Source organism: Capra hircus, chromosome 10 (genome assembly GCF_001704415.2).
Source record: "Capra hircus breed San Clemente chromosome 10, ASM170441v1, whole genome shotgun sequence".
Classification (NCBI taxonomy): domain Eukaryota; kingdom Metazoa; phylum Chordata; class Mammalia; order Artiodactyla; family Bovidae; genus Capra; species Capra hircus.
The window spans coordinates 54,855,683-55,144,040 of NC_030817.1; the positions used below are offsets into that span (position 1 = coordinate 54,855,683).

Here is a 288,358-nt window from a genome sequence, read left to right on the forward strand (position 1 = left end):
CTGAGTCTCTTAGGCACCTTCTTGATCACAGAAGTCTGGGTCCAGTGTATTACAGCTAGCCACAAGAAGTCTCCCCTTCTCTCAAAAGAGATGGAACGTACTCTCAGATCTCAGGGCTCAGGAAATAGAGCCCATCTCCTTGTTATCAGTGTAAAAACTCAGCTGAGCTATTTGTGATCTAAATCAAAATAGAACTGTGTCTGGCAAACTCATTTTTCTCAGGCCCGGCAGCTCCCCAAGATACATTGTCTACTGATGGGAGGGTGCGGGGGGGACAGACAATGGCAACTGCCAGGAGCCATTGATCACTTGTTTTATGTGCAGAATGAATCCTTAATCACTGTCGCTTCAGAAAGAAAGGGGAAATTGAGATGGATTCTCAAGTGCCAAAGGCAGGGAGCTTGGTAATTGTAGCTCTTTCATTAAAACTTTGGAGCGTATTAAGTTAGCCAGTGGCTGTGCATCTCTGTCCACAGACCTCAACTTGGCTCATTGCTAAGGAACAACTAGGAGGAGTCCTGAGAGTCACAGGTAACTCTTTCCCTGTGAGCCAAGGGGTTCAGAATCTCGTAGGTCACTGAGACTGGACATCTCAGGCTGGCAGTTGAAGACCTACCTAATTACTGGACCCAACTCACCCATCCAATCCTATCCCTTACTGCTCTCTGAGCCTGGTTTCGCAATTTGTGAGTGCTAAGTCACTTCAGTCATTGTCTGACTCTGTGTGACCCTATGGACTGCAGCCTGCCAGCCTCCTCTGTCCATGGAAACCTCCAGGCAAGAATACTGGAGTGTGTTGTCATGCCCTCCTCCAGCAGATCTTCCTGACCCAGGGACTGCACATGTGACTCTGACGTCTCCTGCATTGGCAGGCAGGTTCTTTACCGCTAGCACCACCTGGAAAGCCCAAATTTGTAGATGAGAGCAAAGCCATGCAGTGCCTCATTCACCTATGCTATATTCTATTCTTCTGCCCCATTTCTTGCAGTAGCTTTTTCTACTGGTGGGGACACACTTATGTATTCATTCATTCTGCAAATACGATCAACAGCTTATTATGGGCTCAAGAGTTAGCAAGAAGAGTCTCAATAAGAGGCAACATTGCCCTTTGGTTCTGGGGAGCAGAAAAATATCACACTTATTACGAATGAAGCCCAAGCTTACATGCAGTACGTACATAGATATGCAGGTTCTTTTTACTTCCCATGAAGGAAGGTCAGAATGATTAAGAAAAAGATGTCTGAAAAGGTTCCTTAGAGGAGAAATAATGAAAAGAAAGTCACTTGTCCACACTGGCTTACAGTGACTTTCTCCCCGTCTCATCTACTTCACGTGTCAGAACTAATAAATATGTCTGCCTCCAAGAAACTTTCCCCAGTTGATCCCCCATTCCCCTTTGGCCCTCCTCTTTGCTCCCCTCATGATCTTCATGCAGCTAATTCACAGCATTAACCTCTGTGCACCCAACTATGACTCTGACCCATGGCTCCATCTCCCACACTGGTCTAGAGGATGTACTCAGACAAGACTCTTATTTTCAGTTCAGTTGCTCAGACATGTCTGACTCTTTGCAACCCCATGAACTACAGCACTCCAGGCCTCCCTGTCCATCACCAAATCCCGGAGTTTACCCAAACTCATGTCCATTGAGTTGGTGATGTTATCCAACCATCTCATCCTCTGTCGTCCCCTTCTCCTCCTGCTCTCAATCTTTCCCAGCATCAGGGTCAGTTTTAAACCTTTAGGGCCTAGAAGCATAGCCTACATAGTAGCTGATCAATAAATACTGAACAAATGAATCAATGAGTGAGTGACAATTCATATCTCACTTTGCTGTTCTGAAGGTACAGAAAAAGGGAACCAACATTTATTAAGACCCTCCATGATAATCCATGGCACAGCCTACCTCATGCCCATATTTACCATAACCTTGGAGATTCCAAGGCAGAAATTATTACCTCTGTGGAAATGAAGATTAAACAGTATTCCATGCAGCAGTGAACAGAAGCTCACCAGAACCTACTAAATTTTCAAAAAAATGTTCAAGCCAGTTTTTAAACCATTGACAGCCTGAAATCAGCCACGATGAAGTATTACACCATGGAAATTGGCAAACATTATTAATCAAGGCTATTTCTTTCCCCTTTGAGACCTATAGGTTCCATGCCTGGCCAGAGGTTTCCAGGAAAGAGTAGAGTTTTTCCATTGTAACATATTGCCTGCCTCTCAGTTGAGAGTGGGTGGTCAAAGGGAAATATCCATCTTTGCATCATAGGACTTCATCCAGGATCTCACCTGATATCTCTTGCCTTTCATTGAAATCCCTTTCCTTGCCTTTTAGTTAATTATTGTGAGAGAATGAACAAGGACCCTTGAAAATTGCGCTTTTGAAAACATGGGGTCACCACCACTTTCTAGGAGACAAAGGTCAGATAGGAGAGTTTTGGAACTCTTTTCCATAATTGATGCCCCAAAGCCAAAGTCCAACAGGCCTGGCAGTTACCTTCACAGAGAGCACTGCAGAAGCTTCACCTAGGGACTGCAATCATATTTTTTTTTTTCCCCACCTCTCTTGAGAACGTAGGTCCTTTAGGGCAGGGACCAAAAGTTTTTGACCTCTGTATTCATCTCTAGAAACAGCTGTTAGAAAGTTGGCACTCAGTGCCTGTGTATGTTGAACAACACCCACCTGACCCCGACACAGCTCATCGGGGGACTGTCCCATACTTAATCCAGGTAGTCCAAGCAATGCTGCAGTGGAATTTAACCTACTGAGTCCACCTTGAAGCTCAAACAACTCTCTTAATTCCTCGACCCTTTTGCATTTCCCATAAGACTCAAATGAAATTTTAAATGCCTTGAGAATGCTCTAGCTGTGTGTTCTAAATGTTAAATGTCTTATTAGACAAAGGAATTTGGGTCTGACTCCACTAGAATGCAGATCTGCTCGGAGCAGCATTAGCAATACCTGGTGTTTCACCACATCACAGTATCATTAGCAACCAGACAGAGTTATTCAGCACATACCTTTTAATGTCAAGTCTCCGTTTTCTGACTGCTTGACAAGCCAGGGAGGATAAATAAAACAGGCTCCTAGGGCATCTGGTTTTTTCTCACATTAGGTTCCGTGATGGGATCCCTGATTTAAGACCAGGATCCAATTGAGAAGCGGTGCTGATGGCACAATAAATACTAGGGAAACGTCAGGCCTGAATTGGTGTTCTGTGTTAGTCCAGGACCACGCACTGTGTCATTATTTATATCAAGCAAACTCTTACTTTGGTCTCTAGAAAAGGGCATCAGAGGGAGAATTAATATTGAAAATGGAAAGAAAAAGGCATTCATGAGAGGAGGAGTGTTTGTCCTTGTTGGGGAATAAGAGTCAACAGGTAAAAATATTTTCTATGAACGTGTTCAAAATATTCATAAGGGACAGAGAAGGTTCTGCTTTTCCCGGCTGCTTTTGTCACGATCTCTACCTACAGCCTCCTGCAACTGACATCAGTAAAAAAGAATTAAAAGGATTCCTTATCAACAGTGATCAAACAGTCTAGAGGTTTTCTTTTTTTTTTTTTTTTTGACACAATATTCCAAAATGCTTTGAGTCTTTGAAACAAAGATTATTTGTTAAATTATACCAAAATACAGTTTAATTCTGTCCTTTCATAAGACATTTCACAGAATTATATTCATAAATTAGAAAAAACAAATTCATGATAAGCTAGTTTTTAAAGAACTATATGGCCTCCATATTTTTATTCATCCTTTGGCTGGCTTCCTCGCCTTTTAAAAGTTGCATAACAACCTGTGGGGCACACTGAGAGTCACAGATGCAGGTACTGGGGTGCAGAGGGATCGAGTTAATTACAGGAAGTCTCACAGCCAGCAGGTGCTGAAGCTGGGCTTCCATTCCTCAGCGACTGTCTCCAAGCAAGGGGCTCCCTCATCCTCACTTCTGCATTCCAGCCCCTGAGACCTCTCAGTCCCACCTGAAGGAATGCTAGAGGGGCCCTAGAGCTGCCCCTTGCCTCTTTCTCCCGCAGGGATCCTGCCACTTCCCAGAAAGCATGGGGCCCATGTCTGTTACCCTAGTTCTTCCTCACAACTTTCTACAGTAAGTGGAATCAGAGGCCCCTGATTTGTATATGGCAAACGAAGCTCACAGGTGTGTGGAGTCACTTCCCAAAGTGAAAGTCGCTCAGTTATGTCTGACTCTTCGCGACCTCATGGACTATACAGTCCATGGAATTATCTAGGCCAGAATACTGGGGTGGGTAGCCTTTCCCTTCTCCAGGGGAACTTTCCAACCCAGGGATCGAACCCAGGTCTCCCTTATTGCAGGCAGATTCCTTACCAACTGAGCCACAAGAGGCCATATGCAAATGGCAGAGTCAGTACTCAAACCTACCTTGGGATTCCAAGTTTCCTCCATTTTTGCACAGTAGTAAAAAGTCCCTGTGCGGGCAGTTTGTGGGGTGGAACGACTGCTTCCCCACACCTGTATGGTTAGAGCAGACTGCTGGCTCTGGAGTTAAAACCAGGGCAAGTTGCTCAGCCTCTCTGGGTCTGAGTCCCTCATTCCTCAAGAAAGACAGAAACGCCACCTGCCTGGGCTGTTGCAAAGCCCTTGGGTGACACCCCTGACACCCCAGCAAGGCCATGCACAGGCACGGGGGATGGGGTGCTCACAAGTCCCTGTCAGATGCCCGCCTCCTGCTGGGACCTGGGGTATGTTTAAAGCAGCAACTGGACGGGAAGCCTCAGCCTGTTAGAGGGAAGAGTGGGCACACACCGGCCCCTCTCACCTGCACGGAGTTTCTTCTGAGGGACCTCGTCCAGCTCTGACAACGGGCCTCCTCGCAGAAATATCCCAGTCAGGGGCCGTCTCTCTAACCAAGGAGAGAAAACGAGGGAGCCAGCGCCAGGCTGACACCGGACACAGGGGCTGGAGATGTAGCCAGCCAGAGCTTGGGGCCTAATTATCCAGCGGTCAAAGCCCTGCTGACATCTGAGATCCCTGCTGCTGCTATTCACCTCAGTCGTGTCCGACTCCATGCAACCCCATAGACAGCAGCCCACCAGGCTCCACCGTCCCTGGGATTCTCCAGGCAAGAACACTGGAGTGGGTTGCCATTTCCTTCTCCAATGCATGAAAGTGAAAAATGAAAGTAAAGTCACTCAGTCGTGTCTGACCTTCAGCGACCCCATGGACTGCAGCCTTCCAGCCTCCTCCACCCGTGGGATTTTCCAGGTAAGAGTACTGGAATGGGGTGCCATCCTTCTCTATCAACCCAGAAATACCCGCCGCTGCCTTCCAAGTCTGAGTTCTCTCTCCAGGCACCCAAATTAAGCAAGGCTCAAATGAGGTGGCTACAGTGGACTCCAAGGGCCATTTCTTAGCCAGCACCCTGTAACTCCCGAGCTCCTAGAGAAGCTGCGGGTTTAGGTCTGCAACAGAGAGGTGCCATCAAGCAGGAAAGACCTAGAGACATAGAACAGGAGCCCAGAGCACATCCAATTAAACTCCCTAAATTAACAGGTGATGAAACTAGGGCTGGGAAAGGGAAGTAAAAATAAAGCGCAGCTTAAACAGCGGTGCAGCTAAAGCCAGAGCCCCCAGCCCAGCTTTTCCAGCAGGGCTCTTCCCTCCTCCACGTTGCCTCTTTGGTACTTAGAGCCTGCCCTTGACAGAAGCCTGTTCATCCACTTGGAAGACATTGCTGGATTTGCCATCACAGAGATGCACTTACGGCTCACTTATACCCCACCATGCTCTGCTCCATGAGTCCAATGACTCTCCCATGAGCTACTCAGTAAAGAACAAAATGCCTAGGCCAGCATTCAGCGGTCTCCTTTGGTGCAGCTCGATATAGTATTTCTAGCCTTATTCATTCTTCCTCTTCATTCATCTATTCCACAAATATTTATTGAGCAGTAAATCGAAGGAGGCACCAAAGGATAAAGCATTCAAGAACAAAACTCTGTCTGCCCTTGTAAAGCTCCTGTGTGTGTGTGCTAAGTCACTTTGGTCGTGCCTGACTCTATGCGACCCTATTGACTGTAGCCTGCCAGGCTCCTCTGTCCATGGGATTTCCCGAGCAAGCATCCTGAAGCTGGTTGCCATGCCCTCATCCAGGGGATCATCCTGACTCAGGGACTGAACCCACATCTCTCATGTTTCCTGCATTGGCGGGCGGGTTCTTTACCATCTGGAAAGAACGAGTGCCGTTACTAGTGCCAGCTGGGAAGGCCCTTCAAAGTTTGCAATTTAGTATAACAGCCACATAAACAAAAAAGTACCATTATAAAGTATTAAGACTCAGGGACAGATACTTGCAGACCCATGAACCCAGAGAAGAAATTCAATCTGAAGAAGGAGGTTATATCTAGGAGAATCTTCCAGGAATAAAGATGCCTAAGTTGAATTTCAAAGTGGGCAATGACCAGTTATCAAGGAAGGACCCAAGAGGCACCATGAGAGGGCATTGCCAAAGCAAAAGAAAGCCATGGGGAATGTAAAGCTCACGTCACATTCTTTTTCACCTCTGTGCTTTTGTGACTCAGAATCTAAGAAGTTTGCTTCTTCATAAACGGTCACCAGGTAAATGGATGAGGCATGTGAGGAGTTTCAGGAAGGTCGAAGCTGTTGTGCCACCAGAGAGTGAGACAGGTGGATATGACTACAGGCGAGGCAAGCAGCAGGACCACGGGTGAGGCTATGGAGGGCTAGGTGTATATTCAGAAAGGCTTACGCTTGATCACTCAGGCCAAGAATTTTTTAAAATTTTTTGAAATACAGTTGATCTACAATGTTGTGTTAATTTCTGCGGTACAACAAAGTGATATGTACATTCTTCTTCATATTCTTTTCCATTATCACAGAATATTGAATATGGCTCCCTGTGATATACAGTGGGACCTTGCTGTTTATCCATCCTGTGTATAACGGTTTGCATCCGCTCATCCCAAAGGTCAAGGATTCTTGAAGCCTGGCCTTCAGGGTCAGAGTCCTTTCCCTTGAAGCTGTTACAAAGTTTTATGCATGAATTCAGCTTTTATCAGACTTCAAAAGGGATTCATGACTAAAGCATGTGAAGGATAATTGGGACAAGGGTTGAAACATGTTGGAAGGTTGTAAACCAGGGCCAGGGTGAGATTTATTATTTATGTGGATCTTGCTGATTTATGAAAATGAGGTCTATGTCTTTCACTGTTGCATTCCTAGTACCTATCGCCATTCTTGGCACATGTTAAGTGGTCAATAGGGAAAGAACGACAACATTGTGGACGATGGGCTTGAGGGCAAGGACCAGAGGCGTGAGATCTGTTGGGAGGCTGCTGGCTGCTGAGAGAGGCAAGCGAGAGAGGATGATTGTTGGTATAGAGTAAAAATGACGTATTTGAAAATAAGATTTGGAAGCAAAATGAATATGGTCGGGCGTGGGGGTGGTAGGCGGTAAATGAGAAGTCAAGGATGACTCCTGCTTGTCCAGCTTGAAAGCCTAACTAAATGGTGCTGCATGAACAGAAATCAAGGAAACAGGAAGCGGGGTGTTAGGAGTGGCTGGCATTTGGTTCTGTTGGGATGTGGCCCGCAGGGGGTGCCTGGGTGTCATCCAAAGGGAGATACAAAGTAGGCAGTGTCCGTGAGGCTGGTTTGGTAGTGAGATTTGAGCTGGGGGCAGAGAAGTGGAGATCAGGAATATAAAACCACCAAAGCCCTGAGAGTGAGTTCACACAGGGACACTGTACATGGAATAGGGAGCAGTCCAAGGACAGAACCTTCCAAAAGAAGCAGCACTGGGGAAGTGCAGAGAGGATCACAGACCTGTAAAAGAAAGAATTTCCACAGGGGATACAACGGAAGCAAGGGCCAGATGCACTTGAGGATGGAGGAAGCATCCAACTCAGGCTGATGAGACTGAGGGTTCAGTAGGCTAAGGATAAGAGCTAGTCACTGATTTGCCAGTAAAGAGATTATCAATGGCTTTAAGGAGAAGGATTTCAGTGGAGCAGGAGAAGAGAAAGTCAAATAGTGTGTGATTTGATGGACAATGAAGAAATGGCTCTCATTCAAAGAGCACCTCCTTTCACAGAGTTTATATGGCCAGAGGTGGAAGGAATTAGATTATATCAAGAGTGGACCTCAGGATAAAGGATAAATCTTTTTCAGATGAAAAGAACTTGACTTCTTGCTGTGTTTCTCTCACGACACTGTAAATTCTTTGAAAGCGAGGACAGCCGTGCTTTTTTTAATCCTCCCTCCTGTGATATCTAGTAACATCTGCAGAGAAAATATGAGTGCTCACTCATTCCTTCTTTATTTATTGAGCATCTACTATATGCCAGGCACTGTTTCAGGCCCTCAGGCTAAGTCAGAAACCAACAAGACAGACTGCCCCTCAGGGCACTTAATTCTGGGAAAATGGTAGAATTTCCATTTTACCGTGAGAGTAGGAAGCAGTGGCCTCATCGAGAAAGCAAGATTTAAGCAAAGACCTGGTGGGAACAAAGGAATTTGTTTGCCTAGTTGGAAAGTTGGAGAAGAACATTCCAGAGAAATGTAGGATGATCAATGGCCTCAGTTTGCCCAGGACTGAGGGGTTTTCCAGGATGTAAGTCTGTCAGAATGAAAAGCCTAAGAGACCAGCTAAAGGGCCAAGGCAGGAGTGTGGGTAATGTGTCCAAGGAGGCCAGTGTGGCTGGAGGAGAGGGAATGGGGTTGGCGGTGGGGGAAGAGGCAGCACACATGCTCCACGGGCCCTGGAGCCGTTCATGGCCCCGAGCAATGAAGCCCCGTGTGTCAGGTGTGTATCCAGAGCCCAGAGAATACATCCACTAACAAAAACAGGGCGGATACAAGCTGCACGCAGGATGAAGGGCTGTGATGAACCGCAGGCAAACACACTCACCTTTCTCAGCAACTTCCAGGCATGTTTACCCTTCCCTGGGCAGCAGCCCCAACCCATCCCCGTGGGCTCCATGTCCCACCCTCTTAGTGAGTCTGCCATCCACCAGCTCCTTGCGGGAAACGCGCTGAGCAGGAGGGCCAGCCTGACCCAGAGACAGTGTGGGACATCACCTATCACACACAGCACCCTCCGTACCCCACTCTGCCCGCCTCCACTCTGCCCAGCTGTGTGGCCCTTGGGGAGAGACAGTGGTTCTTCTTCTCAAGATTTTTTGATGTGGACCATTTTTAAAGTCTTTGTTGAATTTGTTACGGTATTGCTTCTGTTTCGTGTTTTGGTTTTCTGGCCACGAGGCATGTGGGGTCTTAGCTCCCTACCAGGGATAGAATATGCACCTCCTGCGTTGGAAGGTGAAGTCTTAACCACTGGACCACCGGAGAAGTCCCAAGACAATGGTTCTCACAAGGGTAACCCATTCAGATGGCAGTGAAGGGGATTTCTTCTGAACTTTTCAAGATTTCAAGTAAGACACAGAAATAAGGCCCACAAATTCTCTTTTGTCTTATAAAGATGCTCACATGTGTGGAACCAATTCCTACAAAGTTGGCTTCTTTCAGAAACATCTCATAGAGCACGGGGCTGATGAGGAGAAGGAGAGGGGGATCCCTAGTGTCAGCAGATTAGGAAATCATGAGTTAAAACTTCAGCTAAAATGGAAGTGTGTGATCTGAGAAAAGCAAACCCACTAGGCCATCATCATTTATTAACATTGGATTGTAGATTGGCCGGTGAGATGAGCTGTTCACAAATCAAAGATTCAAGTAGTACCAGAAAAGGAGAGGAAAGATGACTGGAGAACGGGAAGAACCCAGACAATTCCAGATAGGAAACCAGGAGGAAATGTGGACCCAGAGTTCAGAGAAATATTCTGAAAATAGGGACTTCCCTGGCGGTCCGGTGGCTGACTCCACACTCCCAGTGCAGGGGCCCTAGGTTCAAGCCCTGGTCAGGGAGCTGGTTCCCACATGCTGTAACTAAAAGATCCCGTGTGCCATGACTAAGACCCAGCTCAGCCAAATAAGTAAGTTTGGTGTTTTTTTTTTTTGAGTCCTAAAAAAAATAACCACAAAGTAGTTTGCCATTCTCTACTTCATTTGCCCCTCTAAATCCAGGATGGCAAGAATTATATTATCCTCCAAGGAGAAGCACAACACGGCAGGCCCAGAAAGTACTAGTCACTCAGTTGTGTTCAGCTCTTTGCGACCCCATGGACTGAAGCCCACCAGGCTCCTCTGTTCATGGGGATTCTCCAGGAAAGAATACTGGAGTGGGTAGCCATTCCCTTCTCTCTGGGATCATCCCAACCCAGGCATCGAACCCAGGTGTCCTACATTACAGGCAAATTCTTTACTGTCTGAGCCACCAGAGACGCCCCAGACTGGATCTCAAAGCCCAGCTCTGCCACTCAGCTGAGCTGTGTTATTGGGTAACTTACTTAACTACTCTGCGTCTCCTATTCCTCATCCTAAACAGAGAGATAATTACAGTACCAATCTTATAAGCCTGCTGTGAAACTCAGATGAGCTAAGTCATGAGACACTCTAAGAACATGCTTGACACATGGTAAACACTCAGTAAATGTTATTTACTTTTAGCTGTTATTTATAAATGAGGATACAAGGCATCAGAAGGTAGAGATATTTCACCAAGGCCACCAGCAGCAAAGTAGCAAAACCTAGATTAGGAGGCTTTGCCTTTCCCTGGAAAACTTCTGGGAACCTAGTTATGAGATGCAGATTCCCAGGCCCCACCCTGGACTTTCTGTGTGGGTGGAGCCGATGAGCTGGTGGAGCAGGTAGCCTGTGCCACAGGAGGGCAAGAATCTGCATTCACCAAGGACAGGTAGAGCCCAGGTGATTCTGTTAGAGAGGACTGACAGAGAAAAGTCTGGGGAACCCTGGCTGGGACTCGAAAACTCCTCCCAGGTCCCGTGCCGCTGGACCGTGGGGCCGAGGCGGCCTCCCCACCTCCTCGACCCTGCTGCCCCCGACTCACTGCGCACTTTTGTTTCTCTAGTTCCTGAAGGGAAAGTGCTATATAACCATTTTCAGAGTTGTCTCCAAGAGCTTTCAAACCAAGCCCCACTTCAGAATGGATGTTACCACCGGGTTCTGTAATGGAAATGCTGACCTAATCTTAATTATGAGAGAGAATGTCTCTCAGATGGAAATGTGGTGACCTAGAAGACTCCATTTGCAAGTCCTCCTGACCTGTAAAAGAAGATGCCTGGTGGAATATTTCGGGTAATATATTATGCATCTACTTATCCTATGATCCCCATCTGCGGGCTTTAGCAAGGCAGTATTTTGAAGAAAGGGAGGAAAAAAAAAATGTATGAACACCAGGCTTGAGAACACTCGCCTGGATCACAGACCAGGGTGAGCTTTCTACTCTGCAGTGTTTTGCATTTCATATGAAGTGAAATCTATTTCAGGTGCTGCTGAAAATGCAGGAAAAGTACCAGGGACTAGAGCCCTAGGAATTAAACTGGCCTCAGTTCAGAGACACGGAGTGGTCTCATACCATCTTTTCTGCATATTCATAATTCACCAATGTGAAGAGGTCTTTGTTACCAAAAAAAGGAAGAAAGAATGAAACAAAGTTCCTTGGGAAGTATCATCTCATACAATCCCCTTCACCCCAACCCCGGAGGTTCCCATGTGTTATCAGCATCTGACTTTGTGCTATACCCCTGGCAGTCACTTCTTTGTCAAGACAGGGATGGCATGCGCTGCAAGTGGCATATATTTCTAACCAAGGCTGCTTCCCCAGAGACTGGGGCAGTATTTGCATATTTAGCTCATGGCTAGGATAACAGGGCAGAGCCCCAGGCAAGGATGGATAGCCACTGTGATTCTATTTCATAGCAGAAAGCATAAACCCCTGAGGCCATGCCCTCCTGAGAGTGAGGAGTCATCAGTACCCATATGGGCTGGGCCACAACTGTTCTGAAAGCCTCCAGCTACAGCACCTAAGTAGCATTAAGTCAGCCCAAGATTTTTTTTAAGCACACAGTTCAGTGAATTTGGGCAAGTCTATATGTTCATATAACAACATGAGAACGTTCCCATCAGCTCAGCATGTTCCCTCGTGCCGTTTTTTGGTCAATCTCCCCCTCTCCACCGGCACCACCATTCTGATATCGATCCCCACGGATGCATTATGGCCGTTCTAGAACAGTGACGTCAGTGAAATCATGCCGCCTGTGCTCTTGGTATCTCTGCTTCTCTCATTCAACATGATGTCTGCAGATTCACCGTGCCTTGGTATCTGTCAGCCATTGGCTCTGGACCACTTTGTAAATGTTGGGAGCTCACTAGACAATCCCACTGACCGCAGAGGCACTTGCGTTCCCCGAGCAAAGCCGTGACATCCCAGGAGCTCCGAGAAACAGCAGCAATTCTTCTAGTTGTGGAGTTCATGGGGATGTTAGGGACCTTGGCTTTCTGTCATTAACTCCCCTCGCCTCTTCATCCTTCCCCACGGCCACTCCCCAGTTCTGATGCAGAGCAGGGGTTTCCCAAGCAGCCTCTTGCGATCCCCAAGTAGTTCAGGATCTTGACGCATGTGCTGTGAGCAAGGAGGGTAAGAATGTGGAGCCGCTGATGGTGAAAGGTTTTATTAACTGTGATGAGAAGCCAGTGGTGGGGACCAGGGAGGGCACTGCTTTCCCAGGCCTGCAGAGTCTGTGCTAATTTATCCTTCCTCTCAAATTGCCTCCAAACTTCCCTAATAAGCACGCTGGTAGTTCGCTGATGAAATATATTCTTCCAAAGCAATTTTAAAATAATTGTAGTGTGTGCTAAACCCTTAACAAAAAAAAAAAAAGAAAGAAAGAGAAAACCCTGCAGCCAAGTCACCCTAGACTGAGCGGCAACGACAGAATTTCATAATTAGGAAATGCAGTGTCATTTCTGAACGTTAGTGCACCTTTGAAAAACGGTATCAAACTGAGGCCTGCATATTTGATACCCGATTGATTTCAGATTGCAAGTCAACTGCAGCAAAATAATGAGCCGCCTCTGCCCTGCGCGACTCAGCTCCAGCTCAGAGGGCCTGGGAGGGAAGGCAGGAAGGGGGACCAAGCCCCAGGGCTCCAAGACCTCTGAAACAAAGCTGGGGGCCACTAGGCTGGCAGACAGGTGGGACCGCACACTGTCTCCTGGGCTAATTTTTTTGCCCAAGGGGCTGATTTTGAACTCTTCAATTGTGCTTCAATTTTGCTCACCAGGGCTGATATTGGGAATCAGAGGATCAAAGCCCTAGATGAGAATGGCCTGCAGTTTCCCCCCGTCTTATCCAGGGCTGGCCCTAGCCCAGGGAGCCTGGGGGACTGTGTGCACAGCGCGATCTCTAACAACAAACAAATAAAAGCTAGAATAAATCCCGGCAAGTTCCACCATGCCACGTGTCCTGTCTCCCCTTGTCTTCCCACGCTGCATGGTGTCACCCTCCCCCCACCAGCTATGCCAATATCAAAAGGGCTTTTTATATTTTGTTTCCCAGGTTCTGACATGGTTTCATAAATGTTCTCTAGTAGGACAATCATCATTAACACAGGGACCCTAAAAGAACTGACCACGAGCCTAGAGAACGGGGGTCAGCATATTTTTTCTGTGAAGGGCCAGAGAGTAAATATTTCAAGTTTGCAGGTTAGATCATCTCTATCACAACCACTCAACTCCATTTTTCTTGCCCCAAAACAACCATGGACGGTATATAAACAAAGGGCATGGCTGTGTTCCAACAAAACTTTATTTATGGGCACCAAAATTTGAATTTCATATCATTTTCACATGTCGCAAAATATTTTTTTCGCAACCATTATAAAATCCATTCTTAGCTCACAGAACATACAGAAATAGCCAGGGGCCTGGATTCAGCCCATGGCCATAGTTTGCCAGCCCTGGTGGAGAGTAAGAAAAAGGAACATAAGCTCTACTGATGTCCTGGGTCCTAAATGTCAGCTGCAGGATCTCAGGCTGACTGTGTCCGGCCCTGCCCTCTGACTGTGCTTGGCCCCCAGAAGGGATACCAAGGAGAATAAAGAAAGGCAGCCCCGTGCCCAGGGCTGGGAGGGCAGGGTGAGGAGTCCCTATGCACAAGTGGGTGATCCATCTCAAACCTGTTACCCCAGGCTACCTCCTCCCTCTGCAACTTTTATTTCTAAATGCTCAGAATTTAGTTTCTGAGCAATTTGGCTTGTAATTTATTTTAGAAATTGGCTAACGATTTATATCCAGTTATGTTCCCTGCATGAAAAGCTGAATGCTAGCCTGCATCCCTCTCATCCCCTCTGGGCTCTCTGTGATCTCTCTGAATTCTCGACAGGAGTTCACCAAGCACATCTCCAGAAAGTTGCAGCAGTCTGAGTCATAATGGGTCTCAGCTGAGGGGCTGGTAGACTTCAAGGTATGCAGGTCTCTCTCCTTATCTTCAGCCTCAGATCTCTCTCATTTTTTATAACCTGCTTTGTTTACTTGACCAAATGTTGTAGACAACATCCATTCATTAAGAAATCTTCCCATCATTTTTAATGGTTGCACAGTATAGTATTGCACTGTGACAATATCCCATAATTATTCACTTAATATCCTTTTATTAAGATGTTTAGGTTCTCTGCCAGTCTTACTATTATACACAAGGCTTTGCAACAAAATCTTTGGACATATCCATGATGACTCCCTCAGGAGAAATTCAGGACTGTGTAATATTAGTAAAATGTAATTTAAACAAACAAAAAACACCCTGTTTCCCAGATCTTCAGTCATTCTTACATACAAGCTGAAGCTGATGGTTTTCAACAGTGCGTCGGAAATAGATGAGTAACTTTCACCATCTTATGTGATATCAGATCTCTCGCTTTCCCTATCCAGGTTACAGAGATTACTCCTCAACCAAGAAGAAAGTAATCGCATTCTGTTATACTCAGTGCCCCCTCTATCCACTGCACACTAATTCTCAGTGTCCCCACCATAGCCTTCCTGGTTCGTCCTGCGGCCAGGCAGTGTTCTTGAATCAGTCCTTGGCTACATGTTTCTGGTGATGGTTACTTACCTGTCAATAGGGCTAAGGTACGGTGCCCCATTTTTGGGTCAAACACTAGTCTTGATGTTGCCTGGTTTTTAGATGAGAGTAACATTTAAATCCGGAGAAGGCACTGGCACCCTACTCCAGTACTCTTGCCTGGAAAATCCCATGGATGGAAGAGCCTGGAAGCCTGCAGTTCATGGGGTCACTGAGGGTTGGACACGACTGAGCGACTTTGCTTTCACTTTCATGCATTGGAGAAGGAAATGGCGACCCACTCCAGTGTTCTTGCCTGGAGAATCCCAGGGATGCGGGAGCCCAGTGGGCTGCCATCTATGGGGTCACACAGTCAGACACGACTGAAGTGACTTAGCAGCACTAGCAACAGCAACATTTTTTTTTTTTTACTTTTACAATATTGTATTGGTTTTGCCATACATCAACATGAATCCACCACGAGTGTATTTGTGTTCCCAATCCTGAACCCTGCCTCCCACCTCCCTCCTCATACCATCTCTCTGGGTCATCCCAGTGCACCAGCCCCAAGCATCCTGTATCCTGCATTGAACATGGACTGGCGATTCATTTCTTATATTATACATGTTTCAATGCCATTCTCCCATATCATCCCACCCTCTCCCTCTCCTACAGAGTCCAAAAGTCTGTTCTATACATCTGTGTCTCTTTTGCTGTCTCGCATAAAAGGTTATTGTTACCATCTTTCTAAATTCCATATATATGTGTTAGTATACTGTATTGGTGTTTTTCTTTCTGGCTTACTTCACTCTGTATAATTGGCTCCAGTTTCATCCACCTCATTAGAACTGATTCAAATGTATTCTTTTTAATGGCTCAGTAATACTCCGTTGTGTATATGTACCACAGCTTTCTTATCCATTCGTCTGCTGATGGACATCTAGGTTGCTTCCATGTCCTGGCTATTATAAACAGTGTTGCGATGAACACTGGGGTACACGTGTCTCTTTCAATTCTGGTTTCCTCGGTGTGTATGCCCAGCAGTGGGATTGCTGGGTCATAAGGCAGTTCTATTTCCAGTTTTTTAAGGAATCTCCACACTGTTCTCCATAGTGGCTGTACTAGTTTGTATTCCTACCAACAGTGTAAGACGGTTCCCTTTTCTCCACACTCTCTCCAGCATTTATTGTTTGTAGATTTTTGGATCACAGCCATTCTGACTGGCGTGAAATGGTACCTCATTGTGGTTTTGATTTGCATTTCTCTAATAATGAGTTCCAGAAAAACATCTATTTCTGCTTTATTGACTATGCCAAAGCCTTTGACTGTGTGGATCACAATAAACTGGAAAATTCTCAAAGAGATGGGAATACCAGACCACCTGACCTGCCTCTTGAGAAATCTGTGTGCAGGTCAGGAAGCAACAGTTAGAACTGGACATGGAACAACAGACTGGTTCCAAATAGGAAAAGGAGGACGTCAAGGCTGTATATTGTCACCCTGCTTATTTAACTTCTATGCAGAGTACATCATGAGAAATGCTGGACTGGAAGAAACACAAGCTGGAATCAAGATTGCCGGGAGAAATATCAATAACCTCAGATATGCAGATGACACCACCCTTATGGCAGAAAGTGAAGAGGAGCTAAAAAGCCTCCTGATGAAAGTGAAAGTGGAGAGTGAAAAAGTTGGCTTAAAGCTCGCTCAACATTCAGAAAACGAAGATCATGGCATCTGGTCCCATCACTTCATGGGAAATAGATGGGGAAACAGTGTCAGACTTTATTTTGGGGGGCTCCAAAATCACTGCAGATGGTGATTGCAGCCATGAAATTAAAAGACACTTACTCCTTGGAAGAAAAGTTATGACCAACCTAGATAGTATATTCAAAAGCAGAGACATTACTTTGCCGACTAAGGTCCGTCTAGTCAAGGCTATGGTTTTTCCCGTGGTCACGTATGGATGTGAGAGTTGGACTGTGAAGAAGGCTGAGTGCCGAAGAATTGATGCATTTGAACTGTGGTGTTGGAGAAGACTCTTGAGAATCCCTTGGACTGCAAGGAAATCCAACCAATCCATTCTGAAGGAGATCAGCCCTGGGATTTCTTTGGAAGGAATGATGCTGAAGCTGAAACTCCAGTACTTTGGCCACCTCATGTGAAGAGTTGACTCATTGGAAAAAACTGTGATGCTGGGAGGGACTGGGGGAAGAGGAGAAGGAGATGACCAAGGATGAGGTGGCTGGATGACATCATTGACTCGATGGATGTGAGTCTGAGTGAACTCCAGGAGATGGTGATGGACAGGGAGGCCTGGTATGCCGTGATTCATGGGGTCGCAAAGAGCTGGACACGACTAAGCGACTGAACTGAACTGAACTGATAATGAGTGATGCTGAGCATCTTTTCATGTGTTTGTTAGCCAACTGTATGTCTCCTTTGGAGAAATGTCTATTTAGTTCTTTGGCCCATTTTTTGATTGGGTCGTTTATTTTTCTGGAATTGAACTGCAGGAGTTGCTTGTATATTTTTGAGATTAGTGCAGCAACATTTAAATCCAGAGAAGGCAATGGCACCCCACTCCAGTACTCCTGCCTGGAAAATCCCATGGACAGAGGAGCCTGGAAGCCTGCAGTCCATGGGGTCACTGAGGGTTGGACATGACTGAGCAAATTCGCTTTCACTTTTCACTTTCATGCATTGGAGAAGGAAATGGCAACCCACTCCAGTGGTCTTGCCTGGAGAATCCCAGGGACAGGGGAGCCTGGTGGGCTGCCGTCTATGGGGTCACACAGAGTCGGACAAAATTGAAGTGACTTAGCAGCAGCAGCAGCATTTAAATCAATACACTTTGAGGAAAGGAGATTCTCCCCCCGCCAATATTGTATATGGGCCTCATCCAATAGGTTGAAGGCTTTAAGGGCACAGACTGAGGTTGCCTAAAGTAGAAGGAATTCTCTCCCAGGCTCCCATGTAGGAACTTTGCCTGGGTTTCCAACCTGCTGCCCTGAAGAATTTGGACTCCAGCCTGAAAAATCAACTCTCATCTGAACTTCCAATCTGGCTTGTTCTATGGGTTTTGGACTTTCCAATCCCGCAATCACAGGAGTCAACTCCTTAAAAGAATTATGTAGATGTGTGTATATAGGAGTGCGAGCAGGTTTGCGTGCACACGTGTCTGTCCTATTTGGAGAACTCTGACTAAGACACTCCTGCTCTCCTTTTCCATGTGGCCATACTGGCTTCTTTGCGAGCCTTCTCCTCCTCTTTCTTTCTAGGTCACTTGCAACTACATAAGCAGAATGGCCGTCGAGAGGCTCCTGCACTTGCAACCAGGATCACCTTTTAATAGTTTAGGGAGAAGAATCACCCTTCTCTCTGACACCTTTGCACCAGGTCCTGCTCACGCATGACTAACATGCCCCACCCTTCTCAGCCTCTCTTCCCCCCTAGATGGACCCCAAGGCTGGGGCCACAGTCCTCAAGGTTGTCTTCTCCTACCCCAAATAGACTCCTTCTTGTCCCAATTACCAGTTTTTCTCTTTGCTTTCTCTCCCTTTGGAGATGAAATTGTCAGCAAGGCAAGACAAGACGTTATCTGTTTTTAGCTGCCTGAGACTCCGGCTGATGCCCAGATGGCTGAAGTCTTCCTTCACTCCTGGATCCTGCCTCTATGCCAGCTTTGTGTTAGGCCTTTAAAAAGTATGATCCATAGTCTCCGAAAATAGGACTCCTGTTGCTCTCCACCAGCACCCTCCCTCCAGGTTGGGATGTGCGCTCCGGCGAAAATTTGCTAGATTCCCATTCCCTTTCTTTGAGTTCCGATTCTATTACTGTTAAACACATTATATGATATTCTTTCCCAGTATTCCATTGCTGAGTCCCAGAATCAGAGGACCCCGAGGTTAGAAGGTGTTTTACAGTCATCAGACCCTGGGATTCCATCTGCTTTGTTAAAATCCCATCAAGAGGGACTTCCGGGACTTCCCTGGTAGGCCAGTGGTTAAGAATTCCCCTTCCAAAGCAGGGAACAAGGGTTCAGTCCCTGGGTCTGGAAGATTTCACATGCCATGGGGCAACAAAGCCTAGGCACCACAACTACTGAGCCCACACGCTGCAAGTACTGAAGCCTGTGCCCCTAGAACCCATGCTCCAAAACAGGAGAAGGCGCTGCAGTGAGAAGCCCACGCACAGCAATGACGCCCGCTCACTGCAACTAGAGAAAGCCCGAGTGCAGCAATGGAGAGTCGGTGCAGCCAAAATCAGTAAATAGCAATGTTTTTTAAAAGTAAAGAACAACCTTTAACAAAAACAGGAGGGACTTCCCTTACAGTCCAGTGGTTACGATTCCGTGCTTCCAGGGCTACTTCCAAAGCTACTACCGTGCTTCCAATACTTCCATCCCAAGCTGGGGAACTAGTATCACACCACATGATACTAGTCAAAATACATGTCATGTGGTGTGGCCAAAAATAAATATATAAAAATAAAGAGCTGTCTTCCACTGGAAGTAAGGTTCTACCATCAGCCAAGACATGTCGATCAAAGCCAATAAAAACTCAAATTTACAAAACAACACATTAAGAGATTTGAGCACTTCAGTGACTAGAAATTCACTTTCTGCCATCCTGTTGTGGCCCCTTCCTTTTTTTTTTTTTTTTTCAAAATGACTTTTTCTCACCAGGGCTTGACAACAGTGGCACAGCCTAAAGGAGGACAGATAGGGTGCTCACAGTTGGAAGAGTCAAGCCAAGGTTTCCAAAATTAGTCTTTTCAACCCTAAGGATGAATAGAGAAGGTAAGAAAAGACTGGAGGGCTTTTTGCATTAACTTCCCCCATAACAAAATCTGGCCAGACTTCCACTTGGCAACACCTATGAAATGTATGTTTCTACTTTGTTACATTTTTTTTCCACTTTGTCACTCAATCTCTATTTACTGGTATCTCTGAGGTCCTACAGATTTTTCCTAGCTTTCTGCAGCATTAATTTAAATACAAGAATATGGGCAAAAAATTCAGCAAGGATGGTACATTATATAAAAACTCAGGAATAGAGAAAACTGAAATGACTTAACAGATTTTGCCAGATCAAAATGAAAACCTTATTTGAAAAGTAAAAAATATAGTAAAATAGATTATAATGCTCAAAGTGTTTATATATCTTGCACGAAAAGATCTGTAACACATGTATAATAAAAGTACTTTATAGAAAAACTAGGTAGAGGATACGAACAGAAGAAGAAATTTACATGGCCAGTAGACACATAAGAAGATGCTCTAATTCATGTCAAAAAGGTAACCAAAAACAATATAGTGAAAGGGAAGTCGCTCAGTTGTGTCCGACTCTTTGTGACCCCGTGGACTGTAGCCTGCTAGGCTCCTCCATCCATGGGATTCTCCAGGCAAGAATACTGGAGTGTGTTGCCATTTCCTTCTCCAGGGGATCTTCCCAACCTAAGGATCGAACCCGGCTCTCCTACACTGCAGGCAGACTCTTTACCAACTGAGCCGCCAGGGAAAAACAATAAGGAGGTTCCTTAAAAAACTAAAAATAGAGCTACAATATGATCCAGCAATCCCACTCCTGGGTATATATTTGGGGAAGGTGCAAACTCTTACTTCCAAAAGATACGTGCCCTGTAGCGTTCACAGGAGCACTGTGTACAATAGCCAGGACATGGAAGCAACTCAAGTGCCATCAATGGATGACGGGCTTAAGAAGATGTGAGATACGCAGGTATATATTATATTACTATCATATCATGTATTATACTAGTTAACCCTAAAAAATAAAACATTGCCATTTGTAGCAATATAGATAGACCTAGAGATGGTCACACTAAGTAAACCAAAGACAGACAATTATTATATAACTTACATATGAAATCTAAAAAATAATACAAATGAATCTATACACAAAAAAGAAACACACTTACGGAAACAAACTGATGGTCACCAAAAAGGGAAGGGGAGAAGGGATAAATTAAGAATATGGGATTGACAGGTACAAGTTATGTACATAAAAATAGATAAGCAACAAAAACTTACTATGTAGCACAGGGAACTATACTGAATATCTTATAATAGCCTACAGTGGGGAAAAATGTAAAATACACACATATCTGAATCATTTTTCTGCACACCTGAAACCAGCACAATATTGCTAATCAACTATACTTCCATTTTTAAAAAGATCATTGAAATGCATATTCAACAAAATACCAGTTTTCACTCACAAATTCAGCAGATCTTTTTGAAAATGATAACGTCCAATAATGTTGTGGTCTTCGGGAAATAGAATTGCACATAGAAATTGGTAGTATCTTTTTGCACATTAACTTCACTGTACTTAAGAAGATCAAACTGTAGCTAAATTCTGGCCCAGACGCCCCCATGTATAAGAACTTACTGAGCAGAAAGATGTGTAAAAAAGATTTAATAAGGCATTGTAATAGCAAAATGATAATAATAACGATACCTGAAACAAGTAAACTACCAATAAGCGAGAGGTAGAAAATTTATGTTGCATTTGCACACTGGAAGGGTAAGCAGAAGTTGAAAGTATCAAGATCAATATTCAACGATCTGGAAAGCAGGATGTCTATATATGCTAAAACAAAACGAGATAAAAATAGTTGCAGACCAAACATATGTTTGAAAGACATGTCTGTTATTGACATAAATATATCTGTGTTATGTTGGGGAAAGTCAGGAAGTTCAAAACCCAAACTGCTGCCTGAGATCCTTTTGGAGCATGATACCAGGTGGCCAGATGAAGGTAGGGGCCTCTCCTATCTAACTTCACAGAATCATACCCACCACCCCGGAAGAGCTGGGGATTACAGGACCTTTTAATTTAGGGTATTTTTCAAATTATTAAAAAATCTTACCACAGTACCTGGCATAACACAGGTGTTCAAAAGAGAGTAGCCATTCTTTTGACCATTATGTGTCTCATACCAGCACAATTTCATTCTTCTACACCATTCACCTGGTCAGCTGCTGTATTCCAAACACTACTGTCTTCTTAGTAAGTGGCAAGTGTCAGTTTCTCCCTGAAGATGCTCAGTCTCTGACTTAAGACTTTGCTTCCCCTTCTCCATTCCCTTTCTGCACCACCCATAGAGTCGGTACATTTTTTTCCCACCAAAAAGAAAGGGAGGGGGGGACAATTGGTTGGATCAATGACTTTGGTAAAGACTTCATGCCGCATCGGCGACGTCATTTAGGAAGACAGCCGAGCTCCAGGTGACACCAATACTCTCCATTAACACACGCTCTAACACGAGGAGTCTTGGAGCAGCCACCTTTCGGCTCTTGCTTCTGAGGCTTCCTGGGGCACTGGAGTGACCAGCACGTTTCAGTTTGCCCAAGGCTTTCCCCATTTTAGCACTGAAAGTTCCACAACACGGCTACCTCTTAAGTCCCATGCAACCCTGGCCAGTGAGTTGTCTTTTTGAACACCCATTACATCTGGCTCTGTGCTCAGCATGGGAGATGGCTATAAAGACGAACAGTCTCAAACCGTCCAGTGCCCTGAGCAACCAGCCCCGTCTAGACAGCATTTCCCTGGTGGAGGCACACGTGACATGCCCTAGAGAGGAGCCACAGGGAGGAGGCGAACTCGGCCTTCTGAGATCTGATCTTCCCCGTGTTCCTCCTTCCACCGTTACCTCTTTCTCCTGCTGGCTCAGCTCCTGGGTCCTTCTCCCTCGGTACCTCAGGCCCTTGGAGAATGGCTCCTCCAGTCAAGCCAGCTGCTGTGTGTTGGAGGGGAAAGGAGTCAGGCCCCGGGGGTCCCTGAAATGATCTCAGACTTCTAGGTCCCTCTCTAGCTAGATTCTTTTGAGGCCACCCTAGGGGCTATGCCTTGATAAACTGGTCTCTGGGTCCCAGAATTTCAGCAGGCCCAGCCCCGGCTCCTTATCCTCTCCCTGGAAGCACAATTAATCCGTTTGCATGATCCCCCAGGGCTCGAGACTGGCTTTCTTTAATAGACACTGTCTCCTCTCTTGGCGACAGTCTTCCCAAAGGCAGCCCTCACTTCCTCCCCGTGTTTGCTGTGCCTCTGTCTTTCCAGGGCTTCCCCAGAGGTTCAGAGACAAAGAACCCACCTGCAGCGCAGGAGGAGCAGGAGACCCGGGTTGGATCCCTGGGTCGGGAAGAGCCCCTGGAGAAAGAAATGGCACCCCGCTGCAGTATTCTTGCCTGGAAAATCCCACGGACGGCGGAGCCTGGTGAGCCACCGTCCATGGGGTTGTGACGAGTTAGCCACCGCTGAGCTACTGAGCATGCCCGTCCCTTCCCCCACTCATTAGCAGGCATTTTCAGCTCTAGGCATCCTCCCTGCCCCCACCAGTTAAATCTGAGTCGCAGGAAAGGGACTCAGGCATAGGTAAGAGTGAAAGCACCCCCCAGGTGATTTTAATGTTCAGCTAGGGCTGAACTCACAGGCCTAACCCTCTTCTGCTTTGCTGAAGGTAAACAGCCCAGGTGTGGCACCTAGAGGGCAGTGATCATGCACCCTGGCTCCCCCTACCTGTTGACTAGATGACTTTGAATGCTGTGTCTTCTCACCTGTAAAATGTGGTGAATGCCAGCATTTTCCAAGAAGGGTGATTGGGAGTATTAAACAAAATAATGGAGGTAAAAATACCTAGCATAATGCCTCAGTCCTTTACGCTTTAGTATGAACGTGTGTGTAACCCTTTTCTGACATACGGTCTTGAAAGGGGAGGGAGAATGAGGAGCCTGTGCGTCTTAAGGAGGGAACATCCCAATCAGGAAGAAGGTGAGGGAAGGGCTGCAGGCCAGCTTTGCTGATGTCACAGGTTTGGCTCAAGGATGTCATTTGCACTGATTTGCTTTGTTGCTTTTTCAGGTCACCTTCCCTCTCTGGTTCTCTCATTCTTTCATATATATATATATATATATATTTTTTTTTTTTTGACCCTGTTGCATGCAGGATCTCAATTCCCCAACCAGGGACTGAACCTGGACCCTCTGCAGTGGAAGTGTGGTGTCTTAAGCATTGGACCACCAGGGAAAGTCCCAGGTTCTCTCATTCTTGAGGGTAAAAGCATTCCTGAGGTAGAGAAAATAATGAGAAACAATGTCTTTTCTAAGGAGAATTATCAGCAGAGCTGTGTTGATGGGAGCTTCTCATTTCTTGCTTGTGAGGTCATTCTTGTGGACAAAGAGAAGAAACCAGAACTTGGCCTGCCAGAGACCCAGAGGCACCAGGCCAGTTCTGAGCTCAGTTTAATTTGACAAGCCACGAATCTTTTTCAATGTCGTCCAACATATTACAGGCACTTGATGAATATTAAACAATAACAATAACAAATCACTGTCTTCCACCTGCAGAGCCCCCTTTCAGCTCCAAAACCAGAGCTCGGTCAAGCATTTTTGGAAGGAAATTCTGCTTAGCTCCTTGTCCTCCCAACACTCTACCCAGGGCCAGAGAGCTGCTAGGCTACAGTGGTTATGGACCATGGCCTTGGCCCACACTGGACAGGGTCCAGCCCCTGCAGAAGTGGGCAGACACCCAGAGAGGAATGAGAAAGAGGCACAGCAGTGGCCCCAAGGACTGCCACCAGAGACTCTTAGTCCCACAGTCAGTCCACGAACCCCACCATCAGCCAGAAGGCCTCCATCTGCCCAGCCACCATTCTGCCCTGGCTTCCCCTCCACCCAGGAGGGCCAGTTCATCTCATATCACCTGTCAATTCTGATCCATCACTCATACTTGTCTGGAGAACTGAACCAAGAAGGAAGTTGGTGGTGGGTGGTGATTTCCTGGGAGAAGGGAGCGAGGTGGCCTGGGAAGCCAAGATGATACAGAGAAGGAGCCTGTGGGGCTCCTGGGCACAAAAACCTTCCTGTGTCCCCCGTCTCTTTGATTATAGGAAACAGGCTTCGTTCAGCCTCCATGATCTTCCCTGAGTTCCGACAGGTGGGTTCAAACGATTGCTAATTATGGAAGGGAAGGGGTTCGAGACAAGGGAGAAATAATCAAGAAAAACAATAGTGCAGCCATGGAGCAAAGTCCTGGTTCCCCATCAAGGGATACACACAATATCTTTGAGCTGTTTTGCTGAAACTGAGACCCCCTCCAGGTGTGAGAAGTGAGCGGTTAAAGATGGGTATACAGCCCACAAGCATGTAGATCCCAGAGTGTCAGAACCAGGAGGTTGATGATGCTGATTCCCAATTACCTCACCATCAACCAATCAGAAGAATGTCCACGAGCTGATCACGCCCTCTTCAGACCATTACTATGGAACTCCTCACTACCCACACCAGCTGGGACACACGGTTTTGAGGGTATTAACCCACTGTGGTCCCCTTTGCCTGGTAGAGAAATAAAGCTATTCTTTTCTGTTAATCCTTCACCCAAAATTAAATCTCTGTTTCTGAGTCTGAGGCCAGACTCAGCTTCCAGGAAGGCATCTTGCTTGAAGATGAGCATCTTGCTTCTGGTCTGCCTGCACTTTTGCATCTTGCTGAGGTTTGGGTTAGGGGCCATATATTATCTACTTGTTTGAAAAAAAAAAAAAAAGCTAAAATTCAAATACTTTAAAGGCAGGATAGAGAAGTTGCCTTTAAGAGAAATGGGACAGAGAACTGTGTTCTGTTACAAAGTCAGCCACTGTGGAGGGAGGGGCAAAAGACAGAGATTCACTGAATTTTAGGTTCTTCATGGTTAACCAGAAAAAAAAAAAAATCCTGGTTGAGTTACAGATGGCAAAGTGTGTTTGTCTTAGATCCCACCCCCTCCGTGTGCAGACTTTCAAATCAAGCAGAATCACCACCCATCACTAATGAAAGTACCCCACCTCGGCCCTGTGTTTCCACTTCTCCCTCTGTGCTCAGGGGAATAAAGGATAGAAGAAATCATCCAAGCAGGGAGATTACAAGGTTCAGAAGAGGCAGGAAGTGAGGGAAACCAACGTTCAGAGTTTAGAGAATGGAAGGATGTGTCACAAAGGAACAAAGAAGAAGAAGAAAAGAAAAAGCCGAGTGCCCTAAGGCATCAGCTGCGTGTAGTGAACTCACTGCTCTCCTGTGCACCCGGAACAGTCCTCGTTAGGAACCATCCTGGGCAGAGCTGAGAAAATTGTCACTCAGATTATTATCTGTGTTCTGTGGTTCCCAGGAGGGACTCAGTGGAGAGGGGCCACATGAGACCATTCAAATAAGCAGAAGGGGCTCATCCGCACACAGACCCAGACTTCCCAAGAAGCAGCGGGGCCACGGGACAGAAGCAAAGGTAACAATGATGGAGCTGCCCCCACTCTGATGAATATTTATGTTGTTTTGGATTTCTTCTAGACCAGAAACTCCGTGGGGAAATGGCCTCGCTCACTGCAGGTTCCCCCAGCACCAGCCCGGCACGGGGAACACAGGAAGTGCTAAGTAAAGACTCACCAACAGAGATAAGCAGTGGTCCAGCATCAGCAGACCTGAGGAACACTAGGATGGCTGGGGTGACTCAGCTGAGGGCGCCAGAGGAAAACCCATTTTATGGATGCAAGAATGAGGCCAGAGGTAAAGCAGTCTCTGTCCTTCGCCACCGACCCGCCAATGAGTGCCTGGTAGATGGCCACACGTCTTGGTCACAGCTGGGTCCTCTAGACCCGCCGGGACCTGGCATCTGCCTGTGTCAGAGGGCCTGTAGGACATGGGGTTCTGGAGAGGAATCCAGGGAGAGGGACACAGCCAGGGCTGTCACCGTGAGCTTGGAAGGAGGGGACGGATGCAGCATGACCAATGCCAGGGAAGAGCCTCCTGAGGAGTGGCGGGCCCCCGTGGCCCTGCCATGAGCCCCACCGTACCTGTGTGCTTACTGGCTCAGTCGTGTCTCACTCTGCAACCCCACAGGCTGTATGTAGCTCGCCGGGCTCCTCTTGTCCATGGGATTTCCCAGGCAAGAATACTGGAGTGGGTAGTCTTTCCCTTCTCCAGGGGATCTTCTCGACCCAGGGATCAAACCCAGGTTTCCTGCATTGCAGGCGGATTCTTAACCAGCTGAGCCAAGGGGAGCCCATGAGCACCACAGATCTCCCTTTATGCAGACTTTAAGCTCCAGGCACTGGAGAAAATGTGCTTTGGACTGGGCATGGGTGGGAGAGGCCCCAGGCTTAAGGGCTTCTACCCAGGATGTCAGCACGCCCAGTCAACTAGACGGCCAGCACAGGAAACTGAGGAGTCTATGTATTCGGCTGAAGGAAAGGGTGTCACAGAACGTGAGGCCCCAGAAAGCCCTCTGTAAGGCAGCAGGACATGGTCAGGGAGCGCGCTGAGAAGTTTGCTGAGATCAGAGCCAGCCAAGTTCAAAACCCACCTGAACTTGGCTCCTGGAGGTTGTGCCTTGGCTGTGTAATGAGAATGGACAACCTGGGGACACTCCAGGTGCTCTCACCCAGGGAGACAGGGAGTTGGAGGCAGGCAGGGGACACAGTGGGAAGGCCTGGCTGGTCACTGCTGGAAGCCAGCCCCACAGGCTAGATCCTCTCTTCAGGGATCACACTGCCCAGACACACCAGCTGGACGCACTGACATGGGCCAGGCCCAGTGAGGGAGGCAGCATGGCAATTTCTCTCCCTATTTTACAGATTTGAAAACTGAGGCCCCAAAGGGTGAGAGAAGCTGTTCAAGGCCTCCTGGCCAGCAAAGAGTAACCGGACACTCAGGCCTGGTCCCTGCCCTCTTGGGTGGGCGGGGGGAGGGGGGAGGGGTTCTTCCCATCCCTCTGGGCCTTGTCCCCTTCATCCTATCTCCATCTCTGTCCAACAGATACTTTTGGGGTGCACCCCTGGCGCCTGGCATTCTCTGCCCACAGGGTCACTCACTGCCCATCAGCCGCTGTGGTCCTGGGCTTAGGCCAGAGGAAAGTCCCGAGGGCCTCAGCTCATAGTCCTTGGGAACTGCCTTGAGGGGAACTGGCCCATCCTCTGCCCAGAGCTTGGGTCCCCCATTCTTGAGCCAGGGAACTCAGGACACAGCTCCCCCCGGCACACCTTCAGCCCCTGGGGCAGATGTAGCCCCAGGAAGTTCCAGCTCACATGTGCACACAGCACCTTATTGGGGTGCCTTCACCCCACAGGTTCCAATTGTGGGTCTGTGTCCCCAATACCAGGCCATGGAAGGCCACATGGGGCTCCCCAACCTGGGGCTCTCCCAGAAACGTGAGCTCAGCCCAGCTCTCAAGGACAGCCCCTGATGCCCTACCATCCTGGTGGCAGGAGAAGGGGCCCTCTGTGTACCTGAAGAAGGCACTGGCACCCCACTCCAGTACTCTTGTCTGGAAAATCCCATGGATGGAGGAGCCTGGTGGGCTGCTGTCCATGGGGTCACTAAGAGTCGGACACAACTGAGCGATTTCACTTTCACTTTTCACTTTCCTGCATTGGGGAAGGAAATGGCAGCCCACTCCAGTGTTCTTGCCTGGAGAATCCCAGGGATGGGGGAGCCTGGTGGGCTGCCGTCTATGGGGTCACACAGAGTCGGACACGACTGTAGCGACTTAGCAGCAGCAGCAGAGTACCTGAAGGTCACACTCTCCATAGGGAACTTCAGTTTCTGACACAGAAGCGATGCCTCAGAAGGATGCAGGCTTCCAGCCAGGCCACTCAATCACATCCGGGACCACAGCCCCCTCCCTCACCCCTCACCTAGTTGGCCAGAGCGACAGGGTCATCTCTGAGCTCACTCTGTTACCACCTACCCCTCCCTGATGGCCTCCAAGATGGATCACCTTAGCTCTCCCAGCTCCCAGGAGATCCTGTGCCCAGTTCATCTGCAGTCCCCCTTAACTGGACCATAAGCACATGGAAGATGTCTGTTAAAGAGGATCCCGGGGGACCTCCTGGTGGTCCAGTGGCTAAGACTCCATGTTCCCAATGCAGGGAGCCCAAGTTTGATCCTTGGTCAGGGAACTAGATCCCACATGCTGCAACTAAGACCCAGCACAACTAAATAAATAAAAAGTGAAAGTGTTAGTTGCTCAGTCATGTTCGATTCTTTGCAACCCCATGGACTGTAGCCTACCAGACTCTGTCCATGGAATTCTCCAAGCAACAATACTGGAGTGGGTAGCTATTCCCTTTTCCAGGGGAAATAAATAAATACGTAATTTTTTTTAACCCCAGAAAATTTCAGGTGACAAAGAGAGGGAAGACTAGTAAGGCTGTGTATTCATTGAGTTCTTTGTACGCACGTGATGAAAAGCCCTTTATGCTCATCGATTTGTCCTGACAACAGTTCAGCGATGTGGGGACTGCTCTCATCCACCTGCTGGGATGAGAGAACTAAGGAGGTGACACAGACGAGAAGAGTCTAGGCCGGATTCACAGCCAGGCAGCCTCGCCCCAGCCTCACATGCTCACCGCACGGCACAGCTCTGCTTTTCCTACCTAATAAAGGACCGATTCCCACGGGGCTTTTTCTAAAAATAAGCATGGCTCTGATTCATTTTAATTTGCATGGCACACAGTAGGTGTTCTCTGAATATCTATAAACGAGTAATAAACAAATGACATAAACATGGACACAAAAGCAAATACTGGAGGAGGGAAGAAGCTAAATATACACAGTCTCTGTTCTGAGACTTCAGCAGCAACACCTCCCCCGTTCTGTGTGTGTGTTACAGACGTGTGTGTCTCATACACAAACGCAGGCGCACACACAAGTCTATGATCTCAAAGTTGAGAAGATGAATATTAATCACTTCTACAAAACAGGTTTGAGACTCCTCCATCCTTCAAGTTGTGCTTGAAAAATGTTCCCACGGTGAATTTCAACATTGCTTCTGCTAATCTTGCTAAGAGGACTAGAGCTGATGGCACTAAACCTCTGCTGTCTTTATACAGTGGCACCTGGGCTTGGTGAAGCTGCAGGAGGTGAGAGCTCAGGGCTTCTCTGCAGGCCTCCGTGGGATCCGTCCAGCTCCCGTCCTCTCTATCTGCCTGTGGGAGCCCAGTAGGGCCTGAAGCATCCAGGGACAATGGCTCCCACCTTTCACTGTGCAGCTCACAGCAGGCGCGCAGGTGGAAGGGGCTTCCGTGCTCCCATTGTGCGCGTGCGTGCATGCATGCGTGCATGTCCCAGGGAGTCCAAAGCAGTCCCACATTTAAAGATTCTCTCATGATTCCCTTAAATACAGCCGTGCATGTTATAAACATAGATCCAAATTTGGGATTCAGAGATGGATTGTTGCTCTATCTCGGCTGGACTGTGCACTCTCCTCCCTCCTTACTTTAGACACACTTTAGCCTTTAATAAATAATGAGTTTTAAAATGGGGACAGGGCTTCCCTGGTGGCTCAGTGGTAAAAGAATACACCTGTCAATGCAGGAGACACAGATTCCATTCCTAGTCTGGGAAGAGCCCACACGCCGCGGAGCAACTAAGTCCATGGGCCACAGTTCCTGGGCCAGTGCTGAAGAGTACGGGGGCCGCACCTGCTAGAGCCTACGCTCCCTAGAGCCTGTGCTCTGCCACAGAGAAGCCACTGAAATGAGAAGCCTGAGAACCTCAACTGGAGAAAAGCCCCAAGCAGCAATGAAGACCGAGCACAGCCAAAAGTAAAAGAAGTAAAAATTTTAAAAATATGAAAGTGTTCGTTGCTCAGTTGTGTCTGACTCTTTGCCATCCCACAGACTGTAGTCCTCCAGGATCCTCTGTCCATGGGATTCTCCAGGCAAGTATACCGGAGTGGGTAGCCGTTTCCTTCTCCAGGGGATCTTCCCAACCCAGGGATCGAACCTGCGTCTCCTGCATTGCAGGCAGATTCTTTACCGCCTGAGCTAACAATCTTAAAAAGCTCAGCTGGAAGGGAACCCAGAATTCTCCAGGACAGAGCTTGCTCAGCATCCTCCAGGTCAAGGGTCAGCAGGTGTGTCTGACTTGGCTACTTGGAGCTCCTTCCAAGGTCCCCTTCTACGGCTTCAGAATCAAGCAGTAGATTGATCTCACTCCTTCCTAACACTGATGTTCTGGAGACAGAGATCTTTCTGCTCCCTTTTTAAGAGGTTTATAAAAGTCCAGGTTACTCTAAACAAACTCCTAGTTGCTCCATTTTGCTCCCTGTGATGAGAACCTAGTTTTATGTCCTGACACTGAAAGGCGAGCAAGAAGCTTAAGTTACTCCGCTACCCCGTGGCCACTGAGAGAACTGCACTTTCCACATGGGTCAGAAGCTGGTTCCAAAACAATGAAGTCTCAGAGCCGAAAAGAATTTTTTAATCTATCATAGGGATGAGCACCTCATAAAAGGGTCCACGGTAGTTATTAATTGGACCAGAAATTGCCTGTTTTCATACAATTATCCATAAATGTTCTTGCGTTAAAAGGGACTGATTCGTACCAGTATGATTAGAAACTACCTCCGGGGTTTGTCCAGTTAATCCTCCTGCCTCAAGGAAGGATGTCCTTCAACCTTTTCAGGAAAAAGATATCGCTGCCATTTCTGAAGAGGATCTGGAGGGGTGTCACAATCTCTTGCTAACCACATGTGAAGGTCAGAGAGGCAGAGGTTTTCTCTGAAGTCAACCCCAAACAAGAGCAATCCCTTTCAAATTAGATTATGTGAGTTCAGGTTGGAGTGTCAGCACTTACTTGTTCTGAGCCTTGTTTTTTTCATCTGTGAAGTGGGAGGGCTTCCAGAGTCATGCCTAATGGTGGTATCAAACAACATGTGTGCAAAATTATGTTGTAAAGCATGAAGTTCAGTGGAAACTAGGCTCCCGGTCATTCTCATCAAATGTTGCAAAGTGGCAGAAGTATTTCACACAGGGGCAGGTGGCTCAAAATTAGGTCCTCAAACAGAGCCAGGAGAAACAAAGAAGTGGAGAGACATTTATCACATATCCTCCTGTTCATAAAGCATGCAGAGTGGGAGCCCACTTATGAAACAGTGACCTGTTAATTAAAGAGTAATCACCCTCACCCACAGCAACACTGGCAGGGGGCAGGGAGACCCAGGGGCTCCGTGACAGAGGGCTTGCCCTGATCAGGGAAAACATCTGTTCTTGATTTTCTGGAGTTCTGGTTTCAAATATTCCAGTCTATTGCTCCCATAAGGACATATGTGTTTGGAGGGGTCTGGCAGTTGGGGTGCAGGAAATACAGTCCTCGAAGCCCTGGAATCTGTCATGATTCACCCCTGCAGTGCCCTTCTGAAACAGAGACAACTACAAATGAAAAACCCTCACTGGGGTTTGTGAAATCCCAGTCCTGAAGTGTAGGGCTCTCACGGTCTCCACCCTCACTATGGAGTCTGAGGGTGACCTCTTGAGGAAGCAAGGGACCCGAGGCTGGACCCAGAATCCTCTCAAGTCTGCAGCTGACCCCAACTGTCCCTGGACCAGGACGAGTAAAAACCCCTCCTTGGAGCACAGGCACAGCTGATAGCTGGGCGTCCTCTAGTGGACGATGAGGGGAAGACCATCTGGAGAGATGCAAAATGAAACCTAACCACCCACAAGCCAAGTTGAGTTTTTTCTCCCAGATTTTCTTTCCTCCGCTACAAAACTGCCAGCACACATCTGCTTCCACGTTGACTGGCAAGCAGATTCCGGGCCCGCCTACGATCCAGCCCAGGGAACGACCTTCAATTCATAACAAATCACAGAAACCTTGGAAATTTTTCTGAACGGCAGCTCTCTCCACCTCCAAGAAAAACAATGAAGTTGGGTTTGGGGGAGGCTGGCTCCCTTGATGTGTTTCTCACATGGTTCTCCTGGTTTAGGGAACTTTCAAGTCTGGGCATCTAACGCAGGCACAACCCTTTCAAATAGGAGCTCTGAAAACCGAGACAAATAGTGGCTGTTCTTTTTAAAACACATCACTTCATTTGCAAAGCGTTTTGGTCTTTTTATTTGTCCCTTTAAAGCATAAAATCCACTCTGCCGCGCACACCCATTCCTGTGAAATAGATTCCAATAATGCTTCAGGCAGATGCACTCTTCCTATTTTGTGGGCATGCAAGGAGGTAAGCCTACATTTTCATGGAAGTTTAAAATTGTCATCAAAATGGAATTATTTATATAAGTGTTATTAATCTTTGTTTATATTTTTACAATTACTTTTTTCATGGTTTTTCAATACTGATACAACCAGTTAAATGTAATAACAGTATTTGAATATGGATAGTTAACAGGAATTTTGGATCAGATAAGAAGATCAAAGACCACTGGGATTTCATTATTAGTCATCTTATACTTGGTTCCTCTGAGCATTGAGCACCTTGTCAGACTCCTTACATACATAATCTTGTTTAAACTTCCCAACACCTCCATGAAGCAGGATTATTATTTCCATTTTATTGTTTAAGGACACTAAACAGAGCCACTAAATGATCGTGCAGGGATTCACACCACACCCGTCTGGTGGAAAAGCCTGGGATCTTTCCACCCTGCTTTACTGCCTCCTTTGTAAGTATTATCACTGCTGGTAAGGACAGGACAGCCTACTTCCAAAGTACCCTAAACCAGAGGAAGCTGACTGAATAGAAAATATTTTTAAAGACAGATAGAATTTCAACTCAGAAAGGTCAGATTGAAGTAATACTTAATCTGACCACAACGGCATGAAACTAGAAATCAACCACTGAAAACGAAATGAGAAAAAAAATGATTACACGGAGACTAAACTACAAGCTGCAAAGAAACCAATGGGTCAACAATGAAATCAAAGAGGAAATTTAAAAATACTTACTTTGAGAAAAATGACAATAAAAATATAAACATACAGAACCTATAGGATGCAGCAAAAGCAATTCTTAGAGGGGAGTTCATAGCAATATAGGCCTTGCTCCTGAAACAAGATAGATCTCAAACAAGGGGAGCTCATAGCAATAGAGGCCTTGCTCCTAAAACAAGATAGATCTCAAACAACTCGACCTGAAAGAACTAGAAAAAGAAGAAAAAGCAAAACCCAAAGTCAACAGAAGGAAGAAAATGTTAAAGATCAGATAAGAAATAAATAAAACAGAGATTAAAGAAACTAGAAAAAAATTAAAAACCAAGAGCTGGTGCTTTGAAAGGATAAGCAAAGTTGACAAACCTCTGGCCAGGCTCACCAAGAAGAAGAGAGAAAGGACCCAAATAAACGAAATAAGAAACGAAGGAGAAAGAATAAACAATACTGCAGAAATATAAAGTAAATGCTTAGAAGGAAAAGACTGCAGTAATTACATTCAGCAAAATGTTCTCATACAAAGGTGTCTTTAGAAATGTCCTAAATAGTATCTCCCACCCAAATTACACAAACACACTCAGAAACTAAGACCAAAATCAAATGGTACACAAAACAGCGGTACATATTCCCAAGAGGACACAACATCCAAATTCACCAAAAGCACAACTTTTAAATAACAGATTTGAAAACATCAACAAATGCTCTTTGCAAAAAGATGCCTTTGGCTTTTCTTTGGAGCACTTACTAAAACATTATAAATAATGTAAAAATAACTTAAAATGATTAATTAATCTTAAACTTCACCTTTCCTAAAATAAATGCCTCCGATCTGAGGGCCTGGCTGTTTGATCTGGGAGGAATTTCGTTAGCATTTATGAACTGTCAGTGTAACTATCTCTTCAAGAGACACATATGATTATTTTAATTCAAGAAGCCAATTCAGCATTTATAAAAGGTAACTCTGTCGGCATGCCCATCCATTTTCTTTTTGTATTAGTAAGACTGTGCTTCCTAATTTAATTCTGAAGTGTACAATTCTTTAGATTAATGATAATTATGCATATATTAATATATGTTTATGGCAACAAATTAAAATAGGGAAACTATTCTCAAAATTTCAAGAGCAATGAAAATGATGTCTTGTTAGATCTGATTGTTCTTCCTTACCTTGGTGCTTCTCTTGGCCAAATGGCCCCGATAAGCAGAGACTGGTTACCCCTGCATCCCGACCCAGCACAGGATTTGACGCATGGTTGGGGCTCAGTTTCTTTAATGTACCTGTAATAACAACTTCTGGGGTGCAGGTTTGATCCCTAGCAAGGCCTCTAAATATCACCAAGGACAGACATACCTCCAAGCTTATTGCAATCTGGCAATAAATAAGGGCTTTCAGAACCAAACTGTTTGGTCCCCATCAGGTGGACAGGCTCAGAGAGGTGAGGGCAGCCCCGAGTCCCCTACGCAGGCCTTCCCACTGTATTCCGGTGCTTCTCTCTCAGGCCTGTGCAGCTGGGGCCTCAGAGCATGCCCACCTCCCAGAAAAGCAGCATCTTCAAGGTAAATCCCAGCAGCTCTTCTCTTCTACAATGGCTGACCAGCTGCCACATTCTCTGAGTGGGGTAGCCCAGGCAAACACAACAAGCAGTGTGATGGGCCTTGCTTCATGTCCAGGTAGGTGAGTGCAGAGTGTCTTCTCTAGAGGCTGGCAACTGGGAAAGGGGGCAGATTTTAAAAAGGGGAATTTCAGGGAACAGAAGTGAAAATCAGTGGTCCAGTGGTTGACTCCAGGCTTCCACTGTGGGGGGCACAGGTTTGATCCCTGATTGGGGAGCTAAGATCCTGCATGCCATGTGGTATGGTCAAAACATAAAACAAAAATAATGATGAATGTTTTTTTTTTAAAGGGCAATTGAACACAGGTCATGGAGATTTGTCAGCGTCGCCCCTAATCATACCCTCCGCAATGGCCTTGTGTTGGACTGGGTCTCTGGACTGGGACTCCCACTTGGATGATCAGCCCATGAAGACGAGGACCACTGTTGAAGCAGAAGTGCAGCATTTCTTTGCACCCTGTGTCTTTTGTCCCAGGAAGAATAAAAGGCATGGCAAGCTTCCTCATAGAGCAAATGAGGGGAAGATTATCTTTCTACAGGAGGCCACATTATCCGTGTTTATCTCTGTTTTGACAAAGAAGTTGAATCAAAAGCAAATGTTTCTAGAAGCAACAAGCTAACTACCCAAAGCCTTGGTTTCTTAATTAATTAATCAGCTCAGCCCAAAGACATGTCTGTTTCCAATATGTGGGTTCTGCTTGAAAGAGGTAGATAGTTCCAGTGGAAATGTTTTAATCAGTGGCTAAACTGAGATAAGCTTGAGGCTGGGCTGCCAATGGAAATACTAACGAAGATCCTCAGAAGGCCAGAAGTTTTCTGGATTTGAGTCCAATTCCAGTCAGACCATACCAGATCCAGAAAAATTTTCTTATCCAGAAATCCTTCTTAGCATGGATCACTGAAGTGATTCAAGCCAGGCCTGGGCTCTATCAATGAAATTAAAAAGTTAGGTAGAGCTAATTAAGAGGGTAAAGTATCACTTAAATTACCTTTCAAGCATTCTCAATTACCTTGGAAGCAGCAATTGACAACCAATCGCTATATGAGATATGAATCAACTTTTATCTAATTCATTAAAGTGGGTTCCCCAGAGCCTTGGCTAGACCATACCTTGATAGCCTAGTTTAAATGACTGAACCATCTGTACCTGAAAGTAAAAGAATTGACTTTGCTCAGATGCTGCTTTGGCGTGGTCTGACTTTTGCACATTTTAATTTTACAGCCTTTCTGTCTTCAAGAGAGCAAGCACCTGCATTATGTGTAGCAGCAGCAGTCTGACTTCTTTGCGTGTTCTCCTGGGCAGGCCCGCCTTCCCTGGGACTGCATTCCTTGCTCTGGAAAACGAGGGGTCCCATCTCCCAAGTTCATGGGTCCCCTTTGTTGCAGCTGGCGTCCCGTGTCCAAATCAGACCCAGCCACTTTTGCTGGGAGACCCTCCAATGTCAGAAATTCCTAATGCTGACACCTCCAAATGTTAGAAACCTCTTGGGAAAATCAGTTTCTCCAGAGGAAAAGAACGTCCAATCAGCGTCTGGGGAGCCTGAGGAAAGAAGGGGAAGCAGATGTGAGTCTGCTTCATTAAAATGTTAACTCTACCTTAACAGCTTCCCTTTTTCATTGTAGCACAAGTTGAGGTCAAGTTCTCCAGCGCACTAACTGCCTCAAGCATCATAGCCCTGCACACCTGCCTCCTTCAACGTCCAGAGAAAGATCAGCCAGCTCTGAGAGCCTAGAGAGATGAGATGGGGATGGAATCACTCATTTTAAGACTTCCGATGCAGTTTCCTCTGTTCAGTTCCACCCCAAACATGGCCTTCTTTATCCTCTGAGGCTTCCAGTGCTCCTCAATGCCAGCTGCTCACTCCTCATTGGCATCCTGCAAACCCTCCTGAAACCATCTAAGCGGAGCTCTATCTGGTTTGCTAAACCAGGCACAGTCCAATCTGTCATGTCTCCATCACTGCCCTTCCCTGGTAGGTCTGTTCCTTTTTCTCTCCATTGCCAGTTTGCTAGTTACCTGGGTGGGACAGTAAGGAGAGAACCTCCATGCAGGTTTCGTCTTGCTAAGACATCCCAGGCGTGGGGTCTATGGTGTATTTGGTCCTACCCCCTCTTCCCTGCTTTCCCTCCTTGCCATTTGCCAAGACCCAGAGTCACTCAGTATCTGCTCACAGCCCCCAGTCTCACCAGGAGAGGCCCCACCCTTGCAGGTCTATCTTTTCTCTAGAGCGCATGGGGCTCCCAAAAGAGAAAGCTGTGTTCTGGGCTCCCTTCATCCAGGGATGAGGGCATCCAGCTTCTCCAGCTGTGCTAGCAGTCCTCCAGTTCAAATATTATGATGGCCACCAAGCCATGCTTGTCTTCTCTCCCTTTCCTTCCTCCCTCACTTCCTTTTTTAAAAATGTGAAATGTTTTGTGTACATGAAGTGTGGAAAACGATCTTATAAACATTCATGTCCTTATCACCTGGATTGAACAAATATCAACATTTTGCCATTTTTTTGCTAACAATCTCTCTTTTATTTGTGATGGAACAAATCATTGCAGATACACCTGTCTGGGTTCAACTTCCTTTTTCCTGAAGGTCATCCCTTAGTGACTTTTAAAGAAAGGATTCCATTTTTTTTTTCCTCTGAAAAATGGGATTATTTAACCCTCATTCTTGAATGACAGTTTAGCAGATTAAAGACAACTAGGCACTGCTGCTGAGGCAGGCGGCCACAGGTTTGATCCCTGGTTAGAGAACTAAGGACCCACATGCTATACAGTGTGGCCAAAAGATTAAAACAAAAACAAAAACAGGCGCACAGTTGGTTTTCTCTCAGCAATTTGTACATACGTCATTGCCTCCAGGGAACCATCATTGGGAACTCTGCTAATTGCTGATTCTGTGTCAGTCATCTTTTTTTTTTTTTTTTCCATTTTTTCTCTTTGTATTTGCACAGCTAGTCTCAACCCCATGTGTATTAGGTTTGGGTTTGTTTTTATTTATCCAGCCCTGGACTCACCTTATTTCCTACAATTATCAAATCAAATCTTTCTTATATTCTTCTGGAATGTATCAACCATTTCTTTATACTCTCTTGCTAGGATTTAGATTAGAATTATGTTAGATATTCTCGGTCCTCTATGTTGCTTAACTTCCATCTTATATTTTCCACCTCTTTTTCTCTGCTGCACTCCAGGGAATACAGTGAGTCAGTTCTATCTACCAATTCACTAATTTTTCCTTTAGCTGTATTGTGGCTGCCCACTGATTATTTTTATGTCTGGAAGATGTGGTTCTCATTCTAATTTACCTCTTCCTTTTTCAAAATAATGTCTTCTTTTTAATCCTTTATATCGATGTAGCATTTTTTACTGGATATTTCTAACTTCTCAGTAATTCAACCCTACTGTTTTGCTGATTTGGTAAATTAACTTGTGCAAATTCATCCACAGGTAATATTTGCAATCCTTTCTCCAAAGGAAGAACTCCAACAAAATTTCAGACGACAGGGATGGGCAGCAAGGGAATCTTCTGAGTGGATGACTGTCTTGGTCCATTTGGATTGCTGTAACAGAAATACCATAAACACGGTGCCTTATAAGCAATAAATTATTTCTCATAGTTCTGTAGTCTGGAAAGTCCAAGATAACGGTGCCAGCAGATCTGTCCAGTGAAAGCCCACTTCTTCATAGGCAAATGGTGCCTTCTTGTGGTGTCTGCACATGCAGGAAGTGGGCAAGGGATCTCTTAGGGTCTCTTTCATAAGGGCACTAATCTCATTTGTGACAGCCACATCCTCATGACCTAGTTACCTTCCAAAGGCCCCAACTTCTAATACTATTACCTTGTGGGTTACAGTCTCAACAACTGAATTTTGGATATGAACATAACACATTCAGTCCATTACAGTATTACCTCCGGGAGGGCCTAGGCTGGCCTGGTGTTATATAATGCCTACATTACACAGCCTGGATGGTCAGACAACTAGAGGGCACTATTAAGGGTAAGGCTCTGAGAAATACAATCAAGATTCTGTTTGCAGAGCAATAGGCAGGCTTTAGACTAAGCCATTCCTCTTCACAGACCATCCAGGGGGCTCTCTTTCAGCTCTCAGTTACCAGACCATTCTCACACACAGTTAGCAACACCACTACACACTTCCTCTTCCTTTCCTATTAAAGGCTTCGTGGTTTAAAGAACTCACTCATATATTTAAGTTCTATGGGGATCCTGTGGGAAAGAGGAAATAAGAATACCTTCCAGTAATTAACAATGATAAACATTGAAATAACAATGATAAAACCCATCACTTTTTCCATATCTATAAAATCCACACAGAGCACAAAAAGGCAGATCTGGTCCAGAGGGCTCACTTGCAAATGAAGAAACAGACTGAGAAAGGAAAAGGGATTGGGCAGGGGCGGGGATCTTTTGATTTTAAATTTATAGTACCACACAAATCCACTGTTATGTCTGGTAAAAGATGAAAGGGAAAACAACAATATTCTCAAGTAAAAGTTATGAGATTCATAAATCATAATCATGAGGAAAAGACGTACAATAATGGGGTCATTTTACTTATTACTCTAATAGGTTGGGATACTTATTATTAGAAAGGTGGAAGAAAATATGGGATTGCCCAGGTGCCACTCTGCCTAAGTAGTCTCTGGCAACAGGTACAATATCTGAGAGAGACATGGATTACCTGTTGTGTTTAGGGGAGGGCCATCAAGATGATGGGATGACCTGAATTTATGTCTAATCAGGGATGGTTTAGGTAGAAAGAGATGAGAACTTGAAGACTTACATGACGTGCTGAATGAATGGACCTGAGATCAGCCTTCAGTTCTATTACTCAGTGCCTCCATATACAGGCTTCCACTTATAAACAGTCACTGTTTTAAACAATCACTTATTGCGACTTCCCTGGTGGTCCCAATAAATGGGTGGCTAAGATTCCATGCTCCCAGTGCAGGGGGCCTGGGTTTGAACCCTGGTCAGGGAACTAGCAGGCTTTCCAGGTGGCTCAGTGATAAAGAATCCATCTGCCAGTGCAGGAGACATAAGAGGAGCGGGTTCATCCCTGGGCTACAAGATCCCCTGGAGGAGGGCATGGAAACCCACTCCAGTAATCTTGCCTGGAGAATCCCATGGACAGAGGATCCTGGCAGCCTGCAGTCCATAAGGATACAAATAGTCGGACACGACTGAAGTGATTTAGCACACAGCAGACAGACAGTAAATGGTTTCCAAGTCTTCTATTGTAAAATTGAAAGTTCTCAGAGTTTAAGGAACATTCTTTCACAGAAAACAAACCTGTATTTCTTCTCTCTGAAATATTAACACGTATGTACTGCTGGGGGGAATGCATCCCATGAGAAGGACACCAGCCAGGAGAGGAAAGATTAGTTATTAACTGGGCTTTGTCTATATAAAAAGTCATTCTTACTCTCATGGCCCCAAGGATTGGGACTGAGTTCAACAGACGGAAGCCACAGGAAAGCAGAGTTATGCTTAATGTAAGGACCTTCAACCACGGACTATTATAATTGTGCACATTTAAGTACAACTAAAACAAAGACTGCCAAGGGAATTACTTTTTCTAAAAAGTGAATGATAATACTAATTAAAAATTAATCCATTTGACAAAAAAGCAAGCATTATTGGTGCTTCTAAAAGAGCTGCATTATAATTCAACATTAATTGATTTGAGTCATTAATTTTAAATAGAAGGGGCGATACATTCTTATTCACCAGTCTGAGTCATGGGTGATCAGTCTTCATGACCTCTACAAAACAGTGTTTTTAATAGTAACCATTCACCATCTGGACTGTAATAACCATCATGCAAAATTTCCGCTCTGTTCATTTGGGGTCAGTTCCAAAGGAGCATTTTCTCAGTCTCTAAGCTTTAAACAAAGGAATCTTTACACAGGCAAGCAGTTATTTCCTGCACAGCCAATAATTCCAGATATATTAAAATGTCATACAGACCTTACAACTAAGTATGACTCCCTTATCTTGGCTTAAAGAAAAAAAAATCTACTACTTACATTACACAGCTGCCGATACTTGAATGACTGCAGAGTCCAGGAAATCTTTAATGAAAATTTAACTCTGTTAATATCTAATTCGTGCCCCCCCTCCTTTTCCTTCCCCACTACTTTTGAAAGTGTGAATCAGCCTGAATTGAATGAAGTAAGTAAGATTTGATCAGAAGTGTCAAAGTGGGTTAAGAATCTCTAAAAGAGCTCCATAGAGAAGGGAGATGCATCCTGTGCAAGTGTAGCTTCTTAATTTAAACCCTCAGTAAGTGCATGCTTAACTGATTCACAGCAGCAATCTCTGGTGAAGCGTGAAGTGTGTGTTCACTACTATCTTAGTGTATGCTATCACCCTTGTTGTTCAGTTGCCCAGTCGTATCTGACTCTTGGCGACCCAATGGACCACAGCACACCAGGCTTCCCTGTCCTTCACCATCTCCCAGAGTTTGCTCAAACTCATGTCCATTGAGTCAGTGATGCCATCCAACCATCTCATCATCTTTTGCCCCCTTCTCCTCTTGCCCTATCTCCTTTATCACCCTAAAGGATCATGTTGGCTTGTTTCATTACCATTCTAATTATTTTTGCAATAGGGGTCAATCCTGAAAACATTTTGTTCACCAGATTTTTATGTAATTAACAGAGAAGGGGACAGAAACCATAGTAATGTTCCAATCTCCTATATGATGACACCAATTACTTTGAATTCTTCACCAAAACAATTTGCCAGCAAAACTGAAATGCAACATTGACATGGTCTGAAGAGGGAAGAAAATTCTGTGATTCTTCATGGCTTCTCCTATTGTTGTATGTTTCCAAAACTCGGGATGGAGCTTTAATAAACAGATAATTTTGAGGTTATACAGACTTACAATTTATCTGAAACCCTTGGGACCAGATGTATCTCACAATACGGAATTTTTCAAATTTTAGAAAGGCAGTTATGTTTCATATGTCACAGAGCTGGTATACCTCCAAGAAAGTCAGGAGTGGCATCCCATAATCAAATACATTAATTTTGCTACAGACAAACTCATTGACATAAATAGAATTAAGACCACAATAGCCTCATATCAGTTCAGTTCAGATTTTGCTGTCAAATGTCTCCGCTATAAACCCATAAAAAATCTTTTTGTCTTTCAGAGCTTTGTGAATCTAGGCAAGGGACTGAAGGTCTGCAATATGTAAAAAACATACAAAATTTGTTTCCAAAGGCTTTCTCAGTTCAAAAAGAAACTCAGTGTTGAGTATTAAATTCAGAAACAGTAAGCATAAGTTCTACTACATGCTCAATTACTAAGATAAATGGGCTCCCTCTGGCCCAGGGAGTCTCGAATTTCTTTTCAGAGCCAACATACACACACAATACAGAACCCACTTTCATCAGTATTAATCGTCATCCTTGCAGTGATTCTCAACCACAGGGGCTTGCCCCTCAAGGATGTATCATTTTAATATGAATAATCTCCTCAGTTCAGTCGCTCAGTCGTGTCCAACTCTTTGCAGCCCTATGGACTGCAGCACGCCAGGCTTCCCTGTCCATCAACTCCCGGAGCTTACTCAAACTCATGTCCATCGAGTCGGTGATATTACTCAACCATCTCATCCTCTGTCATCTCCTTTTCCACCCGCCTTCAATCTTTCCTAGCATCAGGGTCTTTTCCAACAAGTCAGTTCTCCACATCTGGTGGCTAAAGTACTGGAGTTTCAGCTTCAGTTATCAGTCCCTCCAATGAAAATTCAGGACTGATTTCCTTTAGTATTGACTGGTTGGATCTCCCTGCCATCCAAGGGACTCTCAAGTGTCTTCTCCAACACCACAGTTCAAAAACATCAATTCTTCAGTGCTTAGCTTTCTAGAATAATCTCCAAATCCTTACAAATTTCCAGAATAATCTCCTACCCCTTAAAAGCCTTTGGTTTTGGGCTTCCTTGGGGGCCCACTAGTAAAGAATTCACCTGCCAGTGCAGGAGACATGGTTATGATCCCTGATCTGGGTATATTCCACATGCCACCAAGCAACTAAGCCTGCGGGCCTCAACTGCTGAGCCTGTGCTCTGGAGCCTGGGAATCGCAGCTACTGAGCACATGTGTCGCAACTACGGAAGCCCATGCTCCCTGCACCCTGTGCTTTGCAACAAGAGAAGCCACCGCCATGAGAAGCCTGCATGCTCCAACTAGAGAAAAGCCCAAGCAGCAACAAAGACCCAGTACAACCAAAAACAAATAAAAATTTATATATTAAAACCAACTTTGGTTTTCTCCCCGGTAAAGAGATGATTCTTCTAGCTCTGGCAGTAACTGCAGTTCTGTAATTTAACTGGCATTGATACCTGCAGAGTTCTTCAAGAGTTTGATTACTTAAATCCACAGTATTAATTTTTTTAGTCCCAGTTACATCTTAGAAATAACACATGGAGCCCTGTTAAAAATACAGATGTCCAGGGAGTACCACATCAATGCACTTAGAGACCCACAGCACCAAAAGGGTGACAGTCCCCTCCCTTACACATAATTCAAAATAAAAACAATACTAAATCACGAAACACATGTAAAGAAGTCCACCCTAGGATTGTCAGTACCATCTTTCTATATTTCATATATATGCATTAATATCCTAGATCACACTTTTCCTATGAATCTTGAACCTTTTGTCCTTTTTTTTTCATTTTGATGGCCCCGGTTTTGCTACATTCCTCAGCCAGCACCTGTTCTTCATAGTGGATAACCCAGTACTGCGAGAGCCTTCAGACCTGTAGTCTGAGATCCCAGTGGGATGGGGTGAAGGGTGGGAGATAAAAAAGCAAAAACAGACAGAGACAGACTGTGTGGAAGCTTCCCAGACTGCCGAGTGGTCTAAGAAAGGTCCTGTAAAGCCACTGAGGAGTCTTCAAGCCAAAGTCGGCTATCAGAGGACCTCCCTGTCTCCCAGGAGTGTGCGAGCCCCAATATCCTTGGCATCTCCAGTTGGTGACTGATAGAAAGCATGGACAGAGCAAATGAAGCTATAAATTCTCAATGTGGCAGCCAGGTCCACGGTCACATCAGTTCTCTGCATTCTCTCAGCACTGAAGATCCATACCCCCAGGAAAAACCTTCTCCTGCTTAGCATCTTTGAAAGCTCTTGAGAACTATATTCAATATCCTATGACAAACCATAATGGAAAAGAAGATGAAAAAGAATATATATGTATATATATAAGCTGAGTCACTTTGTTGTACAGCAGAAATTAACATGACATTATAATTCAACTATACTTCAATAACAATTTTTAAAAAGCTTCCCATAACTATTAATCTGTCACAAAAAGTAAAAGCAAATATTGAATATGAAACACAAACCCACAAGGTTTTCACACCTGCAAACAATGTACCAAATGTTTAATTTCTCTCAATAGTTCATATACAAGCAGTTGACTCCCAAAGCATTTTAAAAAACACAAAAGACATTATTAGACTTTACTAATGAATTACTTCTCACCTAGGGGATTAAATCAAACAAAAACAGTACAAATATTTGGAAGTTTATTTCTAAGCCAACTGAGATGATGAATTTCTGGGTTTCTGTAAATTAATTTTTCTTAGTTCAATGTTTTGTACATGCCATCAATACAATTACTTTAATATTCAGGATATTGTCAATAGCTATGATTTATGAAAAATATAACTAGATATCTCAAATTCCTGATTAAGTCACTTTTAAAGACACAAAATATAAGTACACTTGAATAAACTGCAATTAATCACTGATACAAAAAGTATCTGCTTAAAGTTAAAAGTTTCTTGACAGAAAAAAAGTGATGTTGAAAAGGCAAAGACCACAATACTGAATCAAATATTTAGGGCATTAGTTATTATACCCTTTGTTTTAGAGCCTACAGTAAGTTTAGGAAAATTTTTAAGGCCAGTCTTAAAAAACATGAATAAGGATAGTAGAAATGTTACCACACATCTCAACAAAACAGAGCAAACCAAGTTTGTGTACAACTTCATTTCATTTCAGTGACTTTAAGTAAACGTCATGTTAAAAAACATGAGTAAATTTTAGGATTCATCCACGGAAATAAAAAACTTTTGAGCATTTTTAAAAAAGCTTTAATAGGCAGTGCATCTCTAACCGGCATAAACAAGATGCAGAAAGAACAAAAATGAACTGAGCGAGCATCAACCGATGACTTCCCCACAGTGTTGCCAGATGCCGCATTCATATATAAAGCAACTAGAGATTTTTCATTCTTCCTACAAAAGTATTCAAAAATACATTTCTAGGTATGTGTCAAAATTAAGTGTTAAGTTATGATGCCCCTAAAAATCTTTCAACTTATAAAAACAAGTTCTAGGTATATAAAAATATTAAATTTTTCATGCCTGACTTGAAAAACTTAAAGTGCAATATTTTCATGCATCAGCACATTACAATTGTGCCACATAAGTTCATGTAAATAATACCTCAAACTTCCAGAGAACAGAGTACAGATATTTTAAGGTTTTATTTCCATTTGTCTTTATATTATAGTGCAAGGAAGAAAAATAAGCACCAGAGCAAGACATGTTTGTATTAAGAGAAAGTCATGTTTTCCCGGAGGAAAAAAAAAAAGAAAGAAAGAAACATGTCATTTCTCCCTTCAATGGTTTTTCTTAAGTCAACCACTCAGTTTACCAAAAATGTTACATCAGTTCAATTACTGAACAAAATATACATTTTGTCCAAAGACACAATTGTCTAAAAAGCTCTCAGAGAAAACTAGTCCTTCTAAGCTCCTTTCTTATTTTTTAGTAGGGATTTTAATTAAAAACAAGTTTATTACCCTTGTTCCACAATTTTAACATTCACGGAAATTTCACTCTGAATTTAAAGTGGTATTCTTTAAGTATAGACATGAACTGCTATCAAACACACAGCCAAACTGGGAGCCAAAACTAGGGGAGATGGAAAACGAATTACTCTAGAAAAGAATTCCAAAATTAAAGGATTCCATGGAAAATTCTCTTTAGCAAGATAACGAAGAGTGGTGTACAGACAAGATGGTGATTGGTTTTTCTCCCAGCAGCAGCCCCTAGGATCTGTGATTAGGACAGTACTTTGGGCCTGAGAATTCTCAGTGATGATTGCTTCATCAATTTTTGCTGGTGTCTCATTGACTGTCCTTCCTCAATGGCACGACATGCTCTCTGGAAAACAAAATATTTATCACAAATGGTAAACACAAGTACAGGCTCACATGGTGGAGAGCTCAAGGGTACGAGCTGCCCACACAGGTCCAAAAGGAGGAATACACAGTCAGTACGTGTCATGCTAAGACCGGTCTGCCCGCAACATATTATTCCAAGTTTATATATCCATCCAAAGCTTTAACTTGAAGATCTTTTGGGAAAAGTAATGACTTTTGCTAATTATAACAGATTTTTTTTTGTCTTTCAGCTAAAAAAAGGAGGGGGCATTCTTTAAAATAAATCATTTACCTCTGCTGTGGTGGTATCCCGCAGGTAAATTTTCTGAATGTAGCCTTGACTGGCACTATCTTTTTTTTGGAACAGACCTTGTCTCTGTTTCAAAACAAATAACGACAGGAAAGAAATTATTATGGGGAAAGGAAAAAACCTATAACCTTTAATTGAGCACTTATATGTCAATTCTATTTTATAATCAGCAGACTAACCAAATACACATATTCAGGTCTGATAAGAAATAAATCATTTTTGATACAAGGATAGTGACTCCATATGTGAGTTGTTAGAATTTATGAAATTGGATGAGTATACATCTATCTGCATAAAATGATGGCTTTCTGCAGGTGATGATAAATAGCATACAGAGATACCACTTAATAACTCATCACATCTGACAAATCAAAAACCCTCCCTTTATTTCCTTGGCTAAATAAAATTTGTACACTGAGTCAATTCTCACCACTGATGTGAAAGGGAAGTGATAACTGAGAGAACTGTAATATACATGCATACTGACAGGAAAGAAACAGTCTTTCAGTGGTCTGAAAACTATGTTTCATATACCAAGGTACTCTTTCAGTTCTGAAACTCTACAATGAGGTAAGGCTGAAATACAAAATGGTATGGTTTCATAAGTGGTTTCTTTTACTTGTAAACTTCTTTGAAAAGAAAGGAAACATAAAGGATAATAGTACTTACATCTCTAACTATTGAATTTTATAATTAAGTAAGCATTTTTCAGATAGTTTCAGTAATAGAGATAACATAATTATTGCTTAGGAAAAAATATAGAAATTACCATCTTTGGAATAACAATTTCTACTTTTTTTAAAAAAGGGTAAAAATAGAATTATATCATATATAAGAAAAATTATACATTACAAAGTAAAATGAGTTTGAGAATTAAGCAAAAGATAGGGTATCATTTTTGCTAATTACTTGCTATACAATTAAAAAGTTTTTCCACAGAAAATGGAGAGGCAAAGACATAAAAGCATTATTACATACTTAAAATGCATTTGTCTTCTATAAATGCCAAACATTACTAAATGTAAGTGTTCTAGACATAATGTTTATAATAATCTCCTTAAATCCTAAAACAGGGAATCTTCCCAGGAGTATTTCATATTATAGCAAAATCATATCCATATGAAGTAAAACAAACAAACAAAAAAACCCCACTTCTATTCACTTCCATTCTTCTACCAAAAAGGAACCTAACTCTTTCAGTGAACAGATTTAATTCACTCAGTGCAATCAAGGACTGCCAGAAAACGAAGTACAGAACCCAAATTACATTTTCCTTTACTTTTCACAATAATAATAATCCTTCAAATACTTTATGCAGTCAACTGTAAAACAAGAGTCAGAAAGCACTCCTGGTTTCCATTCATTTAACAAAGTTTTGACTCTAAAGGTGTGTGATTCATGTTTTCTTACCTCAACTGATATTTTGAGCAGATTTCCATCAACAGTGGGAGACTGTACAAAATCTTCAAATGGATATTGCCAGTCTATGGACATATGGCCTAGGATTTCAACTTCCTTTATACACAAAACTCGCCTATTTTGCAAAAGGAAACAGAAATATATAGGTATTGATAAAGACAGTTAATTGTTCTAATATTTCCCTCTACTAGATGCCATAGATATTACTTGCTTAGTAAGCAATATAACCTGGCACACTAAAAAAAGTATGCTTCACATTGAAAAAAAAAAAAAGATAACTGTCAAATAAAGAGCAAACATAGCACAACTAACATAGCAGAACTTCAAAAATCCCCCTTCTGCCAATCTTGCAAAATTCAGGAAAGTGTCATTTTTTAAAAACTGAGCAGAAAACTGAAATCATTCTCTTTAAAACACATAAGGAGCAGGCTGTACTTTCATCCAGAAAGTAATAAAGGCAGAAGCCCCTGAAAATGTTTTACTTGGAAAATTATTAATTGCTTTTTACTGTCAATCATGTATGCCTTCTAATCAGGAAAGAAATGTCACAAACCTCAAACGTCAGCAAAGATTCACGTTAGGCCTACTAATAAATATCAGGTTTGAACATTTTAATATTGATGCACTATATCACAGAGTGAGCAGCTCATTTTACTCAACAGCAATTAAAGAAAAAAAAAATCACAGAATCCTTAAAGGGCATCCACATTGATTTCCCAGTGTGTGATTCAGATTAGGTACTGATATAACTATACTTGATTCCAAAGTTTCTGTAACAGAAAGCAAAACTAGGAAAGGAGAGCTGTTGAATCTACGAATGCGCACGGTGCTGGAGAAACAAAGACCCAGCTTTCTACTTGAGAGGTATTTATAGGCTAAAAGGGGAAGCGAAATTCACTCAGTCACGGCCGACTCTCTGTGACCCCATGCACTACACAGTCCATGGGATTCTCCAGGCCAGAATACTCGAGTGGGTAGCCCTTCCCTTCTCCAGGGGATCTCCCCAACCCGGGGATTGAACCCAGGTCTCCTGCATTGCAGGCAGATTCTTTACCAGCTGAGCCACAGAGGAAGCCCAAGAATACTAACGGAGTGTGTGGAAAATCCTCTTGGCGCACAGGAGGGAGGGACTGACTGTTGATCAACTGGCGCACAGGAGGGAGGGACTGACTGTTGATAAACTGGGTCGGAGAGGAGCTGATTCTTGAAAGGAGGCAGGCTTCCAGGTAGGAAAGGGAAATTTTACTCTAGACAAAGGGAAGAGTGCAGTAACATGTACGGCGGCGGTACAAACAAGGCAAGATTTATCTGAGGAATGTAGAGGTCTGCAGCTGGAGTACCAGACATATACAGAGGAGAGAAAATTAGCTTGGTGCCAGCTCTTGAAGGTTTTTTTTCTTTTTTGGCAGGTGGGGTTGAGCGGCTAGCAGAGGTTGTTAAGAAATTCTGACTTTAATCTACAGATGATGGAAATGATATGATAAATTTTCTTATTGAAGAGTCATGGCCAGTGCAGGAGAGATGGGGTAGACAACGAAGGTGGGAAGGGACCGTAATAGTCCAGTTAGGAAACAGTAAGAGCCTCATTTAAGGTGGTGGCTGTGAGAAGAAGAGATAGGTTTTAGATGTTTAGAAGGTAGGGGTGAATGAACTCAGTGACTGATGGGGTAAGGACTGATACAGACCCCGGACACTGTATCTTTCTGCACAGGTACTCCTGAAATTGTGGGTGTATCTGGGACTGTGTCGAGCACTATAGGAAGTGCAGCATTCAGAGCCTCAGCCTACCAAGTGCCTGCAGTGCCTCCAATCACTGTGACAACCTCCAACACCCCTACCCATTCCAAACAGTCTTTAGGAAGTGGACTCCAGCTACCCTACCCCCAGCCTCCTGCCTAGTAGAGAATCAGAAGAGAGAGATAAGAGTTAAAGATAACTAACACAAATCACTGCATCAAACGCAATTCACCATTGACTGTCTTAAAACTCTGCTCTTGACCATTTCGATAATGCTACTGTCCTCCTGCTGCCCTGAACCTCCTTCACTTTCTTCCCTCCTGCACCATGATTCCCGGAGTCCACATCTTGGTCTTCTGAATACCACATTCTCTCAGTGTGGTCTCTTGGATCTCAACTCCAGATCTTTATCCAAACTCCAAGTATCTACACCTATACCTATTTCTACACCTCTCCTTGACCTTTACTTTGTTATCTCAAAGCTATGTCAAACTCGTTAAGTTCAAAATGGAAACAAGTCATCATCTTTTCCGCCAAACTACTGTAAATGGTACTCAAGCCCAAAACCAGCGAAGTCATCTGGTATTCCCTTTTCTTTCATATCCAGTCATCCAACCCTGGTCTCTAAAGGTTGCCTCTTCATACCTAAGGGAGAGTAACTCACTGCGCTGGTCAGGAATGTTATTTTACTAATTATCTCCTGAAAATCTCTACAAGTGATCCGATTTGAAATTACTATGATTTTTCTACTTATGATTTGAAATTACTATGATTTTTCAACTTACTTGAAGAAATATAGCTGTATAATGTACATGTTAATATTCCTACCAAATGCCTAAATCAAACAACTATTAAAATATTACATTTAATCCCCAAAACATGGGTTTCCATTGCTTAGTATGGAATTACATAAAAAATATAAAAAGTACTCTTTAGATTGTTTTGTGAATATTTTGACTTAATTAATGGGCAAATCAGAGGACTAGCTAACTCTCTCTTAGAAACAGTTTGTAGATTTAAGCCTGAATTCTAAAGTTTTCCTTTCTCTCCTTCTCACCTAAATATATTTAAATGCAGTAGTAAGAAATCTAATATCTAAATGTTACCTAGTCTAAGTGCTTTGCTTTAGTTCTAAAAAATACATAACTTAAAATGTTTTGAAAATCATTTATCTGTAATTAGAATAAGTGATATAGGGTAGATCTCAGGAAAATAAACGTAGTAGTTTAGTCCAAGTTCTTTTATTGGGAAAAATTATCCACCACTCCCAAAATATTTAGAAAGAAAATGGAACACAAAGATATAATAACATACTTTTAAAAAGGTATGTTCAACATCCAAAATAAAACCTAGTGAGAAAAAGTAAATTCATCCTCCATAACTGGATGTACAGTTAACATACAAAAGTATCACTACTGTACTTACAAACTCTAATCGATTCTGTCTCTCAGAAGTTGTGTAATTTGGTTAAGCCTCTGAACCATGCTTAGTCTCAGTATCAGCATCTCCAAAACGAGAAGGTCAGAACAGAGGATCTCGAATGAACCATCCAGACCTGAATTTCTGTGATTCTATGACAATGAACAGGGGTTCCCAGGTGGCTCAGGGGTAAAGAATCCACCCGCCAATGCAGAAGATGCGGGTTCGATCCCTGGATCAAGAAGATCTCCTGGAGAAGGAAATGGTAACCCACTCCAGTATTCTTGCCTAGGAAATCACATGGACAGAGGAGCCTTGCAGGATACAGTCCATGCGGTCACAAAGAATCAGACATGACTTAGTGACTAAACAACAACAATGAACATTTTGCAGCTGAAGCATAGTTATCTAAATCCACTGTCATTTTCGTCTCCAAAATTCTTATAATATATACATTAGCATTTGAAAAGATGTCACTTGAAGTCAATACCTATTTGTAACCATAAGGCTTGCCTTCTTGTTCCCAGAAATAGCACAGTGGTATCGGTAAGTCTCTCCTTCTAACTTTTTGACATGATTCTGAAAAGAAAAGAAGACTTAAGATTTGTGTTGTAACATGCATCTGAACAGTATTTCCAGTACTCTATATTAGTGCCAGTTAGGAAAAAATTATTAAAACCAAAAGCACAATTTTACATGAAGCTAGAAAAATGTTCATAGCATTTCTATAAATAAACTTTCACTGAGCCTTAAAAGTCAAGTAACTACTAAATGCTTACTAAGCAATCTTCTAATAAAATACACTTTGTTGCATGATAATTCTGAAACTTTTAAATAGTTTTACCAGAAATAATCACAAATTTCATTTATATGAACCAACACTAGTATAAAACTGGACATTAACATTCCAGAGGTCCTTAACCTGGGGTCCTTAGAAGGACTTTGGAAGGCCTATGAAATACTATAAAAAAAATACAAACTTTTGAAAATGTTTTTCTGAACTTGTTTCCAGAGGACAGTTCATATTTTTCATTAGATTTTTAAAGGGGTCTGTTATCCTTCTCAAAGGTTAAGAACCACTGATCTACAAAAATAAAAATAATAAAATTTCAAGATAATATTGTTGAATATTTGGTCTTATATATTAAACACACATGAGGAGTACAAGTATGTACTAGAACTATATTCCTGGTAGAAAAGAAAACTTAAAGGCAATCTTAATACAAACATGAAGAATTTCTAAGATTTCAAACAGCTGGCACAATTTATTACTGAATACAATTACAAGCATAAAATAATTCAAGTATAAATAGTAGCACATTAAAATACATTTTTTAATTATCTCAAAACTATTGTGACCTCAATCAACAAACATTAAATATCAATAAAGTTACATTTACAATTAATGCTAATGAAATATTATTGACATTATATATAATGCATAATTAAAAATTAGAAGAGAAAATATATGAAAATATAAAACATAAACATACCCAACAAATAATAACAATTTATAACCAAGAATACATCAATATTATCAAAAGGATAATATAATCAATAATAATCACAAGCAGAGAAAGCACACTTGTTTATTATTTCAATAGTAAAATACACAATTTTTTTTAAAGATCCTTGGTTCCCAGTCATTCTTTGACCAATTATGAAAAGCCATGAACAACAAAGATGAATCCCTAAAGAAAGGGAGTCTCAATTCCAGAACGAATCTCAGAGAGAAGTGAAGTTTACCAGTTACTTGTTTCACATCTTCCTTGTGTGAACCAACTAATATCTTTGAATATTTATACCTTAATTCCTTTAAAATGAATATAAATGAATGTAACCATTTAGTATATTTATTTTCTGCCTTGAAGTTTAAATATGTTAAAATATTTAGATTTAAGATGAAATGTACAATACTACTCACTTTCCATCTTCTACCATCTTGTATGCATTTTCATTAGTTATAAACTTTGTACTTTAAAAAACTAAAGCTTTTAAAGTATACTTCACCACCATAACACATTACAGAAACCTAGTTTTCAGCACTTCTGAAACCCACTACACTCTGAGATTCAGTCTCTATGTCAGATGAGTTTATAAAATATTCACTCTTCCTTCCCAAAAATGCAACTAGAATAATTTATAATATTTAGCAAAAGCATTCAATTTTTTCAAGTAAATTCGAAGGAAATAATATAAGATATGAAAAAGCAATGTGTATAATGATGTTTATTACATCATTATAGCATCATAGTATCATTAATGTAAAATATATTACACATATATATAGTATCATAGTGTCATTAATGTAAAATAATGGTAACAGCTCTAATGTCAAGAATTGAGAATAGTCAAATATACGAGGTAAAGTTAGCTCAATAGATAATGCAAGAATTAAAAATGAAGCATTTCTAAGAACCAGGAAAAATATAATGAAGACAAAAAAGCAAGGAAGGCCATTTTAAATATTATATAATTATTAACTATGGGAAGCAAGATGAATATTAAACAAAAACTGGCTATACATATATATATAAATTTCATATATGTCTCTGTGTAAGTGTGTGTGTGTGTGTGTGTGTGTGTGCAGATGGTAATTATCCTGGGAGAAGAGAGGATAAGTAGAAGAGCATATTGATTTCTATGAAAACAGAGAATATAATTCAGTAACTTTCAAAGCTCACTCTTAAAAAATGCAGAGCAATACTCAGGAGAAAAGAAAAGGGGGTAAATCCAAAGATTCCCAAATTATTCCAAATTATTTAGAATGTACCCATATTATAATAAGCACTAAGGAGGACATAATTTTACCCTCTAATGCTCTTCAGTATTTACACATTTTGTTATACTTGGTCCCTTAAGGACAGAAGTCTCATTTCATTTGGATATCCAGCACAGTGTAGATAATCAAACACTCTGTTCCTAACTAACTGATTACAGCAAGATAGTAAGGGATGAAACAGCCTAAATTTCTTAACTATCCATGCCTACCCTTGCTACTCATAGAAAAAAGCTACCAAGCTCTTTTAATGTATAATCATTCTATTTCTTCCAGTTCTCATATCTTAACGAAACTACTAAATCACACACAATGACTATATTTAGCTAAAATAATAAAGTTTCTTGAAGTTTTGTGCTTACTGACATGCGGTTGGAAAACAGGGAAATCATGAGGAAAGGAACACTGTAAAGAGCTACACAATCAAAATGTAAACAATGAAGGAAAAATTTCCCAGAAGTCTCATTAAGACTGTATAAGTAATATTTCCAAGAAAACTGAAAAATACTACTTTTACCTAAGAAGAAAGAATAATTATTAGTGATGATTTAAGACAGAATCTTGAATTAGTTACTGTGCTTGATTCTCATAGAAACTGTATATGAGGCGCCATTTCTGCCAACCCTCAATTATCTAGGCACAAAAAATTTTGTCAGCTACAATTTTAGGCTAGTCTTTGGATGTCATTCTTCTATTTTAAAGTGCTTGTTTCAAATAGGAAGCTTCCCTGGTGGTTCAGACGGTAAAGAATCATCTGCCTGCAATGCAGAAGACCTGGGTTCAATCCCTGGGTCAGGAAGATCCCCTGGAGAAGGAATGGCAACCCACTCCAGTACTCTTGCTTGGAGAATTCCATGGACAGAGGAGGCTGGTGGGGTACAGTTGGTGGGGCCACAAATTCTTCTTTAAAGTGCTTGCTTCAAATATGAAGCATTTACTTTATTATTTTGATAACTATAGTTTAAAAATATATAATGAAACTGAACAGTTGTATGTTAACAGCTTTATTCTCTTTAAGTGTAAAACACAATAAATCTAAGTTCACAATTTGTTTCCAATTTTGGGAGGAAACACGAAAATTGCTAGATAAGATACTGCTAAATCTAACATTTTTATCAATTATAGAAAAAAGAGAAATCAAAATATAACATGTTGAAAATTTACTCTGGGGATGCTAATTTCGAAATCTTAGTTTATATTTTTAAAATTTCCATTAGGATTATGCATCCTCTTGAAGGATTTAAAAGCAAAAGAGACTGGTTTTTAAATATAAAGACATCTATCAATCCAAAAGCCACATAAGTAATCTGCTTAATCACATGTTCAACTTCTATTTTTATAGCTAATAACTGTGAAATAAGCGTAACCAATAAAGAGACTTAATTTTTAAAAAGTATAAATATGAAGGGCTAAGACTGTACATAACATAATTAGAAAAAGATTGCGATTTATCTAGCAAGGGTATAGAGAAGTTAAAATAGAAAAAGAGGCAAGGAATAAATTCTCAAAACTGATGCGCCAATACTTATTTGAGGTTAAGGGACTGATCCAGAGCAACTGACTGTTGTTGTTCCATTGTGTCTGACTCTTTGTGACCCCACAAACTGTGGCCCGCCAAGCTCCTTTGTCCACAGGATTTCCCAGACAAGAATACTGGAGTGCGTTGCCATTTCCTTCTCCAGGGGATCTTCCCAACCCAGGGATTGAACCTGAGTTTCCTGCACTGGCAGGCAAATTCTTTACCATAGAGCCACCGAGGAAGCCCAGAGCAAGTGATACTTCATTTCTTAAAACACATGCCCCAATCAATATTTTCATAACTTGAGTAAATTTATGGTGATTTGATGAAACACAGTTATGTAATTCTATCAGCAGGACTCATAAATATAAAGAACACACAGATTGGACATAACAATTATTCTTTTTTTTTTTTTTTGCAACTTTACCAGAAATGCATATGAATACCATAAGAAAAGGTGAAATTCTCAGGATGATAGTAAAAGTTCAATAAAGTATCCCTCCAACTAAATGTAAAACAAAGTTGATTTCCTGTATCTCTTCATCTTTTATTGACCTCTTATTCCTGTACAATATTACCAGGAATATCACAGTTTTTATCTGTAGCCAAACCACTACAATAAAAAGTTCAGAGAGAGGTAAGAAATGTAAAGATAATTTCATCAGAATGTGGACTCTCACTCTAAATAAATCAGGACAGTCAATTAATATCACAATTTGTTTTGATTTTTAAGGATGAAATCAAGTAGTAGTATACAAAACATTTACTCCTGTATTTCCAGTTCTTGCTGTGTAGGCAGAAAAAAGAAAGAAAATAAAGTTAGAAGCATGCAGAAAGGTAAAATGTAATCACATACTATAAAAGCCAAAGGCTAAGAACAATGAAGAGTCATTTTATTTTAAAGTCAAAGTAGAAAAATATTAAAAATTTTATTTTGGAGGAAAGCTAGTCATGAGAGAATAGCATTTTACATATGTATTGTTTACATTACAAAATTAAAATTAAAATATATACCAAAAAAAATTCCAAAAAAATTTGAAGGTTTTAACAAAAGATTATAACTGTACATAATCTTTTTTTCTCTCCTCCAGCTTCTGTTTACCTGAATAAATCTAGATTTACAATACAGGCCAAATAAATTAATTTGGTTGACAGAAAAGGAAGCAGCGAAATTCCAATAATTAGCTATAAGCAGAGGACTGAAGTTTAACAACATAAATGAAAGATGCTCAATACAAACAGTAATAAAGCCTATGACTACTTTCAACATTATCCTTTTTACACTAAAAAGCTTTGATCCTGTGCAGAAAAGAACTAAATGATGAGTTACTCCTATTTAATACACTATGCTAATAAAATAAAACAAATAATCCAATTCTACCCTGTATACCATTGCTTCCTGTGTAATCTTTAAAGAAGTTCATGAATCAGGAACTTTAGGAACCAGCCATGAAGATTTCTGACCATAGAAATCTTTAAAATTCAATTTCACTCATGACGGTAAAGAATAGAATTTATACCTCAAATATGTCATAGCCCTCAGACTCCTGTCGGTCATAAGGGCGAATGATGCCGTCTTCATGGATCAGGCGAGGGGAACGGAGCCTGGACACATCCTCTGTTGATTCTGCCACCCTGTGTAAGTACATATAAGAAAACACATGAGAATCTCTCAAAATAACATAAATGTATCATTGTATTGATTCAACCACTATACTATGTAACACATGAACCATGAATACTATGCTGAGTCTTGTCAGACTCTCGTGACCCATGGACTGTAGCCAGCCAGGCTCCTCTGTCCATGGGATTTCCCAGGCAAGAATACTGGGGTGGGCTGCCATTTCCTTCTCCAGGGGATCTTCCCAACCCAGGGATTAAACCTGCGTCTCCTGCATTGCAGGCAGATTCTTTACCAACTGAGCTACCAGGGAAGCTCCACTATGTAACACAATATATCAATATTTGATAAATAGTAATTTTAAATAACTTGCCAAAATAATGTGACAAACATTAAAACCAGGTCAGTTTGACTTCATGTTCCCTCACCTTTTCTTAATAATAAAGGCAGGGAGTAGGCCATCCACTCTTTGCATCCCTGGTGTCTAGCACAGTGCCTAGCATATAGTAAGGACCAATAACCATTTGTCAAATCAAAGAGAAACTGAGCCATAAAAAAAAAGCCTCTTCTTACTCCTCTCTGGGGGAGCTCTACCTTGTGAACCAGTAAGAGCTCTCACTCAGACTTTAAGGTCCTTAAGGGCAGGCAGAGTATTTAGCATACTTATGTACTCCTAGCAACAATCAGCGGAGAAGGCAACGGCACCCCACTCCAGTACTCTTGCCTGGAAAATCCCATGGACAGGGGAGCCTGGTGGGCTGCAGTCCATGGGGTCGCTGGGAGTTGGACATGACTGAGCGACTTCATTTTCACTTTTCACTTTCATGCATTGGAGAAGGAAATGGCAACCCACTCCAGTGTTCTTGCCTGGAAAATCCCAGGGACAGGAGAGCCTGTTGGGCTGCCGTCTATGGGGTCGCACAGAGTCGGACACGACTGAAGCGACTTAGCAGCAGCAGCAGCAGCAGCAGCAGCAACAATCAGCACATAGACACATGGCCTGTACATGGTGTACATTTAATTACCTCTGAATCCCCTGGAAGGTGCTACTGGCCATATCTATGATTCCACCAGTTGGACGAGCCACAGCACCCACAAGCCCTTTTCCAATCCCTTTGAAGAATCCAGCAGCTCCTTCCTTTTTGGCACCTTCATAAAACCAGACAATGAAAGAATAAAGATTTTAAAATCAGCAACTTCGAACTCAACAAACGTCTAAGTCAAATACCGAATGGTTTTACCCAGGAAGCTCCTAGAATTTCGACGTTCTAAAGAGGTTAAATTTAGTCCTAACCTGTGATAAAACAGTGGTTTTCAAAGTATATTAAAAATGCAAAATTATTAGGCCCCACTCCCAGCCAGTAATCTGCATTTTTACAAACCCCCAAGGTAATTCCAAGGCATACTCAAGTTTTACAGCTAGTGATCCAGGAGTTTAGTTAGTAACTATGACTGGAGGATCTAAGAATTGACCAGAAAATATTATTATTATTATTATTGCCAACCATCAGGAGATTTTTCAAGAAGTGTACTTTTTAAAAAATATAAGAACTTTATAAAAATATAATTCACATTCCATATAATTCACCCATTAAAGTATACAAATTAGATTCACAGCTGTGCAACTATCACCATAATCAATTTTAGAAAATTTGCATTATTTCAAAAAGAAAGCCCATACCTATTAGCAATCATTTCCCATTTTTCCCCAAACCCTCTTCCCAGTTCTATGCAGTTTACCTCCTTCCTCCCTACGCTGCAGATCTAGGCAATCACTAACCTAATTTTATCTGTATGGATTTGCCTATTCTAGTCAAATAGAATCATACAATATGTGGCCTTTCGTGACTGGCTTTTCTTCACTTAGAATCATGCTTTCAAGGTTCATTCATCTTGTACTTGTATCAATACCTGACTTCTTTTTATAAATGGATGTTAACCCATTTGTATGGCGTATACCACATTTTGTTTATCCATGCATTAAGTAGATGGACATTTGGCTTGCTATTACATTCTGGTTATTATGAGTAATATTTTTATAAACATTTCTGTACAAGGCTTTGACCAAACAGAGGCTTTCAATTCCCTTGGGTATATACCTAAGAGTGGAATTGCTGGGTCACATATATAAGCTCTATCTTTATATCCAGTTGTCCCAGTACTGTTTGTTGAAAAGACTATTCTTTTTCTATGGAATTATCTTGGCCCCCCCCGTCAAAACATAATCGACCATAACAATAAACATGTATTTCTGAAATATGAATTCTACTCCATTGATCTATATGTGTATCTGTATGCCAGCAACACCTGTCATAGCTACTTTAACTTTACAGTAAGTTTTATAACTGGATAGTATAAGTCCTCCAACTTCATTATTTTTTTTCCCAGATGTTTTTGCTATCCAGGGTTCCCCTGAATTCCCATATACATTTTAGAATCAGTTCATCAATCTCTGAAAAAAGAAGCTACTGGGATTTTGATAGGGATTGTACTGAATAAAGAATGTGCTTTTTAAACTAGGATTTTAAAAAAGTCAATTGCTATTGAGAGTCCAACAGAATCCAGTCTAACAATAATATGTATTACTTTTACCATGTATCAACTCTTCAGACTTTGTACAGAAAGGAAACATTCTCAACCTACCTTCCACGGGCTTTGTTATTATTCCAGTCACTCCACCAACGACTCCCTAAGAGAGAAATCATAGATCAAGTCAAGCCTGAACGGAAGGTGCTTAATTTTAAACCAACCACTAGAGGTCTCTACTGACATATTATTACAGGAATAACTTTAAAAAAAAAAACAATAAGGACTTGACAGAGAATATGTGCATATAAGTGAGTTCTCTGATTTTTAAAATATTACCTCATAGCACATATTAAATGAAGCGCTTTATAGAAGCAGAACTTTATAACAGAAGAGTAAAGCAGGTGGAAATTTTTTACATCTGACTCTGACACCAATCACCAGTTGATGTGTGTGCGTGCATGCTAAGCCACTTCAGTCATGTCCAACTCACTGTGACCCAGTGGACATTAGCCCACTAGGCTCCTCTGTCCGTGGGATTCTCTAGTTGACGCAATCTCTCTAAGCCTCAGTTTCCATATCAGTAAAATTACTGAGTTGAGAAAATTAGAGATCTAATTATCAATTCCAGTGAAGTTACTCCATAATTTAGTGCAAGTGTGGAAAACTGAAAATGAAGGGACCTCTCATGGACAGCAACTAACCTGACAAGTAAAGCACTTTAGAGGAGACGATACACATTAGAAATCACAGGCACAAACACAGCAGTTAACAGTCTACTGAGTTAATTTCAAAAGTTAAAAAGTAGTATTCGTGCGTTCTTTACATAACTTTCAAGTAGTGTTAGTAACTAAAAATAGCTGTATATCACACAGAAAAATAACTGAAGGATGTATACCAAACTGAAAAGGTCAGATACCTCTAGGAAGAGGAGAGGGATAATCAAAGAGTACCTTATAGCCTTACCTAGGTTCCCATTACTCACTTAAAAAAAATAACTTAGAAGTTCTTATAATTACTCGTACGGAAGATAGTCATGTATTACCTGTATAACTGAATGGTATAGTACTGAAAAGTAATGAAAGGTAGTTCCTGGTTTATAACACGTAACCTGTGCACCTGCCTTCTATAGAAACGGTTGACTGATGATGACCTGAAGCCAACTCTCTCCCTCCAGTTACCTCCACGTTCCTCTGCTCCACTTCCCCACCTTCCACACTAGTGCTAATCTGCCATCATTATAGTTTCCACTCGAGCCCAAGTGCCAAAGTCTAGGAACTGGAGTGGGGGTGGGCGGTTAGGGTAGACTGATGGTGATAAAGGGAAAGAAGAACAAAAAAGGAAACAGCAAGTGTGCAATTTATCACTACTGTTGCTCTGACAGACTTACTTACAAGCAGTGTTCCACGTGCCACACAACCAGTACATATGCTAAAGTGTATCTGTAAGTTAGTATTTCTTGAAGATTCTGCAGGAGACTTACAAGCAGCAAGCCCTTTCCCCCTCTGGCCAGGCTGTCACCAAAATCTTTAGGCTGCCGACCCATCTCCTCTCTTCTTTTTTGCTGATATTCTTTGTCCATTGTAATTGCTGCCAAACCTTTTCCAACAGAGCCGGTGATTCGAGATACAACTCCTGCTGCACCACCTATCAAAAGACCCAGAGAAGTAAATCACACTGTTTCTTTGAAGAGCATTATCGCAATACAGAGCATGTGGCTGCTTGAAACCAACAGGTGCTTAAAATTCTGTCTCCTATACAAAAAGGCAGATATTGATTGTATTCAGTTCCCACTTAGCAAGAAGAGGAATAAAACTATTGCAAGTACACTGATTAACAAATCTATGACATTAAAAAAAAAACACCTCAGCAGGTCAGTGTCAAATTATTTTCCATTTAAGAACAAGTGAACTCATCTTTCAGAATGATTATTATACAGCGAAACCCTCTTTTCTTAAACATAGTCATTTATTTTTATAAACAATGAATTTAATAACTTATAAAAATATAAATTATTATATTTATACACACACACACAAATATGTAATACATACCTACTGTGTGTCCAAAGAGACTTTTTACTCCAATTACTAACCCCTCAGCAAATTCTTCAGGGCCTTGAACAGCACCCTGGTCAAAAATTTAAAAAAAGTTTGGTACTTAAAATTTAAATATGTTTAAGACTTTGAATCTAGTATTTCAGAATTTCCATGAAGATACAGAATCGCAAAGATACTTCAGCATTGTGCTGACAGTTTTCACCTTCTAATCCCCAAACTGATGGAACACCTATTGCGTCTGAAGATACTTTTAACCCACATGATCTTAGCAACCCTTTAAGATGCCAACTCTTTAAGATGACAAAAACTGGAGAGGAATAAATCATTGACTTCAGTCAAAATTGGAAATTGGCCTTCCAGGACCAAATGCCATCAGACTGTTAAAGCGAGCCACACTGACAGCAAGACTAGCAGCCCACACAGTTTGGGCTCTCTTGTTTTCCCATTTATTCTTTTTGCTTTGTCCTTCTGAAACCCTCACCACACTGGGATCCTGCATCCTTTAAATGGAGGAGACCAGGTTAGAGGAAAGCTTGACTATGAAACACAGTCAGCTTTCAATGCCCATTAGTTCTTTACACGGTGGTGACACAGTTTTGAAATGTTCTCAGTCTACTTAGCACTCTTCCTAACAACTACATTAAATCCTAGAAAATATAGGCATGCTTTATTACCCAGATACTAGAAGTGCTCAGTTAGTTCTAAAATAATCTTTTGATGTTATCTCTAGTAATTTTTAAAATATATAAAATTGATATACTTGGTATTTGAACATTATTCAGTTCCAAGATACAATTAAAATATGAATTATCTGTCATAAAAAGTAGAACATCCGTTTTTCTATACTACACTTAAAATAAATAAAAGACCAATACCTGGAAGGGTTCATAGAATAAAGCTTCAAAGCCTTCAGATAGACCTCTAATTAATCCAAACGGGTTTCCAAGTACATCTAAGCCCAATACAAGGACATACATCTGTTTCAAGAACTACAGGAAAATAAATAAATAAATGAATGAATGAAGTTCTTTGCAACCATTGTAAGAAAATACATCATGAACTAATGTGGAAAAAGTGGGATACTGACTAAATTAGGTTGTTAAAGGAAAACTCTGCAGTGACGTTTTACTATGTTCCAGGCACTATGCTCCTACTTTTCATGGGACTTTCAAATGGGATAGAACTCAGGTTTGAGGCAAAGTCAGCCTTTTGTCAGTTACATAACCTTGGACAAGTCGCGTAGTCTCTATAGGCCCTGTTCTTCTCATCTGTAAACTGGGAGGTCTATTATACTGACCTTGCATGGCTGAGTATGCATATTAAATGGATATATATTTATCGCTATGAACTAAATGGGTTGATAACCAAAACAAAAAGACAAATGAAAAAATATCCTTATTTGAACATGTAAAAATCAAGTTTAAACACCGTAAGAGAAAAGACCTTTCAGCAGAGGAAGGCAAGAGCAATGTCACCACAGCAATGGTACTCGTGCGTGTGTGCTCAGTTGCTTAAGTCCTGTCCGCTTCTTTGCAACCCCATGGACTGTAGCCCGCCAGGTTCCTCTGCCCATGGAATTTTCAAGGCAAGAATATTGGAGTGAGTTGCCATGCCCTCCTCCAGGGAATCTTCCCAACTCGGGGATAGAACCTGCGTCTCTTGTATCTATGCATTGGCAGGTATGTTCCTTACCACTACGCCACCTGGGAAGCCCAATGGCACTCTGGTGCCCCCCAAACAGCTACTGTGTCTCTGTGCACAGACTTCAAACCATGGAGTAACAGGCATCAGTAAGAGGAACTTGGTTTCCTCGCAATTCTACTACACTATGCTTAGAAACTAGTCACCGAAGGAATAAAATGTAATGACCCTTAAATCACTATTCTTTCTCAAAGTGGTAAATGTATAATTGCAAAAGGCAAACACACTAAAGCAAACTTTTTAAAAGGTTTATATAGTTGGCGGGGCGGGAAGGGGGTGGAATTAAAGAAACGGAAGTTAATCATTCCAGAAAACTACTAAGTAATGAGATTGTGAACTGCACTAAGTTAGGTAAATGTCACCCACTACAGTCACACAGAAATGCTTTGCTTTTATATTATGAAGTATCTTCCGTATGAGCTACTATTAATACGACAGGAAGTTACCTGTTCACTGTAATGTCTAACAACACTCCACATGAGCTGATCTCTGTTGTAAAACTGATACCGAATTTCATAATAAGCAAGTCTGGGAGGAGAAAGAGTCAAAAGTACTAAGATTATTTTTTGGAAAAAAAAAAAAGACTTAAAATTTCAGTGATAATCATTTCTAAGTCACAATTAGGTTTGTACATGTAATTTGAGACATTAAATATTAGGATGCCAAAACTATGATAAAAATAGTACATTGTCATGCAAATCTTTCATAAACACATACAGAGTAAAAAGCTGACCATAATCCCACTACACAGTGAATTTTTTTCTTAAACTTTTTCTTTTCCTCGTTTTCCACTTCAAATTCTTTCTTTTCTATGCAACTTAAAAATATTAAAACACTCTGTATGCATTTTTATACTCAACAATTTGGATAAATATTCTTTTAGGTTTTCAAATTTTGATATAACCATTTTTAATAACATAGCATTCCATCATGTGGATCAGTCAAACAATTCTTTCACGATCAGATATTTCCAAATTTTAACATAATAATCAGAGTTGCCATGTGTATTCTGAATACACCTTTGGTTGCATTTCAAGATTATTTTCTGACTGAATTCCTACCCAAAATAATTACTGAGTGAAAGCCTACAAAAACATTTAAGACTCTTGATATATACCCCTTTCCACTTGTACATATGATTTAAAAAAAAAAAATGTCCATTTCTTAGATGCACTTCTCTCTAGTACTAGGATTTCTCATATTTTGAAATCTTTGATAATTTGCTTTAATTTGCATATATTCTTTGATAAACAATAAAACTAAACATTTCTAATATCTATTAGCCACTGTATCTTCCCTTTTATGAATTAGTTCACGTTGTTCTCTAGTACCTATGGCATTTGAATTTTTAGGTTAAAAATTAAATTATTAATCTTTTGCTATACTTGTCATATCATCCCAGTTCTTTGTTTTTTTAATTATTTTCATTGATTTTGTTCTAAGAGTCTAATTTTTATGTAGTCAAATTAATTTTTATTTTTCCATCAGGATTTTTTCCATTGCTTTTAAACATAGGAAGGTTTCCTTTTATTTAGAGATTTGATAGCAATTAACTTCTATTTTTCCTTAGTCTTTTTCTTTCCATTTGAACTTAATATTTAAGCCTTTGATTCCTATAAAATTTGATAGTATCCAAGGTAAAAATAGTATTAATGAATTTTTTTCTCTAATACCACTGTTGAATATCAATTCAATAAATATTCATTGAATTTATATGTATCTGGCACACACAAATATTCTTATATGAAAGGTAGCAAGGAGCTATTATCTATACTTTGCCACAAATTATACTGAAATCTAATCCTACTGCTATCTATTTTTAAATATAATTTCACTTAAAACATGGTCCATTTATAACATACTACTAAAATAATTCAATGTTTATACTATATTCATATATTATCTAGATGCTGATAACTGAAAAAAATATTAGACTCTTTACCTTGTCTTTATGAGTCCAAACTAGAATGGGTCCAAACTATTAAAAGTGTAAGTAGTAAGAATTACCACTTTTCTAAGGTAACTTCTAGCACAAATGAAAAGAATGAATATCCAGAAATAGCATCCTGGTATAAAAACCTCCTAACACACTTAAACGAACTCTTACTTGAATATAAGGTCATCCACATCAGTCAGAGTAGCACCGATGCTTTTCAATAGCAGGTTGACAGAATGAATTGGAATCAATTCCTGTTTCTCTTGGTTTGATTCCTCACCACCAGAACCCAAAGACAAGCTCAAGTGCAACTAAAAGGAAAATAATGTTCAATAAATGAAAACTAAAAACAAAAATATTTACATACATGGACACCACATTGTCCAGACACAAACAAATGTACCTTTCAATTAGAATCCTAAAGAAACTATTATTTGTTATTCAATATATTACACAGAAGAGTTCTGATCCTCATATTTACTTTCTAATAAAATACAAATCAATTTGTCCCCAAAACTGAACCATAATTTTATTCAAACTTTATAAATAACATTGTGTTTATATGGAGGAAACCAAAAAAACACTTTGCAAAAACAGCATAATCATTTTAAGAGGAAAAAAATGTCAACTGGCCTACCAGCAGTCTAACTCAAAATAATGGATAATCATTTCTACAAGATAAATAACTTTTAGTAACAATTAAGAATAACTGCAGTATAATTACACGAGGACAAGTAACAACAGCATGACAATTATGGCAACACTTTAGCAAGTTCCAAACAAATGGTTAAAAGAATAATAAGGTTTTCAGCTTCCACAACCCCTTCAACTCAGGACTTAACCATGAGATTTTCACATTCCCATTTAGCTTCTGCTTCGTGCTGCACTAACATTAGTGAGACAGTGCCAGAAGATACAGGCAGAGGTAATTCAATGTGTGTTAAGTAAAGCAGATAACTCTGCCTTCTCATTCTGCCAGTTCTCTAGGCATTCTCCCTCAATAGAGAGCTCAATAGAGGGGACTTATGGAAAAGCCAGGAAAGCCTGGCTGTTATTTTTTCTCTCATGTGGACTTTTGTCCATCTGCAGACTTAGAGAGGGCTGGGATCCATGAAAGGCAATCTTAGGTGAAAAGAGATCCAGCCTTTTCCTACAGAGAAGAAATGAACACGACAGTCATGATTTTAGTTATTCAACATTATGGAACAAGTCCCAGTGCGCCTAAAAACGTTGTTATTTAGTCGCTCAGCAAGTCCAACTCTGTGACTGAACGGACTGTAACCTGCCTCAGCCCATGGGATTCCCCAGGCAAGAATACTGGAGTGGGTTGCCATTTGCTTCTCCAGGGGACCTTCCTGACACAGGGATTGAATCCGTGTCTCCTGCTTGGCAGGAGGATTTTTACCACTGAGTCACAATATGTATAGGTAAATTATAAACCTGTAATACCCCATGGAGATTATAAACCCCATGAAGTCATTTTATATCTTCAACAGCAACTTTAATAGCAGGTCTTCAGTTAATAATTTGTTGAAGGTATTGTCCAATCTCATAAAGAACTGATTTTCATTTAATAATGAAAAAGAAATTGTGTATAACTCATCACATAAAACAATATCAATTTTGAACCTAACACTATCAATATATTTGATATCACCAAACTAATATATCAACTTAAAATTAATTAATTAATTAAATAATTAAAATAATAATTTCATTTTATAAATCCATTCCCTCAGCTGAATGGACTGGTGAATGAAGCTGACAATATTGTGCTGTTAACAGTTTTTGAGAATGTAAAGGATCATCAATATTTTTAAAGAGTTACTTAATTGTAAATCTGGCCCATTACACAGGTTTAGAGCTTTATGGCTGATAGCATTTGTGGATTCTCTAAGCAGTCACCTTTTCCTAGAAAAGCTAAAAAGAATAACAAAAGGAGACAAGGAAATGGGTTCATAAAGGACAAAATCAGGCAAGTGAAAGGTATTCAATTTTCCACTCCCCTAGTTACAATCAAATTTTGGAAGGGTGAAAAATACCACATCAACAGTGTAACAGCAACTTCAGCGTTTTCACATTCTGGTTAGGACACCCATTATAGCTTTCTATTCAGACAGTGAGGAGTTACAAAGCGCAACCACAACATTAAATGTTGGTGAGCACTTCTTTGCTTAATTAAGAAATGCTTTTGTCAGCTTCTTCCTTGAAGAAAGGGGTTATTAATTCAAGACTAGAGATCATGCTCTGGTGGTTTCTCTGTGGGAATTGTGGCTGTACATATGTTACAGAGAACTGTCTTAATTATTTCAATTAATCAAAGAAAATTCCCCTCCAAATATTAGATATAACAAATTAAAACTCACATTTGTATACATAGCCTTTAAAAGTTCTACAATACTTCTGTCAAATTTTCAAAGTAATAATTACAACAAACCTTTATAGGAGAAATATGGAAATGTTCAAAGAAACTAAGAATGGATGTATCAGTCACTGAGGTCCCCACTAATTCTGTGTTTATAGCATCAGAGTCTTCCCGGATTAACTCTGTCTGAAAAAAATTAATCAAGATTTTCTATTTTAATTTTTTTCTACAACAATTATTGAAAAGAATGGTTGATCTTTCATAATATTCCCAAGAAATAAAAATTATTACCCATTTTCTTTCAGCTTCAGGGTCAGTTGTTGGGGTAAACAGCACAGTAATAGCTCCTAGAAATCCCTGATCAACTTTTAAGGCCATTTCCTGAATGAGAACCATAAAATACCTAAGGGAAAAAAAAATTTTTTTTAATAGAAAAAGCTTTCTTAAGGATGAAAAAGGCGTTTTATCAAACCTTGTAATTTTCCATATTAAAACTTTGATTTTGCCCAAAAACCACAGCAAGATCTTGTTTCATGATCTCTAAAACAAGGGTTATGTTAGCAAGATCGAAGTTTATTTAGACTGAGATCTTTTTTTTTAATTAAAGTAAAAGTTTCACTAGGGGTAATACTGCTATATTAACACTTAGCATTTAAAGTTCCAAATGCTCTATTTACCATGTTATGGAAGATATAAGAACAATGATGATATAGCATATATTATCTGATTTTTAAAGTCCACAGGAATTAAAGAACATAGCTCTCAAACACATCATTTATATTTCACTATTTTATATTCTAATGGAAGTTACAAAGGGGAGAAGTGGTTGAAGGAATTTTACACTTTAAAATATATAGAGGCTATTATTAAAATAAGTTTCAACATATAAAATCACTTGACCATAAAGTAGATTGATACGTTCAGGTGGAAATAATTTTCATACAAAAGTCACTTCCAAAACATAATGTATTTTCAAAGTAGATTCTCATTTTAAATTCCTTTAGATGAACAAGGGTATCTTTACTTACTTGAACTGTAAGACTTTACTGTACTCATTAAATCTTGTGATGACACTCACATCAATGAAAGGTTTGGGCTCTAAAAGGAAGAAAGAAAACAGGAAAAAGGCAATCAAGCTTTCTAGTAGGTCAAAATGATATCTATTCAACTTTTATGTATAGAGTATATCTCAACGTAAATTTTTCTTACCTGAATCCAAAGCAATAGATTTCGGAGGGGCCACAGGATGAAATACAACAGGGAACACTGTACCTGGTAACTGACTATCAACCTAAAGAAAAGAAAACTGATTCAGCCGTACTTAATTTAAACTTTTGTTTCAGAGGTGTATTACAGAAGAAGCCACTAATTACATCATAAATTATATCTGTATTTGTATGTGCTGCTATTAAAAGTTTTTCTTTAAATCTAAATTTCTTATATATCTCACCAAGGGCAAGTTTCCACATACAGGAATAGATCAACATTCTCATAATTGCACTAGAACTGTGGAGCATGAACACCATTGATGGAAATATTTGTATCAATGGATCATATAAGATTTCAACTATCTATAATTTAAAGAAAAATGTAAGTGAAGACTGCGTATGAAATTACAGGTTAGGTATTAAGAGAAAGAGAACGAAAATGTCCTAAAAAGTAGTAATCCGTAGTTAAAAACAAGAGATGGTGGGAGGCAGGAAGGGAGAAAGCAAACAGCCTCCAATAAAGCCCTAATCATTCCCATATAGAAGAATAAAAGAAAATCTTAATTTGGGATTCGATGACAAAGTCAAAGAAATATTAAAAATAACAATTTGCGTAAGAAAACATATGGCCAAATTAAATTCTCAATGGTCATTTAGCCTTGGATAATTAGTATGGTGAATCTACAGGATATGTGGAAGAAGGAGAATAACTTATAACAAAAAGAAAGATATCAGTTTTGATGTATGATTTTTGTATTGTTCAGTTGCTAAGTTACGTCCAACTCTTTTCGATGCCATAGACTGTAGCATACCAGACTTCCCTGACCTTCACCATCTCCCAGAGCTTCCTCAAACTCATGCCCATCAAGGCAGTGATGCCATCCAACCATCTCGTCCTCTGTCGTCCCCTTCTCTCCTGTCTTCAATCTTTCCCAGTATCAGGGTCTTTTCCAATGAGTCAGCTCTTTGCATCAGGTGGCCAAAGTACTGGAGCTTCAGCTTCAGCATCAGTCCTTCCAATGAATATTCAGGGTTGATTTCCTTTAGGATTGACTGGTTTGATCTCCTTGCAGTCTCTCAGGAGTCTTCTCCAACACCACAGTTCAGTACCATCAGTTCTTCAGCGCTCAGCTTCCTTTATAGTCCAGCCGTCACATGCATACATGACTACTGGAAAAACCATAGCTTTGACTATATGGACCTTTGTCAGTAAAGTAATGTCTCTGGTTTTTAATATGCTGTCTCAGTTTGTCATAGATTTTCTTCCAAGGAGCAAGCGTCTTTTAATTTCAGGGCTGTTGTCACCATCTACAGTGATTTTGGAGCCCAAGAAAATAAAGGCTGTTACTGTTTCGATTGTTTCTCCATCTATTTGCCATGAAGTGATGAGACCAGATGCCGTGATGTCAGTTTCCTGAATGCTGACTTTTAAGCCAGCTTTTATACTCTCCTCTTTCACCTTCATCAAGAGGCTCCTTAGTTTCTCTTTGCTTTCTGCCCTAAGGGTTGTGCCATCTGCATATCTGAGGTTATTGATATTTTTCCCGGCAATCTGGATACTTCACATGACATACTCTGCATATAACTTAAATAAGCAGGGTGACAATATATAGCCTTGACATACTCCTTTCCCAATTTGGAACCAGTCCATTGTACCATGTCTGGTTCTAACTGTTGCTTCTTGACCTGCATACAGATTTCTTAGGAGGCAGGTCAGGTGGTCTGGTATTCCTATCTTTCAGAATTTTCCACATTTTGTTGTTATCCACACAGTCAAAGGCTTTGGCATAGTCAATAAAGCAGATGTTTTTCTAGAATTCTCTTGCTTTTTCCATGATCCAACGGATGTTGGCAATTTAATCTCTGGTTCCTCTGACTTTTCTAAATCCAGCTTGAACATCTGGGAGTTCTGGGTTCATGTACTGTTGAAGCCTGGCTTGGAGAATTCTGAGCATTACTCTGCTAGCATGTGAAATTAGTGCGATTGTGCGGTAGTTTGAGCATTCTTTGGCATTTCCCTTCTTTGGGATTGGAATGAAACTGACCTTTTCCAGTCCTGTGGCCACTGCTGAATTTTCCCAATTTGCTGGCATATTGACTGCAGCACTTTCACAGCATCATCTTTCAGGACTTGAAACAGCTCAACTGGAATTCCATCACCTCCACTAGCTTTGTTCGTAGTGATGCTCCCTAAGACCCAGTTGACTTTGGAATCCAGGATGTCTGGCTCTAGGTGAGTGATCACATCATCATGGTTTTCTGGGTCATGGAGATCTTTTTTGTATAGTTCTGTGTATTCTTGTATTCCACCTTTTCTTAATATCTTCTGCTTCTGTTAGGTCCATACCATTTCTGTCCTTTACTGTGACCATCTTTGCATGAAATGTTCCCTTCAGTTCAGTTCAGTTCAGTGCTCAGTCCTGTCCAATTCTTTGCAACTCCATGGACTGCATGCAAGCCAAGCCTCCCTATCTATCACCAACTCCCGGAGCTTACTCAAATTCATGTCCATTCAGTCAGTGATGCCATCCAACCATCTCATCCTCTGTCGTCCCCTTCTCCTCCCACCTCCAATCTTTCCCAGCATCAGGGTCTTTTCAAATTAGTCAGTTCTTCGCATCAGGTGGCCAAAGTATTGGAGTTTCAGTTTCAGCATCATTCCTTCCAATGAATATTCAGGATTGATTTCCTTTATGATGGACGGGTTTGATCTCCTTTCAGTCCAAGGGACTCTCAAGAGTCTTCTCCAACACCACAGTTCAAAAGCATCAATTCTTCGGTGCTCAGCTTTGTTTATAGTCCAACTCTCACATCCATACATGACTACTGGAAAAACCATAGCTTTGACTAGATGGATCTTTGTTCCCTTGTTATCTCTAACCTTCTTGAAGAGATCTCTAGTCTTTTCCATTCTGCTGTTTTCCTCTGTATTTTCGCATTGCTCATTTAGGAAAGCTTTCTTATCTCTCCTTGCCATTCTTTGGAATTCTACATTTAGCTGGGTATATCTTTCCTTTTCTCCTTTGCCTTTCACTTCTCTTCTCAGCTATTTGTAAGGGCTTCTCAGACAACCATTTGGCCTTCTTGCATTTCTTTTTCTTGGGGATGGTTTTGATCACCACCTCCTGTACAATGTTATGAACCTCCATCCATCATTCTTCAGGCACTCTGTCTATCAAATCTAATCCCTTGACAGAACCTTGTGAAAAAAAAAAAAATTCAGACGCAAGATTCCAAAACTGATTGAATAGGATGACAATGTTACCTGAAGCCAATACAATCTGGCCCTTAAACTTCTTTGGTGAGGGGACTGCTTGTATTCAACTTGAATTCCTGATAAAAAATGTCGCCTTATAGAGCACCGAGAAGGGAGGCGCATTTCCATTGGGTCCTTGCCAAAATTCACCTGGGAAAAAAGCAGATGTGCTTGTGATGAACTGGTATTAGCAGTGGAGACCATTTTAAATATCCACTCACTCACAAACTGAAAAAGAAAAATACTCATTTCTAGGTCTAATCAAAAGATCTACCTTAAGATGATCTACAGCTGAGATGTTGGAAGCAGAATCATTACATAACTAAGGTTATATGGAAAATATATTTTCAGTGATATAAACTGTACTTAAAGAACATAAGCCATGCTTTTTATTTTTTTAAAACCTCAATGAGTGAGTGTGTGATAGTCACTCAGTTGAATACAACTCTTTGCAACCCCATGGACTGTAGCCTGCCAGGCTCTGTCCATGGAATTCTCCAGGCAGGAATACTGGAGTGGGTTACCATTTCCTTCTCCAAAAAACCTCAACAGTAATGAATAACTCCAGATAACACTTATGCTCCAACAAAGCTGAACAGTGAATAGTCCATAGCTTACTCATGTCTGACACTCACTGAATGGTGCTCTTTCGTTTTAGCATGACCAGCATTCGTAAGGGTGAGGGTGGGGGTGGGAAGCAGGCATGGTGACAGTGCAAACGCCACCATCAGAGACAGAGAGGAGCCCACACCGCACGGCTGCAACTTCGGTCAGGCTTCTGGGCTCTTCCCGAAGCAAAAGTGACTTTCAGTTTTAATAACGTAGGGCCCTGTGTAGAGCACATGTTTATTTGTGGACCTCTACTCATGTCCTAAAATAATTTACATTTAATGAATTTAATTGGGCAAGTTTTTTATAGGGTTTTCATCACTGAGATACACAATTCTGCACAGCCTACAGCAATATATTGATATCATTCAGAATAGAAGTTTCAATAAGTAATGTTGATTTCTCCATAATTTTCCTAAAAACAAGTTACATGAAACTATCTGCTTTGCAAATAGAGAAAATTATAAAAATGCAGATAAGAAACATGTTTAAATAATGTTTTACAGTATATGATGAACAGTATATTTTAATTTAAAATGTGCTAATAAATTTTCTTAGTCATACTAATGCTACTAACAAATTAGTTTCTGCATACATGTATTTACTTGGATAGCAAAATTTTATTTACTACCACAACTGGCAACATAATACATAAATAAGGAAAAAAAACAAATTTGTTATACCTCAAAATTATCATCTAGTTTAATCCAGCCAAAGTCTCTTGATTCTAGATATTTCTTATAGGACTTTTCCAATAAAATTATTTGCTTTTGACTAAATGGCTTCCACTTCTGTTTTGGTTTCATCTCCCAAACAACACCAGAACTAAAATAATTCACAAAGAAAATTAATTAAATTAAATGCATAATTTAGGTTGTGGAATTTTCATTCAACTCCAAATTGTCACAACTGTCAACTCCTATGAAAAATCACATTTATGCAAGAGATTTTAAACACCAAAATATACCTACGTTTTATATAAAAGTGCATAAGGAAAAGAGGCAGGGGATATGTTTTAGTATCACACACTGACATCAATGAACTAAGGAACTGGCAAAATTTTCTCATATGGGGATATTTTAGGCAAAAACCCATCAAAATGGAAGACCTAAATGTCAAACATCAAACTACAACATTCCTAGATATAACACAGGAGAAAATCTAAGTGACCTTGGGTTTGGCAGTGACTTTTTACGATACATCACTAAAAGCACAATCCATGAAAGAAAAATAGATGTGGGACTTCCCTGAAATTGAAAATTTCTGCTCTGTGAAAGACATTGTTAAAAGAATGAAAAGGCTGGGAGAAAATATTTGTAAAACGTACATCTGATAAAAGACTGATATGGTAAGTCCCCTACCCACAAACCTTTAAGTTTCAAACTTGCAATGATATGAACAGGTGTCCACATGTCCAATCACATGAGTCAGTTTGCGTGTCTGGTGTACACTGTCACACGTGTGCATCCTCTACCAGTGGCTGTGCTTTTGAGTGCCTCACTGTGCAGTACTGTATAGAGTACAGTATCTCTACTTCAAGCCAGGATGCCCAGAAGCAAACATAAAAGCAGGGGTGATGCAGCTGGTACACAAGAAATGCCAGACGCTGTACTGTACTACTGTACTTTTCAAGGTACTACATTGTAAGATTAAAAACATTTTACTTTTTGTTTTTTATGTATTATTTGTGTGAAAAGTATTATAAACCTATTACAGTACAGTACTATATAGCTAACGGTGTTAGTTGGGTACCTAAGCTAACTCTGTTGGACTTAAGAACAAATTGGATCTATGAACATGCTCTTGGAACAAAACTTGTTTGTATGCAGGAGACTTACTGTACCCAAATTACGCAAAGAACTCTTACAACACAATAGCAAAAAATATTAAATTGGGCAAAAGATCTGAACTTCATCAAATGAGGTTCAAATAACAAAAAAGCGTATGAAAAGATGTTCAACATCATATGTAATTAGGTAACTGCAAATTAAAACAAACAGAGATCACTACAAATCTATTAGAATAGCCAAAAGCTGCAACACTGACAATACTAAAAGCTGGCAAGGATGTGGAACAACGGGAATCTCTCTCATTCATGGCGTGGTTACCAAATGGTGAGCCGCTTCTCACAAAACTAAACTGCCAGGTGCTGCACAAAGAGCATTACACATCTGACCTCTGCGTTTCTGCTTCATTTTGAACTTCACCAAACACATTATTATCCGTAGACCCTATACTGCTTATACCTGATAATTATTTCCCTCAACAGCCTCCAAAGAAGAATGAGTCTTTTACCAAAGTCAGTGTGATTGAAAAACCAAAACAGATAAATTCAAATATTTTTCTTATATATAAGTATAAGCAGAATCAGAGAAAAGAATTGGGTCCATCATTATTAAAATGTTCTACACAACCATCCAATAAGATCATATACTCAGGTTAAAATACTGCCTCCGTGAAACTTTTTTCCAATTTATGTGATTCATTGTTCTTGGCTTCCCCAACCCACACCAGTTTCTCCAGCCTCTACAGAACCACAGAACATGTTCACACTTCTTTGTAGCTTTTTTTTTTCAGTGTTTTTGTAATTCATTTAAAAAATACATACAAACAACAAGGAAAGAAACAAACCTCTTCTCCCACCAACTAATGAGTGTTGTCATAAGGGCCAAGACATTATTTTATCTTAGGGGCTTTTCAACTAGCAGTGAAAGCAGCTGTTCAGTAAGCTTTGCTGAAAGGTATGTACAGTACATCAAATTCAAAATAGGTATTTGTCTACTCTCATCAAACTTGATATTATGAACTTACTGCCTTTTAAAGATTTCTGATACCTTATCTTTCTTCTCCCATACCTGGTTATCCCAATATATGAAACTTCCTGCTTGATTTCATTGTTGACCAGTGAAAGCCCAAGACTATGGAGAGAAAAAGTTATTTCGTGATTGGCCTGCTCCATTTCTTCTGCCTGCAGAGCTTTGGAAACCAAGGCAACATCATCAGTGAAAAGCAAGACTCTCTGGCGCCCATCGAGAAATGATACCCAGTGTATCTGGATGTTTGCATCATAGGGAAACTGTCCACATTCATCCTGTGGGAAAGAGACTTCATATTAAAACCACAAACAGTAAGCTTTTATTACAGAAGGTTGAACTGCATGCAGTAGCTAAGAAAACATGACTATAAATCAGAAAACCATCAAAATAACATAAATTAATTAAAGTTATACTTTACAATACTATATTGGTTTTGCCATACATCAACATGAATCTGCCACAGGTATATACACTTGTTCCCCATAATGTGTTTTGAAACATCCTCAATTTTTTCAAACAGTAACAGATCAATAGTGCTTATTTTTCTAAAACCTTAGTTTACGTTACCTAGTTAGGCTCAAAGGATACTCAGCAGGAACAAGAATCTCCTTCAAAGGCACCAATGGCATAAGATGCTTACTTGTCTCCCAGATGGAGAACAGAATGGTTTAAAACTTTACTGGAAATGTAATCTCAGGTAAAATTAGGTTTTAATACTTTATAATGCTGCAAGTATTTATATAAATCACACTGTTAAATAGTCAAACTATAGTACTCAGTTTGTATTAACTTTCACTAAGAAGAGCCTCCTTGGCTGACAGTCTTTTATAGCATTTAAAAATATTAGGTTTGATTTGGTGCACGTCTTAAGGTATTTAAATAATGATTTTTTTTCATTCTGGACTCAACATAAATAAAACAACAGTTCACTTCAACAGTCAGTATAAGTACCTAATATGTGCTTTTCAAGCTTTCTTGGAACACAGAAGCCAAAAACAAACGATGTCGCCAAAAGCACAGAAATGGTTGCTATTTGCTATTCTCTGAAACTGATCTACAGCTTTTAACATATATCAAAGTAGACAGCCCGATTTTTTTACTCTAACATGATTAAATTTTATAAATGTTTCAGAGATACCTACTAAAAAAGGTGAATTTTCTCCTTGTAAACTACAAAATTTGATATGCATCTTGGTTCAATCTTGGTTATTATTCAAATGCTCTCTATTTGTTTTCAATCTATTGGATCTGTTAAAAATTAAATACGGTATATTTTAAAATATCCCCAGGCAACAATGTTTCAGTTGACTTCCAACATTTTCGGTCATACATTTTGATGCAATATTACTCACTGCATGAAGGTTTATGGCTATCATGCCTTCTGTGTCACATTATCATATTCTATTTAATGATTTTTGCTTTGAATCATAGTTAAATTGTTTTTTACTTTTGTTTACTTGTTAAATCTTTATCATCTCTTCATGCCTTTAACTTTCTGTGCAGTTAACGCAGATCTCATGTAAATAGCATCTGGTTAGAAACTACTTTTTAACTTAATCTGAATGTGATCTTTTAATAGGAGAATTTAAACCACTTTCATTTACTGACATGCTTGATGGGAAGCATGGTTTAGTGGGAAAAATCCAGCGACTATGAAGTCAAGAAGATCTGGTTTTGAGTTCTAACCAGCAGTTCTAAGTTATAACCATAAGAATTTATGATACTATATAATAAGCATTAACATATGATATATTCAACAAAATGCACTGACATTTGCCACTTACTATATACTTCCTTAGGCTTCCTTCTTTTACTGTAAGAGCAAATTTTTCTTTATTTTCATTTTCTCAATTGATTAGAATTCTTTTATTACTCACTTTGCTTCTATTAATTGGTATCCTTTTAAAAAAAATCATCTTTGATCTATATTTCTGTAATTACAATTTAGGATTAAATGGTGTTAATATATCATGTTCAGAACATACTAATTCCCTGCTCCCCCTTTCATTTTATTTTGTTGTCTTTGTCTTTCATCTCACCAACTTTCTCCTGTCATAGCTGTCGTATGTTTATAACTTTGGGAATCTCAGGCATACATTCTGAAAATTTTCACTGGTCCTTCTGCGGAAAAAAAATTTTCAGAAGTGTGATCAGCTTCTGAATCTTTAGGATCATGCTACAGTTTTCTCCTGAACTATTTTTTCGTAAACTCCATGTTTGCTTGTTTGTTTCCTGTTTATTCACACTTAAACATCCTCTGGATCACTGAAAAAGCAAGAGAGTTCCAGAAAAAAACATTTATTTCTGCTTTATTGACTATGCCAAAGCCTTTGACTGTGTGGATCACAATAACTAAATCTAGGATGGGAACCAAATGTCTGAAAATATGCAGTCAGGAAGCAACAGTTAGAACTGGACATGGAACAACAGAGTGGTTTCAGATAGGAAAAGGAGGCTGTATATTGTCACCCTGCTTATTTAACTTATATGCAGAGTACATCATGAGAAACGTTGGACTGGAAGAAGCACAAGCTGGAATCAAGATTGCCGGGAGAAATATCAATAATCTAAGATATGCAGATGACACCACTCTTATGACAGAAAGTGAAGAGGAGCTAAAAAGCCTCTTGTTAAAAGTGAAAGAGGAGAGTGAAAAAGTTGGCTTAAAGCTCAACATTCAGAAAACGAAGATCATGGCACCTGGTCCCATCACTTCATGGCAAATAGATGCGGAAACAGTGGAAACAGTGGCTGACTATTTTGGGGGGCTCCAAAATCACTGCAGATGGTGACTGCAGCCATGAAATTAAAAGACGCTTACTCCTTGGAAGAAAAGTTATGACCAACCTAGATAGCATATTAAAAAGCAGAGACATTATTTTGCCAACAAAGGTCCCTCTAGTCAAGGCTATGGTTTTTCCAGTGGTCATGTATGGATGTGAGTGTTGGACTGTGAAGAAAGGTGAGCGCCGAAGAATCGATGCTTTTGAACTGTGGTGTTGGAGAAGACTCTTAAGAGTCCCTTGGACTGCATGGAGATCCAACCAGTCCGTGCTAAAGGAGATCAGCCCTGGGTGTTCATTGGAAGGACTGATGTTGAAGCTGAAACTCCAGTACTTTGGCTACCTCATGCAAAGAGCTGACTCATTGGAAAAGACCCTGATGCTGGGAGGGATTGGGGGCAGGAGGAGAAGGGGACGACCGAGGATGAGATGGCTGGATGGCATCACCAACTTGATGGACATGAGTTTGAGTAAACTCCAGGAATTGGTGATGGACAGGGAGGCCTGGCGTGCTGTGATTCATGGGGTCACAGAGTCAGACACAGACTGAGTGACTGACTTGAACTAAATGAGGAAAGTGCTTTACAGTACTGTGTGGATTTTCTTTGAATTCCCTTTTCATGTACACCTGAGCCTCAGCAGAATTCCCTTCTCAGATCAGCCAGGAGACAAGGAAATGGCTGTCTTATTTCTAGCTTAATTTTCATAACCTGGAAGATTGCCAGTTGAATAAGGCCCAATAATCTATTTCTTACTGTCTGGTTTTCTAACACCAAATAGAACAGAAATATTTAAAACCACAAGCCTGTCAATACACTACTGCCAGGATTCTTTATGATTTTGCCTTAATTTATAGACCTTGACATAGTCTTTCAGGATGGTGATACCATTCTTTCTCCAGTATCTGTGTACTGCCTTATGGGAGTTGTGGTTGCTGAGGGGCATGAAATGTGAGGAGAACGAAAATAACACCAGCATAGTACAGGGACCCCTGGTCAAGCTAGCATGTCTCTGAGTCAGAGACCTCATTGTAACAGGGAACTTAAGCTCCTCTCTACCACTTACAACCCTCGAGGGTTTCTCTGTTGTAAAAAGTAAAGCATAAGCAAGTAACAGAGCTCCATCAAATTGTCATGGCAAAAATCACTCCAAGAATCTCATAACCATCAGTCTGATTTTTCAAAACTCTATCTCTTTTACGGGTATTTCAGAGAGAATATAGGAGAGGATAATTCAGTCACTCTTGGCCAATTACTATTTTAAATAACCAAGAAAGCTTTTATGACAACTGGCATTATCAGACAGTGGAATATGACACTGTATGAACTTTTCAGCGTAGAATATAATCCTACAGAAACTAGGTACCACTCGTGGAGGACCAGTGTCTTATTGGAGGGAGGCTGGCAGATGAATTCTTTTACTTTTATAAGTATTTATTTATTTGGCTGCACTGGTTCTTAGTTGCGGCATGCGAGATCTTTAGTTAAGGCATATGAACTCTTACTGTAGCATGTGGGATCTAGTTCTCTGACCAGGGATCACACCCGAGCAGCCTGCATTGAGACCATGGAGTCTTAGCCACTAGACCACCAGGGAAGTTCCCGGCAGATGAATTCTTAATCCCTTCCCAAAGTCTAAGTGTCTAGGAAATAACATGTTTAATTAATTTAGCTATCTAGATAGTATTTCAATAAGTAATTCATTATATTTCTTATACGGATAGTTTACTACTGTCATACTCCTTTAATTAAAAAACCATATGGCTTTGATAGGGAAAACTTGCCTTAAAAAATCTTACAGCTAACAGTGGTATACAAAATAAAGCTGTTTTTCACTTTTAGCCTCAAAACTCTTTCCTTATTAAAAAAAGTAAATAAAAAAGTACTGGTCTTAGGCAAGCTGAAACAGGCCTATTTTTTTTAATGCAAATAAAGTATTTTGACTGATCTAGGACAAAATATTGGTGTGAACTATTTACCAACTAAAGCCCCAGAGCAACTTATTTTGAAAATAGTTGCAATTCATTTTTAGTTCAATAAAGAAAAAGATGACAGTGTGAAGCTAACTTATCTATTTCCTTTGTTATCAGGCACTTCCCTGGTGGCTCAAACAGTAAAGAATCTGCTGCACTGCAGGAGGCCTGGGTTCGATCCCTGGGTTGGGAAGATCCCCTGGAGGAAGGCATGGCAACCTACTCCAGTTTTCTTCCCTGGAGAATCCCCATGGACAGAGGAGCCTGGCAGGTTACAGTCAATAGGGTCGCAAACAGTCAGACACGACTGACCGACTAAGCACAGCACACTTCATATGATACCCATTCACATCAGATGATACCTTTAACAGATCATGTTCCCCAACATTTGCTGCATAACTCCATTTAAGCTTTCTGGTACCAGTGGGATCTTCCCAGGCAAAGAGTCGAACTTGTCTTGGCAGCAACACCATTTCTTCCTTTGACCCGCTGAAACACAAGCGACAGAGGGAAGATTAAAATACCCTGGCCTTGAGAAACGTAGACCTGTGGTTTACTGAGGAGGGGATTGGCACAAACATGTTATAAAACTGCCTTTGTTAATAAAACACAACTCTGCCTAAAGATAAGTACCCTAAAATGTCCAAATAACTAATGATCTTGAAGCTTGAGGGCAAAGAATATTGCTCTTTCTGAAGCTGCAGTATACTCTGAACTGATCCAGGTAAGATGGCACTAACAAAATTCATGAAGGTAAACAGACTGGTACCTCAGAATTCATCTATAGAAAAGGTTGTGAATAGTAAACTTTTTAGGAGCAGAGAACTTTACTTGGTACTCAAATTGGAGATTTTAATCAAAAGCAATGTATAAGAAGTAAGAGTCTCAGAAGAGAAAACAACGGTTTGTTCCCCTGCTACTCCAAGCGCGGTCCCTGGGCCAGCAGCACCAGCATCACCTCGAGGCTTGCTGGAAAGGGCAATATCCCGGGACCCACAAAAAACCAACTAACCCAGAACGTGCATTTTTACAGGATTTCTAGGAGATTTTAATGCTGATATTTAAGTTTAACGAGTATTGGTTTAGATAACACGAGACTTTGCAGAGAACTAAAATAAAACAAAAAGTAACCCATTTAGGGTTTAATCTATACTTTCAAATCTCTCAGCAGATTCAAGCCATGAGAGTTAAGAATACGTTGAACCTGGAAAGCATTAATTTTTTAAAATTTATCTATCTTTGGCTGTGCTGGGTCTTCACTGCTGTCTGAGGGCTTTCTCCAGTTGCAGGGAGTAGCGGGTCCTCTGCTGTAGCGTGCGGACTTCTCACTGTGGTGGCTTCTCCTGTTGTGGAGTTCAGGCTCTAGAGCACTTGGGCTTCAGCAGTGGTGGCCCGTGGTCTCACCAGTTGTGGAACATGGGCTCTGCTGCTCTGAGGCATGAGGGATCTTTCCAGACCAGGGATCGAACCCATGTCTCCTGCATTGGCAGGCGGACTCTTAGCCTCTGGATGACCAGGGAAGTCCCAGCAAGGCATTACTTTTTATATATTTATATGCCTGTGTGTGTATACATATATATAATGGGTATTATTATTTTATATTATAATATATACGTAAAAATAATGCCCTGAAGATTTATAATAATAATTCTCTGCAAATATATTATTACATATTTTAAGAATCTAAAGCTGCCTGTTTAATGACATCACCCAAGCTAAACAACAGCACACACAAGGACGACAAAATTCCTGTCAGTCTGTACTACAACACATTCAATATCACTATGTAATCTTCCACTTCTATCGTCTTCAGCCCTCTGCCCTCCTGTTTAACATTCTACTCTCCTACAAAAACAATACGATTTACAGAGAGAGGTTCACTGAGCATCACGAGACCGCAAAAGAACGGTACTGCCTAAACAAGTTCACAGTTCCTTGTATGCAGTTCTGAAATGTAAAAAGCTTCGAAATCCCAAATGCTCTTCTCTTAAGTTTGGTGTCCAAACTCATGTGGCAGCAAAACTTGATCTGAACTGATGGGAAACTATTAATACTTTCATTTATCTCACTTATCATGAATGTTTATACGTTCTGCTACAGGAATACTAATGTGCTGGTTACAGAGTACTGCCTCAGAACTTGCTAGGGCTATTAGCAATACACATCCCTATAACCTTTCGAAAATCTGAAAACACATGGAAGGTGAAACACATCTAGACCCAAAGATTTCCTAGAAGGAACTGTGGACCAGGGGCCTCCCTAGTGGCTCAGTTGGTAAAGAATCTGCCTGCCAATGCAGGGGACACACAAGACCCAGGTTCGATCGCTAGGTCAGGAAGATCCCCTACAGAAAGAAATGGCTATCCACTCCAGTATTCTTGCCTCAGAAATCCCAAGGACAGAGGAGCTGGCAGGTTACATTCTATCGGGGTGCAAGAGTGGAGTACAACTTAGCAACTAAACCACCGAAAACAAATCTGATTTTCTAAGAACCTTTTTATTTCATACCTCTGTTTATATGTGAGGATGTCCCATGGTGTGTGGTTTATTATTAGGGCAGGTGCACATCCCTCATGGTAGTCAGAAAAGCTGATGACAGTTGAATGCGGAGCAGTATCTACATCCACCAAGATACCCCCATTCTATTGCAGAAAAAAGGAGTACGTTTGAAGCATTGGTTTAAACTGCACGTTACGTTTAGAATTTCAATCACTCATACAGATATTAAAAAGCCTGTTTTCTTAAATTCCTACAGAAAATCACACTGGCTCTGATCTATTACAAACGTATGTACAGCATTATATACTGTTAGAGTTAGTATACCTTCCATTAATTATCAGGATATTTTAGAGCATGTCTGAATAAAATATTGTAAAGTAAACTTTAAAAATCAAAGATATTTTATTTTAAAAACAGGAAAACATACCAGATCTTCCAAGCTCAATAAAGTGCCATTATCCTGTTGGTTATAAAAGAATGGCCTGGATGATCCCTCACAGCTCACCACTCTCACACAAAGTTTGCCTGAAAATTTCTCAGGCCAAAATGGAAGGTTCTGAAAATATGAAAGTCAAATATCAGTCTTAAAACAATACTATGGTAAATAAAACAGTGGCTAATAAAGTTTTAAATTCTAATTCAGATCATAACTCAGTTATCACTGTTTCTTAAAAGAGCTCCTTTACATTTCATATTGAGATTATTGACAATATAATGATTATTTATGAACCCAAAGAAATTCCATCAGAAGAACAGATGTATTAGTCTTTTCATACTTACAGAATAATTACAATATGAGGAACTGAAGTGCTATTAAGAACATCTCAAATATCTTAAATATTTTAAAATTATAATCTTAATATTTGCTTTTATGAATTGCACTATGAATTCTTCCAGAGTATCTTGTCCTAGATAAACCACAAGGCAACTGAAGGCAGAAGACCTTGCTGGCACTCCTGACACTACCCCCCACAGCTGTTTGATCTTAATCTTGACCTTTTTGAGCCTCAGTTTCCTCACCTGTAAAACTGAGATTTTAGTTCATAAAACAAAAGTTCCTCACCCATGACAGAATACTGGGTAAATTCTATTTCTGAAAAGAATACGGCTACTATCAAACTCACATCAAAGACAAAAAGATAAGGAACACGTATTTGCTGCGAAGTCTATGGAGATCATTCTAAGTGCCTTGGAAAGCCCATGCCTCTTAGAGGTCTAACTTTGCATTGTAAGTGGAGTCCCTCCTCTTAAACTTTTGGCCAAGCAATTTTAAAGAGAATTTTAGAATTATTTTTAGATGTACAGAAAAACAGTCCTATCCTTCAGTCCGCTGGTTTGGTTGAAAACTCAGGCAAATTCAGGCACTAATGCTTGTGTGCATCTGCCCCCTCCCCCACTTTCCTTATTCTCTTCACTTCGCCTCTTGTTGAGTCTGCAAAGTTTTGTTCAAATACCAGCTCTTCTATGAAACATTTTCTTTCGATCTAGGCCACAATGATCTCAATCTCCAATAACCTTACTGACCTAAAAAAAAACAAAACTGAGATTCAACTTCCTTCTCTGTAAAGTAAGGTGGTTGAATTTTGGGGATTTTTTTTCAAGGAAACTTCCAGTTCATCTATTCAGAGATCCTATAACCACCTATCAGTCAGTTCAGTTCAGTCGTTCAGTTGTGTTAGACTCTTTGTAGACTCCATGGACTGTAGCACACCAGGCTTTCCAGTCCATCACCAACTCCTGGAGCTTGCTCAACTCATGTCCATTGAGCCAGTGATGCTATCCAACCACCTCATCCTCTGTTGTCCCCTAAACCTCGCAGTTCCCAGGATCAGGGTCTTTTCCAATGAGTCAATTCTTCGCATCACGTAGCCAAAGTATTGGAGCTTCAGCTTCAGCATCAGTCCTTCCAATGAATATTTAGGACTCATTTCCTTTAGGACTGACTGGTTGGATCTCCTTGTAGTCCAAGGGACTCTCAAGAGTCTTCTCCAACACCACAGTTCAAAACCATCAATTCTTCGGCATTCAGCTTCCTTTACCGTCCAACTCAAATCCATACATGACTAGTGGAAAACCATAGCTTTGACTAGATCAACCTTTGTTAGCAAAGTAATGTCTCTGCTTTTTAATATGCTGTCTAGGTTGGTCACAGCTTTTCCTCCAAGAAGCAAGCGTCCTTTAATTTCATGGCTGCAGTCACCATCTGCAGTGCCTTTTTACCCCCAAAAAATAAAGTTTGTCACTGTTTTCATTGTTTCCCCATCTATTTGCCATGAAGTGATGGGACCAGATGCCATGATCTTAGTTTTTGGAATGCTGAGTTTTAAGCCAACTTTTTCACTCTCCTCTTTCACTTTCATCAAGAGGCTCTTTAATTTTTCTTTGCTTTCTGCCATAACGGTGGTGTCATCTGTGTATCTGAGGATATTGATATTTCTCCTGGCAATCCTGATTCCAGCTTGTGGTTCATCCAGCCTGACATTTCACATGAGGTACTCTGCATATAAGTTAAATAGGCAGGGTGACAATATACAGCCTTGATGTACTCCTTTCCCAATCTGGAAACAGTCTGTTGTTCCATGTCTGGTTCTAACTGTTGCTTCATCAAGTGGGCCTTAAGAAGCATCATTAGGAACAAAGCTAGTGGAGGTGATGGAATGCCAGTTGAGCTATTTCAAATCCTGAAAGATGATGCTGTGAAAGCGCTGCACTCAATATGCCAACAAATTTGGAAAACTCAGCAGTGGCCAGGACTGGAAAAGGTCAGTTTTCATTCCAACCCTAAAGAAAGGCCATGACAAAGAATGTTCAAACTACCATACAATTGCACTCATCTCACATGCTAGCAAAGTAATGCTCAAAATTCTCCAAGCCAGGCTTCAGCAATGCGTGAACAATGAACTTCTAGATGTTCAAGGTGGATTTAGAAGAGGCATAGGAACCAGAGGTCAAATTGCCAACATCTGCTGGATCATCAAAACAGCAACAGAGTTCCAGATAAACATCTACTTCTGCTTCATTGACTATGCCAAAGCCTTTGACTATGTGGATCACAACAAACTGTGGAAAATTCTTTAAGAGATGGGAGTATCAGACCACGTACCCTGCCTCCAATAGCTTGCCATATATTATCTTCTTCTCTATGTATTAATTTAAGAGAGTCTTACGCCTTCCAAGATTGGATGTTTCTTGAATATAAAGACATTATCTTGACTACTGACAGAATAGTAAATTATTTTTATGTACATTTTACAGCACATATCCACATTTATATACATAGGAAGAACCATAAAATGAGTGTTAACAGTCTAGACTAGACTAGTGATAAATATTATCAACAATTTTTTCTTTTTAACGTATGTTTATAGTATTAAAGGAAAGTCTTTCAAAGTTGGCTGTCATAGTTTAACACACAAATATGGCAGCAAAGTGATTATGACAGAGAGATATATAATTCTTATTTACATGTTGATATTTACTTGTACATTTTCAGTTCAGTTCAGTCGCTCAGTCGTGTCCGACTCTGCGACCCCATGAATAGCAGCACGCCAGGCCTCCCTGTTCATCACCATCTCCCGGAGTTCACTAAGACTCATGTCCATCGAGTCAGTGATGCCATCCAACCATCTCATCCTCTGTCGTCCCCTTCTCCTCCTGCCCTCAATCCCTCCCAGCATCACAGTCTTTTCCAATGAGTCAACTCTTCGCATGAGGTGGCCAAAGTACTGGAGTTTCAGCTTCAGCATCAGTCCCTCCAAAGAAATCCCAGGGTTGATCTCCTTCAGAATGGACTGGTTGGATCTCCTTGCAGTCCAAGGGACTCTCAAGAGTCTTCTCCAACACCACAGTTCAAAAGCATCAATTCTTCGGCGCTCAGCCTTCTTCACAGTCCAACTCTCACATCCATACATGACCAAAGGAAAAACCATAGCCTTGACTAGACAGACCTTAGTCGGCAAAGTAATGTCTCTGCTTCTGAATATGTTATCTAGGTTGGTCATAACTTTTCTTTCAAGGAGTAAGCATCTTTTAATTTCATGGCTGCAGTCACCATCTGTGGTGATTTTGGAGCCCCCCAAAATAAAGTCTGACACTGTTTCCACTGTTTCCGCATCTACTTCCCATGAAGTGATGGGACCGGATGCCATGATCTTCGTTTTCTGAATGTTGAGCCTTAAGCCAACTTTTTCACTCTCCTCTTTCACGTTCATCAAGAGGCTTTTTAGTTCCTCTTCACTTTCTGCCATAAGGGTGGTATCATCTGCATATCTGAGGTTATTGATATTTCTCCCAGCAATCTTGATTCCAGGTTGTGTTTCTCCCAGTCCAGTGTTTCTCACGTTGTACTCTGCATGTAAGTTAATAAGCAGGGTGACAATATACAGTCTTGACATACTCCTTTTCCTATTTGGAACCAGTCTATTGTTCCATGTCCAGTTCTAACTGTTGCTGCCTGACCTGCATACAGATTTCTCAAGAGGCAGGTTAGGTGGTCTGGTATTCCCATCTCTTTCAGAATTTTCCACAGTTTATTGTGATCCACACAGTCAAGGCTTTGGCATAGTCAATAAAGCAGAAATAGATGTTTTTCTGGAACTCTCTTGCTTTTTCCATGGAAAAGATAAGAAAGCCTTCTTCAGCGATCAATGCAAAGAAATAGAGGAAAACAACAGAATGGGAAAGACTAGAGATCTCTTCAAGAAAATTAGAGATACCAAGGGAACATTTCATGCAAAGATGGGCTCGATAAAGGACAGAAGTGGGATGGACCTAACAGAAGCAGAAGATATTAGGAAGAGGTGGCAAGAATACACAGAAGAATTGTACAAAAAAGATCTTCACGACCCAGATAATCATGATGACGTGATCACTCATCTAGAGCCAGACATCCTGGAATGTGAAGTCAAGTGGGTCTTAGAAAGCATCACTACGAACAAAGCTAGGGGAGGTGATGGAATTCCAGTTGAGCTATTTCAAATCCTGAAAGATGATGCTGTGAAAGTGCTGCACTCAATATGCCAGCAAATTTGGAAAACTCAGCAGTGGCCACAGGACTGGAAAAGGTCAGTTTTCATTCCAATCCCAAAGAATGGCAACACCAAAGAATGCCCAAACTACCACACAATTGTACATTTTAGGAGCCAGTTATATTAAAGGAAAATTATTACCTCTGAAGAAGCAATATAGTTCCATTTATTAGTTGGCAGTGAGCCATCAGATGCAATTTCACCAACTTCTAGTTCTAATGATGACTTGTTCTCAATGGTATAAAAGGGAGTCAAAGTAACTATTCGTGTAAGATTAAAACTGCTCATTTTGATGCTGACACCCACCTGTGGAAAGGAAACAAACAAGTTTATCATTTCCCAGTACTTTACACAGCTTGAAACACACACAGCTATTCACTCACAGTCTTTTTCAAGTATTTTAAAATAGATTTCTTAAATAAAGTAACTAAAAAGAACCATATTCCATGACTATCTTCTCACTAAGAAGAAAAATTTCAGTTCCTTAGTCTGGGACCAGCGGAAACCAATTCAAGAAATATCTATCAGTAATTTAACTAATGATGACTTATAATAACAAACTTAATATTTAAAAATTCTGTACTTTTTCACAGTCCAAAATAAATTGTTTTAAAATCAGTGTACCCTTTCCTTCGCTGCTTTATTCTCTCTGCTATCAATAAAATGAAATAAAAATTTCAATGAGGTAATAAAACAACTAGTATCAGATTATTCAAATTGTTGCAGTGAAATTTAAGATTTAAGACATTTTGGCAGGGAGTGGTATGGAATGTGGATTCTAGTAATTCTGTGTATTTACCAAATTCCTTCCTTAAAGGTATTCAAATCACTGTCTTAAACTCTGACAAATTTAGGCTTTGCTTTGATACTAACTGTACTAGAAATAAATAGACAGACATAACATAATAGTAGACATCCTCCATGTAATACCCTGAATTCACATTTCTATACCCCTGAGGATTTCCAGCTTATTTAGTGAAGAAAATGTGAATGAAATCAGAGGTAAATAAGCAAGCAAAAACCTTACCAGGTATTCCATGTTGTTGGCAGGACACTTCACACATCCATAACTTCCCACTGTATCCAATGAAAAACCACTGGACCACGAACTAGTTGAAATTTTTAATTGTACCTACACCAGAGAACACAGACAATCATATAAGAAATCTAAAACACTGTATTAATTTTATTTGATGGATAGGTGCTAGACCACTAGACATTTATTTAATAACATGAGACAAAGAAAAGTATTATCAAAGGCATGCTGCAAGTGGGTAAAGAAGCACAGGAACTCTAGGGGACAATACAATAAAAGCAGAGCTCTAAACTTCCCTTTGCATTCATCTCTGCGATGAGTATAATGAATTTAAAGCTGTATACCAATGAGAACTTCTGTTACTTAGGAAGGAATTAAAATGTAAAGCGATATTTTCCAGTGTCAGGTTTTTGATACAGAGCTAATGAATTCTTAAAATTTTAGCACACACAGGGAATTTATGCTTTTATTATTCAGCAAACAATGAAAAGTTGTGATAAGAGAATGGAAGACACAATACCTGTCCTCAGTAAGCTTCCAACTAAACAGAGACAGGAAATACACACTAATAATTATAATGCAAGACTTAATGTGATAACAGCCACATAAGAGGGATAAAATCCTATCAAACTGACGGGATAAAAAGCTTACTTATGGCTATGGGAAAAGGTAAAGTTATACAGAAGAAATCTAATTCTGCTCCTCTATTAACCTCCATCTACCCAGCAGATGATAAAAACCTGAGTATAACCAAAGGTCAGACACATAAACAGGTACAATATCAAGCATTAATCAACACTTTATGACAGAGGTTCTCAAAGTATGGTCCCAGGCCCTACTCAGACTACTGAACTGCACTATGGGGGCCTGGCTCAGCAGTCTGTTTTCAAAGCCCTCTAGGTGACTCTGTTGCACACTGAGATTGAGATTGAGAAGCACTGCTCTAACAGAACATGCATGGGATATCTAGCTCTGCTTTAGAGGATCAGAAAATCTTTCACACCTGTCAGGCTGGAGCAGAATGTCAAAGCATGAACAGTGATAACGAGAAAACAAGAAGCAGACAGGGAAAGCGTAGGGCAAAAGACATTCTAAGCAGGTGCAGCTACACAAAAGCCCAGAGGTGAGCAATATAAAGATGTGAGTTTGCAAAGGAAAGAAACAACCAGAGCAAAAAGGATCAGATCAGGCCTTAGGCTTTGTTTTTCTCTTGAAGGCCCACCTTAATCCTTCATACATATGAGGCTCAGTTAAAACAAACCAAATTCAACGGCTCTCTCTTTTGAAACCCCATTGCATCACCGGTAACCTACATAAAGTCAAGCTTTCCACTTGACACTATGTCAAGAACAGAAGTAATTCTAGGGGCACTGGAGAAAAAGATACCCCAGCCTTGGGACACTATTGTTGTTAGTTCCTAATACCCCACTTAATCATGTATTCCTTAAAAGTAGTCTTGGATCTAATACATACCAGTGACACTGAATAATTTGTTTTTATCAACAAAAACACACCTTATTTTTACTAAAAATGTTCTTCTTCTTGAAAGAGAATAAAACAATATCCCTAAAATCAGCTGGATGTTTCACATGCGTATCTTCTGCACGATACTGGAGAACCCGAGAAGTCTTGTTGATTAGCCAGTAGGGACTGAAAATGGAGAGCTCCATCTGGCTGCCAATTCGCTTGACATGTATCGACAGGTCAACTGTCAACGTTTCTGCGGAGTCAGAAGAAAAACACACAAGGAAGAATTCGGGAAGTGTATTGCATATACGGAAATGTCCACTCCAGTTTTTGCCCTGATATTTCACCAGAACTAATTCCATTATTTCTCCACTGATTCGTGAATGTAGAACATTGGCTGTACTGCCTTCGGTCAGCTCATGAGTTTCTGCTGTTCCCTAAAAACAAACAAAAACTAAATTTGCTTACCAATTTTTAAAAAATCTCTGCAATAACTTCCCTTATACAAATACTAAATTACCTACCAGATTCACATTAACTGAGAAGTCTTCAAGGTACCATCTTTACGTACTATGAATATCCAACAATTACTAAGGACTAAAAAGAAAACACTGTATCATAGCCAAAGGCAGAAGTTGTCATTCAGCCATTAGCAGGCCAATGGCTGTTAGTTTTGAGAAAAAGTCAGACCCATGTCAAGAATCTAAGGCTGGATTCAAGAACACTGGCTATTTCCATTAAGAGATATGTCATTACACGAGCCACATAACAGCCTGTGCTTCAGCTTCATCCTTTATTCACATTCTACACTTAATGGTTCTCATACAAATAAAAGAAGGAAAGTGATGTCAAACTATTCTGACAAGCTATCTAAGGTGCAACTACTTTATAAATGAGTAATGGCAATATAATAAACTAGGCTTCCTTACCGACAGCTTCTGTTGTATAAATACTACTTGAAAATGAAAGTGAAGTAGCTCAGTTCTGTCCAACTCTTTGCAACCCCATGGACTACAGCCTGCCAGGCTCCTCCACCCGTGGGATTTTTTTCAGGCAAGGATACTGGAGAGGGTTGCCATTTCCTTCTCCAAGGGATCTTCCTGACCCAGGGATCACATCTGGGTCTCCTGTGCTGCAGGCAGACTCTTTACTGTCTGAGCAAGAGCTTACTCAATAAATACCACCTAGTTCATCTAGTTAATTTTAGTCTCCACAAGTCATGGGTGGCTTCTTGTTACACATAGAAAATTAATTTAGGTTCCAAACATTTTTCAGATTTTTGTATTTTGAAATGTTGCGGCATGAACAAATTTAAAAGCATTTACTATACTTCATTACTAGAAAATGTTCCCTAATATTTCTTAGGACAGACAGTAATTATTTTTTGGTTCATCTTGACCCAAATAGTCATCACTTTAAAATAAATTTGAACTAAATAATCATCACTTTAAAAACTAAATGAATTCTGAACTTCATTAAATTGATCGCAGTCATTCTGACGTAGGGGGCATGGGGGGGGGGGGAGAGAGGGGGGGGGGGGGGGGGTATGTTGAACCATAAAATTAAAAAAAAAAAAAAAAAAAAAAAAAAATTTAAAAAAATAAGATTAACTTCATAATAAATTAAGATGAAGTATTTTCTCACTGGTGCTTTCCTGTACTTTAGCTAAGAGAACTGTACTTAGATAATAAAGAGATGATTAAAATTATTAATTTATAGCAGATGCAGCAGAGTTCAGGGGTGAAGAACAAGGAATCACATTGCTTCGGTTCAAATCTCAGTTCTACCATTTATTAGATGCAGGATTCTGAGTCTGTCACTTAACCCCCCTGTGACTCAGTTTCCTCATCTGTAAAATAGGTCAAATAATAGCAACTTCTTTGGGAAATTATTGTATGGACTAAATAATGCATGTAAAATACATGAACTAGTGGCTGGCACAAAGTAGATGCTATGCCAATTTTTGTTATTATTATTACTATTAAAGCATTACAAGTATGTGATGTAAAACACTGACCTCAACAAAAATACCACTTGAAAAAAAAAAGAATTCATTCCATGCAATAATAAAAGTCAAACAAAATGCAAAACAGAGGGCATATATGTATACTTATGGCTGACGCATGTTGATGTATGGCAGAAACCAATACAATATTGTAAAGCAACTATGCTTCAATTAAAAATAAATAAAATTTTTTTAAAATGCAAAAGACATACCTCGAGTAAGTATCTTAGAGAATATGGGAGAAAATTTCGCAAGGTGACAGTAGGGTAAAGGTGAATGATGTAAGCTGGATCCCAGTCTTCCCACTGTGCACTTATATAGCTCAATTCATCAGGCACAGCAACTGTGTTGACTATGAGAGGTAAGAAGTTCATTTCTGTTGACGGACACTGCAGCATGCATCTGACTTCTTTGCTCCGATGAAGCTCTTCCTTCCAGGAAATGTAAGTGGTGGACTCTTTGTACTGATTCTCTAAGATACCAGCTGGCTGAATGAATAACTGACATCTAAACAAAAAAACAAAGTGGGAAAAAATTTTTTACTGAGAACTTAAGAAAAAGAATTCAACTGACTCTTCTTGATGACTCTACAAGACAAGTACTCTTATTCCTATTTCTATAGATAAGAAAAACAAAGCTAAGAAAAGTTAAGAAACTTGCCCAAAGTCACACAGCTGACTCTGGAGGCACCTTCTGAGAAAAACTGCTCTGTAAAAAATGACAACTAAAAAAAAAAGTTAATTTCAAATACAAAGACAATCTAATAAGTTTCATAAAATTCTGAAACATCAAACACACAATGAAAAGTTTCATTTGGCAAATTCAATAATAATATAAATATATTTCTCCATATGTCTTAAAATTGGATTTTATAGATCTTTAGATAGTAAGAATTATTGTTATTGTAGAATACAGATGTTTTACTTTTTTCCCAGAATATAGATGCTAATTCACAGAATTAAAAATATATATAATGAATCTAGTTTAATATATTCAAGGAAGTATCTACCTATATGAATCTAAAGGAACATGGAACTCCTCTTCAGGTCTGGCTATTCCAATGCGCTCCAACAGCTTCACATTCTTAACATATTTATAGATGATGAAAGCAATAGAAAAATGGTTTTTAATCTGTTGGACAAAAAACATACAAGTTGCTTAAAAATATGTAGACATTCAAAAAGAAAACTGTGAGCTGCAAACAATTATATTTAGATCTAAAAAATTTCAAGCCCCAAACTGGAAGATATTTTTAGGTAATTGAAAACTTTTATTTATTTAAGTGCTATATATCTGAAACTTGCTGTTAAATGGAAGCTAAGAATTATTAGGATATTCACATGTTCACATACGACATGCTGAATTTTAGTATATATTATAATCTTTCAAATATATATTAATCGTTGAAGACTTCAGCCATAATATTTTCTTCATTATAACCTTTTCTCAAAGTACTATATGACTAAACACAAAAGGATAGCAAAGGAAAAATGAGGTAAATAAATATGGTGTAGTTCTTCCTTAACTTCAATGTAATATAGGTAGGACCTAATAGCCAAGAGAGAGACAACAATGACCAGAAGCTCAAATCCTTTCATTTTCATCTAATTTTATAGGTAAGAAGAAATGTTCTTTTGCTGACCATACGCTGAATCTATTACAACACACAGAAAAAGAAAAATTAATAGTCTTAAAAGTGAAAAAAATATTTATACAGATTAACATGCTAAATTATTTTTTCTGGGGAGATCATTCCAATATTCCTTCACACATACTTAAAAAATACAATACAAAGAGAATGGAATATAATCTTATTTGACCACTAGCTATTATTATAATACTCCCCAGTTTTGAATCTTCCAAGGAATAGACAAAAAGTTTCATTAATTTTAAACACAGGAGACAACAATAATCGACTTTAAACTAACAAAAGCATTTTATGAGCTATTTAAAATGAAGAATGTTACAAAAGTAAGTTGGACAGGAATCAGCAGCCAATTTAAACTATTATTTATTTCTGAAAATCAATAATGACCTACAATAAAATGAAGTTTTATTATATTCCCACGGTCAGCCAAGTGATTTTATATTTCTTGATATACTATAAGGAACACAATTCACTTAATGCATTACCTGGAGAGGCGAACGAACGGTAATTACTTTATTCCCTTCAGTTGCATCAATCTGTACCACGAGTGAGTCAAAATGACTGGTATTGGGATTCCATACATTATACAGCCGCCGTCCAGGTCTGGCAACTGGGACTTTGGTCACTTCTGTATATCCATGAGGTGCTAAGGCAGAGCATTCCAAATATTAATTTACATAAACTTTTATAAGACAGAATCAACAGCAGCACCTCAAAATAACAGCAAGCGTATTTTTTCTCATGACTAGAAATGATGACTACACAAAATTCTTGTCTAAGACACAGGAGCTAACACAGGAAACTATTTATTATTATAACATTTTCTGACCCAAAACAATTTCTCCTGAGGGGGAGGTTTTGTATGTATTAAAACAAACAAGACCCAGTTCGTTCCTTATTTTCCCAACTCCATAAAACAATAAAAATCATCTTGTTTCCTGAAATGGTGATAATTACTGTCAACATTCTGAGACATCTGAATATAGTTACTTTCACTCCTCACTGAACTCCCAACTTTTCTGAAGCATATGACATACTGCACTATTTAAGCATATAGAGATAATTTAGTTCTTTAAGGTAATTTTTAAATTAATAAAGTTTAATTTTCTCAAGTTTAGAGAAAGAAAACAAAAGTTTTTCAACTATTTGTTTCAAGCCTTTAGAAATCTGCAGTAAAAATATTTTTCCATATTTTACCAAAAACAGGCTGATATCAGTACTTCTAAAGATGCCCTTAAAAATAAAATAATACAGCATACCAAAGGTCAAGGAGAAGAGGGAGCTCTCTTGACGGCTGAGTATAGACAGTTTCCCTTGACGTGAAGGTTCCATAGTGGCATATTCCAATTCCAGAGTCTGACCAGCATCAACATCACACACATCACTTTTCTCAGGGCAGCCCATCACTCTGAGATTATGATTGGGCTGCACCTTAATGGGAACACCTACAGAATTTGTTACTGTAAAAGGAGCCCTGTCTTTTAAAGAGTAGTCAAAAGTAGAAGCAGTGCCCTCTGAAAAACCCTGCAAAGGAACACAACATCACGATTAAATGTTTGCAAACTACAGGTTTTTTTTTAAAAACTAAATTATGACGTGTTTTTTAGAAATTAATGCTGATGACACACAAAAATAACACACACGTTTCAATTTAAATTCCATTTGACATACTGCAACCAAGAACTAAACATACTTTTGCTAAATTGTTGAAAACATTAAGACAGCTTTTGGATATTGTTATATTCATTGTATCTCCTGAAGAAATATCAACTTCTGTTTGTGGCTCAGGAAGTGCAGTAAAATCATCTCCTGGCATCAAAGTTTTATCTTGGACTGGATTCTTCTTTACCTACGAGGGTAAATACATAACATACAAACTTCTCAGCCAATGAATAATAAAATTAAAATATTCTTGATAGAGTTAAATTCTTCTAACTTTGTCACTTAATATCAAGGCTCCTCAAAATTCTCAAACATATTCAGTGCTTCACCTTGACTTAGCACAGATCAACATTCTTTCTTTCAGTGAGTAATCCACACACAGGGAAATGTTTAGAACTGTGCCATGGAAGCACTCCAAGTAAGTTACGATAGTTGTCACTCGTCTATCCTCTACAGAAAGCTATTTACCTTGTGCTACCTGACTGACTGGTCACTTTATGCTGATGAACTTCCTAAGAAGACACTGAAATCTAAACTGATCTGCACTGGAAGTAACACCTGGAACTTTTTCAATTTTTTACCAGTAGTACCTATAAATAAGTAATACAATAAGCTTCCAATCAGCCATCAGACTCCATCATAGCTTTTATTCTAAAGGCATTTCAAAAATCTTATAAAACTTTCTTTGTTAGCCCACCCACACCAAAGAAGGCTAGGTCAGAAATATTATTTCTACTTTACTGAGAGGAAATTGGGACATAGGTTAAGTGACTGCGCATCTTTAAAATAAGAAATGGCTGAACTAATTTCAATGCCTCACACTTGAGTCAGGCTGCCCCAGAGAGATGTGATGGGATCATTTGTGAAGGGTATAAAAGTATGCTCCTGTTAATCTAGAAAGACGGGCTTCAGTATCTAGGACTCTGAAGGGTTTTCAAGAAGTACCATAACGAGGTAACATAAAGAATTCACGAACCAGGAGAGCAGTTCTTGAGTCTTTTGGTGTCTGAAAATGATAGAGATTCACTTATGTGGGTTACTATCTATCGGTATGTACTCTATGAGAAACTAAAGCTGTTGCTGCTACTCAGGCACTCAGTCACGTCCAGCTCTTTGTGACCCCATGGACTGTAGTACAGCGGTCTTCCCTGCCCTTCACTATCTCCTGGAGTTTGCTCACATTCATGTCAATTGATTCTAAAAAAACTAAAAACTGAGAAATTTTTAAATATTCATTTAAAACTAACAATTACATGTTAATAATATTTTAATGAAAAATAACTGTTAAAAATACATAGTGAGAAGGGCATTTACAAATCTCTTTAGGGCAAACCTCAGGAGAAGACAGATGGATAGTCAAAATGGATAACCAACAAGGACCTACTGTATAGCACATGGGACTTCACTCAATGTTATGTGGCAGCCTGGATGGGAGGGGAGTTTGAGGGAGAATGAATACGTGTATGCGTATGGCTGAGTCCCTTTGCTGTTCACCTGAGATTATCACAACATTGTTAACTGGCTATACCCCAATACAAAATAAAAAGTTAAAAAAAAATAGAAGACAGGTGGTCTCTCATTTCTAATTCTGTATACAATCTGTTGCAAAATTACATGTTCTTTGGAAAATTCCACTGTTTGCTTATGAGAGAATGCGAATGAAAATGACATACAATGACTGGATGTTATTATGAAAAGAATTTTGATCCCAGTATCCTCTAACAGGGTCTCAAGGATCCTGGACTACATCTTAAGAATCTCTGAACCTTCTGAAAGAATATATATAAATTAATGTACATAATGATATTTTATGATTTCCTTACAGTAAGGCTTAAATTCCAGGTTTTTTCTCCTCCACTCTCTCAATCAGTGGCTCCCAAACAGCATGGGTCTCATTGTAATAATGAACCTGGAAAGGCACAGAATTACCAGAATTATAATGAGAGTCTTTTAACTACGTATTTCCATAACCAGTATAAAAATACTAAGTAATGTAATATGTCAATAACCATTTTAAAAACATACCTAAAGACACAAAGAATATACATAAAGAGGGTGTATTTTATTCTACTCTGTTACTTGGCTTCATAAATTATTTAGCAAAAGAACCCTTTAAAAATGATGGCCAAATAAACAGTATTATACATTAACAAATTAAATATTAGACTGTATTCTCTATTCATATGTATGCTTGCTATGATCATGCACACACAAAAAGCTCTCTTCTTAATTCATCAGTCGTACTTTTAAGAAGTTGCCTCTGCAGGAAGGTAAAAATTAATGTGGTCATACCTCTAATGTCATGTCAGCAGAAGCAGCCATTAGGGAAGTCCAATTTTTAATATTTCCTGAAAACTTAGACTCTGCCAATAATAAAGGTACAGTTCGATGCCCAAGGCCACATTCTAAGGTAACTTGAACTGACTGGACAACAACAGCACAATTTTCCTCTATCGACTGATTTTCAATGTCTCTGAAACTTTCTGTTAATTCTGTGCCCATGTCAACACCAAGAAACCAAGAGTTGCAATCACTAATAGATTTGATGTCCCAAAGATTTTCTGTTTCCTTAGATGTATCTTTGGATTCATCTTCTTTTGTCTTTGGGGACATAGCAGCCATTATTGTCATCACGGTATTAAGAATTATGGGTGAAATCTTTAAAAAAAGAAAGCAGAAAAAAAATTCAGAGTAAATTCTTTCCCAGATGAGAAGAATGAATACATAATACAAAAAAATTTAAGTGACTAATTAAAAATTTACATATATCAACTTTATAACTAAGGAATACAAAAGAGAGCACACACAAAATCACAAATCCAGTCAACTGACCTCAAACCAGTGATTTTTGCTCAAGTTGTTCTAGAATTAAGTAACTAACATGCATGTCAACTGTCGAAACCTAAAGTTAAATAATTAATTCAGAGGCAAATAGTGTTATGTGAAGAGAAAAATGCAGCAGGGTAACTGAATTTTTCAACCAACTGCATTAACTAAACCAAATTGTGCGATCCTCACCAAGATACACACACATGGTTTTCACTGGTCTCACTGAAACAGGAAACCTGAGAATCACCATGGAACCCCTTTCACACAAAGATATGAAAAGTCCACCTCCTACTACCTTTGGACAGTTTCTTTGCTCACCTCTTCATTTGAATCACTGTGCCTTAGTTCTTACGTCTTCCATGATGATGTCTTCCATGTCTGGTGAACACCATCTCAGCCCACCCTCCACATGATTTTTCTAAAACCCAAATCTGAACATGTCATTCCTATGCTTAATAAACTCTTCAACACCTCCCCCTCCCTTTCAGGATAAGATTAGATCTCTCTTTAAGTTAAGGACACAAACCTCTTTGTGACCTGATGCCTCATCAATTAGTTACCCATGACTTTCCAAAGTTTGAGCAATAAGTTAAGTGGATTCCTTCAATGTTCACTTCTTACAATCCTTACTTATTTAATATGCTAAAGAAATATGATTACATCACCAAAAGAAGGATCCAGTATGTAGTGCTTCCCAAACTTATCTGTCAACCAAATCCTTTCTTGCCTTGCCTTGTTAATGTAACCTATAACTAGTGTTCTTAGTCCCAACTCCACTATACCATTCTCCCCAGACATATGGGATCACCCCTTCAAGACCTTAAAGGATTTTCAAACCTGCACCTTTATATATATATATATATATATATATAAGTAAAATGATATACAAAGACATGGAAAAACAATCCCTCAGCATCTTAACCCAGTGTCTCAGACAAAGTGCATACAAATTCAAGTTTTCTCCCCACTTAGTAGTATAAGTCTCAACAAAATACCACCTAAGACCATTACACTGAGAGAAAACTAAATTGTTATTTACATGGTAATTCAAATGATGTAATTTTGAACCTTGGTTTATTCACTATTTGCTATTTACCTAAATAATAAAGCTACTATCAGAATTGCTATTAACCACCTCAATTTTGTGTCCCTTAGACAGAGAGAGAAACAGATTTTAGAAAGTGTTCTGTACTTTTCATTTGTAATTGACCAAGAGGTCATACTTAGAGAATGTGAAAGGCATTGGAGAACAGATTGCTTTTTCAATACTTTAAATGTAAGAGATAAAAAATTCTAATACTTTATTTCTAGCATACATGTCATTAAAATATTTTATAGACATATAAAACATTTAATCACATAAATATTAAATTCAACCAAATAGCACCCCAAATAAAAGCCTAAAAATAACACTGTAAATAAAATAACAGCAACTTCATTTTTCCATCCTTCCCTTCTCTTTCCACTTCATCTCTGTTCTTCCCACCTAAACCCAATCTCCAACACACAAGCAAATATACTAGATAAAAATTATCCTGACCATCTGTATACATTTAAAAGTATAGTTCACCCTGAACAACATGGATGTGAACCATGAGGGTCCACTTAAACATGCCAATTTTCAATAGTAAATACTATGGACTACACCATCTGCATGTGGTTGCATCTACAGATTTAGAACCTCAGACATGGAAAATCTGAGGAACTGCATATACCGAGCCCTGACTATAAAGTTCAGTTCAGTTTAGTCACTCAGTCGTATTCGACTGTTTGCGATCCCATGGAGCGTAGCACGCCAGGCCTCCCTGTCCATCACCAACTCTGGGAGTTTACTCAAATTCATGTCCATTGAGTCAGTGATGCCAGCCAACCATCTCATCCTCTGTCGTCCCCTTCTCCTCCCACCTTCAATCTTTCCCAACATCAGGGTCTTTGACTATAAAGTTAAGCACTCCTAATCCCCACATTGCTCAAGGGTCAACTGCAGTCTTTCAAAGAAAACAGAAACAAACATTTGCATTAAAGAAAAATGATTAGGGGTATTTATTGATTACTAAATATGTGACTAGCATAGTGCTCTAAACATGAGACAAATCAAAATATAAGAAAAATAAAAACTGATTTTCACCCAAATATGATAGGCACTAACCTTAATTATAAATTCTTCAACTTTAATATCTATATTTTCTTTTCCTGATGTCTGTGTACATTTTTTCATAAATAGAGAACAGGGCTGTAAGACCTACAAACAGATAAATGAAATTTACATAAAGGACATGTCTTACTTAATTTGAGATCTTTAACTATCACCTATTACTAAAAGCAAGAAGGCAAATTAAATTATCTGAAAACCTCTCATGAGGGCTCCTCCAAACTATGGCAAGTCTATGATCACAGTAGAGGACTTTCAGCAGTTGTGATGAATTCCTTTATGCCAAACTCTTAAGTAGTAATGCACATTTACTAGCAGAAGTCTAAAATATCTTTTAAATGAAAGTCATTCAGTCGTGTCTAACTCTTTGCAACCCCACAGACTGTAGCCACTAGGCTCCTCTGTCTATGGCATTCTCCAGGCTAGAATACTGGAGTGGGCAGCTGTTCCCTTCTCCAGGGGATCTTCCCAACCCAGGAATCGAACCCAGATGTCCTGCATTGCAGGCAGATTCTTTACCATATGAGCCACCAGGGAAGCCCAAAATATCTTTTAAATAATGCCCTGTGTAAAATATACTTTAAAAATATCTATAAAAATGAGCTAAACAAGGTCTTACATTTGCAAAGAGGTAAATGAAAAAATGAAAAAGGTATTTCATTGTAATTTTTATGATCACAAAATTACTTGAAATTGTTATTCTAAATAAATAGTTCTGTTAACATTTTTATTTTAAAAAGACTATATGGTAAGGTAGGTAAATGAACAGTTTCCCAATGATTAACAACAGGTCAGCCTTGAATTTCCTGTAATGTCCTTATTAGAACAGATTGCAAATCTTCAAATTCAATGATTTATTAAAACTATGAGGCCTGTATTGTTAAATATCATTAAAGAAACAAAATACATCTGAACTGAATGAGGGAATTAATACTAAACAGCTTTCATTTTTTAAAAATTAGGATGAGCTTTAAATAGAAATGATTAATATAAACTTTCTGTGACATGTCAAGATGATTCCGCTTAAGAATGTTTCATGGTAATGTATAGATTAAGCTCAGCACTGTATTTCTTTACACAAGTCACTTTATCTATCAATTTTTTTGTAAACTTAAAATAACACTGCAAATAAGTCTCATTATATAATGATGCTCTTTAACATAAAATAATCAATTTAATATTAAAAACCAAACGGTGTGATAGTTAATTCATTTAACCAAAACCACATTTGTTGACAACAATGTGAAAGCACCATTGAAGTTAATTTGTAATAAAGAAAAACAATCTCTTTTGGGCATGTGACTCCACTGAATGTTTGGTTCATTCATCCATTCATTCATTCATTGGATATACAGTGGTGAATAAAAGCAACAGTTGAAAAGGAATATTGATTTGTATGTACTAAAATTCAAATACTGTTCAGCAAAAGATGGTATAACGAAAATTAGTCTGGAGGTAGTCTATAGTTCTGTCACTACAAACATGGGTAAATCATTTAACATCTTTGGAATTCAACATCTTTATCTGTATCATCTCAAGCTGGAGTAAATACAGAGCCCTCATATTCTAGGATTCTATGAATCAACCATTTTCAAGCTTAGGATATAAAGTCATTCTTACTGTGGTAATATTTTTTCCTCTCTTTTCTCTGAGAAAAGGGCAAGCAAGCACTTTCAGATCTCCCACAGAAGCTGTCATTATCTGTTCAAGTCCGGATGTTGATAGAAAGAAGTCACACTGGAATGCGGCTGTTAGAGCAGGAGCATCAGCCTTTGTCAGGCTGGCAACAAAAACCACTTCTGGATCTGTGATCTTGGCGTTTAAAATCATATTTGGTCTTAGAGAGTCATCTGAAGAAACATAAATGGGAACCATAAAAGTTCTAGTAAAGTAAACCTTGTCATGTGTGTATATGTTATCTGTAAGTTTCTAAATTGCTTCTAATATCCTGCTGTTAGGGATATGGTGAAAGTAACAATACGAATAACTGATTGGTTAGGACTAACAATAAATAATTATTAACTAATGCTGATTATGTGGGATAATGCAATCTTGATCCCTGCTATAAGACTCTGACCTAACAGAAATAATCTTGTTTTGAAGTTCTTTTTGTCAGAATTAATGCGCATACGCAATGCATGTATAAACATCTGAGTGTGCACTATGCTGCAAGAGCAGGGAAGGGAAAACAGGTGAGGGGAACATCAGGAAGAGGACAGGAGACCGGCTAAAAGCACACAGACCATTTCACTCTTTACTTTGATTTTACCCTGACGTATATAGTCAGTGTCATAGATCTACAGTATAAATACATTACATGTCTGTATGAATACAGAGATACCATATGCCTACTGTTTAAGAAAGGTAAGTGGACAAATAAAATTCTGACCTTGCCAGTGAGCAGCAGTTTTCCAATACTGCTCAAATGCACATGAGAGAGAAAAATGCATGACCTTAGGCAATTACAATTCAACAGAGAAAAGAAATGTTAATGGCAGAGCTGGAACCAGAGCAGAGGCTTCTTGGCCCCTGATCCAATACACATTTCTATTCCTGTTGTTGTTTAGTCGCTAAGTTGTGTCTGACTCTCTTTGACACGGCAGACTGTAGCCCGCCAGGCTTCTCTGTCCATACAATTTCCCAGGCAAAATACTGGAGTGGGTTACCATTTCCTTCTCTAAGGGTCTACCTCTCTCTCAAAAATTGACGCTTATTAAGGTTTTTCTTCTGAACATATTTAAATTGGAAAGAGTAATTTTACATTCTTAAACTCTCCATTTCTCTTTTTTCCTGTTTGCAATTCTGGTAAAATATAAGACAAGTTATCATCTGTGACAAGTAAATTCTGCTAACCTTTCTCCATCTTGATTTTTGCTAAGGCAGTCTGTCGCAGTGGAATCTGTGATTCTTTAGTCATATTTTCTGGACTCTGAGGTACAGCCTTGATAAAGAAATCTGCCACAGTCATCAGAAATTCCACACTGGCACATACATACAGCTTGTCAAGAACAGCATCAATATGACTTTCATTTTTGCCTTGTTGGTAACTGATGTCAATCATAGAACTGTTGTTCTCTTGACCATTCTTCTTATCAATCATTCTGAAAAAAATTTATGTACAGTCATTATTTTATTCCTGCTAAAACACTTAAAAAGATGAAAAATTTTCTAAGTATCTTATAACAGCTTTTCTTTCACCTTTCAGTTTCCAACCTGTATAGAAAACAGATCAGTGTTAACTACAGTCTAATTAGCTAATCAGCAATCAACACAGGGTCTCCATAGCCAAGGTTCATGGTAATAAGTAATCATAAGAGCATTTTATAATTATAATGCAATACTAGAAAAACAAATCAATGACCACTGAAAGGAAGTTTGGCAATTAACAAAACACATTATTGTAGCCCCACAGAATTTAAAAGACAACCTCTTTACTTTATAAAATAAAACCTTCTTGAAGGAATTTATCACCAAAGACCATCCTATACAACTGATTCCCAAGTCAGTCCACGTAATTCCAATCTGGCAGTGTTCATCAAGGGTCTGCAATGACCGTTTCCACATAGCCTCAAGGATGCTGCAAAAAGCAGGCTTTGAAACAGAAGCAGGGACTTTATCACCCTTGCCTAGACTGCTATGCCAAGACACAAAGTTTGCAAACTGGAAAAGCTGGATGCATGAAAGCACTCTTCCTTCATTTATTCATCTCTTAGAAAGACAAAGGGCTCACAAAGGGCTCAAGCAGCAGAACAGTTTTTCTCCAAAAATAATCAAGAACAAAAATGTTATATATCTCATTATTTGTGAAAGGAATAAAAATATAATTAGGCCACCAAAGTTGCATATCTCTCACTTTGCAATAGGGTAATATGAATTACTCTTTCAAAAATGAGTTGATAAATGTGAAAATTAGGGATTCCATTTCTGCTAAAACTTTTTTAATCCTGTAGAGTCTTTTCTTTAAATTTAAGTATAGTTGATCTACTAAAACTTTTAAAGAAATTTTACAGAACTGTTTTAAAATATATATACAAAATAAATAAGACAAAAGAAAGATCCATAAATTGAAGGCTTTTTTGCAACAAGTTTCTGCCTACTGAAAACAATTTACAAAAATGTACCACTAATGAACCACACACATGGATTTCACTATTAAAATTCTTACATTTTCTTAGTTCCCACTTTTAAGACAATATTATTAAACTGCCCTTTAATTCAAACATAAAAGCAACTGAACCTGAAATTAGCACTATTTTTTGAAGCATTTCAAACTGAAATATGACGAAAGACCTACGTTGATAATCCCAAGGAACAGAATCCCAAAAAGGATGATCGAAAGACCCCTTCTGACAATCTGAAGCCAAGCAATCAATGCCTGCTAACAATGCCAAGCGCATCAACCTTTTATATGTGCAGCAAATTGAGAAATGACAAACCTTGATGTTGCTCTCTTAATTCCTTCTCTGAGATCATCAAGAGTGCAGGTCTTAAGTTTAATACTGACATTCAGTGAGCCATCCTTAAACATCTTCCCTGAAGAGGCCATAAGATGTAGCCTGAGTTCACCGAGCCGGAAACTATCATTATGAAATGCGAGTTTGGATTCCTGTGGTATATTTTTCAAGCAAAAGAATCAATTATCTTCAGCGTTATGTAATTACTTTTAAACATACTTCTTAACTCAGAGATTAAAAGCAAATTTTTAAAGTACGGATATTAAGACTGGAACAAAGAATAATATGCATGTTTGTGACTGTATATGCACATGCAAATAAATACCTAAGTGTGTGTGCTCATATTCAACAAGGGTTGATACATGAAATTTTCTGATATACAGTTCAATGCAAAAAGAAAATCAGGAAACTGTCAGTCAATCACTCTAACTTATAATGTTTAATGAGCTCTTCTGTAAAACACTCTGTGATAGGAACTAAAGGCTTTATGAGAAAGGATAAAGCACAGCACTTGATCTTAGTAAGCTTATACTTTAACTGAAAAAAATAAAACGGAAATTTATTACAAGGAACATCACAAGAAGATGCTATAATTTGTAAATTATTAAAAAATGATATATTGTCATTTATTCATACTTACATCTTCCCATATTCCACAAAAAATATTAAGAGATTAGGTAAAGAATAAAAACAGCAAAAGCTCACAGGGTCAAAGAGATAATTGTGGGCTGGGAAAAATTCATGAAGAACATGAAAACTCTGAACTTCAGAGATTGACTGGAATCAGGCAATGAGGGGTAGAAGGCATTCTAGATGGAGAAAGAACATGAGCAAACAATTCAAGATGCTCTGGGGGCACAAGGTACAGGCTGGCATCTTAGGCTTGAATATTTCAATAAAAGAAAACTAGGGAAAGAAGTCTGGAAAGAAACGTGGAGGCCTAACTGTGGTCTCAAATCCTCAAGATTTAAACTTTAAGGAAAAACGACCTCAATATGTATTCCACCATAACACATAGCTCAAATTTCTGTGCTAAGACACTAAAACAACAAAATCCAACGAACCAAGCAAACACACACACACACACACACACACACACACACACACACACACAGAAAATCTTTGGGGAAGTAGGATTTTCAGTTTAGCAGTAATTGCTCACTACAGACCAGTGAGTGTATTGCTGTAAGGGTGCTGCTGATGGGCAATTCTTGGCACCGTGGTTGTAACTGCCTATCTTCACTTACTCAAAAGAGTACAGTGCATGTAAATGGATCAGAATGAAATTATTATTGGAAACTTGCAATGCCTTTAATTTATAAAAATACATTTAATTCACAAACTTGTGATTAGTAACTATTAATAGAAATAACCAATGACACATCTACTAGTCACAATATAATAAGAGTTTCTGGTACGGTTACTGATGTAGACAATTTGGAGGCACTGAGTACGTTAAGGCTGTATATTGTCACCGTGCTTATTTAACTTATATGCAGAGCACATCATGAGAAACGCTGGGCTGGAGGAAGCACAGGCTGGAATCAAGACTGCTGGGAGAAATATCAGTAACTTCAGATATGCAGATGATACCACCCTTATGGCAGAAAGTGAAGAAGAACTAAAGAGCCTCTTGATGAACGTGAAAGAGGAGAGTGAAAAAGTTGGCTTACAGCTCAACATTCAGAAAACGAAAATCATGGCATCTGGTCCCATCACTTCATGGCAAATAGATGGGGAAACAGTGGAAACAGTGGCTGACTTTATTTTTCTGGGCTCCAAAATCACTGCAGATGGTGACTGCAGCCATGAAATTAAAAGACGCTTACTCCTTGGAAGAAAATTAATGACGAACTTAACATATTAAAAAGCAGAGACGTTACTTTGCCAACAAAGGTCCGTCTAGTCAAGGCTATGGTTTTTCCAGTGATCATGTACGGATGTGAGAGTTAGACTATAAAGAAAGCTGAGGGCCGAAGAATTGATGCTTTTGAACTGTGGTGTTGGAGAAGACTCTTGAGAGTCCCTTGGACTGCAAGGAGATCCAACCAGTCTATCCTAAAGGAAATCAGTACTAAATATTCATTTGAAAGACTGATGTTGAAGCTGAAACTCCAATACTTTGGCCACCTGATGCAAAGAGCTGACTCATTGGAAAGGACCCTGATGCTGGGAAAGATTGAGGGCAGGAGGAGAAGGGGACGACAGAGGATGAGACAGTTGGATGTCATCACCAACTCGATCGATATGGGTTTGGGTAAACTCTGGGAGTTGGTGATGGACAGGGAGGCCTGGCGTGCTGCGGTTCATGGAGTCGCAAAGAGTCAGACACGACGGAACGACTGAACTGAACTAAAGTGAATGTTCTTTTTTAATAAGTTAAAATTCATATAATGTAACGCTGAACGTTTTCTAAGTAGAATGGGAATCTGTGAATGGCTACGTGACATTGAGGAATCTGAACCTGTGCCAGTGTGTAAGCTGAATGGCAACAAGCAAGGAAGCTACTGCAGTACTGTGTGAGCTAAGAAGCCTCAGATTGCAGCAGCGAGAACTTCCAGGAAAGAACAGAAGTTCACTCAAACTGACAGCACTTGGTGTCCAAATGAATAAAGAATGTCAACAAAGAAGGACATAAAAGAAAACAACAAGACTGTAAGGCTGGGCAGCCAGTAGAATAATAGTACCTTAATCAAAATGAAGAATATATTTAATTGTTCATTTTGCATTACATCATTTCCTGATCTTTTATTAACATTAACATTAAACATTAGAAATTAAGGATGTCACCTCACAACAGGCAGAATGCCCATCATTAAAATATCTAGAAATAACAAACTGCTGGAGAGGGTATGGAGAAAAGGAAACCCTTCTGCACTGTTGGTGGGAATATAAACTGGTGCACCCACTATGGAAAATACTATGGAAGTTCCTTAGAAATTTAAAAATAGAGTTGCCACACAATCTAGCAATCACATGCCTAGGCACATAGCCAGACAGAAATACATTTGAAAAGATACAAGCACCTCTATGTTCATACGGCACTATTCACAATAGCCAAGATAAGGAAACAACCATTGAATGGATAAAGAAGACATGGTACATATATACAATGGAATATGACTCAGCCATAAAAAGGATGAAACAATGCCTTCTGTAGCAACATGGATGGAATCAGAGATTATCATACTAAGTGAACAAAGTCAGAAAGACAAATGCCATATAATATCACTTACATGTGGAATCTTAAAATGTGACACAAAGGAACGGATCTACAAAACAAAAACAGACTCACAGACGTAGAGAGCAGACTTGTAGCTGCCAAGGATTGGGAGTTTGGGAGGAGTAGATGCAAACTATTATACACAGGATGGATAAACAACAAGGTCCTACTGTCTATCACAGGGAACTATATTCAATATCTCATGATACAGCATAATGCAAAAGAATATATAAAATGAATATATATGTATAACTGAATCACTATGCTATATAGCAGAAATGAATACAACATGGTAAATCAACTATACTTCAAAAAAATTTGAAAAAAAATAATTAATGTTGTCTATTGCACAAATGACAGATAATTGCTCAAGGTCCAAAAATAATAATATATGAATAGTGTATAACTCTTAGAAAACAATATAAAACATAACAAAACATATACATGGACATAAACAATAGATATAATACTTACAATAAGTGATTATTATGGGTATTATTATATTACATGCATGAATATTATGATATTAATTAACTGATATAATAAAAAGCATTTGTTAGAAGACATTATATAAAAAAGCTTCCGAAAAAAATATCAATGACACATTATGTGGTTCAAATCATAATGACACTAGACCTTGGTTCCTCAATTCACTCATCAGTATCCTTACCATATTATCTACTAAATAAAAAGTTTATTGAAGAAAAACATAATGAATGCTTATATATCATGGATAATCATAAATTTTAAAATAACCCTCTAAGGTTCAAAGCCACTAAATTATTTTCCTTAAATAGTTGAATATGTACATATATATAACTATGTAATAAAACTGTACATATAGCTAATTATCCACATATAAAATATTTCTCCTAGAGCTAGGTCTAAATATCTTAGCACTGATATTACTTGGAAAAAAGTAAAAAGTCTTCCTAAGCCTAGAAAGATTAAAAACACTAAGTGTAAACAGAAAACAAGACAAATGCATACTCTGTAGGCCAAATAGAATTTAACAGACATCAATGTGAGAAGAAGAATCACATCAAAAAAATGATAATATTCTAAAATTGAATACCAAGAGCTAAGGACTTTCTCCTAGATACAGACTTTAACTACATACCTGGCTGGTATCATTGTTATACAGTACAATAGAAAGAGATTCAAAGTGAAAGTCAAACTGGAGAGTGACACTCTGGTCCAAAGCAAGCTTTGAGTCTGTCACATCTTCTTGTTCTGATGGTTCAAACATAAATATGAAGATTAGTAAGCTTTTAAGTATGTATATGACTTTATACATATTTTGAAAGCTAGGATAATAATTTATTATTCTAAATGTATATGATACTCTCAAGAATTATTTAAATCCTGATGAAACAAGGAACAAAAATGGCAGTATATTCCATAAATATTTAGTACAGGGCAAAATGTACACAGACTATCTACATTAAAAATAAAAAGACAGCCTGGCAAAGACTAGTAAGACAACTTTTTCTAAAAAGCCCTACAAACGCAAGTCTACTTCATTGTAGTTTATAATTATTAAAGCATTTCACTTAACCGGTTACAGGCCATTCCCAAGAGATTATGAAATTGGAGGCAGAGAAAAGTAAAATACTTTGTCCAAGAACAGACAGCTTGTCAGTAAAAGGTTCTCTGCTAGTGTAGTTCATGTCTCACTCTCTTTAATTACCTATGTCATCCAATCCATTCCCTTTGATAGAACAGAATATAACTCAAAAGCAGAGTTGAAGAGACCTCAGATATAATGTGGGACAGGGAGTCTCTGGTATTTTGAGGTGAAAGAGACTTCAAGAAGTAATGCAGTCTTACCCCTCATCTTTAGACAGAAACTTTTTAGACAAAGAATACATAATGCTTTCAATCCTGCTTACAAAGTGATTCTGCGGTCTCTTTTGGAGATGGATTCTATTCTTTTGGTCATTTATAGGAAAGTCTATTCTTACCTGTTACTGCAAGAGCAAACACAGCATAACTCTAACTACATTAAGGCTTCTCCAAGGCGGAAAACGCCAGGCTTTTTCCCTTTACCTTTCCCGAAAATAAGTTCCATTCCCATCTTCATTATCTCTGTAGTTTTTCCATCAGAACTTTTTTTGTTTTCCCAAGTACCACAGTAACTATACAGCTTGAACCAGGGACACAAACTGACCAGAGCTGAATACAGTGAGATTGTTAACCACATAAAGCTTGTCTGCCACAGTTTATTCATCCATACAGTACACAGTTCCTGTCTAACTACAGCAACAGCCTACTTAATCTAGCATCTGTCTGCACGGCGGCATGAACTCAGCCTGGGGAGAGATGCAGGGAGGACTCACTAAATTCATACAGTGCTCATAAGTATCCTCAACCAAAAACCTTATTTTGCACACTGCTCTAGGCATTTGTTTATGACTTCAAAACACACCAGACCTAACTCCAGGAGAAGCACTGCTGGCTTAGTATACTTACTGGCAGCTTAACTGACTGCTGCCATAACGAACAGTCAATGACTTTAGCATGATAAAAGCACAGCAGTCTGGGGTCCTTTATTAAATGGACAAGGAATACTCCATCTCACTTTAGCCATGAAAATACTAATTTATTCACAGTCTAAAATAAAACACGATATTCACATAACAATTTTAAATGATGAAAAACAGTGAAATTATAAAATTATTCTATATACTTGGCCAAGAAAGGAAAAAGGAACCTTGTATGTTAGAAAAATTGTCTTTTAAAAATGGCTGAATTTAAAAGGTTCAGTGCCTTTGAAAGATAACAATTTTAATAATCTAGAAAATTCCCTTATGTATCTGACTATATCAATCCCCAGTGAAGACAGATAAGCAAAGCTGTTACTGAACAAGAATACCTTCCTATTTCACGGACCAGTCATCTGAGTATGACACCAGTTCCTTTTCTCTCTTAATTATTTTGGGATCTTACTATGCTGCATCCCTATTTTGCTTTTTCTCTCAAAGTATACTACCTCAGTTCAGAGCAGTTCATTGCAGTCACTCAGTCGTGTCCGACTCTTTGCGACCCGATGAACCGCAGCACACCGGGCCTCCCTGTCCATCACCAACTCCCGGAGTCCACTCAAACCCATGTCCATCGAGTCGGTGATGCCATCCAACCATGTCATCCTCTGTCGTCCCCTGCCCTCGATCTTTCCCAGCATCAGGTGGCCAAAGTATTGGAGTTTCAGCTTCAACATCAGTCCTTCCAATGAACACCCAGGACTCATCTTTAACATGGACTGGTTGGATCTCCTTGCAGTCCAAGGGACTTTCAAGAGTCTTCTCCAACACCACAGTTCAATAGCATCAATTCTTCTGCACTCAGCTTTCTTTATAGTCTAACTCTCACATCCATACATGATCACTGGAAAAACCACAGCCTTGACTAGACAGACCTTTGTTGACAAAGTAATGTCTCTGCTTTTTAACATGCCTTCTAGGTTGGTCATAACTTTCCTTCCAAGGAGTAAGCGTCTTGTAATTTCATGGCTGCAATCACCATCTGCAGTGATTTTGGAGCCCAAAAAATTAAAGTCAGCCACTGTTTCCACTGTTTCCCCATCAATTTGCCATGAAGTGATGGGACCAGATGCCATGATCTTCATTTTCTGAATGTTGAGCCTTAAGCCAACTTTTTCACTCTCCTCTTTCACGTTCATCAAGAGGCTCTTTAGTTTTTCTTCACTTTCTGCCATAAGAGTGGTGTCATCTGCATATCTGATGTTATTGATATTTCTCCCAGTAATCTTGATTCCAGCCTGTGCTTCTTCCAGCCCAGTGTTTCTCACGATGTACTCTATATATAAGTTAAATAAGCAGGGTGACAATATACAGCCTTGACGTACTTCTTTTCCTATTTGGAACCAGTCTGTTGTTCCATGTCTAGTTCTAACTGCTGCTTCCTGACCTGCATACAGGTTTCTCAAGAGGCAGGTCAGGTGGTCTGGTATTCCTATCTCTTTCAGAATTTTCCCAATTTATTGTGATCCACACAGTCAAAGGCTTTGGCATAGTCAATAAAGCAGAAATAGATGTTTTTCTGGAACTCTCTTGCTTTTTCAATGATCCAGCGGATGTTGGCAATTTGATCTCTGGTTCCTCTGCCTTTTCTAAAACCAGCTTGAACATCATGGAGTTCATGGTTCAGGTATTACTAAAGCCTGGCTTGGAGAATTTTGAGCATTACTTTACTAGTGTGTGAGATGAGTGCAATTATGCAGTAGTTTTGAGCATTCTTTGGCATTGCCTTTCTTTGGGATTGGAATGAAAACTGACCTTTTCTAGTCCTGTGGCCACTGCTGAGTTTTCCAAATTTGCTGACATACTGAGTGCAGCACTTTCACAGCATCAGCTTTTAGGATCTGAAATAGCTCAACTGGAATTCCATCACCTCCACTAGCTTTGTTCGTAGTGATACTACCTCAATGCCCCTTGAATTGGGCATATTCAACTTTTACAAATAAAAGGCAAGCATGCATCATACAGGCAACAAGAGGTGGGCCCTCCCTTTAGAGTAATGAGCCCACTTCCTTCCCCTGGGAGCTTCAAGACAGTCTCAGCCCCTTCTGATCTTCCACAGTAAATAATACAGCATTGGATCAGTTCACACCACATTACACTGGACAATTAAAAAACCCACTAAATATAAATATGGCATTAACATCTAATTCTTCTCAACAATCAAAGCAAAAATCTCCATCAATTTATACCTTTGAAGTGGTCAGGTCTACTGGAAACGTCTTGTCTAACTCTCACAGCCTCCTGGGTAGACTGCGTAGGGCTTGGCTGTGAAGAAGCTTCTCCAAGATTCTCTAGCAAAATTTTCATTAAAACTGTTAAGTCGTCTCTACTGAGAGCAACCTAGAAACCAACAATAGGTTACTGTTAATATAAAACAATAAATGATGCAAAATATCTATGTCTTAACTTATGGTCTGTTAAATTAACTGTTCATCTAAAAACAAGCGAGTTGGGACCATAAATAGCAGGATGAAAGTATTTTATCTTGTATAGTATTAGACATTACTCCTATGTGTAAACACATTTTTGCCTTCACTCACATCCAAGTCCCTGCTTCCGCTACGCCCCTCCTGCTGCCTTAACTGTTACTGTAACTCATTCTGTTCTGGACCTGTGTTCCTCTCCCCTCTCCCTAGCTCCTCATCTCCATTCTGCTTCTATCTCTTCTCATCCAGTACTGGCGTCCTCCTCCACGTTGTTTACTCTCCCCAAAACTCAAAATAGGAAGAATGCTATTCAGTTTCCAGTCTCCATCAAGAAGGAAAAAGATGTGCTCCTGCACATTTTATTCTCAGTACATGCGTGTCTGCATATACTTAAATCATTTAACCTATCAAGATTATGCCTCCTAGAACAGTAACAAACGCATCTGCACAGAACTGTTAAAAGCCAAAACACAGGCCAAGATGAGCATCCTGCTAATCTCCAACCTTTATAAAAAGGGGATATGTGACAAAAAGAGAAAAAAAAAAGGCGAGAGATTTTGAGTCAAGTAGATATGTGTCAACTATACCACTCTCAAGCTGTGCTGTTGGCTAAGTTTCTTTCTTAATCTTTAAAATAGGAATAATATCATCTTCCTCATCAGTGGCTGCAGAACAACATGAAGCTGCTAGAATAAACAAAGATGCTACTGGCTGCTAGGACCCATTAAACCTTTTCATCCTTCCATCTTTTGTGCATTTCCCCTACACATATTGCAGCTTCCCTGGTGGCTCACAGGTAAAGAATTTGCCTGCCAATGCAGGAGATTCAGGTTCGATCCCTGGGTCAGGAAGATCCCCTGGAGAAGGAAATGGCAACCCAATCCAGTATTCTTGCCAGGGAAATCCCATGGACAGAGGAGCCAGATGGGCTACAATCCATAGGGTTGCAAGAGTCATACACGACTTAGCAACTAAATAACAGTGATAACCTACACCTAGCAATAGGGGTCCAAAAGGTCTTTTTGAAGTACCTAAAGCCAAATCCAAACAGGCGCATTCACAGCACCTTTTCTTCTGAACACCACAGTATCCCATGCCCCTCAAATTGTGCCCCTATCACCAAGGACAACACCTGATTCCCAGCCTAAATGAAAGTGTGGCCATATTTTAGCATGAGATGACAACCAGGGATTTCTTATTTGCCCCAAGTCCCAGTCCTTAGAAAACAGCTATCACTTTAACTCCCCAGAACTTCTTTCTATATTCATTCCCACTTGTGCTACCAACTGAGATATCAGAGCCTCCCGAAGAACAGCTAACTTCACCACCTCCTAGTACTGGAAAAGGATCCAGTGTTAGTTCTGGGATCTAATCTGAGCAAGGGAGAATTTGAGAGAACAGTACTATGTCCTAGAATAGAAAAGTCAATACTCTCAATAAACACATGCTCTTGTTTATGTATTTATTCATACTGCGGACAGGGATCTCTCATTCCTACAACAAGCCTCAATTTTAACATCCTCACCAGTAGAACTCAGGTCCTTTGACCCTTCTTGCTTTATCTTAGAACTAACTCTGAAATAGTCACAGATATCAAAACCCACTACACTACCGAATTTTCACTCATCTTCCACACATTTTGTTTAGTCACTCCCTCTTTCCCTATCTCGTACTGCTTGGCTTCAGCAGTTTCACACACAGGCACACAAGAATCCCAAGGTTCCCACACTTTGGTGACCATCTTTGACCAGTATCATCTCTTCCTGTGAGCCTACCTACAACCTGCTAACTACAATATTAAAAATACTCCTGTTTATATGCTTACCAATGAAACATACTCACCTACTGAAAATGTCTGCTTTTCTAATTAAAAGAGTGTTTCTATACAGTAAAAATACTATTGAAGGTGCTTTGGATGTGGTAGCTAAATATCACTTTACAGGGACTTGCCTGGAGGTTCTATACTTAAGATTCTATACTTCCAATGCAGGGGGCACAGATTCAGTCCTTGGCTGGGGAACTAGGATCCCACATGCCATGTAGCATGGTCAAAAAAATTTTTTAATAAAATTTAAAATATCACTTTTCTTTTATAATTTACCTTAAAACTTGAACAGAATCTTCTAAAATTACTAATAATAATCTCAGTAGACTCCCTAGCTTTCAACCTCAGTTTCTTGCTAGCTTCACCAAATATCCAACTAATAAGAAATAAAGAAAAGTGTGAAAAATTACACCACCTTCATTTTCAGTTAACAAAGCATTCCCTTTTAAACATTTTATCACTTCTGATGTACACTAGAACTACACTGTGATCAATGATAAAAGTCTAGCTAGCGAGCAATTATTTTATACATAAACCTACCTGCATAGGTTTTAGTTTTCCTTTTATCTCCATTCCTGGAATTTGCACGTACCATGATGCTGCTAAATTTCGCTGTATGTATAAAAGCATGTTGACTGGTTTTAAAATTTCAATGTCATGTTGTGGTGGGTCAGCCTGCAAAATTGTTCTGAAAGATGATTAAGAATTTATTTTATATTTCTAAAATATACTGATTTTAAAATGAAGACTATCATCATATGTGTACCAGTTTCCACACAGCATTTTTCCAAACACTAAAGGCTGCTATCAGAATTCTTTTAGAACATGCTTCTTGTCACAAATCAATCAGAATAAGTTTATAAAGTTTACATAAAAAAAGCCCATGCAATGCTTATTCCAAAGAAACAAACAGCTTGAGTATGACTACTACACTATTTACCATCTTTCCCAAAGACTAATAATGGCTACTAACCAATGTCATACAAACAAATGTTACATCCTCTTAAAACATCTCTGAAGGACAAAGAAAGTGGTGCTGTACTAAGCCCTTAGGTTTATGCTATTAGTACTTCTCCAAACTCAAAAGGAAAAGCTCACCAAACCTAGAAGTTAAACAAGCATATTGTAATAGTCATTTCTAGCCTGCCAGCCAACAAATATTTGAACCACCAAATAATTCATTCTTGTCATCCAACAGAGCCAACACTTTCCCATTTTGATTTGATTATCCATTAGATATCTTACTGAGATTTCCTAAATGTGACATGCTTTGGAAATAAGAAAATAAATAAATATCTAAATTAAGTATTAACCATAATCTTATAATAGGAAATTTTTATAGATTAAAAAAACATATCACAAATTTAGTAAGACAAAGTATATATTCTATGAGGTCCATCACTATCAACCACTAACCAAAAACCAATGGTCAAAGTTTCATGATTAGAAGAAATAAGGAATATGAACTAAGAATCACTAGAGTATTTTACCCTGGCAATGATTCTATGAAAATTCTATTTCTAGTAAGTAATACATGGTTGGGGCTTCCCTGGTGGCTCAGTGGTAAAGAATCCACCTAAAATGCAAGACATGCAGGTAACTCCTGGGTAGGGAAGATTCCCTGGAGAAAGAAATGGCAACCCACCCCAGTATTCTTGCCTGGGAAATCCCACGAAGAGAGGAGCCTGGCAGGCTATAGCCATGGGATGGAATAAGAGTCGGACACAATTTAGCAACTAAACAATATGTAATTGGATTATATATTTATACCTGGACAGCTTTAGCTGAGTGAGTTGGATGTCCATTTTATCAATGACGGGGGGTAGCGAATGATGTCCCCTAGAAACTACATTAAATTGGTTTTCAACTGTGATTAAACCCAGATCTGCTATAATAGCATTAGGTGATACTGAAGACTGAGGAATGATAATAACTGGTGCTTTCAAGTTGATATCCATCAAAAGGCGGAAACTCTTTTCGGCCAAGTCTTTCATGCTGGAAGCAGCTCTTTCTGCAGCCTGGGCTGTAGCTGAGCTCAAAGCTTCTTTGGCAGTTTGAAAATTGTTGAGGAAGTTCTGTGGGAAAATACTGGTATTTAGAGTTTCCCCAAAAACAGGGATTTATTTCTTAAAGGAAAAACTTTAAAAAAGAGAAGCTAAATAAAAGAGGTGATGTAAAGGAGATGTTATTTATGACTGTGTACATGAAATAAAGTTTAGAAAGATACACTCTGAGATATTAACATGAACAAGAGTCCCTTCATTTTATGTATTTCAGAATTATTTGTTTATTTACAAATTTTGGTAGCAATTCTTTTGTGTGGGTGTGAAAATAACAATGTTTATTGAGGACTTAGTAAATGCTTTACATGTTTTTGTTTGTTTCATATTTTAAAATTTTATTTATTTAAATTAGAGGCTAATTACAATATTGTGGTGGGTTCTGCCATACATCGACAGGAAACCTCCTTTTCACTCATTTAAAACCTCCCTTTTACTCATTTAAAACCTCCCTTTTACTCATGAATGTTGGCCATTTTAACCAAAATTTACATAAAAAGATGGAGAAGAAAGCTTTATGGCTCCCAAAGTAGCTTTGAATCTGTACCTCTAGGTCATAGGAATAAAGTCTATGAAACTAAAGTTTAGAAACTAAGGTTTTGCCTGGTTATTTCTGAAGATTCTTTTCTTAAGTGTACTTCAACATGACTGTTTACAATCTTGCTATCACTAACAAGAATCAAAAATTATTTATTTAGAGTAAGATACCATTCATCTCAATTTCAACTAAAAACAGAAAGACTTTTCCCAATAGAGAAAAGAACTGGAAGCGTATTCTTGATGCACATCCATTAATAAAACAGATGGCTTATTTAGTTGCTTATTTAACTAACCCCCCTCCAAATAAATTACTTTTCAGAAAAATAAAACACGATGGTTTACACAGAAATGTGTGATTTGAAAGCTTTGATTAACAGTCCTGCTAAAAGAATGGCATAGGCAAATTAAACTCTTCACTCCATGAAACTTACGTGGAAATAAATAATTAAAAGAATTCTATGGCCTTGTTGATGCTAATTATAATCAAAGCTGTCAGTTCCAGTATTAGCCCTTCCAATGCCTAATGATCTCCTTAAAGCATTCTTTTAGCTAAACATCTTTTAAGGGTATCTCTCAAAACAACTAAAACTGAAAAGCTGTAACTGAAACATCAGAAAGTATTTTCAAACTATGTAACTATGTTAAAGTTAAAGAATGATCCTTCATAGTTGGTTCAAACCAATGATAACCTGGAAAATCCCATGGATGGAGGAGCCTGGTAGGCTACAGCCCACGGGGTCGCAAAGGGTCGGACATGACTGAGCAACTTCACTTCACTTAATGATAACTGTAATAATTATTCAGCATTTGGGAGTTTATCACACAACCCTATTTAGTAAAGATTTTGACTAGCTAGATTCAGATACACAGGCAAAGATATTTAGGCTTCAATAAGAAACAAATATATTTTTAAAATAAACTTACCAAAAGAGACATGAAGAATTTATGAACATATACAATCTGAATACAACCCACTTTGAGACTAAGTTTGCCATCTACTTTAGACATATCAGCATAGGCCTTTCCTTCTGTGGCATCTGGATAAAGAGTCATTTCGAACCTAAAGACTTCATCTCCCAAAATAGAGACAGCCTAGAAGTATTAAATTAACTCATTATTACATCAAAAGAGTTGTATCACTGTATTACAAGGTTTCTTATTACAGAGTCCTTGACATATAAAGAAGCATCATTTGTATCCAAGCTTCAACAAAATACTAGTTAAAAGCATTTAACTTGACAATAACATTTTCCTAAATCTATAAGAAAAAGGTTTATCAATGGAGATACTAATCACTTAATTGGTCAAAATAACTTTAACACATCATCTAGTCTACATACAATGGGATAGCAGACAATGACCATATTCATGGCCAATTCCCAACAAACTGCCTGACACATGAAAGATACTACATATACACTGAACAAATGACTAAAGACATCTCCAGACACAGAAAAACAAAAATAAATTTCAATACTGAAACATATTTTTTAAATTACCTTTTTGTGAATGGATGTTAAATCAACATTTGTAACGATGATATCCTTAAGTCTGGCAAACATGTCAGTCTGCTTTGGCCTCACAGAGACAGAGGCACCCATCCCTGGTGGGAAATACAACACTTTTAATCTAATCCGAATTCACAAATTCAGTGTTATTTAAATTCAATAATATACTACCAAGATAGAGAACAGAAAAACTGCTATTAGACATATGTAAAGTTACAACTTAGTTTTTAATAGCTTTTAAAAATTGTTCTGGCTGTGCCATGTGGCATGTTAGGTCTCAGTTCCCCAGCCAGGGGTCAAAGCAGCTCTCCCTGCACTGGAAGCGCAGAAGCTTAACCACTGGACCACCAGGGAAGCTCCAAAGGTAACAACTGCTACGTATGACATACCTAATAAATATTACAATATCTTTCAGTGCTAGAAGCATCTCACCCGTAACATCTGTGGAAATTTTAAAACAAAAGTAACCAAATTTCAAAGACAATTAATCACAAGTCTCCAAACACAAGTATCCTGGGCATTGCTGCTGCTGCTACGTCGCTTCAGTCGTGTCCGACTCTGTGCGACCCCAGAGACAGCAGCCCACCAGGCTCCCCCGTCCCTGGGATTCTCCAGGCAAGAACAATGGAGTGGGTTGCCATTTCCTTCTCCAATGCATGAAAGTGAAAAGTGAAAGTGAAGTCGCTCAGTCATGTCTGACTCTTCACAACCCCATGGACTGCAGCCTACCAGGCTCCTCCGTCCATGGGATTTTCCAGGCAAGAGTACTAGAGTGGGGTGCCATTGCCTTCTCAGTCCTGGGCATTAGCATGAACAAAATCAGTCATTTAGGACAACACCTAACATATGTTGAACAGTCATTTTATAAACATTATATAATGAAAACTATTAATCTGAAAACTAAGAATAAATATAATTTGATGAATAAATACTATTCTTTCTACAACAAACTTTATCTTAAACACAATTTCTCTCCAAAAAATGCTTGTCATTTTCATGATTTCTAAAGGTATGATTTTTAAAAACACTTCTCAGAATGAATTGGAGAATGGCTACAGCTCAGCCCCAATAATGAACCTAGATCATTATTATGCTAATAAACAGATCCTTAGTAGTATTTGCTGAATGGAACTGATTTTTTAATCCCTGTTAACTGCTTATTATGTACATGACAGGCATCTTTCTTTATATATGCATATATGCAAACTTAATCCTCACAACAATCCCATGAATAATTATAACAATGTCCATTTTATAGAAGAGGAAACTCAGGCATGGAAACATAAAATAACTTGCTCAAGGTCAACCAGTAAGTTTTAGAGCCAAAATTAGAACCTTGACAGGCTGTTCCTGAATCCATGGTATAATCTGAACTCATCTTTCTATCAGGCTGATGATGAGTAAAGTTTATAAAATTTCTTTTAGAAACCTCTTTTACTGATGTTATATACACACAAAAGGCAAGGGCAATAGGACAATGACATTTTCCTTACTCAGTGAGATACTAAGTTTAAAATCATATTATTCTGAAAATGCAAACAGAACATGAGGCTAAATCTTAGACTTACTCTGAAAAAAATTTTTAAATATAAGAAACGTCTTATATCAGTCATGAATCATAACAAATTTACTTCTAACATTTCAAAGCATATCTCTGAAAAGTTTACAGGAGTCTTCAATATAAATAAACCCAAAGATGACTCATGATGATCTAAAGGGGTGGGATGGTGGTGACGGGAGGTTCAAGAGGGAGGGGATATATGTATACATATGGCTCAGATCGCAAAGAATCTGCTTGCCAATGCAAGAGACCCAGGTTCAATCCCTGAGTTGGAAACTTCCTCTGGAGAAGGAAATGGCAACCCACTCCAGTATTCTTGCCTGGGAAATCCCATGGACACAGGAGCCTGGCAGGCTACAGTCCAGGGGGTGGCAAAGAGTCTGATGTAACTAAGCAACTAACACACTCACTTTTTCCAGCTCATTCACTTTTTTTTTTTCAATGACTGTGCTGGGTCTTCACTGCTGCATTCAGGCTCTTTTCTAGTTGCGCTGACCAGGGGCTACTCTTCTTTGCAATGCTAGAGCTTCTTTCTCATTGTAGTGGCTTCTCTTGTTGCACAGCACGGGCTCTGGAGTGCACAGGCTTCAGTAGTTCTGGTGCAAGGGCTCAGTAGTTGTGGTTCCCGGGCTCCAGAGTACAGGCTCAATAGTTGTGGTGCATGGCTTAGTTGCTCCACAGCCTGTGGTATCTTCCTGGAACAGGGGTTGAACCCCTGTCTCTTGCACTAGCAGGCTAATTCTTTACCACTGAGTCACCAGGGAAGCCTACTGATTCACTTTTTTGTACAGCAGAAACTAACACAACATTGTAAAGCAACTATACTCCAATAAAATATTTTTAAAATAAATAAATAGGGCTTCCCTGGTGGTTCAGCAGGAAAGAATCTGCCTGCAATGCAGGATATGTATGCAGGAAACATGGGTCTGATCCGTGGTTCGGGAAGATCCCCTAGAGAAAGAAATGGCAACCCACTCTAGTATTCTTGCCTGGGTAATCCCATGGACAGAGAAGCCTGGCAGGCTACAGTCCATGAGGTCTCTAAAGAGTCAGACGCAACTTAGCAACTAAACAATAAATACATAGTGAAGTTTACCATTTAGAAAATAAATAAATGGAAAGTCATATCATGTTAATAAATGAGAAAACTCAATATCATTAAGATATCAATTCTCCCTAAATTGGTCTACAGATGCAATGCAATTCCAATAAAAATACTACAAGACTAAGAAAAAAAAATACTACAAAGCTTTTTGTTGCAATTGGCTGCTGTCCTTGAAGTCGCTAAGTCATTTTCAACTCTTTGTAACGCCACAGACCATTGCACACCAGACTCATCTGTCCTACACTATCTCCTGGAGTTTGTTCAAATTCATGTCCATTGAGTCAGTGATGCTATCTAACCATCTCATCCTCTGCTGTCTCCTATTCTTTTTGCCTTCAATCTTTCCCAGCATCAGGGTCTTTTCCAAGAGTTGGCTCTTTGCATCAGGTGGTCAAAATATTGGACCTTTAGCTTCAGCATCGGTCCTTCCAATGAATATTCAGGGTTGATTTCCTTTAGAATGGACCGGTTTGATCTCCTTGCAATCCAAGGAACCAAGAGTCTTCTTCAACACCACAATTCGAAAGCATCAATTCTTCGGCACTCAGCTTCCTTCATGGTCCAGCTCTCACAATTGTGAAGTTGGAAAGCTAATGGTAAAATTTAAATGGAAATGCAAAGAATGTGGAATAGCCAATCAGATGAGGGGAAAAATATAATTTTACTGTTACTGAAATCTTGGGGAAAAAAGAAAAAGACAAGCCATGAGAAATCTACCATGCAACAAGCTCATTCTTCCTGAAGGTCTATGTAAAGAAACAAAAATACCTATACCAAGGAATAACTACTTACCATGTATTCTAATATCTGCAATGTTACACTTCTGATCACAGACAAAAACATTAAATGCATTTAATTTAGCGGTGACCTTTAAATCAAACACATCGTCTTGAGAAGAATTGCTGGATACTGAAAAGTAAAAAAATCCTTGTGATCAGCAAAATGTAAAGATGATATAGCACATAAAATAATCTCAAATTCACTAAAAGTACAATATGAACTATGAAGAACCAAAAAGGTCTCCATTAATATTATACATAATTAATATTATTTTTAAATCAATTTTCAAATGCCAATCAGACAAAAACTAGCATTTTTCTGTCCAAATTAAAAATAAAGGCAACCTTTATTAGCACCTGGTTAAGTACAACTCTGTTAGATGGAAAACTTTACTATAACTTTTCTCCTAGGAAACAAAGAAAAATCCCTATAATAGAATTCTAGGATTCCAACGGAGATAAATTTTGATTTGGAACTTCTTTTCACATCATATATTAGATCAAAGAAAAATATTTCATGAAAAACTGAAATGGTAAATTAGTAAAAATATGTATTATTAACTATTACACATACAATACATGTTATTAACTACACAGCCAGTTTCTCTAGACTGTATTCTGTTTCTCCATGAAGAATCCTAAGATAAAGTCTGTAAGAAATGAACATAAAGAGCTAAAGTTAAGGAACAAAAAGTTACTTTATAACATGTATTTGTGTCTGTGTACACATGTCTAAGAAACACAATCAAATGGATTCCCTTAATCTATTTTAGTTCAAGTCCTGATTGATAAATATAATTTCTTAGAGACGTGTCTTGACTGAAGTAAACAATGTTTCTTATAAAACTGTAAAAGTATGGGGACATCAGTCCTTAATCACCAAGATGATAAAAGAGTTTGTTTTTTTCCTCCCTTAAAATTTAAAGTAGCATAATCAAACCATAAAAAAAACAGCTATACAGCATAACTAGAATATTGTTTCTTTGGATTAGGATTTTTTTATAGTTTACTGTGAGCTTAAATAGTCCCTGTATCAGACCTAGTATTACTAACAGCTTTATACTTTAAAGATGCCAGTAATATAGATATAACGCAAACAGATAATGGTCTGAAAATTAAGTGACCAGATGTTAGATACTCACATTGTATGATATGAAAGAAAAATAATTAAAATAACATTTGACTTAAAAATAGGCACACATTCACTCAGGCTACACTACATCTAACATTTCAAGGCACAAGTCCTGGCGTGTGCCCGTATCTCTATGTGACTTAAATACAGTTTTGGTTTGAAACCAAAGTGAGTCTGTCTCTTCCATGAGATTGTTCCTTTTGTGTCTTGCGAAGCTTAAACCTGTTGAGTACCAGGTAGTTTTAACTGACTGAAACGGGCCTTTGTTACTATGCATGACTGTGATCATACTTTAATTTCCTTTCTCACTTTCACTAGAGTGAAGGCTATGGGCACATCAAAGCAAAGTATATACTTTATTTTATGAAAAAGCAAGGCAGTGAAATCAAATATGAATACATGATTAATATTAAACACTTATTTAAAATCTCTCACTAAACTTATATCAATACCATAAGAGTAAAATCTGCTTTCTTTTGAAACCAACATAATCTGTTAAAGCACAGGAAACATTAAGGTGCTAAATGATCATCTTAGCTTAAAAATACAAGTTATTCAGTTCAGTTCAGTTATTACATATGATTATTAAAGTTCAGGTAGAAAGTATGAGACCATGACTCAAAAGTTAATACCAGTTTTGGCAATGATACTTCTGGACTCCCCCATAAGTGGTTTCAGCTCCGAGTCCTTCTTAGAAGGTTCAGAGGATGGAACAGCAGAGGACAAAAAATCCATGAAGGACAGTAAAGCTTCCAGATGAAGAACTAAGTCTAAAGATGAAAATGAAACCTAAGATAATGAACAATTAGAGAGGCAAATTTCAGATATGGAAACATTTTTATGTCAAACTTCAACATATGCAAGTAGCCCAAGAATAGTTCAACCAAGGACCTTTTTTACTTGAGAAAGAATTCACTATTACCTTGTTAATCCTTTACCAGACAATAAACTAACACTGCCAACTTCCACACATGACCATACTTCTAACCTCAACAGAACTTGATAACTTTTAAGTAAAGATTTAAGAAGTATTATCAGCCTTAGCTCAGTCCCCTTACAGATGGTTCCAAGGAATTTCTGCACTGAGCCATACTTTCTGCCTGACCCTTAATTTTTTTTCTAATCCTAAAGTCAGTTAACAATTCAAGCACTTAATGCTTCCATTAATAGGACGTCAATTCCCTTAAAAATGTATTATTTTGTCCTCAACAAGGAATCATTAATTTGTACCTGGGAAACAAATAATCTTTTAGGAAATCAAATAAACTTTTGTAATAATTTTATCTCAGCTCTATATTCATTTCTTCCATCTATAAGATTAGATCTTTTATTATTATTACCACTCTTCCTCTAATTTTAGAACTCACAATCTCACAGCTAAAGATGGCTTTGAAGTTACATTTAATCATCAACAGATACCCTAGCCTTATAGTGAGTTAGAAAAGACATACCTCAAGTGTTTGTTTGGTATTGTCATGAGTAGTTTTAAATTCTGGTCCATCAATGTCTGCCTACAAATAATAGAGGATTAAATCACCAGGTTGGAAACAATAAAAATTCACACATTGCAAAATATATATACATATAGTCTTTACTTTTCAAAGCATGCTATGAAAACACTATAAACATATTTTTAAAAGCAAAGAAGAATATGCCCAAAACATGACCACATAAGTAATTGTCACGTTCTGTAGAAGCAAAATCCCAAACTAGGAAGAAATGCTAAAGGTAGGGAAAATGTTAGTTCATCTGGATTATATTTTGTTTCAAATCACAATGGAACTTTGTGTACTTCCACTTATTCAAAAACATACGATTAACTCTGAAGGTTACTGCAATGATCTAGGACTGTCAGATGCTTGCATAATGCACTATAATCAACCAGTTTTAGAATAAAAAATTTTAGGGGAAAAAACCGAGACATTAAATATGGGGGAACTATATAACTTCATACATTCAAATATTAAACAATTTTAGAAATGAAACTAGGTACCTTTGTCAATAACATTTTCAGAAGGGGTTCATCTGTTACATTGGAAGAGTCAATAATGTGAAGAGGTCCTCCTTTAGAGTCTAGAAGAGAAAGAGAGATCATTAAGTCTTTTAGATATTTCAAATATATTAAAAACAGATCAGCCAGATACACAAGATATACATTTCTCAAACCCCAAGAGTTGGGTGGTGCAGTGGATAAGAATCCACCTGCCAGTGTAGAGGACACAGGTTCCGTCCCTGGTCCAGGAAGATTTCACAATGCTGTGGAGCAACTAAAGCCTGTGCGCCCTAGGGCACTTGAGCTAAAACTACTGAGCCTATATGCTGCAACTACTGAAGCCTGTGTGCCCAAGAGCCTGCATTCCACAACTACTGAGTCTGCGGGCTGCAATTACTGAAGCCCTTGAACCTAGAGGCTGTGCTCTGCAACAAGAGAAGCCCTCACAACAAGAAGTCCGTGCACCAGAACAAAGAGGAGCCCCAGCTCACCCCAACTAGAGAAAGCACAAGCAAAGCAATGTAGACCCAGTGCAGACAAAAACATAATAATAATGAAAATAAATTTTTAAAGAATTCAAGAGTTGTATGCTAAAAATGTGACTTTTACTATATGTATCATATCTCAGTAAAACTGGCTTTGAAGTAAAATCCGAGATACTCCACAAAGACAAAAAACCAGCCCTAGCCAATTACAAATGATATAATATTTGGTACTACTGGTATTACTTATTTCAACAAATGAGAATATATTAAAGGACAAAGCTATAAAATACTTAAACTAGGGATTATTCTCAATACAAGTGTACTTTACTTTAAGTGACCCCATAGAATTCCAATGAACTTTATTTTTTTATTTTTATTTTTTTTTATTTTTACTTTATTTTACTTTATAATACTGTATTGGTTTTGCCATACATTGACATGAATCCACCACGGGTGTACATGCGATCCCAAACATGAACCCCCCTCCCACCTTCCTCCCCACAACATCTCTCTGGGTCATCCCCATGCACCAGCCCCAAGCATGCTGTATCCTGCATCGGACATAGACTGGTGATTCGATTCTTACATAGTATACATGCTTCAATGCCATTCTCCCAAATCATCCCACCCTCTCCCTCTCCCTCTGAGTCCAAAAGTCCGCTATACACATCTGTGTCTTTTTTGCTGTCTTGCATACAGGGTCATCATTGCCATCTTTCTAAACTTTAAATACCCGTATTAACTTTAAAAGTTACTTTGATGCAATTTAGAAAGTGAATTTGAAAGGTTGAAGAGACTACAAAAGAATGCAAACTTTTTCCTCTATATATGTCTGTATTGCCTGTTATTTTTTACAAGTATATATTAGTATTATTAAACACAAAAAACACTGCGGCAATTTAAAAATAAATTTAAAAATCAAACAAAAAATTTACTTTCTAGTAAACTAACTCACCTTTCAAAAAGGGTCCCTGGGCTCTATACCTGGGTATTGTACTTGGATTGTGATCTCCTAATATGTCAGTTCACAGAGAACAGTTATAATATAATGTTGCCTTTTACAAGTTCTGAAGTGTTTTGTATAGACACTGAAGACATACGCCTCATTCTTCTTTTAGACATATTCTACTTTGTGCTAAATACTTAGATATAGACTTACTTTATGATCAATCACTACACAGATAATGAACTTTTAATTTTTAAATATCAAATTACTTTCTATTAAATGTAATAAATTTAAACTAATTAAATAATTACAGTGACACTAATAGATATGCTTAAAGTTTATAAAAAGGTAGGGACCTCGGCCTACTACATGTACAATTTACAGACTATACTTCATACTTACCAGTGAACTCAAAGCATCGCATGCTAATCTTTTTTAGATAAGCTTCAGCAGTTAGGTCATAGGCTTTAACTCTAGCTTCCAGTCCAAGCTGCAGGACATTTAGTTCATGTAAAGGCCTTCCTTTCTTTTCTGCTTTTTCCATCAAAGTAATCACAACCTAGAAAAAGACACAAGTATTACCACAAACTATTTCACTAATATACAATGAAGATATGTTAACAATTTAATAACCATCCAGAGTGATATAATAAATAATTCACCCAATGTAAAGATGTGCAGTTCTATTTTTATCTGGAAATTGCCTAGGGTTATTTACTTTGGAGGTACACTTTCCTGTTCAGACTTTTAAAGCATAGCCAACATATTCTAGTGGATTTCAAGACAGCTATGAAAAAAAAAAAAGTGGTTCTGCCTAATTCCCAGAAGTCCTAGTCTGATGGATGGTGTCAGACTAAATCTCAAAGTCTGAGATATACAGTCAATTTTTAAACTACTCCTAAGGCAAGGTTTCTCAACCTTGGCACCAATGACATCTGGGGTTGGATCATCCTTTCCAGGGAGGGGCAGTCCCAAGCACTATAGGCTGTCCAGTGGCATCACCGGCCTCTACCCACTGGCTGCCAGTAGCCCCCTCTCTCTGGATGGCAACAAGCAAAAATCTCTCCAGATGATACCTATTATCAGCAAATTGCTTCCTCCCACCCTAATCACTGTCCTCACAAAGACAACTGTAATTACATGTATCACAAATGATATTAAAAAGGATTTATGGGTTTTTCTATGTACATATGTTAATGAAGCCCATTTGCAAACAGAATGATTCATCTATCAATGTTTCAATTATCAAAGCTTAAAAATCTTCAATAACTCTTAATATCACAAGAAAAACAGCAGAGGTTTAACATTAAGTAAGTTTGTTTCAAAGCATATATTTCAGATTTTTAAAGTAGCATTCATTTGTTTAAAAATTTATTATGCTTAACTCAAGAGACAGAATATAACCTCTACACAACTATTTAATGATGAAGGGATTTTTAGAGGAAATTTTTTTCTTCCAAGTCCCTCTATGTGTGACGCTTTCCCACATATAAACATGTTTATGTCTGGTTCCTGTCTCTACCCTGTCCCAGTCCCCTTCCTGAATCCTGTTTCTCAGACTCCATATTATTACTCTTTAAAAACGCAACCCAAATCTCACTTCCTCCAGCAAACTTTCTGATCCTCTTAGACTGCTTAGATGCCCTCTTCCCACTATGAGGGCACCAAGGATGGAAACCACCTGCCTTGGCCGATCATGATGATAACCGCTTGCCTGAACTGTCTCACAACAGAATGTCCAATAAAGAAAACAGAGCTTCCCTCGAAAACTAATGGAGAGAATTCAGGATAAAAGCAGATAAGAGGAGGAAGGAGACGCCAGCGAACAAGCCCAGAAGAACTCAGGCAGGGCCAAAAGGAGGAGGGAGGAGCCAATACGTCCAGCCAACCTCCCAGAAGCCCTCACACTGCTGTCGACACTGGCCGAGTCACGCGCCTACCATCAGGAAGACTGAGTCATCAAACGTACCTGGTGGGCAAGATGACTGACCAGAGATAGCCTGGAAACTAACCCCACTACCATAAACCAGAGACTGGCAACCATGTGACGGAACGCGTCTCCTAGTTCCCTTACTCTACGGCTCTTGGTCCAGGCACCCCTTCCCAATAAGAGTCTCTTGTGTTGTCAGGATACATCTCCTCAGACAATATATTACTGAGTGTTAGACAGGAGCCCACTCTGGAACCCTGGATAGGGTCCCCCATCCTGTAACACTATCACTGCCACAAGCTCCCTAGGTACATTTTTAGTGGGAATTACAAAAATGTAATTATTGGGAATGTAATTTAATGGGAATATTACAAAAATGTTAATAGTTTTCTTGTTTGAGTTGAGTCTATGCCTTTTACCTCTGTTTCCTTAGCACTCAGCACATGCAATGAGTATTTGATACATGTGTGAATACAGAAGAGGAAAATTCATTTACTCTTTCCTTAAGAATCTGCAGATGGACAGCAGACTAAAAATAAGATAACATCTTTTAAATTTATACACATTTTATTCTATTGTATTAATGGTTACTAAAATTTGCAAAGAATTTTCTCAGTCCTTTTCCTGTCTTTCCTATACAAAACCCAAAGCAAGCCACATTCCATCTGTCCTAAATTCATTTGAAAAATGTGTTAGAGGGCATACTACCATTTTGTCTGCGAAATATTATATCCTCCAAATATAACTCATCTTTAACAAATGCTCAAATTCATAAACATTACATCTACATACAAATTACAAATAGCCTATGTAAGATATTTTTAGTACAGTTAATTCCAAATATCCATTATTTATTCACCTCATTTTATTAAAAAAGATGAAAATTACACACCTCTTTAATTTCAAAATTCAACAGCATATTAATGATGTCTACAGATTTTATTTCTTCCACTCCAGCTGTTGAAGTATCTTGAGAAATATGCACATCTTGTTTTAATGTAGAGATTTCAAGTGGCTCTTTAATTTCACCTAAAGATGTTTAAAAGAAATTCATTTACCTCTATTCACAGATTTCCTACATGAATACTCAATGAGGACTTAGACAAGTACTCCAGACTTGGTGCAAGCATTCACAATCTACAAATCACAATTATACAGCCCCAGCCCTTAGAGAGCTCAGTTTAGTAGAAGATACATATATACACACACATATATAGTACAAACAAAATAAGCAGGCTTCAACTGCTTATTAAATAGACACATTAAATAGACAAATGTTGACAGAATCTATGTAAGTGGATAGAAACCACGTAACTAGGCAAGACACTGCCATGAAATCAAGAAAGTCTTCATAGGAGAGTTATCACTCAAGCAGAACTGGAGGATCTCCTCAAACAGAGGAGACATTCTAAGAATAAAGCAAGAGGTAGCAGATAATCACAGAGAAAGAACACATCGGGACAGGTTTTGCAAACAGAATGGAGTTTGATATGGTTAAATCGTGAGGAGAATAACAAGAATGAAGGTTTCACAAGAAAAAAAGCAGGGGAAAGCTGAAGCTTCTTATGCCATACCAAGAACAAAAAGTAACACCTATGGGCTTGTTGTCCTGAAATTCATACCCTGAAACACAACAAAATTTGCTTTCCAAACTGTAACACACAACACTAGTAACAGCTATCACTTGCTAAGTACTTACCTCTGTGTAGGATGCTGTGCTAACAGATGTGCGTGGGCTAGCACAGTTAACTCTCATAACAATACTCTGAGGTAAAAACTTTATTGTTCTCACTTCCCAGATGAGCAAACTGAGGTCCCAACAGACTCAGCACCCTGCTTAGTGTTTTCCATATGGAAAACCACTGCTGTTAATTACTACCTTTGAGAAAGCAATACACAGGGCAAGGTTTCTTAACTATCACCTTATTTTAGCACTGTTTCAGGCATAATGTGATCCAGGGGAAATAATTCTAGCAAATATTTTGCTTTTAGAAAACAATTTCTAAAATAGGCAAAGATTTCTTAAATATAAAATTAAAAGCCCTCATCATTTAAAAAACATGTATTAGAGTTCATTAAAAGTAACTAATTCTATTAAACAGAAGGCCCATTAAGAGTGAAAATGTAAACCACAGATAGAGAGAAGACATTTCTACACATATACTAACATGTATACATATAGCAAACGTAACCAGCAAAGGGCTCCTATCCAGACTGAATAAATAATTCCCATGCACCAATGAGGAAAAAAGACCACACCCAATAAAAATGGTCAATAGACTTGAATGTGCATAGTCGCTCAGTCGTATTTGACTCTTTGCAACCCCATGGACAGTAGCCTGCCAGGCTCCCCTGTCCATAGAATTTTCCAGGCAACAATTCTGGAGCGGGTTTGCCATTTCCTTCTCCAGAGGATCATCCCGACCCAGGGATCGAACCTGCATCTCTTTCGTCTCCTGCAATGGCAGGTGGATTCTTCACCACTGAGCACCTAGGAAGCCCCCATACTACACTTGATCTTAGTCAAAAGGCTGAGAAGACTTGAATGATCATGTCGAAAAAGAGAATATCCAAATAACCAATAAGCATATGAAAAGATCCTCAATTTCATTAGTTACCAAGGAATAAATAAAAACCAAAGACTGACAATAGCCTTCCTAGTGAGAATGTGAAAAAGCTGCAACTCTCATACCCAGCTGGTAGCAAAGTAAACTGATTTAACCACTTGGAAAACTGATCAGGATAACCTGGCACAAGTTCCTGAAGCTAAATGTAAGCTAATGTATAAGCCAGTGATTCTATCCTTAGTTGTATGTTCAAAACAAAAACAGGAATATAACTGTACCAAAAGATTGTGAGATAACTTTCATAGCAACTTTACTCACGATAGTCAAAACCTGGAAACAGGAATAAAAGGAACAAACTAGTGCTAGATATTCCGACAGATGAATCCCACAAACAAACTACTGAATGAAAGAAGCCAAAAGAGAAAGAGTAATTTTTGTATGATTCCACTTATATGAAATTCAAAAAGAGGGAAAACCACTCTATCCATGGTATTACAAACTAGAATGGCAGTAAATTCTGGGTAGATCTTAGGGGAGGGTGGGAGTTTGGTACTGACCAGGAAAGAGCATAGGGAGGGCTTTAGGGTTCAGTGCTGGAAATGTTTTATATCTTATTCATGGTGATTGTACCAGTGTAGCCACATATAAATGAGCTCACTGAATTGTACATTTTACTATATGTATTAACATACTGTAAAAAAAAAAAGATACCCCCTGTAGTTTCTTCATTGTGTGTGTTTGTTGTTGTTGTTATTATTGTTTCTGAGATACAACTGACTTAAATTATTGAACCCAAACCCAAAGTTGGTGCTCTGTGACAACCTGGAGGGGACAGGGTGGGAAGGAAGGTGGGAAGGGTGCACGAGGGAGGGGACACATGTATCCCTACGGCCAATTCATGTTGATATACGGCAATAACCATCACAATATTGTAAAGTAACTATCCTCCAATTAGAATTTTAAAATACTGTATTAGTTTTAGGTAAAAAAAAAAAAAAACTCTTTAAAATAGAAAAAAAAATACAGTGGTATACCATTTTTCAGTCAGCAAACTGGCAAAAATTTTTTAAATCTGATAATATGCTGTGTTAGAGAAGGCACAGAAAAACAACCTGATGGGAGTACAAAGCACTCATACTCATTTTGCGTATAAGTTCTATGAGGTTCAACTGTCAAAACAATAAGTGAAATTAAATTACATGTACTAATTAAATTATTATTTTAACAAAAACTAAATCAATAACCTCAGATATGCAGATGACACCACCCTTATGGCAGAAAGTGAAGAGGAACTGAAAAGCCTCTTGATGAAAGTGAAAGAGGAGAGTGAAAGAGTTGGCTTAAAGCTCAACATTCAGAAAAATAAGATTATGGCATCTGGTCCCATCACTTCATAGGAAATAAATGGGGAAACACTGTCAGGCTTTATTTTGGGGAGCTCCAAAATCACTGTAGATGGTGATTGCAGCCATGAAATTACAAGATGCCTACTCCTTGGAAGGAAAGTTATGACCAACCTAGACAGCATATTAAAAAACAGAGACATTACTTTGCCAAAAAAGGTCCATCTAGTCACGGCTATGGTATGGATGTGAAAGTTGGACAGTGAAGAAAGTTGAGCGTTGAAGAATTGATGCTTTTTGAACTGTGTTGGAGAAGACCCTTGAGAGTCCCTTGGACTGCAAGGAGATGCAACCAGTCCATTCTGAAGGAAATCAGTCCTGAGTGTTCAATGGAAGGACTGATGCTGAAGCTGAAACTCCAATATTTTGGCCACCTCATGCGAAGAGTTGACTCATTGGAAAAGACTCTGATGCTGGGAGGGATTGAGGGCAGGAGGAGAAGGGGACAACAGAGGATGAGATGGCTGGATGGCATCACCGACTCAATGGATATGAGTTTGAGTAAACTCCGGAAGTTGGTGATGGACAGGGAGGCCTGGTGTGCTGTGACTCATGGGGTCATAAAGAGTCAGACACGACTGAGCGACTGAACTGAACTGAACTGAAATACTCTTTTATCCATTAGTCCTGGTATGTTCCCAACAGATAAACATGTACTTCTAAAAGTGTATGCACTAGAATAATTAATGCAACATAATTTAAGTGAAAGACTGAAATAAACCTGACATGTCCATTAATAGGGACTTTATAAATTATGATACTTCAACAGAATTTAATACCAAGCATCCATTAAAAAGAATGAGTTAGATCTATACATAGAATATATACAGATATGGAATGAACACCAAGATACACTATGTATGTGTATATGCTGCTAAGTCATGTCAGTTGTGTCCTCTTTGCACCCCCATGAACTGTAGCCTGTCAGGCTCCTCTGTCCACAGGATTCTCCAAGCATGAATATTGGAGTGGGTTACCATGCCCTCCTTTAGGCTACGTGTATATACATACATAAACAGCTTAGAAAATCGGTCTGGTAGTTACTTTGCCTCAAGTGAAAGGGCCACTGTATCTAATAATTTAAATTCTCTTGCATTTATATTGCAGTACAATTTTTTCGGTATCTTTGTTTAGTGGTAATTTACCAACCACCTCAGTTTTTACACCTATATTACTAGTGCGTGCATGCCCAGTTATCTCTTTGAGACCCCATGGACTACAGCCTATGAGGGTCCTCTGTCCATGGGATTTTCCAGACATGAATACTTGATTGGGTTGCCATTTCCTTCTCCAGGGGATCTTCCCAACCCAGGGATCAAACCTACGTCTCCTGCATTGTCAGGTGGATTCTTTACCACTGAGCCTCCAGGGAAGCCCCAGGTATATTACTACTGAATCTTATTTTAAAGTCAGATCGAGTATACTACCTAGCATACACAGCTACATAGTCAACTTACATTTTTTTCTTTCCTATATGTGCAAATTCAAAACTTTTTCCAGGAATTCACCACTGATCTGAAACCCTTCTTTCTGGCCTCCTCCTATCTCATGCAACTTAGAAATAACTGAGAGTTTGCTTAACTTAAAAGCAAACTGTCATTTTATTCAACAGTATCTTATTTATTTTCTTGGTAATACAAATCACAGTTGTAAATATGTATTCATTTACTTCATTTTTATTGTCTATCTCCCCTAATAAATTGTAAGTAACTTATATTATACCACCTATTGTCAGCCTCTTACCTGTCTCCTGTATTCTTGGTTTTACTTTATTCAAATCTTCAGGAGCCTCACCAAGATTTTCTGCTAGTATTTTAAATAAAAGATTAAGATCTTCTTGATTTAGATTAACCTGTGAAATACAATGTTCCAAGAAAAGATAATTTCATTTTTAATGAAACAATTCTAATACAGAAAATAAATCCTTAGTAACAAAACACTAAGGACCGAATAATCTTAATGCTGACTAAAGAATTATATAATCACTATACACTCAAGTATTTCACTACTTATTTCATGTTAAAATCTCATTTTCAAAGTGAAGACAGTGTCTGAGAAAAACAGCAGGATTTATGAGTCAGTATTAGTTTCATCTACTTAATATGATTCTTAGTGAAAGTTAATAATGATTAAAGAAATCAGATCACCTTTTTTTTAAAGAAATTAATTTTGGAACATAAGTGCTACTATGAAGTGCTATTTTTTAAACAATAACAATTTCAATGTAATAGAAAGGCCATCTATAAAATATAGGGTTCATTCAATGCTATAACTATCTTATGGGTACTTAGATATCCCTAAAATAAAAGGTTATATATATAATAGAGAAGAAATAGAATTATAATATACTGATACTAATAATTTACAAGTAGATCTCTGCTAATGTGTACATAACAAATTTAAAAGCTAAAGAACACTTAACTAAAGATTAAATTGTACTAAAAACACTGAAAATACTGTTGGACAATATCACACTGAAATTTTTCTTACATCAGTTAAAAAAAAAAAATGTCCACATTTCATTTGGATTTATAATGAGAAAGTCTTCAGAGTCTCAACTTTCAATAACAAGGTCTTTTCCACTCATATACTCACATTCATTGACTCAAGATGTCCTTTAATTTCCACAACAGGCACCTTGTGGTACCAAGATGCAGCTAGATTCCGATTTACAAAAAACTCCAAGTTAATTGGGTGCAACAGCTGAATATCAGGATGGGAGATTCCTGGCTGGATCACTGTCCTTATGGGAAATATAATTGATATATATGCATAAACATAGGGGTAAATGCAATATATCATTGAAAAAAAACAGAAAGTCCAAAGTTGTTGCTCTAAATGCTGATTTGAAACACAATGCTGTTTTAGTGTTTTCTAAACCCACCAGGCTCCTCTGTCCATGGGATTCTCCAGGCAAGAATACTGGAGTGGGTTGCCATTTCCTTCTCCAAGAGATCTTCCAAACCCAGGGATCAAACCCAGGTCTCCTGCATTGCAGGCAGACGCTTTAACCTCTGAGCCACCAGGGAAGCCCAAACTTGATTTATAGTTAATTTAATCTACAATGCACCAGCACGAACAGATTAAAATACAGCTGACCTTTGAACACCACGGGGCGGGGGGTGGGGGGTGCTAGTGGTGACAACCCTCCACGCAATCATGTAACATTCTTTGCCCTCCATATTTTGGTTCCTCTGTATATGCAGTCCCTCCACAGCTATGGCTCCGAACAACCATGGACTGTTAATACTGCATTATTTGCCACTGGAAAAAAATCTGCTTATAAGCAGAATCATGCAGTTCAAACCCATGTTGTTCAAGGCTCAACTGTATATGATATACAATCAGCCTTTAAAAAACTTTTTTCTTTAAACAGAAGATAGATGACAATAATTTTTAAAAAGAAACTGATATCATTGACAATATGGAGGAATTATCTATAGGATAATTCAAGGACTCATACATATGCTGATACAAAGATTAGAGGAAAAAATGGCATTTAAAAAGCAAGCTCTAAGTTTATAAAGCTCTTCACCAGGATTCTTTTCTTGACATGCCTTATAATCATTCCTTTTTTACTCAAGATCATTAAACATCCTTGGATGGGGTAGAAAATGATTTTAAAATGAATTGACACACTTTCAAATGTCCGCTGGTGTAAGCCCAAGAGATACATCATAACTTACACAGCATTCCTGCCAAAAATGTATAAGCTCAATTAAATCATGAGGAATCACTCAGACAAAACTGAGACTCGTCCCATGAAACAACTAGACTATACTCTTCAAAACTGTCATCATCATGAAAAACAAAGAAGGCTAAAGAACTATAACAGAATAAATGTCTATCAGTACAGAAATCCCCCTCACTAGTACAAAATACAATTTAATGCCACATGTTACCATGGACTAAAGGGGAAATCCTTAGACCAACTGGTAAAATCTGAATATTGATTACATGTGCCATGTGTTCTGCCCATGAGATTTCCCAGGCAAGAATACTGGAGTCGGCTGTCATGCCCTCCTCCGGAGGATCTTCCTGACCCAGGGATTAAACCTGCAACTCCTGCATGGAGGTGGATCCTTTACTGCTAAGACAGCAGGGAAGCCCTATTGAACCCATATTGGATAATATATTATACCAATGTTAAATTTCCAGAATTTGGTAACTGTGGTGATTATGTAAGAGGATTCAAGTCCTTGCTCGTAGGAGACACATGCTAAAGCATATAGGGGCAAAGGATAAGATATCTATTCTCAAATAGTTTAGCAAAAAATGTTTTAATTTCCAGTTATGAAATAAACCTTGGGGACATAATGTATAGGATGGTGACTATAGTTAATATTACTATATCATATATTTGAAAGTCGCTAAGAGTAGATCTTGAAAGTTCTCATAATAACAACAAAAAATTTCTGGAATATGTGTGTTGAAAAATGTTAACTAGACGTACTGTGGTGACCATTTTGTAATACATACAAATATCAAATTGCTATGCTGCATATCTGAAACTAATATAATTTGTCAATTATATCTCAATAAAAATAAAATTTTAATTTAAAATATTAAGTATATATACAGAATTAAAGCAAAGGCAAACAACTGGTGAATCCAGGTGAAGGATTATATGTGAACTCACAAGACTATTTTTGAAATTTGTCTGCAAGCTTGAGATTTTTCAAAATAAAAAGTTGATTTAAAGGACTCCCCTCGTGGTCCAGTGGTTAAGAATTAAACTTAAAAGCTTCTGCACAACAAAGGAAACTATAAGCAAGGTGAAAAGACAGCCTTCTGAATGGGAGAAAATAATAGCAAATGAAGCAACTGACAAACAACTAATCTCAAAAATATACAGGCAACTCCTGCAGCTCAATTCCAGAAAAATAAACGACCCAATCAAAAAATGGGCCAAAGAACTAAATAGACATTTCTCCAAAGAAGACATACAGATGGCTAACAAACACATGAAAAGATGCTCAACATCACTCACTATCAGAGAAATGCAAACCAAAACCATAATGAGGTACCATTTCACGCCAGTCAGAATGGCTGTGATCCAAAAGTCTACAAGCAATAAATGCTGGAGAGGGTATAGAGAAAAGGGAACCCTCTTACATTGTTGGTAGGAATGCAAACTAGTTCAGCCACTATGGAGAACAGTGTGGAGATTCCTTAAAAAACTGGAAATAGAACTGCCTTATGACCCAGCAATCCCACTGCTGGGCATACACACTGAGGAAACCAGAATTGAAAGAGACACATGTACCCCAATGTTCATCGCAGCACTGTTTGTAATAGCCAGGACATGGAAGCAACCTAGATGTCCATCAGCAGATGAATGGATAAGAAAGCTGTGGTACATATTCACAACAGAGCATTACTCAGCCATTAAAAAGAATACATTTGAATCAGTTCTAATGAGGTGGATGAAACTGGAGCCAATTATACAGAGTGAAGTAAGCCAGAAAGAAAAACACCAATACAGTATACTAACACATATATATGGAATTTAGAAAGATGGTAACGATAACCCTATATGTGAGACAGCAAAAGAGACACAGATGTATAGAACAGTCTTTTGGACTCTGAGGGAGAGGGAGAGGGTGGGATGATTTGGGAGAATGGCATTGAAACATGTATAATATCATATATGAAACGAATCACCAGTCCAGGTTCGATGCAGGATACTGGATGCTTGGAGCTGGTGCGCTGGGATGACCCAGAGGGATGGCATGGGGAGGGAGGAGGGAGAGGGGTTCAAGATGGGGAACATGTGTATACCTGTGGCAGATTCATGTTGATGTATGGCAAAACCAATACAATATTGTAATTAACCTCCAATTAAAATAAATAAATTTATATTAAAAAAAAAAGAATGCAGATTCACTGCATGAACCCATGCAATGGGACATGGGTCAATCCCTGGTCAGGGAACTAGGATCCCACATGCCTTGGAGCAACTAAGCCCATGCACCGTAATCAGAGAGCTTACGCACTCCAAAGAAAAGCCCGCATAACGCAACAAAGAACCCGCATGATGCAACTAAGACCCAACACAGCCAAAAAAATTAATAAATATTTTAAAATAACTGATTTAAGATACTGTTCTGTGCAACAGAAGTATGTTGAGTGTGAATTTCAACAGTCATAAAACTTCATAGACAATATTAAATAACACTTGAATACATAATTATTGAAAGAGCATTTACCTAGAAAGCTTCAGTTCTGTTAGTTGCACATCCATTCTATCAATCACTGGAGGGTCTGAGTAGTTTTCACCAGATACCAGACTGAACTGATTCTGAACTCTGATTAACCCAAGATCAACCACTACTGCATTGGTGGAAATGGAAGACTGTGGGATGACTATAACTGGTGCTTTCAAATCAATATTGATGGAAACACGAAAGCTCCTCTGGGCAAAATCTTTCACACTTGTGGCAGCCTTTTCTGCAGCCTGAGCAGTAGCTGTACTCAGAGCCTCTTTCGCTGTCTGGAAATTGTTCAGGAAGTTCTGGAGACACAAAGTAAAAGGAGAAATTCAAACAGGAGGATAAGCACATCGTTTCTAACACCATCTTCTTTTTATTTATGTGCTAATGTTTTCCCAATAAGTAACTTTCAGTTGAGTTCTATTTTTCTAAAGTTAGGAAAGAATTACTGACTATCCATCCATATGCATGAGCTACCTGACAATGGCTAATTATAAATAGAGTTATATGGCTGAGAAACAGAGAAAAAAAATTATAATAGTTTTTACACCTGAGAATTTAGATTCACTGTGTTCCAGCAAAAACAATTCCATTGTAGGCAATGCTAGACAAAAATCATTAAATGATTTCAACTGTTAAAGAGAGGTTTTGACCTCTACATTAATCCATAAATAACATCAATAATCAAATCAATGCACATCCAAAATTCAAAGTTTTAAGACTGCAATCATAACTATCAGACTTGCTTAAGTACTTCTAAGTCAAAAAAATCTATATATAAATGGTGATTTTACCAGAAGTGACATGAGGAATTTATGGAGATAGACAATCTGAATACAGCCAACATTGAGTGATACCACACCATCCACCTTGGACATGTCAGTATAGGAATCCCCCTCAGTAGCATCTGGATACAAATCCAAGTTAAAATGAAAGACTTCATTTCCCATTATTGACACAGCCTGAAAAGCAGAAATGTAGATGAACAATGACAATGACAAAATAAAATCCCTACTGAAAAGTGTTTATAATCATTATAGAAACATGTTTCTATCAAAATATATTTCATTAGCATTTAAAGAAATAAAATATATATTAAAATAAAACCTCTCATTCACCAAAAAATGTTAATGATTTACTGTCACCTACTTTCTTATGAACTGTCTTAGGATCAACGTCTGTGACAATAATATTTTCCAGTCTGGCAAATAGTGACTGCTTTCTTGACTGAAGAGAAAGGGAAGAATCAAGTCCTGAAAAGAAGCATATTATTTTAATTTCTATAGATACCATAATAAGATCTTAAGATTTTTCTTCTATTGCATAACTTTATTTTGTAGGTGATATTTTTATAAATTTAGCAATGTCTGAACTCCCCATTGATACATGCAATATTAGATATTTTTGGTTTTATAAACAATGAAGCATATAAATTCATTTAAAAAAATTATTTGAACTTTCACCCTTATGAAGAAACTACATCTAGTGCAAATAGATTATCTTAGTATTTTAGTAAATTCTTTATACCTTATATCCAGTCATTTACATGGAGACTATAAAAGTTACATGAATCAACTTCAGATTAGTAGATGTACTGCCAGTTCAGAAAGAACACAGAAAAAGCCTAGTTTTCTGGGTTTTAATTTCTACAAGAATTGTATTATACATATTCTTTACCTTTACCAGATCACAGTGAGGTTGTAAAGACAGAGTCAGAGAAAAAAACTAGACTCATTTTAGCAGCTTTTCCCTAGAAGAACATAATGGGCTCTTAGGATTTGTTCTTCATAAGGTTGCTTTGTATTTGTACCAAGCTAAAGCATATTCACAGACCTTAGACTGAATTCTGGGTTGACACTTAGCTCAGCTCATCAAGAGCATCCCTACAATGACAACAGTATTCCTTTCACTTCTGAGACACTTGTGTGTGCGTGCTCAGTTACTCAGTCGTGTCTGACTCTTTGTGACCCCATGGACTGCAGTGCACCGGGCTCCTCTGTTCATGAGATTCTCCAGGCTAGACTCCTGGAGAGGGTGGCCATTTCCTTCTCCAGAGACAACTCTCAAAAAGGTCCAAATCACCAGTATATGTGGTTCAGCTCTTGAAGAGTTAAAAAGAAAGTATGCAGTCCAATCATGTCATAAAATAAGCCAGTTTTCAAAGCTCGGAGGCTTCCATTTGTATATATGCTTTAGCATTGCAAAAGAAACCTTATCTTTTCAGTGATTTTTAAGATCATGAGAACTTTTACCTTGAATCTTGATTTCAGCAATATTGTTCTTCTCATTGCAAACAACAACACAGAAAGCATTCAATTTGGCAAACAGCCTGAAGTGAATAATGTCACTGTCTTTAGAGGATACAACCACTGCAAATAAACAAAGCAATTCTATCACAATGGGATTCTAGGACTACATATTCTATGAAGGTTTTTTCCCTATATTAAGTGTTCTGCTTAAAATAATTACAGAATTCTCAAGTTCTTAAAGATCTCAAACACTTTTTTGCTTTATATATTCTGTAGTTTGCATTTCCAATAGTGAGGTGTTACTTTTATAATGTAAAAGCAAGAAAGCATTTAAATAAATTTAAGGACACTGAAACTCAAGGAAGCTAAATAATGTGCCTATGGTCCCATAGTTTAAGTAGCAGAGTCAGGATCTGAACTGAGTTCTTTCTGATTCAAAAGCCGGGCTCTTTTCCAATTCAATGATATCCTTGCATCCTGGCCCTCACGTCTGTGGGTTTTGATTTCCTCATCTGCAAAATGTTAGATATGATTAATTAAACTTCGATGGAGCCCATTCAGGAGCCACTAAGAGAGGAGGACGAGCTCAAAATCAATGCAGGTCTTCTTCCCTTAGTACCTTCATAAAGGCATCGCCCATCAACAACAAAATCAGAACAAAAACAGACATTTAAAAAAAAACAGTATTAATCACATTTATCTAACATATCAGGCACCCACGTACGACTTAATTTGAAGAAAAGAATAAAAGGAGGGGAAATGGCATGTAAATGACTAACTAGATGGTCTCTAAGAGTCCCCATTTGGCTCTACAATTCTACAACCCTTTCTAACTAGAAACAAACCGTATTTTTCATACCCTTCTGCAGAGCTGAATTTTTTTGCTGTTTTTCAGTAGAAACCTGTATGTCCTTGGTATCACTCATGTTTTGGCCATCTGATGGAATAATGGTTGTCAGGTAGTTAATAGAAGAGAGAAGAGCTTGTGTATGCAGCAACAAATTTAAAGATGAAAAAGCCACCTAGAAATATTTTAGAAAGAAAATTACTTTCCCAGGCCAGCTGTACCAGTAGTCTCCATATGATGAATGCAAAAGGCTCGTAACTAGGTTTGCACCACTGTTTTATACTGCTTGGAAGGAAGAAAGAGGAAAGGAAGACTTACAACCCACAATCCTTAAATAGGGACTATATGCAGAATAAATTACACTTAATATATTTTGGGGATCAAGGTAACCTAATTACTCCACTCCCCAAGCCTAATTATCATAGAGCATATAATCTACCAGAAATGGTCATTCTAATATTTCACATATACATGGCTTTTCTGACTCTTCAATGACTGTTTATTATGATTATATAAAATATGTTAGCGCATGAAACTCCAGAATCACCATGTGTTACCCATATGTCAAGAAATTATTTCAAATGTGATATGCATGAGATTTAAATATAAAAAATGCAATTAAGAGTGACTCAGTCACTGATCTTCTACCACAATTATGATCTTATCATTAAAAAAAGAATACATAACTCATAGGAAAAAATATATTTTTAAAAACAATAACTCCAAAAAGCTAAAATAGAACACAAACTGCTTTAAAGAATATATGATTTTCTAAAAGCAAACTGATTGTTTTTTAATTTATTTGGCTCTACCGGGTCTTAGTTGCAGCATGCAGGATATCTAGCTCCCTGACCAGGGATCAAACCCAACCCCCTGCATAGGTAGCATGGAGTCTTAACCACTGGACCATCAGGGAAATCCCAAAGTGAAATTTTTTTTAAAAACCTCACTTTTTACTCAAAAGAATTTGTTTTCATTGCTTCAAAACACTAAGTGGACATAAAAATTATTAAAAAGAAGAATCAATATTTAATAGATTTTCCCATGTCTCCAAGATATAATCTGAAACTCATTTCTCTCATTTTCTTTTTAATGTTTCCTAAAACAACATTTTGCCTCTTCTTCCCCTATTTGACTACCTTAGTGTGGCTCCAGAGTACTCAGCATCTCTCCTTGTATTTCACATTCTTTCTGAGCTCTGCATTAAATGATATTGTCTGGTTTGTTCAGAATCCTGTTGGTTCTTTGTCAATTAAAGTTTCCTCATCTACAACATTCCCTCCTTTAGAAATAATCTGGATGTGATACAGTAAATTTAAATAAGGGCATTATTATTCTGAATCATAAATATAGAGTATGAAAGACATTTATGAGGTTAATAACTTCTAATGACTCCTCAAAGGATACTTAAGACTTCCAGAGTAGGTTATTTCCAAATAGGATGTAGTCTTTCGATAGAATTTCTTACCTTAAATGTTTGTTCAGTTTTTTCAAAGGTAGTTTGAAAACTGGGTCCATTCTTATCAGCCTAAAAAAAAAAAAAAGTTCTAAGGAAGGAATTAAGACCAAAGTAAACAAATCATTTACTTATAATCATTAATTTATTTATATTCAGTTACAACTGTATTTTTAAATACATTATATATTTAATTTTATTATCATTATTTTAAAGTTACATCCAAATCTATTTATTATAAGAGTACAAATTTGTCCTCCGCCTTTAAACAGAGGAGAACATGGCATCACTCACTTTTGGGAAATGGCTAGGGATCAGAAGGATAAACTACGTACGAAGGCTAGAAGGTTTCAAGGTAGTCTAGCCCATCTATTAGAAAGTGAAAGAAAGTGAAAGTCGCTCAGTCATGTCGACTCTTTGCAATCCTATGGTCTATACAGTCCATTGAGTTCTCTAGGACAGAATACTGGAGTGGGTAGCCTTTCCCTTCTCCTGGGGATCTTCCCAACCCAGGGATCGAACCCAGGTATCTCGCATTACAGGTGGATTCTTTACCAGTTGAGCCACAAGGGAAGCCCAAGAATACTGGAGTGCATAGCCTATCCCTTCTCCAGGGGATCTTCCCAATCCAGGAATTGAACCAAGGTCTCCCGCATTACAGGAGGATTCTTTACCAGCTGAGTCACAAGGGAAGCCCAGTCCATCTATTACCTAATGTTTAAATCCCATTAGAAAGTCTTCAAGAAATCTATTTTAGGATATCTCCAGGAAAAGAAATCTCATTTTCTTAGAACTCCAAACTTTAGAGAATTTTGATTTAATGAGGTCTTCACACTGAATCAAAAACCCATCTCCCATCATAATTACCAACTGGTTCAAGTTCTGCCCCTCGGGAATACATAAATTCAAAGTTTTACCTCCTGTGAGAAGCCTTCTGGCTAGATCAGTATCTCTGCCTCCCCACTCCCACAGCGCTTTGTGTTCTTCCTTATTAAAGAATCAAACACATTATATTTTAATTATTGTTTACCTATCTCCCTACTGGTCTACATATTCCTTAAGAATAGAGAATGTTTTTCTGTATCCCAAATGTGTAACAGAATCTGACACAAAAGACATTCAATAAATAGTTACTGAATGATCAAACAAATCAACTAATCTTGAATGAAACTAAATGCCATCAGTTCCTGCAGCATTCTTCATGTATCATACTTTTGAGTCACTTCCAAACCCTGGCAGTTCTCTACTCAATCAAATCCAATTTGACTGCATCCCTTCTGATATAGGATACCCAGCCAAATATCACCCATACAAACAATGAATGCAGGTGGATGAATGTCCTCCAGAAGACAGGAGAATTTATTTCATCCAGGCTTCCATCTTTGTAGACAAGAAGTCTGGCTTTATAAAATCCTAGTCCTGTACTTGAGTGAAAGAGAAAGAAGGTATACAAATGGAAAGAGAAACAGTAGATATCCCTGTGATTTAAAGCTATGACACAAAACAACAACCTTTAACAAACTACTCTCATCTTTTCCCTCCCAGAGAATAGAGTATTAAAATAAATATATAAACATTCTATGACCCTTACCTTAATGTACTCCACTTTTAAAAGATCTAACCCAGGTTTGTCAGAAGAGCTAATCAAGTGAAGTGGCTTCTTTTTAGATCCTGAATTAAAGAAAAAAAAAAAGTATTTCAAATAAACTGCTAACAGGTACTGCCAGATATCCTCTATATCCTCATGAAGATATACCAGTCACTGCCTCCAGAAGCCAGGGAGGGAGACGTGATTTATCCACTGTTTTATCCATCTTTTATTATTTGCAGTCTTATAACTCCTGTTTATGAGATAGCTCAGAATTTTCCATTGGAATAATCTTCTCTAAGGGAAATAATAGCCTAGGAAATTACTGTGGACTCATTCCTTCATTCCTCAAACATCCAATGAGTACACAAGATGTACCCTGGAACGAATAAACCATAAAAGCTACTGAGAGAATAAATTTTATGTCCCATCATTTTAATTTTTATAACCGATGCTGTTTCTGATATACAAACACTACTGAATTGAAAGAACAAGGATTTCAATATTATAAGACCAGAGATAAATTCTAAGTTTTGCTATTCATAAAATGCATAATCTTAAATAAGCCACTTAATCTCTCTCTATTTAACCTTCCTTTGTTTGTAAAATAGGAGTAATACGCCCTATATAATAGGGATTTATATGGACTCTCTGAGGCAGAAGATCATAGTAGTTAAGAATATAGACCCTAGGGCCCGATTTCTAGGATTTTAATCATGGTTCAGCCACTACCTAGCAGTGTGATCTTGGGTAAATTATGTAACCAATTTACAACTTCATTTCCTCTTGTGAAAGCTAGAGATAATACCATTGCCTATCTCATAGCATTGTTATAAGGGTTAAATGAGTTAATATTTATAAGATGCTTAGAACACTTCTAGCTATTATTTATTATAATTATTACTAAATAAATATAAGTGTTTCATATACTTAAAAGTGATAATAAAGCTGTTTATTGTCTATTGTTTCTACTTTATGGTTATTACCTTGAATTTCATGGTAATCCAGGCTGATTTTCTTTAAATAAGATACCGCAGTTAAATCAAATGTTCTCATTGTAGCCTCTGTTCCCAACTGAGTAACATTAAACACTAGAATTGTATCTTCTTCCTTCTGTTGTTTGGTAAATTCCAGAATCACCTAAAACAATCAAGATAGCCAAAGAAAGTACTTTGAATCATACTTAAAAACACAAAATCCTTCTTCATATATATCATCAAGACAATAGCAGAAATTTTGCTTATACTCTTCTATTACCATCAAGCTATTTACCATGATTGGATGTTATCATCTTAAACTCTATAATTGAGAATATAACTACATCTATCTAGAAATTGTGATGAAATTTTATAACCTTACTGATTTACTCCTTTAATTTAGTAAAAATAGAACTACATGAATTCTTCCTTAAGACGATTTTCTAAAACCTATACCTCAAAACTAAAAGTCATGTTTGGTGATAAAAGAGTCATCACCATTAATGTAAAAAGTAAGACAAGGATGTTTACTATTACACTACTATTCAGATTTACTGCAGAAATGACAGTCAGTATACTTAGCCAACAAAATAAAACATATATGTTTTTAAAAACATGCAAGCTCTTTGATCTCCATCAACAGATGGAGGTCTTTGTCCCCTCCCTTAGAATTTGGGCAGGATTATAATTGCTTCAATCAATAAGAGTACAGAGTACTATAAGGATTTCCAAAGTCAAAAAGGCCATGAAACATCAACCTAGGCTTTCTCATTCTAGGGGAAGCTAGTTGCCAGATAAAAAGTTCAACTACCCTGACACTGCCATGCTCAGGAGGCCAAGAGTTGGCACTGTGGTCTACAATCCCAGCTGAGCACCCCCCCACCAAATCAAGATCCAGTATCAACTGCCAGCCTCGTGAATGAGCCACCTCTGAGGCCCTCTGAGTGTTCATTCAGATCACTGCTACTACAGTCAAATCTGACTAAAAGCACATGAAAGACCACATGCAAAAACTACTAAATGGGCTCTCCCAGAATTCCCAACCCACAAAACCATTAGCAAGATAAAATAATTGTTTCCGACTACTACATGTTGGGAAAACCTATAAGCCAGCCATAGTAACTAGAATAATACAAATCCCAGGAAAAAAACAAAAACTAATATTATCAGCTGTGATATAAACATATATCTAAGAAAAATCAGAGTGTCAACTGAAAAATAGAAACAGTAAAACAGTTCTATAAGATCATTCAATCACAACTGAGATACAAAAATAAATTTCAAATAAATCAGTAATTTAAATGAAAGCATTCAAATCATATAAATAAAATCATGAGTAAATATTTCTGTTATTGTTCAGCTGCTCAGTCATATCCAATTCTTTGTGACCCCATGGACTGCAACACACCAGGCTTCCCCTTCCTATACTATCTCCCAGAGTTTGCTCAAACTCATGTCTATTGAGGCAATGATGCCATCCAACCATCTCCCCCTTCTCCTCCTGCACTAAATCTTTACAGCATCAGGGTCTTTTCCAATGAGTCAGCTCTTCACATCAAGTGGCCAAAATACTGGAGCTCCAGTTTCAGCATCAGTCCTTCAAATGAATATTCCAATGAGTATTCAGAAAATGAGTATTTCTTTTAGGATTGACTGGTTTGTTCTCCTTGCTGTCCAAAGTACTCTCAAGAGTCTTCTCCAGCACCACAGTTCAAAAGCATCAATTCTGTGGCGCCTAGCCTTCCTTATGGTCCAATGCTCACATCCATACATGGCTACTGGAAAAACCATAGCTTTGAATAGATGGACCTTTGTCAGCAAAGTGATATTTCTGCTTGTTTAATACACTGTCAAGGTTTGTCATAGCTTTTCTTCCAAGGAGTAAGCGTCTTTTAATTTCATGGCTGCATTCACTGTCCACACTGATTTTGGAGCCCAGGAACATGGGCTGATTCCACTGTTTCACCATCCATTTGCCATGAAGTGATGGGACCAGATGCCATGATCTTAGCTTTCTGAATGCTGAGTTTTAAGCCAGGTTTTTCACTTTCTTCTTTCACCTTCATCAAGAAGGTCTTTAGTTCGTCTTTACTTTCTGTCATTAGGGTGATGTCATCTGCATATCTGAGGTTATTAATATTTCTCCCAGCAATCTTGATTCCAGCTTGTGCTTCATCCAGCCCAGCCTTTCTCATGATGTACTCTGCTGCTGCTGCTGCTAAGTCACTTCAGTCGTGTCCAACTCTGTGCAACCCGACAGACAGCAGCCCACCAGGCTCCTCCGTCCTGGGATTCTCCAGGCAGGAACACTGGAGTGGGTTGCCATTTGATGTACTCTGCATATAAGTTAAATAAGCAGGGTGACAATATACAGCCTTGGCATACTCCTTTCCCGATTTGGAAACCAGTCCATTGTTCCATGTTCATGTTGCTTCTTGACCTGAATACAGGTTTCTCAGGAGCCAGGTAAGGTGATCTGGTATTCCCAGCTCTTGAAGAATCTTCCAGTTTGTTGTGATCCACACAGTCAAAGGCTTTAGCATAGTCAATGAAGCAGAAATAGATGTTCTTCTGGAATTCCCTTGCTTTTTCTATGATCCAACAACTGTTGGCAATTTGATCTCTGGTTCCTCTGCCTTTTCTATATCTAGCTTGTACATCTGGAAGATCTTGGTTCACATACTATTGAAGCCTAGCTTGAAGGATTTTGAGCATTACCCTGCTAGCATGTGAAATGAGCACAACTGTGCAGTAGTTCGGACATTCTTTGGCATTGCCCTTCTTTGGGACTGAAATGCTAAACACACCCTAAGACTAGAATATAAAGAAAAAAATTCGATAAATTTCATTATATAAATATTTAAAAATTTGGAATGGCAAACAAAAAAAAAGGTCAAACTGAGAAAAATATTTCAAATGGCACTACTATTTTTTCTTAGATGATTTTGATTGCTTATCACTTTAGTTCATTAATTCAGTACTTTAAAAAATATTTATTGAGCTCCATCTTCCATGTATAAGAGAGTGCCAGCCACTTAGAACATCAAAATAACCAGGACAGACAAGGTCCTTGTCTTCATGAAGCTTACATTCTAGGGACGTTAGGGGAAAGCAAAGGTTACTCTCCTGTGTTGGGCGGTCAGGCCTTTCTAGTAAGTCAGCACTTCTGAAGGAAGTAAAGAATCAAGCCATACAGGAAAAGAGTTTTCCAGGCAAAAGAAACAGCAAGCACAAAGAATATGTGCTGGTGCATATAAGAAACCAAAAAAGCAAGCATAAGCTCCACATGGCAAGAAATTTGCTCACTGCTGTGGCTCTGTTATTTAAAATGATGCCTGGTATTTGCTGACATTGATAAATATTTACTGAAGGAATGAATGAAATGTGGCTGGAGCAGAATGAGCAAGGCAAAAGAGAACTGCAGATGAAGCTAAAGAAGTCACACGGTGTGACCTGTAGATCATGTAAAACACTGTAGTCATGGGAAGATTTTAGCCCTTTACTGTGAGTGAGATTGAAAGCCTCTATCAGATTATGAGCAAAGCAATGGCATGATCTGACTTTCCCTAACAAAGGATCACTTGGGTACTGTGCAGAGAATAGACAGAGTGCACGATAGAAGCAGAGAGACAGGTAAGAGCCTTCTGCAATAGTCCAAGCAAGAGATGATGATGACTTGGACCCTGCAGAAGCAATGGAACAGAAGGGAAATCATTTGAGAATCTTATGAAGGTAAAGTCAAGGGGCTTTCTAATGTGTTAGATGGAAATATGAGAGACAGGTAATTCAAAGAAGGCTGAACTTGGAGAACACATCTTTCTTTAAACAAATCCCAATAATACTCGGGTATAAAACAGTCACTAAGAAACACCTCCTTTTTATACCTTTCTGTTTTATTTCAAAGCAATAGATTTTCATTTAAAATTCTTTAGTACATAAAAAGCAAAGAGGCAAAAACGAAAAACTATAATCTCACCGTACAGAGAGGAACACTATTATTTATTTTAAAAAGGTGTGTATGCACGCGTTTAATTTCTAAATGGAATTATACCCTTGGAACTGCAACCTCTTTTTTTCCCCAAATAAAAATATGCTGTGAACATTGCTCCATGTCAATGTTTCCTTTTATTATTACATGACTTAATGACTGTAAAGACAATGCTGCAAATTTAGGTTGCCTGCATTCTTCTAAATTATAAGCATGAAAACAAACTATGTTATTTAGATTAAAAGTTGAAAAAACTGAGGGAAATATGTCACAGAAATTTTCTACAGAAAAGAAAATCCTAATTGAGAGTCTCAAGCTTTTCCAGAATACATCAGATATACTGTAGATCACACATATCAGTTTTTACAAAATAACATTTTATTTTCTTAGAACTATGTGTGCGTGTGTGTGTGTGTGTATACACACATGCATGTATGTGTGGGAGCAGGGAAGATAGAATACCACATTTTAAATATATTTAATGTTTGGGTCTAGCATGAGACTGTTTATAAGGACAGCAGTAACAAGAATATATTTATGGACAAACAAATATACATACCTCTTTAACTTCAAACTTTAGTAGAAGATTAATGAGCTCCTCATTTGGGGCTTCAGGAACTTTTTTCACATCTGACACTTTCGTACTTTTACTAGGCTGTATGTCTCCATCCTCAGCATCAAAATACTCATCATCAGATTCTAAAGGAAGAAAACTGACTTGAGAGAATGTCCATCGAAAACTGTGTAAAACACTCTAATTGAAATAGCTCAAAAGTCAACTTCATTTATTAGACAAAACCTTCATATTCAGAATCATAATACAGCTTCTAAGTTCCAAAAAGTAACTCAACCTGGCATGGGATAATCATATATAAAATCAAATTGTCTTTCTATTTCCTTCTTCAACATTTCTGATTGCTTTTCACTTCAGCTTATTCATTCACTTTTCAATAAAATATTTATTGGGTATCATCTATCACATATCAGTCTGTACTAGCCACTAAGGATACTAGAGTGGTCAGGACTGACATTATCCTTGCCTTCATCAAGTTCACAAAAGATCAGTTAGACCAGAGATAAAGAAAAGACTCAAGTAGAGATCAGGGCCAAAAAAAAAAGGAACTTATTTAGAATCTTAAACACTATCAATCACAAAAACACTTCCATACAAAGAAACTCAGGAATAATAAAAAATAAATGATTTAAAGTCTCACTGTTGGTTAGTAGCACAACTAGAAATAAAACCAGTCAAATACTACAACACTTTCACAATTCTTTTGTCAAAACTGTATTTCAATATACTAATTTATAGATTTTGTTTAATAAAGAACATTTTACTCTCCTTACCTGATTCAACGCCATCCAGCAACAAGGGCGTACCAAGTAGGCCTTTTGTTCTAGTTGATATAATAGGAATTGAGGATACCTAGCAAATAGTACAAAAAGTTTTTTAAACATACTAATTTGCAAATATACATAAATGAGATAAATACTTAAAAAGTAATAGAAGTGAGTGAGAGCTAGAAAGACACTTATACAGCACACAAATCTTCCAACAAAGCACACTTTACAATCAACTAACTAATGGTTGGCTGGAGTTTACTTATTATTAAGACTACCACTTGCAATTAAAAGAGCAGAATCATGTATAACTAGTAGGTAGGTTTGCCTATTATTGCATCATTCAGTTGCTGTCTCTTACAATATTAACCCTACATCTTTTTCAAGGTTTCTGGAAAACAGATCAATATTAGTTGGCCATCTCAAATTTCACTTCAAAATACATGGAAGCCCAACATATATTTTATATTATAAAGATCAATTCCAAGTAAAGTGATCTAGGACTTTTAAGTCTAACACATATGAAAACTTTATAATGATAATTATGTTTGGCAATATTTTAAAGAAGATTTCTATGTCGCCAGTTCAGTTCAGTCTCTCAGTCGTTCCTGACTCTTTGCAGCCCTGTGGACTGCAGCACCAGGCTTCCCTGTCCATCACCAACTCCCAGAGCTTACTCAAACTCTTGTCCATCGAGCCAGTGATGCCATCCAACCATCTCATCCTCTGTCGTCCCCTTCTCCTCCTGCCTTCAATCTTTCCCAGAATCAGGGTCTATTCAAATGAGTCAGTTCTTCTCATCAGGTGGCCAAATTACTGGAGTTTCAGCTTCAGCATCAGTCCTTCCAATGAATATTTAGGACTCATTTCCTTTAGGATGGACTGGTTGGATCGCCTTGCTGTCCAAGGGACTCTCAAGAGTCTTCTCCAACACCACAGTTCAAAAGCATCAGCTCTTCAGTGCTTAGCTTTCTTTATAGTCCAACTCTCACATCCATACATGACTACTGTAAAAACCATAGCTTTGACTAGGTGGACCTTTGTTGGCAAAGTAATGTCTCTGCTTTTTAATATGCTGTCTAAGCTGGTCATAACTTTGCTTCCAAGGAGTAAGCTTCTTTCAATTTTATGGCTGCAATCAATCATCTGAAGTGATTTTGGAGCACAAAAAGATAAAGTCTGTCACTGTTTCCTCATCTATTTGCCATGAAGTGATGGGACCAGATGCCATGACCTTAGTTTCCTGAATGTTGAGTTTTAAGCCCACTTTTTCACTCTCCTCTTTCACTTTCATCAAGAGGCTCTTTAGTTTTTCTTCACTTTCTGCCGTGAAGGTGGTGTCATCTGCATATCTGAGGTTACTGATGTTTCTCCCGGCAATCTTGATTCCAGCTTCTGCTTCATCCAGTCTAGCATTTCTCATGATGTGCTCTGCATATAAGTTAAACAAGCAGGGTGACAATATACAGCCTTGACGTACTCCTTTTCCAATTTGGAAACAGTCAGTTGTTCCATGTCCAGTTCTAACTGTTGCTTCCTGACCTGCATACAGATTTCTCAGGAGGCAGGTTAGGTGGTCTGGTATTCTCATTTCTTTCAGAATTTTCCATAGTTTGTTGTGATCCACACAGTCAAAGGCTGGCATAGTCAATAAAGCAGAAATAGATGTTTTTCTGGAATTCTCTTGCTTTTTTGATGACCCAACAGATGCTGGCAATTTGATCTCTGGCTCCTCTGCCTTTTCTAAATCTAACTTGAACATCTGGAAGTTCACGGTTCACGTACTGTTGAAGCCTGGCTTGGAGAATTTTGAGCATTACTTTGCTAGCGTGTGAGATGACTGCAATTGTGCAGCAGTCTAAGCATTCTTTGGCATTACCTTTCTTTGGGATTGAAATGAAAACTGACCTTTTCCAGTCCTGTGGTCAGTGCTGAGTTTTCCAAATTTGCTGGCATATTGAGTGCAGCACTTTCACAGCATCAGCTTTTACGATTTAAAATAGCTCAACAGGAATTTCATCACCTCCACTAGCTTTGTTCCTAGTGATGCTTCCTAAGGCCCACTTGACTTCGCATTCCAAGATGTCTGGCTCTAGGTGAATGATCACACCATTGTGGTTATCTGGGTCATGAAGATCTTTTTAATATTGTTCTTCTGTGTATTGTTGCCACTTCTTAAGATCTGCTTCTCTTAGGTCAATACCATTTCTGTGCTTTATTGCACCCATTTTTGCATGAAATTTCCCCTTGATATCTCTCATTCTCCTGAAGCGATCTCTAGTCTTTCCCATTCTATTGTTTTCCTCTATTTCTTTGCACTGATCACTGAGGAAGGCTTTCTTATCTCTCCTTGCTATTCTTTGGAATGCTGCATTCAAATGGGTATATCTTTCCTTTTCTCCTTTGCCTTTCATGTCTTTTCTTTTCTCAGCAATTTGTAAGGCCTCCCCAGACAACCATGTCTGGTTTCTATGTCTACTTTTTCTTAAAACACATTTCCTAAAAGTGAAAAACATTTTTCCTTTCATTTATATATTTTTGTTTCGTTATTCCCCACAAAAGACTTTATACCATCACTCCAAAACAGGAGCAACCATAGGTTAGTCTTTATTTATTTACTCAGTGTACAGAATCAATTACAATTAACCTTAAAAAAAAATATCACGTAAATGAAACTGGCCGTAAACGATACTGAAAAACAAAACAGCTCAAAAAAAGATGAAAAAAACTCACCATACATAAAGATGTAAAGATATTTAGAATTTTTATTATTTCCATTTACCTGTTTCTCTGGAGACTGGGCAGATGATTTCTGTGGCAAGGGTATACTGTTAATCAAACGTAGCACATCTTTCATCTTCTGGTCAGAAATTCTCACATGCATCAGAGGAAGCCCTCCAGATACTTTAAATCTAAAAACATAATTAATTAAACTCCAAGGTTTCAAGGTCCAGCTTCTCTATACTATGGAAGAGGGAAGGGAGTGGAGAGGAGATTACCTTGTGGGGTCAAAGTTACCTTGGATATATTTTAATCTAATTACATTAATGTCTCAACACTGTCAGGGAATAGGAAGTTCTATGTAAGCCAAGTTGTGTATCCTTCTTAAGCAGCCAAACTATCTTAAGGAAAACTTATTTTTTAGGAAGATACTGTGAACACAAAGTGTCTATGTTTTAAAACCTGAAACGCTGTATATAACTTACTTGCTGGTGTTAAAGATCTGTCACTGTAAACATCAAAGAGTACCCACCCCATCTTTCTTGACCTCCTCACCTCCCTTTACCTGATTTTATAGCATTCGTCAGCACCTGACTTAGTATTAAGCTTCCTCCAGAAGGAAAACTCCAGGCCCAAGAGGTTTCACTGGCAAATTCTACCAAACGTTTAAGGAGGGAAAAAACACCAGTTCTATATAACTTCCCTCCCTGAGGCCTGATACACTGATGCCAAAACAAGAAACTAAGGCACAGGTGAACAGCCCTCATAAACAGAGATGTATGGTTTTAAAACTTCATGACAAAATTTTAGCAAGCAATTTCAACATTTTAAAAGAATAATACATTACTACTAAAACAGGTTTATCTAGTAATGCACGGCTGGTTTAACATCCAACTGATGAAGAGTACCAATGAACTACTGGATACACCCAACACAAATAAACCTCAAATCAATTATAATCAAAGAAGTCAAACAAAAAAAGAACTGAAATTGTATGATTTTATTTATATAAAACCTCTAGAAAACTCCAACAAACTGGGAGTGTCCGAAAGCAGATCAATGTTTCCTGGAGACCGAGGGGAGAGAAGTTGGCAAGAAAGGATGTGAGGGAGAAAATACAAAGCAGCAAAAAGACTTCTGAGGATGATGGATGTGTTCATGATCTTGACTGTGGAGATGGTTCCACAGAAAAACACTTACATCAAAATTTATCAAAACTTATCAAAATATATGTTTCAAACAGATGCAGCTTATTGAATATCAGTAAGACTTCAATAAGACTGTTCTTAAAAAGGCAACAAAGAAATATAATTATTTACTTAAATTCAAAATTCAGTTTCTACTTTCCATTCCCTTAGATTATTCTCAAGATTTCAATGGCTTCATAATCAAAACAGCTTGTGATTTTTAAAGATTTTTTTTTAATATAGAACCTTGAATTTGATCCATCCAAAAACACATAGTATACATACTGTTGATTTACTTTGCTGCACAGTAAAAACTAACACAACACTGTAAAGCAACCATATGCCAATAAAATTAATAAAAAAAAAAAACAGGGATAACCAACTTTTACAGGATGGAAAGCCCAAATGCTTCTGAAGAGAGGTGATATATAATTCAAATAAACATTTTCTTAAAAATATATTTTTGCTATAAGATAATCATTGTTTTTTGTGCCCTTTAGAAACCTAGCTATGGTTTCTTAAAATTCAGTAACTGATGCAGAATTATTTCACCTTGTTGATTTTATAATATAAAGAAAACTCATACATTACCTTGCCATTCTAATATCTTTTTCCACCATTGCTTTGGCCAACTCAACATGAATATCCATGGGTTGCAATATATGCATAGTAGATGGATGCTGAAATCGACACTCCTTCCAGTTTTCATCTTAAAAAAATGTTTACTTAAATGACTATTTTTATTTACATTATCAGATGTTCTATGGAAAACTGATCAGAAATAATTTACAAACATATTCAATGATACTGGCTTTTACTTCTTTCAACATACAAGCTAAATGACCTATTTTTTTAATTGACAAAAGTCAAAGACCACAATATAAAAATAATTCTAAATATTTATTTGAAGAATGTTTTTTTATAACATCTTACATTTTAAAGCCAACAGAGAAAAAAAATCTAGGAATTTACTGCCTTTGATTCCAGAATTAGAGATCAAGGCTGGGGAGCTGCAGGAAAAGAAAAAGAAGAAAACAGGGGGGAAAAAAAGAAAAAACAGATTTCTGGCAATTATTCTAAAGGAAAAATGAGTTTTATCAAGCAAGATTTTATGACAAGAAAAGTACAATAGTCACTTCTCTTCCAAATAAGAAGGTTCTAAAGACAAACTTCCAATGATTAATAGAACCTTACATCTTAACTGATGGCAATAAATAAACTTGTTTATTGCTTATAATTCAAACAATTACTATTAAGTATATACAAAAGAAAAGGCAGCTTTAATGGTCTGTACAGGTACTTCTCTTCAAGAAATTAATATTCAGGCTCTATCTATACGACTAAGTACAGCACTATGTATTTATATTTTTAAAAATCTCAGCACTCCCACTATAGTATATACTCTGCACAGAGAAGCCACATCCTTTCCTCCAATGATCTTCCACAGAGTGATATATACTCAAGGATATTTTGCAAATATATATTGCTTCTAGATACTAAAGAAGTACGGAGAACCACTGATCTTCATTTAAGCAGTAGAAAACACCAAAGCTTTTGGAAAATAAGTTCACTACATTTAAAGATTATATCCATACTTCTCAAGTATCAAATGTAATACCACTCAAAATAAAAACTAGACTGATAGTAAAATATTTTAGAAATGAAGGCAGCAAGGGGAACAACACTGAGACACCCCAAACACCCTGGGATAGGGGAACATGAGCTAAATGCAACTTCTATTTTGGCTTTTATGGGAGTTTTATGTCACATTTAAAAAAAAAATAGGCAGTGACTGGACTTAGATACAAACAGTACGAAGTACCCGAAGATGAACAGCCACCATCTCTATTTGGAATTGTGACAAAGATTTTCACTGAGGGTCTCCTATTTGGTTCTCTTAAGTGACCAGCAGCATACATGTTCAAAATGTCATCAGGGATGATATACATGAGAACATACATATCTATTTACCAAAGCTATTCAACATAATTTTAAGATCCTGAAAATTGAGCAACAGTTTACCTGCTCTTGCAAAGAGTAGCTGCACACTTTTTATTTCAACATCAAACTTGTCATATGCCTTATCCATTATTTCTTCCAGAGATGAATTACTAGTCTTCTGCAAACCTTGATTTTTACTGTTAAGCTAAAATGGAGAGAAAGCTTAATTTTTTAACAGAAAAATCTATATATCAACACAAGTTGTTTTCTTAAAGCCTAAATAAAATTAAAATATTGCTCTTAATGAATTCACATTTTGCTTCAGTTTCTGATAGTTATTAGCAAATATTTTATTTGGAATATACCATATGAGCATATATCTCTATTATGTTTGGATAACAGGTACTCAGCATGCTGACATTAATTAGAAGATGAGTTACAACAAGTCTCTCTCAATCTGTCTAAACATGCAACAATTCCTGGCTCTCAGCAGTTGTCACTACTTGTGGATCAAGTTCCCCTACAATTCATCTTAAACGCTCCACCATAAAACAGGAGGTTTTATTCCTCCCTCTCCCCACTACATAAATGAATAATTAGGCCATTAGAATTCAGCTGCAATCTCAACTTCCTTTACCCTCTGCCCAAGGGAATCAAGGATCAATTCAGGACAATAGTTTTTGAAATCTTCACTTTTTCTCAGAAGATTGGAATGCTGGGAGGAGGTTCAACATCCAAGCCCTTGGAGTTCTCGTATTCTAATAGTTGTTGTCAGTGATTTAACAAATATATAATCATATTTGCATAATTCTCTATTCTCAAGATATATAAATGAACAAAGAAAACTATGTAATTAGATTTTAGGAAACTAGGAACGCTTGAAAACTAGAAGCGCATCTTTCTAATTAGGAAAAGACAGCAGTAATCCAGCCTTCAATATCGAATCATCCAACATTTCAGAAAATGTAAGGTATTTTTTTTGAATAGCCATAAAATACATATAACACTTCCCTGGTGGCTCAGAGGTTAAAGCATCTGCCTCCGATGTGGGAGACCCGGGTTCGATCCCTGGATCGGGAAGATCCCCTGGAGAAGGAAATGGTAACCCACCCCAGTATTCTTGCCTAGAGAATCCCATGGACAGAGAAGCCCGGTAGGCTACAGTCCACGGGGTTGCAAAGAGTCAGACATGACTGAGCGACTTCACTTTCACTTTCACACAATCTATGTTAAGCGTGACAAAATGCTTAACAAGAAGTGAGTCTAGGTTTAGTTTAAGTGAACTTTGAGAGAAAAACAGCAAACTGTCAGACAGCTAGCTACTAAGCTGAGCAAACACAGGCAGGCAGGAATGTATACACACCTACCCGAAAGGTACCAAAATCTAAGATGAGAAGATCTGACTTTTCATGGTGGAAATCGGTCTGTGGAACTATTAGATAAGAAGGCTTCAGATTTATCCTTAAATCAAGAACTTTTCGGGTTTCAATAATATGTGTAAGTCCTACAAGAAGAAAAAGAAATGATGAAAAATAGCCAAATTTAAATACATTAATATAATCATATTATTAACGAGAAAAAGAATGTCACTTGAATAGCATGTTGGTGAAGTTCTTTCCACAGATTAGGTCCTCCACTTGGCGTGTAAGTTTAAATCATATATGGTCAATGGGAAACAATCACACTGCGTAACACAATAAACCTAACACACCTAGTATTTCAGTCAGAGATTGAAAAATTCGCTATTTCTTTAGTTAAGTGGGCTTCCGTGATAGCTCAGTTGGTAAAGAATCCGACTGCAATGCAGGAGACCCGGGTTCAATTCCTGGATCAGGAAGAATTGCTGGAGAAGGGATAGGCTACCCACTCCTGGAGAAGGGATAGGCTACCCACTCCAGTGTTCTTGGGCTTCCCTTGTGGCTCAGCTGGTAAGGAATCTGCCTGCAATGCAAGAGACCTGGGTTTAGTCCCTAGGTTGGGAGGATCCCTTGGAGAAGGGAAAGGCTACCCACTGCAGTATTCTGACCTGGAGAATTCCATCGACTGTGCAGTTCACAGGGTCACAAAGAGTGAGATACGACTAAGCAACTTTCACTTTCACTTTAGTTAAGTAATCAGATATAGTAGGTAACTGGAATTTAGAGGCCATGATGCACGAAAGTATGTATCTTGAAAACTCGATTCACACACAGCATGGTGAACAGTCGCTTTAGAACTGAGACAGGAAACTTTTACATTTCAAGTTTACTCTGCAGCACAGGTTCCTAAATTGAACAGCTGACAGAATCATCTATGCCCCATATCATTCTCTTTCTCACCCAGTCTGGCAGGTATATTCAAGAAAAAGCTACCTACACTATTTCAAATGTAGCGTTTACATTAGAAGAGAAAAAATTTTTGAGAGTTGAGATGTTGCTTCTGTATCAAATTCTTTACCTGTAGCAGTTCTCTCTTTAATTTCCTCCAGCTTCATCAATGTAGCTGATGTTATTTGCTCAAGATCCAATCCCCTATTTGACTGAAAGAATTCAACCACTGCATTGATGGTTTTCTGTAAAATCATTGAAAATATAAGCAAGTTATACACAGTATTTTCCATATTATAAATTTTAAAGTTACAGTTTAATTCTAATCAAATCTGGCTCTGAACTGAGATGGCACTTCCAAAGATAAGCTACCCTCCTACATCTCCTTCTGGAAGGAAAGAGAATCTGAAAAAAGGTATATGCCATTTAAGCTTATTGAGAAGGCAACAAAGCTGTGCATATCATTAAGGTGACCTTGAGTATGTTTGGTGGTATCATGTTGATGTACCAATGGGGTATTACTTCTAGTCTTAGCCACCAGAATGTATACTGCAATTGGATTCCTCTGTGGTCCAAAGTCTAGAAAGGAAATAAGAAAACTGTTCTGCCCTTACCTACATCTAAAACTTCAACTTAAAAATCAGACATTTTGCAGAAAGAATGAGTACTGGGGACTGGATATACAACAGTGCAAAGGTACTTAACACTTCTGAACTATACACTTAAAAAATGACTAAGATGGTAAATTATATGTATTTTGCCACAATTTAAATTTTTTAAAAAATCAGAGAAGACAGTAAGTTCTGCCTCTTACCCACACTGTGAATTTATTTCCATAACTATACAGTAAAAATGAGTCAGAGATCTTAAAACACAAAGTGGGCCAACCAACAAGTGATGGAATAATGAACCACAACCTTCCACGTGTTGGCTAGCTCAGATGAATTATGAGAGTCTGAATAAAGATGGAGCTACAGACACAGAACTGGAGCCAGCTTTTTCAATAACACAGAAATGACAATGCTTTTTTCTCATGTGATCAGTATCGAAAATTCTTTTATTTGCTCCTAAAGTTCCTTAAATTGGTTACAAACAATGAGGACAACAGAAGAATAAGCAAAAAGAAACTGGAGTAGAAAGTCAGTATATAATTACTTGTGAGTAGTTAATTGGTATAAAAGGCAAAGACTTCTTTAAGAATATATTACCATTTTTATTTTTTATTTTTTTTATTTTTTAAATTTATCTTATTACCATGTTTAAATGAAAAATTTAACACAAGCATAGGTAGTATACCTTACAGTAGGAAAAAAAAATCTGTAGTATATTAAAAATCAAAATTAACTGCTCGGATTTCCCTGGTGGTCCAGTGGTGAAGACTCCACCTTCCAATGCCGGGACTCTGGTTTGATCCCTGGTCAGGGAACTAAGGTCTTACATGCCATGGAGCAGACAGGCTCACACGTCACAATGAAGATTCCACATGCCGCAACTAAGACCCAATGCAGCCAAATAAATAAATATAAAAAACTAAACACGTACTGCCCTTTAAACAAGAAAAAAGATCACTAAACGGAGCTGCTAGGTAAATAAAGGTTAAATATGAAAATGGACAAACAAGAAACCATATGTCAGAAGCTTAAGATGTGTTTGATTAAGATTCACTTTCTCCTTGTACTCACAGCATCGTAGATGACCTCCACAGGCTGAGACTGAACAACCAGAGTCTGGTCAGCAGTGCTACTCTCTGGATTGGTTTCAAATTCAATTTTAAGCAAGGATGATGCAGTATCGCCAATTGAAGCCACAAGTGATGGTATAATATCTTGTTGTCTCAGACCTGTTATATACCAGTGTTCTAATTTTGCTTCCACTCTACAATCCAATGAGGAAAAAAGAAGTATTACAAATAAGATCCTTTGCAATATTAACAGTCTGAAGTACAAATTTCCCTTAAAAGAAAAAAAACTCCTTTGAGAATCAGGACCACGTCTATCATCCAGAGTTGAAGTCCAAACTCCTTAGCCTGGCATTTAACTACCCACGGAATCTGGGATTCTGTTTTTTTCCTGATTTGGTTTATTTTTTTGTTCTCCTAATCCTCATGAAAAACCCGCTTTGACTAGCTTCACAACACTACAGAAGTGTCATGTGAATACATGCTACACTTCACTCATGGGATTCATCTCCCTGTTTCACATAACCCTAAAACTGTTCTCCCTCATCCCTGCTCCTGCTGGTCCTTCCAATCAGTTAAGCTATGTCCCAGTTCTTTGAGACCAGTTATTCTCTTCCACAGCTGAGTCTGTATAGCGTTATTCCTAAAGTATTTAACAATATAGCTCCCTATTACTTCTGAGCTCTGAAATATCGAGTTGGCCAAAAAGTTCGTTTGGAGTTTTCCATAATGCATGCATGCTAAGTCACTTCAGTCATGTCCAACTGTATGCAGCCCTATGGACAGGAGCCTGCCAGGCTCCTCTGTCCATGGGATTCTCCAGGCAAGAATATTGGAGTGGGTTGCTTTGCCCTCTCCCAGCGGATCCTCCCCTCCCAGGGATCAAACACACATCTCTTATGTCTGCTGCGTTGGCAGGCAGGCTCTTTATCACTTTCCCAGCACCACCTGGGAAGCCCAAAATATCTTAAGGAAAAACCCAAACAAACATTTTGGCCAATCCAATTATTATACAGATTTTAAGTTAACTTTCTGTACTTCTTCTCTTATCAACTATACCATAAACACCCTGAAAACAAAAAGTTACTGTTCTTATGCATAGTCTTCATAGTAACAAATCTATGAACTGAACAGTATACAGGAAACATTTGTGAAGGAAAGAAGCAAGAGAACAAATAATGAGCTTCTCACACAGTTTCATAACGAAACAAACTCAAATAAAATGACCATACTCACACGCTAAGGGAAAAAAACAGAGAGGAATTACTATTAACTAATTTTTATGCTAACTACACTATATTTTTTTGGCCTGAAGTCACACCTAGAAATAAAAAATGGAAATAATATGTTTTTAAAACTTACTTAAGTGCTTGTGCTCCTGGTCGCTGAGATACTTGGGTGCCAAGACCAATTATCTGAATTTTCAGTATTTCTGGAATATTTCTATTTTCTCTTATTGTAATTGACGTGCTTACTAACTTCAGTGCCACTATATAAGCAACATACTAAATGAAAAAAATGAATGAAAATGGTTAAATTTTAAGAAATTACTTTAATAATTTCTTCATATTTAAAATTGTTAAATTATAAAATGATCTAAAAAATAACATGGTTGGTCTTTGCATCACTATGTTCACCATAAAAAAAAAAAAGAACATTAGAAAACCCAATAATACAAAATTGCCTGCTTAAACAGGACATTTACAAAAGATTCAATATTAATTTCTCTTAGTTTTTAAGGTAATAAAAAATGAAATGATAAGATATTTTGTGGCCTAAATATTCAATTCAGCAGGTTTCACTAAAGTAAATTAATTCAGATCAATCATCTAGCTCAAAAACTGAACAAAATTCAAAGAGCATCTGCTTGATGACTTTGGAGAGTTAATAATACATGGAGAAAAATAAATCCTGCTCCCAAAATTGATAGGTCAAGACTAAAGGTAGGACAGATAACCAGAAAAATGATTCTCATCAAACCACACAAGAAGAGAAGAAGGAACACAGAATCTATAAAAGAGTCAAAAAATAACTGACAAAATGTAAATAGTAAATCTTTATCTATCAGTAGTTACTTTAAAAGTAAATGAATTAAGTTTTCCAATCAAAAGACAGAAACCGGCAAAACGGATTAAAAAAAAAAAGGTACAGTGGTATGCTGCCTACAATAGGTGCACTTTAGCTTTATGGCCACACACAGACTGAGAGTGAAGAGATGGAGAAAGACATTTCAAGCAAGCATTAACCAGAAAACAGGATAGCTATACCTACACCATAAAGAAGAATAAACCTAAGTTAAAAATGGCCAGAAAAGACAAAGACGGCCATTATATAATGATAAAGCGTTCACACTATCAAGAGTAAACAATTACAAATATGTCATGTACCCGTTGGAGTACCTAAATATATAAATCACATACTAACAGAACCAAAAGAAATAGACGGCAACATAATATTAACTGGGACTTCAGTACTCCATTCTCAACAAGGGAGAGATCATCCAGATGGAAACAATGGAAATAAACAACACTACAAGCCAAATGGACTTATCAGACGTACATAGAATGTTCCACCGGATAGCAACAGAATATTCTTCTGGAATACACGCAATATTTTCTAGGATAGATCATACATTCAACCACACACATACAAAAAAAAAAAAACCCTCAAAATATTCAAGAAAGTACACGTTATATCAAGCATCTTTCAACCACAATGAAATTAAACTAAAAATCAATAATAAGAACACTACAAAATTCACAAATACATGGAAGTTAAACAACACACTCCTGGATATACTCCTGGATCAAGAAAGAAATCAAAATGGAAAATAAAAACTATTATGAGACAACAAAAATGGGAATACAACATACCAAACTTACTGGATGCAGCAAAAGCAGTTTTAAGAGGAAAGTTTATAGTGATGCATGCCTACATCAAGAAAAAAGAAAGATCTCAAGTAAACAACCTAGCTTCACACCTTAAAGAATTATGAAAGAACAAACTAGGCCTGAAGTTAGAAGAATAAAGGAAATCATAAAGATTACAGCAGAAATAAATGAAATAGAGGATACAATAGAAAAATAAAAACACAATGGAGATTAACAAAACTAAGAATTGGTTCTTTGAAAAGAAAAGTAGAACTGACAAACTTTAGATAGACGAACAACAAAAAAAGACAACACATAAATAAAATGATAAATTAAAGAAGAGACATAACAACTGACACCATAAAAATACCAAAGATCATAAGTGATTACTATGAACAGCTATCCACCAACAAATTGGAAAATATAGAAGAAACTGATAAATACTGAGAAACATATAATCTACCAAGAATGAATCAACAAGAAACAGAAAAATCTGAATAAATGAAGGAGACTGAATGAATAATCAAAGAAAGAAAGGCAGTGAAGTCGCTCAGTCATGTCTGACTCTTTGCAACCCCATGGACTGTAGCCTACCAGGCTCCTCTGTCCATGAAATTTTCCAGGCCAGAGTATGTATGGGAGTGGATAAAAAGATCATACACCATAATCAACTAGGATTCCTCTCAAGGATGTGAGGTTGGTTCAACAAATAAAAATAACCTATGTAACACATCACATGAATAAAAGGATAAAAATCACATAACTATTTCAATAGATTTAAAAAAAAAAAAAACCATTTGACACAAGTCTACACCCATTCAAAATAACAACTCTCAAGAAATTTGGTATAAAAAGAATGAACCTCAGCATGACAAGCCCACAGCTAATATCATACTCAATGTTGAAAGGTAAAAAGTTCTGGCTCTAAGATTATGAACAAAACAAGGGTGCCCACTCTCACCACTACTATTAAACATATTATCTGATATGATAGCAAGAGCAATCAGGCAAGAAAAAGAAACAAAATGTATCTAAATTAGAAAGGAAGAAGGAAAACTTCCTGTCTTTGCACATGGTATCCTCTTACATAGAGAAAACAATTGATTCCATCAAAAAAAAGAACAATGAAAAAATTCAGTAAAGTTGCAGGATACAAAATTAACAAATGAAAATCAGTTGTGTTTCTATACACTAATGAGTTATTTTAGAAAAAAAAAATTTAAGTGATCCCATTTACAACAGCAAAAAAAAAAACCAAACAATAAAATACACTTAGGAATAAACTTAACCAAAGAGGTGAAAGATCTCTACACTGAAAACTAAAAGATAGTCATGAACGAAACTAAAGAAAACATAAACAGAAAAGCTATGTCTTATTTATGGACTCTTAAAATGTACATACTACCCAAAGTAATCTATAGATTCAATGCAATCCCTACAAGACTGCAATGGCATTTTGCATGGAACTACAAAAGACCCTAAATAGCAAAAGCAATCTTGAGGGGAAAATAAACTAACGGCATGACACGTCGTAATTTCAAACTATATTATGAAGCTACAGAAATCAAAACAGTATGGCGCTAGCATTAGAATAGGCACACAGACCAACAGAACTTAACCAAGAGCACAGACATAAATTCATACAAATACGGTCCATTAATATTTGACAAAATAATCAAGAATATTCAATAGGGCAAAGATTTTCTTTATTAAATGGTGCTAAAAAAAAAACCTGGATATTCAAAAATGAAATTGGTCCCCTATCTTACACCACTCAGAAAAAAATAACTAGAAATGGATTAATGACTTAAGACCTGAAACTATAACTCCCAGAAGAAAACATAAGAGAAAAAGCTCCTTGGCAGCAATCTTGACAATGATTCAATGGATATGAGAAAAAGGAAGAGAAGCAAAAATATGCAAGCAAGACAACTAAAAAGCTTCTGCACAGAAAAAAAAAGAAATTCACAAAATGAAAATGCAATCAACAGAATGGGAGAAAATATTTGCATACTACATACCTGATAAGGGGTTAATAAGAAAAATACAAAAGGAACTCATATAACTCAATAGCAAAAGAACAAATAATCCAATTAAAGGTACAAACTATTATACATAAAATAATAAGCAACGGGATACATTATATGTCACAGGGAAATATAGTCATTATTTCTAAGAACTTTAAATGGAGGCTAATCTATAAAAATATTAAATCACTATGATGTACACCTGAAACTAACATAATAGTGTAAATCAACTACACTTCAATTTAAAAAGATTAAGCAATAGCTTTATATGGAGGAAAATACAGTCAATGTACTTTAGGAGAAGAAAACACAATGAGGTATCCCTTCATAGCTCTTAGAATGGCTATCATTCTATGCCAATTTACATTCCCACCCTTGTACACTGTGGGTGAGAAGGTAAACTGGTACTGTTGTTTAGTCACTAAGTCGTGTCCAACTCTTTCGTGACCTCACAAAAGGTAGCCCACTGGCCTCCTCTGTCCATGGGATTTCTCAGACAAGAACACTAGAGGCGGGCTGCCATTTCCTTCCCGAGGGGATCTTCCCAACCCAAGAATCAAATCTGAGACTCCTGCACTGGTAGGAGGATTCCTTACCACTGAGCCACCTGGGAACCCCACAAATCGGTATCATCAGTATAAAAACCAATGAGGAGGTTTCTCAAAAATTAAATAGAGAAGTACTACGTCCAGCAATTCCACACCTGGATATTTACCTGAAGGAAATAAAATCAATATCCCAAAGAGATATGTGCACCCCCACGTTCACTGCAGCATTGTTCACAACAGCCAAGACACTGCAACAGCCTGAGTTTCCAAGGACAGATGAAAAGATAAAGAAAATGTGGTGTGCATATACATGATGGTATTATTTAGCCATAAAAAGGAAGGAAGTCCTGCAACTACATGTATGTAGCTTGAGGACATTATGCTAAGTGAAGGAAGTCATTTACATGTAGAACCTAAAAAGATAAGACTCACAGAAACAGGGAATAGACTGGTGGTTACTAGGAACAGGGAGCAGGGTTTTGGGGAAATACATGGAAGCAGTCAAAGCTACAAACTTCCAGTTATAACATGAATAATTTCTAGGGATGTCATGTAATTTAATGTAACAAATACATAAAAGGCTTCTACAAATCATCAAGAAAAAGACAACCCAATAAGAAACAAGAGACTCAAAAGCCACTTCACAAAAGAAGATTTACAAAAAGTGAAAAACCTCTTCAGTTATCCAAAAAATACAAATTAAAACCACAATGAAATACTACATACTCACCATTTAGAATGGATAAATTTAAAGGACTGATAATGATAAGAGTTGGTAAAGACATGGAATAATGAGAATCCTCATATACTATTGATAGAAATGTTTGCCACATTGGAAAAGTATTTAGCAGAATCTATTAAAGTTAGATATACTCATATCCTATGATACAGCAATTCCATTACAAAGGATTGAATGAGCAGAAAACCTCATATACCCACTAAAAGACATTTACAAGCAGTTAATAGCATAACAACCAAAAAACTACGAACAACCCAAATGCCAATCGACAAAAGTATGAATAAAGTGGTATTTCCAAATGAAAATGCCTATACAGCAATGAAAATGAACAAAATACAACTAGTCAAAGAACAGAGATAGATCTCAAAATAATGCCCTATCTATTGCAAGGTCCATAAATTAACCTGGATGGTAATTACATAGTTGTGCTTTACACAAATCCAATGAGCCACACATTTTGATTTTGCTCACTCTTTCATACAGGAGTTCTATTTCACTCACACAAGAAGGATAAAATTTTAAAAGACTTAATTACCTCTGCAATAAGTACTTTTTATCAGTTATTCTCACACTCATTAAAGCAAGTATATCGAAAGTTGGAGACAGTTTTAAATGGTAAGGTCTGACTGAAACATTTAACAAACACTAAAGCAAAACTTTCACACTGTGGTGCTAGAATAGCATCACCAACTCAATGGACATGAATTTGAGCAAATTCTGGGACGTCGAGGAGGACAGAGGAGCCTGGTGTGCTGCAGCCCATGAGGTGGCAAAGAGTTGGACATGACTTAGCGACTGAACAACAACAAAGCAGAAACAAACTGCAACATATTTTTACTAGCTACTCTAAAAATCAATAACTTGTTTAATCCAATTCAAGATAATACAGAAAAATGAAACCACCTGAATAATTACCACCTAAATAATTACCTGCTTGGGCAAAGTTAGGTTGTGGGTGCTCTCACTATAACCAATAGCCGTAAAGAGCTTATCTTTTTCCTCTGGTGTCATAAGGTCATCAATAGCTATAAAAAGACAATATTTTAAGAAATCAGTTGCTTCAGTCTTACACAGACTGTGAATAAATCAAAACAACTTAACAGGTGGCCTAAATTTATAGACACAAACACTGAAGCAAAAGCAGCAAAGTAATTTCCTCTAATATATATGATGACTTGTTAAACATGTATTTTGCTTATTTAGGTCAAGAAAATGAAGACATAACATTAAGGCAATTCATGTGTCACACAGCAATTTCACAATTTCCTAAGTATTTTGAAAATTAAGTGAAACATCTAATTAAATATTCATGTAAAAAGTAACAATAAAGAATGCTACATGTGAGATTTCTGAATTTCAGCTTTCAAATTTTTACACAAATGACTTTCCTCAAAAATTTAAAGCTTCCTTTTAAATAAACATGGAAATGTTTCATCCTGATATATCTGCTTATATGTATGTTTACTATACTGAGCTACTTTTACTTCAAGATTATTACAGAGTAAAATTCAACTAACTAGCTAAAGCAAAATTTATATATTTTTTCCTTACCAGTGTGCAATAAGTCATATGACTTAGAACTTACTTTCAGGAATCAAAGATTCTTCATCTTTTTTCTTAGATTCCTTCTTACTCCAAAACCCACTAAACCAGCCTCCACGTTTCTCGGCTGTGTCAGTAGACTTTTTCTTCAATTTTTGCCCTGATCGAATCACCTAAAAATTAAAAATCAAAAAATTTAATTAAAGAATAAATGCCCTCTTCACTTTCAGGTCCAGGCAGGTAAGAACAGTGGTAAGCAGTCAATATAGCTAGTTCCTTCTGAACTGATTCTCAGCATTATCTGGTTAACACAATTCACTATTAATTACTTTCCACACATACTGACAGCTTTCTGATGAAGCTGCATTTTTTGACTGATTCAGATAAGGTTTCAAGTAAAATTCTTCTGAGAATGTGTTTTCTAAATTTTTAAGGTAAGAAGTCAAGAGGACAGCAGGTTATTAAAATTAAAAGTTCCCTGAAAGGAAGATACGTGATCTCAAAAATCAAATTTAACAATCCCATTTCATAATCCATACACACTGTTGACTTGCTAACTATGAACATAGTTTGGGGACAGAATATAAATAAAATTAGAAAGTGCTCAAATATCATTTTATCCTCTTTCTCAACAAATCTTGGCTTATCTGCTGCTCCTTGTCTTCACCCCTTGTTAGTAAAATACAGATGAATAACTCAAGAGTGGAAAACGAAAGGATAAAAAGAATAAAGGGGTTAAGTAATTTAGACTCTATCTTCTCATTCCCTGAATAAGTAAATAATTTTCCCACTTTAAATTTAAAATATTTTAAATTGGTAGTGAATTGGTAACATACTGCAAGCTTCAGTGTATACCAAAAAGTGAAATAATCCAAAAGAGAAGTTAAAGAAAAGAGCTGAATTATATAGTACAGAGAATAGTTTGATTAACAACTCGATTTAAACTAAGCTTTCTTTGACAAGTAGATATTATATAGGGAAACAGGTTTGTTTCTGTCCACAAAATCACTGATGGTCTCAATTATATCTCAGTTGTAACTATCTTTTGTCAAGCTTAATTCATCTTCAAGAGTCAGAAATGTAATGGGTAAAAAATATATATAGCTGGCTGGTTTGTATTCTATATGAAATAATATTTAATTTCTTTGCTCTCCTAGCATAGATGAGTATGTATTTTTATTTTCCACTGTAAAATGTATCTATATGAGACCACAAAGAACTTTTACAATGTGTATAAACCTAATATGAAGAGGGATGCAGATCCCTTTCACTTTTTCCTAAATACCACCTCTGTTGCCTTCACTTCCCTTCCTTATCTAGCTAAGGGGCCAAGGTAAATAACTTCAGCCAATCCTCAGCCTACATTCTAAACTCTCTGGCCCTGCAGATTTTCTATTATAACGAAAAAGCATCAATTTAGGATGAATCTAACTGTCATCTCTTCATCTACATCCTGCCCTTCTTTAGCTACAACAACTAATTTATCTTCTTCCTTCAATTTTCAAGCAACTGGTGTTATTGAGGATTGGAATTAACTGTTTCTTCTGGAAAACTATTCCTCTAATTCATAGAAACAATCCACAGCAGTAGCAAATACCTTTTAAAATACTCAGACACTCTCTGATCCACCTTGGGGAATTTGTCCTTAAAAAAATTTGCTTCAGAAAATGTAACGACAAGGGTACTCACTGTAGTGTCATTTATAATTAAATGTAACCAGGAGGAAATTGTGAAGCAAATTCCAGTACATCAACAGAATGGAATACTAGTCAGTTATTCAAAATTATGTTGGACAAACAATTCTATGGAATATTATATAAAACAGAACACAGTATTTTTTTAAAAAGAAACAAAAGTGTTAATTACTCAGTCATGTCCGACTCTTTGCAATTCCATAGACAAGACAGACAGGCTCCTCTGTCCATGAAATTCTCTAGGCAAGAATACTGGAGTGGGTTGCCATTGCCTTCTTCAAGGGATCTTTCCTACCCAAGGATTGAACCTGGGTCTCCTGCATTACAGACAGTTTCTTTGCATCTGAGCCACAAAAGTAACTTAGAAAACCTTTCCTTGACTCCACAATGCCCACCAGTTGCCATCCTTTATCTTGTTTTCCACTTACAATGAAGTATCAGGACTGCCTGAACTTACTCTCTCCAATTCCTCATTTTCCACTATCTCTCATTCCTATCAAATTTCTATCTATAATATCCTATAAATTTTGCTCTTTAAATGATTTCTTTACGGCTAAATCCAATGATGAACTTTCAGTTTAGTATGAAACTGATTTAAATGAAAGCAGCAAAAGTTTAGAGACTTGAAGCAGGATATAAATCATCTGCACAAGTATCAAACTCCTATATTACTCATGTGCAAAGCAGACTCAAACCATCACACCAAGACTGAAAGAACTGGACTGAGATTTAAATCACTATCCACAGAAGGCAAAACACAACTTAAAATCAAAACCAAACCAGACTGTGTGTCAATACAAAATATCAAACATTTTCCAAAGGACACATAATAATCACATCATCCAGAATACAATCCAAAATCACCTGACATACAAAAACAAAACACAAAGAGAAAAAGAAAAATGTGACCATTTCTCAAGGGGAAAAGTCTACAGATGCCAACAGTCATATAATCAAGATGTTTAAACTATCAGAGGGTCACTGCATCCATGTTACATGAGATAAACAGAAATACATTCAGTTCAGTTCAGTCGCTCAGTCATGTCCGACTCTTTGTGACCCCATGAATCGCAGCACGCCAGGCCTGCCTGTCCATCACCAACTCCCGGAGTTCACTCAGACTCACATCCATCGAGTCAGTGGTGCCATCCAGCCATCTCATCCTCTGTCGTCCCCTTCTCCTCCTGCCCCCAATCCCTCCCAGCATCACAGTCTTTTCCAATGAGTCAACTCTTCACATGAGGTGGCCAAAGTACTGGAGTTTCAGCTTTAACATCATTCCTTCCAAAGAAATCCCAGGGTTGATCTCCTTTAGAATGGAGTGGTTGGATCTCCTTGCAGTCCAAGGGACTCTCAAGAGTCTTCTCCAACACCACAGTTCAAAAGCATCAATTCTTCGGCACTCAGCCTTCTTCACAGTCCAACTCTCACATCCATACATGACTACTGGAAAAACCATAGCCTTGACTAGACGGACCTTAGTCGGCAAAGTAACGTCTCTGCTTTTGAATATGCTATCTAGGTTGGTCATAACTTTTCTTCCAAGGAGTAAGTGTCTTCTAATTTCACGGCTGCAGTCACCATCTGCAGTGATTCTGGAGCCCAAAAAAATAAAGTCTGACACTGTTTCCATTGTTTCTCCATCTATTTCCCATGAAGTGATGGGAATGGATGCCATGATCTTCATTTTCTGAAATGTTGAGCTTTAAGTCAACTTTTTCACTCTCCTCTTTCACTTTCATCAAGAGGCTTTTTAGTTCCTCTTCACTTTCTGCCATAAGGGTAGTGTCATCTGCATATCTGAGGTTATTGATATTTCTCCCGGCAATCTTGATTCCAGCATGTGTTTCTTCCAGTCCAGCGTTTCTCATGATGTACTCTGCATATAAGTTAAATATATACACACATATATAAATATGTGTGTGTGTGTGTATATATATATACACACATATATATGTGTATTTGTGTATATTATATATATACATATACACATTTGAAATTTGGAGACCAAGAAGGAAAGAAGGAAGAAATAGGAACTAAAAAATTATTTGAAGAAATAATAGCTGAAACATCCCAAATCTGATAAATCCTCAGTCCTTATTTCAGTTGGCCAATGAGATGCATCTGTCACAGCTGATCACTTCCTGTTCCCTGACATCTTTTCTTCACTTGACTTTGAGGTTATTACTGTCATAGAGCTTTCAGCCTACCTCTCTGACAACTCCTCCATGGTAACCATGGCTCTCACTTCTCTGACCTATAAACAATACAAAGACTTTGGGTCTTTGGACTTCAGGTACTCTAAGCTCCAGGTACTCTAACTTACGTGATCTCATCCAATGCTGTGGCTTTTTAAATAACATCTATGTGCTGACCCCTTCTAAATATGTGTATATATCCAACACAGACCTCTCTTCCAAACGCTACATCCATGCATCCAACTGCATCCTCCCGATCTCCAAGTTAATGTATGATGGCTTAAACTATCAGTCCCAGAAAGAGCTCCTGATCTTGTCCCATCTCACCCAAGCATGTTCCATCTAGTCTTCCCCATCCCATTTCATGGCAACTCCATCCTTCCCAGCTGCTCCAAGCCAAAATCCCTATAGTCACTTCCAACCTCCCTTTCATAAAACCCATATCTAATTAGATGGGAAATACTGGCTCTATCTTCAAAATATTTCCAGAGTTTGAGCCTTTCTCATCACCTCCACTGCCACTATTCTCAGCCAAACTTCTATTATCTCTCATCTCAAATAGTTCAATAGCATCCTAATGTCCTCTCTGTTTTCATCCTTGTCCCTCTATGGGCTTTTGTTTTCAAAGGAGCAGCCAGAGTAACGTTTAAAAACCTACACTGGACTGTATCGCTCTGTTCTCAAAATAGCTCCTCAACTCAGAATATAAGCCCAAATCCACACAACTGCTTACAACACTTTCCACAACCTGACATCCTCCCCAGTACTGACAAGCACCTCCCGCCCTCCTCTAGCACCTTACTTCTCTGACCTCATTAACCACAGCCAGCGGTGTCTCCTCTCTTTCACCACTCTACTTAGTTCCCTGAATGAGTTAGATGTGCTCCTAGCCCAAATCCTTGCAGCTGGCTCTACTACTTCTGCCTGGTATACTTTTTCCTCAGGTATCTTTCTGGTTGACTCCCTCATGTTCTTCAGCGCTTTGCTGAAATGCACCTAAAAAGAGCCAAACTCATTGGAAAAGCCCCTGATGCTGAGAACAATTGAAGGCAGGAGGAGAAGGCGGTGACAGAAGGTGAGATGGTTGGATGGCATCACCAATCAAAATTAGACATGGACTGGGCAAACTCCGGGAGGTGGTGAGGGAAAGGGAGCCCTGGAATGCTGCACTACATGGGGTCGCAAAGAGTCAAACACGACTGGGCGACTCAACAACAAAGCCGATGAACAGTGTTGTGACAGTTTCAGGTAACCAGCAAGGGACTCAGCCATACATACACACGTATACATTCTCCCCCAAATTTCCCTCACATCCAGGCTGCTACATAACATTGAGCAGAATTTCCATCTGCTATACAGTGGGTCCTTATTGGTGATCCATGTTAAATTCAGTAGTGTCTACATGTTCATCACAATCTCCCTAACTATCTCTTGATTACCAAAAAAGTTATGTTACAGAATAACAGAAATGACAAGTTATCAAGTAAGATAAGTCAGTAATTATTACTACAAAGAGACTATAAATACTGAAAATATTACAAAGAAACTGAATCCAATTTTAGAAAAAAAAGACAAGGAAGGAAGGAAGAGAAGGAGAGAGAAGGAGAGAAAAAAGAAGATGGGTGAAGGACGGGAAGGAAGAGGAAATAAAGGGAAATACTAGGGGCTACAAAGCATAAGTAACTAGGTACGTATGCATGAGAGAAAAACTGGAAGCCTACATATCAAAATGTTAAAACCTGCATTCTGTGTTGCTAGGACTATGGTTGACTTTTACTTACTTTCTTCTGCGGGATTAGCAAAAATTTTGTTATAAAATTAGGAATTTTTCCCCTTCATACTACTGAGGTTTTTTTTCCCCAATATTCCAATTTTATTTTTTCCTGAGACTGAGCCATGAAAATTCAACCTTTATTATCATTTGAGTAAATCTAAACAACTCTCTAAGCAACTTAAATTGATTCCAGGTTTAAAGGAGTAGCATTAACCCATTTAAAACATAAAATCAGCTAATAAAAATGATTACCTCAACTTGTGCTTGTTGCCTTGCTAAAATTATGTTAAAAACATCTAGTATCTTCTCCAAGTCCTATAAAACAAAGGGACACTTGTAAACAAAGAAAATGGTCATTAAACAATTTTTTTTCATCTATATTTCTAGGCTTATGAACAAACAGTATTTGTGATCTAATGAAAGTATAAGTATAAATTTGAACAGATATTTGGCTTTTACATTTTTATATTTTGCAATATGAGAACAATTTTGCAAAAAAGTAAATCCTCGTTAAATATGAAAGTAAGAATTTTAATGAAACCACAACAATACAGAGACAGCCATACATGGAAATGGAAGCAAAAATATTTAAGAGGGGGACCTGTTTTAGGTATTAGCCTTATGGTTGTTAACTTTGGACTCCCTCTTCTCTATGCTATTTACAATCATTATACTAAAGGCACTTAAATAAAATACAAAATTTAAGAATGTAAAATTCTTCAAATCAAGCATGCTAAAGCAGAAACTGACTTGGGGAATTTATGTGAGGGGACTCTAACATGTACTGGGTGACCTGTTTATCAGATGTTCAGTCTGTTATTTCATGCAATTCCCACAACAGTATAAGCTACATACTATCTCCATTTTATATACGAGAATAACAGATCTAAGATGTTGAGAAAACTGATGCTTTTTCTAAAATATAATACTAGTGACTGTCATATATTTCAGAATAACAATTCTTTATATTATGAATTTGTGGCAACAATAGTGATATAATCAAGACCAGACGATATTCAGCAAATTATATATTTAATACAGTGTTTTTCTGTATTTCAAAAGAGGGTAAATAAGATTCCTATCTTAAGGAATAAGAACTACATTTTTACAAATACTTTGAACTCTTAAAAAAAGCCTCTAAAAAACAAATAATACATTTTTAGCTAATAATAACTGCATATTTAAACAGCTCTGATATTGATTTTCTAAATATTATTATTATAAAAACTAAACACATTTCTCCAGTTTATAGTAGGCTGATATTAGGAAGGTATTTTTAAAGGAAAAATACAGGTAAAACACTTTGCATTTTCCATACAGTTCTCTCAAAAAGAACTCAGTATTGTTCCTCCTAAAATTGTCTTTTAATTTATATCTAGAAAAAATAATACTTAAGGATGATTTAACAAATAACAGCTTCCCAATACATGCAAGATATACCTGAATTTGTTTCTGTATTTCTTCTGGGACTTTGGTCTGGGTTAGCTTATTTTTATAGGCATTTTTGTAACTCTTGAGCAACTGCCTGTGTTTTTTTATGTTACTCCATGACCACATCCGTGTATACCTTCTTATATGAACTTCAAGAACAGAATCGATTGCATATTTCCACCTGCAAACCAAATTTTGTTAATACACATTGGAATATGAAGGTTTAAAAAGGCAGGAAAATAGCGCCGACATTTTACAGCTACACTGTTACTTTTTTTGTTCTTATTAACTGTATTCTTACAAAGGTTCAGCCATAACATTTCAGTTCACCAATACTTCAGTTCTCTGACTTAAATACATTATGAAATAAGCAAACCATTCCAGGAAGAGGGTATGTCAAAGCAAAATAACAAAGACACAAAATGGCATGCTGTGTGAAATTAATAGTATCCCAATTGAGTTCATATGCATGACTGAAGGGCAATCTGATCAAAAAATGTTGAAAAGTCTTGAATGCTAAGTTAAGAATTTAATCTAGGAGCAAGAATACAAGAGAATGTGTTTATAAAAAAAAAGTAACAAGGACATAATATAAAAGATATCCCTCCAACGTCTATTAAAAAAAGTGGCTTAGTTACATGTTTTTAAAGGTCTGTTAGCTCTGAGAGTTCTAATCATATGATTACATAAAATATTTTTTTTTAATTCTAACTTACCATTGTCTACCATTGGTATGAAGTGGTAAATAAGGCTTATATTTTCTGTAAGGAGCATTTCTAACCATGTAATCCACTGACTCCAAAAGGTCGATCATACTTAAATACTATAAAAACAAAAACCAAGATACATCTGTTACATCACAACATGGATAAACACCAAATTTTATTATATTTTCTGCCTAGTGAGATTTCAAATTATCTGAACAATGAATACCATAGTTGCTTGGCAATTCAATAATATATTTCATCAAATTTAAGAAACCACCAATTTTAAGATAATATTAAGCCCTGCCAATTAAACATCATACCACCAATAATAATATACATCCTATTTTCACATATATTAAAGTGTGAAATAAACGTAAATCTTAGAACCAATGAAATACGGTATCTGTTACTACTGACATGAAACTGGCTTAGTGCTAAAAGTAAACATACTTTCCTCTGGACCATCATTTCAAGTAGTGGCAACCTATAAGCTAAGTTTCTAAATTGCTCCAGGGAATTACTGCATAACTAAAGCAAGACAAAATTATTTAACCACCAATACAAAACAACTCACATGGAGGAACACACACACACACACACACACACACACACACACACACACACACCGAGAAGTAAGATAAAGAAAGGAGGGGTCTAACCTAAGAGTTACCAGTACTTATCATGTGGATAGCATGAACTTAAATGTATTTGTAAGTGTAAAACATACCCCAAATTTTGCAGACTTAAGAAAAAATAAAAGGATATAAAATATTGTAACAATTTTTAATTTTGATTACATGTTGAAATGTAATCACCACTTCCCTGGTGGCTCAGATGGTAAAGCCTACAATGCAGGAGACACGGGTTTGATTCCTGGGTCGGGAAGATCATATGGAGAAGGAAATGGCACCCTCCTCCAGTACTCTTGCCTGGAAAATCCCATGGACAGAGGAGCCTGGTAGCCTACAGTCCGTGGGGATACAAAGAGTTGGACACAACTGAGTGGCTTCACTTTCACTTTTCACATGTTGAAATGATAATATTTGGGGTATGTTAAGTTAAATAAAATGTTATCAATTTCAGTAATTTCTTTTCTTACTTTGCTAATGTAGTTACTAGAAAATTTAAAATTACACATATAACTTTCATTATATGTATACTGGACTGCACTGAGCTAAAAGTTCAATTAACTATAAACCCCTCATCCTCCTTTCACTTCCAGTTCTCCAAGTTAGTTATTGAAACTCCTTAGGCACATAATCAAATTTGAGAAACAAGTAAAGGAAAAAAAACTGCCAACACAGCTGTTCTAAAAATTAAGTAAACAATATTTAATGTAAGAGTCTGCTATTAGAATCTGAGAAAAGAAAATAAAACCATTAAAACTTTCCATCAAGAACTGGGAATTAAATGGAACCATGTCATGTACTATAATTTGGTAGGATTCTCTACCAATAAGGTGAAAAACAGAAAAAATAAAAGAAAACTATTTCTTATATTTGGTATTTATTCTATTTTAAAATAATACATATAATCTATTTTGAGGAATCAAAACTCAACAATAACAAACCAAAAGAACCACCAGAACAGTGAAGAAGGAACAGTCACAGAGGACAAAAGCTGTTGAGATTCAAGGCTAGTCAAAGCTGTAAGTCCTTAAATGAATCTTACCTGAGGTTTCGTCAGTTCAATTGCAATATTTTGTACTTCTATGTTCCAATCAAGTTTAGGTGTTTTGAGCTCTGTTTCTGCATAAGGATTCATGTAAAGTTTTGCAGAGGCTGATATTGGCTGAAAAACTTACACAACATGGGAAGACATAAGGTATGTTTATATGCCCTTACCTATGAACAACTGTAAATAATTATGAGAACACTGTTACCTTGAAAGTAAAGAAAAATGATCAAAAATACATTTTCAAAAATATTTTTTTAAAAATCACCACCAAAAACTATTTAAGCATCTATTCATCTACATAATAAGAATTCTCAAACTCAATGGTAAAAGTAGAATCTCCAAGGAGGAACATGGTATTCTATGCCTCTAAGAAATGCACAAAATATACACAATCTAATCTTGATTATTTACACTCTGTGTAAAATTATGTTTCTCTTCCTTGCTGCAAGATATTTAATGATTTTATTATTCATTAAAAATACTAATACAGGGGTATGGATAAATTGGGACATTGGGACTGACATATACACATTACTATAATATATAAAACACATAACTAATAAGGACCTACTGTATAGCACAGAAAACTCTGCTCAATACTCTATAATCGCTTATATGGGAAAAGAATCTAAAAAAAGTGGATATATATATATATATAACTGATTCACTTTGCTGTACACATGAAACTATCAAAACATTGTAAATCAACTATACTCCAATAAAATTCTTTTTAAAAATAATCATTATTGTCTGAGATGCCCCCACAAAAAAATACCAATACAAGATAGGAAATAAAACTTGATTAATTTTCATCTTATTTAATCATAGTTAGAATTTAGGAACAGAATGATGAACGAAATTCATATTACCCAGAAAAAATTGCTTACTACTTTATAATTTTCAAAATGATTATTACATATATAGTTTTAGACTCAAAAGAAGACAATATTCTTGAAGTTAAGTCGTATAAAAAAAGAGTATCAGGGAATATGACAGAGCAAAAAGTAATGTACTAAATTATAATTGTGAATAGTATTAAAGTTATATAAATTGTGATATCTTATTTATAGGACTTCCTAGTGGCTCAGACGGTAAAGTGTCTGTCTGCAGTGTGGGAGACCTGGGTTGATCCCTGGGCGGGGAGATCCACTGGAGAAGGAAATGGCAATCCACTCCAGTACTACTGCCTAGAAAATTCCATGGACAGAGGAGCCTGGTAGGCTACAGTCCATGGGGTCGCAAAGAGTCGGACACAACTGAGCGACTTCACTTCACTTCACTTCACTTCATAGTATTTATAATATGTGTAAGATTATATAAAATTTTTTAACTTATTTAGAGGTTATTTATAATTGAAACATCCCCAAGAATAAAGTTGCAGATTTTTCTGAACAAGTTCTTTCATGAATCAAACTAAATGCTCTCACAAACTAACAGGATCTGAAAGCTTTACCATCATTAAACAGGCATGCTTGTGGACATAAAGAGAAAGTGCCAACTCTCATATAAAGGTAGTTAGCTATAAAAGAATAAAAAAAAACAAAAGTGAAACATAGTGGTATGGAATATAGAAGAACATGGGCATAAAAACTGAGAAGAAACATAAAGAGGTACACTAAATATATACAAAAGAATAGCAGAGGCGGGCCTAAGATGGCAGAGGAATAGGACGAGGAGACCACTTTCTCCCCCACAAATTCATCAAAAGAACATGTGAACCTGAGAAAATTCCGCAAAACAACTTCTGAATGCCTGCCCAGGACATCAGGCACCCAGCAAAGCAGCCCATCGTCTTCGAAAGGAGGTAGGAAAAAACATAAAAGATAAAAATAGAGACAAGAGGTAGGGATGGAGCTCCATCCCGAGAAGGGAGTCTTCAAAAAGAGACCTTTCCAAACACCAGGAAACACTCTCACTGCCGAGTCTGTGGCGAGCCTTGGAACCACAGAGGGGAACATAATTGGGAGGAAAAAAAAAAAAATTAAAACCCACAGATTACGTGCCCACCGGTAATTCCCCCAGCAGAGAAGCAGCGCAGACGCCTGCACCCACCACTAGCAAGCGGGGCTGGGCAGGGAGGCGTGGGCTGCGCTGCTTAGAGTAAGGACCAGGCCTGAATGCCCTGAGGGCAATCTGAGGGAACTAACTTGAGACAGCAAACCAGACTGTAGGATAGCTATCACCCAAAAAGCCATAACCTAAGACACTGCCGGAACCGCTCACAGAACAAAGGACTGACTAGAGCTCCATGAAAAGCCCCAACCTAAGGCACCCTCAGGCCCGCTGACAGGACAAAGGACTGAGCAGAGCTAGCCAGCTGCAGGCCAGCCCATCGTCCTCCAGACACAGGCAGGCGAGGGCAGCCAGAGCCAGAGGGGGGAAATCACGGCCCCAGAGAGGCATTATCTACCAAACTGCAAGCAGGCTTCCTTGCTAACCAAGATTCCTTGGGATTCTAGACAGTCAACATCTGCCTCAGAAGGTGAGCCGATTGTACACCCAGAAAACCGAGCGGCAGGCACGGGGGAGGCAATAAGTCGCAGCGACTGCGCTCGCCAAACACCTCATCACCTGAGCTGCTCGGATCTGAGAAGGGCACAAAATGCAGGCCCAACCGAGTCTGCTCCTCTGAGGACTACCCGAGTACCTGAACCTGAGTGGCTTAGACCTGGAAAGTGCATACAACCCAGGGCCAGCCTCAGACGGTTCCCGGCAGAGCAACCTAGAGCCTCAGCAGTGTAGACAGGGAAAGCACACAAGCCGTGAGCGGGGGCAAACCCAGTGTGGCCGAGACACTGCGAGCACACACCAGTGTTACATGTTTGCAGCGTCCTTCCCTCCCCACAGCACGACTGAACAAGTGAGCCTAAAAAAGTGTCCACCACTGCCCCCTTGTGCGAGGGCAGAAATTAGACACTGAAGAGACCAGCAAACAGAAGAAGCTAAAACAGAGGGAACCTCCTTGGAAGTGACAGGTGCAACAGATTGAAACCCTGTAGACAGTACTGACTACATAGGAAGGGGCCTATAGATCTTGAGAAATATAAGCCAGATCAAAGAACTATCTAAAAATGAACTGACCCCACACTGCCCACACCACCACCAGATAAAGTCCTAGATATGTTTTTCTATTTTTACTATCATTCAATATTTTTATTTTTTATTTTTAAGTCCTTTATTACTCCTTTAATTTTCATTTTTATAACCTACTATTACTATGCAAAAAAAGAGAGAGAGACACTATTTTTTAAAGCAAACTTCATATATATATTTTATAATTTTGTGACTTTTTTCTCTTCTTCTTTAATATTGTATTTTTGAAATCCAACCTCTATTCTAGATTTTTAATCTGTGCTTTTTGGTATTTGTTATCAATTTTGTACCTTTAAGAACCCAATCTTCACTACCCATTTTTACTTGGAAGCAAGATTACTGGCTTGACTGCTCTCTCCCTCTTTGGACTCTCCTTTTTCTCCACCAGGTCACCTCTATCTCCTCCCTCCCCTTTCTCTTCTCTGCCCAACTCTGTGAATCTCTTTGTGTGTTCTGGATGGTGGAGAACACTTAGAGAACTGATTACTGGCTGGATCTGTCTCTCTCCTTTTGATACCCCCTTTATCCTCCTGGCCACCTCTGTCTCCTTCCTCCCTCTTCTCTTCTCTGCATAACTCCGTGGTCATCTCTGAGCGGTCCAGACTGTGGAACGCACATAAGGAAGTGATTACTGGCTAGCTTGCTCTCTCCTCTTTTGATTCCACTTCATCTCATCCTGGTCACCTCTATCTCCCTCCTCCCTCTTCTCTTCTCTATGTAACTCGGTGAACCTCTCTGGGTGTCCCTCACTGTGGAGAAACTTTTCATCTTTAACCTAGATGTGTTATCAACAGTGGTGTATAGATACAGAAGCCTTGAGGCTACTGTAAAAATAAGACTTAAAACCAGAAGCAGGAGGCTTAAGTCCAAATCCGGAGAACACCAGAGGAAAGCCTGACTCCAGGGAACAATAATTGACAGGAGCTCACCAAATACCTCCCTACCTACACTGAAACCAAGCACCACCCAAGAGCCAACAAGTTCCAGAGCAAGACAGACCATGCAATTTCTCCAGTAACACAGGAACATAGCCCTGAGCTTCAATATACAGGCTGCCCAAAGTCACTCAAAACCCACTGACATCTCATAACTCATTACTGGACACTTCATTCAACTCGAAAGAGAAGAAATCCAGCTCCACCCACCAGAACACTGACACAAGCTTCCCAAATCAAGAAACCTTGACAAGCCACCCTTAAAACCCCACCCACAGCGAGGAAACTCCACAATAAAGAGAACTCCACAAACTGCCAGAATACAGAAAGGCCATCCCAAACTCAGCAATATAAACAAGATGAAGAGACACAGGAATACCCAACAGGTAAAGGAACAGGATAAATGCCCACCAAACAAACAAACGAGGGATAGGGAATCTACCTGATAAAGAATTCGGAATAATGATAGTGAAAATGATCCAAAATCTTGAAAACAAAATGGAATCACAGATAAACAGCCTGGAGACAAGGATTGAGAAGATGCAAGAAAGGTTTAACAAGGACCTAGAATAAATAAAAAAGAGTCATTATATAATGAATAATGCAATAGATGAGATCGAAAACACTCTGGAGGGAACCAACAGTAGAATAAGGCAGAAGATAGGATTAGTGAAATAGAAGATAGGATTAGTGAAGTAGAAGATAGAATGGTAGAAATAAATGAAACAGAGAGGAAAAAAGAAAAGCAAATTAAAAGAAATGAGGACAATCTCAGAGACTTCTGGGACAATGTTAAACGCCCCAACATTCGAATCATAGGAGTCCCAGAAGAAGAAGACAAAAAGAAAGACCATGAGAAAATACTTGAGGAGATAATAGTTGAAAACTTCCCTAAAATGGGGAAAGAAATAATCACCCAAGTCCAAGAAACCCAGAGAGTCCCAAACAGGATAAACCTAAGGTGAAACACCCCAAGACACATATTAATCAAATAAACAAGGAACAAAAATTAAAAGCAGCAAGGGGAAAACAACAAATAACACAAGGGGATTCCCATAAGGATAACAGCTGATCTTTCAATAGAAACTCTTCAGGCCAGGAGGGAATGGTAGGACATACTTAAAGTGATGAAAGAAAATAACCTACAGCCCAGATTACTGTACCCAGCAAGGATCTCATCAAATATGAAGGAGACATCAAAAGCTTTACAGACAAGCAAAAGCTGAGAGAATTCAGCACCACCAAACCAGCTCTCCAACAAATGCTAAAGGATCTTCTCTAGGCAGGAAACACAGAAAGGGTGTATAAACTCGAACCCAAAACAATAAAGTAAATGGCAGTGGGGTCATACTTATCAATAATTACCTTAAATGTAAATGGGTTGAATGCCCCAACCAAAAGACAAAGACTGGCTGAGTGGATACAAAAACAAACCCCTATATATGTTGTTTACAAGAGACCCACCTCGAAACAAGGGACACATACTGACTGAAAGTGAAGGGCTGGAAAAAGATATTCCATGCAAATAGAGACCAAAAGAAGGCAGGAGTAACAATACTCTTATCAGACAAAATAGACTTTAAAACAAAGGCTGTGAAAAGAGACAAAAAAGGATACTACATAATCATCAAAGGATCAATCCAAGAAGATATAACAATTATAAATATATCTGCACCCAACATAGGAGCACTGCAATATGTAAGACAAATGCTAACAAGTATGAAAGTGGAAATTAATAATACCACAATAATAGTGGGAGACTTTAATACCCCACTCACAACTATGGATAGATCAACTAAACAGGAAATTAACAAGGAAACACAAACTTTAAATGATACAATAGACCTGATAGACCTAATTGATAGCTACAGGACATTTCACCCCAAAACAATGAATTTCACCTTTTTCTCAAGTGCACACAGAATCTTCTCCAGGATAGATCACATCCTGGGCCATAAATCTAGCCTTGGTAAATTCAAAAAAACTGAAATCATCCCAAGCATCTTTTCTGATACAATGCAGTAAGATTAGATCTCAATTACAGTAGAAAAACTATTAAAAATTCCAAGATATGGAGGCTGAACAACACACTGCTGAATAACCAACAAATCGCAGAAGAAATTAAAGAAGAAATCAAAATATGCATAGAAACGAATGAAAATGAAAACACAACAACCCAAAACCTGTGAGACACTGTAAAATCAGTGCTAAGGGGAAGGTTCATAGCAATACAGGCATACCTCAAGAAACAAGAAAAAAGTCAAATAAGTAACCTAACTCTACGCCTAACGCAACTAGAAAAGGAATAACAAGAACCCCAAGGTTAGTGGAAGGAAAGAAATCTTAAAAATTAGGGCAGAAATAAATGCAAAAAAAAAACAAAAGAGACCATAGCAAAAATCAACAAAGCCAAAGCTGGTTCTTCGGAAGGATAAATAAAGTTGACAAACCATTAGCCAGACTCATCAAGAAACAAAGGGAGAAAAATCAAATCAATAAAATTAGAAATGAAAATGGAGAGATCACAACAGACAACACAGAAATACAAAGGTTCATAACAGACTACTATCAGCAATTATATGCCAATAAAATGGACAACATGGAAGAAATGGACAAATTCTTAGAAAAGTACAACTTTCCAAAACTGAACGAGGAAGAAATAGAAAATCTTAACAGACCCATCACAAGCACAGAAACTGAAACTATAATCAGAAATCTTCCAGCAAACAAAAGCCCAGGTCCAGATGGCTTCACAGCTGAATCCTACCAAAAATTTAGAGAAGAGCTAACACCTATCCTACTCAAACTCTTCCAGAAAATTGCAGAGGAAGGTAAACTTCCAAACTCATTCTATGAAGCCACCATCACCCTAATACCAAAATCTGACAAAGATGCCACAAAAAAAAAGAAAACTACAGGCCAATATCATTGAACATAGATGCAAAAATCCTTAACAAAATTCTAGCAATCAGAATCCAACAACACATGAAAAAGATCATACATTATGACCAAGTGGGCTTTATCCCAGGGATGCAAGGATTCTTCAATATCCGCAAATCAATCAATGTAATACACCACATAAACAAATTGAAAAATAAAAGCCGTATGATTATCTCAATAGATGCAGAGAAAGCCTTTGACAAAATTCAACATCCATTTATGATAAAAACTCTCCAGAAAGCAGGAATAGAAGGAACACATCTCAACATAATAAAAGCTATATATGACAAACCCACAGCAAACATTATCCTCAATGGTGAAAAATTGAAATCATTTCCCCTAAACTCAGGAACACGACAAGGGTGCCCACTTTCACCACTACTATTCAACATAGTTTTGGCCACAGCAGTCAGAGCAGAAAAAGAAATAAAAGGAATCCAAATTGGAAAAGAAGAAGTAAAACTAACACTGTTTGCAGATGACATGATCCTCTACATAGAAAACCCTAAAGACTCCACCAGAAAATTACTAGCACTAATCAATGAATATAGTAAAGTTGCAGGATATAAAATCAACACACAGAAATCCCTTGCATTCCTATACACTCATAATGAGAAAATAGAGAAATTGAGGAACCAATTCCATTCACCATTGCAATGAAAAGAAATACTTAGGAATATATCTACCTAAAGAAACTAAAGACCTATATATAGAAAACTATAAAACACTGCTGAAAGAAATCAAAGAGGACACTAATAGATGGAGAAATATACTGTGTTCATGGATTGGAAGAATCAATATAGTGAAAATGAGTATACTACCCAAAGCAATCTACAGATTCAATGCAATCCCTATCAAGCTACCAGCGGTATTTTTCACAGAGCTACAACAAGTAATTTCACAATTTGTATGGAAATACAAAAAAACCTCGAATAGCCAAAGCAATCTTGAGAAAGAAGAATGGAACTGGAGGAATCAACCTGCCTAACTTCAGGCTCTACTACAAAGCCACAGTCATCAAGACAGTATGGTACTGGCACAAAGACAGAAATATAGATCAATGGAAAAAAATAGAAAGCCCAGAGATAAATCCATGCATCTATGGACACCTTATCTTTGACAAAGGAGGCAAGAATATACAATGGAGAAAAGACAATCTCTTTAACAAGTGGTGCTGGGAAAACTGGTCAACTACTTGTAAAAGAATGAAACTAGAACACTTTCTTATACCATACACAAAAATAAACTCGAAATGGATCAAAGATCTAAATGTAAGACCAGAAACTATAAAACTCCTAGAGGAGAACATAGGCAAAACACTCTCCGACATAAATCACAGCAGGATCCTCTATGACCCACCTCCCAGAATATTGGAAATAAAAGCAAAAATAAACAAATGGGACATAATTAAAATTAAAAGCTTCTGCACAACAAAGGAAACTATAAGCAAGGTGAAAAGGCAGCCTTCAGAATGGGAGAAAATAATAGGAAATGAAGCAACTGACAAACAACTAATCTCAAAAATATACAGCAACTCCTGCAGCTCAATTCCAGAAAAATAAACAACCCAATCAAAAAATGGGCCAAAGAACTAAACAGACATTTCTCCAAAGAAGACATACAGATGGCTAACAAACACATGAAAAGATGCTCAACATCACTCATTATCAGAGAAATGCAAATCAAGACCACAATGAGGTACCATTTCACACCAGTCAGAATGGCTGTGATCCAAAAGTCTACAAGCAATAAATGCTGGAGAGGGTGTGGAGAAAAGGGAACCCTCTTACACTGTTGGTGGGAATGCAAACTAGTTCAGCCACCATGGAGAACAGTATGGAGAGTCCTTAAAAACTTGGAAATAGAACTGCCATACGACCCAGCAATCCCACTGCTGGGCAAACACACTGAGGAAACCAGAATTGAAAGAGACACATGTATCCCAGTGTTCATCGCAGCACTGTTTATAATAGCCAGGACATGGAAGCAACCTAGATGTCCATCAGCAGACGAATGGATAATATGTGGTACATATACACTACAGAGTATTACTCAGCCATTAAAAAGAATACATTGGAATCAGTTCTAATGAGGTGGATGAAACTGGAGCCGATTATACAGAGTGAAGTAAGCCAGAAAGAAAAACACCAATGCAGTATACTAACACATATATATGGAATTTATAAAGATGGTAACGATAACCCTGTATGCAAGATAGCAAAATAAACACGGATGTATAGAACAGTCTTATGGACTCTGTGGGAGAGGGAGAGGGTGGGATGATTTGGGAGAATGGCATGGAAATATGTATAATATCATACATGAAACGAATCACCAGTCCAGGTTCAATGCATGATACAGGATGCTCGGGGCTGGTATACTGGGATGACCCAGAGAGATGGTATGAGGAGGGAGGAGGAAGGGGGGTTCAGGATGGGGAACATGTGTATACCTGTGGCAGATTCATGTTGATGTATGGCAAAACCAATACAATATTGTAAAGTAATTAGCCTCCAATTAAAATAAATAAATTTATATTTAAAAAAAGAATAGCAGAGAAAATATATGGGATAAATAATATACAGGCAGCTTTGTTAGAGATCTACTCAAAAATAAATAAAGGTAAGGCTGCCAAGAAACAGAAAAGATCTCTGGAGAAATTCAAATCAAAACAACAGTGAATTTACCCCCTACATCTGTCAGAATGGCTACCATCAAAAAGCTTACAAATAACAAATGTTTACAAATAACATATTCTAACAAAGAGACTATGAAGAAAAGGGAACCCCGGTGCATTGTCCGTGGGAAATGTAAACTGGTGCAGTCACTACTGAAAACAGTATGGAGGTTCCTCAAAAAACTAAAAATAGAACTACCGTATGACCCAGCTATTCCACTTCTGGGCGTATATCCTGAAAAAATAAAAACACTAATTTGAAAAGACATTTGCACCCAAATGTTCACAGCAGCACTATTTACAACAGCCAAGATATTCCAGCTACCCAAATGCCCATCAAGAGAGGAACGGATTGAAATATGGTACATATATACAATGGAATATTACTCAGGCATAAGAATGAAATACTGCCATATGTAGCAGTATGGATGAACTTAGAGAATATTAGGCTTAGTGAAATAAGACAAGGACAAATATTACATGATATCATTTATATACAGAATCTAAAAAAAACCACAAATGACTGAATATGCAGAACAGACACAGACTCACAGATGTAGAAAATAAACTTGTGGCTACCAAAGAGGAGAGGGAAGGAGAAGGGACAAATCAGGGCATGTGATTAACATGTACAGCCTACAACACATAAAACAGATAAGCAATAAGGATTTACTGTACAGCACACGGAATTAGACCCAATATCTTGTAATAATCCATAATGAAGTATAATTTGTAAAAACACATTATCTGTACTTTGTATACCTGAAATTAACATAATACTATAAATCAACTATGTGCAGGCATGCAACTCCCGCATCTCTTGCATTGGCAGGCAGATTTTTTATCACTGCACCGCCTGGGAGGCTATACTATAATCATCTATGCTTCATTTTTTTTAAATCTCTGGAGTAGTTTGTCTTAACACTACAATACTGACATGTTCAAAGTAACCTGAATATCAAGACCTCAGAGATTTCATTATTAAACAAAGAAAAAAAAAAGAAAATCTAATTCCTAAAACAAAGTAGACGATAACAAGATAGGGAAAAAACATGAAGGTCAAGGGGGTTAGTTGTTGGGAGTGAACTATAGCCACAGAGCCCTTCTCTCTCACTCTCCAGTGGTGTAAGCGTTACAATCTATTTCTAAATACTAAAATATATACCAAATATGCTGTATCATGACACTAACATATAAAATTAATACTTTCTCTTTGTCAAAATAACTTTATCAGAAAAAGTATATTAAAGTATTTAATTCCACGTTTCCTATAACATAAAATAAACTTTTACCATTACTTACTGTATTGATGGTTTGGGGGTATATTGTTACTTGTAAGAATTTCACTTTTCAGCTGATCCTAAATTTAAAAATTTGAATGATATGAGAATGAAAAAGAAAATGCATACATTCTCAGCACCCCTGACACACACATGCACATAAAATATGGTTCTAAATCAATATCTTTATTCCCAACTTTGTAATTATTAGTCCATAAGAAAAACACACTGAGCACTATTTACAGATATATTTCTTTAGACTATTACTTCAGTAGGTAATTTTTATAAATTCTAAATACCTAGAAACAACATAAGACTGTTCCACTCTGACTTAAAATGTATATAATGTGTACAGACACACATATTCATAAATTAGGATCTCAGTCACTTTCTAGACAAAGGCAAATTAATCATTACAGTATCTTTCTGAGAAATAAAAGACAGAATCTTTGAATTAATTCGGTTCAGAAAATTCAACTGTTCTTTTCTAAGTAAATATGACTAAGATTGCTTAGCTTTAAGACATGACTTAACATACTTAGTTTTGAATCAATCATTCACTATGTGTATCACTGTAAATGCTTAAAACATATGCTATGGATACATTTTTCAAAAATCTGACAGGTATCATCTGTCTTTACAATCCTCTTCAAGTAATCATTCTCATATGAAACTCCACAATGCAACCAGAATGCCATCAAAACGAGAGTGTGAAAAACCATAAATCCAGTTTTAATTTGATAGTATAGGTTCTCATCTCACTGTCAAGTGAAAGATGTCACAAAGATCTTCAAAAACAAAAGTGCTATTTTTAAGATACAGTCAATCACAAAAACTGTGTTGCACACTTAGTTACAACTTAAGCAAAAGACCAGTATCTTGTCTTCATTAGAGACCACGTATGTAAAACGAATCTCAGGAGTACAGTCAGCTATTCAGGGGGCAAACTGAAATTACCAAGATCTGTTCCCTTGATCCCTGGTAAGACAGGCAGCAGTTCACATTCCAGTAGGCACTGAGACTATCAAGTCGTATCAGCTATAAAAGAAAAATTGGAAAAGATCAGGCAACTAACAAATCGAAGTTATGTATCAATATTAAAAGAATATTCTCACGCTCACTATAACAAAATCACCCAATTGTCATTCTGAACTTTTAAAGGAAAGAAGATAATGCAAAAGTGGAGGAAAACGTATGTATGTTATTCAGAGACTTTATTATTAATCTGGGCTTCCTTAGTGGCTCAGATGGTACAAAAAATCTAATTGCAACACAGGAGACCTGGGTTCGATATGAGGGTCAGGAAGATCCCCTGGAGAAGAAATGGCTATCCACTCCAGTATTCTTGCCTGGAGAATTCCATGGACAGAGGAGCCTGGCGGGCTACAATCCATAACATCCCAGAGAGTCGGACGTGACTGAGTGACTAACACTTATTAATCTAGCATTTGCTGAATTGTGCTTGCAGGAACACTGTTCCCCAAGGGATTTACTCATTCAATAATCAAATATTTATTGAGACTTCAGTATTTAACAGACTCTGTAAGTATTTCAATGAATAAGAAAGACATGATTCCTCCAACGAATACAAATGGCTGTTTCAAAGGAAGGGTGAAGGGAAGAGGATTCTATGATCAACAAAGGTGGATAAAAGTACATACAAAATATCCCTTTGGAAGATTCAAAGTGTTTATTAGCATATTTAAAGTATTGTGAAATCCTGGAGTTTAAAACAAAATAAAATATACCTGTCTAACTATGAATACTTTTCTGTTTTAGCCAGTAATCTTACTTGACCAGAGAATATTTTTTCAACAAATCTAATATTATCTCAATTATCTAATGCCCCATCAAATACAATCTGGGAAATACTAATTTTATCCAGTTTCTTTATATTCTAGGTGAAGAAAGATAAGTGATTTTAGAAGGTAACATAATAAGTAGCTGAGCCAAAACTAAACACTAAACTTTCAACTCCCATTCAATGGTATATTCTGCTCTATCAAGGTTACTTGAAGAAAATACATTAAACGTTTGTACTTAGGAAAATAACTAGATTAAAAAGTCTAGTCTAATACCTTGTATATAATTTTTTCTGCTTCATTTAATATGCACGGTGTCCAGTCTTTGTTTGCAGTCTAAAACAAAAAAAAAAACAGAATAACTGTGAAATGAAGTATATGTATCATAAAACAGTGCTCTAATAACCGTAACAAAATAACTTAGAAATAACAAGACATCTAGTTATCATTGGCTAATGTCAGTTACCTGTTTTTCAATACATATATTACAAAATCAAAGGAAGAGTGAAAAAGAGAATTGAGGAGGTTCTAATTTAATTCAGTTCATTCATCCAGAAAATAATTACTGAGCTATTATGTGTCTGAGAGTGGGTATGAATAAAAAAAAACCAAGAGCTAGCTAGGCATTAGTTAGATGTGGCTGAGTGGAGTCAGAGGTGGTTAAGGAGAGGCTTTTTAATTTTAATATAAAGGAGAGAGTTATTGCGCTTAAATGGTTAGAAGACAGAGGTGGGCAGGGAAGAAGAGTTGAAGATTTAGGAAAGAAAAGGAAATTGACAGAAATAAGGAAGAAAGGACAAAAGGTAGAAGAGAATGAGAGAAAGTCGGGGAAAGGCTCCTAAGGACATGGGTGAGGACGGGATCCAGTCAGGTGGGGAGATTATCTAAGATTTAAGAGTTAGTCTGCATTTGAAAAGATGGAAAAAAGGAATGGTACAGATACAGGAAGAGGTGAGTCTGCTATTATTGTTGTTATAACAGTCAATGTAGTAGCTGAAGCAGAAATTGAGCCAATGTGCCAAATACTTTATTCAAACTATTTAACTGAATCATCACAAAAACACTAAAATACAGGTAATACTGTATCAATGAATGGAGGTTGGATAGAAGGAAACCAACATGGTAACCAGAACAGTAAGGTGTCACAGGTACTCTGATAAAATATAAAGGGGAGTATTAAAAAAAAAAAAGGAATAGTAAATTCTAAGAGTGAAGGAAAAAAAAAATGAGAAAAACAGTAATATCTCAAGGAAATATTAAAACCCGAATAGAATCACGAGGCAGTTTAAGGGAAAAGAGTAACACAGGCAAAGAAAACCGTATGAAAAATCTGAGGAAAGATACATAGGATCAAAGAGCAATACACACTAAGGAAACTATACATCGCCCTTACGCCCTGGTACTCCTGCCATCAGTCAACCCAAAGTCAGCCACAGGACTATTTTGTGTTTTTCATTTGGTCTGCTAGAAGCTCAATATTAAATACTGACCTTTCTTATGACTAATATTGTTTGTCTCATTTTTCTGGAACAATTATGCCTCTACCTTTCAGAACACAGATTCTGGTTCTTCGAAAGTATTATAGTATCATTTTTTTTTTATTGAAAGCTACTTCAAATTTATTTTTGAGACAAGCAGAGGATAAACAGTGTATTAAACACTAGCTTCCTTGACTCCCTTTCCTTTATTTCTCCAATACCTGTTAATTTTTTTTGTTTTGATCTTCAACTGATGTCTATCTCCACTTCTCTGTATGCATTTATCATTCTTAAGGAGTCCATGGAACAAAGACCTTTTTCCGTTTAACAGACTACTTCTCTTTCCTTTTTCCTTTGTCTTCTTTCCTTCCTCCTTTGTCTTCTTTCCTTCCTAAAGCCCTCTTCACATAACTAATCAAAAGGCAAAAATATACCCAATGTGATTTACCGCTCACTGTCCTTAACTTTAAAACATGTCTCTACCACTTAATTGTCCATAATAGAAAAAAAATATGTCCAACCAGGATATACCCACTCTATACACTAAGGATCTTAAAAGAAAAAACAAACTGCATTGTAAAATACTTAATCAAAATAAATTATCTTATGTATATTTCAATATAATAAACACATATACATACATATAAATAGATACACATGTGCAAGCTATTTGGAAATTATACTGTGGATAAGAACTTGACTCTATGGAAATCTATCTTCCCCTAATTTACTACACATTTAAGATACAGCTTTTAAGACTTTCAAAACACTTGTTCTTAATATTTTTATATTTGTTAAATTCAAAGATAAAATAATTACAGAATATAATAAAAGTATCACTAAAAATTATAAATTTCTAGAAAAGCTATAGAAAGGTTACACATAAAAATAAAAAAGCTATTTGCAGCAATAGCTGATCTTAGGAAATTCACCCTGAGAATAATATTTTACAGATTCCACAGAAATTTTAAATAAGGTCAACTTTACCAATAGACTAAGTTCTCCCAGTGTGACACCAAATGAAAGAGGCCGCTCTGGATCTGATATCTGTCAAAGACAAAAAGTGACATTAAAATACACTCATAGTGAAGGTAAATCCATTTTACACACTACAACAGGCAACACAGGACAGTGAATTTACAGGTAAGTTACACAACACAAACGGATTTGTGGAGAAGAAAGGGAAGGAAGACACTAACATGGCTGAGATTTTCCATATTTTCTAGGCATGGCACTAACATGATACTTTCCCAGTGGAACTATTTTTTTTTACTAGAAGTGAGAACGCTCACTAACTAGGACTAAACAGATTCTTGTCCAGATAGTTTAAAAGAGACAGTCTCTTTATGTATACCACTAAAGATGTTCTCCATAGATAAATAAAACAAGGAGTTGCAGATAAAACAGTGCCACTCAAGTATTTTTAAAAGATTTTCACATTTAGAAATGTGAACTGTCTCTCTACACCTTTAATTTCCAATGACACTTTAAAAAAATGTCTGTTAGAAGATGCTCAAGATCCTTAATATTTAATTTCCTCAATCCCTTAACCCAAAATCTGCTATTATTAAGCTGATCTATTTCTCATCTTCAATATCTAAGTAATATTTATACACAGTGCTTAAACTGTGCCATTGTATGTATCATGACTTTGTTTTCGACATCTCAGAGATGTACAAAAATTAGTGTTTTTTGGTCATGAAAGAAAATAGGGAAACTAGAGACAAGAGAAAAATCGTATAATGTTCTAAATCATCCATCAGGGACTTGAGTCACATACACCCTTCTCAAACAGGAAAACCATGATCTGGTATAGCTGTAAAGAATGAGCTTTGTGAGCTTTGTTTTTAATATCAGATATATTATGGTTTGTGGCAAAATATATTTCCTTCATTCCCATATTCATCTTTTTAGGCCTATGGTTCTCAAGCTCAAAATAGCTTGCAGCTATTTCAGAAGGAACTTTAATAAACACAACTCCTCAGCTGCTAATGCACTACCCATAAATTACTGCTCTCATACAAAGAGCATCTTTATGATAAACTGTACCTCCCCTACCCTCACTTCTATATTTTTAACTATCCTTCCACACACAATAATTAAGGTAATCACACTGAAAGAGGCAAGATACAAGGAAGATCCCTTTGTGCTTTTAATTTTTTCTGTAGATTATTTTAATATATTTTGTCACTGACACCAACTTAAATGTAATTGATATTACTTGTCCCACTCCTGTGCATCTCTGTATTTTTTCATTAAAGAGAAAGAAATAACATACCTTTCAAATTGTACTTGCTCAGTAGAAAAGCTTAGTTTAAGTTTAAACTGAGAGTGGAAGGGAGGGTCAAGAGGGAGGGGACATAGGTATACCTATGGCTGATTCACGTTGATGTTTGGCAGAAACCAACACAATACTGTAAAGCAATTATCCTTCGATTAAAAATAAAAAATTTTTTAAAAGCCGAGATTATTATTCATCAACATACCCCTGGCTTTAAGAATAATTCTTTTAATTCCATGACAACTTGAGTTCTAAGTTTATTTTAAACAAGGCAATTTATGAATTAGGCTTTTTAGACATTTGTTTATAAAGTTCTGTCTACTGGACTTTCCAGGTGCCTCAGCAGTAAAGAATCCACCTGCCGATGCAGGAGACGTGAGTTCGATCCCTGATCCAGGAAGATCCCACATGCTACAGAGCAACTAAGCCACAGCTACTGAGCCTGTGCTCGAGAGCCAGGGGCCGCAGCTACTGAGCCCATGTGCTGCAGCCACTGAAGCCTGCACCCCCCAGAGCCCGCGCTCCGCAGTAACAGATGCCACTGCAAGAGAGGCCCAAGCACGCACTTGGAGAGTAGCCCCTGCTCACCACGACTAGAGAAAAGGCCACAGCAGCCAAGACTCAGCACAGCCCAAAACAAAATTCAGTCTAATGATGAGCTAGGTTTTCCAGACATTTGTTCGTTAGCAAAATTCAGTCTAATGACTACAGAAAATCGAAACATAAAGTTGGTATAAGACGGACATGGTGTATCTTGAAAAACTACAAGTGTATCTTACTGAATATGAACTGAAAAAAGGGACTTATCAGGAAAGTAATATAAATTCTCTATATGGCAGTATGACTTTAACTGTAATCTAAACTTAAAGTAAACTAAAAACAAAAAAGAAGGCAAACTCAGTTTTGGAAAAGATGAAAAAGCATTTCCAATCCGCTACGTAAATAAAAAATTCAAGCCTTTTCATTTATGCTTCAAACTTTAAGACAAAGCAATGCACATTAAGTTCAAAATATTGACTATGTTTTAATTAAAATTAATCAATCAAATAGTTCTTAATCAACTAACATTAAGCTTTTAGCCATCAATGAAGTGGTTTCTAAACACTGCTCCACATGTCTGTGAGTAGCTGTGTGTGCTAAAATCCTGTGTGGGAGAATGTAAAGTACATGTGACTAGCAGCCAAGGGACCTGGGTTTCAGTCCCCTTTCTACCAACCACCATTGTAACCGATTACTTCATTACCTCTGGGAACCAATTTTTTTGTCTTTGTAAAAAAATTAAAAAATTAGTTCCTTAAAGCTTTATTAGTCTAAGTCTTTAAACAAAATTCAAAATAAATAATAAAGGAAAATCTAAAAATCTCTTAAATTAGCTTTAGAAAGAAACATATGGTGGTTTATGACATATTTATACATTTAATGAAAAAGGCTTAATGCTAGTAAGGAGATATGGTAGTGTACTAATCAGGAAAAACTTAATCTTGGATTTAAAACTGCCATGTATGGGCGAATCAATAATTAGTAATAATTAATGTCATAAAATACATAATTACTAACTTACACCAAGTAAACTACTTACATCATCTTCATATTTAATGTGAATGTCTGTGATTTTTACTTGTACATTTTTAATTACTTGAGTTGCCAATTTTTCCAAAAATGTATCCTTTTTGGCTTCTTTTGGTTTATCTATAAAAAACAGAAAAATACAAGTTCAAGAGTTGAAATTATCACATAATTCATAATCAATGATCAAAGGATAGTTAAGTACTACTCATCAGGAATTACAACCTATTCCTTGCTTTATTTTAGATTTTAATATGCATTTCCAACTTAAAACTTATTTTTCAGCCACTATATCAACAGGGAAATCCCTAAAACTTATTTTGAAGTTACATCATAATCTAACATTTATTTTACCTTTGAAGACAGAAATCAAGTGGCAATGTGTATAAATAACACATGGCATAAAAACCACTTTTACCTACCTTTTGAGCGATCAAGACCTTTAAAAGGTTTCTTAAAATGTTTTTTGTGCTTTTTACGTTTACGTCCTTCTCAGTGGAAGCATTTTAGTGAGAAAAGGATAAAATTCAAGTTAGCAGACTAGAGGACAGAAAAGAAAACAAGAGACTTCTTCCTGACAGCAAATTCTGGTACAATTCACCTTATTTTATTCTAAACTGACCTGTTACTTCAATACAGGCAGAAATTCACAAACCTTTTTTAGTCTAGAATAACCTTCTGTAATAAAGAAAGTAACTTAGATGCAATTACACAAAAATTGAGTAAAGTATCCCCATTAGAATATTTATGACTGCTTAAAATACAAACTTTAATTTTTAATTTCAACATTGCCAAAATATTGGAAATGTAACAATGACAAAATATGTATGGTAGGAGCACAAATGAAATGAATGGGTAGGCTGCTGACAGATGACTTCCTCTGAATGACACACCTCACAAAAACAGGATCCTTTACAGTCTTGAGAATATAAAGAATACAAAAAGCGGAAAAAAAAAACTGTATACAGAATTTTACATTTAGCTTAATAATTCCTTTAGCATCTCTTTTATTTGGCACTGCCTTGTTTCAGGCATTAACCCAAACCTATCTTACCAACTTATAAATCTTTATATTCAACTGCCTACTACACATCAAATCCAGTCCTCACTCTTCGGGCAGCCTCTGTATAGTCTCCCGTGCCTCCAACCTCCACTCTTTTCTTTAATCTAACCTCCTCTGACCTAATACTACCAGATTCACATCTTCCAAAATACTACTCACAGCCTGTTAATCCCTGCTCAAAATTATTTTAAAGGCTCTTTGTAGCCTGCCAAATAAAATGAGGAAGTGTTTGCATGACACAGAGGTCCTTTTATGATCCAGTCCCTATCCCCCTGTCCTGGTCTATCTTCTGCCACTCATCCTTGCACTGGACACTTCAAGAAAACTACTGCTACTTTCCAAAACAAGCTATAACTTAAAAAAAAAAAAAAAAAACTTTTTATTTTGTCCTGGGGTATAGCTGATTAACAATGTTGTGACTGTTTCAGGTGAACAGAGAAGGGACTCGGCCATACATACACATGTGTCCATTCTCCCCTAAATTCCCCTCCCATCCTGGATGCCACATAACACTGAGCCCAGTTCCATGTGTACAAGCTATAACTTTCTAATGCCTTCATGCCTCTACACATAGTAGATTCCCTGAACTTAGTCTGCTCTCCCTCAAGTTCTTCAGGCAAATTCCTAGGAGGTTTTCAAATCTCAGGTCTAGCACTACTGCTTGTGTAATGCCTTCTTCAGCTCTTCCAAGAATCTCCAAGACCATCAACCCTGGCACCGTATACACACTTCCACTAAGCAATGAATACACTGAATCTGAAGTATCTGCACAACTGGTTTGTTTCTAGTCAGGAGGAGTCCTTCATTAGAACAAGAATTATCATAATACCTAGGCACAAAGCACATGATATGTATCTATTCAACTGAATCAAAATTATCTACACTTGGACATTAAAATAAAATATACAAGCTCAATTAATGTTATAGAGAATATACTGATATTTAGCTTGAAATCTTAAATTTGTTCTTCCTTGATATTTTAAAGCAAATTATCCCGCCACTACAAGAACTAAGAATCAAATTATCAAGTCCTGGATTTTAAGCATAAGACCCTAAGTTTTGAGAAGGAAATATTTACTAAACCTGTAACAGGTTTAGTAAATCAGGACTTTGCCATTACCAGGAGTTCTTGTCACAGTGATGGTTCCCTAAATCTTTTTCATTTACAAATTAAACATTCAGCGAAGTTCTCAGAGAAATACTATTTGAAAATAAATTGCTAAGAAAGCCAGAGAAGCCCTGAAAACCATCCCACTGAGGGAGAAAGTTTTCGGAGACAGGATTCAGCTGCCTGGGTTTAGAGTCTGGAATAACTCACTCTTCTCATCTGACCTCCTATTATCCTTCTGGTTTCACATTTGTCCTAGAACCTTGTTCTGTCTTTGATCTCAATGTTAGATGCACCATGTTTCAAATGGTTTCAAAATCTAATCTGAGTACTACAGAGTCTTCATTTAAGCTGATGGATAATAAATGTATGATCCCCAGTCACTTTCTAAAGCCGTTCTCAAATGTTTTGGTCTTAGGGTCCCTTTAATACACTTAAAATCTAAGAACCTTAACCAGCTTTTCATTAGGGTGGGTTACAGATACTGATATTTACCACGTTGGAAATCAACACTGAAAAGCTTTTTAATGGTTATTAACTTATTAAACAACCCATTATGCAATAGCACAGGTAACGTGTATTTATGAAAAAAACTACGTTTTCCAAACAGAAACTTGTAATGAGAAGACTGATATGGTTTTACAGTCACAAATCTCCTTAATGTATGGTTTAGTAGGAGACTGCTGGATACAAATACCTGCTTTTGCCTTCGCTCTTTTAGGATCTATTGTTTAGATTGGAGTATGTGAGGAAAATCGGACCTAATTACAGAAATGTAATAGGAAACAGGACGAACATCTTCATCTTTTGCATATGAACATCTGTTCATGTAATTATTGATACTACATCAAACTCAACCAGTGATAGTTTCTTAAAGCTGCACCTTGGAATCTGAAACTGTCAGTCAATTTTTCGTCTAAATTAAAGCTGGTCTACCATGCACTTTAATACATTCATAATATTTTACCACACTTTAATAATACAGAAATACTGCTTCATTGAATTATACAGATCTTACAAATATGGAGTCACTTTATTTTTTAATATGAAAAATCACATTAATCTCATCAGAAAAGTCTTTCAGTACGGGAAGCTGTGAGGCTCAAAGTGGCAAATACAATTCTCCAAAATTCTAATTTTTGTTCGAAAGCTCAAATCTTATTGCTGGTAACAAACACTGTCAGTTCTTTTTTCTTAAAGCTGTGTTGTTGAAATGTCTCCCAAACACCCAAATCTGAGTAATAATCATCTGTCAGCCATTCTTTGAAGTAAAATGGCTTTCCATGAAAAAAGCAAGTGAAAACCCAAACAACTGCACAAGTATTTTCCCTTGAGACAATTATCCTGCTTCAGTCTACAGAAGTCCAACATGTATGCTTCCTCTTCTGTCACAAAATGATACATATACTCAAGAGCTGTAATCTATTAAAATTAAACGGTTTCTATTTCATCAATGATTTTCTTAAGCAAAATTGCTGCTTCTTCCATTCTATTTTGGTTTTTACTGTGAGTGACTGGCAGGGAACAATACAATAGCTACTGGCAGTAGAGTTTGGTGCCACTGCCTTAAATCATGCTAAGGCAGCCAGCAATCTTACACAACATTGCTTTTGCACCATCAGTACCAATGTTAATACAGTGGGGAAAAAAAATAATGTCTTTGAATTATTATGAAAATAGTTTTGACTTTTTGAAAATCATTGCTCCGGAAAAAAAAATTTTAATGAGTAAATATACACTCTCAAAGAATCAGACACAACTGAGCGACTGAACAACAACAAATATACACTCAGAAACTGAAAAAATGAAGGCATTATAAAGAACACATTAAGTCCTGGGCAACTAAACAAAAGACATCTTCAACAAAATTAACTATTCTCATTTCAGCATCATCAAACTCTAGACCAAGTTTAGTTTTTCGCTTTTTTTTTTTTAATCCAGGCTAATACACACTTTTGGAATAAAAAGAAACTCTGAATCATGAAGTTTTACTTTAGAGTGACCTCTGTCTGTTTTGTTTTGTTTTTTAAGCACTGCTGCCCAATGATTTTTTTTTTACATATTTAAATAGGCCACTAGAACTCATCTGTATCCTGGAGGCAGGTTGTACTTAGTAAGATCAGAAAACACTGCCCCTGGCAGACTAACAGAAAGTTGGTTCGATTACAACCCACAAAATTGGACAGTGAACCATGAGTTATCTTTTATATTAAACAAAGTGACTCTAAGACAGTCAGTCACTCTTACTCAAGGGGCAGATTTGTTTAAAGAGAAACTTCTTTCAGGGTAATTTCATTCATGCTATGAAATTTGCCATGCAACTCATCCTTCCAATTGTCATAATGAACCTAAAAATTAAAGAAGTATCTAGCAGCAAAAGTAATTCTATTGTAATGCTTATTGTTGTTTATTTCTTGAGATAGAGATGCCACTTGCTTGCCACTTAATCAAAACAAACTTTAAGTTTGACTAAGTTAATATAATAAGTTCCTGAAAAGTTATAGATAAATATATTTAAATATTGTTTAAAATATTAGAAATTATTATTATTTTAATGTGCTTGGTAAACTTCCTAAGATACAAAAAATCCTACTATAAATCCTAAAACAGTCAGCCTTCAAATGTGCCTTTTTTGTAAGGCTGTCCAGGACAGTACTCTACATGTGCTGCCAAAGCTACTACACAGATGAAGCAAATCAGGGAGGATAGGAGAAGAAAGTCAGGGAAACAAATTTTATCAAGGTCCTAAACAAAGTCTCACTCAAAAAAAAAAAAACAAAGGTTCCATTTTATTGCTTTTTGCAAGTTTGAAAACCACTGCTACAGAAGAGAAATTGTTTAACTGAAAAACTACTATACTATAGAACAAAGTCAAAAAGGCAGTCCAGATTTGGAAGTTATCCACAGATCAAACTGTACACTGCATAAGGCAGCGGACTGGGTCTGTTTCACCCCATGAACACTGAGCATCCAGCATAGTCTTCCTGCTAGAAGACATTAAGCATTTGGTGAGTGAATAAATGGCTGCAGAAGATGGAAGAAAGGAAATGACAGTGAAGGGGAAAAACATGAATTACATTTCCATATTTTCTCAAAGGATGACATGCCATATAAACTCCATTAAAAGCACGAGCATGGGTAAGAACATAATTTTGTATGTAGCTCAGTATAATTAACCATGCATACCCACCAGGCTTTATGTCCTTGTAAACAAAGTTTTCCAAGCCATATATGAACTCCCCTGAATGTGCGCCTGCATCCGCACGGCAGCAATAACCAAAATGCAAAGCATTTTAAGACATCTTTAATTTCATATGTAAAATACATCTGAACTTAGTTCAAAGAATTAGACATCATATAACAGAACAAGTAAAATCCAGTGACCCTAAAACAACTTACTTCTACGGAAATATTCTCAAGTGACACCATTTCCATTCTTTCAACACACAGGCTCTGTTTTCATACATTAAAACAAAAACTCTTAATAATTAAAATTATAACAATTAATAATTTCAAGTTAAGCAAAACAGACAAATATCAATTATGGCTAATGTCTCATTGATTTACCCAATTTTCAAAGAGAGCAAAAATCTGCTATTTTGGTTCCCTTTCTGCCCACCATTTGTTCATTTTCAGAAGGAAACATTGCTGCAATATTTATGCTAATTTTAGGGTTAACTGAAATGAATTCATCTTACTTTAGTATCATGTTCTCTTCAAGACACACTGTCTGAATCCTTTCTATTCATTCTTATTAGTGATGGTTAAGTAGCACCATCTTCCATTTTGCTCCCCAAATCCAGCTTATATACCACTTCCTAAAACACAGCCATGATCACATCACTCTCCAGATTTTTAAAGAAAAAAATCTCACTGACTGTCTCACTGACTATCGAACAAAGTCCATTATAACACAGTCAAGAGCCAGACCGAGTTCAAATTCTAGCTCTATCATTTTCTAACAGCATAACGTAGAACAAGCTATTTAACTTCCAGCTTTCTCAACTATAAAATGGGAACAATAAAAGCCTTTATATCATAGAATTATGACTATTACATGAGTCAGCTGATATTAACCACTTTGAAGAGTGACTCGCAAACAGTAAATTCTCAATAAATGTTACCTGCTATCAATATCATCATCACCATCACGGTATTCAAATTTCTCAAAACTGATATAAACTTAGCTTTCCAACTCCCTCCAGTCACACTATCAAAGTCCCAAATTCTTGGCATTCCCCATACATGCTTTATACAGTTTCATTTCACTAGCGCCTTAACCTAGAATGCCCTCTCTCTCTTCTGCATACTCAGCTGAAATGCAGACCTTCAGAGTGTCTGCCCTGATCTCTGGCTGAACATGATAAGCCTTTTATGAAATTCTGTAATACTCTAACTACATCTCATTAATGAGACTCAACACCCTCTCCTTTCTATTGCTATACATGAGGTCTCTGACAGTAGGCTACAGGAATTTTCTAATTTTTGTGTTTACAACAATGTGTTGAACAGACTGGCAGCAGACTTCTCAAAAGTACCTGGAAGTCAAAAGACTTTTATCTTTAAAATTCTAATTTTAAACTCAATATTCTATCATCAGCCAAATCAAATAAGTGTGGAAGTAAATTACAAAACTTTCAGACTTGAAAGGATCTTAAAAATTATATCCAGTGCATCCTTTTGTAAAAGCCATCAGAAATGCTTCAGCTAAACAAAGGAACAAAACTAAGAACAAAAGGCAAGGGAGTCAATGAATTAAAAACAGAAGAGCAGTGAAGATCAGTTCTAGGATGACAATTATACAGCAGAACTGAAACAAAACAAACAAACAAAAAACACAACCAACATTTTGTTGACAAACCTAATATAATGTTAATGAAACTGAGTTTTAATTTCTGAATCTTAGTTCTACCCTAATAAAAACTAAACTTATCATCCAAGAAACTGCAATATAATGATTATATATAAGCCTAACAGCCCCATTTACACAAGCTTAGTACTACAGATGTTGATCTTCTATAGATTTATCAAATCATCCTTAACAGTCTCTCTGCCAGACCCAAAAACAAGTTTCCTAAGTATTAACAACCCAGTAGTCAAAATTCACAAGCACTTAATACAAAATTTATAGCGTTATCAATTTGCTGATTAAGCTGTCAACTACTAAAACGGAGAGAGTATATACTATGCTTTCTCTTATAGTTCACTGGAAAACACTAAAATATTTTTAAAGCAATCAGTTATTTCTATTCCAAAAAAAAGAAAAAAATGAGTTTTGGGTTTGTTTCTCAAAAGGGAAAATAAAAATTATATATATTATAAATTAAAAGTATATAATTACATGTAACAGCAATATATCCAACCATATATAAATATACCAATTGATGATTACATACAATTATATGTATGTATATTAACAAACAGATTTAATCTGAACTGATTTAAGAAAGAAATTAAATTCTAGTGCTCTCTAAGCCTTTTTCCTCATTTTAATAAAACTATTTCTAATTAACCAATATTAAATAAAAAGAAATATTCACACTGAACTGGCATAAAACAAAACCACGACCACTTTGCTTTGTTTGGCAGATAAAAGTGATAGAAATTAAGAAAATTGTTTTCATGGAAATACAGATCCTTAAGTTTCAGCAGAAATGTAAGATATGGTTAAATATGAAAAGAGAAAGGAAAATACTGTTTAGACTTTTAAAATTTTCTACCATTAAAACAGCCTCTGTATCTGAAATATTTTAGTACTTTTCTGTAAAAGAATCAGTAATTCTGAATAAGGGAAAAACACTCGGGGGAAAAAAGAATTAGAATCATTGACAAAGAATTTTAATAAGCTATTTTTAAGAGAGATTTCTCTCTTGATTTAATTAAACATCAGCAGCTTAAGTATCTTATTATAATATCAAAATATCATTTCTATCATTTCTAACATTGGCCATATTTTTAAGAGAGACCAAAGAGAAATGCCTTAGGCATTTCTAGTACCATCTTCTTCTATCACAGAAATACATAAACATGCTACCAAATGATGCAAAAATGATGTAAAATGGTATTAATTCTCATATGCTAACCAGCAATCAGAGTATGATTTGACTTGAAAGAGAAAAACAAACTTGGAAAGGCTTGGCAATGCCTTTAACTCACCATCCTATAGACTACTCTGTTTTATCCCATCCTTATTCTTGCTCCATAAACCAAATTAAAATAGTCACCAGATTTATTTTTAGATAAAAACAAAATATTAAAACTTAAGATGTTAAAATGTTGAAATCTGAAAAACCAATTTTTAAAAAATATTCTATATAATATGATAAGATATAGCAAGGAAAAGAATTACAGCACCATTTCCTCTAAACATTACTTCACTATATTAATATGCTGAACTTTATTATCTTTCAACAACACAGGTGAAAATGCAGACAAAGAAACCATTAACCTTTGGCAAAAACCAACAGGACTACAAGAACTCAAAGAATCTGGGAAGTCTCCATAAAGTAGCATAGTAGAAATGACTGGTTAAGAAAAGTAAGAAAATTTAACTGGCAGTGAGATAAAATAATCACAAAGGCAATGTTTCCTAAATGTGTCATTAAAATCTTTACAATCAATATTATGAGATATGATATTAAAAGAAGATTCTTTGGAATAGCTTATGAAGGCTTATGAAAGAATCCTCTTTACAGAGTATTAAATGTACTAAAACATAGGTGTATGTACATTTTTCTAAAACATAAACATATTGTACCTTTCTCTGCTGCTTTTTGAAGAGCTTCTTCAATTCGAGATAACTCTCTCTGTTTAATATCTTGCAAGGATTTTTCTTCCTTTTCAGCATCGTATTTAATACCTAAAAATATAGTTAATTCACACATCAAGAAAGGCAATAATAAATAAATAAGCAAAGTTCAGCCTCATTATAATATTGTGTGTATGTGTAACAGGTAATCTTTGTAAAAACATTTATATTCTTTAGATTGGTTTTACAAGAAGTTTACATAAATGATTCCTATCTACTTACAAAGTTCATATCAAAAGGAAAAGGAAAGAAGGAAATGAATTAAAGGGAGAAAGAATACAGGATGATTGGGGAAAAGGGTGAGTAGGAAGGTAAAAGGGAAAAACAAAGAGAAGGCAGAAAATACATCAAAAAATTTCCAGTTATTATATCTGACTGGTAAAATTTTGAGTAACTATAAAAAACATGTAATATCCAATATCAGCTGGTATCAATGTAAGATTGATTTAAAAAAAGACTTTGAGAAAGTAATTTAAGAATATGTATCAACAATCATATAATACATATAATCATATCCTTTTAATTTAGTAATCTCATTTCTGATCATGTACCTAAGGAAAAAACACAAAATGAGAAAGATATCTATAAGAAGGATGAGTTTATAATGTTCACCGTAACAGCAAAAACCAGTTGGCAGTCCATAATAAAATATCATATAGCCTTTCAAAATTGTCACTATCACCATGGAAACTGTGGTTTTCATATTTCATCAAAAATAACCCTTTTGCACAGCTGGTGGGAATGTAAACTAATACAGCCACTATGGAAGACACTATGGAGATGCCTCAAAAAAACTGGGAGTAGAACTACAATATAACCCAGCAATCCCACTACTTGACATATACCCATGGTATACCCATGGAAGCCAAATTTGAAAAAGGCACATGTATCCCAATGTTCACTACAGCACTATTTAGCTAGGACAGGGAAGCAACCTAGATGTCCATCATCAGATGAATGGATAAAGAAGCTATGGTATATAAATACAGTGGAATATTACTCAGCCATAAAAAGGAACACATTTGAGTTAGTTCTAACGAGATGGATGAACCTAGAGCCTATTATACAGAGGGAAGTTAAGTCAGAAAGAGAAAAACAAATACCTTATATTAATACATATATATGACATCTAGAAAGATGGTACTGATGAACCTATTTTCAGAGCAACAATGGATATGCAGACATAGAAAACAGACCTATAGACATGGGTGCGGGAAAGCAGAGGGTGGGATGAATGGAGAGAGTAACTTGGAAGCAGATACACTACCCCATGTGTAAAATAGATAGCCAATGGGAATTTGCTGTGTGACTTAGGGAACTCAAGTGAGCACTCTGTAACAACCTAGAGGGGTGGGAGGTAGGAGAGAGGTTAAAAAGAAAGGGGACACATGTATACCTATGGCTGATTCATGCTGATGTATGGCAGCGGACAACACAACCTTGTGAAGCAATTTTCCTTCAATTAAAAATAACAAGTTTGGAAAATATACATATACACATACTAAGCAAAGAAGCCGGATGCATGTTACATATATAACGTGATAAATGCTATGTTAAATCAAGCATGTATACAGTAAAGACTGGAAAACAAAGTATAAAAATAAATATTGTGTTTTATGGTTGCTAAAACAAGTAACTTTTCCCTAAAACATCTGAACTTTTCTTAACATTATACTGATCTCAAACTGAAAAAAAAATAATAATGAAAGATATTACTTTTGAAAACATCACTACTTCAAAACATTCATTAAAAATTAAAATACTATAATGTATAATGAGAAAATTACCTACTTTATACATGCTTTTGAAAGAACATTCACTCAAAATCAGAAGCAACAAAATGGGGGGAAAAAATTTCTAATCTGTAGATTAACATGACAGTACATTTTTAAAAATGTATTTACTTTCATTCTCAAAAGTAAATCTGTCTAATGCATCTCCACAGAAGACTTAGTTGTAAAATAATTATTCACAGAGAATGTAATAAATTTCACAAATGGTTGAAATTACTCTTTCTAACAACAGTATAAAATATTTTATATAAAATGTGGCTATATATGTATATGTAAAATGCATGTATGTGTACATATATGAATATGATCAGTTTATTTAAATTATGTTCTGTTTTACTAAACATATTAAAATATTTAACCAAAGTAACAATTTAATTTTTCTATGACTTTACTGAATGGTTATAATCTAAAATAACTTACTTGCTCCTGGGACAACAAGCAGATATAATCCCTCTAGAGTTGCAACAACAGCTTCGCCATAAAGGTTCTTCCAAGGAATCTTCAAAGTTAATTTATCTAAATAAACATGATTTCAACTTTCTTATTTGGATGCTCAAGAAGATATACATTTCTCACTTTCCATTTAGAGAAAAAGTATACAAAACCCTTCAGATATAGAGAATGAACATCACTCAGAAAGAAAGAAACTAACACAGTTTAAAACATCTTTTTCATATTATATTACATTAGAAATAACTATTCACATTGTGCTTTACATTTTTCAAACTTTTTGATAACTATTATTTCATTTAATATTCCCAAACTGTAAGGAAAATGAGGCAACTATTACTTTGGTTTTGAGAAAAAGAAAACTCAGTCCCAGGCACGTTCAATTATTTGCTTAAGTCCACTCAAGTCATCAATGGAACCAGAACTGATGGTCTAAATACAGTACATGCTGTTCTAGTCACACCTGCAACCTCATCTCTACAGCATCAGCGTAAAAGAGTATCTGTTCAAGATCCCAGGAACTGAACCAGCAATACAGATTAGAGCACCAAAGGAAAAGACCTTTGACAGTATGCTGCTGCTGCTGCTGCTAAGTTGCTTCAGTCATGTCCGACTCTGTGCGACCCCACAGACGGCAGCCCACCAGGCTCCCCCATCCCTGGGATGCTCTAGACAAGAACACTGGGGTGGGTTGCCATTTCCTTCTCCAACGCATGAAAGTGAAAAGTGAAAGTGAAGTCGCTCAGTCGTGTCCGACTCTCAGCAACCCCATGGACTGCAGCCCACCAGGCTCCTCCACCCATGGGATTTTCCAAGCGAGAGTACTGGAGTGGGGTGCCACTGCCTCCTCCAGGACAGTATGCTGCTGCTACAACTAGAAGAGGCCAGCCCTGAAGGCAAGGTATACTGCTTTGTGATTACCAGTATTGTAAAGTGACAGGCAGTTCAGACTAGTTATATTCCAAATATCTACCTATAAATCACATGAAAGGAAGAGAACATCTTCTCTGTTAGAAATAATGGTATTGACATCAAGTCCTTCAGAGACTGGCCTACAGAAACTTTCTCACCCATAATGTAGATGAACTACCCTAAGTGTCACTAAGCCAAGTTTGGGGTTTTACGGGAAAAAGCTACACAAAGCAGGAGAGAGAAGACAAAAAGGGCATATTTTCAGCTAAATTTTGAAATGGGCAAAAATCTGTCTTTGGCATCTTTCCACACTATTATTTCTTTACTCTCTTCCCAATCACTAGTATGCCCTCTTTTCAGGTCTCCAGGAAGCAAATGTCCCAATCTACCCTCAACTGTATCAGATCAATTCTACCCAAACCTTTTTACCCCTATAGTTTTCCATGTTCCAAAATTAAATACCTTCTCTCATCACAATTTAAAAAATAATGACCCTATAAAAGCTATAGTTCTCTCAGTACTGCTGATCAGATTCTCAAGACAAAAGAATCTGATTCAACAAAGTCATGCTAATACGTGAGTGACTAAACTACTTACACCATCAGAATCACTGGCACTTTTAAATCAAGACGCTGAAAGCTCAAAAAATTGTTGAAAAGGATAAAAAGCTGAAGAGGAAATAAAATAATGTAATGTAAGGGAGGCTATTTTGCTTCACCTGGATGGCTATGGAGGCAGGCCAGTTTTGGCTGGGAATCTCTTACCGAAGTTAAAATCCAGAATTATTTCTCCATCTAGATTTTTAATTTTCTCCAGCTTGTAACCCCAATGAGGTCCTTAAACGTTTCCTACTTCAGAGGAGCCTAGAGGTAAGGGCAGTACACTTCTGGGTCATTTCTAAGTCTGCTGATTTTATAGTGAGCACCACCTATATTTATAATAGATAGTGTTTTATTTGTAACTATCTCATCAACTCCTAAAAATTGATTTGATTGCCTTCTTGGTGAGCATGAGATTGAAAAAGTGGGAAATGCTTCTTTAATATACCAAAAATAAATCATCTGTTCTCTAAGCCTTTTTTCTCTCCTTTTACTGTAACTCATTATCCTCCCATCCTTAACTATTCTGTATTCCACTGAAATTAAGTTCCACTGCCTTCCTTTTATAAATCAGGAGATTTTTTAAATTTTTAAGTAAAAGCAGTATCTACAAACATATCTAGCTCTTAGAAAATCAAAACATCCTTGGTGTACTTGGCCACACTAACTCTACAGGTTAGGTATAATATTTTAAGCTAACAGTAATTTAATAACTGTTAATTTTCAGTTCAGTTCAGTTCAGTCGTTCAGTCATATCTGACTCTTTGTGACCCCATGAATCACAGCACGCCAGGCCTCCCTGTCCATCACCAACTCCCAGAGTTCACTCAGACTCACGTCCGTCGAGTCAGTGATGCCATCCAGCCATCTCATCCTCTGTCGTCCCCTTCTCCGCCTGCCCTCAATCCCTCCCAGCATCAGAGTCTTTTCCAATGAGTCAACTCTTCATAAGCTAACAGTAATATAAGTGCCTGATAAACCTCAAAACAGAGATAAGTATAAAGAAAATATGCTTTGCATCCTTACATGCAAAGTGTCCCTCCTAATTCAGTGAGTAACCTGGAAGCAAGCCATTAAATTCTTATAATACTTTAAAAGCAAAGAAAATAAATTGGAACCACAGAAAACCTCTTCCAAAATATAAATTTTGTTGTAATAATACAATGAATAACATGTAAGTTATTTCGGCAAATATAACTCACCCATTAACCTGGATATGAGGCTGCAATATTTTGTCCTAATTTTAGATCTCTCTAGTATCTTTGAGGACAAAGATACCATATTTACCCTTGCTTCTCCCACAGCTATGTATCTCAAAGGCAAAAGATTTAATTAATAGCTATAACTTCACTGGAGGATTTCAATTAAGCATGCAGGGCTACAACAATACATCCACAATACTGCTAAACAAGGAAGGCTCTGTGTAACAGACAAACAAAAAATATAATTCTTTACCCTAGCGATATTTTCAATCTAAGGGAGTATCTCCTGTTTCAAGAGGGAAAAAAAAAGAATTTACACTAAAATGTTTTAACTTATATAAAAGGAACACATATTTAAGAAGTAATGCAGATTCACAGAAGTATTCAAGTAATTACTAAAAAGATGCTAGGACAGTAAAAGACAAAGCCTTCCCTGGATACAAAATAATGAATGAAGAAGGAAAGCAATGTGGTGAAGTAGCAGGATGACAGGGATGAAAGGAAGGATGGTGGCATAAGTGAAAATTCTAAAGTAACAGTAACTCATCTAGGGTTGTAATTTATAGTTTTTAAAAAGTAAAAACCAGGCAGCATGGAGAGTTGAAAGGACTTGATATATTAAAATTCCTACTGAAAAATTTCTCCAACAAAGATGTATGCTTAGTTTAGCTACACAGACTTTCAACTTAACAGAACATATCCTTTATACCACATTGCTGCACAATATATCAAGTGAAATGGCTGAATAAAACATAAGGGAAATTAGCTATACTTAAATTCTCTTTAGTCAATCCTAAAGAAAATCAACCCTGACTATTCATTGAAAGGACTGATGCTGAAGCTGAATCTCCAATACTTTGGCCACCTGATGCAAAGAGCCGACTTGTTAGAAAAGACCCTGATGCTGGGAAAAACTGAAGGCAAAAGGAGAAGAGAGCGGCAGAGGATGAGATGGTTAGACAGCATCACCAACTCAGCAGCCGTGAGTCTGAGCACTCCAACAGATAGTGAAGCAAGGGAAGCTTGGGGTCCTGCAGTCCATGGGGTCGCAAAGAATTGGACACAACTCAGCAACTGAGTTCTGAGTGAGGCTTCCCTGGTGGCTCAGAGGTTAAAGCGTCTGCCTCCAATGCGAAAGACCCAGGTTTGATCCCTGGGTTGGGAAGATCCCCTGGAGAAGGAAATGGCAACCCACTCCAATATTCTTGCCTGGAGAATCCCATGGACAGAGGACCCTGGAAGGCTACAGTCCACGTGTCTCAAAGAGTATGACACAACTGACCGACTTCACTTTCTCACTTTCACTTTTCACTTTCAGCAACTGAAACAACAAATTCTCTTTACTAGAGTCTGCAAATTATACTACTTTGAAATTTTTTTTTAAAAATCTGCTTATCAACTTTGAAAATGAAGATACTTTTCTGTGGTGGAACCAAAGCCTGAAAAATATCACTGCAGTTCAAATATCCTTCTGATTTAGAAGGTAATTTTCTGCACTTTGCTCAAAAACTTCCATACATATACTATGTACAGTATACATTAGGCTCAGAACTCGGAAAACTCTAATCAACATAAGCCAAAAACCTATCACATTTTGTTCAAGCTAAGAAAGATGTCTGAGACTAATTAACAGGAAAAAAAAACTAAAAGGATGAAGAATAACTAAAATGAAGAGTGAAGTACTTACCAATTTGGCCAGCCTTGACTTTAAAAGGAACATCCAATTCACTCTTCAGAAGGAAGAAAAAAAAAAAAATTAAACAACATCTGAAACTATTAAGTGCCCCCAAATCATCTTTGTAACAATTATTTAAATACACAATCATCTCTAAGGAAACATAAAGTTTTTACATCTGAGTAACTCATAAAAGATACGTTTCACAGGTGAAAAAATGTTTTTATTAACTTACAATTGACTTTTCAGAAAGAATTCATAAGAGAAGCAAAATATAAACAAGAACAATAGAAAAAGAGTTTGTAAAGAACATTCCATTTTCCAAGAGATACTATTTCAATCATAAGGAAAAAAATTAAAGGAAAAAAATTATTTTTTTAAATCTTCAATCTCAGATTTTCCCAGAATAAATCATTAAACAAATAATCACTTCATCTGGTACCTGGTACCAGGTACCCAGCAACCAGGGTTTCAAAGAGCTTATCAAATTAACTGGGGAGTCAACATAGTAAAGAATCTGCCTGGAATACAGGAGATTCCGGGTTCAATCCCTGGTTTGGGAAGATCCCCTGGAGAAGGGAATGGCTACCCATTCCAGTTTTCTTGCCTGGAAAATTCCATGGACAGAAGAGCCTGGTGGGCCACAGTTCATGGTGTTACAAAGAGTCAAACAGGACTGAGCAACTAACGTTTTTACTTTCAACATAGTTTATAAAAAAAAAACAAACTTACCAGAGCATTTTCTTTTATCTGTAGATTATCCAAGGCCACATTACCTTTAAAAAAAAAAGACAAAAATTATAAAGTTTACACCAATTAGCATTAGTATACCCTGTCTTAATGCAACACCAACACTACACTAAATGCTAAGAAGTAAGCAAAGCAAACTGCAATTATTTACGAAGCTAAGGCACAAAAGAGTTGTTCTATATAGACAGGAAGTATTAGTTATGGCATGCTGTAGGTGAGCCCGATGCAAAAGAAATTATAAAATATTTAAACTGGCTAACATTTAAATAGACAATGAGAAAGACTAAAGAACTTTAGAAATGAAAATATCTATATATCCATCATTTTGAATGATGAAGCCAAAATCCTAAAAGAAGGAAATGAAGAGGTTACTATTAGAACAGATCAATTATCCTGTAACCCAGGATCTTTTCCTTAGTCATAGTGTCAGTGAATAATTTCTATAAGAACACAGTGCTGGTCTTTTAAAACTTCAAAGATCCTACTTGCCCAGCAATTGTTTATGGTTCTACTATTCTCTCATTAGTCCAACTTTTTAAAAGTTTATTCAGATATTAAGTTATAAAAACAAAAGCCATAATGACACTATTGCATGACTCAAATATTAAACACTGCACCTATATGTTCATACAGAATAAGTAAATATTCTTGTTTACATAAAAATATAAGCCAAAAAAAGTTTTCATTTCATGTAAATTCTCTAAAGGTTAGTAAAATGCAAGTTCCAACATGAAATACAAGTATAAAATATTCAATCATGCATTTTCTTAATCACTTATGACACATTTCTTTTTTTTTTTTTTTCCCCCAAAAAATACTATGCTTCCTATGCTCTCTCAAAACATTTCTCAATCAAGCAGTTTCTTCCTGGTGGTATTCTAAAGAGAATTAAAAAGTATATTCAACTCTATTATGCCACTGTTAAAGAGATTCGCTTTTCCCCAGATCTCAGATTTATTCAAGCAAACATTTATTAAGCACCTACTTCCAAGTCATGTGCTGGAAAGAGAGAGAACAACAACCCTGCTGGTGAGAAGTTCACAGCCTAGCAGAGGAGAGCAAATTTCTAAAATTTGGGAAATACTCTATTGACATCCCAACAGAACAGTAATAAGATGCAAGGGAGGAACCACCTGGTTCTGCCAAGGGAGATTAGGAACTTCACACAAAAGTTCAGGCTGGAAGACTGAAGAAATATTTATTGGGTGGATAAGAAAAGAGAGCAAAGGGCTTCCCTGGTGGCTCCGCGGTACAGAATCTGCCTGCCAGTGCAAGAGACACAGGTTTGATTCCTGGGTCAGGAAGATCCCCCACAGTAGAAAAGAGCAATCCATGCCAGTATTCTTGCCTGGGAAATACCATGGACAGGGAAGCCTGGTGGGCTACAGTCCACCGGGCCGCATGAGTCGGACAGACATGACTTAACAACTAAACCACCACCAAGAAAAGAAGGCAACAGACATCTCGGAGTAAAATGTATTTTAGAATGCACATGTGGTTTTTTGCAGCTGGATGTGAGGGTGGGAGACAAAGCCAGAAAGGTTGGCAGGAGCTAGGCTAACCAAGAGTCTTCGGAATGAAAAGTTCACACCAGTTACAAAGAGAGATGAAATATGTACAACGGGGGTGACAAAATCTGAGCTAGAACCATTATGCTATTGTTCTAAGAAATGGATCTGTCCAAATAATTTAGCTAAAGATACTGTAATATTGGTTATAAAGCAGAAAGGACTGATGGGAGGGAGGGGGTAGGACCTAAAGAACTCCAAGTCCAGGAAGACAGCAAACATCATAATAACCTAAAACAGAGCAACAAAATATAGACAGACATGGGAACACACTCATAAAGCAGTGAGGTTTAAAATAAGGGTAAAGAATGCCCAGCTTGATCTATATATTTAAAATTACATATATGCACATATACATAGATAACAAACAACTCTAACACTAGACACCATAATCATCACAGCTGTTACTGCCATATAATAAAGTTCATCTTCTTTATATACGCATATTGTAAATTTTCTATAATAAACTTAAAAGCCGCAAGAAAAGGAAAGTAGGAGGTAGAAGCCTCACAAATGGGAAGAAAATACTACAGCATAATAACAGGAGGAAAATTTCTACAATATACTGAAGAGAAATTAAAATCTGAAGTAGGCAATAACTTCAGGGTCGAAGAGACAGATGAAAAGTTATTTTGGGGCTAGAACTGACAAGATGTCATCACTGACCAAACATAAATATAGTAGTCATGGAAAACTGACATGTGTTTGAGAATTATGAAAAAAAATCTTTAAAAAGTATTATATGCATAAAAATTACATAAAGTGGGAGAACATTCCTGGACTTAATTCTGTCAGATGACAAATTACAAAAAATTACAACTGGGAATTCTATTTGAGTCAAAAGAAGTAATGCGCACAGAAGCTAGTGCACATGTGAAGCCATACACACCAGTTTAACAAGACCTAAGACCTCTAGGGAGGCTTGTAAACTTGCTCATGAATTTTGCTTGTTCTTCCCTTTGATTTTCAACTAGAGGGTCAAGGGTCATCAGGAATGCTCTCAAGTAACCTGCAGCAGATATGAAGGATTTTCTAACAATTGTTAAGGCACTAACATAATATATGTAAAAATATAAGTGCGCTCATAAAAAGCACATTTTCTACCACAGTGGCACTGTGGTTCTTTAATGAAGTGATAGATGCTATTTAAGATGTTAAATAGGAAAGCTGCCAATATGGCTAACAGAGCTGAACAAGTACATTTAGAAAGGCAGATTAGAGAAAGGTAATAGTGTTTATTGCTAGGAGGCAGAATTAAGGATTTTTTAATTCATGTTCTACAGTACTTTCTAGTTTTTACAATAAACAGATATTACTTTTATGTTAATACTATTAAATTACAATATGAAGTGGGGAAACAAGGTAAACTCTCATGTCAATATGACCTTAATATGTTTTATCTAAACTCCTCCTATATTTACTATTTACTATCTACAGAACCATTAAAAAAATAAAAGCTCTATTTCTACTACTTAAGAGTCTAGCAATCAAATGTATACTTCCTCTCTGGAGAAAAATGTAAATGTTATCTAACAAATAGTAACCATAACAATGATAATAAGAATGATACATTCTATAAATTATTTGCACTGAAGGAGGGGTCACTACTCCTAACACAAAGAAAAAGAGAGGAACAGCAGCGTATTTCTGATTAACACCAGGGTGAAAGTGCAGTCATTCATTCAACCGGAAGATGAGTGCCTTATCTAAGTAAGGCACTGTACTCTTAGTGTACTCTTCCACTAAAATGCATGCTTTTCTGCAGATACAGAATATCAGCCACTTTGTATTTAACTGACTGCTGAGGCAAAAGTTAAGATTTAGTTTCCCATTTCTATTCAAGGTAATATAATTCTATATACATGCAAGTAACTTTAATAGCTATACTCAGATCACCCAGGGCTAAGAACACAGAGGTCATAGGAAGTTCCTGAAAACCTAGAGGAAGGGTAAATATTTGTGTCTAATCTTTAACAACCCCCCCCCCCAAAAAAAAGAGAGGAAAGAAAGACTAATAATTGGAGATGGGTAAACTTAACTCTGCCAGCAAGGAAGGCACTAAAGCCAATCCCATAATCAAGTGTGTCTAATCCCACAAATATCTAAGGAGACCAAGTGAGAAAGAATAAAAGAGGCTCTGTGAAGTGATTTCCTTCTATGACGGATTGCCAAGTCTTAAGGATGACAGCAAAGGTTAGCCTGGCTTTAGAAGACAAGGTTTCTGATTTGGATCCTGTATGATGAAAGTAAATGATGGCCCACCAGCTACCCAGGCCTCTCAACGCACTGTATGATGAAAGAAGTGAAAGTAAATCATGAACAAACAGAAACATTCTGGATGAGCACACGACGAGAGTGTCACACATAAACTTTCATTTGAATCAGTTCTAATGAGGTGGATGAAACTGGAGCCGATTATACAGAGCGAAGTAAGCCAGAAAGAAAAATACCAATACAGTATACTAACGCATATATACGGAATTTAGAAAGATGGTAATGATAACCCTGTATGCGAGGCAGCAAAAGAGACACAGATGTATAGAACAGTCTTTGGACTCTGTGGGAGAGGGAGAGGGTGGGATGAAACGAATCGACAGTCCAGGTTCAATGCATGATACTGGATGCTTGGGGCTGGTGCACTGGGATGACCCAGAGGGATGGTACAGGGAGGGAGGAGGGAGGGGGGTTCAGGATGGGGAACACGTGTATACCTGTGGCAGATTCACGTTGATGTATGGCAAAACCAATACAATATTGTAAAGTAATTAACCTCCAATTAAAATAAATAAATTTAAATTTTAAAAAATAAAAAACTTTCAAAGCTAATCTTGAAGGATATTTTAAAGAAGCATCTTAAAAGAGTAAATCCTCAATCAAAATTTAATAATCTTTATGAATGAACCAGAGGGAAATGAAAGTAAATCCATTAAATTAGCAAATGAAACCAAGGAGGCAGAATTGGAGCCAGCTCAGAAAAATTTCAAAAAAAAAAAGAAATGACTGCTAAATTATAGAAAATAACAAAGTTGGTACATTTGTGAATAAAAATCAAATGCCACTGATATAATGTGGAGCAAGTCCACCTCAGTCCAAGAATAGCTTTTAAAACAGAATAAATGTAAGACATTCAGTGCTGATGTTAAATACCTCCAGTCAGAAATAATCTGAACTTCCACAGAAGTTTCACTACAGTATCCTTATGGCACTTAACACTCAGGTATATAAATCCCCAACCTAATTTCAAACTCATTGATTCTCCTCATAGAAGGCACTCAGTAAACACTGACTCAGTTAATCAGAACGCTTGTGTGTGTGTTGTGTCGTGTGTGTGTGCAGTTGTATCCGACCTTTGCAACCCCATGGACCGTAGCCCACCAGGCTCCTCTGTCCATGGGATTTCCCAGGCAAGAACACTGGAGTGGGTTGCCATTTGTACTGAAATAGAAATGACTACATTAAGAACATAAATCTTTCTATGTTATTGATAGAAAACACTCTCAGATCTACTACATTACTTGATCCTCACAGCCTCCTGGGTGTAAAAGGAGGCAGGATGTAAAAACAAATCAGGGCTTAGAGATTAAATGACTGGCCTAAGAACACTTTGTGAACATAGCAAGTGGTGCAGCCAGGGCTCAAATCTCCTGATGCCCCATGCTGTATTAAAAACATTACACTATCTCCCAAAGAGCACAGATGGGTTAGAGAATCTGATAATTCTATCTTCCTTGGGGGGAAAAAAAAAAATGCCATATAAGAACTGGACCCTGCACTTAAGAGGCATGGATAGCTGGTGGGCCGTTTTTGGTTTCAGCTTTTTAAAAGAATTTCTTTAGAAACCCAAAACCAAAAAGGGTAACTAAAACCAGTATTGTTAGGTGAAAGACCAGGACACCAAAAGAGTGTCTAACAGGCTTTTTAATGGCGAAGCGCTCCAGGGCGGGGCTCCCAGACCGGAACAAGCCGGACTGTGTTGGGGGTGGTTTTTATACGTTCCTTGCGAGGGATGGTCAGGCAAGATGGATGGGGGTTCAGATAGGTTGCCAGGCAGAGGCGTCGCGGGCTGACAGGTCCTTCTACATGGCTGGGGTGGGACGGTTTTAGCTGGTGAAGTGTGCTGTCATTGGTCTCCAGGATCTGGGAGGCGCCTTCCATTAGGAACCTCCCCCGCCGGCAGGAGGGAGAGGAAGGGCGGCCCATCGTGGCCCCCGGGGGTCGGCCTTACAAGTATTACTAGCAAAGACATAACCAGAAAGGAAAGTCAAGCTTTATGTTAAGAAAACGAAATGTGTCTCCATGGAAAACACAGAAGCAGGAGATAGCATTGCAAAGGGTCATTTTAGTACTTTTTAAAAATCTACATTTTTCTAAAAACAAAAGAAATTCATAAGTTATGATTTAGAACTTTTTAGGACTATGAAGACCTTAAAACCTAACCTGCTTTCACTTTATACATGAAGAAATCTTTTAAAGAGACTGAGTGGTTTATGCAAGGTTATACAATTAATATGTAGCAGCTTCCCAGGTGGCTCAGCAGTAAAGAACCTGCCCACCAATGCAGGAGATGCCTGCCAAGCAGGAACTGCAGGTTTGATCCCTGGGTCAGGAAGGATCCCCTGAAAAGGAAATGGCAACCCACTCCAATACTCTTGCCTGGGAAATACCATGGACAGAGGAGCCTGGCGGGCTACAGTCCAAGGGGTGGCAAAGAGTCGGACATGACTTAGCAACTAAACAGCAACAGCAGTAGTGCTCAGAATAGAATCTATGTCTCCCGGTGTCTCCCGACTCCCTGGTCAATGTTCTTAATATAAAACACACAGACAAATACATAACTGGGATTAAAAACAAAAAAATCAACCAATAAACAAAAATGCCCTCATCCAGGGAACTAGCTTTGCATATTATAAAATGGTGAAAAAAGAATACGTGATGCTATGCACTTTTTATTTAAGATTATTTGAAAGTATATATAAATATTCAAACACATTCATTTCCCAAGGACGTGAGCTAAAGTAAGTGAAAGTGTTAGTCACTTATTCGTGTCCAACTCTTTACAATCACATGGCTCCTCTATCCACGGAATTCTCCAGGCAAGAATACTGGAATGGGTAGCCATTCCCTTCTCGAGATCTTCCCAACCCAGGGATCACACTTGGGTCTTCTGCATTGCAGGTAGATTCTTTACCATCTGAGCCACCAGGGAAGCCCTAAGCTAAAGTAAATGAATGAACATTTCTAAAATAAATCAAATTATTTTGATAACTATTGCTTTAGTAAAAATACTTAATAAAATATTAAATAAACTCATTTCAGTTGAATCCAGCTATTTATCCCAAATTACCTCATCTAGAGTCCTTTTAATAGGAGTTCACAGTAACTCTCTGTCTTAGGAGGGGAAACTGGGGGAAGAAGAAACAACTGACTCTCACTCTTCCATTTCCCTATTGAAACAGGAAGTCTCAGCAAAGAAAGCTGGAAAGCTGCCACGTCACCACTGAACTTTCTCCTTTTCAAATACATTTCAGGGCTCTCATAAGAGTAAGTAGTGTGGCAGAGCCCCTTCGCAGAATGGTTACCCAAGTACCAACTTCCAGCTCTATTTGTAGAAAGGGGTGAAGTTTTAATTTATCATACTATTCAAATTTGTGGAAAGTTGTTTTTAATAAAATTTTAAAGCCTTGTTTTAAATAATGATATTTAAATACCTAAGTATGTTACGATATTGAATTTTTTTCTTGTTTACATGTGACAGGACAAACTAATAAGAAGTGTGGTTTTCACTAGGCTAAGTGTTGGTTGGGAGGAGAGAAATAAAAAAAATTCCTCAACAGGTTTAGAAATACTTAGATATTGCTATGTTTTATGGATTAAGGTTAGAAAGAAGCAGAGGCCGGTTTTTTCAAGCTGCCCTTCAGCTATCTGTTAAGACAATGTAATATACAGATTTAGATTTGCAAATATCAGCATGAGACTAGAACTTCATTCTTCCTGTCATACTTCATGACTGTGACTCTGCTCACCAGTAGTGAGTGAAGAACAAAAAGGTAAACATGATTTGACTATTATTTCTCTCCATGAATGCAGAGCAAGCGGGAGTGCTTAATGAATGAGTACACATGGATCTGGCCTTGTTCAAGTCACAAAGGTTCAAAGCCTTCTCATTTACAGATAAGAAGCTAGTAGTCACTGGGCAATGACTTGCTAAAAACCAGTGAACCAGGCAGTACTGGACATGTAATTAGATCCCATGTTTCCTCCTCCCTTATGCTGCTCAGCTCTAAGAACATCTGGCAGCTGAGGGGAAAGTGTCAAGGGTGGAGTGAAGGACAATAGAGTAATCAGCACAGGCTTGGCCTGGTTTGCAGAGTTAAAACTCTGAGGGCACTCCACCTGGCTCCTACTCCTACTGGTGGCCAGCAGGTCACCACAGCCACCTCCTGCATCCAACTCTTCACAGCCTCTATGTATATTTTACCTATCAAACGGAAGCGAGAGCAGAATTCTGAATGGAGATTTTCTGATGACTTTTCATGGCAAGTAACCTTGAAAAATCAAACTGAAAAAGGTTCTACATTGCCACAAACTTGCTTAAACCAAATTGCAAAAGATCTGGTGTTTCAACATACCTTTTCAAATATGTTACTCTTAAAACAATTAAATTCTGGACATGCCTCAAATAGCTAAAGGCTGTGCAATTTATCTCCTGGTACCAGTTAATGGGGAACAAAAACCTAGATAAACCTTCCCACCTACATAGGCAGCAACATGCACATCAGGCACTTTTCTGAACCTTTGAAAATCTGACTTACAAAATACCTGGCAGGGGGTATAAGTACTGTAAGTGTAAACTCAAATGCAAATAGTTTTTTTTCTTTTAAGAACAATCTCTGGAAATGTGGTATTAGTTCTCTACACAAAATTATTACACTGAAGAATGTGAAAACCTTAGAGGTCATACTTACGAAAACATAGGCATAGCTCATTTTACTGCGCTTCCCTGGTGGCTCAGAGGTTAAGGCGTCTGCCTGCAATGCGGGAGACCTGGGTTCAATTCCTGGGTTGGGAAGATTCCCTGGAGAAGGAAATGGCAACCCACTCCAGTATTCTTGCCTGGAGAATCCCATGGACAGAGGAGCCTGGTGGGCTACAGTCCATGCAGTTGCAAAGAGTCGGACACAACTGAGCGACTTCACTTTCACTTTCACTTTACTGAGCTTCACAGATTTGTTTTTTACAAATTTTTTACAAATTGAAGGTTTGCGGCAACCCTGTCAAGCAAGCCTACTGGTGCCATTTTTCCAACAGTATTTACTCACTTCATGTCTCTGTGTCACATTTTGGTAATTCTTGCAATATATCAAATTTTTCATTATTATTATATTTGCTATAGTGATCAGTGATTTTTGACATACCTACTGCAAAAAAGACCATGACTCACTGAAGGCTCAGATAATGGGTCGCATTTTTTAGCAATAAAGTATTTTAAATTAAGTATGTACATTTTTTGACATAATGCTATTGTACACTTGAAAGGCTACTAATGTATGTTCCAAACATTAACTTTAATAAGCACTAGAAAACCAGAAAGTTCATGTGACTTGCTTTTTTTGATATTCACTTTATTGCAGTGGTCTGGAACCAAACTCTCAATATTTCTCAAGGTATTCGTATAAAATAAAACAAGCAGGCTGGTTTCCATCATTCGGCTAGGTTTGTGTATCATCACCATTACTATCAGTATTAACAATTTAACAATTATAATTACAAAAACTTTTCACATGATTTACCTTTCAAATAGTTTTATTTCCCCATTTTAAAAGGGAGATAAGGAAACTAAGGCTTAAAGAATTAAAATGTTTCTCCTATATCCCAAAGCTAGTAAGTAAGTTTTCATTTTTCTACCACAGCAAGAATTTTTCAAAAATCATTGTGTGTAAATCACTTTTAAAAATACAGAGGAACTGTTGGGCATTTTTAAAAAAATCTTTATAAGAATAAAAACAGAAGGAGATGACAAAGCTTTTATGTGTGTGTGTGTTGCAACTTAAGGTAATATTCACAATAAACTTTCAGATTCTAGGCCTTCCAATAATTCTCCCCATCTTTCTCACTCTCATTTTTTGTTTCTTGTGGATTTCATTGGGAATGCCTATATATGTATGAATATATGCACAGCAAATTTTTCAAATTATATCAACACACCATTCTGATTTCTAAAACTCCTTCCTGATACCATCCAAGCAAAGATTATGCATTTTTACTGACATGCTACCAAGTCACTTCTTAAAACTTCTGTTTCTTAAGTTAAAAATTTCATGAAGCATATAATTGCTCTAAGTACCTTTTAATTTCCTACTACAACCTATTCAGCACCAGAAGGTCTACTATAAATGCAAAATACAATCTCAATATTCCCCTTAGACTAGGGTTTCTCAACCAGCATTTTGGGCTGAGTACTACAGTCCATGGGGTCACAAAGTGTCGGATATGACTTAGAGACTAAACAACAACTTTTTGCTGTGGGGACCTGTCCAGAGCATTGTAGAACATAACAGTCTTTAGGGGTTCACCCACGACATACCAAAAGCACACAACCTCCCCACAGCGTGACAATCAAAAGTGTCTCAGATATGCAAATATTCTCTTGGAAGTGAGGTCATTCCTGGTTAAAAACCATTGCCACAGATTAGTCAAGGGTATCAATTTATCCCTTGTTTGGAACGAATAGTAGATCAGCTTGCGAAATGTTTGCAGATGGAATTCTTCCCTTTCTCAACATATGAAAATTTAAGAAAAAAACTAAAAGGTCAAACTCTGTGACTCATAAACCTTATCTGCTAAACCAAACAGTGTTCAAGTAATTATTATATAAAATGTTAAATTATTTAAAAGCTTGTCAATGTTAAAGATGTCACAAATATCAGCTGTTTTCTTAATAATAACTTAATAATAATCTCATTTGTTTTACTATAAAAAGTGTAAGATAAATTTATTCAAAGAACAGAAATCACCAATTCACAGTTTTACCTATTTTAATGAGAGAATTAGCATTATAAACAAAATATTTGAGCAACAGTTGTAAAAGCTCATAACTTATTGCTTTCTTTATGCTTATCACAAAAACAAAAGGCAGCAAAACTTTATACATGTTTAGCTGTGGTCCAATAAACCTGAATGGACTTCCATCGAGGGCATTTCCTAAAAGAAATGGGTTTATTTGCTCAGGGCCTAATGTAAAGTTGATGCTGGCCATGGTCATAATGCACAAGGACCAAGTCACTTCAGTTGTGTCCGACTCTGTGTGACGCTATGGACTGTAGCCTGCAAGGCTCCTCTGTCCACGGGGTTCTCCAGGCAAGAATACTGGAGTGGATAGCCATTCCTTCTCCAAGGGATCTTTCCCACCCAGGGATGGAACCTGGGTCTCCCACACCGTAGGCCAACTCTTTACCATCTGAGCCATCATGGAAGCTCAAAAAGAAATGGAATAAATTCTAATGGTATATTTTATTTAACCCAATATATTCAAATATTATTTCACCACGTGATCAATATAAAAAATTGCTGAGTTATTACACTTTCTCCTACTGAGTATTTTCAAAACTTGCTGTGTACTTTATACATCTGGCACAATTTATTTTGCACTGCAAGTGTTCTTATAGTGGCTATATTATAGGACAGCTACAACGACTTGCTGGCTGAATTAAAAGCAGTTACATCCATTTGGCATCACCGACTCAATGGACATGAGATTGAGTAAACTCTGGGAGTTGGTGATGGACAGGGAGCCCTGACGTGCTGCAGTCCACAGGGTCGCGAAGAGTCGGACATGCCTGAGCGACTGAACTGAGCATTCATTTGAGTACTACTTTAGATTTCCTTTCAAAGCTGACAAAATTCCCAAAACTCTTCTGTAGAGTGAGGAAGTATCCCCAGCTTTTCAGGTAAATGGTGCAAACTTTCTGAAGATGGAGAAGCACGCTACAGTCTACTTCTATACACAACCTCTAGGAGAGAAGCGTTGGTGTCAGTTCTTCAGCGTGCAACCAGTTCAGTTCAGTCGCTCAGTCGTGTCCGACTCTTTGCGACCCCATGGAACAGCAGCACGCCAGGCCTCCCTGTCCATCACCAACTCGCAGAGTCACCTAATTAATGATGATGTAGCTCGTGGCTTGAATTTCTCTCTGTTGCTCCAAAACAAAATTGAAACTCCTCTTCTTATTAAGAGGAAAATCAATCCTAAGGGAAGTAGTCACTTTCTCAGTAGCTGAGAGTATTATGAGTTAAGAATTAATACCGACGAGCCTTTCCTAATGATCTTCCCCTACTTGCCAACCGTTTCCCAAACCCTTTAGAGAAAAGCCAGTTCCTGACAGCTATCAACTGCCAGAAAAGATAACTGCGAAACACAATTTCCTGTTTCTCCTTCCTTGATGCCACTTGGGCGTGTGTGACCACGCAGCCAGCTTCGCTCCACCTGGAGTGAGAACAGGGAGGGTTCCGTGGAGTCGAAGGCGCCAGGCCGAGGGCAGGCAGAGGTCCCCCAAGGTGGGCAGGTGGGACCGAGCAGGGACTTCGGACTCAGGGACACGAAAGCTGGGAATCTCCGCCAGACGGGCGCGATTCAACCGCCCCTCTCCAGACCCTGCGAGCACCCAGGACCCGGTGGCGGTGGAGGCGGGCACAGGCCTCCCCACGCCCTGCACCTGCGGCCCAAGGAGTGGGCCCCACCGAGCGCCCTCCCCGGAGGCGGAGCCTCAGACGGCAAAAGGAACTCGGCCCGGGCTGGAGCCGGGAGGGCAGCAGCCTGCGGCTGGGGCCCCATGGCCAGCGTCTGCAACCCTCAGCAACCCGCGGCCGCGCCCTCTCGCTTACCGCCCCAGATCCCCAGCTTCAGCTGGGACTTGTTCAGGTTCTCCACATAGTCCCCCAGCAAGCGGTTCAGCAGGTCCGCGACCACCGACTCCAGCACCATGGTGGGACCCAGGCACAGGAGAGGGAGGAGCCGGAACCGACCGGCGCAGCTGAGGGCGGCGACCAGCGCTGCGAATGACAGCCCCCCGGGCGCCGACCCGCCCCGGCGCCGCGCAGCACCGCGCGTGATTGGGCTGTGCGCAGGCGCGCCACAGCCGCCGCTGCTGTTGCTGCTGGTTCTGCTCCTGCTGCCGCCCGGAGCTGGAGCTTCGGGGGCGCGTCGCAAACTCGTGACCCCCTGGCCGCAGGCCGCCAGGGCACCTGACAGCGGGCGGAGCGGAGCGGTGGAGAAGCTGCTTTGGCGCTTGCCTCAGCGACCAGCACCAGAGGAAAGAGATGTTAAGAGAAAGAAAAGGGAGGCAGGAGTTACTGAGCACGGGGACATCTTTGATGGTCCCTCTGCTTCCTCTGAGTCGCCTTCTTTTGACTTGAGGACCGTAGGGCTCCGTCATCGGGGTGGGAAGCAGCTGTGCGGCGCTGGAGCCGACCGAATGGCTACCCGGCGCTTCCCAGGCCTCCAGTCCACACTGAGCAGCCTCATAAGGAACCATCCGTTCAGGAGGGGAAAATAGGAGACCCTGCACCGTCGTTCTGCTACACATCAGCCGCACCTGGCACGAGCTCTCTGCCTCCTTTCGCGTCCGGAAAACACACTTCAGTAATTTGCAAGTGGGAGGAAGGGAAACAGAACTGCATCATAAGATGGCAGAAGGGGAACTCAGTATGCATTTCGTTAACTCCTCCTTTTACTCCCTCTGTGCCTGATTGGCTCTTAGTTAATTCAGGAGTCACTTCTTAATTACATACTAAGTTAAGGAAATAAAGAACAAAACGACGTAGTACTTCCTTTTTTTTCCCTTTAAGGGTAGGTTAGCTGTTAACTTCATTTCTTTTAATCATTGAACTATTTCTGGTGTGCCAAGACTTTTTGAAAGTGAGGCTTTTATAATTCAAGGACTTTTAGTAAAATTTAGCCACTCATTGACAAGCCAATTCTCTTTAGAGAGCAGGACATTTTTTTTTAATTTATTAAAAAAAAAAAGTTGAGATAGTTTACAAACATAAACCTGAGCAATAGTGAGATTATTTGTGGTCACGCGTTTATTAAATGATTCACTGCACATGTCTGAAAAACTATGTGTGAATTGCTCTTAAACAACTTCTATGGACATTGTGTAATCCCCAGATTCAAATGTTGAAATTCTTTTTATTTAATTGAAGGAGAATTGCTTTACAGAATTTTGTTTTCTGTCAAACATCAACATGCAAATGTTGAAATTCTAACCTCTACTGTCAGAGTATTAGGAAGCGGGGGCCTTTGGGAGGTAATTAGGTCATTAGGTAATTAGGTAGAGCCCTCATGGATGGGATTAGTAGCCCTATGAAAGAGACCCCAGAGAGTTCCCTCACCGCTTCTGCCCTGTGAAGATACAGCAAGAAGACTGACATCTATGAACCAGGAAGTGGGCCCTCACTAGACTGAATCAACTGGCATCTTGATCTTGAACTTCCTGACTTCAAGAACTGTGAAAATTGTATTATTTTTAAGCCACCCAGCCTGTTGTATTCTGTAATAGCAGCCTGAACAGACTAATAATAGGATCAAAAAGAAAAATCATTCCTTAAATACAAAGTTCACTGGAGAAAAAAGTCAAAATATCTAGAATTGGTGTTATATAAAATGGATGTAAAAGAAAAGAATCAACACTAAGCAGTACTAATGCTATCAATAACCACCTTCATCCCTCACTCCAGTCCACAGAAAATAAAACAGTAACTGTTTGTTTTTCCTAGCTTAGTCACCCTGACAAAACACCTAGGATGTATTTTGAAGCACTTCATACTTCATTCCTTTACCATCCACAACCAATTAACAGCCAAACATGTCTCTTCTGCTTTTGCATATTTCCTAAATTCTCTTTATAGCTCACCCAAACTGCACAATCACCCACTAACCTGTCCCAAACTTGTTTCTAATCTGCTCCCAACCACCCCTCTCCCCTTGTACATTCACACCAACCATGCACTGGGAAGAATGAAAAAAAAAGATATATAGATAGATCCATACAGATATCCATACATTGTTACTGAGATAGGCGTGCATCAGAAAAAGTTGAGAAACCAAACAATGCAAGGATATATGAATAACTGTGGGCTCGGATAATGACAGTCTTCCTCTGAATCGATTTGGGTGTTCCATGAACAGAGCCTCATCCTGTTAGACAAACCACCCAAGTACTGCATGAATCATGCTTCCGAGGTAAGTAAAACATTAGGCTTAATGTGGTCACAGGGGATCACCCATGCAAGGGCATGTTTCTGCTGTTTTCAAGACATCTTATATAGGAAATGTTTCCAAACTGTTATTGAAGAAGGTGATTTATTAATAAAAAAACAAAGCAAATCTACTTGGCTTGGCCAGAAAGAGAAATGTTTTTAAGGGAATCCATGTGTGAATCACCTAATCCTTAATCAAGCAGACTCATATAATAACTGCTAAGTGATAGCCAACACTTACTATATACCAGGTGTTTCGTGCATTTAACCCTCACAATGATCATGTGTGGTAGGCCTTGTAACTGCCATTATACAACTTCAACTCAGAGAAGTTAATTTACTTGCCCACAGTTCCATAGTTAAAAAGCTGCAAAATATTTGAACCAAGGATGAATAACTCCAAAGTCTATGTTTCTTCACCACTAATTCATCTCTCCCTCCACAACACAGCTTTCCTTAACCACTTCTCAGACAGCTTCTCAGATTGTGAGTCTCACTATTTTAATCCAGGGCTCTCTGGGCTCTCATTTGCAGAGCTAACAGCATCTTGCCTCCTGAGAAAAGATGAGTCAAAACACAATCATGTGACCCTTAAGTGTATAATTGGTAAACATTCTCCCATAGGTTTAACAGTGACCCAAGGCAAAAAAAAAAAAAAAAGATAGCCCACATCCAAGGACAAAGGAAAAGCTGTAATGTGACATTAGAAGGGGAGCTGTTGCTGCTGCTAAGTCGCTTCAGTGGTGTCCAACTCTGTGCAACCCCATAGACAGCAGCCCACCAGGCTCCATTGTCCCTGGGATTCCCCAGGCAAGAACACTGGAGTGGGTTGCCATTTCCTTCTCCAATGCATGAAAGTGAAAAGTGAAAGTGAAGTCGTTCAGTCATATCCGACTCTTTGCAACCCCATGGACTGCAGCCTACCAGGCTCCTCCATCCATGGGATTTTCCAGGCAAGAGTACTGGAGTGGGTTGCCATTGCCTTCTCCAGAACGGGAGCAATCATGTTAAAATCAAACCTCTACCCTCCAGAGATGCTTGGAGTGCACAAGCAAAACCTGATGTGCACCAGGAAACAGGAAAAAGGAGCAGTGACCCCCACAAGATTCTGAGTGTTGGAGGGTCTGCAGAAGTGTGGGTCAACAATGGCCTGCCACAAGGCCAGAAGTGCAGAAGGTCTAAGAGGCATGGCCTAAGTCCTCTTGGAGGAGGTCGTCATTAGCCCTACCATAGAGACTGCATGCAATGTGGGAGACCTGGGTTCAATCCTTGGGTTGGGAAAATCCCCTGGAGTAGGGCATGGCAACCCACTCCAGTATTCTTGCCTGCATAATACCCATGGACAGAGGAGCCTGGCAGGCTATGTAGGGTCTATGGGGTCGAAAAGAGTTGGACACAGCTGAGTGACTAAGCACACAGAGACTGCATGCTCAAGTTCTGGGCCACCTCAGGTCAGACTACAGTGAGGGAGCACAGTGCCACCCATCAGCAGAAAGTTGGATTAAAGATTTACTGAGAATGGCCTTGTCTACCAGAGCAAGATCCAGTTTTCCCCAGCCAATCTCTCCCATCGGGAAGCTTGCATTAGCCTCTTATTCTCATTTATCAGAGGGCAGACAGAAGAAGCAAGAACTACAATCACATGGCCTCCAGAGTGAAAACCACAATCAAGGAAAACTAACCAAAATGATCACATGGATCACAGCTTTGTGTAACTCAGTGAAGCTATGAGTCACACTGTGCAGGGTCACCGAAGAGAGATGGGACATGGTGGAGAGTTCTGACAAAACGTGGTCCATTGGAAGGGAATGGCAAACGACTTCAGAATTCTTGCCTTGAGAAATCCATGAACAGTATGAAAAAGCAAAAAGATATGAAACTGAAAGATGAGCCCACCAGGTCGGTAGGTGCCCAGTGTGCTAATGAGAAAGAGTGGAGAAACCGCTCCAAAAAGAATGAAGAAGCTGAGCCAAAGTGGAAAGGACACCCAGTTGTGGATTTGTCTGGTGGTGAAGGGCTTCCGTGATAGCTCAGTTGGTAAAGAATTTGCCTGTAGTGTGGGACACCTGGGTTCAGTCCCTCGGTTGGGAAGATGCCCTGGAGAAGGGAAAGGCTACCCACTCCAATACTCTAGCCTGGAGAATTCATGGACTGTACAGTCCAGTGTCTCAAAGAGTGAGAAATGACGGAGAGACTTTCACTATCACTGGTGGTGAAAGTATATTCTGATGCTGTAAAGAACAGTATTGCATAGGAACCTGGAACGTTAGGTCCATGAATCAAGGTAAATTGGATGTGGTCAACAGGAAATGGCACAAGTGAATACCTACATTTTAGGAATCAGTGAACTAAAATGGAGGAATGGGCGAATTTAACTCAGATGACCACTGTATCTACTACTGTGGGCAAGAATCACTTAAAAGGAATGGAGTAGCCCTCATACTCAACAAAAGAATCTGAAATGCAGTACTTGAGTGAAATCTGAAAAATGACAGGATGATCTCTGTTTGTTTCCAAGGCAAACTATTCACTATCACAGTAATCCAAGGCTATGCCCCAACCACTGATGCTGAAGAAGCTGAAGTCCAACAGTTTTATGAAGAACTACAAGACCTTCTAAAACTAACACCCAAAAGAGATGTCCTTTTCATTATACGGCACTGGAATGCAAAAGTAGGAAATCAAGAAATACCTGGAATAACAGGTAAGTTTGGCCTTGGAGTACAAAATGAAGCAGGGCAAAGGCTAACAGACTTTTGCCAAGAGAATGCACTGGTCATAGCAAACACCTACTTCCAACAACACAAAAGGGGAATCTACACATGGACATCACCAGGTGGTCAATACTGAAGTCAGACTGATTATACTCTCTGAAGTCAAATAAGGAGAACTCTATACAGTCAGCAAAAACAAGACTGGGAGCAGATTGTGGCTCGGATCATAAGCTCCTTATTGCAAAATTCAGACTTAAATTGAAGAAAGTAGGGAAAACCACTAGACCATTCAAGTATGATCTATATCAAATCCCTTGTAATTATACAGTAGGAGTGACAAATAGATTCAAGAACAGAAGAACTATGCAAAAAAAAAAGATCTTAATGACCCAGATAACCATGATGGTGTGATCACTCACCTAGAGCCAGTCATCCTGGACTGTGAAGTCAAGTGAGTCTTAGGAAGCATCACTATGAACAAAGCTAGTGGAGGTGATGGAATTCCAGCTGAGCTATTTCAAATCCTAAAAGATGATGCTGTGAAAGTGCTGCACTCAATATGCCAGGAAATTTGGAAAACTCAACAGTGGCCACAGGACTGAAAAAGGTCAGTTTTCATTCCAGTCCCAAAGAAGGGCAATGCCAAAGAATGTTCAAACTACTGCACAATTGCATTCATTTCATATGCTAGCAAAGTAATGCTCAATATTCTCCAAGCCAGGCTTCAATAGTATGTGAACTGAGAACTTCCAGATATTCAAGCTGGATTTAGAAAAGGCAGAGGAAGCAGAGATCAAATTGCTAACATCTGCTGCATCATAGGAAAAGCAAGAGAATTCCAGAAAAACATCTACTTCTGCTTCATTAACTATGTTAAAGCCTTTGACTGTGTGGATCACAACTCACTGTAGAAAATTCAAGAGATGGGAATTCCAGACCACCTTATCTGCCTCCTGCAAAACCTGTATGCAGGTCAAGAAGCAACAGTCAGAACTGGACATGGGACAACTGACCTGTTCAAGTTGGGAAAAGAATATCTCAAGGGAGTATATTGCCACCCTGCTTATTTAACTTATGTGCAGAATACATCATGAGAAATGCCATGCTGGATGAAGCAGAAGCTGGAATCAAGATTGCTGGGAGAAATATCAATAATGTCAGATATGCAGATAACATTACCCTTTGGCAGAAAATGAAGAGGAACTAAAGAGTCTCTTGATGAAGGTAAAAGAGGAGAGTGAAAAACCTGGCTTGAAACTCAACATTCACAAAACTAAGATTATGGCATCTGGTCCCATCACTTCATATCAAATAGATGGGGAAACAATGGAAACAGTGACAGACTTTGTTTTCTTGGGTTCCAAAATCACTGCAGATAGAGACTTCAGCCACAAAATTAAAAGGCAGTTGCTCCTTGGAAGAAAAAATATGACAAACCTAGACAGCATATTAAAAAGTAGAGACATTATTTTGCCAACAAAGGTCTATATAGTCAAAGCTATGATTTTTCCAGTAGTCATGTATGGATGTGAGAGCTGAACCATAAAGAAGGCTGAGCACTGAAGAATTGATGCTTTTGAATTGTGGTGTTGGAGAAGACTCTTGAGAGTTCCTTGGACTGCAAGGAGATCCAACCAGTCAATCCTGAAGGAAATCAGTCCGAATATTCATTGAAAGAACTGATGCTGAGCTGAAGCTCCAACTCTTTGGCCACCTGATGTGAAGGGCTGACTCATTAGAAAAGACCCTGATGCTGGGAAAGATTGAGGTCAGGAGCAAAAGGGGATGACAGAGGATGAGATAGTTGGATGGCATCAGCAACTCAATGGACATGAGTTTGAGCAAGCTCTGGGAGATGGTGAAGGACAGGGAAGCCTGGCATGCTACAGTCTATGGGGTCGCAAAGAGTCAGACATGACTGAGTGAGTGATCAACAACAGTGGATGGAGGTTCATAATATTCTATAGGAAGCGGTGGTCAAAACCCATTCCCAAGAAAAAGAAATGCAAGAAGGCACAATGGTTGTCTGAGGAGGCCTTACAAATAGCTGAGAAAAGAAGAGAAACCAAAAGCAAAGGAGAAAAGGAAAGATATACCCATTTGAGTGCAGAGTTCCAAAGAATAGCAAGGAGAGATAAGAAAGTCTTCTTAAGTGAACAATGTAAAGAAATAGAGGAACAAAATGGAATAGGAAAGACTAGAGATCTCTTCAAGAAAATTAAAGATACCAAGGGAACATTTAGTGCAAAGATGTGCACAATAAAGGACAGAAATGGTAAGGACCTAACAGAAGCATAAGAGATTAAGAAGATGCGGCAAGAATACAGAAAAGAATTATACAAGAAAGGTCTTAATGATCCGAATAACCATGATGGTATGGTCACTCACATAGAGCCAGACATCTTGGAGTATGAAGTCAAGTGACCTTACTTTGGCCACCTGATGTGAAGAGCCAACTCATTGGAAAAGACCCTGCTACTGGGAAAGATTGAAGGCAGGAAGAGAAGGGGACAACAGAGGATGAGATGGTTGGATGGCATCACTGATTCAGTGGATATGAGTTTGAGAAAACTCAGGGAAATAGTGAAGGACAGGGAAGGCTGGCGTGCTGCAGTCTATGGGGTCGCAAAGAGTCAGACATGACCTAGCAACTGAACAACAACAAGAAATGTGACCAGGAGTGGAGCTCAAGTAAAGACAAAGAAGTAGGTAGTCAAGGGCATGGCAAACTCAAGGATGTACCAACTCTGCCCCCAGGCTAGATATATAAACAGTGTTCAATAGTCTCTTCTCATTTCTGCCTCAGCCAAGCAAAGTACAAATATGCCACCCTCATTATTTCATTCCTCTTCTGACAGAAGGGCATAGCTAATATGATCTTGTACAGCAGGATCTACCTGCCTAGCATACTGGCTGGAAGCCAGGAGGCATCCAGTAAATATCACTTTGAATGAATAAATGAACTAATGAACATTTGCTCTCCTCTGTACTAACAATAAATATCTGACATTGTGTATATGAGGCTGTATGCTAAACTTTTCATCTGCATTATCTTATTGTATGGGTTTCCCTGGTGGCTTAGTGGTAAAGAGTCCTCCTGCAATGCTGGAGACGCTGGTTCGATCCCTGGATAGGGAAGTTCCCTGGGAGAAGGAAATGGCAACTCACTCCAGTATTCTTGCCTGGGAAATCCCACGGACAGAGGAGCCTTGGAGGTTAGTGTCCATGGCATTGCAGAAAGTTGGCTACAACTTAGCGAATAAACAAGAACAAGAACAATAGATAGATGGGTATTATTACTACCAAAAGGGGCAAGGCAGTTCTCCTGGGTCTTTAAGTTCACTAATCCCATTACCCTGATGGAGAATAAGAAGAGGCTTATGGAAGCTTCCTGCTGGGAGAGACTGACTGAGAGGGAAACTGGGTCTTGTTCTGATGGGTGGGGCCATGCTTAGTAAATCCTTAATTTTCTGTCAATGGGCGGGGCTGTATTCCCTCCCTGTTTTTTGACCTGAGGCCAAACTATGGTGGAAAATAAAAATAATGGTGACCTCTGAAAGGTCTCATGCCACACTCAGTGCCCCCAACCCTGCAGTAAGCCACCGCCGACCCACGCCTCTACTGGAGACTCCTGGACACTCACGGGCAAGTCTGGGTCAGTCTCTTGTGGGGTCACTACTCCTTTCTCCTGGGTCCTGGTGTGCATAAGATTTTATTTGTGCCCCCCAAGTGTCTGTTTCCCAGTCCTGTGTAAGTTCTGGTGGCTCTACGGTGGGGTATTTGGTGACCTCTTCCAAGAGGGCTTATGACATACCAAGGTTTACTGCACCCAGAGTCCCTGCCCCTGCAGCAATCCAATGCTGACCCATACCTCTGCAGGAAACACTCAAACACAGTTCTGGCTCAGTCTCTGTGGGGTCTCTGGGTCCTGGTTCACCCAAGGTTTGTTTGAGCCCTCTGAGTGTCTCTGGTGGGTATGGGGTTGGATTCTAAATGCTATTTCGCCCCTCCTACTGTCTTGCTGGGGCTTCTCCTTTGACCTTGGACACGGGGTATCTCCTCAAAGTCACTCCAATGCCACACAGCCACCTTGTCTCACTAACTGAAACTATGAGCCATGCTGTTTAGGGCCACTCAAGACGGATGGGTCATGGTGGAGAGTTCTGAACAAACATGGTCCACTGGAGAAGGGAATGGCAAGCCACTTCAGTATTCTTGCCTTGAGAACCCCATAAACAGTATGAAAAGAAAGGACACTGAAAGATGAACTCCCCAATATGCTACTGGAGATCAGTGGAGAAATAACTCCATAAAGTATGAAGAGAAGGAGCCAAGCAAAAACAACACCCAGCTGTGGATGTGACTGGTGATGGAAGTAAAGCCCAATGCTATAAAGAGCAATAATGCATAGGAACCTGGAATGTTAGGTCCATGAATCAAGGCAAATTGGAAGTGGTTAAACAGGAGGTGGCAAGAGTGAACATCAATATTTTAGGAATCAATGAACTAAAATGGACTGGAATTTAACTCAGATGACCATTATATTTACTACTGTGGGCAGGAATCTCTTAGAAGAAATGGAGTAGCCATTATAGTCAACAAAACAGTCTGAAACGCAGTGCTTGGGTGCAATTTCAAAAATGACAGGATGATCTCTGTTCGTTTCCAAGGCAAACCATTCAATAGCACGGTAATCCAAGTCCTGGACTGGAAGAAACACAAGCTGGAATCAAGATTGCTGGGAGAAATATCAATAACCTCAGATATGCAGATGATACCTCCCTTAAGGCAGAAAGTGAAGAGGAACTAAAAAGCCTCTTGATGAAAGTGAAAGAGGAGAGTGGAAAAAGTTGGCCTAAAGCTCAACATTCAGAAAACGAAGATCATGGCATCCGGTCCCATCACTTCATGGGAAATAGATGGGGAAACAGCGGAAACAGTGTCAGGCTTTATTTTGGGGGGCTCCAAAATCACTGCAGATGGTGACTGCAGCCATGAAATTAAAAGACGCTCACTCCTTGGAAGAAAAATTATGACCAACCTAGATAGCATATTCAAAAGCAGGGACGTTACTTTGCCGACTAAGGTCCGTCTAGTCAAGGCTATGGTTTTTCCTGTGGTCATGTATGGATGTAAGAGTTGGACTGTGAAGAAGGCTGAGCGCCAAAGAATGGATGCTTTTGAACTGTGGTGTTGGAGAAGACTCTTGAGGGTCCCTTGGACTGCAAGGAGATCCAACCAGTCCATTCTGAAGGAGATCAACCCTGGGATTTCTTTGGAAGGAATGATGCTGAAGCTGAAGCTCCAGTACTTTGGCCACCTCATGTGAAGAGTTGACTCATTGGAAAAGACCGATGCTGGGAGAGATTGGGGGCAGGAGGAGGAGGGGACGACCGAGGATGAGATGGCTGCATGGCATCACGGACTCGATGGACATGAGTCTGAGTGAATTCCGGGAGATGGTGATGGACAGGGAGGCCTGGCGAGCTGCGATTCATGGGGTCGCAAAGAGTCGGACATGACTGAACGACTGAACTGAACTGAACTGATGCCCCAAACAGTAATACTGAAGAAGTTGGAGTTGAATGGTTCTATGAAGACCTACAAGACCTTCTAGAACGAACACCCCAAAAAGATATCCTTTTCATTACAGGGGACTGGAATGCAAAAGTAGGAAGTCAAGAAACACCTGGAGTAACAGGCAAATTTGGCCTTGGAGTACAACATGAAGTAGGGCAAAGGCTAATAGAGTTTTGCCAAAAGAATGCACTGGTCATAGCAAACACCCACTTCTAACAACACAAGAGATGACTCTACACATGGACATTACTAGATGCTCAATATGGAAATCAGACTGATTATATTCCTTACAGCTGAAGATGGAGAAGAACTAAGTCAGGAAAAACAAGACCAGGAGCTGACTGTGACTCAGATCATGAACTCCTTATTGCCAAATTCAGACTTAAATTGATGAAAGTAGGGAAAACTACTAGACCATTCAGGTATGACCTAAATCAAATCCCTTACGATTATACAATGGAAGTGAGAAATAGATTCAAGGGACTAGATCTGATAGAGTCCCTGAAGAACTATGGATGGAGATTTGTGATATTGTACAGGAGGCAGTAATCAAGACCATCCACAGGAAAAAGAAACATAAAAGGCAAAACGGTTGTCTGAGGAGGCCTTACAAATAGCTATGAAAAGAAGAGAAGTGAAAGGCAGGAGAAAAGGAAAGATATACCCATCTGAATGCAGAGTTCCAAAGAATAGCAAGGAGACATAAGAAAGCCTTCCTCAGTGATCAATGCAAAGAAATAAAAGAAAATAATAGAATAGGATAGATCTCTGTTGAAGAGATCTCTTCAAGAAAATTAGAGATACCAGGGGAAAATTTCATGCAAAGATGGGCATACTAAAGGACAGAAGTGGTATGGACTTAATAGAAGCAGAAGACATTAAGAAGAGGTGGCAAGAATACACAGAAGAACTATACCAAAAAAATGTTCACAACCCAGATAATCACGATGGTGTGATCACTCACCTAGAGCCAGTCATCCTGGAGTGCGAAGTCAATTGGGCCTTAGGAAGCATTGCTACAAACAAAGCTAGTGGAGATGATGGAATTCCAGTTGAGCTATTTGAAATCCTAAAAGATGATGCTGTGAAAGTGCTGCACTCAATATGCCAGCAAATTTGGAAAACTCAACAGTGGCCACAGGACTGAAAAAGGTCAGTTTTCATTCCCATCCCAAAGAAAGGCAATGCCAAAGAATGCTCAAACTACCACACAATTGCACTCATCTCACACGCTAGCAAAGTAATGCTCAAAATTCTCCAAGCCAGGCTTCAATAGTATGTGAACTGAGAACTTCCAGATATTCAAGCTGGATTTAGAAAAAGCAGAGGAACCAGAAATCAAATTGCCAACATCCAGTGGATCATCGAAAAAGCAAGAGAGTTCCAGGAAAACATCTATTTCTGCATTATTGACCATACCAAAGCTTTTGACTGTGTGGATTCCAACAAACTGTGGAAAATTCTTAAAGAGATTGAGTATCAGACCACCTGACCTGTCTCCTGAGATATCTGTGAGTAGGTCAAGAAGCAACAGTTAGAACTGGACATGGAACAGCAGACTGGTTGCAAATTGGGAAAAGAGTACGTCAAGGGAGTATACTGTCACCCTGCTTATTTAACTTATATGCAGAGTACATCATGAGAAATGCTGGACTGGATGAAGCACAAGCTGGAATCAAGATTGCTGGGAGAAATATCAATAACCTCAGATATGCAGATGCCACCACTCAGAGTAGAAAGTGAAGAACTAAAGAGCATCTTGTTGAAAGTGAAAGAGGAGAGTGAAAAAGTTGGCTTGAAGCTCAACATTCAGAAAACTAAGATCATGGCATCTGGTCCCATCACTTCATGGGAAATAGATGGGGAAACAGCGGAAAGAGTGACAGACTTTATTTTGGGGGCTCCAAAATCACTGCAGATGGTGACTGTAGCCATGAAATTGAAAGATGCTTGCTCTTTGGAAGAAAAGTTATGACCAACCTAGACAGCATATTAAAAAGCAGAGACGTCACTTTACCAACAAAGCTCCATCTAGTCAAAGCTTTGGTTTTTCCAGTAGTACTGTATGGATGTGAGAGTTGGACTATAAAGAAAGCTGAGCACTGAAGAATTGATGCTTTTCAACTGTGGTGTTGGAGAAGACTCTTGAGAGTCCCTTGGACTGCAAGGAGATCCAACCAGTCAATCCTGAAGGAAATCAGTCCTGAATATTCATTGGAAGGACTTATGCTGAAGCTGAAACTCCAATACTTTGGCCACCTGATGTGAAGACCCAACTCATTGGAAAAGACCCTGATGCTGTGGGAAAGATTGAAGGCAGGAGGAGAAGGGGACAACAGATGATGAGATGGTTGGATGGCATGACCAACTCTATGGACATGAATTTGAGTAAGCTCTGGGAGTTGGTGATGGACAGGGAAGCCTGGCATGCTACAGTCCATGGGGTCACAAAGAGTCAGACATGACTGAGAGACTGAACTCAATCTTAAGCATAAATAGCATGTTGCTGTTTAGTTGTTAAGTCTGACTCTTTTGCTTTGTCTGACTGTTTTGTGAGTTGTCTGATTCTTTTCTTAGCTGTCTTAGACAACTGACTCTTTTGAGACCCCATGAACTGTAGTTCATCAGACTTCTCTGTCCATGGGATTTCCAGGCAAGAATACTGGAGTGGGTTGCCATTTCCTTCTCCGGCAGACCTTCCTGACCTAAGGATGGTATGTGCATCTCCTGCTTTGCAGGGAGATTCTTTACCACTGACCCACCAAGGAAGCCCAGAAATAACATACACCCAAACAAAACACCTCAGATCTCTTTCATCCTAAGCTAGCTGGAAGAAGGTCACTTAGAAAGTGAACTTAGGTCAATTTTCAAAGGAAGGAAAAGATCTCTCAGGTGAGCACAGCCTAGAAAGGCCAGATGTGGTTAGGCTGCCTCCAAAGGATGGGTCCAACAGCCCAGATGTGTGCAGGAATATAATTTCCCAATTTAAAAATCAGCACACAAGGTTTAAGAAGTTGGTTGTTATTTTTTAAACTGAGGTATAAAATACATAATCTTATATCTAATCTTAAGTGCATACTAGATTATCTTTTTACATATGAATACAACCCAGTAACCCCACCCAGATCAAGATGCAGAATATTTCCAGCAACCTATAAGGTTCCCTGTACACACAGTAGTTTGTAGTCAACAAAGGAAAATAATTTAAAATCAGAACAGAAAGCCAGAAGGCAGGTAGGGAACTTTGAAACCTGGGCAGACTAAAGGCTGGATTTGGGGGAGGATATTAACTAAGAATGAGACACACTCGACTTTTGTATCCTCTTCATGGTGGGTATAGAGAGCTTCTGTGATTCAATTCAGTATGCCAATTGATCCTCACAATGACTTTGCCATATAGTTAAGACTGAGCCCTCTTTTGCACATAAGTAAACAGAAGCACCCCCATTTAGAACTGAATGTCTAGAATTTGCACTGCGGATCCAGCCACGTGGCAGAGCGAAAGTTGGAAGGCTTGGAGTCAGGTTACCTAGCAGTGCCAATCCGGCCCGCCCATTGGCGGGCTTCCCAGGCCTCAGGTATAAAGGTTCAGGCCGATAGCCTTTAAACTTTAGCGAACCCCGCAGCAGGAACTTTGATCTCCCCAGAGGCCGTGCACCTCTACAGTTTGGTGCCCCAGGCAGAACGGTGCGGAGACCTATAGCCTTGCTTAACTCTCCCAGGGACTCGTCTGAGGCTCTTTGAGCTTAAAAGCGGGGAGCAAGCCGAATATTCTAGAAAGGATAATAATTATTTTAAATCTGAGGATTAGAGTGCAATAATCCAGGGGTTCAGGAAACCATTGCACAAGTATAGTGCCTCTTGGCACCAAGGACAACGCGAGGCAAACACGTTGAAAAGCTCTGCCTTAGAACAGCGAGGGCAGGTCTAGATTAAGGCAACAAACCCAAAGTGTACACCACTGAGGAACAGAGAAGACATCAGAGAAACACTGAAACATCTGCAATAGCAGCGTGAGGGGTAGTTGCCTGGTTCCAAGGGAGGCAGGAGGAGGCACCTCATAAGTAGAAGAGACCGGAGACCGGAGCTCCTGCGCCCTGCAGAGCTCACTCTGAGATCCGTGTGTGCTTGTGCGTTGCAGGATGACCAGCTCCAGCAGAGCTTCCTCAGGAACCGGCACCTGCTGCCTGATGTGGTGCCTGGAGCGGCTCCTCTTGGGACCCGAGCGCCTCCTGCGGGGCAGAAACCGGCTTTATCAGGATGGAGCCCGCCGAGCCACGGCCCTCACGCCCGCCGGGTGCCCAAACGTGCTCACCCCGGACCGCATCCCCGAGTTCTGCATCCCCCCGCGACTCGTGCCCTGCCCGACTCTGACTGCAATCCGAGACTCCTGGGGCGAACAAGCAGGGACTGACGATGGCGCTGGCCGCACGGACTGGGACCCGCGCTCGCAGGCCGCACTCTCGCTTCAGCACCTGCCCCGGGCGCGCACTGCCTACGGCTTCTGCGCGCTGCTCGAGAGCCCGCACACCCGCCGCAGGGAGTCGCTCTTCCTCGGGGGTCCGGGCGCCTCCGCGCTCCCGCCCGCGCCCCGTCCCCGGGCCCACACCTACGGGGGCGGCGGCGGAAACGACCCCCTCACCCCCCGGGCGAGAGTGCCCATTGCGCCCCGGGAGGCCCGCAGTGGCTCCCTCCTGGACGCGCTCGGCCCCGGGCCCCGCTGCCACCGCTTCCTGCGCGCTTCTGAGGAGCTGCTGCGCCGCGTGCTGCGGACCCAAAGGAACCGAGACCTGGCCCGCGCCTGCTCTGTTTCCAGCGGGGACGAAGACGACGAGGACGAGAACGAGGGCCCCTCCGGCTCCGGATCCCCGGCGCGGGCCCCCGGCGCGTCCCCCTCGCCAACTCCCAACCCGCTTCCCGAGCGCCTGGAGGCCGAGGGCACCGTAACTCTGGGCGGTGCCGGGGGCGCCCTGCGCCTGGCCGCTGAGTACAGTAGGGCCAGCGGGCGCCTCCGTGTCCGGCTGCTCCGTGCCGAGGGCCCGGCTGGAGGAGCAGCCGAGCCCCGCGCCCCCGTAGGCTGCAGAGTCAGCTTCATCCTGAAGCCGCGGGGCGCCGTGGTCCGGCGGAGCCGCAGGGCCGTCTTGGAGCAGGACTTGTGCTTGGACGGGCTCTCGGAGGACGAGGTGCGCCGCCTGGCCGTGCGCGTCAAGGCGGAGAACCGGGGCCGCGGGCTGGAGCGGGGCCGCCTGCTGGGCCAGGGCGAACTGCTGCTGGGCCCCCTCCTGCTCCTCTGAGGGCGCGCTCTGCCGCGGGGCCTCTCGGACACTGAAGCCGCTTTGTACAAAATAAACGTGTTTTCATTCTTCTCCTCAGGTCTTTGTTTACTCAGGTCCAGTACTGGCAGAGATGATATTGGATTAATTACCATGATAAAGGATGCTATATTTTGTGTTGTTCAGTCGCTGAATAGTGTCGCAGTCTTTGCGACCTCACGGACTGTAGCACTCCAGGCTTCCCTGTCCTTCATTATCTCCCGGAGTTTGCTCAAACTCATGTCCATTGAGTCAATGATGCCATTCAACCATCTTCATCCTCTGTCAGCCCCTTGTCCTTCTGCCCTCAATCTTTCACAACACCAGGGTCTTTCCCACTGAGTTGGCTCTTTGCATCATGTGGCCAAAGTATTAGAGTTTCAGCTTCAGCATTGGTGCTTTAAATGAATATTCAGGGTTGATTTCCTTCGAGATTGACTGGTTTGATCTCCTTGCTGTCCAAGGGGCTCTCAAGAGTCTTCTCCAGCACCACAATTCAAAAGCCTCAACTTTTTGGTGCTCGGCCTTTATGATCTAACTCTCATATCCATACGTGACTATTGGAAAAACCATAGCTTTGGCTATGAGGGGGCTTCCCTGGTAGCTCAGACTGTAAAGAATCTGCGTGCAATGGATCAGGAAGATCCCCTGAAGAAGGCAATGGCACCCCCAGTATCCTTGCCTGGAGAATTCCACAGACAAAAGAGCCTGCAGGCTAGAGTCCAAGGGGTTGCAGAGTCAGACACAACTGTGACTAACACACACACACTTGTCTATGTGGATATTTTGTCTATATTCTGTCAACATTCTTTTTCAGTAAACAGTATGGAGTTTTGCAGTGGTGTTTCCCAATGTGGATAACCAATGGCATTTCCTGTGTTACCCAGGGTCTTATTGAGAGATAATGAATCACAAGAAGTATTAAATTTAAAGGGTTTCCTGATGGTCTGTTTGCTCCAATATCCTCACTTTGAGGCTGGTTCATTCTACAACATCCATTGAAACCATCTTAGAACTTGAATTACTTTTGAAGCATTGTTTTAGACCTTGATCGAGAAAATGAGATGGAGAGAGAGAAACTGACTTGTTAAAGGTCAACAGTGAACTGTTAGTAGGAACTCCAATCTCGTACTCTTTCTTGGCTACATCTTGGAAAAACATAGGAAGAATGGAAACCATTTTAATATTCTGAGCTTAAATAATAATTGTAATAGTTTTACAAAATCAACTTATTTAATTCTTACAACAACCTTAAAAACTGGTATGGCTATATCCCCATTTTACAGATGAGAGTATGGAGGTACAGAATAAAGACCAGCAGAATTTGCATCCAAGTTATCAGTATTTTCCTCATTAAGCTGTATAAGTAATACTACAATGTCTGAAAAGCTTATCTTACTAGTGTTGTGAAACTGCAACTTATATCTGAAATTGTTGACTCTGAGGCTGAGGTCTCCTCACATTTCTCACCCTCCAGTAGAAAGGCAAATACATTAAAATGAGTGATTTATCATCTCAAGCTGCTGACATCAGGCATTGAGATGAGCTGGGTCTACGATTGACTGAGGTGGAAACTAAGGACCTCGGAGTCATAGAAGAAAGGGGTACTAGTCTCATTGGTACCAGGTGAGCTAGTGTGCCAGGGCAGAGTCAAGAGTACCTATAATGGTATTCTTCCTCCTCTGGCTTCTGATGGTAATAATAGGTTTTGTGTGGTGGTTTAGTCACTTGGGCTTCCCTGGTGGCTCAGCTGATAAAAGAATCCACCTGCAGTGTGGGAGACCTGGGCTCAGTCCCTAAGTTGGGAGGATCCCCTAGAGAAGGAAATGGTTACCCACTCCAGTATTTTGGCCTGGCGAATTCCATGGACATTGTAGGCCACGGGGTCACAAGGAGTTGGACATGACTGTGCGAACTTCATTTTTTTTTTTTTAAGTCACTAAGTTTTGTCTGACTCTTAGAACCCCATGGACTGTAGCCCACCAAGCTCCTCTGTCCGTGAAATTTTCCAGGCAAGAATATTGGAGTGGATTGCCACTTCTTTCTCCAAGGGACCTTCCCAACCCAGGGACCGAAGTCACATCTCCTGCATTATGGGCAGATTCTTTACCACTGAGCCACCAGGGAAGCCCAATAATAGGTTTACTAAGTTTTTTTTTTTTGTGTGTGTGTGTGTGTGTGTGTGTGTGTGTGTGTTTCCAAAAAGGTTTATTCTTATAAATTTATCATGGCAAATTTACACAGGTTAGTTTTTCCTCTTAAACAACCTTCACATTTTTTAAAATGTTTATGTATGGCAAAACCAATACAAGATTTTAAAGTAATTAACCTCCAATTAAAAGAAATAAATTTATATTAAAAATTAAATGTTATCTTCCAGATAAATTTTTTTTTACTTTTTTTATTTTTTATTTTTTTATTTTTTAAATTTTAAAATCTTTAATTCTTACATGCGTTCCCAAACATGAACCCCCCCTCCCACCTCCCTCCCCACAACATCTCTCTGGGTCATCCCCATGCACCAGCCCCAAGCATGCTGCACCCTACGTCAGACATGGACTGGCGATTCAATTCTTACATGACAGTATACATGTTAGAATTCCCATTCTACCAAATCATCCCACCCTCTCCCTCTCCCTCTCAGACATAAATCACAGCAGGATCCTCTATGATCCACCTCCCAGAATTCTGGAAATAAAAGTAAAAATAAACAAATGAGATCTAATTAAAATTAAAAGCTTCTGCACAACAAAGGAAAATATAAGCAAGGTGAAAAGACAGCCTTCTGAATGGGAGAAAATAATAGCAAATGAAGCAACTGACAAACAACTAATCTCAAAAATATACAAGCAACTTCTGCAGCTCAATTCCAGAAAAACAAATGACCCAATCAAAAAATGGGCCAAAGAACTAAATAGACATTTCTCCAAAGAAGACATACAGATGGCTAACAAACACATGAAAAGATGCTCAGCATCACTCATTATTAGAGAAATGCAAATCAAAACCACAATGAGGTACCACTTCACACCAGTCAGAATGGCTGCGATCCAAAAATCTGCAAGCAATAAATGCTGGAGATTGGGTGTGGAGAAAAGGGAACCCTCCTACACTGTTGGTGGGAATGCAAACTAGTACAGCCACTATGGAGAACAGTGTGGAGATTCCTTAAAAAATTGCAAATAGAACTACCTTATGACCCAGCAATCCCACTGCTGGGCATACACACCGAGGAAACCAGAATTGAAAGAGACACATGTACCCCAACGTTCATCGCAGCACTGTTTATAATAGCCAGGACATGGAAACAACCTAGATGTCCATCAGCAGATGAATGGATAAGAAAGCTGTGGTACATATACACAATGGAGTATTACTCAGCCGTTAAAAAGAATTCATTTGAATCAGTTCTGATGAGATGGATGAAACTGGAGCCAATTATACAGAGTGAAGTAAGCCAGAAAGAAAAACACCAATACAGTATACTAACATATATATATGGAATTTAGGAAGATGGCAATGACGACCCTGTATGCAAGACAGGAAAAAAGACACAGATGTGTATAACGGACTTTTGGACTCAGAGGGAGAGGGAGAGGGTGGGATGATTTAATAGGTTTACTAAGTTTTAAAGGATGATTTTCCTTCATCCCTCAAATTCATTGCCAGCCAGGCATATTACTTCCTTTCTTATGCATATAGGAGGAAAATGTATCCTAAATGAGGGCTGAAAATATTTAAACAAGTAGTGTACTGTAAAATATGACTACATTATAAGTCTGGGTTTGGAAATGGTTTCTGCTTTTACTAAGCTGCTGACAGTTTTATCCATTGGTGCTCATGAAAAATGCTATTTAGAAAAGAGTTTCAGTTTTAATAATAGCTCAGGCATAAACTGAAGATGGGTTATTATGATAAATATTTATAATGACATTCACTGAACAAATGGGAAGAGTGTGAATTTATTGACTGTTGAAATCAGTCACATCTGGAAGCTCAAAGTGATTGATTGACTAAATGATTGATGACATTACGGTAGTTCATATCTTTAACACGTTCTTTTATCTACTCACAGTCACTGTTTCCTTGGTCTTCAAACCAATGCTTTAAGAAGAAGAAGAAAAAAAAAAAATATATATATATATATATATATGGCTTCCTTGGTGGCTCAGACAGTAAAGAATTCACCTGCAATGAAGGGGACCCAGGTATATAATATATATAGAACCTTCTTAATCATTTGGAATTTTGGTACAGTGACTAATACTGAGTTCACATATGCAGTACTTTTAAAGGAAAATATTAATAAATGGAAACTGAGAACAACCTCAGTTCAGTTCAGTCGCTCAGTCGCGTCCGACTCTGCGACCCCATGAATCGCAGCACTCTAGGCCTGCCTGTCCATCACCAGCTCCCGGAGTTCACTCAGACTCACGTCCATTGAGTCAGTGATGCCATCCAGCCATCTCATCCTCTGTCATCCCCTTCTCCTCCTGCCCCCAATCCCTCCCAGCATCACAGTCTTTTCCAATGAGTCAACTCTTCGCATGAGGTGGCCAAAGTATTGGAGTTTCAGCTTTAGCATCATTCCTTCCAAAGAAATCCCAGGGTTGATCTTCAGAATGGACTGGTTGGATCTCCTTGCAGTCCAAGGGACTCTCAAGAGTCTTCTCCAACACCACAGTTCAAAAGCATCAATTCTTCGGCACTCAGCCTTCTTCACAGTCCAACTCTCACATCCATACATGACCACTGGAAAACCATAGCCTTGACTAGACGGACTTTAGTCGGCAAAGTAATGTCTCTGCTTTTTGAATATGCTATCTAGGTTGGTCATAACTTTTCTTCCAAGGAGTAAGCGTCTTTTAATTTCATGGCTGCAGTCACCTCTGCAGTGATTTTGGAGCCCAAAAAAATAAAGTCTGACACTCTTTCCACTGTTTCCCCATCTATTTCCCATGAAGTGATGGGACCAGATGCCACGATCTTCGTTTTCTGAATGTTAAGCTTGAGGCCAACTTTTTCACTCTCCTCTTTCACTTTCATCAAGAGGCTTTTTAGCTCCTCTTCACTTTCTGCCATAAGGGTGGTGTCATCTGAATATCTGAGGTTATTGATATTTCTCCCGGCAATCTTGATTCCAGCTTGTGTTTCTTCCAGTCCAGCGTTTCTCATGATGTACTCTGCATAGAAGTTAAATAAGCAGGGTGACAATATACAGCCTTGACGTACTCCTTTTCCTATTTGGAACCAGTCTGTTGTCCCATGTCCAGTTCTAATTGTTGCTTCCTGACCTGCATACAGATTTCTCAAGAGGCAGGTTAGGTGGTCTGGTATTCCCATCTCTTGAAGAATTTTCCACAGTTTATTGTGATACACACAGTCAAAGGCTTTGGCATAGTCAAAAAGCAGAAATAGATGTTTTTCTGGAACTCTCTTGCTTTTTCCATGATCCAGTGGATGTTGGCAATTTGATCTCTGGTTCCTCTGCCTTTTCTAAAACCAGCTTGAACATCAGGGATTTCACGGTTCACGTATTGCTGAAGCCTGGCTTGGAGAATTTTGAGCATTACTTTACTAGCATGTGAGATGAGTGGGTATTTACAATACCATCATGTTTATTTTTTTTAATACTAACAGATTGCATTGATGGCTCAAATCATAAAATTTATTCCAGAAAACATTATAACCATGATTGTCACTAGATTATATACAAGTAACAATTTGGGGACAGAAGTGTAATTTTATTAAGAAGGTAAATCAGGGCAAATCAGGGACCTAAGTTTTCCATGAAATAACAGTTTGGGAATACCCAAACAGAGTCTCCATTAATGTTAAGTCACAGTTGAGTAAATAATATAATAGCCTAATCAAAAAGATTTTAAATGACTTACATAGAATCATTAATCATAAAACCATGTAATGTTAGAGTTGAAAAGAATGCTGAGAATCATTTTGTACAAATCCATGTATCATAGAAGAGGACCAGCGAGGCAAATTGTTGATTGCCCCATATTATACAATTAGCAAAAGAGCTATTCACACAGATCTGTCTTCATTTTGCTCTTGGCCCAGTGTTTCCAAGAAAGGAAAAATACTTGTGCATAAATTATTTTACAACCAATCTAATGTGAATTTTTTGCATTTAAGGAATCTTATTTAGAGCTCATTTTTGTGAGGACATCAGTCATTCTAGGGGCAAATTTGGTTTCTATTTTGCTGTCCTCTAGTGGATCCCTAGAGTGTTCTGGCAGTGGGTCTGTCTTCTTCCTATTGGACCATTTCAACCAATCCAATGCCAGAACACAATGACCTTGAAGATGTGTGCTAATACCAGATGACAAGAAGAGTCATATCACAAAAATAACTAAATATAGCTATCTGAGCATAAAAGGTGACAAAATATTTTAGATTTAAAAAAAAAAACTTTCCTAGTAATAATGAAGCTGGGTGTGTATGGCAACAGTTTGTTGGTTGCAGAAAACTGCTTTAAGAGTTCTCATGTTTCCAGTTGAGCTTTAGGTACGCATATCTTTCCCGTGAATGACACAGCACAATCCTGTCTCTTTGTGGTTTAATATCTGAACATATTAAAAAAAAAAAAAAACCTGTACAACAATGGGAAATATGTCGATTTAAATAGTATTAAGTGCAAATTTAAAATCAAATCAACATTTTGGTCACTTAGCCCTGCTAAGACAATGCATTCTACATCTAAAATATTAGCTTTAATATGACTGAAACATGCCTAGAATTTGTTTCTTTAGAATCTAATTTTCTTTTACCCAGACTTCAACAATTCTCCCTAAATCCATCCCCAGGACCTAGGTAAAAATTACTCTTTTAGTCAAAGATATTTGAGAGACAGAGCAAGAAGTGGGTATTATGTGATCCCTAAAGTGGAGAAGGCAATGGCACCCCACTCCAGTACTCTTGCCTGGAAAATCCCATGGACAGAGGAGCCTGGTAGGCTGCATTCCATGGGGTCGCGAAGTGTCGGACACGACTAAGCGACTTCACTTTCACTTTTCACTTTCATGCATTGGAGAAGGAAATGGCAACCCACTCCAGTATTCTTGCCTGGAGAATCCCAGGGATGGGGGAGCCTGGTGGGCTGCCGTCTATGGGGTCGCCCAGAGTCGGACACGACTGAAGCGACTTAGCAGCAGTAGCAGCATGACATTAAAGTAATAAAAATAAATAAGTGGATAAAAAGGTACCGAACAGGTTCATTTAGAACATCTATCATGTTCAAGATGCTACATTTGTAAATGTAAATAAGACATAAAATGTCCTTGTTCATAGGGAATTAAGTTTCCAAAGCCAGGGGAAGAGATAGACAATAAACAAATAATTTTAGTAGTGTTTAAGAAAATTAAATGTGCTAATGGTGAAGAGTGTGACTAGGGTGAAGGGGTACCTTAGATTGGATGGTTAAGAAAGGCCTGTATACTGACACTGAGCCTCTTATGGTTACATATATATTACTATCATATTTTAATCCAATATCCTGATCTGAGGACTTCCTGACCTCCCAGGGCATCTGACAAGTGTTTTCCTAGAAATTCTGCTAGTAAGTTATCACTAGTGAGAAATACTTCCTGTGGGGTTCAGCATTGCTATGTAGGAGATCTGCCTCCAAGCTTATTAGTTCAACAGATGAAATTGACTTGAGGCAGCCAATAGAGCTTATAAACCCAATTTTCACTACAGTGCATAATTTAGCATGGCAAAATCCCATAGCTAAGGATTTATTATGGTGCCATGGATAGTCTGGCATTAATTTGAGAGGATTAAAACTCTGGTCAGATTAGGCCTTCAGGATATTAGGAAGCAAATAGCAACATGATTTTTTTCTGCAATGTTATAATTTTCAAACAAAAATTTTAAAATATTTATTTATTTTAATTTATTTGGCTGCATGAGTCTTAGTTGCTGCATGTGGGATTTAGTTCCCTGACCAGGAATTTAACCCAGGCCCCCTTGAATTGGAAGCATGGCATCTTAGCCACTGGACCACCAGGGAAGTTGGAGTCTTAGCCACTGGACCACCCAGGAAGTACTTCAAGCAAATTTTTATCCTTGTATGCTTAAATCTTCTCACAGACAATTGGGGCTAGTTTCTCATAGTGTACCTGGGGTAGATGCTGTAGTCTGTCTCCTTCAACACACAATCCAAACCCTTATTGCTTTAATTTCTGTGCTATAGAGGCTAGAGGAATAAAAAGTTGCCTTCCCAGGCCCCTTTTCAGCTAAGGACAGCCAAGCAACTAATATGGTCAATGAAAGATGGGGAGAAGTCAGCAGATGGTGTCTCTGCCCCTTCCCTCTCCCTGCGAGGACACAAGGTACCTGAGAAATGGCAGACATCATGCAGGTCAGTAAAATAACCTTTGTTGTTGCTGTTCAGTCACTCGGTGGTGTCCGACTCTTTATGACCCCATGGATTGCAGCACGCCAGGCTTCCCTATCCTTCATTATCTCCCAGAGCTTGCTCAAACTCATATCCACTGAGTTCCTGATGCCATCCAACCATCTCATCCTCAGTCATCCCCTTCTCCTCCTGCCTTCAATCTTTCCCAGCATCAGGGTTTTTCCAACGAGTCAGTTCTTTGCATCAGGTGGCCAAAGTATTGGAGCTTCAGCTTCAGCATCAGGCCTTTCAATTAATATTCAGGATTGATTTCCTTAGGAGTGACTGGTTTGATCTCCTTGTAGTGCAAGGGACTCTCAAGAGTCTTTTCTAACACCACAGTCTGAAAGCATCAGTTCTTTGGCACTCAGCTTTCTTTATAGTCCAATTCACACATCCATACATAACTGCTGGAAAAACTACAGCTTTGGCTAGACAGATCTTTGTTGGCAAAGTAATGTCTCTGCTTTTTAATATGCTGTCTAGGTTGGTCATAACTTTCCTTCCAAGGGGTAAGCGTCTTTTAATTTCATGGCTGCAGTCACCATCTGCAGTGATTTTGGAGTGGAAAAAAATAGTCTGTCCCTGTTTCCATTGTTTCCCCATCTATTTACCATGAAGTGATGGGACCGGATGCCATGATCTTTGTTTTTTGAATATTGAGTTTTAGACCAACTTTTTCACTCTTCTCTTTCACTTTCATTAAGAGGCTCTTTAGTTCTTCACTGTCTGCCATAAGGGTGGTGTCATCTGTCTATCTGAGGTTACTGATATTCCAACTTGTGCTTTATCCAGCCCAGCATTTCTGTATGGGCTTCATCCAGCCCAGCATGATATATTCTGTATAGAAGCTAAATAAACAGGGTGACAATATACAGCCTTGACATACTCCTTTCCCAATTTGGAACCAGTCTGTTGTTTCATGTCTGGTTCTAACTGTTGCTTCTTGACCTTTTTAGTGTAGTTCTTCTCTGTATTCTGACACCACTTCTTAATATCTTCTGCTTTTGTTAGGTCCATACCATTTCTGTCCTTTATTGTGTCTATCTTTTCATGAAATGTTCCCCTAGTATCTTTAATGTTCTTGAAGAGATATCTAGTCTTTCCCAAATGATCTTGGCTCCCCATTAACATCACCAATCCTCCATGCTAGCTCTGGACAGTCTAAACTCAAAGTTCCTGTTTATGAGACGAATACATCCTTTACCTGTTTCAGCCACTGTCAAGTATTCAGATGTATATGAACACAATCTTAACTGATACAGACAATATATGTTTTACAGAGAAGGACATTTCTTTTTTTTAATTTAAATTTATTTATTTTAACTGGAGGCTGAGGCTAATTACTTTACAATATTGTATTGGTTTCTACTCAGAAGAATTTAAAAAGTTTCATGAGGTCTTGCACTAAGTAAATCATGAATTTAATTACAGACCTTTCAGACCTCCACGCTCACTGCTTTTTTCACATCATCTTTCCTCATGTAAGCTATTTAAAAAAATTTAAGTACAATCAGCATACAATAAATGGCACTTGTTTCAAGTATACAATTTCATGAGTTTTGACATACACATGCACCCATGAGATCAACACCAAAATCAAGATGATGAACACGTTCCTGATTCCTAATAGCTTCTTTATGCTCCTTTGTAATCCCTTTCTCCTGCTCTCTTCACCTCCCCTCTCTGGTCCTCAGGGAACCATCTGCTTCCTTCACTACAGATTAGTTTAAAAAATTTTATGTAAATAGAGAAATTATATATTTGGAGTCAGTGAGAGGATTGCCTTCTTTCACGTAGCGTTAGTATTTTGAGGTATATCCATATTTTTTCCATGTCAGTAGTGTGTTTCTTTATATTGCTAAATGAAGGGCTATTGAATGGATAAACCACAAATCTTTTATTTATTCACCTGTTTGTAACTATTTTCTATTCCTCATACTTATTTGTTTTTTTACCCCTTTTCCTTCTTTTTCTGCATTGTTTTGTTTTATCTGAGCATTTTATAGGATTTCATTTTCTCTTCTCCCTCTTCATATCAATTATATTTCTTTTAAAAATTTCTTTAGTGGTTGCCTTGTTGCTTGCAGTATACATTTACAACTATTTGTGTGTGTGTTAGTCGCTTAGTAGTGTCCAATTCCTTGCAACCCCATGAACTGTAGCCTGCCAGGATCCTCTGTCCATGAGATTTCCCAGGCAAGAATACTGGAGTGAGTTGCCAGTTGTTTCTCTAGGGGATCTTCCCAACCCAGGGACCAAACCTGGGTCTCCTGCATTGCAGGCAGATTCTTTACTGAGTCACCAGGGAAGCAGCTAGAGAAAAGCTGACCCCCAGATGGATAAACAGCAAGGCCCTACTGTATAGCACAGGGAATAACTGTATTCAATATCCTGTGAAAAATCATAATGGAAAACGAATATATATATATATATACACATATATGTGTGTATATATGTATATATATGTGTATGTATATATATGTATACATATAAATAATATCACTTTACTGTAAAGCAGAAATTGTCATAATCTTATAAATCAACTATACTTCAATAGAATAAATTTTTTTAAAAAGGAAAATCTGACCCCATTTATGAAGCTAGACTTCCAGAACCAGCATTCACCTATTAATGAAGATTTAGATTGTTTCTAGTTTTTCACTATTCCAAATAAAGCTACTGTGACTATTCATGTACAAGATTTTGTGTGAGCATACACTTCCATTTCTCTTAGGTTAAATACCTAGAGTGGATTGTCATATAAGAAAGTGACAAAATGGTTATAACATTTAACTTTTCCACCAACATGTCAGAGTTCTGTTTGCCCTACATCCTCACCAAAGCTTGCACATATAAAGATCTTTTGAAGGAAACACATATTCAAAGTTTCTATATATATATTTTTTTTACAGTTTGCAAAGTTTCTATTCTGTTGCTTATGTATTATTATAACCATGTAGTCCCCTCAAGAATTTTGATGACAGTTTTACTTTAATAATTTTTACTTTAATAATTAAAAGTAGCATTACTAATTAGGCAAAGGTCTCAATTAGGGCAGAATTTCAAAGTAATGTAACCATTATTATCTTGGTATAACATAGCTATAAAATATCTGGGTGCATTAAAAGAATCCTAGAACATCAGAATTTTTAAAACATTCAATGACAATTCCTTCCAAGTTTCATGAATCATTGAACTTCTTTCCCAAAGCCAGCAATTTAGTCATTTAAAACAATTCAGATAAAAGAGAACTATCATAGATCAGGATCAAATTTTGTGAGAGTCAGTTAAAGGAAATAACTATATCACTAGAGAAAAGTCTGAATAGATGGAGCTTAGAGACACTGTTACTTTTCTGGTAGGCAGGTTAATAGAAATCATCTTTATCAAGGGATTGACAATCTCTTCTTTCTTTTCTGTATCACCCTGAAGCTGGGGGAGCAGAAATATGAGCTATCTGGTGCCATCAGAGCTAGAACACAGATGCAGAGCCAGTTTCTGACAGCCAGTAGTCCAAGGTGCCACTTCACATACAAATCGGCCTGGAGACTGCAGCAACTCTCCAAGTGGTGGTCATTGACAGTAAATTCATTTTTTAAAAGAGGAGTTCATGTTCAAAGTCAGAGGGACATGGATTCCAGATCTCAGCTGATGTTTACTATCCATGTCTCTTGGTCACGTTAATTAGCTTTTCTAAATGTCATTTCTTTGTTAGAAGAGACATAATAATGTTACCTACCACATAGGATTTATGTAAAGATTAAAGGAGATAATGAATTCAATGTCCTCTGCACAGGGCCTGTTATGTAGAACCACTCAGTAAATAGTAGTTCTATTTTTGGTTTCTTCATAATGGATGATGTTTCTGGACTTTTCCCCCAAGTTTCTGGAATGCTCAATAATTGCTTATCCTGTAGCTGGAACCTGACACCTAAGGGATTTAGTAGATAAGTTATACTCATATGAATCATTTGAGGAACAATACAAATTGCCAAAGCAAATGTTACAAATAATAGTGCTCTAGACAAGGATTCTTAAAAAGAGGAATTGAGAAATGAGAAAGGCTCTGACTTTTATTTAACACTGCTGTTCCAGACATTGTACTAGAGACACAATCAGTGTTAGATATCTTTGTGCCACTGCCAAGTGATAAAAAGACTTTTAAACAGCCAGGACATGGAATCAATCTAGATGTCCACTGACAGATGAATGGATAAAATGTGGTACCATATATGCAATGGAATATTAGTCAACCAGAAAAGGAATGAACTTGGATCAGTTGTAGTGATGTGGATGAATTAGACTCTGTCATACAGAGTGAAGTAAGTCAGAAAGAGACAAATATTGTCTATTAATGCATATATGTGGAATCTAGGAAAAAATGCTACTGATGAACCTATTTGCAAGGCAGGAATAGATATGGAGACGTAGAGAACAGACTTGTGGACATGGGGCAGTGGGAGGAGGGAGAGGCTGGTATGAAGTGAGAGAGTAGCACTGACATGTACGCAATACCAGGTGCAAAACAAATAGCTGGTGGGAAGCTGCTGTATAGCACAGGGAGCTCAGTACTCTGTGACAACCTCGGGAGGTGGGAGGGAGGCTCAAGAGGGAGAGGATATATGTATACTTACAACTGATTCACATTGTTGTACAACAGAATATAACACAACCTTGTAAAAAAAAACCACAACCTTGTAAAACAATTATACTCCATTTAAAAAAAAATAGATTCTGATGCTCAGAAAAGATGCATTTCATATGGCTGGTAAAAGGAAAGACACTGATTTGGAGCTGAGTGCATATGATCACTTCACGGGGTCACAAAGAGTCGGATGCAACTGAGTGACTAAGCAACAGCAACATATGACCATACGGCCTCTACTAGACTTTGGGTACCCAAGAGGTGGATTGGATTTGGGTTTAAACAGGAAAGGTAGAAGGGCAACCTTAAAAAGGAACTAAGTTTTGAATCCAAGATAAGTAAACTGTGTTCTGGAAACACTGCTTCTTAAATCCCCAACAGCCCCTGGGAGCATCTTTGGTGACCATGTACCACCTGTGGAGAACTTTGGCTTGCTGTAGTCCTGGCATGTAAATGAACTGAAACATATATACCACTTTGCCTTGCAACAATTAGCAGAGAACAGCTCATCCTATTTTAGCAGTCAAGATTTATTTGCTCATAATATCATGTTGCCCATGGACAACATTATTTCTCCATCTTTTAAAGATATTTTATTGCACGATTAACTATATATTCAGCAGTAGGTTCTAAGTATGAGCTTTTCTGAAAAAAAGGACAAATCAAAGGTTTTCACTTAAGAAAAAATGACTGATTTTGGACAAAGACAGGTATATTACTTTTTATCTTATATAACTCATTTCTCTAAACTTGGGATTGAGGCTTGAGAGTTCTTTATTGGACCAAGGCCCTGAAATGTGACAAGTATTTACCATCCTCAAACATTTTAAAACATTTGACTTTTTTGTTTTAATTTGTATTGGACTATAGTTGATTTACAATGTTGTGTTACTTTCTGATGTGCAGCAAAATGTATCAATTACACATATACATATATCTACTCTTTTTAAGATTCTTTTCCCATATAGGTCATTACAAAGTAGAGTTCCATGCTATACAGTAGGTCCTCATTAGTTATCTATTTTTTACATAGTAGCAAAGCAGGTTCAAATGTTAATTTAAATAAAGAAGAAGGTAAGTCTGTGAAGATAATAGAATTTAGATCAACTTAGAAAAATGTTGCTCAGTGTCCTCGTTTTATAGATGAAAAAAGTGAGATCAAACAGTGAAAGGATTTTGCAGAATCATATTGTCAGGTAGTGACATATCTTGACTCCCAATTTAGAACCCCTTCTCCCTTCATCTGCCATAATACTAACTACACTGGTAGAGTGTTAAGTTTTAGTATTATTAAAGAACATTTTAACAAATGATCATCATCAAAAGACAACCACAGTTCTGCTGACCACTGCCAAGGACAGACCCTCTAGTCATCTGTTGCAATCCAAGGAGGCCAGTCCACATGGCAGGCGATACCAAGTTTCCACTGAGTCAGGGATTTCCTTTGTGTTCTTCTGCACTGGCTTTTGGAATTGAAGTAAAGGCCCTTTCATTTCGGATGAAATTTGTCTTGATAGGTTGGACCTAGGTTGGTTCTTGGAGAGAGATCAAGCCCTGAGCCTTTGGAGTGGGAGCACTGACTCCAAGACCCTAGACTACCAGAGAACTAACCATAGGGAGTATCAAATAGTGAGAACTCACACAAAGGAAACCTCTTGAATACAAGACCTGGCATCACACAATCACCAGTAGCACTCTGTGCAGGATGCTTCATCTAAACAATAAACAAAACAAAGATACAAACCCAATCATCAGCAGACAGGATTACCACCTCACTCAGCCTTGTCCATCAGAGGAAAAACAAAGCAAACAAACAAACAAAAACTCAGCACAAATCTCACCCTATACGAAGCTTACACAAACCACTGGACCAACCTTAGGAGGGCAGAAACCAAAAGGAAGAAAGAATTCAACCTTGAAGCCTGAGAAATGGAGACCTCAAACACAATAAGTTAAAAGCAATAATGAAAAGGTAGAGAAATACAACATAAATAAAGGAACAAACTAGAAACACAGAAGTCCAAATAAATGAAGAGGAAATAGGCAAACTCCCTGAAAAAGAATTCAGAATAATGATAGTAAAGATGATCAAAAACCTTGAAATTAAAATGGAGAAAATGCAAGAATCAATTAACAAAGACCTAGAAGAATTAAAGAATAAACATACAGAAACAAGCAACACAATTACTGAAATTAAAAATACTCTAGAAGGAATCATTAGCAAAATATCTGAAGCAGAGCAATGAATCAGTGAACTGGAATATAAAATGGTGGAAATAACTTTTGAAGAGCAGAATAAAGTGAAAACAACTAAGAATAGTCTCAGAGACCTCTGGGACAATATCAAATACATCAACATTTGAATTATAGGGGTCTCAGAAGAAGAAGAGAAAAAGAAAGGGTATGAGAAATTTTTTGAAGAGATTATAGTTGAAAATTTCCCCAGCATGGAAAAGGAAATAGTCAATCAAGTCCAAGAGGCACAGAGTCCCATACAGGAGAAACCCAAGGAGAAACATGCCAAGACACATACTAATCAAACAAAAAAAAACTAAACACAAAGAAAGAATATTAAAAGCAGCAAGGGAAAAGCAACAAGTAACATACAAGGGAAACCCCATACACTTAACAGTTGATCTTTCAGCAGAAACTCTGCAGGCCAGAAGGGAGTGGCAGGATATATTTAAAGTGCTGAAAGGGGAAAATCTACAACCAAGATTACAGTACCCAGCAAGGATCTCATTCAAAATTGAAGGAGAAATAAAAAGCTTTTCAGACAGGCAAAAGTTAAGAGAATTCAGTACCACCAAACCAGCTTTACAACAAATGTTAAAGGGACTTATATAGTCAGGAAATAAAAGAAAAGAAAAAAGATCTATAAAATCAACCCCAAACATTGAAGAAAATGGCAATAGGAATATATATATCAATAATTACTTTAAATGTAAATGGATTAAATGCTTCAACCAAAAGACATAGACTGGTTGAATGGATATGAAAACAAGACTCATGTATATGCTCTCTACAAGAAACCCACTTCAGACCTCAAGACACATATAGACTGAAAGCAAGAGGATGGAAAAATAAATTCCATGCAAATAGGAAGCAAAAGAAAGCTGGAGTAGCAATCCTCATATCAGATAAAATAGACCTTAAAATAAAGATTACAAGAGATAAGAAAGGACACTACATAATGATCAAGGGACTAATCAAAGAGGAAGACATAACAAATGTAAATATCTATGCACCGAACATAGGAGCATCTCAATACATAAAACAAACACTATAACAGACATAGAGGGGGGGATGTTCCTAAGATGGCAGAGGAATAGGACAGGGAAACCACTTTCTCCCCAACAAATTCATCAAAAGAACATTTGAATGCTGAGTAAATTCCACAAAACAACTTCTGAATGCTGGCAGAAGACATCAGGCACCCAGAAAAACAGCCCATTGTCTTGAAAAGGAGGTAGGAAAAAATATAAAAGATAAAAAGAGAGACAAAAGAGATAGGGACGGAGACCTGTCCCCGGAAGGGAGTCTTAAAAGAGAGAAGTTTCCAAACACCAGGAAACACTCTCACTGGAGAGTCTGTGGCAAGCCTTGGAACCTCAGAGGGCAACATAACCAGGAGGAAAAAATAAATAAATAATTAAAACCCACAGATTACCTGCCCAAAGGTAACTCCCAGTGGAGAAGCAGTGCAGACGCCCGCATCCTCCACTAGCAAGCGGGGGCTGGGCAGGGTGCTGCAGCGGGCTGCACTGCTTAGAGTAAGGACCAGGCCCGAATGCCCCAAGGACAATTTGAGGGAACTAACTTGAGATAGCAAACCAGAATGTGGGATAGTTATCCCACGAAAAGCCCTAACCTAAGACACTGCCAGGCTCACTCACAGAACAAAGGACTGAGCAAAGCTAGCTGGCTGAGGACTGGCCCATCCCCCACCGGAGACAGACAGGTGAGGGCAGCCAGAGCCAGAAGGGGCAATCACAGCCCCAGAGAGGCATCATCTACCAAACTGCAAGCAGGCTTCGTTACTAACCAACACTTCTTGGGATTCTGGATGGTCGACATCTACCGGGAGGGTCGCAGCCAGAGATCAGCTCCCCAGAAGAGACACAGGGTACACCTGAGAAGGTGCGGCGGTTGTACACCCAGAGCACTGAGCGGCAGGGACGGGGGAGGCGATAAGTCGCAGCGACCGCGCTCAACAAGCACCTGGTCACCTGAGCTGCTTGGACGTGGGAAGAGCACAAAACTCAGGCCCAACTGAGTCTGCACCTTTGTGGAGTCCCGAGTACCTGAATCTGAGTGGCTTAGACCTGGGAAGTGTATACATCCCAGGGCCAGCCTCAGACAGTTCCTGGCAGAGCAACCTAGAGCCTAAGTAGTGTAGACGGGGAAGGCACACAGGCCGTGAGTGGAGGGGGTGAGGGGTGTGGGGGCGGTGAGGGGGACCCAGTGTGGCCCAGACACTATGAGGACACACCAGTGTTATTTGTTTGCAGTGTTCCACCACCCACTTGTGTCAGGGCGGAAATTAGACACTGAAGAGACCAGCAAACAGAAGCTAAAACAAACAGAGGGAACTGCCTTGGAAGTGATAGGTGCAGTAGATTAAAACCCTGTAGTTAGAAGTGACTGCATAGGAAGGGGCCTATAGCTCTTGAGATGTATAAGCTGGATCAAGGAACAATCTGAAAATGAACTGACCCCACACTGTCCACAACAACACCAGAGAAAGTCCTAGATATATTTTTACTATTATCATTCTTTAAATGAAAAAAAAATTTTCAAGTCCTCTATTACTCCTTTAATTTTCATTTTTATAACCTAGTATTCCTTTGCAAAAAAAGACCCTATTTTATAAAGCAAACTTCATATATATATATCTTATAATTTTTGTGACTTTGTTTTTTCTTTAATATTGTATTTTTGAGAAGCCAACCTCTACTCTAGATTTTTAATCTTTGCCTTTTGGTGTTTGTTATCAATTTTGTACCTTTAAGAACCCAATCTTTAGTTCCCATTTTTACTTGGGAGCAAGATTACTGGCTTGACTGCTCTCTTCCCCTTTGGACTCTCCTTTTCTCCACTATCTCTTCTATCTCCTCCCTCCTTCTTCTCTTCTCTAACCAACTCTGTGAATCTCTTTGTGTGTTCCAGGCTGTGGAGAGCACTTAGGGAACTAACTGATTACTGGCTGGATCTGTCTCTCTCCTTTTGATTCCCCTCTTCATCCCTCTGGCCACCTCTCTCTACTTACTCCCTCTTGTCTTCCCTGAATAACTCCGTGAACATCTCTGAGCGGTCCAGACTGTGGAGCGCACGTAAAGTGATTACTGGCTAGCTTGCTCTCTACTCTTTTGATTCCCCCTTTTCTCCTCCTGGTCACCTCTATCTCCCTTCTCCCTCTTCTCTTCTCCATGTAACTCTGAACTTCTCTGGGTATTCCTCATTGTGGAGACTTTTCATCTTTAATCTAGATGTTTTATCATCAGTGCTGTATAGATGGAGAAGGCTAGAGGCTACTGTAAGAATAAGACTGAAAACCACAGGTAGGAGGCTTAAGCCCAAATCCTGAGAACACCAGAGAACTCCTGCTTCCAGGGAACATTAAACAATAGCATCTCATCAAATGTCTCCATCAGTTCAGTTCACTTCAGTTCAGTCACTCAGTCGTGTCCGACTCTTTGAGACCCCATGAATCGCAGCACGCCAGGCCTCCCTGTCTATCACCAACTCCCGGAGTTCACTCAGACTCACGTCCGTCGAGTCAGTGATGCCATCCAGCCATCTCATCCACTGTTGTCCCCTTCTCCTGCCCCCAATCCCTCCCAGCATCAGAGTCTTTTCCAATGAGTCAACTCTTTGCATGAGGTGGCCAAAGTACTGGAGTTCCAGCTTTAGCATCATTCCTTCCAAAGAAATCCCAGGGCTGATCTCCTTCAGAATGGACTGGTTGGATCTCCTTGCAGTCCAAGGGACTCTCAAGAGTCTTCTCTAACACCACAGCTTGATGCTCAAAAGCATCAAATCTTCAGCACTCAGCCTTCTTCACAGTCCAACTCTCACATCCATACATGACCACTGGAAAACCATAGCCTTGACTAGACGGACTTTAGTCGGCAAAGTAATGTCTCTGCTTTTGAATATGCTATCGAGGTTGGTTATAACTTTTCTTCCAAGGAGTAAGCATCTTTTAATTTCATGGCTGCAATCGCCATCTGCAGTGATTTTGGAGCCCCTCAAAATTAAGTCTGACATTGTTTCCACTGTTTCCCCATCTATTTCCCATGAAGTGATGGGACCGGATGCCATGATCTTCGTTTTCTGAGTGTTGAGCTTTAGGCCAACTTTTTCACTCTCCACTTTCACTTTCAAGAGGCTTTTTAGTTCCTCTTCACTTTCTGCCGTAAGGGTGCTGTCATCTGCATATCTGAGGTTATTGATATTTCTCCCAGCAATCTTGATTCCAGCTTGTGTTTCTTCCAGTCCAGCATTTCTCATGATGTACTCTGCATATAAGTTAAATAAACAGGGTGACAATATACAGCCTTGATGTACTCCTTTTCCTATTTGGAACCAGTCTATTGTTTCATGTCCAGTTCTAACTGTTGCTTCCTAACCTGCATACAGATTTCTGAAGAGGCAGGTCAGGTGGTCTGATATTCCCATCTCTTGAAGGATTTTCCACAGTTTATTGTGATACACACAGTCAAAGGCTTTGGCATAGTCAAAAAGCAGAAATAGATGTTTTTCTGGAACTCTCTTGCTTTTTCCATGATCCAGTGGATGTTGGCAATTTGATCTCTGGTTCCTCTGCCTTTTCTAAAACCAGCTTGAACATCAGGAAGTTCACGGTTCACGTATTGCTGAAGCCTGGCTTGGAGAATTTTGAGCATTACTTTACTAGCATGTGAGATGAGTGCAATTGTGTGGTAGTTTGAGCATTCTTTGGCATTGCCTTTCTTTGGGACTGGAATGAAAACTGACCTTTTCCAGTCCTGTGGCCACTGCTGAGTTTTCCAAATTTGCTGGCATATTGAGTGCAGCACTTTCACAGCATCATCTTTCAGGATTTGAAAAAGCTCAACTGGAATTCTATCACCTCCACTAGCTTTGGTCATAGTGATGCTTTCTAAGGCCCACTTGACTTCACATTCCAGGATGTCTGGCTCTAGGTGAGTGATCACACTATCGTGATTATCTTGGCTGTGAAGATCTTTTTTTGTACAGTTTTTCTGTGTATTCTTGCCACCTCTTCTTAATATCTTCTGCTTACGTTAGGTCCAGACCATTTCTGTCCTTTATCGAGCCCATCTTTGCATGAAATATTCCCTTGGTATCTCTAATTTTCTTGAAGAGATCTCTAGTCTTTCCCATTCTGTTCTTTTCCTCTATTTCTTTGCATTGATCGCTGAAGAAGGCTTTCTTATCTCTCCTTGCTATTCTTTGGAACTCTGCATTCAGATGATTATATCTTTCCTTTTCTCCTTTGTTATTCACCTCTTTTCTTTTCACAGCTATTTGTAAGGCCTCCCCAGACAGCCATTTTGCTTTTTTGCATTTCTTTTCCATGGGGATGGTCTTGATCCCTGTCTCCTGTACAATGTCACGAACCTCATTCCATAGATCATCAGGCACTCTATCTATCAGATCTAGTTCCTTAAAATCTATTTCTCACTTCCATTGTATAATCATAAGGCATTTGATTTAAGTCATACCTGAATGGTCTAGCAATTTTCCTTACTTTATTCAATTTAAGTCTGAATTTGGTAATAAGGAGTTCATGATCTGGTCTTGTTTTTGTTGACTGTATAGAGCCTCTCCATCTTTGGCTGCAAAGAATATAATCAATCTGATTTCGGTGTTCACCATCTGGTGATATCCATGTGTAGAGTCTTCTCTTGCGTTGTTGGAAGAGGCTGTTTGCTATGACCAGTGCATTTTCTTGGCAAAACTCTGTTAGTCTTTGCCCTGCTTCATTCTGCATTCCAAGCCAAATTTGCCTGTTACTCCAGGTGTTTCTTGACTTCCTTCTTTTGCATTCCAGTCCCCTATAATGAACAGGACATATTTGAGGGTATTAGTTCTAAAAGGTCTTGTAGGTGTTCATAGAACCGTTCAACTTCAGCTTCTTCAGTGTTACTGGTTGGGGAATAGACTTGGATTGCTGTGATAGTGAATGGTTTGCCCTGGAAAGGAATAGATCATTCTGTCGTTTTTGAGATTGCATCCAAGTACTGCATTTTGGACTCTTTTGTTGACCATGATGGCTACTCCATTTCTTCTGAGGGATTCCTGCCTGCAGTAGTATATATAATGACCATCTGAGTTAAATTCACCCATTCCAGTCCATTTTAGTTCGCTGATTCCTAGAATGTTGACGTTCACTCTTGCCATCCATAGCTACACTGAAACCAAGCACCACCAAGGGCCAACAAGTTCCAGAGCAAGACATACCACACAAATTCTCCAGCAACACAGGAACATAGCCCTGAGCTCCAATATACAGGCTGTCCAATATACACATCAAACCCACTGACATCTCATAACACATTACTGGACACTTCATTGTACTTCAGAGAGAAGAAATCCAGCTCCACCCACCAGAACACTGACACAAGCTTCCTTAATGAGGAAACCTTGACAAGCCACCCATCCAACCCCACCCACAGTGAGGAAACTCGACAATAAAGAGAACTCCACAAACTGCCAGAACATGGAAAGGCCTCCCCAAACACAGCAATATAAACAAGATGAAAAGGAAGATAAATACCCAGCAGGTAAAGGAACAGGGTAAATGCCAAACGAAACAGAAAGAGATAGAGAATCTACCTGATAAAGAATTCCAAATAATCATAGTGAAAATGATCCAAAATCTTGAAAACAAAATGGAATCACAGATAAATAGCCTGGAGACAAGGATTGAGAAGATGCAAGAAAGGTTTAACAAGGACCTAGAAGAAATAAAAAAGAGTCAATATATAATGAATAACCCAATAAATTAGATCAAAAACACTCTGGAGGGAACCAACAGTAGAATAACAGAGGCAGAAGATAGGATTAGTGAAATAGAAAATAGGATTAGTGAAGTAGAAGATAGAATGGTAGAAATAAATGAAACAGAGAGGAAAAAAGAAAAATGAATTAAAAGAAATGAGGACAATCTCAGAGACCTCTGGGACAATGTTAAATGCCTCAACATTTGAATCATAGGAGTCCCAGAAGACAAAAAGAGAGACCATGAGAAAATATTTGAGAGATAATAGTTGAAAACTTCCCTAAAATGGGGAATGAAATAATCACCCAAGTCCAAGAAACCCAGAGAGTCCCAAACAGGATAAACCTAAGGCGAAACACCCCAAGACACATATTAATCAAATTAACAAAGATCAAACACAAAGAACAAATATTAAAAGCAGCAAGGGAAAAACAAATAATAATACACAAGGGGATTCCCATAAGGATAACAGCTGATCTTTCGATAGAAACTCTTCAGGCCAGGAGGGAATGGTAGGACATACTTAAAGTGATGAAAGAAAATAACCTACAGCCCAGATTACTGTACCCAGCAAGGATCTCATTCAAATATGAAGCAGACATCAAAAGCTTCACAGACAAGCAAAAGCTGAGAGAACTGAGCACCACCAAACCAGCTCTCCAACAAATGCTAAAGGATCTTCTCTAGGCAGGAAACACAAAAAGGGTGTATAAACTCAAACCCAAAACAATAAAGTAAATAGCAGTGGGGTCATACTTATCAATAATTACCTTAAATGTAAATGGGTTGAATGCCCCAACCAAAAGACAAAGACTGGCTGAATGGATACAAAAACAAGACCCCTATATATATTGTCTACAAGAGATTGAGACCCACCTCGAAACAAGGGACACATACAGACTGAAAGTGAATGGCTGGAAAAAGATATTCCATGTAAATAGAGACCAAAAGAAAGCAGGAGGAGCAATACTCATATCTGATAAAATAGACTTTGAAACAAAGGCTGTGAAAAGAGACAAAGAAGGACAGTACATAATGATCAAAGGATCAATCCAAGAAGAAGATATAACAATTATAAATATATATGCACCCAACATAGCAGCATCGCAATATGTAAGACAAATGCTAACAAGTATGAAAAGGGAAATTAACAATAACACAATAATAGTGGGAGACTTTAATACTCCACTCACACCTATGAATACATCAACTGAACAGAAAATTAACAAGGAAACACAAACTTTAAATGATACAATAGACCTGATAGACCTAATTGATATCTACAGGACATTTCACCCCAAAACAATGAATTTCACCTTTTTCTCAAGTGCACACGGAATATTCTCCAGGATAGATCACATCCTGGGCCATAAATCTAGCCTTGGTAAATTCAAAAAAACTGAAATCATTCCAAGCATCTTTTCTGACCACAATGCAGTAAGATTAGATCTCAATTACAGGAGAAAAACTATTAAAAATTCCAACATATGGAGGCTGAACAATTTGCTGCTGAATAACCAACAAATCACAGAAGAGATCAAAAAGTAAATCAAAATATGCATAGAAAGGAATGAAAATGAAAACACAACAACCCAAAACCTGTGAGACACTGTAAAATCAGTGCTAAGGGGAAGGTTCATAGCAATACAGGCATACCTCAAGAAACAAGAAAAGAGTCAAATAAATAACCTAACTACACCTAAAACAACTAGAAAAGGAAGAAATGAAGAACCCCAGGGCTAGTAGAAGGAAGGAAATCTTAAAAATTAGGGCAGAAATCAATGCAAAAGAAACAAAAGAGACCAAAGCAAAAATCAACAAAGCCAAAAGCTGGTTCTTTGTGAGGATAAATAAAATTGACAAACCATTAGCCAGACTCATCAAGAAACAAAGGGAGAAAAATCAAATCAATATAATTAGAAATGAAAATGGAGAGATCACAACAGATAGCACAGAAATACAAAGGATCATAAGAGACTACTATCAGCAATTATATGCCAATAAAATGGACAACATGGAAGAAATGGACAAATTCTTAGAAAGTACAACTTTCCAAAACTGAACCAGGAAGAAATAGAAAATCTTAACAGACCAATCACAAACATGGAAATTGAAACTAACCAGAAATCTTCCAGCAAACAAAAACCCAGGACCAGACTGCTTCACAGCTGAATTCTACCAAAACTTTAGACAAGAGCTAACATCTATCCTAGTCAAACTCTTCCAGAAAATTACAGAGGAATGTCAACTTCCAAACTCATTCTATGAGTCCACAATCACCCTAATACCAAAACCAGACAAAGATGCCACAAGAAAAGAAAACTACAGGCCACTATCACTGATGAAAATAGATGCAAAAATCCTTAACAAAATTCTAGCAAACAGAATCCAACAATACATTAAAAAGATCATACATCATGACCAAGTGGGCTTTATCTCAGGGATGTAAGGATTCTTCAATATCTGCAAATGAAGCAATGTAATACACCTCAGTGATAAAACAACAGAATGGGAAAGACTAGAGATCTCTTCAAGAAAATTAGAGATACCAAGGGAACATTTCATGCAAAGATGGCCTGATAAAGGACAGAAATGGTCTGGACCTAACAGAAGCAGAAGACATTAAGAAGAGAATTAAGAATACATTAAGAAGACATTAAGAATACACAGAACCGTACAAAACAGAGCTTCACAACCGAGATAATCACGACGGTGTGATCACTCACCTAGAGCCAGACATCCTGGAATGTGAAGTCAAGTGGGCCTTAGAAAGCATCACTATGACCAAAGCTAGTGGAGGTGATGGAATTCCAGTTGAGCTCTTTCAAATCCTGAAAGATGATGCTGTGAATGTGCTGCACTCAATATGCCAGCAAATTTGGAAAACTCAGCAGTGGCCACAGGACTGGAAAAGGTCAGTTTTCATTCCAGTCCCAAAGAAAGGCAATGCCAAAGAATGCTCAAACTACCACACAATTGCACTCATCTCACATGCTAGTAAAGTAATGCTCAAAATTCTCCAAGCCAGGCTTCAGCAATACGTGAACCGTGAACTTTCAGATGTTCAAGCTGGTTTTAGAAAAGGCAGAGGAACCAGAGATCAAATTGCCAACATCCACTGGATCATGGAAAAAGCAAGAGAGTTCCAGAAAAACATCTATTTCTGCTTTATTGACTATGCCAAAGCCTTTGACTGTGTGTATCACAATAAACTGTGGAAAATCCTTCAAGAGATGGGAATATCAGACCACCTGACCTGCCTCTTGAGAAACCTATATGCAGGTTAGGAAGCAACAGTTAGAACTGGACATGGAACAACAGACTGGTTCCAAATAGGAAAAGGAGTACATTAAGGCTGTATATTGTCACCTTGTTTATTTAGCTTATATGCAGAGTACATCACGAGAAATGCTGGGCTGGAAGAAGCACAAGCTGGAATCAAGCTTGGGCTTGATTTGCCAGGAGAAATATCAGTGCCTTCATATACACAGATGACAGCACCCTTACGGCAGAAAGTGACGAGGAACTAAAAAGCCTCTTGATGAAAATGAAAGAGGAGAGTGAAAAAGTTGCCTAAAGCTCAACATCAAAAAATGAACATCATGGCATCTGGTCCCATCACTTCATGGGAAATAGATGGGGAAACAATGTCAGACTTTATTTTGGGGGGCTCCAAAATCACTGCAGATGGTGATTGCAGCCATGAAATTAAAAGATGCTTACTCCTTGGAAGGAAAGATATGACCAACCTAGATAGCATATTGAAAAGCAGAGATATTATTTTGCCAACAAAGGTCCGTCTAGTCAAGGCTATGGTTTTTCCTGTGGTCATGTACGGATGTGAGAGTTGGACTGTGAAGAAAGCTGAGCACTGAAGAATTGATTCTTTTGAGCTGTGGTGTTGGAGAAGACTCTTGAGAGTCACTTGGACTGCAAGGAGATCCAACCAGTCCATTCTGAAGGAGATCAACCCTGGGATTTCTTTGGAAGGAATGATGCTAAAGCTGGAATTCCAGTACTTTGGCCACCTCATGTGAAGAGTTGACTCAGTGGAATTGACTTTGATGCTGGGAGTGATTGGAACATGAGGAGAAGGGGATGACAGAGGATGAGATGGCTGGATGGCATCACCGACTCGATAGACATGAGATTGAGTGAACTCCGGGAGTTGGTGATGGACAGGGAGGCCTGGTGTTCTATGATTTATGGGGTCACAAAGAGTTGGACACGACTGAGTGACTGAACTGAACTGAACTGAATACACCACATTAACAAACTGAAAAATAAAAATGATATGATTATCTCAATAGATGTAGAGAAAGCCTTTGACAGAATCCAATATACATTTATGATAAAAACCCTCCAGAAAGCAGGAATAGAATGAACATACCTCAACATAATAAAAGCTATATATGACAAACCCACAGCAAACATTATCCTCAATGGTGAAAAATTGAAAGCATTTGTACTGGCACAAAGACAGAAATATAGATCAATGGAACAAAATAGAAAGCCCAGAGATAAATCCATGCACCTATGGACACCTTATCTTTGACAAAGGAGGCAAGAATATACAATGGAGAAAAGACAATCTCTTTAACAAGTGGTGCTGGGAAAACTGGTCAACCACTTGTAAAAGAATGAAACTAGATCACTTTCTAACACCATACACAAAAATACATGCAAAATGGATTAAAGATCTAAACGTAAGACCAGAAACTATAAAACTCCTAGAGGAGAACATAGGTAAAACACTCCAACATAAATCACAACAGGATCCTCTATGACCCACCTCCCAGAATATTAGAAATAAAAGCAAAAATAGACAAATGGGACCTAATTAAAATTAAAAGCTTCTGCACAACAAAGGAAACTATAAGCAAGGTGAAAAGGCAGCCTTCAGAATAGGAGAAAATAATAGCAAATGAAGCAACTGACAAACAACTAATCTAAAAAATATGCAAGCAACTCCTGCAGCTCAATTCCAGAAAAATAAATGACCCAATCAAAAAATGGCCAAAGAACTAAATAGACATTTTTCCAAAGAAGACATACAGATGGCTAACAAACACATGAAATGATGCTCAACATCACTCATTATCAGAGAAATGCAAATCAAAACCACAATAAGGTACCATCTCATATTGGTCAGGATGGCTGCTGTTAAAAAGTCTACAAACAATAAATGGTGGAGAGAGTGTAGAGAAAAGGGAACCCACTTAAACTGTTGGTGGGAATGCAAACTAGTACAGCCACTATGGAGAATAGTGCGGAGACTCCTTAAAAAACTGGAAATAGAACTAGATACGACCCAGCAATCCCACTGCTGGGCATACACACCAAGGAAACCAGAAGTGAAAGAGACACGTGTACCCCAATGTTCATTGCAGCACTGTTTATAATAGCCAGGACATGGAAGCAACATAGATATCCATCAGCAGATGAATGAATAAGAAAGCTGTGGTACATATACACAATGGAATATTACTCAGCCATTAAAAAGAATACATTGGAATCCATTCTAATGAGGTGGATGAAACTGGAGCCTATTACACAGAGTGAAGCAAGCGAGAAAGAAAAGCACCAATAAAGTATAATAACACATATACATGGGATTTAGAAAGATGATAATGATAACCCTGTATGCGAGACAGCAAAAGAGACACAGATGTATAGAACAGTCTTTTGGACTCTGGGAGAGGGCGAGGGTGGGATGATTTGGGAGAGTGGCATTGAAACATGTATATTACCATATGTGAAATGAATCGCCAGTCCAGGTTTGATGCATGATACAGGATGCTTGGGGCTGGTGCACTGGGATGACCCAGAGGGATTGGTTGGGGAGGGAGGTGGGAGGGGGGTTCAGGATGGGGAACACATGTATACCCGTGGTGGATTCATGTCAATGTATGGCAAAACCAATACAATGTTGTAAAGTAATTAGCTTTCAATTAAAATAAATATATTTATATTAAGAAAAACAGACATAAAAGGAGAAATTGACAGTAACATAATAATAGTAGGAGACTTTAACACCCCACTCACACCAATGAACAGATCATCAAAACAGAAAATTATTAAGGAAACAGAAGTCTTAAATGATACATTAGATGAGACATATCTCATTGATATCTTCAGGACATTCCATCCAAATGCAGAATACACCTTCTTCTCAAGTGCACACGGAACATTCTCCAGGGTATGCCACATCTTGGGTCACAAATCAAAACCTCAGTAAGTTTAAGAAAATTGAAATCTTTCAAGCATCTTCTCCAACCACAATGCTATGAGACTAGATATCAATTATAAGAAGAAAACTGTAAGAAACACAAACACATGGAGATTAAACAACACATTTATAAATAACCAACAGGTTACTGAAAAAATCAAAAGGGAGATCAGAACATTTCTGGAAAGAAATGACAATGAAAACATGACAACTCAAAACCTATGGGATGCAGCAAAAGCAGTTCTAAGAGGGACGTTTATAGTAGTACAATCCTACATCAAGAAACAAGAAAAACATTGAATAGAGAACCTAACTTTACACCTAAAACAACTGGAAAAAAAATAACAAAAAGCCTCAGAATTAGTAGAAGGAAAGAAATCATAAAGATCCGAGAAGACATAAATGAAAAAGAAGTGCAAGAAACAATAGTAAAGATTAATAAAACTAAAAGCTGGTTCTTTGAGAAGATAAACAAAATTGACAAGCTTTTAGCCAGACTAAAGGCTTGTCAAGAAGAAAAAAAAAAAAAGAAAATCAAGAAAAACAGAGAGAAGAATCAAATCAACAAAATTAGAAATTAAAAAGGAGAGGTTACAACAGACAGTGCAGAATTACAAAGGATCATAAGAGACTATTATGAACAACTATGTGGCAATAAAATGGATAACCTGGAAGAAATGGAAAGATTCTTGGAAAAGTCCAAGACTGAACCAGCAAGAAATGGAAATTATGAACAACCCAATTATAAACACTGAAATTGAAGCTGTGATCAAAAATTTCCCCAAAAACAAAAGCCCAGGACCAGATGGCTTCACAGGATAATTTTATCAAACATTTAGAGAAGAGTTAATGCCTATCCTTCTAAAACTCTGTCAAAACATTGCAGAGGAAGGGAGACTTCTAAACCCATTCTACGAGGCTACCATCACCCTGATACCAAACCAGACAAAGACAACACACAAAAAGAACACTACAGGCCAGTATCACTGATGAACATAGATGCAAAAATCTTCAACAAAATTTTAGCAAACAGAATTCAGCAACACATCAAAAAAGCTCATAAATCATGATCAAGTTGGGTTTATTGCAGGAAGATATTGCAAAGATTCTTCAGTATATGCAAATCAATCAATGTGATATACTGTATTAACAAACTGAAAGATAAAAACTATATGATAACCTCAATAGATACAGAAAAAGCCTTTGACAAAATTCAGCACCCATTTATGATTAAAACTCTTCAAAAAATGGGCATATAAGGAACCTACCTCAACATAGTAAAGGCCGTATGTGATAAACCTACAGCAAACATTATCGTCAATGGTGAAAAACTGAAAGCATTCCCCCTAAAATCAGGAACAAGACAATGGTGTCCACTTTCACCACTATTATTCAACATAGTTCTGGATGTCCTACCTACAGCAATCAGAGAAGAAAGAGAAATTAAAGGAATCCAGATTGGAAAAGAAGAAATAAAGCTCTCACTGTTTGCAGGTGACATGATGCTGTACATAGAAGACCCTAAAGATAGTATTAGAAAATTACTAGAGCTAATCAGTGAATTTGGCAAAGTTGCAGGATACAAAATCAATACACAGATATCGCTTGCATTTCTATATACTAACAATGAAAAATCAGAAAGATAAATTAAGGAATCAATCCCATTCACCATTGCAACAAAAAGAATTAAATATCTAGGAGTAAACTTACCCAAGGAGACAAAAGAACTGTACACAGAAAATTATAAGACACTAATGAAAGAAATCAAAGACAACATAAACAGATGGAGAGATATTCCATGTTCCTGGGTAGAAAGAATCAATATTTTGAAAATGACTATATTACCAAATGCAATCTACAGATTCAATGCAACCCCTATCAAATTATCAATGGCATTTTTCACAGAACAAGAACAAAAAATTTCACAATTTATATGGAAACACAAAAGACCCCAATAGCCAAAGCAGTCTTGAGAAAGAAGAGTGGAGCTGGAGGAATCAATCTTCCTGAATTCAGATTATACCGCAAAGCTATGGTCATCAAGACAGTATGGTGCTGGCACAAAAACAGAAATATAGACCAATGGAACAAGACAGAAAGCCCAGAAATAAACCCATGCACCTATGGGTAACTTATTTTTGGCAAAGGAGGCAAGAATATACAATGGGGCAAAGACAGCCTCTTCAATAAATGGTGCTAGGAAAACTGGACAGTGACATGTAACAGAATGAAACTTGAATACTTTCTAACATTATAAACAAAGATGAACTCAAAATGGATTAAAGACCTAAATGTAAGACCAGAAACTATAAAACTCTTAGAAGAAAACATAGGCAGAACACTCAATGGCATAAATCAAAGTAAGATCCTCTATGACCCACCTCCTAGAGTAATGGAAATAAAAACAAAAGTAAATAAGTGGGACATGATTAAACTTAAAAGCTTTTGCACAGCAAAGGAAACTGTAAGCAAGGTGAAAAGACAGCCCTCAGAATGGGAGAAAATAATAGCAAATGAAACAACTGACAAAGGATTAATTTCCAAAATATACAAGCAGCTCATACAACTCAATACCAGAAAAACAAACAACCCAATCAAAAAGTGAGGACAAGACCTAAACAGACATCTCTCCAAAGAAGACATACAGATGGCTAATAAACACATGGAAAAATGCTCAATACTGCTCATTATTAGAGAAATGCAAATAAAAACTACAATGAGATATCACTTTACACCAGTCAGAATGGCCATCGTCAAAAAGTCTACAAACAATAAATCCTGGAGTGTATGTGGTGAAAAGCGAATGCTCTTGCACTGTTGATGGGAATGTAAATTGATACAGCTGCTATGGAAGATGGTAAGGAGATTCCTTAAAAACCTATGAATAAAACCACCGTATGACCCAGCTATCCCACTCCTAGGCATGTACCCTGAGGAAACCAAAATCGTAAAAGACACATGTATCCCATTGTTCATCGCAGCACTATTTACGATAGCTAGAACATGGAAGCAAACTGGATGTCCATGACAGATGAATGGATAGAGAAGTTGTGGTACATATACACAATGGAATATTACTCAGCCATAAAAAGGAAAGCATTTGAGTCAGTTCTGATGAGGTGGATGAACCTAGAACCTATGATACAGAGTAAAGTGAGTCAGAAAGAGAAAGATAAATATCATATTCTAATGCATATATACAGAATCTAGAAAAATGGTACTGAAGAATTTATTTTCAAGGCAGCAATGGAGAAACAGACATAGAGGATAGACTTATGGACCTGAGGAAAGCGGAGGAGAGGGTGAGCTTTATGGAAAGAGTAACATGGAAGTTACATTACCATATGTGAAATAGATAGCAAATGGGAACTTGCTGTATGGCTCAGGAAACTCAAACAGGGGCTCTGTTTCAATCTAGAGGGGTGGGATGGGGTGGGATGGGGTGGGATATGGGAGGGAGGTTCAAAAGGGAGGGGATATATGTATACCTATGGCTGACTCATGTTGAGGTTTGACGGAAAACAAAAAAATTCTGTAAAGCAATTATCCTTCAATTAAAAAAATTTTTTTTTAATGCAACCACTCTTCTGCCACTCTGATCTATTTAAACAATTTTTGCCTTTATTCACTACTTGCCAGTCTTTGTTGGTAAGTATACCAGTACTTATATAGTTTCAAGAATAGTTTATGTACACATAGAATTTTTTCTATTTTTAATTTACTTTATTTTTCATTTAATTAATTTATTTTTTGGCCATGCCTTAAAGCATGTAGGATCTTAGTTCCCTGACCAGGCATCAAACCCATGCCCCCTACATTGGGAGCATGAAGTCTTAACCACTGGACCACCAAGGAAGTCCCTATTTTTTTATTTATGATTATAATTTGAGTTGTTCATGTTGCCATTGGTCTTTGGTATTAAAGCTTCTGAAGAAGGCATATAATAATTAATATCACACTATCCCTATTGAACATTTTTCACTCTTCCCAATTTTTTTCTCTATTTTGTTGAATAAATTCTAAGTGATGTGATTTCAGGATTAAAGGCTATGAACAAGGTAATATCTCCTGTGTGTGCTCAGTCGCTCATTCGTGTCAGACTCTTTGAGACCCCATGGACTGCAGCCTGCCAGGCTCCTCTGTCCATTGGGATTCTTCAGGCAAGAGTACTGGAGTTGGTTGCCATGACCTCCTCCAGGGGATCTTCCTAACCCAGGGGTCAAACCCAGGTCCCTCACATTGCAGGTGGATTCTTTGCCAACCATCTGAGCCACCAGGGAATCCTAATACACCTTAATAAACTGTCTTTTCCAGTTTGCTATATTTTCTTTTACATAGTGAAATGGGGAAGAGAAGTACTGTGAGGAGAAAAACTCTAAATTTAATAGGCTTGTAACTAAGGAACTGAACACATTTGTAGAAGGCACAGTGTTTTCAGAGATAACACAGCAAGTGAAAAGGAATGAGTACGGCTTGGTTACTGTTGTAGGTAAAACTATTGCCATATGTTAATGGATAGTAAGGATTTTCTCAGAGGATTTGCCGGTCTGAACTGTTTCTGAGCATGGAAACCTTCCTTCCCAATCTCCTTTTTCCCATGTCGGGGTCTAGTTGACAACAAGAGGCCCCAAAGAGCAAAAATGGTATTTCCTGTGGGGTTTTAAAAACCCTATTGCCTTTAATTGCACTTTGTTAAACACCTTTCTAAGTGCCTGGAAAAAGAACTGGGAAGAATAATTTGCAGCAAACTCAGTCTTAAATCATTTGGAGGAGAATAAACTGATTTTGGGGCAAATATGTTTCTAGACCTAAGCTTTTTTTAATCTAATGTTCATTATGAATGCGATTGATATACCTTTTCATATTTAACCAAGAAAGTTTTGTACAACTATAGACTCCATTTGCATGACTGATATAAGACTGTTGCAAGTGGTGAAAGGGGTTTTGTATTTAATAGATTTGGGATATCTTTTGTGGATCTCATTACAGGAGGAAAAGAGTTTGAAAATTACAAATTTGAACTGAGATGTCAGATAATTCACAATCATGAATTAAGCTGCCATCCCAAGCAGAGCCAACGATATTAAATTACAATGTCAATAACATTGTGAAATACTCTGCTTTCCAAATACCTGAGTAAACTTAACCCTGAGAAATATGGTCATAAGTGTTTGTTGAGCACCCATTATGAACTTAGCAACTGTGTCAGGCACCCTTGGGGATATTAACAACACTGAAGAAAGAAGATGACAAGAAATAGGAGACACGAGTTCTAGTTCTGGCTATGCATGCCATGAGCAAGTCACTTCCTCTTTGGGTCCTAATTTCCTCATTTGGAAAATGAGAAGCTTGGAGTATATCCAGAATGGCAAGTAGGTTTCATCTCAGGCATAAGCTCCACTGAACTTATAGTGGTAGCCTGGAGGGCTATGTTGAAATGATTGTTAAGACAACATCGGATTCAGCAGCAAAGAGTGCTGTTGATTGATTAGCTATGTCTGTGTAGGTTCACACAGAAGTATGGATACTTGTGCTACTACTTATTGACCCTGGTCTAAAGAGCTCTCCAACTCTGCTGTTCTTTGGTGTTAATGAAGATAAGACTTGTACCCTAAGTAACCTAAAATCTGCTCCAGCAAATAAGACCAACCACCAGAAATTAAATACTGAATAAATCGAGGTGGAAAAATTATAAGGGCTAATTTGTGTGGTGTAGATGATAAATGTCAAAACTGAGAGAATGCAAAGATTAATTTATTAATTAAACCTTGGGTTGCTGTTGTTGTTTAGTTGTTAAGTCATGTCTGACTCTTTGTGACGCTATGGACTATAGCCTGTCAGGCTCCTCTGCTTGTGGGATTTCCTAGGCACGAATACTGGAGTGGGTTGCCATTTCCTTCTCCAGACTTGAGTAGTCAGGGATATTTTCTTGGAGGAAAGAGGACTTGAATTGAGTCTTAAAGAACAGAGCAAGATAATAATAATATAAATACTAAAAAAGATGATATACTTTTTATTATAGCACTTTAGAATTTACACATTATCTTGGAATACATTATCAAATTTTGAGAAGATTCCAGAGTTTTGAGAAGTTTACAGAGTTTCCACAACCATTGTAACATTTAATCTTCACAATAACCCTAGAAGTAGCTGTCATTAGCCACATCTCAGGAGCAAGACATTTAGTAAAGTTAAGTAACTTTTTTTCGAGAAATGTCACAACATTAATAAGGGGCATAGTTGGAAACAGACTTACAGTTCAGAACTAGACTAACGTGAGTGTATTGATTAGGGCTGAGCCTTACAATAAGTTCCCATTAACTTTAGGAAAAGACTGACATACAACTATGGTGATGAGAAGTCACAAAAACTGGTATTAAACCTGTTTCATTGATCAACAACTTGCCGCACTGAACATACTTCTAAAACCAGCCAACCAGTATCAACCCTCACTTCTGGAGGCTAGTCAATCAGAGGTGGACTCATTTCCTTAAGCCTGCCTCTGAGTGACTACCAGTCAACAACGATCTCAGCTGTATCAGCCCAGCAGCTGCAGAGAACGTCATCAGTTTTGTTTCAAAAAGTCCTCCAATCCCTGACCTCCATGCTTTCCCCAGCACCCCTAAAAGATATTAGCAGCCTTCTCTGCTCAAAACGGATATGCCTAAGCATCACGGCCCTCTACCTATAATGGGCAATAATCTCACTTTTGTTTTTCATTTCAGATATTGAGTGGTGGTCTCATCACTTGTTGACAGGTCCAATCATGAAAATAAAACTGCTTTGGGTATTTCAAACAAAGATAAGAAAATATAGCAAATTGCTTCCACACGGTGGGAAGGACTGTGTTTGAAAAAAAAAAAAAAAAAAGATGTTCAGGTGACCCAGAGATAAATAACTCTAAATGAGGTACAAGCTTCTAAAACATGGTTATATGAAAGTATGCAACTCATGTCAAGCCTTCTTCCAGGCACTGGAATACAGAAAGGAACAAGAAAGAGGGGTCCTGTATCCAGGAGATTGGAGACAGACAGTAAATGAGTTTTAGAAGAATGGAACTGGAGGAATCGACCTGCCTGACTTCAGGCTCTACTATAAAGCCACAGTCATCAAGACAGTATGGTACTGGCACAAAGACAGAAATATAGATCAATGGAAAAAAAAATAGAAAGCCCAGAGATAAATCCACACACCTATGGACCCTGTATCTTTGACAAAAGAGGCAAGAATATAATGGATTAAAAAAAAATCTCTTTAACAAGTGGTGCTGGGAAAACTGGTCAACTACTTGTAAAAGAATTAAACTAGAACACTTTCTAATACCATACACAAAAATAGACTCAAAATGGATTAAAGATCTAAACGTAAGACCAGAAACTATAAAACTCCTAGAGGAGAACATAGGCAAAACACTCTCCAACATAAATCACAGCAGTATCCTCTATGACCCACCTCCCAGAATACTGGAAATAAAAGCAAAAATAAACAAATGGGACCTAATTAAAATTAAAAGCTTCTGCACAACAAAGGAAACCATAAGCAAGGCGAAAAGACAGCCTTCGGAATGGGAGAAAATAATAGGAAATGAAGCAACTAACAAACAACTAATCTCAAAAATATACAAGCAACTCCTGCAGCTCAATTCCAGAAAAATAAACGACCCAGTCAAAAAATGGGCCAAAGAACTAAATAGACATTTCTCCAAAAAAGACATACAGATGGCTAACAAACACATGAAAAGCTGCTCAACATCACTCATTATCAGAGAAATGCAAATCAAGACCACAATGAGGTACCATTTCATGCCAGTCAGAATGGCTGCGATCCAAAAGTCTACAAGCAATAAATACTGGAGAGGGTGTGGAGGAAAGGGAACCCTCTTACACTGTTGGTGGGAATGCAAACTAGTTCAGCCACTATGGAGAACAGTGTGGAGATTCCTTAAAAAACTGGAAATAGAACTGCTTATGACCCAGCAGTCCCACAGCTGGGCATACACACCAAGGAAACAGAATTGAAAGAGACACGTGTACCCCAATGTTCATCGCAGCACTGTTTATAATAGCCAGGACATGGAAGCAACCTAGATGTCCATCAGCAGATGAATGGATAAGAAAGCTGTGGTACATATACACAACAGAGTATTACTCGGCCATTAAAAAGAATACATTTGAATCAGTTCTAATGAGGTGGATGAAACTGGAGCCGATTATACAGAGTGAAATAAGCCAGAAAGAAAAACACCAATACAATATACTAACACATATATATGGAATTTAGAAAGATGGTAATGATAACCCCGTATTCAAGACAGCAAAAGAGACACACATGTATCAAACAGTCTTTTGGACTCTGAGGGAGAGGGAGAGGGTGGGATGATTTGGGAGAATGGCATTGAAACATGTATAATATCATATAAGAAACAAATTGCCAGTCTAGGTTTGATGCAGGATACAGGATGCTTGGGGCTGGTGCACTGGGATGACCCAGAGAGATGGTATGGGGAGGGAGGTGGGAGGGGGGTTCAGGATTGAGAACACGAGTACACCTGTGGTGGATTCATGTGGATGTATGGCAAAACCAATATAATATTGTAAAGTAAAAAAAATAAAAATAAAAAAAAATTTTTTAATAAAAAATAGATAAACAAGGTAGGGGAAACATGAAATGACACAAGAGTGATGTGATAGACTGGTGACAGGGAAGCCCTGTCTCAGGTGACGGTGCTGATACGGAGACCGAGGTAGGCCAACCTTGGTAGACCTGGGGGCAGGGCATCTCAGACTGAGGGAAGAGCCCCTGCAACCGCCATGACCACCCATCTTAGAAGGAGGGGTACCCTTATAATGCTCTGTCAACAGCACCTTAATTTGTCCTTCTGGTCAAATTGTTCACTCCAGAACATCAAAATCTCACTGAGATAAGCATTAGTAATTCTTTTGTGGATTTTTTTTTCCTTTTTATTTAAAGTTGGAAACAGGATAAAGCCCAGGAAGGCTTTATAACTCTGGCTGACTGATTAACCAACTGTTTTTCTCATAAGATACCATAAAAAAGAAGAGAAGGGGGAAAAAAAATCCTGGGGAGGAAAATACAGAACAGATGGTGATGTTTATCACTTCATTAACCTTTGCATATGTGAGAAATGCTTGCGAAATTTCTAGGAACTTGGCATAGCCAGAAGAATATAGATATTTATGTAAGCTAATTGCTGGTAATAACAGCATCAATAAGCCTAATCACACCTGAGGTGGTTGAGCTGGAAACAGAAAACCCAGCTTATCACATACTTATAAACCTGTCACTTATGGTAACCAGAGCTTTAAAAAGAAGCAGGGGAGGAGGGTTTTCAGAGAGCAGCTCTGCTACTATTTCTCAGCAGTGGAACTATTGATTGAAATAATTGTGAAATGCTTCTTCTTTAAAAGCAGGTGTAAAGAGATAAGGAAGATGTAGGGAAGGCATTAGGCAGGCATGATGAGAGTGAAAGACTGAAGAAGGGTGAGATTATAAGTCAGAGAAATGGTTCCTCTTCTGGTTCTGCTCTAACCAGTGACTCCTCTGGGCGCTGTCTCCCTAATATACGTAAAGGGAGAAATGGACCAGAGTGGTGGTTTCTAAATGGACTTTTTCAAAAGAAATTTTATGAAGAGACTCTTCAAATGAAATCTTACAGAGAGATCTAACATCCTCAATGCTCATTTTAAAGATGAAGTTGCTCTGGTTGATGAAGAGGTGAGGGACCCAAAAGCCCATTCATTTATTCATACACTAATTCAACAAATATTTTTTTGAAATCCTATTATGTGTCAGGCAGTGTTCTAACTGCCTGGAAAACATCAGTGAGCAAAACAGATAAATATCCCTGCCCTTATGAAACTTCCTTCTTAGCAAGAGGGAAAACAATAAACAGAGTAAATCAACATATAGTAAGTATATGTAGTATGTTGGTAAATCATGGTGAAACAATGCTATAAATGAAAGGTGATAAAGAAAACAGGAAAGAGAAAGAGAAAGGAAAGAGAAAAGTAAACTAGAGGAAGGAGAATCCCGAGTGCCCAGCTGATGTGGGGAAAATTGCAACAGAGAAGGAAGTCAGAGATGTTCTCGTAGAGAAAGTGAGGTTTGAACAAATATTTGAGAAGCAAGTGAGGAAACCACCAAGTCGGTGTCTGGGAGAAGAGCACCAGAAGAGGGATAGCCTGAGCAAAGGCTCTGCATGGAAGCACAGCGGCACAATGGAGCAACAGCAAAGATACCCGGGTGGCAGGAAGGCAGTGAGCGAGGAGGAGAGGAACGAGAGAAGAGATGGGAGAGCGAAAGGAGGGCCTTCAAGGCAAAGGCCTAGAAGAGTCTGGCCAGGAATCTGGCCTTTATGTTGAGTGAAAGGGGAAACCACTGTAGGGTTCTGAGTCAAGGAGTTGCCTGACGTGACTTCTGTTTTAACAGACACACTGTAGCTACTGCATTGAAAATAAACTAGATGGCAATGAGGATGAAAGCACAGACACGAATTCAGGGCAGAAGCACTAGAGAGAGTGAGAAATATGTCAAGGATCTGGACATAGTTTCAAGCCCTGCCTCTCAGCCTCCTATTTACTCCCATAACTGCTTCCAGAATCCTCCTGGAATCCCTCGGACTTCAAGAGTACACTTTGCAAATCCATGGCCATTCTGACCTGCTGGTTTCCCTACTGGCTCTGGTCCCCATCTCCAGTAGAGCCAGAGCACTAATCGCTAATGTTAAAGGAACTGCCTAGGGGATGGTATGAACCTCTGGACCTAACTTTTCTTCCAAGCTAAACATTTAAATTTTGGATAATGAGAAATATTTTGGCTTCTAAGTCATCATCAGAGTCTACCTCAAGCCTCCACACCATTAGTTCTGGCTTGGAGAATAACTTCGTGTGCCTTGCTGTAGGCAAGAGCTCCAGTGAGGGCCTCCAGCATGCAGTGGGCCCTCATGAGCAGGTTCCGGCCATCCCTCCTGCTCCTCTGATGACAGAAAGGGAACAGCATGCACTTGGCACCACCACCCCCAGATCCCTCTGCAGACTGCTTCTGTGCTTTCTGCAGTGTCATATTGGTGATAACTCCAGGTATTACACACGCAAGGTCTCAAAGGAAACACGTTGTGTTGATTCAAATCCATACCAGTAGTTCTACATAAAAACTACTTTATGGGACTTCCCTCATAGGCCAGTGGCTAAGACTCTGTACTCCCAATTCAGGGCCTTGGGTTCAATCACTGGTCAGGGAACTAGATCCCACTTGCCACAACTAAGAGTTTGCCTGTTGCAACTAAGCCCTGGTGCAGCCAAGTAAATAAATTAACCAAATAATTAAAAACACCTCCCCCCCCTATATTATAACCAGCAAAATCAGAGTCATAAAGAAAGATGGATTTTTGGTTTTGTCCACTTGAGTTGAACCTGATGGACAGTTGTTTGTGATTTAATTTGAGGGGCACATAGGGCTACCCCATAGGCTTCTATTATTTCTACAATTATCCCAATTTAAGCCAGGTTGACAAATAGGATTTATTTCAAATATCAAATGTGATCAATTAGGAAAGTCTATCTGGACCAATGTGTTAAAAAAGATAGAGAAACCACATCTGGGTTCAGCAACAAGGAAAAGAAAAACTGTAATTGATCAATACTGTCTGCCATGAATGTGGTAAGAAGGTATTGTCACTCATCTTATTCCTATTTTAAACCTTTTTCTTATACTCAAAAGGTATAAGGTACCAGTTAAAATACAAAGAGAAACTTATCAGTAATGAGGCCAGTTGAACATCCATTCAAATGTTAGTTTTAAGGGGGTAAACTCCATTTTTAAAGTATGTATCTGGTGGCACTAGTGGTAAGGAACTTGCCTCCCAATGTAGGAGACATAAGAGTGGTGAGTTCAGTCCCTGGGTTGGGAAGATCCCTTGGAGGAGGGCATGGCAACACATTCCTATATTTTTACCTAGAGAATCCCATGGACAGAGGAGCCTGGCAAGCTATAGTCCAGAGGGTGGCACAGAGTCCGACAAGACTGAAGCAACTTAGCTAGCATGCACACATGCATCTGAATCTTTAAATTGGATATAGCCTGGTCCAAATCTGTTTGATTAGGAAGTAACTGTTGAATGAAAATCTGGTAACATTCAACCCAGCCATTTTGTCCATTTCCTTTTGACATCATCTCTTTCATGGAAGTTATTTTTTGAGCACCAAATGTTTTCAAGGCACAGTTTAGGTACTTGCCATATATTATCTCAACTTCTCACCACAATCCACCCATTATATCTGTTTGACATAGAAGACTCTGGATTGTCACATAGGTACAGGTAGAAGATCCAGGTTCTGAATCCACCTCCAATGCCTTGTTCTTTCTTTCATTTGAAATTGGTACTTTAAGCTCGTGCACATAATTTGCAGAGATAAATTACCTGCTAATGGATGTCACCAGCTGACAAATAACAAAGTTGTTCATCTCCAAGATGACTCTAGTAACGTAAGCCTGGTGATCTTTGTGATTTCGCTAAGTAAAGCCCCAAGGGCTATTAACTCTGATTCAATAAATGCTGAAGCCCTTACACAACCCTTTGTTTGCATCTCTTCAATAAAATGAAAATGTCAGCTGGATGTGACGCGCCTCATTCTGCTGGTGATATTTTGAAAGAGACGACTGTTTTCTCAGAGCTCATATTTCCTCTCCAGTTCCCTCCCTTCCCTGGTCCTCCCCAAGCCACTACCTGTTGGACGGTTGCTGGGAAGAAGGTCAGGCTTTCAAATGCTGAGCCAGGACTGGGGAAATTCCCAGAAAGTGTGTCCGATTTTCACGTCTTCTGATTTTATAGGGCAGAAACATAAGGCTTCCCTGGTCGCTCAAACGGTAAAGAATCTGCCTACAATGCCTGACACCTGGGCTTGATCCCTGGGTCAGGAAGATCCCCTGGAGAAGGAAATGGCTTCCCACTCCAGCATTCTTGCCTGGGAAATCCCATGGACAGAGGAACCTGGCAAGCTGCAGTCCATGGAGTCACAAAGAGTTGGACACAACTGAGTGACTAACACAACAACATTTAATGTAGGTTTCCACTGTCACAGATAATGTGAATATAGGGCATGAAAAGCAAAATTCCAAATGAGCATTTTTGCCTTGAAAGTGAAAGTCGTTCAGTTGTGTCCAACTCTTTTTGACCCCATGGACTATACAGTCCATGGCATTCACCAGGCCAGAATACTATTCTTTCCATTCTCCAGGGGATTTTCCCAGCCCAGGGATCGAACTCAGGTCTCCACATTGCAGGCGGATTCTTTACCAGCTGAGCCACAAGGGAAGCCCAAGCATACTGGAGTGGGTAGCCTATCCCTTCTCCAGGGGATCTTCCCTACCCAAGAATCTAACTGGGGTCTCCTGCATTGCAGGTGGATTCTTTACCAACTGAGCTATTAGGGAAGCCCTTTTTTTTCCCTTATGCATCCTTAATAATGCTTATGAGACAGGACACTGAGTCAAAAAATAGCAGGCTTCACCCACAGGCATTTAATCCATAAGTGCCTACACAGTGTTCCTCTTCACACACTGTGTGATGTATCATAAGCCTCTTTGGAGGATGCTAGAGGGACAAGGGACTCAGGGTTCACAAACCTTAAACTCTACCCAGAGAGGCAATGTGGACATCAAAAACGTTTGGAGAACATTAGGATGATAACAACTAACACTTACATACTAAGAGACAGATCCTTCTCTTAATGCCTTACATATATTACCATGTTAATGCATGCAACAATGTCAAGAGTGAGGTACCGTATTTTTATCCCCATTTAACAAATGAAGAAACTAAAGCTGAGATCACTAGAAGAGATCAAGCTAGAATTTGAACCCAGACTCTTAACTACACTCTGTGTTGCCTCTTATGTTAACCACTTGGAGAAATGGCTATAAGAGAAAATAAAGCTGAGATAATAGGGAATTTAATATCACCTCTGTAATGCAGGAGGGCTTCCAGGAGGAGGCATGAATTCCTGTGTCTGCATCTCTCATTTTGGAATCTTGGAAACCTCACTGAGGCTGTGGGGTGCAACTTCCTAACTTCGAATGTCAGCTCTGTCTCTAGAAAATGTAGTCTTGGACACATTTCTTAACTTCTCTGTGTCTGTTTTCTCAACTTTAACCTAGAGGCAGTATTTCTGCTAGGCTATAATAATTCTGGAGTGGTTGTAAGAATAAAATAAGACACTGGGACTACAGGGCAGTGTAGCACAGCTTAAACAAACAAGCTCAGTAAATATTCACTGTTACTCCTATTACTATATTGTTTACAGTTGGGAACAAGGTTGAGATAATGATTGCTATATGCTGGCAATAAGGGTGCACAGGGTATTGTCAAGCAGGATGGAAACTTGGATCATCAAAAGATACTTAACCACAGCAACCTGTCTATGGTTCTCTCTGTCTCTCACTCCATCTCCAGTTCTCCTACAGTGATCAGGTTTCTTCCATGGAGTGGAGAAAATCATGGGTGGAGGCCACGGCTGCCAACATCTTCAGCATATATTAAACTAGCCTAATAACCTCAGAGGAAAGAAGAGCAACACCATTCCGAGGGAAGCCTCTGACTGGCATAGCCTAGTCATAGGATGTTCCCTGGGCCAGTCACCATGGCCTAGGAAGAGTACTACTGTTGGCAGTGGGACCAAAACCTCTTAGAGTGATGGAGGGCCAGCTCCTCCAAGAAAGGGGGTGCTATCCCAGGAGAGAGAGCACAGGGATGCCAGGGGAAAACAACAGATGTTCATCCTCCAATACCCACCCCTAGTACATAAAAATAGGCTTACTTTGTTACACATGGGAACATATCTTTATTAATAACCAAATACCATTATTTCTTCTGAAGGAAAAATTACTATGTTTATCAACTTGGAAATTTGAAACCACCAGCAACAAAAAGTAAAGAAGGTATTCTGTCAATACAAAACAAACTTTAAAATGTGAATCATATCACTGATAATTTTATAACTTCATTTTTATTCTGCTTTTCTGTTGTTTAGTTGCTAATAAGGGTGCGACTATTATGGCCAACTCTTTGCGACCCCATGGACTGTAGCCTGCCAGACTCCTCTGGCCATGGGATTTCCCAGGCAAGAATACTGGAGTAGATTGCCATTTTCTTCTCCAGGGGATCTTCCCAGCCCAGGGATCTAACCTGCATCTTCTGCATTGGTGGGCAGATTCTCTACCACTGAGCCACCTGGGAAGCACTTTTAATTCTAAGTTGTGGTAACTTGTTAAATTTTCTTTTCCTCCAGAGTTCCTTAAAAAGTTTTTATTCGGGAAGACAGAAGCTATTCTGCTAGTAATGCAAGTTGTCAAAAACAAGACTTGCGAAGAATATGCTTCAAAAAACCTTGCCCTCATTTCATGGTATGTAATGCTATGGTAGCACATTTACGTAAAATTTCAATTTCTCTTTTGGATGATCTTGGGCAAATGATAATGATGTGCAAGTTATTTGAAATACATCTCTTGTATCTTTTGTCAAATTTGTATTGCCTGATTCAATACATTTTTCTTGAAGTTATGTTATTTTTTCCACCAATTTAAATGACATCATTTAGAGTCTAGAATGTGAACAAGTCAGTATTGTTCTAGTCCTTGAACTCTTATAACTTGCTGAGTGGTTCTTTGACTTTATTAGTGCACTTTAATCATGAGAACAGAATTGAAGTGCTCCTAAAGGAAAATATGATTTTTGTATTTATGTCAAAGAGCTAATTAAAGGCATATAATTTTTTTAGCTTGCAGTTTTTCCCTTGGAAGGTCACATCCAATGTGCATTGTCAGCTGAAAAATAAAACCAGCTCACCAGGAATCACTAGAAAAAAAATGTTCAGCAGACTCTAAAAAGTGACTCTTCCCACTGGCCTCAAGATAAAACTGAATCTCTTACAAGGCAAGAGTTTACAGTTTCTGGCAAGATGCAGATTCCAAAGCAATTATGTTTATGTAGGAGAAAGTCATGTACGCCCCTTTTAAAATGTCTAAGGTATTGATTCTTTCTCCCAGTCCTCATATCTCACACAATTACGAAGATATTGGTAGGAGACCAGTTGAATTCCTATTGGAAAACCATCTGCAATAAACTTCAGCGAGTTATCTACCTCAAGTTACTAATCCAGGAGCAGCAGCCAGGGAAATACGCAGCACAGTTTCTTTTCACAAACTTAAATTATGAGTTCCTCAAGAGGCCCTGTCTTAATAATCCCTTTTATGTTTCCCTCTCAGGGCTGAGCATAGAGCCTTACACATAGTAGGAGATTAATAGGCGTTTGCTGAGTTAATTCAGTGCCAGAATGATTACAATCAGCAGTGACCAGCAGGAGCCATGGCCTGACTCATACAGACTGAGTAATCCAGGGCTGCCCAAAGGTTTGAGCCGACTGAGTACTGAGGGTGGGGGAGGGGAGCATTCACGCTGTAGACCCTACAGATCTGTGGATTTATTATAACAAAATCAGCATATTATGGCATTTTCCTACTGAAGCATCTTGAGGGTGACTTTTAGTACTTTATAGGATGGCATCACCACCACCATCACATGGGCTAGCAAGGGCCTGGACAGAGGAATTGATGAATCAGCATTCAATCCTCCAGAGATCTTGAATCTTTCAATCACTGGAAGTGGGAGGAGCAGCAAGAGGAATCCTGCGGAATAAGCTGTTGTTAAGTTCATGGTAAAAGTTTAGGAGCCAATCAATATGTATCCTCTGATGGGGTATGTGATAGAAACCTCTCCTCCCTCTCCCTGGCTCACATCCCAGTTGGTGGACTATGTGCTGCTCGCCCTATATGCACTACCACACACAGCAGCTGGACCATGTCCCAGGAAAGCCACATCAGCCGTGCACTGGACAACAGGCATCAGCTCAGCCCCTGTGGTCACCCCAACATAGGAGTAGGGAAGGGAGACAAGCTCTTGATAGAACAGCTGGGGAAGAGTCAGATAAGCTCATTTCATGACTTAAGCAGTGGTTCTTAATGGGATGATATCATATCTCAGGAGGTATTTTGGTAATTTGAAGAATGGATTTTGGTCAGCACGGTGACATAGGAACACTGTCCACCTGTGGTGGATACACTGGGAATCCTAAGTGGCCTGCAATTTGATAGTTTCACATAAGGAAGAATTTTTCCATGACTATTAAATGTTCCAGCAGGTATCCACATAGTGGAAAAACCTCTTTATCACTATATGAGCCTGGGGTTTCCTAGGTGCCTCAGTGGGTAAAGAATCTGCCTACAATGCAGGAGACACAGGAGACATGGGTTCAATTCCTAGGTTGGGAAGATCCCAGGAGGAGGAAATGGCTACCCACTCCAGTATTTTTGCCTGAAAAATCCATGGACAGAGGAGCCTGGTCCATGGAGTCGCAAAAATCAGACATGACTGAGCAAATAAGCACGCACAGAACCTACCTCTATTTTTACATGTAACTTGAAGTCAGTTTGGATTTATCTTAACAGAAACTGATTTTTTTCATGAGTATAAATACTATGGAAATCAGTCATTTGTTTTGTTCAGAAATATATCAAAAGTTGTTCATCACTGTGGAGAATCAGTCCACTTGCTGATTTGGTACTGCACACACCTGTGTTAGTCTGTATTTATAACTATCAATCCCATGGACGGAGGAGCCTGGTGGGCTGCAGTCCATGGGGTCGCCAAGAGTCAGACATCACTGAGTGACTTCACTTTCACTTTTCGCTTTCATGCATTGGAGAAGGAAATGGCAACCCACTCCAGTGTTCTTGCCTGGAGAATCCCAGGGACGGGGGAGCCTGGTGGGCTGCTGTCTATGGGGTCGCACAGAGTCGGACATGACTGAAGCGACTTAGCAGCAGCAGCAGCATATAAAAATGTAACTAAAGACATTTGAGACTCCCTTCAGCAGATTCTTAAACAGATTTATATCCAAATGTTATTAAAATATGCTCAGTCATGTCCCCATGGATTGTAGTCCGCCAGGCTCCTCTATCCACGGGATTTTCCAGGCAAGATTACTGGAGTGGGTTGCCATTTCCTACTCCATATTAAAATATGGCTATATGTTAACATATGTTTATATATAAACGTCATGAATTTTCTTAGTATAACTTTTTCTTAATATTCACAATTTTGCTATC

The 288,358-nt window shown here is 38.6% G+C and overlaps 2 protein-coding genes across 2 annotated transcripts; one reads left to right on the plus strand and one right to left on the minus strand.

The window, feature by feature from the left end:
- VPS13C (vacuolar protein sorting 13 homolog C) lies at positions 44,693-226,097 on the minus strand. The gene is given in 86 exon segments (XM_018054289.1): positions 44,693-46,500; positions 46,792-46,875; positions 48,220-48,343; positions 51,875-51,963; positions 57,203-57,317; positions 58,329-58,452; positions 59,947-59,992; positions 61,313-61,476; positions 61,884-61,959; positions 62,765-62,878; positions 64,037-64,118; positions 65,698-65,837; positions 67,964-68,077; positions 68,183-68,294; positions 68,920-68,989; positions 69,101-69,182; positions 72,365-72,505; positions 73,648-73,789; positions 75,820-76,055; positions 80,898-81,024; positions 83,044-83,177; positions 83,462-83,590; positions 88,203-88,367; positions 89,089-89,193; positions 90,612-91,001; positions 92,782-93,076; positions 93,579-93,700; positions 94,703-94,863; positions 95,477-95,741; positions 95,911-96,066; positions 97,703-97,722; positions 97,725-97,788; positions 98,172-98,537; positions 100,858-100,950; positions 102,481-102,710; positions 103,714-103,961; positions 105,297-105,466; positions 109,658-109,770; positions 113,270-113,420; positions 115,872-116,019; positions 117,102-117,406; positions 118,856-119,023; positions 119,431-119,534; positions 122,898-123,014; positions 124,649-124,805; positions 125,468-125,527; positions 126,010-126,089; positions 127,843-127,999; positions 130,263-130,399; positions 135,084-135,192; positions 135,936-136,083; positions 139,550-139,854; positions 140,347-140,514; positions 140,702-140,805; positions 141,805-141,921; positions 142,661-142,823; positions 144,117-144,176; positions 145,696-145,775; positions 146,679-146,832; positions 151,217-151,356; positions 152,005-152,083; positions 154,781-154,910; positions 156,498-156,615; positions 157,929-158,052; positions 159,215-159,351; positions 160,284-160,398; positions 161,836-162,028; positions 163,194-163,336; positions 168,946-169,040; positions 169,601-169,730; positions 175,476-175,538; positions 176,664-176,835; positions 177,371-177,477; positions 179,033-179,160; positions 189,986-190,043; positions 190,921-191,001; positions 192,042-192,101; positions 194,231-194,290; positions 197,104-197,213; positions 197,513-197,578; positions 202,452-202,514; positions 206,019-206,120; positions 208,283-208,378; positions 212,713-212,755; positions 213,433-213,476; positions 225,897-226,097. Coding segments are annotated over 86 exon segments (11,259 nt in total). The 5' UTR covers positions 225,997-226,097; the 3' UTR covers positions 44,693-46,398.
- Positions 239,541-242,022, plus strand: LOC106502555 (C2 calcium-dependent domain-containing protein 4A). Its single transcript, XM_018054290.1, has one exon. It carries the CDS (start codon positions 240,709-240,711, stop codon positions 241,858-241,860), a length of 1,152 nt encoding a protein of 383 aa, XP_017909779.1. The 5' UTR covers positions 239,541-240,708; the 3' UTR covers positions 241,861-242,022.

Bases quoted from the DNA above. Each gene is read 5' to 3' on its own strand.
- LOC106502555 (XM_018054290.1), top strand. From the start codon at position 240,709: ATGACCAGCTCCAGCAGAGCTTCCTCAGGAACCGGCACCTGCTGCCTG.